The sequence below is a fragment of the Staurois parvus genome, unplaced genomic scaffold (assembly GCF_062004578.1).
Source record: "Staurois parvus isolate SC_StPar_1 unplaced genomic scaffold, SC_StPar_1.0 ptg000414l, whole genome shotgun sequence".
In the NCBI taxonomy this organism is placed as follows: domain Eukaryota; kingdom Metazoa; phylum Chordata; class Amphibia; order Anura; family Ranidae; genus Staurois; species Staurois parvus.
In genome coordinates this window covers 4,352,077-4,589,160 of record NW_028318210.1, presented here as the reverse complement: position 1 = coordinate 4,589,160, position 237,084 = coordinate 4,352,077, and the positions used below count along the sequence as shown (strand labels likewise).

The 237,084-nt window shown below is 42.4% G+C and overlaps 2 protein-coding genes across 3 annotated transcripts; both read right to left on the bottom strand.

Annotated features, from left to right (window-relative positions):
* Positions 1-45,512: 45,512 nt before the first annotated feature.
* Positions 45,513-143,668, bottom strand: PSEN1 (presenilin 1). 2 transcript variants are annotated; one of them, XM_089686868.1, is made up of 12 exons: positions 143,551-143,668; positions 127,599-127,715; positions 124,955-125,072; positions 103,928-104,160; positions 88,057-88,198; positions 77,509-77,576; positions 76,846-77,066; positions 74,328-74,426; positions 69,564-69,650; positions 67,025-67,201; positions 46,879-46,997; positions 45,513-46,245 (listed from the first exon to the last, which is right to left on the bottom strand). In XM_089686868.1, exons 3-12 carry the CDS (start codon positions 125,036-125,038, stop codon positions 46,090-46,092), a joined length of 1,386 nt encoding a protein of 461 aa, XP_089542994.1. In that variant the 5' UTR covers positions 125,039-125,072; positions 127,599-127,715; positions 143,551-143,668; the 3' UTR covers positions 45,513-46,089. The 2 variants fall into 2 exon arrangements, with proteins under 2 accessions (XP_089542994.1, XP_089542995.1); XM_089686869.1 differs by having other exon boundaries at positions 127,599-127,712; positions 143,551-143,629.
* Positions 143,669-179,139: 35,471 nt separating this feature from the next.
* RBM25 (RNA binding motif protein 25) lies at positions 179,140-234,603 on the bottom strand. Its single transcript, XM_089686867.1, has 19 exons — positions 234,391-234,603; positions 218,870-218,984; positions 217,121-217,170; positions 213,646-213,813; positions 211,001-211,058; positions 209,051-209,211; positions 208,062-208,250; positions 202,815-202,877; positions 202,633-202,719; positions 198,824-199,104; positions 197,534-197,714; positions 194,308-194,397; positions 194,150-194,223; positions 190,345-190,495; positions 188,173-188,500; positions 187,769-188,043; positions 182,326-182,424; positions 181,658-181,705; positions 179,140-180,771 (listed from the first exon to the last, which is right to left on the bottom strand). The coding sequence occupies exons 2-19, from the start codon at positions 218,967-218,969 to the stop codon at positions 180,679-180,681; spliced, it is 2,496 nt and encodes an 831-aa protein (XP_089542993.1). The 5' UTR covers positions 218,970-218,984; positions 234,391-234,603; the 3' UTR covers positions 179,140-180,678.
* Positions 234,604-237,084: the final 2,481 nt, after the last annotated feature.

The window sequence follows — 237,084 nt, the reverse complement described above, 5'->3', positions numbered from 1 at the left end:
GGCACTGCATATAACCGCAGCGAACATGCACGGCTCGTTCCAAATAAACAGAAGTGAGGGGAAAAGAAGAGCTTCAGGAACCCATGGAGGACGTTACAAAGAGGCAGAAAGCACGGTGTGAAATGATTTCATGAGAAAAAGATTACAGGGTCAATAAGGAGTGCATAGATTATTTTTCGATATAGTTTTGTGTCACATTGTCATATGGCAACATGTCTGCTCAGTAACAGACACAGAAAGCTGTAATAAAAGCCAATTACATAAAAACACTAATATTTCATTGTAGTTGCTGGCAAGCTGGATCATATGTTTGCTTGTAGGCTGTAGGCAGGGCTTTTTTTCTTAGAAAAAAGGTGCAGCAACTCCCACTCTTCTGAGTCACTTCTCGTCTCAGCCACCGATCCCCACCTCCAAGCACCGTTTCTTGGTTCCACCCCTTACCCACCTCTAAGTACTGCCCCTTTTGAAGAATACAGAACCAACTATCATTTTGTGGTGCAATAGACTCTTCCCCCCCCCCCCCAGCAACAATAGATTCTCCCAGCAACAATGGACCCGCGCAACAAAATGCTGCCTGATCAGCAATAAGAACCAGGGGCAACAGCAGATATCCCAGCACCCAGCATCAATGGACTCTCCAGCAGCAAGCAACAACATACCCCTCCCTCAGCAGTAGATCTCTTCCAGCAACAGACCCCTCCCTCAGCAGTAGATCTCTTCCAGCAACAGACCCCTCCCTCAGTAATAGATCCCTTCCAGCATGAATTGCCCAGAAGCAATAGATCACCAGCAGCAACAACAGACCTCCCAACAGATGGCTACACCAAAATAGATCTTTCCCAGAAACAATAGATCCCTCAGCAGCCAACACCAATAGATCCTCCAGCACACTCCAGTACCCCTTGCCATTACGTACACTCAGTGCTGGAGGTGCAGTAACTGTGTTCCCCCATGTTCCCGCTGAAAAAATGCCTTGGCTGTAAGGTGGCAGGCACCCTGGAGGGAAGACACAGCACACCCAGGGGTTGAAATTGCAGGAATTGTATTCCCAATTAGTTTCCACGCACAATAACAAAGTCCATGCAGCGACTTAGAACTTGCAGTAACACTCACAGAAGGTTATACAGTACTTGCAGAGAGTGATGCACAGAGACTGGCAGCACCTAGTGCAGGGGGTGGCTGGAAGGCAGATGCAAGAACTAGCAGCGGAAAGTTTCCCCTTTAGAAGCTCTGATGACAGTCCCTATGCTGTCCCTCTTCCTCTGGAACCTCTCCCTAATGCTAAGCACACTTTCCCTCTCCAACAGGTTCCTGTCTCTGACCTAACCACACATAAAATGCACCTAACAACAGTGAGCCAGCACTTTTTATAAACACCGCCCTCACTAAAGATGGCTTCTGGGGTCATCCAGGTTTGCAGCACCCAATCAGGCAACACTAATGACAAGTACAGAGGCTTCAGAGGAACAAAGTTCCCCTTATCCTCCATTCTCCTCCTGTATCAGCACCAGGGGTGGACTGACCATTTGGAAACTCGGGCACTGCCTGAGGGCCCGGGGTCTGTAGGGGGCCCCATGAGATGCCGCTGGTACCTTTTTCATAGGCTTTTTTCAGTTTGGGCAAGGACACAGGGGCCCCATGATCCCCTATTGCCCAGGGGCCCCATGTGTTGTCAGTCCGCCCCTGATCAGCACCATCTACAACTAGGAGGCTGCCTTCACCTGCATGCATGCTTCTATTGACTTGTTCATTCACCTGCCAGGAATCCTCAGCCATGTAAATAAGGAGGCAGGGATTGCATGATATCAATGAACAAATATTACCATATGGCCATATTTGGTCAATTATATCACACAGGAGACCTTCCCCCTTGTTTAATTATTAGTGGCAGGGCCCCAGTCGATATAATTATGCATGAGACAGTGATGGGAGCAAATGTATCTTTTGGTTAGCAAGACTTTCAGCAAGCGTTGTTTATCATAATTGACATGGACCAGCATCGCCGAGGACAGGATTGACGACGATATACATCATCATCAGCGACTGCAACTTGGACTCTTCCTGCCTCTCCCACAGCTTTGTTCCCTGCATCTCCAGTGACTCTCTCCCCTCAGCGGTTTGAGCCATCCACTTGAACCCCTCCTTATCCCCCCTGTCCCACTGTACCAGATTTTCTAACCTGTCAGACATCGAAAAGCCGCTTAACTGGTCCAGGTATTTGAAACCCCCATGACCTAATCTCCTGTCTGTATTTCTTAGCCAGTATGGACTACAGGGATTCTAACTGGTCAGCAGTGTCACGTGGATGGCACTGACCAATAAGAAGCAGTCTAACCTGTACTGTCAGCACTGCGAGGAGAGAAAGCTGACGGGATTTCAAATCCACTGAACCGGCTTTTCAGTGTCTGACAGCAGCAGGGGATCAGGGCAATCTGGTACAGTGGGAACGGGGGAATGGGAATTTTTTTTTTTTTTTTTGGTACATGTTCTTCTGGGCAGTGCCCAGCATCTCATTCCATTTGTTTGAAAATCCCTTGACTCTTATTCTATTTTTTTATCATTCCACTTCCATTGACTTCAATGGGGTTCAGATTTGACACCTGAACTTTAGTAATGTTCACCGAAACTGCCACAAAGTGAACCCAGGTACATTTGTTCAGCTCATCTCTAGTCTAACAGTATGAGTATAGAATAGTGGCCATTGGTTTTAGCAGTTAGATTTGTAGATTTAGGAAGGCAGTTTCTGTAGATTGTTGGTGAAAGCCAATCTGGGAAGGGTCAAGAAGGGTGTTATCAGTGAGGTGGTGGCTCAGGTGGTTGTAGACTAGACATTTTATAAGTTTAACAATACACTCTAATTTTATTGCAAGATAAAACCTGCCTTATTCTGCTTGCTCCCTATTCAGGTGCTGCCCTGATGTTAGCGAATTTCTACCAAACATATAACTGACATCTATATCTTAAAGAGTCACTAAACCCAGGACCCTGCATTCACTATATCTGGTCTCCCAGAGTACACAGACCATGGAAATGCAATTATTTTAGTAAATCTAAACTGCTAAATACCTTTTCTCATCAGCGGTATATGGTGTCTCACAGAAGTGAGTACACCCCTCACATTTTTCTAAATATATTACAGTATATCTTTTCATGTGTCAACACTGAAGAAATGCCACTTTGCTACAATGTAAAAGTAGTGAGTGTACAGCTTGTATAACAGTGAAACTTTTCTGTCATCTCAAAATAACTCAACACACAGCCATTAATGTCTAAACCGCTGGCAACAAAAGTGAGTGCACCCCTAAGTGAAAATGTCCAAATTGGGCCCAATTAGCCATTTTCCCTCCCCGGAGTCATGTGACTCACTAGTGTTACAAGGTCTCAGGTGTGAATGGAGAGCAGGTGTGTTAAATTTGGTGTTATTGCTCTCACTCTCTCATATTGATCACTGAAAGTTCAACATGGTACCTCATGGCAAAGAACTCTGAGGATCTGAAAAAAAGAATTGTTGCTCTACATAAAGATGGCCTAGGCTATAAGAAGATTGCCAAGACCCTGAAACTGAGCTGCAGCATGGTGGCCAAGACCATACAGCAGTTTAACAGGACAGGTTCCACTCAGAACAGGCCTTGCCATGGTCGACCAAAAAAGTTGAGTGCACATGCTCAGTATCATATCCAGAGGTTGTCATTGGGAAATAGACGTGTGAGTTCTGCCAGCATTGCTGCAGAGGTCGAAGGGGTGGGGGGGGGTCAGCCTGTTAGTGCTCAGACCATACACCGCACACTGCATCAAATTGGTCTGCATGGCTGTCATCCCAGAATGAAGTCTCTTCTACAGATGATGCACAAGAAAGCCCGCAAACAGTTTGCTGAAGACAAGCAGACTAAGGACATGGATTACTGGAACCATGTCTTGTGGTCTGATGAGACCAAGATAAACTTATTTGGTTCAGATGGTGTCAAGTGTGTGTAGTGGCAGCAACCAGGTGAGGAGGTCAAAGACAAGTGTGTCTTGCCTACAGTCAAGCATGGTGGTGGGAGTGTCATGGTCTGGGGCTGCATGAGTGTTGCTGGCACTGGGGAGCTACAGTTCATTGAAGAAACCATGAATGCCAACATGTACTGTGACATACTGAAGCAGAGCATGATACCCTCCCTTCGGAGACTGGGCCGCAGGACCATCGAGGTCCTGGCGGAGCAGACCCACATCCAACTGCACTGCCTCGATTTTAGAGGTCAGGGCTGATTGGCATGCAGTGATGGCTGCCATCACCTCAGGAATTCCTGGTGGAGAGGGAGAAGAGTCCTCTTGTGGGTCCATCTGCAATGCCATATTGGAGCGTGTCTCCGGCCTACACCCCACCAGAGGGTCCGGGCTTACAATAGCAAGTAGGCCTAGGGGGAAACAAAGCTTCTTGCCCTTCTTCAGATGCCTGAGTGTCTTAGGAGGGATCCAACCTGACAGACCAGAACAGGATCACTGGATTCTCCAGGTAAGTATAAGTGAAGGAAAGTGCTCCAGTAGAGCTCCGGGAAACACATCTGTTCACTTCGCCATCTTGGACACACCCTCTACTGTTGTGGGTTTAGTAACACTTTAAATACTTTTGGGAAATTTGGGGGATATATTGATGAGAAGGGGTTTGAGGAATGTGAGATTATGGTTTAGATATAGTATGGCTACGACTTCAACTGATCAAATAAACGCATTAACTCCTGCTTTCACTGGGTAAATGCTCCCATCTCCTCTCCACTCTTAACAAGAACAATGCATTAACTCCTGTTAATTTCAGAACAAATAGTGTTTATATATTTTTGTTCTCACCTCCAGTTGCACCTGTTTTATAACTGTAATCTGTCTCTTGTCTGCTTGAGAAACATCCCCCCCTATTCATGTGATCCTTATCTGTTTCTAATTGGGGCGGAGAAGAGTGCTCATTTGACCATCTCCCTATAAATTTAGATCAGCTCACAGGGGGGGGGGAGATCACTGATGGGGGGGCACAGTCACTGATGGGGTGCTGCTTTTGCGTGAGTGCTGCGTTGATGGAGTGCTAAGAAGCAGTTAAACACAGCAGTTGAACTAAAGCAGGATAACTCAAGCAGCGGGAAGATAGAACAACAAGAAACTCAACTGCATGCTGGACAGACTGCAAGCAAACACCCTGGCAAACATTTCTTACAAGTCTGTGTCCCACTCCGTGTACCTTTTAATATGTCCCCTCTACTCCTCCTTTTCATATTACTTTCCTGCGTTCCCAAAATCTCACTTCTTTATCCCTCTGCTCCACCCCAAAACTTGTACATCTCACCCTCACTGCTACCATCTCCATACTACTGCTCTCATCGCCTCCTGCTGATACTTCACTCTCCTGCTGACCCATACACCAGGACTGGAAGGCATGTGCACTTGTGTACATCCCCTCCCATGTTACTTTCCTCACCCTTCTTCTTCTCCTAACCTCTGGGGATATCTCCCCAAACCCTGGTCCTCCAGTATTTCACCCACACACCAGGCATCCTCTTTCATCCGGGAATAGCCGCAATCCCCTCAATTTAATATCAGTCCCCGTGCTCCCATAAACCACCCTCCCTTTTTCATGTGCGCTCTGGAATGCCTGCTCTGTCTGTAATAAGCTCACCTCTGTCCATGACCTTTTTGTGACCCGCTCCCTTAACCTACTAGCAATTACAGAAACCTGGCACAAAACAGCAGATTCTGATTCCCCCACAGCACTTTCCTATGGAGGCCTCAGCTGGACCCACTCACCCAGACCCAGTGGTCAGAATGGTGGTGGGGTTGGTTTGCTTCTATCCCCACTGAGCACCTTTCAAGTCCTCCCTCTCTATCATTCTATTCTTTCGAGACTCACTGCATCCAGCTGTTTTCTTCCATTTCTCTGAGGATTGCAGTGATCTATCGGCCTCCTGGACCAGTGTCCCGCTTTCTTGATGATTTCTCTGCCTGGCTACCCTACTTTCTCTCCTCTGAACTACCCACTATCATTCTTGGAGATTTTAACATCCCTATTAATATCAACAACCCGGCTACATCCCAACTCTTCAACCAAACCTCATCTTTTGAATTAGCACAGTGTATACAGTGCTCCACTCACTCTGATGGGAAAACATTATACCTTGTTTTCTCCCATCTTTGCACTCCCTACAACCTCACAAACACCCCCTTTCCTCTCTCTGAAGACAAGGAGACTGTAAAGGTGATGAGATTGTGATCAAACACCTATCCCTCCAAGCGGCAAATAATTACCCGCAGAAACCTTCACAATTTGAACCCTGCTCCTTTCCACTCTGCAACTGACCAACTCTATGACAGAATCTCTCCTCTGTTGTGTACTGACCTGGCCACTACTGTCTATAACAACAGTTCGCTTTCATCCGCATTAGACTTGCTCACTCTAACGCATTATCACTTGCTCCTCTAAGAACACAAAGCATCAGGCCCCGACCCTTACAACCTTGGCAGACTGACGACACCAGAAATCTTAAACAACATAGTTGTAGCGCTGGAGCAATTGTGGCGTAAAACCAAATCCCAGCAAGCATTCACCCTATATAAATCTGCTTTCTTAACATACAATTCCTCCCTTCATGCTGCCTAACAAGCCTACTTTGTCACTCTTATTAATACCTTGTCATCCAGTCCTTGTCGTCTCTTCTCTACTTTTAACTCTCTACTTTCTCCACCTCCATCCAGTACCTCACTCACTCCTCAAGAGATTGCAAATCATTTCAAAAACAAGATTGACGCAATTCATAGGGGCATCGCCACTGCACAGACATCCATCCCACTTAGCATACCTTATACTAAACCTCCCTCAACACTTTCCTCTTTTGACCTTGCTACTACCGAAGAGGTCACTAAGGTTCTCAGAAGCCCGTCTCACTACCTGCCCCTTGGATCCTGTCCCCTCACAACTACTACGGTCACTCTCTTCTTCTATCCTATGCTCCCTAACTCACATCTTCAATCTTTCCCTCTCTACTGGTGCCTTCCCCACCTCTCTAAAGCATGCACATATCACACCCATACTTAAAAAGCCCTCCCTTGACCCCACCAACCTGAACAACTTAAGACCCATCTCCCTGCTGCCATTTACCTCTAAACTCCTAGAACGCTTAGTCTACAATCACCTGAGCTCCCACCTCACCGGCAACAACCTTCTTGACCCTTTACAGTCTGGCTTTTGCTCACTACACTCCACTGAAACTGCCCTACTAAAACTCACTAATGATCTACTAACAGCTAAAACCAATGGCCACTACTCCGTACTCTACTTGACCTCTCTGCGGCTTTTGATATGGTTGACCATCCCCTCCTCCTCAAAAAACTCCACTCTTGGTCTCAGACACTCTGCTCTCTCCTGGTTCTCCTTCTAGCTATCGCAGCGCTCCCTATAACGCTGCCTCCTCCTCTTCACTCCCTCTTTCTGTAGGGATCCCTCAAGGTTCTGTCCTTGGACCCCTTCTCTTCTCCATCTACACCTCCTCCCTTGGTCACTTGATAAACTCCCATGGCTTTAAGTACCATCTCTATGCTGATGATACACAAATCAATCTTTCTACCCCTCACCTCACGCCTTCAGTCTCCTCTCGTATTACTAACCTACTAAACGACATATCGGCATGGATGTCACTCCACTTCTTCAAACTCAATCTTTCCAAAACTGAGCTCTTGGTATTCCCTCCAGCCCATGCCCCCTCCCCTGACTTCTCCATCAAGATCAATAACACAATCATCAGTCCCTCCCCTCATGCCAGGGTCCTAGGTGTAATCCTAGACTCCCATCTATCCTTTCACCTCCAAATCCAATCACTGACCAAATCTTGTAGACTTCACCTCCACAACATCTCCAAGATACGCCCGTTCCTAACCTCGGAAACCACTAAGCAACTTATTCACTCCCTTGTTATATCTCGTCTTGACTATTGCAACTCCCTCCTCATTGGCCTACCGAATCGCAGGCTATCCCCTCTTCAGTCTATCATGAATACTGCTGCTAGACTTATCCACCTTACTAACCGTTCTGTATCTGCCACCCCTCTCTGCCAATCCCTCTACTGGCTTCCCATTGCCCAATGGATAAAATTCAAAACATTAACCACAACGTATAAAGCCATTTATAACTCTGCCCCAAATTACATCAACGATCTTGTCTCTAAATATCACCCAAACCATACTCTCCGCTCCTCGCAAGACCTCCTGCTCTCTAGCTCCCTTGTCTCCTCCTCCCATGCTCGTCTCCAGAGCTTCCCCCATCCTCTGGAACTCTCTACCCCAATTTATCTGACTATCGCCTACTCTGCTCACTTTTAGTCGATCTCTGAAAACATATCTCTTCAGGGAAGCCTATCCTGCCCTCAGCTAATAATGGAATCTTCTACTCTTCCTACCAGTCCATCCCCCACAGTTAATACCTTTTGTACCACTAGCCCCTCCCTCCTAGATTGTAAGCTCCAAGGAGCAGGGCTCTCCTTTCCCTCTTGTATTGAACTGTATTGTTGCTGTATTGTCTCCTGTTCTATTGTAAAGCGCTGAGCAAACTGTTGGCGCTATATAAATCCTGTATAATAATAATAAAGGCTTTTTTTTTCAAGCTGAAATAAATCAGATTGGAAGCAGCTGTTGTATTTAGGACAAGCTAAGTGATCCCTGATCTCTCCAGTGGTGATCACTGTCATCTTCCCTCTCTAGTGATGATCACGGTCTTCTTCTCTCTCTAGTCTTAATCCCTGTCCTCTCTTTAGAGGTAACCCCTGTCCTCTGTCCTGCCAGTGGTAATCTCTGTCCTCTGCTTCTCCATTGGTGAACCCTGTCCCCTGCCCTGCTTACCCCGTCCTCGGCTCATCACCTGCTGTCCTTTTATCTTTCACCTTGCTGACTCGCTGTACACTGCCCTACAAACTGCTGATCCTATACTCTCCACTGCTGCCCCTGTCCACTGCCCTGCTGACCTCTGTACACTGTCCTCCAAACTGCTAATCCTATCCTCTGCCCCCTGACATTTTTTTTTACTGCACTCCCACATCAGACAGGCTAGATCTGGCCCTGGTGCAACCTACATACCTGAGGCCACAAGGGCACTCGAGCATGAAGGTTACATGGGCAGTATCAAGCTAAATGAATTTTCCAATAAAGTTTGTTTTCCCATTGCTACAAGAAGTGAAATTGGTAATCCTTCTAGGATGAACCTCACTGTTTTACAAGCAGCACATCTTCCACATTAAAAAAAAAGTGCTGCTTTCTTGGGGTATCAGTTTGGTCAGGGGAGTATTTTAACTTCTGCTTTGATTGACCATCTTATTAATTTAAGTTGTCAAAATAGAAGGTGAGTATATCACCATCTAAGTGGCCATAGGAAAGTAACATTGTTTGGAGGAACACAAATTTGGACATCTCACTTTAATAGATTTCATTATTAATATTCATGGACTTTGCATGTTGTGGATATGATTGTGCACTTTATTTTTCACTAGAGCACTTGATATAGAATTTGGGTTAATCAAGTTTCTGAGTTGCATTGTGTATTTTTATTTCTTTATTGGTGTTTATTTTTTTCATTCATTCATTTGTGGAGGCTGAGACAGGCTGCTCTAGATTCTGGGGTGGATCCCGACTTTACAGTCGGGATCTTTTCCCAGCTTGAACCAGCTGAGTGACATCAGCTGACAGCAGGCTTCAGCCCACTGTCAGCTGAAAATGGGTCACAGGAGTGCTGAAGCCCGCTGTTGGCTGACATCACTCAGTCGGCCAAGCTGGCAAAAGATCCCGATCTTAAAGTCGGGATTCACCCCAGAGTCTGGAGCGGCACCTGTCTCAGCCACTCAGCGATGTGCTGAGAGCCTGAGCTGGTTTCTCCCTCCCCCTCCACAACCCAGCTCTCCAGTGAGTGTGAAGGGTAGAACAGACACTGCTCTCTGCTTAAAGTAATGGTGAGAACTTAGTGATCAGCTGTCATGTGATCACTGAGCTCTCACACTTAGAGCTGGCGGGAGACAGATGCAGCATAGGACCGATGCTGCATCCACCTAGGTAAACCCCCCCCCCCCCCCAAAAAAAAAAATCTCTTTTAAAGTTAAGAAATTGGACAGTACATTTAAAGTCTTCTTGCTAATGATCAAGCTTTAAATATAATAAAATGTAGCTCACTTATTCAGGCATGCCTAGTTAGTGCACAGTGGTAAATATCACTGTAGAGTCATTGTTGTACACTTGTAAAAATAAATACATTTTATGAAGTTGCTTCAGATACATTTAAGCCCCCCAAGCAGCATATTTCTGCTTGTTTCCCTACACCTGACAACACCAGACTACACAGAATGCCATTCTTTCTTATTATGCCTGTTCACACGTGTACTCTCAGTTGCCCTACACTCTACATCCAACACTCAAAGAAGTAAATGAGCTTTTTTTTTGTGAATTTGGGCATTTTTGATACTGTAAACCCTAAAGTGCTTGCAAACCCTTACATACACCCACTTAAGTGACTAGCCTCGGGTGATACACAAAGATGAAACAAATCCTCCTGCATAAGTTGTACCTGTTTATCTGCGGTATATTTTTCTCTACAGCTGTTGAAAGTGCAGAATTTACACTGGATCGCTTAGTTCTGAAAAGCAGGGGGTGGGAATCTGAAGTCTCAGTGCAGATCTCCGCGAGGAGAGCTCTGATTGGAGGGAAAGAACACACCTCCCTTCACACAGCAACAGAGCTGAGGCTGTCAATCACAAGATGTGTGGTGGAGCACCCTCCCCTGTCAATTTTGTACCTTTTGGTGTCATGAAAACATGTCAGAAGTAATTCATGCAGAAAGCAGAGGAACAAGGTGGCAGGCAGAAATGACACTTTGTTCTCTGGATTGTGACAAGTAACATACTATAGAGAGATATGCTTTTTAGGTCTTAGGCTTACAACCAAAATCACAACTTTGCTCAGGTAAGAATGCAGGCTAAAACATTGTTAGTCTGTTGTAATTTGCATGTAGCTACTATCTTGTGCAAACTTTTTAACCTAGGAGTAAAGGCGCAAATATGTCATTGTATGATAGCTAAAATATAACACATACAAACAAGTAAAGAAATGTCTCTACAAATGACTTCAGTCACATTTATTGCTATACTGGGAACATTTGGAGGTCTTTTGGGGATGGGGTTGGGGAGGTCAATTAGCTGTGATAGATTTATTTTTCGGCTGATAGGTATTGTTTCACCCCAAAAGGCCTAGGGTGTCTCTGCAGGACTACCCAGCCACCTTTGCATAGCAAAAAGGTAGATCTGTTCACTCAATCCAATCATGCATGCTTGTGAAACAATTTTGTATTACAGAGATAATTAACAACTGTCTTATGCATGTACTGTAAGACAAGCCAGCATTATAGGTACCTTTAGATATTGCTAGTTTTCCTTAGCATAAATGCTGTGTAATTTTTGTTTCATTGTGAAACCACGTACAGTAAACCTTCTTTGTTCTGAGTTCTTGTGTTTGGTTCCTGTAGAAAGGTGACGTTTATTGCATATTCAAAAAATATTTTGGATATTCAAAATCTAACAAAGGATTATCTAGTTCTAAATTACCTTTTTTAGGTCTCATTTACACTTATTAATTTTTCACGCAGAAAAACCCTTTAATTTTGCTGCATAAAAATTATTTTAAGTGGACATACTATGCTCTCCAATGTGCCAGGTTTACATCTTTGCACTACATTTTAGTGTGAAAGGGGAAGAAAACGATATGGGCCCATTCACACCCATGTATGTGCATTAGCATGCACATGGAGCAGCGTGATTTCAAACTCATTGTTCCCATATGCTGCATGGAATAAACAATTTTCTATTTAAAATGTTCTGCTCTGGTCTTAGACTACAGCTTCACTTCTATGTAGTATGTGACGTAGGGTAGGTAGGACAGAACACACAGAGTAGATGGCAAACGCAAAAAGCTTTATTGAGAAAAACAGATGACAGTCACGCAATAGAGGGACTTGTGGGGAGGGTAAATTCGCCAGGAGAGGGTAACAAGGAGGGGATAAAACACTAATAGTCCAACCCCGAGAGCCAAGGGAGAATCTCTGTAGCCATTGTAATCCAACAGGGGGGGTGGGGGGTCAGTACAGGAACAGTTCAGGTAAAACAGGGAAAATGCATATACTCACAGATCTGACAGGGTACCTGGTCTCCCAGGGATAGCAAGTGGAACACAGGTACCTGTTGATGCAGGTGGTCTCCCCTTCTGGGCTGAGTCCTCAGGCAGCTGGCAGGCAATCTCTCCCCTGTGCTGGGGGTCTCGGGCAGCTAGCAGACAATCTCCCCCCTCGGCTGGGGGTCTCTGGCAGCTGGCGGGCAATCCCTCCCCTGGACTGGGGGTCTTGGGCAGCTAGCAGGCAATCTCTCCCCTGCTGGGGGTCTCTGGCAGCTGTGGGTGCGGTTACCCATTCGGCTAGGGGGGTCTGCAGAGTCTGGCCCCCAAAGGTCCCACCGCAGCTGGGCTCCTTTGGTGGCAGGCGCAGTGGTGAACAATGACCCGGAGCGCCCGGCATCAGCTTCTTAAGCTGATGCGGGACACTCCTTGGTTGTCTAGGTAACCGGGGCGGGCTGGAGCTGGCGTGCCTCATTGCCCGGCAATGAGGCACGCCCCCTGGACAGGGGCCGCACCTCTCGTGAGCACGGCCTTTGTCCAGGGACTTTCGCAAGCGCTGGAACTTCCCGTGCCCACACTGCGAATGACAGGCTGAGGTGGCATCAGCGAGACGCCATAACCCGGAACATCCCTGCGGGAGGCTTAAGTTTGAGGGTATTTACATCCAAATCAGGTGAACGGTGTAGGAATCACAACAGTTTGCATATGTGCCTCCCACTTGTTAAATGACCAAAAGTAATGGGACAATTGGCTTCTCAGCTGTTCCATGGCCAGGTGTGTGTTATTCCCTCATTATCCCAATTACAATGAGCAGATGAAAGGTCCAGAGTTCATTTCAAATGTGCTATTTGCATTTGGAATCTGTTGCTGTCAACTCTCAAGATGAGATCCAAAGAGCTGTCACTATCAGTGAAGCAAGCCATCATTAGGCTGAAAAAACAAAACAAACCTATCAGAGAGATAACAAAAACATTAGGCGTGGCCAAAACAACTGTTTGGAACATTTTTAAAAAGAAGGAACGCACCGGTGAGCTCAGCAACACCAAAAGTCCCGGAAGACCATGGAAAACAACTGTGGTGGATGACCGAAGAATTCTTTCCCTGGTGAAGAAAACACCCTTCACAACAGTTGGCCAGATCAAGAACACTCTCCAGGAGGTAGGTGTATGTGTGTCAAAGTCAATAATCAAGAGAAGACTTCACCAGAGTGAATACAGATGGTTCACAACAAGATGTAAACCATTGGTGAGCCTCAAAAACAGGAAGGCCAGATTAGAGTTTGCCAAACGACATCTAAAAAAGCCTTCACAGTTCTGGAACAACATCCTATGGACAAATGAGACCAAGATCAACTTGTACCAGAGTGATGGGAAGAGAAGAGTATGGAGAAGGAAAGGAACTGCTCATGATCCTAAGCATACCACCTCATCAGTGAAGCATGGTGGTGGTAGTGTCATGGCATGGGCATGTATGGCTGCCAATGGAACTGGTTCCCGTATTTGTTGATGATGTGACTGCTGACAAAAGCAGCAGGATGAATTCTGAAGTGTTTGGGGAATATTATCTGCTCATATTCAGCCAAATGCTTCAGAACTCATTGGACGCCGCTTCACAGTGCAGATGGACAATGACCCAAAGCATACTGCAAAAGCAACCAAAGAGTTTAAGGGAAAGAAGTGGAATGTTATGCAATGGCCAAGTCAATCCCCTGACCTGAATCCGATTGAGCATGCATTTCACTTGCTGAAGACAAAACTGAAGGGAAAATGCCCCAAGAACAAGCAGAAACTGAAGACAGTTGCAGTAGAGGCCTGGCAGACCATCACCAGGGATGAAACCCAGCGTCTGGTGATGTCTATGCATTCCAGACTTCAGGCTGTAATTGACTGCAAAGGATTTGCAACCAAGTATTAAAAAGAGAAAGTTTGATTTATGATTATTCTGTCCCATTACTTTTGGTCCCTTAACAAGTGGGAGGCACATATGCACACTGTTGTAATTCCTACACCGTTCACCTGATTTGGATGTAAATACCTTCAAATTAAAGCTGACAGTCTGCAGTTAAAGCACATCTTGTTCGTTTCATTTTAAATCCATTGTGGTGGTGTATAGAGCCAAAAATGTTAGAATTGTGTCGATGTCCCAATATTTATGGACCTGACTGTATGTGAAGCCAAGCTATCTGCAAGAAGCCCCCGCAAAGTCCCACTGTTGAAAAAAAGACGTGCTGAAGAGGTTACAATTTGCCAAAGAGCACATTGACTGGCCTAAAAAGAAATGGCCTGATGAAAGTAAGATTGTTCTTTTTGGGTCTAGTGGCCGGAGACAGTTTGTCAGATGACCCCCAAACACTGAATTCAAGCTACAGTACACTGTGAAGACAGTGAAGCATGGTTGCGCAAGCATCATGATATGGGGATGTTTCTCATACTACGGTGTTGAGCCTATTTATCGCATACCAGGGATCATGGATCAGTTTGAATACATCAGAATACTTGAAGAGGTCATGCTGCCTTATGCTGAAGAGGAAATGCCCTTGAAATGGGTGTTCCAACAAGACAACGACCCCAAACACACCAGTAAACGTGCAACATCTTGGTTCCAGACCAACAAGATTGACGTTATGGAGTGGCCAGCCCAATCCCTGGATCTTAATCCAATACAAAACTTGTGGGGTGACATCAAAAATGCAGTTTCTGAGGCAAAACCAAGAAATAGAGAAGAACTGTGGAATGTAGTCCAATCATCCTGGGCTGGAATACCTGTTCACAGGTGCCAGAAGTTGGTTGACTCCATGCAACACAGATGTACAGCAGTTCTCAGAAACAGTGCTTATACAACTAAATATTAAGTGATTCAAAGGAAAGCAAAATCTTCAAACATTTTTCAGTTTATATAGTGAATGTTTGAGTTTGTAAAGAAGAATACAAACACTGCTATTTTTTTGAACAGTCTAATATTCACTTTTCTTCAATTTTTTTTAGAGGAACAACACAAATTTGATATATTTTTCATCATCTTTTGATTTGGAATAGAATGTGTAGTGTACCCAATGCATTTGTGTGTATGGAAATAAAAAACAGAAGGATTTTGAGCTTTATTCACTTTTTCAACACACTGCTATTATTTTGAACACAAATATATATATATATACACACACACACACATTATATATATATATATATATATATACACACACACACACATTATATAGATATATACATACACACACAGTTACCGGTCTTTCTAGGGCAACTTTTATAGGCTTTAGCTAGAGAGATCCACATATAGGTGATAATACCATAAAACAAGAGACAGTTCACCAGTTGTGGCATGTTCAATTTCACCATTGCGGCGTGGTGCCGTGGTACATCCCCATGTGTCTAGATACTTGGCATCCAGACGACCCTAGTTTTTTGTCTATTGGTTGTCAGTAATGCATGGTTTGTCATGCATCTTTCCACCTTGTGTTTTCCTATTTTGTTGGGTGTCTTAACTTTAATATAGTGGTCAATTTTGTCCAATTCATATTTTTTTAATTTATTTATTAAAGATTTTTTTTGTACATAACTAGACCCAGTCACATTCTTTGACACCATAATAACTAATTTTTTTTCCAGGTAATTTTTATTACCAGGGTTTTTTTTCCTTATCTTTTACAGGCAGCTTCAGCTGACCAAGCTTTAAGCCACAGGATTCTGTGCATGTGAACAGAAATCAGAGCTATTCTAGAGAATTGTGTCACAACTTGTTCTAGGGCATCCATGCAAAGCAGAAGGTAATTGCTGCAAAAATCTCAGCTAAGGTACATTCCTGAAATATAGGATCGTGTTGGTTGTTCAGTGACCTAGTTCAATTAGCTGCAGTTTCTCAAAATAGAAATTGCAACAATAGCTGGTTGCAGAGCTGGGCCTGTGAGAATAAAGAGAGCCTTTAGGAGTGTCTAAAACTTTCTGGCAGCAGAATCTTTGAATGAAGGAACATCTTTTATAGATACAGTGTAGATTTAAAATGATTCTAAAGGCTTAAATCAAAAACAAAAAACGAACAACAAACATGTCTATACTTGTGCTGTGGTTTTGCACACAGCAGCCTGGATCCTCCTCTTCTTGGGTCATCTGTCAGGTGCCCCCACAGCAAGCAGCATGCTATGGGGCACCTGAGCATGCGTACTCCCCAGCCACTGCTCCGTGTGTCTAATCACACACAGAGCCACGGCTCAGCCCTGCCCCTCTCTCTTCTCATTGCCTTTACAACCACCTTATGGCAGTAATGACAGGTCTACTACTAAAGCAGACCCCTATTTTGTGAACTTTTTTCCACTAGCTAGAGTTTGACAATGACACTCAGAAGAGTGAAAAGTGTTTCTAGATTGACCCAATTATGAATGATTGCCCATTCTATTTGTTCATTAACAAGGAATGTCTTTTTAGACTTCGCAGGTCTCCTACTAATCAAAGGAGCATGCAGCGATGAAGCAGAAACAAGTGTGACAATGCCAAGGGTTTGCGCACAGCAGAAGCAAGAATATCAACATGGGGAAGCATATTGTGTGAAGCTGCAACATCGGGTGTGTAAATAGGAGCTGGAGCCCGGGGGAAGGGGGTGTTCCTCCTTTGACACTGCTCCTGGATCTTCTTCATTCCTCTTTATGTTTACCTTTTCTGGAGCAGACATGTGAAGATCAGACTCCAGTAGAGTCAGTGGGAGTGGACAAGAAGCCTTGCACTTTCGAGCCTGGGACAGTGTTGGCTGTATTAAAGCAGTTAGTTGTCCAAGTAACAAGTAACTGCGACATAGTTGCAGAAAAGACTGCCTTTGCTAGGTAGACTGCATGTTACATGCCTGAGATAAAGCTATAACTGCATGCAGACACTAGTGCTACAACAGGGTTTGCTCTGGTATAAGGGAAGGATTGAAACTCAGAGGTCAGAGTGCTTCAAAGGCATTCAGCAGACTGAAAGCCTGAGTTTTTGCCGTGGTTTCCTTGTGTTTGGTTTCTTTGCTATCAGCACTTCCCTGTTAGGTAGTCACGGAGTAGATTGTGAAAATGGGGCAAGCATGTCTGAGAAAGCAGATACCTGGGTGGTTGCCATCCTCATGGCAAAAGGGCAAGAGGAAGTGCCCGAGTACCTTAAAAGAGGCTTTACGCAGTACAACGGGGGAAGGGGGGGTTGGTAAAGTGTGCAACTTGTGGTGTGATGCAACACTGTCCTACACCTGAGACTAAACTCTGAGTAGTTGGATTTTGGCACCAGTTATGAAACGTTTAACACTGTAGAAGTGAATACATTTCAAGCTCATTACCTGTTTTCTGATAAATTTGACTTATAAATGCAAACTATTTAGGATGGACAAGTAAGATAGTATCTGTTCATGTTGTTGATCCCTATATAGGATCCAGGCTTTGCCTGTCATGTCGGCACAGCCCTGATGGAGTCTTCAAGGTCTAGGTTCCATAGGGATGGTCCACTGCTGTGGACCTGTATAGTACCAGCCTATAACAAAGTGGTTTGTGAATATCAAGCCTGTATCCTGAACAGTACATTTAAGATACATCTCTGCTGAATTACATGATGCAGCATGCATGTAGAGAGGCTGCAATAGCTTAAATAAAGCCAGCACAATATATACCACTTCTATGAACAAACTGTATAAACATATGCCCACAGCAGTGTGAAAACACCTCAGACAACTCAACATTGCAGCATGACTGGATAAAGCCTCTCTTAAATAAATACTTTGCATTTTCAGAAGAAGGGCTTCTGCTGCTATTTGCCAGGCTGCCTATGGTTTTAAAACTTTCAGAGTCGCTGAGCTGGAACAAGTAGTCAGAACTTCTAATATGCATATTTAGTCCAATTCAGTGACAAAATACTGAAGAGACTTAATCTTGACAGCTGGTGGGGGAGCTTTGAGAATCAGCAGACTCTATGCAGGTTTTTTTAAACAAAGATCTCTATGTCCCTGCAGCAGTTAAAAAAACCTATCAAAACTTATAAATAGGGTTGCACCAAAACCAATTAATTTTTCCGGTGAGTACGAGTACAGATACTTATACTCAAATAGTTGCCGATACGAATTACAAAATGAATGGGCTCAAAGCGCACAGCAAAAAAATTGCATGTAATTTGATCTGAAATCGCACTAGCTGAAGTAGGTGTGATTCCTGTCCAAATCACATGCAGTTTTTCCCTGTGGGTGTAGTTTGATTTGTACTTCAACTTGAGCTATACAAAATGAATGGCTCAAATCACACTGCAAATCGCACCACACCCACAGGGAAACCACGTGATTCGGACAGGAATTGCACCTAGTTCAGCTAAAGTAGCACAATTTCAGTTCAAATCACATGCGATTCTTTGCAGTGCAATATGAGCCCATTCATTTTATATAGGAAATGGCACCGCAAAGATATCAGTTTCAGGTATCAGAGCATTTGCATGAGTACTCGTGTAAATGCTTAGTATCGGCACCGGTATCAGTGCAACTCTAATTCTAATGTATTTAAAGGGGAGCAAAGAACCAGAATTAGGGAAACATAGTATATACAGTTGTGCTCAAAAGTTTGCATACCCTGGCAGAAATCATGACATTTTCACTTTTTATTATCAATATGACTAATTATGCCAAAGACTGTCTTCTTTAAAGATATTCATCATATGAAGCCATTTATTATCTCATAGTTGTCTGGCTCCTTTCTAAAACATAACAGAAATTACCCAAATGGCCATGATCAAAAGTTTACATACCATGGAATGTTTAGCTTTGGTACAAACACACAAGGTGACACACAAGTTAAAATGGAAATTAAAGGTTAATTTCCAACATCTGTGGCTTTTTAAATTGCAATTAGTGTTTATGTATAAATAGTCAATGAGTTTGTTAACTTTCATGTGGATGCACTGAGCAGGCTAGATACTGAGCCATGGGAAGCTGAAAAGAACTGTCAAAAGACCTGCATAAAACAGTAATGGAACTTTATAAGGATGGAAAAGGATATAAAAAGATATTCAAACCCTTCAATATGTCAGTCAGTACTGTTAAATCACGTATTATTAAGTGGAAAATTCAGGGATCTCTTGATGCCAAGCTAAGGTCAGGTAGACCAAAAAGAATTGCAACCACAACTGCCAGAAGAATTGTTCTGGATATAAAGAAAAACCCACAGGTAACCTCAGAAGAAATACAGGCTGTTCTGGAAAAAAAATGGTGTGGCTGTTTCAAGGAGCACAATATGACAATACTTGAACAAAAATGAGCTGCATGGTCAAGTTACCACAACTGCGCCAATTCTACAAAAAAGCCTGGTTACAATATGCTTCAAAACACCTTGGACATGCCTCACAACTTCAGGTAATCTGGAGTTACAAAAACAAAATAGAGCTTTATGGTAACAACCATAAGCGCTATATTTGGAGAGAAGGAAACAAGGCCTATAGCAACAAGAATACCATCCCCACTGTGAAGCATGGTGGTGATACACTGAGGTTTTGGGGGTGTGTAAGCTCTAAAGGCATGTGAATCTTGTGAAAATTGATGGCAAAATGAATGTAGCATATTATCAGAAAATACTGGCAGACAATTTGCATTCTTCTGCAGGAAATCTGTACATGCTCTTAGACTTTCCAGCACGACAATGACACTAAGCACAAGGCCAAGTTGACCCTCTAGTAGTTACAGCAGAAAAAAGGTGAAGGTTCTGCAGTGGCCATCACAATCTCCTGACTTTAATATCATCAAGCCACTCTGAGGAGATCTCAAAAGTGCGGTTCATGCAAGACGACTTAAGACTTTGCATGACCTGGGAGGTATTTTCCAAGACTAATGGCACCTATGCCACCTGCAAGAATTCAGGGCCACAGACAACTATTACAAAAGACTGCATGCTGTCATTGATGCTAATGTGGGCAATACACAGTATTAAGAACTGAGGGTATGCAAACTTTTGGACAGGGGTAGTTTAATTTGTTTACGTGTTGTCATGTTTTGTTTTATGATTGTGCCATTCTAATATGACCTACAGTTGAATACAAATCCCATAGGAAATATAAGAAATATGTTTTGCCTGCTCACTCATGTTTACATACAGTTGTGTTCAAAATAATAGCAGTCAGACATCACTAACCTGATCAATCACTGTTTTTGGTAAAAATGATATTTCTACATGGCAAATAATTTACTAGCAGGTGTACTAGAGTAATAGAAATCCAACAGACCCAACAGTCATGACATGCATGCTGCTGATTCTGTGTAATTGAATCACTAATTGAAAGGGGCATGTTCAAAATAATAGCAGTGTGGAGTTCTATTAGTGAGGTCATTCATTCTTTGAAAAACAGGTGGCAATTATTGCCCTTATTTAAGGTAAGAAGGCAGGAAATGTTGTATATCCTGGTTGCAGTGCATTTCTCTCTGAAATTCTGAGGAAAATGGGTCGTTCCAGACATTGTTCAGAAGAACAGCGTACCTTGATTAAAAAGTTGATTGGAGAGGGGAAAACATATAAAGAAGTGCAGAAAATGATAGGCTGCTCAGCTAAAATGATCGCAAATGCTTTAAAATGGCAACCAAAACCTGAAAGATGTGGAAGAAAGGGAAAAACTACCATTCGAATGGATAGAAGAATAGCCAAAATGGCAAGGACTCAGCCAACAATCAGCTCCAGGAAGATCAAAGGTGGTCTAAAGTTAACTGTGAGTACTGTTACAATTAGAAGACGCCTATGTGAAGCCAAGCTATCTGCAGGAAGCCCCAGCAAAGTCCCACTGTTGAAAAAAAGACATGTGCTGAAGAGGTTACAATTTGCCAAAGAGCATATTGACTGGCCTAAAGAGAAATGGCGCAACATTTTGTGGACTGATGAAAGTAAGATTGTTCTTTTTGGGTCTAGTGGCCGGAGACAGTTTGTCAGACGACCCCCAAACACTGAATTCAAGCCACAGTACACCGTGAAGACAGTGAAGCATGGTTGCGCAAGCATCATGATATGGGGATGTTTCTCATACTACGGTGTTGGGCCTATTTATCGCATACCAGGGATCATGGATCAGTTTGAATACATCAGAATATTTGAAGAGGTCATGCTGCCTTATGCTGAAGAGGAAATGCCCTTGAAATGGGTGTTCCAACAAGACAACGACCCCAAACACACCAGTAAACGTGCAACATCTTGGTTCCAGACCAACAAGATTGACGTTATGGAGTGGCCAGCCCAATCCCTGGATCTTAATCCAATACAAAACTTGTGGGGTGACATCAAAAATGCAGTTTCTGAGGCAAAACCAAGAAATAGAGAAGAACTGTGGAATGTAGTCCAATCATCCTGGGCTGGAATACCTGTTCACAGGTGCCAGAAGTTGGTTGACTCCATGCAACACAGATGTACAGCAGTTCTCAGAAACAGTGCTTATACAACTAAATATTAATTAAATGATGCAAAGGAAAGCAAAATCTTCAAACATTTTTCAGTTTATATAGTGAATGTTTGAGTTTGTAAAGAAGAATACAAACACTGCTATTTTTTTGAACAGTCTAATATTCACTTTTCTTCAATTTTTTTTTTAGAGGAACAACACAAATTTGATATATTTTTCTTCATGGTTTGATTTGGAATAGAATGTGTAGTGTTCCCAATGCATTTGTGGGTATGGAAATAAAAGCTATTAGAAGGATTTTGAGTTTTATTCACTTTTTTCAAACACACTGCTATTATTTTGAACACAACTGTACGTATTGTATATTACCAATTCTCCAAGGGTATGCAAACGTTTGAGCACAGCTGTATATATTCATAAATTACAATAAATGACAGTGATTGACTGTTGATTTAATTAACTACACTCTACCTTATTCATCTTGTCCAAGTAAAATTATGAGGTCTACACAAAGTCACCTATCATTCCATTTCAGATAGACTCTTGATTTTCCCACACCCTGCCCTTTTACAGAAATGTTCAAAATGTAAAAACTCCCACAAAACTGGTTTCACTATTTCAAAAATAAATCAATCACACCAAGATATATAGATTATGTCACATCAATAAGATCTACTGTAATGTTAAATGGTTGTTAATTCCCTCTAAAGCCAGATATGTTTTGAAGCATAAGAAACTTTTCAACATGTTGTCAAAGGTTAAAAAACTGTGTGCCCAAAAAGATTTTTGGCACTAAAAAGTCAACTTTCTACATAAAGATGGAAATTGAGAGTTCTGATAAAAGGTTTAACAACTTAAAAGCAACATTTTACAGACAAAAAAGGCATATTTATAAAGCAGTGAATGTGACTTTCACAAAAAATTCTCTGGTGGTGGTGAATCAGTCATTTAACCATTTGCTGCCCGCCCTATGGCCGAATGGCGGGCAGCAAATGTCATCAACGCTCCGGGTGGACGCCATATGGCGTCCTCCCGCACATGCGCAGATTGCGCTCCTGCAGAGTGGCGCGATCTGTCACCGGCCGTGTACCTCGGACACGGCCGGTGACAGATCTGAGTATCGGCCCTGTTGCCGGTACCATGTGACCTGCTGTGACCAATCACAGCAGGTCACATGACAGTTGTATACAATGGATGGCTTCATTCATGCCATCCATTGTATACTAGTGTCTAGCTGTGAATGGTCACAGCTAATCACATGCACATGTCATGTGATTAGCTGTGGCCAAATCATAGCTAAGCACAAAAAAAAAAAAAAAAAAACCTGAATGAATCGATGTCATTCAGGTAAATGCTTGCTTATAGCAAAGTAATTCTTTGCTATAAGCAAATTGTGTAAAAAAAAAAATACTGATCACTTCCCCAAAGTAGTACAATGTTACTATGGTAACATTGTACTACTTTGGTCATAGTGAAATATGAAAAAAAAAAATCTTAAAAAAACCCCAAAATTTTTTATATATATATATATATATATATATATATATATATATATATATATATATATATATATATATATATTTTTTTTTTTTTCATACTGTCACCAATCAGTGTTCCTGAACACCGCCATGCCAGTTATATGATGATGCTGTACTGCACTGGTGACAATATGTAAAAAAAAATAGTGAAACTAATTTTTTTAATTTTCCGAAAAATTACAAAAAAAATACAACTTCAAAAAACTCGCCATGCCTCTTATGAAGTACGTCGGACTGTCTACTTTGCAAAAAGGGGTCATTTGGGGGATATCTGTACTGTTCTGACATTCTTGGACCTCAAGAAATTAGATTGGCTGTCAGTACTTCAGAATTGATCAATATTCAGATATATCCCATAGTTTGTGAACTCTATAACTTTCCTACAAACTAAAAAATACATCCTAATTTGGGTTATTTTCACCAAAGACATGTAGCAGAATACATCTCGGCCTAAATTTATGAAGAACAATTATTTATTTGCAAACTTTTATAACAGAAAAAGAAACTTTTTTTTTTCAAAATTTTTGGTCTTTTTTTGTTAATTTAGCAAAAAATAAAAACCCCGGCGCTGATTAAATACCACCAAAAGACAGCTCTAGTTGTGTGAAGAAAATGATAAAATTTTAGTTTGGCTACAATTTTGTATGACCGTGCAATTGTCATTCAAAGTGTGAGAGCGCTGAAACCTGAACACTGGCCTGGGCAGGAAGGTGTAAAGTTGCCCGGTATTGAATTGGTTAACAATATTCACGAAGAAGATTCACTTACAGTGAATTTTTAGTGAATGTCATTCTGCTTTATAAATATACAAAGTATTATATTATTGACATGCTTACTGAAATTTTGCCATATTGTTTTACCTCCATATATTTTATGTGACTAACACCCACATATCCAGGATGGTGTCCTCTACAATAATATGATACCAGTTAAAAAGCTGTACTTAGGCTACCCATACATACATAGATTTTATTTATTCAGCCCACGAGCTGAACAAGAGAATTTTAACAGATCTAAATCTCTCCTGTTGGCTGTCTGAATACCTAAACAGTGATTGCATCTGATTGGCTTTAGTCACTGTTCAGCCAACAATTTGCCAAATGCCTCCTTTTAATTTTCAGTCAACGTTTGTCGAGTAAGGTGGCACCAACAGGGCCACCCATGACTCAAATTTCAGCTGCTTCAGTGGGATTTGGATTACATTGGAGCCATGTGTGGCCAGCTTAAAGCTGTAAAAGCTACTGTGATATTACTGTCACCCAGTTTCTCCAATAAGAGAAGTCTCTATCTATTACTATAAAGCAGCCTGCTGGAAAAGAGTGGTTAGGTTATCATATACTTGACAAACAATGGGAGGAAACCTTGCATTTACTTGGTTCTATGCTTACAGAGTATAATTAGGAGTTCTACTTTGCCAACACTAAAGACATTAAATTTGAAATCAGCTGGTTTCACCATTTTTCAATGTCGCTTAAAAGAACAAATCTGTGGTGCAAAATGCCCTTTACATATGCTTCATTTTGCAGCAACACTAGGGAACACCCCAGGGCACCTGAACATTCAAATAATGGCTTGCTGCCAAAAAGATGGTGGCTGGCTCATTTCCCACTACCGCACAATTGGTCCTTAAAAGTGATGATCAGCACCTTAAAAAAAAAAATGATCTGTAAAAAAGGATAAAGGGCCAGTTTATCTTTCGACTTGCTGGTTTCAAATTATTTTATTAACTTGACTTTGGGGGATCCTGCTCCAGAGGGCAATCTTACAATTCTGTATTTGGTAAGAAGCTTCTTTCATTTCAGTACCCTGTGCAGATGTAACTGTTTTATGATTCTTAGCACCTTCTAGGTTCCAAAGATTTGTGTACTTGCAAACATGCAGAATTGCCAGATATTTTCATTAACAAATATATTTACTATAATCAAGGTCTATAGTCATGAGCTTAATCAAGAGGGACATTTGGACATCTGGCGATGAAGGAAACCTAGATGAAAGGCAAGTAATCCTTATTAAACGTGATGGGCGATCTCTTAGAAGCTGATTTCAATCCTTAGACGCAACATTTGCATCAGAGCTCAACCAGCAGTGATTAATAGTGCAGCGTTGCACTCGTGGAATAATCAGTGACACTGTATTGAAAGGAAACTTGTACGGAGAGAAACCTGGACTATTTTTTAGTTATCTAGCTGTGTTTGGCATCAATACTTTGGAGAAACGGACTTAGATTAAATGCAGATCTGAACAATTAGCAATTAAGTGAGGTTAGAACGTCTGCCAGGTAGTGACTTAGAAAGTACTGAAGATGTTATTGGATCAACCTGAGATCCAAAGAACTCGCATTTTCAGAAGAAAGGGTCAGCAATGGCAGCCTCTATCCTTTTTTTGTAACCTTATAGAATTGAAAAAGGATTTCTCATAAAAGTTTATTGCTGTAAACTTGCATTGATTCTTCAGTATTCTAATTAGCGTCTGACTTTGGTCAGACAGTAAAACACAGACTTGCATTATTGATCTGATTTACATACAAAGATTTCAATGGATCTCCAAAGTCTACACAATATTTGTAAACTTAAAAAGAACAGCCGTGATATGGAAAAAGTGAAAGAGGAAAAAAAAAAAGACTTCATATTGCAGACCCCTTGTCTAAACAAGGGCTTCAATTTAAATTTAATTATGCTGGTTTGTAGGCAACCTGGTTGATTTATAGTCTTTATGATTGTTTCGGCTTTCTCCTAAGCCTGGTGTAGCTGTAGTTTCTCTCTTCTGTCAATAGGTGGCACGGTTACCTTTGACACTAGTATGATGGATTGCAGTGAAGCTAGATTATCAAAATGCATACTTTTCTCAGCTACTCAATAGGAGTTTCATTACCGCTGAGCATGCCAGGGGAAAGTATAAATATTTGGAGAGGTCAGGTGATTGGTGCCTTCCCACCCAGACCTGGGTCTGCTGTGGATTAGTGAGGAACTGCTGTCATGGTTATGCCTGAAGCCTAGGGCCTAGCCATGTGCTTGAGGTTCTGCTAGAGAAAGCCTGGTTGTCACTTGGAGGCATGAAGGAAAGGATGGATACTGGAGATGAATTACCAGAGGTGACTGTCATAGACCGGGGAACTGTGGAAAGCCTGTGAACCTGTCAAGATGGCCTTATCCAAAGAATTCCTGCATTTCCTTGTGAGGCTTCTTTTTGTTGCTATGGAAGACAGCCGTCACTGCTAAAGTACAGATTGCTGATCACAGCTTAAAGACTTTTCCTGTACTGCTGTCTACTCCCATTTTTTCTAAGGAGTCTGCTGCTTTTTTGATTTGAGGGTGTCCTGCACCCTAACCCTCTCTCTGAATTTTCTACTGTTGTGAGCAATAAAACTAAAAATTTTGTGCATTCTAAAAGTAACGTAAAAATCACCCACTATGCCTAGCAACCTTCAACCTGAGGTGAAATGTCAGCCCTCCCTGTCTTTGTGGGTACCCACCATGCTTCCAGAGGTCAGGGGGGCGCCAAAATATATTAAACTGTAGGAATACCATAACTATATGACTATTTATGAATTACTGCACATGATTTCTCTTTGCACTGTACTTCTAAAATTCTGTGACATCCCTGTCTTAGTCTGTAGGGTTCAATATTGAGTTGGCCCACCATGTGCAGCTACAACAGCTCCACCTCTTCTGGGAAGGCTGTTCACAAGGTTTAGGAGTGTGTCTATGGGAATGTTTGACCATTCTTCCAGAAGCGCATTTGTGAGGTCAGGCACTGTCGGACGAGGCGGCCTGGCTCGCAGTCCCCGCTCTAATTCATCCCAAAGGTGTTCTAATCAGGTTGAGGTCAGGACTCTGGCCAGTCAAGTTCCTCCACCCCAAACTCCCTCATCCATGTCTTTATGGACCTTGCTTCACTCGCTCCATAGAACACATCTCCACTGCTCTAGAGTCCGGTGGTGGCGTGCTTTACACCACTGCATCCAACGCTTTGCATTACACTTGGTGATGTAAGGCTTGTATGCACCTGCTTGGCCATGGAAACTCATTCCATAAAGCTCTCTACTCACTGTTGTTGTGCTAATCTAAAGGCCATATCAAGTTTGGAGGTCCTTAGCTATTGACTCGGCAGACAGTTGGCGACTTCTGTGCACTGTGCGCTTCAGCATGTGCTGACCCCACTCTGTCATTTTACGTGGCCTACCACTTTATGGCTGTGTTGCTGTTGTTCCCAGTTGCTTGCACTTTGTTATAATACCACTAACAGTTGATCATGGAATATTTAGTAGCAAGGATATATCACGGATGGACTTATTTCACAGGTGGCAAACTATCACAGCACCACGCTCGAATTCACTGAGCCCCTGAGAGCAATCAATTCTTTCACAAATGTTTATAGAAGCATGCCTAGGTGCTTGATGTTATACACGTGGAGGGGATTGGAACACCTAAATCCAATGATTTGGGGGGGGTGTCCCAACCTTAAAAACGGGTGGAACTTGTAACATGTTCACAAAGGTGAACTTATCCTTTAACCCAGGACTAATCTTTAAATATGTGAAAGTTACTGTGATAGTGGACAAACTTAACCTGAGCAGTAGAATGGCCTGTGAGAGATGTTTAACTGAAATATACTACCTACCATTTATCCTTTTTTGCAATAAATGAAATATTTCTATGTACACTGATAGCACATAAAATAAATAACTGCATTTGATACCATAAAGCTTTTTGGCTGTTTTTAGTTTAAAGAGCAGCTTTTTACCCTTAATGAAAAAAAACAGGTGCTTCCAAAACCAGTTATATATAATTTATTACAGGCATTTATATATTTCTGAGAATTTACACAGAGCTTTAGAAACTGTACATTTACATTGGTCCCTGCCCCCAAGGAGCTTAAAATCTAGGGTCCCTAACATGCATACTTACATGCACACACACATACTAGGGCGAATTTAGACAGGAACCACTTTATCTATGAGCATGTCTTTAGAGTACCCAAAGGAAACCAAAGCAAAAGGATAACATGCAAACTCCATGTATTTATTTCCTTAGCGGTGATGCAAAAAAAACCCCCAATGCTGCAAGGCAGAAGTGTTAACCACTACTTCACTGTGCTGCCCTGATATAATAGATATGAATATGAACAAAAGAAACCAGTTCCGAGGAAAGCGCATTGATACTACTGCCTGTCTGTTCCCATATCAGGAGTTATGACATCATTCTAGCTTGCAAACTCTCCAAATAGATAGCCAGTAAAGTCAAATCTAACTAGCATTTTTGGATAGACATCAGCAATGGCAGCCTATGCATATCTTATTAGAAACTTTCTGATTGTGCCACTTCACACCTTTTTGGTGTTAATATGCACTACATTAAGGCAGCCCATTCATTTTGATTGGACTGCCAATACACCTAAGGGCACCTGACCCTTTGACAATGCACAGGTAGCTGCCTTATAGCTCATTGTGGCTCACTGCTCTATTGCATTAGGTGCCATTCAAAATGAATGGCACCACAAGATGCTAATGCATTCATTACTCATTATCCTGCTTTACAAGGTGTAAGAATCTGACCATATATTCCTTAGCAGTAAATTTCCAATTCTACGTTTTGTTTAAATGGTTTATTAAACAAACAAATCTCTGTCACTTTTGCACTTATTCTGCCAAATCTATTATAGTAGCAGATTTTTTTATATAAAGTTAGTTTTTTCTGCACAATTGAACAATACATATACAAATTAAAACATGCAGATAATCACTGGTAAAAAGCTAAATCAAAAGCTAAAATAAAAGGAGGTGGTCTTCTCCCCATTTTAAAGTTGTAGCCTGTACATGAGTAGCAAACAAAATATGAGAAAAACAGGACCAAATAAACAGAAAAACAAATACATTTAGTATATGCAGAAAATAAAGTGGTCAAACATGCAAAGGTGGAAATGTTATGAGAGTCTATTTGTTGAAACAAAATAAAAAAAGTAATTCTTCAGTCCACAGAATAATTAAAAAATAAATGAAAACTAAATGTAAAAAGTGGTATTATGTCCTTCTTTCAAGTGCCATTCACTTATTAAACATCTACAAGATTCTGAACTGTAAAGGAGCTAAACTAGACATCAGAGCTTGACGATTAGAATATAATAAAATGAAGTCCCAGTTTTCTTTTCTTGAATAGTATGATATACCTATAAAGAGTACTGTAGAAAAAGAGCTTGGAAAAGAGACAGTACAGTTTCTAATGGCAAGTCAACCCATAGTCCACTTACAAAGCAAATAATATCCAGTTGTGTGATTTGTGGTATTGATAATTGTTTTAGTTCAGCAGTTGAGTACCACAAAAGTACAGTGAACTACCTTTAAATGCAGCTCCGTGTTGCTATTCATTTGTCACACGCTTTTCCCTGATAATTTAAGAGTCCATCCTTTTGCCATAAAAAAACAGCGGTTTCAGAGAGGTAGTTTCCATTATATGGTTAAATTTAGGGACTCTTACATCTTCTGCCATTGTTATCTGCTCATTGTTCTCACAGCTGCCTGCTCAGTTTCTGAGCCTGCCTTTCCTTGGCTTCAAAGGCAAACTTGGTGTCTTGAAGCTGGCCAATGGCTTCTTTGGCTTCCTGCATGTCTTGAGTTATTTGAGAATACTTTTGAGCCAAATCCTTATTCTCTTTCCGAAGGTCTTGAACAAGCTGGTTGACCTCCTCGGTTTGCTTGGAACAGTGAACCTTTAACTGTTCAACTTCAGACAACATCGCCTCCATGGTCTTGACCAGTGAGTCCAACTTCTCTTTAGACATGTTGCTTTGGTTCTCTAACTGATCAGAAGCAATGAAAAATCCCCTCAAATACACAGTAAGAGTGTAAGAGAGAGTGTGGCACTGGCTATCAAATTTCTGTCTGATAGAACTGTGATTTATAGAGCCTGTGCTCTCTCTGTTTTACATCATCATTAATCTTCTTTCCTAGGATAATCTCTGTCCTCCACTAACAGTGGAATAATCCATTAGGATTTGAGCCTTATGCTGACTGCTACAAATGTAACTCAATACAGAGAAGTACAAAGTATGTCATTAGTAATGTTTTGACCATGATGAACCTTTAGCCCCATCACCATTTTAATCAACTCCCCAGTAGCATGTGGTACACACCTAAAAAGAAAAAATAGGTTAAATCAAAAGAACAGTATAAGGACTGAGAGGGAAACCAGGCTTTAAAGTGTAATTTCAAATACAATAATTGTAAATTAACCATAAAAGTAAATGCTGGTGTATATTATGAAACTGAATGTAAGCATACATGGAAACAAAACTGAAATCCAAGACAAGTAAATCTATACAGTTTAATACAGGCACATTTTATCAATTTCCTAATGGAGTATAAACATTTTTTCTTAAGAACAAATGTGGAACAGGTTTACTGTTTACAAAGAAACTGGAGTTTACTTGAGTATCCAACCTTTACAGTATCTAGACATGTATTTATAACAACATTATAAACTGTATACTTGTACCAGAATTGTTTTTATTAACCATTTGCCCTCCCGAGGATTCACCCCCCTTCCTGACCAGGCCATTTTTTGCGTTACGGCGCTGCGTTACTTTAACTGACAATTGTGCGGTCATGCAACGCTACACCCAAATGAAATTGACATCCTTTTTTCCCACGAATTGAGCTTTCTTTCAGTGGTATTTGATCGCCTGTGCGAGCAAAAAAAAAACTCGACAATTGTGAGGGAAAAAAAACAATATTTTGGACTTTTTGTAAAATATATAGACACAGCGCCAATAAATATATATATAAAGCTGCAAACCTAACCAAAGAAAAGGTAAGTGACAAAAAATATATAAAGGAATGCACTAAATACCAAATCACATGAAAATGCAGATAAATACATAAGTAAAATAAAAAATATATTTATAAATGTCCCTAATTCATATACAAGTCCAAACACCAATATAAGTGATTAAAAAAATCTCTTAAAACAAGAAAAAAACACTGTGTAGCAAAATCCACCAACGAATGAAATGGATAAACTCACCAGAGCTATTTGCTGATCAAATTATAAATCAGCAAAAATAGCAATTGCTCTGGGAGCAATGATCTGTTGGAGTATCCAGGAGCAATAGACTGCAATCAGCCAAATCAGCACACATGGAACAGCCTTAACTGCAAGTGGTCATCATGATTGTTTAGAATGTGATTCTAAACAATCCACTCCTGAAAAGGAACAGCAGCATTTCCAAAGCAATGAAGGCGTGATGACCACTTGCAGTTAAGGCTGTTCCATGTGTGCTGATTTGGCTGATTGCATTCTATTGCTCCTGGATACTCCAACAGATCATCGCTCCCATAGCAATTGCTATTTTTGCTCATAAAAATCCCAAAATGTGTAAATTGGTTTACATGAAAGTTATAGTGTTCACAAATGATGGTACAGATAATGGGATTTTTTTTTTCTACTATTAATGGTGGCGATCTGCGACGTTTCATTCTGACACGGGGGGGGGGGGGGGGAACTAAACTAACTTGATGTCACTGACACCAATACAGTGATCAGTGCTAGAAAAAAAAAAAGCACTGACACTGTACTAATGGCACTGGGCAAGAAGGGGTTAATATGAGGGGCAATCAAAGGGTTAACTGTGCTGCGAGTGTTTTACTAGGCGGTAAGGGGATGTGTTCTTCACTGTAAGCACACTGATTGGGATGGCTGTACTGTGCACAGCCTTCCCGAGCAGTGTGCTCGAGCTGACAGGGAGGAAGATTGTTTGTAAACAAAACAATCTCCCGGAGATGCTCAGTAATCACCGGGCACCAGCGGGTAATTACCAGCTGGCATCTGGTGATTGACATCCGCTCACGTGCACCCCCTGCCCAGAAATGCAGAATCACACACACATATACAGTCATGGCCGAAATTGTTGGCACCCTTGATATTTCTCCAGGAAATCATGTATTTCTCACGAAACGTATTGCATTAACACATGTTTTGCTATACACATGTTTATTCCCTTTGTGTGTATTGGGACAAAACAAAAAAAGGGAGGAAAGAAAGCAAATTCGACATAATGTCACACAAACCTCCAAAAATGGGCTGGACAAAAGTATTGGCACCCTTTCACAACTGCGGATAAATAAGAATGTTACAAGCATGTGATGCTCCTGTAAACTCACCTGGGGCAAGTAACAGGTGTGGGCAATATAGAAATCACACCTGAAAGCAGATAAAAAGGAGAGACGTTCACTTAACCTTTGCATTGTGTGTCTGTCTGTGCCACACTAAGCATGGACAACAGAAAGAGGAGACGAGAACTGTCTGAGGACCTGAGAACCAAAATTGTGGCAAAATATCAACAATCTCAAGGTTACAAGTCCATCTCCAGAGAACTAGATTTGCCTTTGTCCACAGTGCGCAACATTATCAAGAAGTTTGCAACCCATGGCACTGTAGCTAATCTCCCTGGTCGTGGACGGATGAGGAAAATTGATGAAAGATTGCAACGCAGAATAGTCCGGATGGTGGATAAGCAGCCCCAAACATGTTCCAAAGACATTCAAGCTGTCCTGCAGGCTCAGGGAGCATCAGTGTCAGCGCGAACTATCCGTCGACATTTAAATGAAATGAAACGCTATGGCAGGAGACCCAGGAGGACCCCACTGCTGACACAGAGACATAAAAAAGCAAGACTACAGTTTGCCAAAATGTACTTGAGTAAGCCAAAAGCCTTCTGGGAAAACGTCTTGTGGACAGATGAGACCAAGATAGAGCTTTTCGGTAAAGCACATCATTCTACTGTTTACCGAAAACGGAATGAGGCCTACAAAGAACAAAACACAGTACCTACGGTAAAATATGGTGGAGGTTCAATGATGTTTTGGGGTTGTTTTGCTGCCTCTGGCACTGGGTGCCTTGACTGTGTGCAAGGCATCATGAAATCTGAGGATTACCAAAGGATTTTGGGTCGCACTGTAGGGCCCAGTGTCAGAAAGCTGGGTTTGCGTCCAAGATCCTGGGTCTTCCAGCAGGACAATGACCCCAAACATACGTCAAAAAGCACTCAGAAATGGATGGCAAAGAAGCGCTGGAGAGTTCTGAAGTGGCCAGCAATGAGCCCAGATCTAAATCCCATTGAACACCTGTGGAGAGATCTTAAAATTGCTGTTGGGAAAAGGTGTCCTTCCAATAAGAGAGACCTGGAGCTGTTTGCAAAGGAAGAGTGGTCCAAAATTCCGGGCGAGAGGTGTCAGAAGCTTATTGATGGTTATAGGAAGCGACTGATTTCAGTTATGTTTTCCAAAGGGTGTGCAACCAAATATTAAGTTAAGGGTGCCAATACTTTTGTCCAGCCCATTTTTGGGGTTTTGTGTGACATTATGTCATATTTGCTTTTCTGCCCCTGTTTTATATTTGTTCCAATACATACAAAGGGAATAAACATGTGTATAGCAAAACATGTGTTAATGCAATACCTTTTTTGTGTGAAATACTTGATTTTCAGGAAAAATATCAAGGGTGCCAACAATTTCGGCCATGACTGTATATATATATATATATATATATATATACACATATATACACACACACACACACGTGTGTGATTCTACTGACAGGTGCCGCCCTGTAGCAGTATATCTGCTATAGGGTGGTCCTTAAGCGGTTAAAGAGTTTCAATACCTTAAGAACTCTCATCAGCTTTTATCCTGTTAAAAATTGGAGAAACGGTTTTCAAATTAAGGTTTATGTGATCTATATAACAAAAACAAGTACTCAAAAAATATGTAGCTCCAATAAAACCCAGTCAGAGACTCTAGTTCATTGGGACATCAGTAGGAATAAAGGTTAAACATGACTCCTTTTAACACTGGATATCTCCAACCTTGCTCCTAACCCTGACCTAGATCAAATCCTGGCCTAGCTACTTTATCTTTATTGTATTTTTTCTACTCTTTGTTTATAATTTAGACATGCATTTCTTTTGAATTTTTTGTTGCTATTCTGTCTCTCAGTGTTACAATACACCTACCATTCGATTTTTAGATTGATCATTTCTCTTGTGAGTGGGCAAACATTCAAAATCAGCAGAGGATCAAATACTTATTTCCTTCACTGTATATAACCACTTAGGTGGCAGCCATCCCAGAGTATGCCAACTCTACAGAGTTAAGATTTGTGAGTATCTGTAATGATATTGGGCCTGCAGTCTTGTCTGAGAGGTAGGCAGGTTTGAGAGCATAAAACAGGGCAGCGGAACATTCGCCTGTACCCCTGGGACACCACGCCAAAAAGGTCAAGACATCATCCACTTCATTGTAAGGAGGATTTGGCACCAAACTTGGCAGACTTGGACATCCAGGCCATGTGATGAGACCAAACAGGGAACTTGGTTTTTGAAGCTGAGATCTGGGAGGTATGAAAGGAACGTCTCTGAAACCTGGAAGCAAAATACATAGCTTTCTACTTACCAAGAAAGATTGCCTATTCAGCCCTTCACTTCATTAATAAAAGGTGCCAATACCTCCTCAAAAAAATTTTTACACTGTCAAACTGAATTGTTTCTATTATTATTGTGTTTAGCCAGAAGAAACTTTATAAGCTAAAACTTGGGAAACTGTATAGTTTGGCTCTGAATGGGCAGCACAGTGGCTAAGTGGTTAGCACTTCCGCCTGGCAGTACTAGGGTCGTTGATTCCAATCCCAACCATGGCACCACCTGCCTGGAGTTTGCATGTTCTCCCTGTGCCTGCGTGGGTTTCCTCCCACACTCCAAAGACATGCTGGGAGGTTAATTGGATCCTGCCTAAATTGTATGTGTATATATGAATGTGAGTTAGGGACCTTAGATTGTACGCCCCTTGAGGGTTAGGGACTGATGTGAATGTACAATATACTATATATGTAAAGTGCTGCATAAATTGACAGCACTATATAAGTATCTGTGATAGAGTGCCCATTCTGCGGCTTCCATTAGCTAACAGTTTAACTACCACAACCCATGAAGTACATTTAGCTTCACTGTTTCATAAATAGTTTGAGCACAAGGATTCACTAATATTAATGTCCCATTTCTGTAATACGATTTAGTATATGCCATATATTTTTGAGTAGTGGAGGACTTTTTATTCACGGTAGAGAGACTAACCTGAGAAGAGTTTATATAAAACTGTTGCAGAATGGACTAATCTGTTATACACCTTGTCACATGGCTTTCACAGTGGTGTTTATTTCCTACAACACATTGTGTTTGTAGCCTTTCCTTTTGTTATATTGTGTTGCATATTTTGGGTATATTGAATCAAAGGTTGCAGTGATAATGCACACGGTAATATTATTTTTGGGGTATTGTATGTCTTTAGATCTGAGCTGGGTGGTTATATAGTCACCAGCTCTGGCAGGGTAGAATATGTAATTGCAAATATTTACAAAAAAAAAAAAATCATTCAGTACAGGTGAAACTCGAAAAATTAGAATATCGTGCAAAAGTTAATTTCACTAATGCAACTTAAAAGGTGAAACTAATATATGAGATAGACTCATTACATGCACAGCAAGATAGTTCAAGCTGTGATTTGTCATAATTGTGATGATTATGGCTTACAGCTCATGAAAACCCCAAATCCACAATCTCAGAAAATTAGAATATTACATGCAATCAATAAAACAAGGATTGTACATAGAACAATATCGGACCTCTGAAAAGTATAAGCATGCATATTTACTCAGTACTTGGTTTGGGCCCCTTTTGCAGCAGTTACTGCCTCAATGTGGCGTGGCATGGAAGCTATCAGCCTGTGGCACTGCTGAGGTGTTATGGAAGACCAGTATGCTTCAATAGCGTCCTTCAGCTCTTCTGCATTGTTCGGTCTCATGTCTCTCATCTTTCTCTTGGCAATGCCCCATAGATTCTCTATGGGGTTCAGGTCAGGCGAGTTTGCTGGCCAATCAAGCACAGTAATCCCACGGTCACTTAACTAGGTTTTGGTGCTTTTGGCAGTGTGGGCAGGTGCCAAGTCCTGCTGGAAAATGAAGTCAGCATCCCCATAAAGCTCATCTACGGAAGGAAGCATGAAGTGCTCCAAAATCTCCTGGTAGACGGCTGCGTTGACCCTGGACTTAATGAATCACAGTGGACCAACACCAGCAGATGACATGGCTCCCCAAATCAATACAGACTGTGGAAACTTCACACAATACTTCAAGCATCTTGCAGTGTGTGCCTCTCCATTCCTCTGCAAAAGTTGCTGTCATCAGAAAAGGGGACTTTGAACCACTGAGCAACAGACCAGGTCTGTTTTTCTTTAGCCCAGGTAAGACGCTTCTGACATTGTTTGTTGTTCAGGAGCAGCTTGACAAGAGGATTATGACATTTGAAGCTCATGTCCAGGATCCGTCTGTGTGTGGTGGTTCTTGATGCACTGAATCCAGCCTCAGTCCACTCCTTGTGAAAGTCCCCAACACTTTTGAATGGCCTTTTCCTGACAATCCTTTCCAGGCTGCGGTCATCCCTGCTGCTTGTGCACCTTTTTCTTCCACACTTTTCCCTTCCCCATAACTTTCTATTAATGTGCTTTGATACAGCACTTTGGGAACATCCAACTTCTTTTGCAATTACCTTTTGAGGCTTTCCCTCCTTATGGAGAGTGTCAATGATGGTTTTCTGCACAACTGTCAGGTCAGCAGTCTTTCCCATGATTGTGATTCCTACTGAACCAGACTGAGAGACCATTTAAAGGATCAGGAACCCTTTGCAGGTGTTATGGCTTAATTAGCTGGTTAGAGTGGGACACTTTGAGCCTAGAATATTGCACCTTTTCACAATATTCTCATTTTCTGAGATTGTGGATTTGGGGTTTTCATGAGCTGTAAGCCATAATCATCACAATTATGACAAATTACGGCTTGAACGATCTTGTTTTGCATGTAATGAGTATCTCATATTAGTTTCACCTTTTAAGTTGCATTACTAAAGTAAATGAACTTTTGCACGATATTCTAATTTTTCGAATTTCACCTGTAGGTGTGTATAAGTGGAGGGCAAATGGCATACGAAAAATACCAGCTAAAATGTACTTTAAAGAGGAATAGTCTCTCTCAATGCTGATAAATTGACTAAGGTGAGTGGGACTACCTCTGGTGTTTACTATGGGAACTTGGCTTTGGTCCTAAATTCAACTCACGGATTGAGCTCCTATATGCATCTCAGGCAGCTGCGGTACTTATCACCCTTATCACATTTCATATACTGCATATGAAATAGAGACAGGGCTGCTCCCTGTAGCAATTGTGCACACAGAGATGGATGTGGTCATCCATCTTGCTAGGGATCCTCCATCTTGTATCATTCTCTCCCTCCAATCCCCCTCCCTCAGGAATGTGGTCTGTATGTATATTGAGATCACAGTCATCAGGCCCAGCGGGGTAGCTTCATGTTTATAAACCCCAATTAGCCTGGGCCCAGTATGTCTGTGAGACTCTTCCTCTGAAGCCAATCGTGAAGCCAAAACGTAAAGCCATAAACCAGTCCTTCACTGGACTTCAAACGCATTCCTGGATAGCCGTAAAACAGACATCACATTTAAAACCCACTTTTCTATATAATTTCATATCTGAAGATAGGAAATAATTACAAATCGAACAAAGCATATATTTGGATAGCTCAGTTTAATGCAAGTCGCCTGATATCTTACACCCCTAGTTGAAGTCTACATGAGAGCAGAGAGCCATATAGTTCTAGCTGAAATATTGAAATATGGCATGTTTGATGTTGGGATGTTCAGGATATCATTCTGCATATTAATCTACTAGTGGCTAGGCTGCTACATGCATCTAGTGAAGGTTATTGACCATGATATAAACTGCGAGTGATTTGGTCATAGCCTGAGTTCCCCACCTAAAACACCCCTCCCCAAATGAGGCGATTGGTTCTCTGCTGTAAGAAGACACCCTGCTGAGTTCCTAGAAAAAAGGCTGTCAGGTTTGGAGAAGTTGAAGAATTCTCCCTTTTTAACATCAGGAACAAACTTTGTGAGAAAAGGCACCCTTTTGCTCTGACCCTTGAAGCTGCTTAAACCAAGGCTGACGGCAAGTATTCTACTTCTCTAACTTTCCTTCTGTTATCTCCCTGTTGTGTTATTGCTCTCGGATATATATATATATCTATATATATAGATATATATATATAAATAATCGGCTACATCTTTTTCTGTAAATCCTTTTATTGCACCAATTTGACCTTTTTAGTAATAAATCCTATTATCTGAAAAGTGTTGAACTGTTTATAAAGCTCTTTAATGCAAATTAAGAATCCCTGTCTCTGAAGAGCACTACTGTGTTTTTAAACCTCTATATACAGTCAGGTCCATAAATATTGGGACAATGACACAATTCTAACATTTTTTGCTCTATACACCACCACAATGGATTTGAAATGAAACGAACAAGATGTGCTTTAACTGCAGACTGTCTGCTTTAATTTGAGGGTATTTACATCCAAATCAGGTGAACGAAGTAGGAATTACAACCGTTTGCATATGTGCCTCCCACTTGTTAAGGGACCAAAAGTAATGGGACAGAATAATAATCATAAATCAAACTTTCACTTTATAATACTTGGTTGCAAATCCTTTGCAGTCAATTACAGCCTGAACTCTGGAACGCATAGACATCGCCAGACACTGGGTTTCATCCCTGGTGATGCTCTGCCAGGCCTCTACTGCAACTGTCTTCAGTTCCTGCTTGTTCTTGGGGCATTTTCCCTTCAGTTTTGTCTTCAGCAAGTGAAATGCATGCTCATTCGGATTCAGGTCAGGTGATTGACTTGGCCATTGCATAACATTCCACTTCTTTCCCTTAAAAAAACTCTTTGGTTGCTTTTGCAGTATGTTTTGGGTCATTGTCCATCTGCACTGTGAAGCGGCATCCAATGAGTTCTGAAGCATTTGGCTGAATATGAGCAGATAATATTCCCGAAACACTTCAGAATTCATCCTGCTGCTTTTGTCAGCAGTCACATCATCAATAAATACAAGAGAACCAGTTCCATTGGCAGCCATACATGCCCACGCCATGACACTACCACCACCATGCTTCACTGATGAGGTGGTATGCTTAGGATCATGAGCAGTTCCTTTCCTTCTCCATACTCTTCTCTTCCCATCACTCTGGTACAAGTTGATCTTGGTCTCATCTGTCCATAGGATGTTGTTCCAGAACTGTGAAGGCTTTTTTAGATGTCGTTTGGCAAACTCTAAACTGACCTTCCTGTTTTTGTGGCTCACCAATGGTTTACATCTTGTGGTGAACCCTCTGTATTCACTCTGGTGAAGTCTTCTCTTGATTGCTGTCTTTGACACACATACACCTACCTCCTGGAGAGTGTTCTTGATTTGGCCAACTGTTGTGAAGGGTGTTTTCTTCACCAGGGAAACAATTCTTCAGTCATCCAGTTGTTTTCTGTGGTCTTCCGGGTCTTTTGGTTTTGCTGAGCTCCCCGATGCGTTCCTTCTTTTTAAGAATGTTCCAAACAGTTGTTTTGGCCACACCTAATGTTTTTGCTATCTCTCTGATGGGTTTGTTTTGTTTTTTTTCAGCCTAATGATGGCTTGCTTCACTGATAGTGACAGCTCTTTGGATCTCATCTTAACAGTTGACAGCAACAGATTCCAAATGCAAATAGCACACTTGAAATGAACTCTGGACCTTTTATCTGCACATTGTAATTGGGATAATGAGGGAATAACACACACCTGGCCATAAAACAGCTGAGAAGCCAATTGTCCCATTACTTTTGGTCCCTTAACAAGTGGGAGGCACATATGCAAACTGTTGTAATTCCTACACCGTTCACCTGATTTGGATGTAAATACCTTCAAATTAAAGCTGACAGTCTGCTGTTACAGCACATCTTGTTCGTTTCATTTCAAATCCATTGTGGTGGTGTATAGAGCCAAAAATGTTAGAATTGTGTAGATGTCCCAATATTTATGGACATGACTGTACCTCTGCCTGCGGTGACAGTGTGTATACAGACGAATATTCAAACATCATAGTGTTATTGCTAATATTGGCGAGTTTCCTCCCTTTCTCAACTAAAAGGCGGTGGTGGCAGTGTGAAGGGCTAATCGCGTAATTAACCTGACCCAGTAACAATCGCGCACAGGCTGCAGGTACATAGATTGTGGTCCATTAGCTGGAAAATCTTTGTGCAGGGTGCAGCTGAGCGTGGCATTGTGCAGTTTTAGATTGGCTAGTCCTTCGGTCACAAGTTGGTGAGAAGGGCTGGGGGTCTGATGCCGTGACCGTCACACTCCCTCTCACTAAGGCTGTGTGCCTTAGCTCTAGAACAGCGGTTCTCAACCTGTGGGTCACGACCCCTTTGGGTTGAACGACTCTTTCACAGGGGCCGCCTAAGACCATCGGAAAAAACATATTTCCGATGGTCTTAGGAACCGAGACACCACTCCTCTATCCATCTCTAGGCGGGTGCACCCACATGCAGATACACCCACATACGAGTAAGAGAACAGTCAGCAGTGATTCTGAAGGACCCTCTGCACACTGGTATACCCTTTCAAGCAAACTATGCAATAAATAGGGATATTTAGTTCACACCTATTGCAATACATGCTTAAGCTGGCCAACTGCGTCAAAGTAATCCCTCTATGGCCAGTCCTACTCTGCCCTGCCTACGCAAGTGCTACTGTGGACACAATGCTAGCATAGGGGAAAAGACACAATGGGGAGAGCTACAAGGTTCAGGTCTGGCTACTGACCCAACAATACAACAAACAAGAGATCCCTGTGCTCAAATCCATACAGCTAGTGCATGCAATTATCCATCAGGTGCTAAAGGGGTGTAACCACATAACACTAGAAATTCTGATTTTGATATACTCAAATCCATGTTCCATCTACCTAATTAGATGTTCTTTGAATTCTCCATTTGGGACATGCAATTCAAGCAGAAATGCCGGAAATGTTTCTCTAGCAAATAGTATTGAGAAACTTTTAATTATAAAAAGTGTTGGTAAGATTCTCTCTTCTGTCTATCTAAGATTATCCAGTACTGGTATGTCTAAAGTCTCTTAACTTTTTTTTCGTAAATGGCAACAAGATGTTAAAGACTTAGACTTGACAGATGAAGATTGGGATGAAAGTATACAACAATATCTTCTCCTCAATATCAGCCAGGGATAGGTTTATACAACTTCAATTTCTATACCAAGACTACTTAACCCACATAAGCTGTCTACTATACAATAGAATGTAAATGTAAAATGGCACAGATGTGCATAAACACTTTTATTCTTGTGGTTTGGATGTACCCCTACATTCAATCCTTTTAGCAAGAGGTAGTAGTTAATGAAGTGGAGGGACTAATGCTGGCAGTAAACCCACTGATAATACCTCTGGGCATAAACAATAATGTTAATGATAGTTTCCATCTAACTACCCCACCCACATGTCATATATGGAGATCTACTATTATTGCAACTATACCACTTGATAAACTTGTCTATTTGGAATATAACAGCCCCCACAAGTTTGACAAAGGCAGCCTGGATTGAAACACAGACTGGTGAAAGTTCAGTTTATTTATATGATTAAGCGCTTCCCGACCGCCCTATAGTAGAAATACTGCTACAGGGCGGCACGGTGTGCAAAAACACACACACATTTTATATATATATATATATATATATACACACACACACGTGATTTTGCATTTCCGGGTAGGGGACGCGCCCCCAATCAACGGGCTCCGGCCGGTAAGTACCCTCTGGCACCTGGTGATTTCCTCCCCGTCGGAGATGCTCACTAGACTGTTTTGTTTACAGTCTTCCCCAGTCAGCTCAGACACACTGATGGGGATGGCTATGCTGTGTGTCCAAACAGTGTGCTAACAGTGAAGCACACCCCCCCCTCCTTAGTAAAACACCCTACATATAGTTAACCCTTTGATCACCTCATGTTAACCCCTTCCTGCCCAGTGCCATTGTACTGGTGTCACTGGGGATGTCAGTGACACCTAGTTCCCCCCCCCCCCCCCATGTCAGAATGGCAGCCTTAGTCACGCAATCTGGCTACAAGTTGCTGATGACCGCCACTACTAGTAGAAAGAAAAAAAATCCCAGTATCTATACCGCCATTTGCAAACGCTAACTTTCATGTAAATCAATTTACACGTATTGGGATTTTTTTTTTTCTTAGCAGACATGTCGCAGAATACATTTTGGCCGAAATTTATGGTGAAATTAGATTTTTTAAATTTTTTTAATGGGCATGTTTAAATCGCAAAAAGTCCAAAATATTGTTATTTTTTTTCAAAATTGTCTTCTTTCTTATAGCGCAAAAAATAAAAAAACCGCAGTCGATCAAATCCCACCGAAAGAGAGCAATTCGTGGAGAAAAAAAAAAGGATGTCAATTTTCATTTGGGTGGGGCATTGCACGACCACGCAATTGTCAGTTACAGTAACGCAGCACCGCAATGCAAAAAATGGCCTGGTCAGGAAGGGGGGTAAATCCTCAGGAGGGCAAGTGGTTAAATTATGTTTGGTTTCTCACTTAGAAGCTGTAGTTCCCTTTATGGCAACTACAGAATAGTCCACGTTCCCCTACAAGGCCCTATTCATCTCTACCTTTCCTAATATTCCCCCTTTCCTATCACTCCATAACCCCTCTACTTATACTCTATGCAACATGTTTGTTATCACCTACATACATGAACAGACTGTACAAGTGCAAAGTATGCTTTTACGTGTTATACGCAGATATTTCTGTGAATTCATTGCTACTTTCCTTCTTTATCATTCCATTTGCATTTTGCTCTTGAATGACTGTATACTTTAAATTGTTAGTGCTGAACAAAGTATATGTAAACCCTCACCTTGTAAAACAACCTATTTAGTTTAAAATAGAAATGAAAGGCAAGGCAATAGTGTATACATACAAAATATATAAGTACTTTTTTTTCCTCTTCTCAATTCTTGGCTGCATAAGAAGCTCAGGGAGGAGAAACAGCAGCACTCTGAACTTCCAGGTGAAGGGCTGTGCGGGGGGGGGGGGGGGGGGACAGAGGGCCCTGCTCGTTAGAGCTTACAATCTAGGAGACCATGCTGTGCTCTTATGCCCGGTGAGGTTCGTTTTTCATTAGGAAAGCAGAGACACTGGTAGGAACACTGGGTATTTGAAACAAAGGAAGCAATACAAAGAGAAAGGGATACTTTTTCATATAATTACATGGTACAGCAGGCACAGGCCAGCAATGTGAAATGTTAGGTTTACATATTGTTTAAGTGTTGTACTTTTGAAAAAGTTTAATAACCTTTATCTTTTAAAAAGAAAACTAAAAATGTACCCCTGAGAACTTTTGCCATATCAGGCAAAAATGTTATGTCTATGAAGCCTTCCCATTGTGCTGGCCACTATCTGGGGTAAGGATTGATCAGGGATGTTAGAAACCCAGTCCTGACTGCTATTTTTCCCTGAAGATCAGCAACCTCTAATAACACCAGCTATCTCTTCTGTTCACTTTTTATTTTTTTCACTGACCAGCAGGGTGAAAGTTTTGCAAGAGGGTGGTTGCATTGTGTTTGCTCATCTGACTGGCTTTAGAAGTCTTGTGGTATCTTTATAGTATCGCAGTGTTTAAAGATAGGCTGAGGTGCAGGCCACAGGTCCCAGATGTTGCTCAGGAAGCAGGTGGGTGTCAACTTCTCCAATCTAAATCAGTACATGCTGGTATTATTGTGCAGATGCCCTTTACATGCTAATTTACTACACATCTATAAAAGAACAAAAACAGTAAAGTATTGGGGCGCCTGCCTTTACACACACATATGAACTTCCCAGTTGTCCCAGTCTTAATCCGTAGGGTTCAGTATTGAGTTGGCCCACCCTTTGCAGCTATACCAACTTAGTGACAGATATCGCCACAGCGCAGCCCTGCGGGCACACGCAAGGCGCGATCCGGGAAGGACATCATATGATGCCCTCCCGGATTGATGAGAATACCGTCCGGCCTTCATTTTACTATAGGCTGGGCGGGAAGTGGTTAAAGAAGCTGCAGGAATAAACGGCAAGTACTGGCTGTGTGGTACATGTGACAACAATCTCCTGTATTCTTAATATGTTTGGGCTATGGGGTAGAGTGGCAAGATGGAAGCCTTTTCTTACGAAGAAAAACATCCAAGCCCAGCTAAATTTAGCAAAAACCCATCTGAAGTCTCCCAAAAGCATGCAGGAAAAAGTGTTATGTCTGGTGAAACCAAGGTTAAACTTTTTGCCCATAATTCCAAAAGATATGTTTGGCGCAAAAACAACACTGCACATCACCAAAAAACACCATACCCACAGTGAAGCATGGAGCTGGGCTGTTTTTCTTCAGCTGAAACTGGGGCCTTAGTCAAGGTAGAGGGAATTATGAACAGTTCCAAATACCAGTCAATATTGGCACAAAACCTTCAGGTTTCTGCTAGAAAGCTGAACATGAAGAGGAACTTAATCTTTCAGCATGACGACCCAAAGCATACATCCAAATCAACCAAGGAATGGCTTCACCAGAAGAAGATGAAAGTTTTGGAATGGCCCAGACCTTAATCCGATTGGAAATCTGTTGGGAGGTCTGTGCATAGGAGATGTCCTTGCAAGCTGACAGATTTAGAGTGTTTTTGCAAGGAAGAGTGGGCAAATATTGCCAAGTCAACATGTGCCATCCTAATAGACCCATACCCAAAAAGACTGAGTGCTGTAATAAAATCAAAAGGTGCTTCAACAAAAGTATACGTTTAAGGATGTGCACACGTATGCAACCACATTTGTTTTTTTATCTTTACTTCCCTCCACCTAAAAGATTTCAGTTTGTTGTTCAACTTGTACAGTTTATAGGTTACATTAAAGGTGGAAAAAGTACTGAAATGATGTCTTGTCATGTTTCACATGACTGTCATATGCCTTTAAGTGTTGTGTTCTCTGCTCCTCCCTTTCCTTTGGTTTAGTTCATGCTGTATAGATAGCTCCACCCTTTTATTCATTTCCAAGTAATGCACTTCAGCTTCAAGCCTCATGTCTTATGGAGTGTATCACATTATGATATATTGACCTATCCAATGTTCATTGTTGTAAGATTCTCTCAGTTTATGGAATAAACTTCAATAGATCTACAAGGTGTCATCTGGATCAAGTCACTGTCTGTTATTCAACTAAGATTGGAGGTATCACTATCTCATCACAACTGTAAGTTACAGAGAACACACTTTCAATACTTAGATTTGAGAGATAGAACGTCTCTTTTTTTACATCACAGAAACCTGACATAGTAACAGGGGTATGTAGACGTATTATACCCAGTGTGTGTGTGTGTAATATATTATAATTATATATACACACACACACACTTTTTGTTGAATGTTTTCTTATTTAGACTGATATGTTAGTAATGGTTTGTTAAAGGAGTGACACGTCTTATGTACTAACAGACTCCAACAGTGTTTATTATTGGAAGATCATGTATTGCTTTATATTACAGTGTTATTCACTCCCAGCTTAGTGGGAATTCCAGTTTAAAAAAAAAAAAAAAAAACAAAGCCCTTTCCATTTGTTCTTGAGGGTAAAAGAAAATTAGACATCTCTAATGGTCTGCGTCCCATTTGAATACCCTAATTTGAAGGTTTTCAGTTTCACACAGCTGCTGCTGAGCCTTGTTAAGAGTTTTCAGAAGTGGCACATTCAGTAGGTGAGGAATATGGTTGAAGTCCCCTTTCTCACCATGCCCACTTTTCATCAGGAGACACATTGCAGTTTCAAAAAAATGCCACCACAATGGAAAAAAAAGCTCAAATGAGTGGAACTCCTTTCTTGATGTGATAAACCAAAAAACATGAATGTACTTTGCCAAAATGAACAGGGCAATCAACACATTTCCTCAGATTTCAGGAATCAAATCAAGAATTAAATGCTGTTTTCTGTTAGCTGTTCACATATGCTGTCACTTTGAAGGGAAAAAAAGAAAAGAAGTCCCAGGAAAACAAGTGTTCAGAAGTTAAATATAAAACTGGTGGAATGCTAACTGGTCCATAAAAGGCTGTACTAAATTGTCTGTGGCAAAGTAAAATACAAGTCCGAATGTTATCGAGATGGGCAGAGCAGGTAAAGCCTTCTTGAAAATGGCAAGGAGTAAAAGAGTAAGGCACAGACCCTGTAAAAAAAAAAGCAGCAAATTTGCATTACAAGAAACACTTTGGAAAAAATCCTGCTTGGTTTGAAAATTATTCACCTGCTTAGAAATATTGTTGGGCAGTTCAAAATGACCTAGTGAGATGAGATGATTGAAGTGAAAATAGTTGTATTTCATTGCTTTCAGTGACATTCTAAATTCTGATTTCTTACTATAGCCTATTACCACTAAATGTATCAAGAAAAAAAAGTTATTACTGAATTATACCAATTTATGAGTACACATGAGTTGGGGTAGCATATAGTGCTAATGGAAGAGATGTGATAACTGCAAAAATCAACTTGTTGCTACTGACAGTTATTAAAAAGGTGCAAATGTCAGGCAAAAAAAAAAAAATCTTGGCCTGAGAGGACATGTTAAAAAACACCTTAAGGACTTCGTTATATGAACATCAGACTCAGAAGGCAAGGGAAATATATAGTTGTTCCACCTTAACCTGCTTCTGTGCTGTTTATTAGTTTAGGAGTTGTTTTAATCCGCTTTTGCATTTGTAGTGACTTGTTTAACAATAGAAAAGCAGACAAATGCCCATGTACACAGGTATTTACTACTTTCAGAACTTTTATGGAGGACCAAAATGTGTTCCATACTTACAATCAGAATGGCAACAAAGCAAGCCAGTGTTGTGTTCCAGTCTCCACTAGCTGTGGCTGAAGCCTTCCCAACAAGGACACTGTAGAATATAAAGTCTCCCAGTCCCAGTTTCACTCCACCTAAAGAGGTTGACAGATCAACAGATTAACCCATCTTAAAACAACAGATATAAAAAAGGTACCTATAGATGTTTGGCAGCTGGATCATGCTTGACTCAGATTGCAAAAAATCTTACACAATGGGCTCTAAAAATCCAACTTGGCTGATCCACTTTTTTTCCCTGCAAAGGGATAACCTACCAACAAATATTCAAAAGTTCAATATTCATACACATATTCAACCTAGCTGATCAACTTTTTCTCCCTTCAAAATGGAGAAAATATTAACAATATAATAATAAAATAATATTAACCATTCAGGTGGAAAAAACAGGCTGAAATAAAAGGTCATACAAACAACTCTGTACTCTTCACTGTACTCATACTGTGGCATACACATGCAGTTATTCCTTAGGTTATTACTATGGTTAATAACAAACGTGAGAATAACACTGCATGTATAAGTCATAGTAGGTGAGTGCAGTGAAGAAGCATGTAATACGTACAGAGATGTTTTAGATTCCATGCACACTAGGAGCTGAAAAAATGGCAGCTATGAATCAAAGCCGTCAGACGGTGGGAGCCAGCGTCTGATGCAGAGCTTTTTTTTTTCCGGGTCAGCAGCAGTGTTTATCGTGATTGCCACTGGATTTAGGGGCACATTGTATTTTTTAACCACATTAGCTCCAAATGATTTTACTCCCATCATAACCAGGCCATTTTTTGCTATACTGCACTGTGTTCCTTTAACTGGTAATTGCACTGTCTTGGCCAAAATGTATTCTTCTATAAGTCTTTGATAAGTTAAAAAAAAAACCAATAAGTGTATATTGATTGCTTTGCGTGAAAGTTATAGTGCCTACAAACTATGAAATATATACTGGAATTTTTATTTATTTTTATACTACTAATGGCGTTGATCAGCGACTTCTAATGGGACTGTGATAGTGTGGCGGTAATCTGACGCTGGGGGGAATGACTAACCGCCAATGACATCACCAGTGACATTATACAGCGTCACTATACTAATGACACTGGCTGGAGAGAGGTTAAAATTTAGGGCGATCAAGGGGTTAAATGCATGCCTAACTATGTGTAATGTGTGTTGCTTTTTACTAACATCTCTAAGTTTCTCATTCCTTCTTTGAAGGGATGAGAAACACAGAGATCGATCCCTCTGTATAGAGCTCCGCCTTGATTGTCAACACAGAGCTCTGGGCTGCGATTGCACACAGCTGATCAGCAGGTGCCGGCCATGAATCATTGGCCAGGACTGGCTGACAGGCTCCACAATGCTCGCCCACTCCTTAATAACCTACTTATCAGTGATTAGGAGTGTTTGTTTTTTTATTTATGCCAGAAAATCGCTCAGAAAAATTGCAAACCAGAAAGTTTTTTCTCTGCTCCTAAAAATGGAACTTAAAATATGCCTCTAGACTACAAAGAAGTGTGCATGGACACATGGGATAACATTATTTGATTCTAACAAAAAAAAAAATCTAATTTCTTCATAAATTTTGGCCAAAATGTATTCTGCTACATGTCTTTGATAAAAAAAAAATTAAACAAAAAACAATAAGTGCATATTGATTGGTTTGCGTGAATGTTATAGCGTCTACAAACTATGGTATATATCAGGGGTCCTCAAACTTTTTAAACAGCCAGTTCACAGACATTCACACTGTTGGGGGGCCGGACTATAGTTTGAAAAAATATGAACAAATTCCTATGCACGCTGCACATATCTTATCTGTAGTGCAAAAAAACAGGAAAAAAAATACAATGTTTAAAAAGCACTGTACACTGTAACACACTGTATACCAATGCACTGGACAATGTAACTCACTGGTCCGCAATGCATTGTACACGGATACACTGGACAATGCAATGCACTGTACATGGATACACTGGACACTGCAATGCACTGTACCTGGTGTGCTCTCGTCCTTTCCTGTCCTGTTGCGCCTTTGGCTGCAGCAAGTGAAAGTCGGGGCTTGCAGTCAAGGATGCAACCCGCTGGGTCCTCACAGTCAAGGACCCAGCGAGCAGCCTAGCTATTTGCCGGCTGGTGCCGTTTTTTTTCACTCTCGATTTCTTTTTTCTTTTTGGCTGGCCCAGCGGGCAAGACAAAATGTCTTCAGCGGACTGTATGCGGCCCGCGGACTGTAGTTTGAGGACCCCTGGTATATATACTGGAATTTACACAGCTTTTAGACAGCTCTGACTTTCTGACTGCCTATCACATTTCTTGAGGTACTAAAATGCCAGGAAAGAACACCCTGCAAATGACCCCTTCTTTGACAGACATCCCAAGGTACTGTATATGCTGAGAGGCATGTTGAGTCCATGGAAGATTTTATTTTTTGCCACAAATTTCTGGAAAATGACAAAAAAAAAGTTCTAATTTTTTCTTCATCCACATCGATCAATGAAAAATGTAAATAGAGGGATCTGTTAGGTTCTTTTTTTCGATCAGTCCACAGGATAAAAAAAAAAAAAAAAAAACATTACATGTATGTCCAATATTAGGAGTGTGGCAAAAAGACATGAAGATATTTGCTGAGAAGCATGTTGAGCCTTTGGAACATCTTTAAAACAAAGTTGTCACTTAGATATTTCTCACACATGCCATAGGTATATGTGCAATTGCACCCCCGAACACATTCTGCTACTTCTCCAGATTATGTGGATACCACATGTGAGACTTCTTAGGAGCCTAGCCACATACAGCAGCCCAAAACCAATGAGCACCTTTAGGCTTTCAAAGGGCATCATTTTCTCTTTTCACTTCCTGACTATCACAGTTTTGGAGGCCCTAATATGCGAGGACAGTACAAACTAGGGATGCACCAATATATCAGCAGTCAAAACGTATCGGCCGAAAATAGTGTTATTGGCATTTTGCCGATAGGAAAAAAAGTGCCGATAATGATACCGATAATGGCTTCTCAGTTTTTATTATAAAAGAAATGTGCCAAAGCAACTCACATGCAAAGTTGCATCCTATAGACTTTCATGCAAAGTCAGGTCTCAGATTTTTATGCAAAATTCCTCCTAGTGACTTTAATGCAAAAACGCATCCCCATAGACTTTCATGCAAAGTCGCGTCCCCATAGACTTCAATACAAAAAACGCAGCCACATTAATTGAATTAAAAAAGAAAAAATTTTTTAAAAACTGTCCTTTTCAGTTTTTGGCCAAGTGCATCCTGAATTTTCAGTTTCAGCACCTGAATTTTCATTACTGTGAAGCACTAGTCCAAACCCTCCAAATAACTCCTTTTTGGAAAGTAGACACCCAAAAGGTATTTGCTAAGAGGCATGGTGAGTATTTTACAGATCTCACAAGGCACTGAAAAATGAAAAAAGAAAATAAAAACATTTTCGCTTTCTTTCTTCATTTTCAAAACATTTGTGGCAACAATTGAGATCTGCAAAATACTCACCATGCCTCTTAGAAAATACCTTGGAGTGTCTGCTTTCCAAAAGGGGATAATTACATGTATGGCCAGCATTAGGAGTTTCTGCCACACTCCTAATGTTGAGCATACATGTAATGTTCTTTTTTTTTTGTTCAGCCTGTGGACAGATTCCTCCATTCACATTGAAATGTGTGGATGAAAAATAACTCTACCAGAAAAAAATTGTATGATGAAGCATAAGAGCTATAGTTTTCTTACCACCGCAATCTCCTAATGTTGAAAAAAAGAGAACCTAATAGATTCCTCCATTCACATCGATCGGTTATATAGTTACATAACTAGTGAGGTTGAAAAAACAAACACTAAGCAATCTAGTTCAACCAACAAGAAAAATATACAGAAAACACCCATATGCACAATCCTATACCCACAGTTAATCCAGAGGAAGGCAAAAAACCCCCCACAATGAATCATGATCAAATTCGCTCAGTGGGGGGAAAAAATTCCTTTCTAATGCTGGGGGCAATAGGATATTCCGTGGATCAACTACCCCAGGTGTTATGTGGATGAATAAATCCCTGCCAGAAAAAAAAAAAAAGTGAAAATAAAGCATATGCCAAAGTATAGCTCCTGCTGACCACTCCACGCTTCTAATGCTTGGGCATATGTTTTGTTTTTTTTTTTTTTGTTTTTTTAACTGCAGATGGAGAAGTTTCCCCCTACAGCACTACAGGCACTACTGTCAAAATGCAGAGATTAGTGCTACAGCGGATTGGCATTCCTTCAAAAAAACAACAGTTAACAATAACACATGGTAAGAATATAACATTGACTCAATAAAACAACTTTTTTTTATAAAACTTTTTTGTAACTTAAATTTTTCAGAATTACAACCTTGTCAGCCTTTAATTTTAGGGTCTCTCAAAATGCAACAATTTCCCCACTACGTAACATCTTTAGAGACCCATCTTGTTCATAACTGCGTACCTTATATACTGTGCCGTGCTGTACCCTAGACTAAACGTTCACTACAGTGTGGCAGCGATGGAAGCAGTCCTCGAGGCAGAGGCCAGGACAGGATGGACAAAAACCCGGATGTCACGTCTTATTCCCACAGACACAATCTTTTTTGGGAGGCCTTTCGTGCTGGGGTAGCTTGGAGTAACATGCCTCTCATGCAAATGGATAAGTGCATCTGGATTTGGGCACTGGCCCATAGCACCTTCTTGGTGGCTGCAGTCGCATTACGTAACTTACTGCTAGCCACCTCACCAGCTTCCACTGAACTGCTGGCGCTAGCCTCTTCACTATGAAATACTGCAGTGCTGGTGTCTTTAAAAAGGTCAGCATGTACTATGCCAATGGTGCTTGCCATATTACCAAAAAGTAGTGCAGTGCTAGTATCTGTGCCTTATACAGTTGTGCATTTCTAGGACTGCAGCAACTAGGGGTCGTGTATGTCTGCTTTTAGCAGGGACCTCTTCAACATCGACCAAGCTACCTGTCAGGGTGTAGCTGCTTTTACGGGTTCATTTTCTGTGCCCAATTCTGAAAGAGAGGCCTCCCCTGTACTCTCAAACATCATGCTCAGAATCCTGTGGGCCTCTTCACTGGTGTACCTTTTTGGTACTAAATTTACATGTTTTTAGTAGTGACTATGGGAAAAAGAGCTCCTGGCTAGCAATCAGGGTCTGCTTGTGTGCTACAAATAAGAATGACATCAGAGATCATGCCTGATTTTGCTAATGCTGTGGTTTTTCAGACAATGTATACGGGGGCCTAAACTTATGTGCTGGGATTTATCGGGGCTGATCCTTCTAACAACGTGTTTTTGAAGTTTCTAGTATAGTTCTGATCGTGATTAAGATACTGATCCGTTCAAACACTATACTAGTAATGGTGGTGATCTTATGGTGTGACTGCAGTAGTGTGGTGGGCAATCTGGCGCTAGCTGACCTTGGCTGGGGGTGGGGGGTCTAAGTTTGACTCTGAGGTCGCTAGTGACACTAATACAGTGATCAATGAATAAATGCTATACACTGTACTAATGACACTAGTGAGAAGGCAAAGGGTTAAATGGAGGGTGATCAAAGTGTTAAGTGTGCCTAACAAGGCGTATGCAAATCTAAATATTTATTACAGGTACTTATATAGTTCTGTCAATTTGAATACAATTTACATACTGTATTGTACATCAGTCCTGCCCTCAAGGAGCTTACAATCTAAGGTCCCTATCTCAAGTTCAAACATACACATACTAGGACCAATTTAGACAGGAGCCAATTAACCTAACAGTATGTCTTTGGAGTGTGGGAGGAAACCGGAGTACCTGGAGGAACCCCATGAGGGCACAGGGAGATTATGCAAACTCCAGACAGGAAGTGCTGTGGTTTGGATTCAAACAGATGACCCTAATGCTGCAAGGTGGAAGTGCTCACCACTTCGCCACTGTGCCGCTCCTATTCACACAAGTCTGGGTTTCTTTTTTCTCTGGAATTGAAATGGCTCAGAGAGGAGAAGTGGCCTGATACTGTGTCTGTATTAACAACATGACACAGGACCGTGCTGCGGCTGGCTACAGTCGATCAGCAGGTACACGGCCAAAATCATTGGCAGGGACCTGCTGACAAACCTGTACTATAGCCAATGACAGCATGGATCAGCAGAGGGTAGGTGTGCCTGTGTGCCCTGAACCTGGAAAACGGGTGCTGATGTACAGTTATGGTGTATGGCCTGCCTGTGCTGCTCGCCCCCAGTAAAACAACAATGGTTGGGCGGTGTGGTGAATTAGCCCAGAAAGTTTCAAAACACACAAAAAAGGAAAGAAATAAAAACTTGTCCAGTGCTCTGATAGCTCGTAAAGCAGTTTAAGTAATACATTAGTACTACAATATTCTAATGATTTTATTCAGTGACCAGATCAAGAAGCAAAGACTTTATCTTTTAGCAAGCCCATTGTGCTGGGCTTGCTAACCCACTTTACAATTTTATAGGCAATTTATATTAGATCGTAAGATATGCATTTACAGTGTTTACATTTTTGTAAATGTTAGGAAAGAATGGTCCAAATTAAAGAAGGATCTGTCAAACAAGCCAATAGCATGGATTTTTGCTCTGAGGAACCATACCTGAACATTTAATGTGTAGCCTTGAAAAACAAAATCACAAAGAAATAGGTCACCTGCTCAGCCTTCTATAATTTCCTATGAGATTTTTTTTCTGCCAAAAAGATCTGCAGCTGTATATTCACAAAGGCTCATACTAAGATTTGGGGAAGGGGGGAGTTGGGAGTTATTCTGAGCAGATGTCATTTTACAGTTAGCCAGTAGAAAGGTGGAGTGAGATATATAATATACAGTATTTTAAGGTCAAAAGTTTCTTTTTTTTTTTCCATTAATATTAAAGTTTTACATTTCATCTCTTCCATCAGTTAAAATTTCAACATAACTAATTCCATTGTTTTCACCCCACATACAAAAAATACAAACTCCCCCTTCCCCCCTCCTAATCCCACACCTTGCCTTCCCCTCGCCTTTCATTAAGGCTCTTAATTGGGCATCTCCCTTCATTATCCATCTCCCTGCAATCTTTTCATTCCCCAGAGGAAAAACAACTGTGTTTACAATAGGCATCAACACAGAGTTAAATTCCCATCCCCTCTGTTTGTGCATTGTGTCCCAAGCTCTCAAAACAACTCTTGTAAATACATTTGTACTTTCTATTACTCCACGAAGGTGAGGTGGCAGCCATATTATCCTATCCAAATGTGTTTTACTTAGAGTGTTTTCTATATTTATCCAACTTTTCCCCTGTGAGTTATGTGTCCAATCAAAAATTTGTGCTATCAATACTGCGTTATAATATCTTCTGAAATCAGGTACACCTAAGCCCCGTCTCTAATTAGAACGTCATAACTTATTCTAGGTTTTTTATTTCTCCATATGAACTTTAGCATAATTTTTTTCATTTTCCTAAAATACAGTCCTGGCAGCTTTATTGGGATCATCTGGAATTTATATAAAATTTTTGGGACGATTACTATTTTAATTAAATTTATTCGTCCTATCCACAATATACCACCTATTCCAAAATTTCTCATTTCATCTTTAATTTTGTTTAATAATGGAATATAATTTACTTTGTATAGATTCTTCAAGGAGAGAGCCAAATTTATTCCTAAATATTCTAGTTTTTTCCTTCCAAGAGAAAGAAAATTCCCTTTGCAAGGCCTCTCCTCTCTCTTCTTGGAAGATTTATATAAAAATTTTCTGTTTTAGTTGGGTTAATTTTCAAGTTAGACAACTCCCCATATTCCTTCAATGTTTTCATTACATTGGGTAATGTTATCCTTGGGTTACCTACATAGAAGAGCATGTCGCCGCAACTTTATGCTCTGTCTCTCCTATCCTAATTCCCTTGATATCTGTATTTTTCCTTATTTTCTCTAAAAAGGATTTTAAGAACAGGACAAACCGCAGCGGTGACAAAGGGCATCCCTGACGTGTCCTATTATACATCTTTAAACTCTGATATTTCCCCGTTAACCTTTATTGCAGCGGCTGGTTGACGGTACAATTTCCCTATCCATATTCTCATTCTAGGGCCCACCCCAGGACTTTCAGTGTATCCAACATACACCCCCAGTCTACTCTGTCAAATGCTTTTTTAGCATCTACAGACAGTAACAATACAGGGAATTTTTCTCTTTTACGGTTTTGTATGAGCATTATTGATCTTAATCCATTATCCCTACCCTCTCTCCCAGGTACAAACCCCACTTGATCCATATGGATCCACTCTGGCATTAACTCCTTCAACCTACTTGCCAGCACTTTTGCATACAGTTTGGTATCTATGTTTAGTAGGGATATCGGCCTATAACTAGAACACTGTGTACTATCTTACCCTTCTTTTGGTATTATTGTGATATGGGCCAGGAGGGATTCCTTCCTCATTTCCATCTCCCCTCCCAGTGCGTTCATGTATGAATTAATTTAGGTATCAATTGATCTTTAAATTTCTTATAGTATCTCACAGTATACCCATCCGGTCCTGGACGTTTCCCTGCCATAGTACTCTTCAATGCACTATAGATTTCTTATTGATCTCCCTAGGGATATTAACTGCTCCTCTCTTAATTTCAGTAACCCTGCCTCTTCTAGGTATATCTGTCTTTTTTTACTTATTTCTTCCTCATCCCTTATGGACTGTTGGGAATTGATATTATATAATTTACTATAATAATCTTTAAACACTTTTGCGATATTTTTGGTAGAATATTTTAGTTCTCCTTTGTTTTCTCTTATTTTCTCTATATTTTCTCTATATAGATCTTACCTTTCTTTTTTCTTTGAGCTCTCATTAGAAATTTTCCTGGTCTATCTCCCTACCGATATCTTTCACTACTCCTCTTATTCAACACCCTCCTTTTTTCTTCCTCCATAAATTTGTTTAGTTCTTCTCGTTTTTCCAATACCTTCTGCTTATTCTTTTTTGTTATATTCTTTTTATGCACCTGTTCGAATTCAAATAATTCTTTTATCTACTTTCTTTTTGCTGAGTATCACCCTTATTCCTTTACCTTCTCCCCCACCCTCCCTTTCCCCTTCCCTCTCCTCCCACCACCCTCCCCATCCCTTAGACTACCTTTTTGCCTACGAATCATTCGTAGTCCCTATACCACCCTTGATTCAAGTTTAAGGTGGTGCTCTCAGACCTCCTCCGTGCCCTGTCACTCACTATATCTAATGCGTCTTCGATGATCCTTCTATATGGAAGGACTGAAGCTAAAGAAAGAAGAGAGGAGAAAAGAAAAAAAAAACCCTCTCCCCTCCACCTCTCTATTCCTCCTTCCAACTACTTTTTTCTCTAATTCAAGTCTCTCACAAAAGTCTCTCATATCTTCAGGAAATCTTAGTCTTGCTGTCTATACAAAGACACTGCTTCGGCCTTGGTATATATTAATCACTTGCCATCCAGCGTACATACATAAATGTCCTGGATGACAAGTGATTACACCAGAATCATTGCTGCAGCTAAAAAAAATTTCAGCTGGCAAACATTTGATATCAGTGAAAAGCTGAGCGGTGATCACACATTTACAGAGTTTAAAAATGACCTTGGCCCCCGTGACATGAAAAAGAAATGTCACCACCCTTTTATTCTCAAGGACCTCTGCTTTCTGAAAATATATAATGGGGGTTTTAAGTAATTTTCTAGCAAAAAAAAAATGCTGATTTTAACATATGTAAAAAATGTCAGCATAAGCCTAAATGCAAAGTGGTTAACCACTTCAGCCCCAGAAGGTCCCCTCCCTGACCAGGCCATTTTTTTCTGCTACTTGGCACTGCGTTATTTCAACTGGTAATTGTGCAGCCATTCAATGCTGTACCCAAACAAAATGTATGTCTTTTTTCACACAAATAGAGGTTTCTTTTGGTGGTACTTGATCACCACTGTGTTTTTTGTGATATAAACGAAAATTCTGAAAAACAATATTTTCTACTTTCCGTTATAAAAAAATATCCAATCTAGTCATAAAATTTAGGCCAAAATGTATTCTGCTACATGTCCCTGGTAAGAAAAAAAAAAAAGCAATACATGTATATTAATTGGTTTGCGTGAAAGGTAAATATTTTGCAATTTATGCAGCTTTTACTGACTGACATTTCTAGGAGGTGCTAAAATGCCAGGGAACTACAAAAAAAAAAAACTCCCCAAATGACCCCTTTTTTGAAAGTAGACACCCCAAGGAATTTGCTGAGAGGCATGTTGAGTCCATGAAGGAGTTTATGTTTCGCTACACATTTTTGGAGAATGACAATTTTTTTTTTTTTTTTTTTTACACAAAGTTGTCACTTAAATGATATGTTGCTCATGCATTCCTTGGGTATATGTGGAATAACAACACCAAACACATTCTGTTACTTCTCCAGAGTATGGGGATACTACATGTGAAAAACTTTTTGGCAACCAATGATTACCTTCAGATGTTCAAAGGGCATATTTCCTCATGTCACTGCCTCACTACCTATCAGTTTTGGATCCCCTAAAATGCCAGGACAGTACAAACACCCCCCCAAATGACCCCTTCTTGGAAAGTAGACAGGCATGAGGCATGGTGAATATTGTGCAGATATAACTATTTGTCACAAGGTTTTGAAACAGAAAAAGAAAAAATACATTTTCGTCTTTCTTCATTTTACAAAAACTTGTGGCAAATGAGATCTGCAAAATACTCACTATGCCCCTTAGCAAATACCTTGGAGTGTCTACTTTGCGGGGGCTTCTTGCAGATAGCTTGGCTTCACATAGGCATCTTCTAATTGTAACTGTACTCACAGGTAACTTTAGACCTTCTTTGATATTCCTGGAGCTGATTGTTGGCTGAGTCCTTGCCATTTTGGCTATTCTTCTATCCATTCGAATGGTAGTTTTTTGCTCTCTTCCACGTCTTTCAGGTTTTGGTTGCCATTTTAAAGCATTTGCGATCATTTCAGCTGAGCAGCCTATCATTTTCTGCACTTCTTTATAGGTTTTCCCCTCTCCAATCAACTTCTTAATCAAGGTACGCTGTTCTTCTGAACAATGTCTGGAACGACCCGTTTTCCTCAGAATTTCAGAGAGAAATGCACTGTAACCAGCATGTACAACATTTGCTGCCTTCCTTCCTTAAATAAGGGCAATAATTACCACCTGTTTTTCAAAGAATGAACTCACTAATAGAACTCCACACTGCTATTATTTTGAACATGCCCCCTTCAATTAGTGATTCAATTACACAGAATCAGCAGCATGCATGTCATGACTGTTGGGTCTGTTGGATTTCTATTACACCCGCTAGTAAATTTGCCATGTAGTAATATAATTTCTACCAAAAACAGCGGTTGATCAGGTTAGTGATGTCTGACTGCTATTATTTTGAACGCAACTGTATGTAACAGAAACCATGAGCATATGATGAATCGGGTCTGTGGACCAATGTGACCGTAATGCATTATTTTTGTAATGCCCATGTTGAGGGTTAGGCCCCAAAAAGTTTTAAATTGGGAAACCATGATAGCTTTCCATTCAAATTATTTGGCAAAAGCTGAATTTGAGTGGGCGGTGAAGTATTGTTGTGCGTATAAATTTCTTTGGCCCACAATAAAAACAAATCTTCCATGAAAAACAGTGGAGGGCCTAAACATTAGTGCTGGCAGTGAGTGGGGCTGTTTCTGCTAACACTGCGTTTTTGGGGACATTATAATAAAGGGGGTACAAGTATAGTTCTGTTCATGATCAATACAGGTGAAACTCGAAAAATTAGAATATCATGCAAAAGTTAATTTATTTCAATAATGCAACTTAAAAGGTGAAACGAATATATGAGATACTCATTACATGCAAAGCAAGATAGTTCAAGCTGTGATTTGTCATAATTGTGATGATTATGGCTTACAGCTCATGAAAACCCCAAATCCACAATCTCAGAAAATTAGAATATTACATGCAATCAATAAAACAAGGATTGTACATAGAACAATATCGGACCTCTGAAAAGTATAGGCATGCATATGTACTCAGTACTTGGTTTGGGCCCCTTTTGCAGCAATTACTGCCTCAATGTGGCGTGGCATGGAAGCTATCAGCCTGTGGCACTGCTGAGGTGTTATGGAAGACCAGGATGCTTCAATAGCGGCCTTCAGCTCTTCTGCATTGTTCAGTCTCATGTCTCTCATCTTTCTCTTGGCAATGCCCCATAGATTCTCTATGGGGTCAGGTCAGGCTAGTTTGCTGGCCAATCAAGCACAGTAATCCCACGGTCATTGAACCAGGTTTTGATGCTTTTGGCAGTGTGGGCAGGTGCCAAGTCCTGCTGGAAAGTGAAGTCAGCATCCCCATAAAGCTCGTCTGCGGAAGGAAGCATGAAGTGCGCCAAAATCTCCTGGTAGAAAGCTGCATTGACCCTGAACTTAATGAAGCACAGTGGACCAACACCAGCAGATGACATGGCTCCCCAAATTAACACAGACTGTGGAAACTTCACACTGGACTTCAAGCATCTTGCAGTGTGTGCCTCTCCATTCTTCCTCCATACTCTGGGTCCTTGGTTTCCAAATGAGATGCAAAAGTTGCTCTCATCAGAAAAGAGGACTTTGGACCACTGAGCAACAGACAAGGTCTGTTTTTCTTTAGACCAGGTAAGACGCTTCCAGGAGATTGGAGCACTTCATGCTTCCTTCCGTAGACTAGCTTTTTGGGGATGCTGACTTCATTTTCCAGCAGGACTTTGCACCTGCCCACACTGCCAAAAGCACCAAAACCTGGTTCAATAACCGTGGGATTACTGTGCTTGTTTGGCCAGCAAACTCGCCTGACCTGAACCCCATAGAGAATCTATGGGACATTGCCAAGAGAAAGATGAGAGACATGAGACCGAACAATGCAGAAGAGCTGAAGGCCGCTATTGAAGCATCCTGGTCTTCCATAACACCTCAGCAGTACCACAGGCTGATAGCTTCCATGCCACGCCGCATTGAGGCAGTAATTGCTACAAAAGGGGCCCAAACCAAGTACTGAGTACATATGCATGCTTATACTTTTCAGAGGTCCGATATTGTTCTATGTACAACCCTTGTTTCATTGATTGCATGTAATATTCTAATTTTCTGAGATTGTGGATTTGGGGTTTTCATGAGCTGTAAGCCATAATCATCACAATTATGACAAATCACAGCTTGAACTATTTTGCTTGAGTCCATCTAATATTTGTTTCACTTTTTAAGTTGCATTATTGAAATAAATTAACTTTTGCATGATATTCTAATTTTTCGAGTTTCACCTGTATATTCATCCATACAAACACTATACCAGTAACGGCGGTGATCAGTGATCTATAGTGTGAGTGTGTGCGAGCAATCTAACATTAGCTGACTCTGGCTGGGAGGGGCGCTGGCTCTGGCACTATATGATGTCGCTAGTGGCAGTAATACAAAGATCAGTGACAGGTGATCAAAGGGTTAATACAGGCGATCAAAGGGATTAAATGTGCTAATCCAATGTGCGTGTGTGTGTATATAAAATGTAGTGCTTTTTACTCACAGTGTGGTGTCCTCTCTTCACTCCCTGGACCGAAAAGTGGGGCAGCAGGGGGGCTTGCTCACACCCAGAAATAGAAAGTGATGTAAAGGTGCGTCCCTTTGCGCAGAGACGTCACACATTTTTTTTTTCCATACTTTTTTTTTTTTTTTAAATACTTTTAAAAATACCATAGTAACACTGCACTACTTTGGGAGGGGGGGGCAGTTTTTTTTTTTTTTACTTTATGTCTACACTTGAATTGTAGGAGCACTAATGTTTACTGCTCCTGCAAAGCAAATACTTGCTTTGAACTAACATGAATGGGTTAAGTTCATGACAGTTCAAAATACTATTGATCTGTGACTGGCTACACCTGATCACATGGTACAGGGTGCTGTGATCGGCCCAAGTACCATGTGATAGCTATGGGTCAATCACAGCACCCCAGAAAGAGAAGCAAAGCTGTTAAGAATCAGATTGATTCATAACAGCTTTGCTAGCATTGTGATTGTGTGGTTGAAGCGTGCACTGTGATGGCCACTGTACATAACATATAATGCTGCATTGGTAGTGAAATATTCAGAAACATTCATGTAATTTCCAATTCATCATGCCACCGAAGCAATACAGCAAAGCAAAATGTTCAACAAATCTAACATTTAACCATTTGCCGCCCGCCCTACGGCCGAATGGCGGGCGGCAAATGTCATCAGCGTTCCGGGTGGACGCCATATGGTGTCCTCCCGCACATGCGCAGATTGCGCTCCTGCAGAGCCGTGCAGCGGCGCGATCTGTCGCCAGCCATGTACCTCAGACACGGCCGATGACAGATCTGAGTATCGGCCCCCGTTGCCGGTACCATGTGACCTGCTGTGACCAATCACAGCAGGTCACATGACAGTTGTATACAATGGATGGCTTCATTCATGCCATCCATTGTATACTAGTGTCTAGCTATGAATGGTCACAGCTAATCACATGCACGTGTCATGTGATTAGCTGTGGCCAAATCATAGCTAAGCACAAAAAAAAAAAAAAAAAAACCCTGAATGAATCGATGTCATTCAGGTAAAAGCTTGCAAAGTAATTCTTTGCAATAAGCAAATTGTGTAAAAAAAAAAAAAAAATACTGATCACTTCCCCAAAGTAGTACAATGTTACTATGGTAACATTGTAATACTTTGGTCATAGTGAAATATGAAAAATAAAGCTTAAAAAGAATGAAAAAAATTTAATAAAAAAAAAAAATTATATATTATATATATATATATATATATATATATATATATATATATATATATATATATATATATATATTTTTTTTTTTTTTTTTTTTTATTTTTCCATACTGTCACCAGTCAGTGTCCCTAATCACCGCCATGCCAGTTATATGATGACGCTGTACTGCACTGGTGACAATATGTAAAAAAAAATAGTGAAACTAATTTTTTCAATTTTTTCATTTTCCGAAAAATTATGACAAAAAAAAAAAATACAACTTCAAAAAACTCGCCATGCCTCTTATGAAGTACGTCGGACTGTCTACTTTGCAAAAAGGGGTCATTTGGGGGATATCTGTACTGTTCTGACATTCTTGGACCTCAAGAAATTAGATTGGCTGTTAGTACTTCAGGATTGATCAATATTCAGATCTATACCATAGTTTGTGAACTCTATAACTTTCCTACAAACTAAAAAATACATCCTAATTTGGGTTATTTTCACCAAAGACATGTAGCAGAATACATCTCGGCCTAAATTTATGAAGAATTATTTATTTGCAAACTTTTATAACAGAAAAAGAAAAACGTGTTTTTTCAAAATTTTTGGTCTTTTTTTGTTAATTTAGCAAAAAATAAAAACCCCGGCGGTGATTAAATACCACCAAAAGAAAGCTCTAGTTGTGTGAAGAAAATTATAAAATTTTAGTTTGGGTACAATGTTGCATGACCGCTCAATTGTCATTCAAAGTGTGAGAGTGCTGAAACCTGAAAACTGGCCTGGGCAGGAAGGTGTAAAATTGCCCGGTATTGAATTGGTTAAATGTGTAAGACTAGTAGAAAAAAATCTCCTAGATTGTAAGCTCGTAAGAGTAGGGCCCTCTTACCCCTCGTACGTTGTTTGTTGTTGTTGTACTGTGCCATGTATTGTCCCCCCTATTGTACAGCGCTGAGCAAACCCTTTGGCGCTATATAAACTCGTAGTAATAATAATAATAATAATATGGTATTACAGTATGTTTTCTTATTTTGTCAGTAAAATAAAGTTATATTAAAATAGTTTAGGCCTCTCCCTTCAAACAGAGGGAAAAAAAAAAAAAAAAACCACCTGCATAAACTGCAGCCCCTAAGGAAAGCAGACGGTTCAGTGAATAGAGCTTTAGGGCTGTATTTTTTTATAGCCACTAAACTGCAGAACATCTGTAGAATAAAAGAATATGTATGTGTCTGACCTACTGGTAGAGAGACTGTGCAGTGTTTGTAGACCTCCTAGACATTCCTGTGAAATGTCTGTGGGCTATGGGAAGGCTCACAAGAGCACAAAGAGTCTTGTTACATATGCCCCATAGGGGAGTGAGCACTGATTTGAGTTGTGGGAAAGAAAAAAAGTGTCCAGTAACAGCACACGCCTGGGAGCACTAATCAGATTAGACTGCTTTACTTCACAACAGGTGTGGTATAGGAATATTGGACTAAACTCACTATTCTCTGTAGTTGGATAGCTTGTGTTCAGCACTGAAATGTACTATGTGGGGCCAGGTTATCCCATGATGGTTTTCAGAGGCAATATGCTGACAAAATCTGGGTTTAAAGAATATGTATACCCAAACATTTCATATTCCTGAAATGTGCCTGCTGTACCATGTACTTGTATGAAAAAACAACTTGTTCTCTGTGTCTTGCCTCCTGTGTGTGAAATCCCTGGTGTTTCTCCTGCCAGTCCCTCTGCTTTCCAATTAAAACTGGCCACACTAAGCAGAATAAAACACAGAGTTTAACCACCTCCCGCCCGCCATATAGTAATATGACGGACGCAAGGTGGTTCTCTCGTTCTGGGAGGACGTCATATGACGTCTTCCCATTCTAACCGCGCATGCGCAGCTCCCGAAGCCCGGCGATCGGTGGTGCGCTGTGTCCCTCAGACACAGCGGATCACCAATCCACGGAAGGAGCCGAAGATGTCGGCTTGGTCATGTGATCAGCTGCGTCCAATCACAGCTGATCACATGTAAACAGGGAAATGCCGGTTATCGGCATTTCTCTCCCTACGAGCTGTCACGCTGACAGCTCCTGAGGAGAGGAAAGCTGGTAACCGGCATTCCTCGGAGGGGGCATGTACACAGATCATCAGGGCACTGATGATCAGTGTGCCCTGATGATCTGTGTAGCCCCAGCAACGCCACCTGTCAGTGTCAATCAGTGCCAGTGCTCATCCGTGCCACATTTCAGTGCCCATCTGAGCTGCCTTTCAGTGTCACCCATCAGGGCCAGTCAGTGCTGCCCGTCAGTGCCATATATGAGTGCTGCCTTTCAGTGCCCATCAGTGATGCCTGTCAATGCCCATCAGTGCCACCTATCAGTGTCCATCAGCGCAGCCTATCAGTGCCCATCACTTCAGCCTCATTAGCGTACATCAGTGAAGGAGAAAAATCACTTATGTACAACATTTTATAACAAAACTAAGAAAAAAAAATATATTTTTTTTAATTTTCAGTGGTTTTTGGTTTAAGAAAAAATAAACCCAGAGGTGAATAAATACCACCAAAATAAAGCTCTATCTGTCACAAAAAAAAATGATAAAAATTTCATATGGGTACAGTGTTGCATGACCGCGCAATTGTCAAAGTGCAACAGCGCTGAAAGCTGGAAATTGGCCTGGGCAGGAAGGGGGTATAAGTGCCCTGTAGGCTAGTGGTTAATAAAAGATCACATAGGTGAGTTCTTGCTGGAAAAAAATATTTTAAACATCAGACAGCATGGGTTCATGAAAGACAGAAGTTATCAGACAAATCTGATTTCTTTTTATGAGGGGTTGAGCAAAATCTTGGACAGAGGGGTGGCGGTGGACGTGGTATACTTGGACAGAGGGGTGGCGGTGGACGTGGTATACTTGGACAGGGGGGTGGCGGTGGACGTGGTATACTTGGACAGGGGGGTGGCGGTGGACGTGGTATACTTGGATTTTGCAAAACCGTTTGACACAGTTCCCCACACATGGCTAATGTGTAAGGTAAAGTCTACAGGCTTGGAAAAATCTCTTTGTAAATGGATAGAAAAAAGATCGTATTCAGAGAGTAGTGGTTAATGATTCATACTCTGAATGGTCTAATGTTGTAGTGGTGTACCCCAAGGTTCAGTGTTGGGACCCTTACTTTTTATTATATTTATAACTGTTACAGGGTCTGAGATTAAAAAACCCATTTCGGTCTTTGCAGATGACACCAAGCTGTGCAGTGGAATAACGTCCTTACAGGATGTCTCCAACTTACAAGCCGACCTCAATGCACTGTTTAATTGGGCAACTATGTGGCAAATGAGGTTTAATGTTGATAAATGTAAAGTTATGCACTTGGGGGCTAAGAATATGCATACATCATACATACTAGGGGGGGGGTACAACTGGGGGAATCAATGATGGAGAAGGATCTGGGAGTTCTGGTAGATTACAAGCTTAATAATGGCATGCAATGCCAAGCTGCGATTTCTAAACCGAGCAAAATCCTCTCTTGTATTAAAAGAGGTATAGACTCCAGAGAGAGAGATATCATATTACCCCGGTACAAATCATTAGTAAGACCTCATCTGGAATATGCAGTTCAGTTTTGGGTACCAATTCACAAAAAGAACATTGGGGAACTGGAGAAAGTACAGAGAAGGGCAACCAAACTGATAAGTGGCATGGAGGAGATCAGCTATGAGGAAAAATTAGAGGAACTGAATGTATTCTCTCTTGAGGAGATTAAGGGGGATATGATCAACATGTATAAATACATCAGTGGTTCATATAGTAAACGCTGTGTAGAGCTTTTCACCCTGAGGTCATCACAGAGGACAAGGGGGCACTTATGTCTGGAGGAAAAGAAATTTAATCTCCAAACATGGAAAGGTTTCTTCACAGTGAGAGCTGTGGAATAGACTCCCTCAAGAGTTGGTTCTGGCCAGCTCCGTGGATTGCTTTAAAAAAGGCCTGGATTCTTTCCTAGATACACAGAATATAACTGGATACTAACATTTGTAGGTAAAGTTAATCCAAGGAATATCCGATTGCCTATTGGGGGATGGAGAAGGAATACCTGTGGGTATAGGATTATATTTTTTTTTTTTAATGGTTGAACTGGATGAACTTTTGTCTTTTTTCAGCCAGGCTAAGTATGTAACTGTGGTAAGTTCTCTAGCTGTGCTGGGAACTCAGTTTGCTCTCCTCCAATGATCAGACTTGTCGCACAGCCCCCCTCCTCACACAGACTTTCCCCAGGAAGATTAGCATGCTGCTGTTTCTCTTCCCCCAGCTACTATGCAGTTGGGAACAGAGGAAATGCGATCACTTCTAAAAAAAAAAAAAGAAAGAAAAAATGCACAAATGTTTTTGCCTTTCAATTTTATTTCAAACGGAATGGGTAGCTTTCCAAGGTGAGGGTTTAAAATCACTTTAATGTAATTATGTTAATTTAAATTGGACATAATTTACAAAGAACACATGAACAAGCACTGCATTATGTTCTATTTTGTGAAGACTTGAGTTAAAGCTTGTCCAGCAAAGCCCTAAAGCGGATGACTCAAGTAGAAACAGTAAATTTTGCTGCTCAGATGACAAATGTTATGGTCATAAATAGTTCATAAGCTGTTCAGCTGCAGTGTTTGTACTGTACTATGAGTAAAATATAGGCTTATGTCAGGGATACAAGATCTCCTTATTGTGGTAGCCTAGCAAGATTTTGTCATTTAGTTTGCACTGATGAAAGCCATTCCTTAAAAAGAGGTGTCAACTATCAGTTAAAAATTGGGTGACTATTGCCTTTTTACTAAATGAGAGTAGATATAGCGGTCCAGGATTTCCTTGCATACATTGGATTTCTCTGTCTTAGGATAAACTGAATGTAGTACGCCATTTTCACAACTCTTTCACTAAAAGGGTAATTACTTATTAGAATGCCTGATCTTTGCCTACCCAGAAGCAAGCAACAGGATCACTTTAATGGCCTTTTCACCAGGAATGCATATTTGCTTTTTATCTATTCCCCTACAGCTCCACTCAACTGGGAGTAAAGAAAGAGCAACACGTCGTTGCTCTAGTTGCAGCTTTTACCAAGGTGTGGACTCTTTCCACTCTCGTGTGATAGGGTTGGGCCAATCACTAAGCAGTGTCATATGTTCCTTCATAAAATAGAAAAGAAGTACTGAGTTTTGTTTTTCTTACCTCCCAATGGCTGAATGGAATAGCAGGTGAGCAAAGCAGTAAGTTTTTATTACGACCACATTGCTTGAAAAAACTAAACAAAAACAAAACCAAAACACACAGAATTCACCTATATTTCACTTCAATCTTGTTATGTGAATCTACTTACGCTCTTCAGGGTCTTCACTTGGAGGTGCATTACTTGGAAGGGCTTGGACAGCTGCTCGGGTTTCTGGGGTGGAATCAATTGGTCCAATTCTTGCATTACTCTGCTCATCCCATTGAGAATCAAAGCCCCCGTTATCATCAGATGTAGCAGCATCACTGCCTTCCTGGACTGCAGGCACTTTGTATGTAAAGATCCAAAAACAGAGCTTAAATAAGCATGAATATGATATGCAGAACAAGTACAGTGAAGGAAATAAGTATTTGATCCCCTGCTGATTTTGAATGTTTGCCCACTCACAAAGACATGATCTAAAAATCGAATGGTAGGTGTATTGTAACAGACAGAATAGCAACAAAAAATTCAAAAGAAATGCACGTCTAACAAATTATGTACTGATTTGCATGTTAATGAGGGAAATAAGTATTTGATCCCCTTCACAAAACATGACTTAGTACTTGGTGGCAAATCCCTTGTTGGCAATCACAGAGGTCAGATGTTTCCTGTAGTTGGCCACCAGGTTTGCACACATCTCAGGAGGGATTTTGGCCCACTCCTCTTGGCAGATCCTCTCCAAGTCATTAAGGTTTGGTGGCTGACGTTTGGCAACTCGAACTTTCAGCTCCCTCCACAAATTTTCAATCGGATTAAGGTCTGGAGACTGGCTAGGCCACTCCCGGACCTTAATGTGCTTTTTCTTGAGCCCCTCCTTTGTTGCCTTGGCCGTGTGTTTTGGGTCATTGTCATGCTGGAACACAAATCCACAACCCATTTTCAATGCCCTGGCTGAGGGAAGAAGGTTCTCACCCAAGATTTGACGGTACATTACACCATCCATCGTCCCTTTGATGCAGTGCAGTTGTCCTGTCCCCTTAGCACACTGTTTCCTCGATTTTGGTCTCATCTGACCAAAACACTTTCAACCAGTCCTCCTCTGCATCATTCAGATGTTCAGTGGCAAAATTCAGACGGGCCTGGACATGTGCTTTCTTGAGCAGAGGGAACTTTGCTGGCATTGCAATCCTTGTCAGCGTAGTGTGTTACCACAGGTTTTCTTGGTGACTGTGGTCCCAGCTGCCTGGAGATCATTGACAAGATCCTCGCATGTAGTTCTGGGATGATTGCTCACTGTTCTCATGATCATTGACACTCCACGAGGTGAGATCTTGCATGGTGCACAAGACCTAGGGAGACTGACAGTTGTTTTGTGTTTCTTCCATTTGCGAATGATTGCCCCAACTGTTGTCACCTTCTCACCAAGCTGCTTGGCGATAGTTTGGTAGCCAAGTCCAGCCTTGTGTAGGTCTACAATCTTGTCCCTGACATCCTTGGGACAGATCTTTGGTCTTTGCCATGGTGGAGAGTTTGGAATCTGATTGTTTTATTGCTCCTGTGGACAGGTGTTTTTTATACAGGTAACAAAATGAGATTAGCAGCACTCCCTTTAAGAGACTGCTTCTAATCTCAGCTTGTTACCTGCATAAAAGACACCAGGTAGCCAGAAATCCTGCTGAAAGATAGGGGATCAAATACTTATTTCCCTCATGAACATACAAATCAGTGCATAATTTGTTAGACATGCATTTCTTTTGAATTTTATGTTGCAATTCTGTCTCTCAGTGTTACAATACACCTACCATTTGATTTAGACTGATCATTTCTTTGGGCAAACATTCAAAATCAGCAGAGGATCAAATATTTATTTCCTTCACTATATGTATAACTCTACAGTTCAATATGCAAGAGTAAACTAAAGTTAGGACAAAATGGTGAGACTCCTTTTTAAATCTTGCACTTATAACATGCAATCTGGCAGTTAAAATTTACATGGGTATAATATAAGCCAATGTTTCTCAACCTTTTTTCAGTCAAGGCACCCATTAAGTCTGCACAATCTTGAGGTATCCCAATCTAAAGTACAAAAAAAAACAAAAACAAACAAATAGTTTTACATAACGCAGCAACATCCACCCCCCTCCACCTCATCAGCCGATGAAGTCCCTGGATGTTAGGACGCCAGCAACTGGAAGGTTGTAATAGTGCAAAATGAAAACCTGTGACTGTGTAGCTAAAACGCAAGCTTGATCCACCTGCAGGGTTGTGTACACTTTTTGGGCAATTTTTAGGCATTTTGCTAAGGCACCCTAGAAAAAAAATTCTGAAGCCTGAGCACCCTGGTTGAAAAAGGTTGATATAAGTTTACATTCCTCTTGAAATATCAATACAACTATGTAATATGTGTCTCGATTCATAGCAATCTAATGTGTTAAAAGAAATTCTGAAAAGAGATTTGTTTACACGTACATTTTGACTGCAGGCAAATTCCATTTATGGGAGAAAGCTTAAAAAAAGGATTGCAAATAATTCTAAAACCAAAGAGTCTGTACTAAAGCACAATAATTGTACTGACTCATACTTTTGTATTCTACGGTTTACATGTCTAGAGCCTAGTGATATTTCATACACAGAACACAGTGAGAAAACACACAAGACACAACAAAGTTGTCAGCGTTATTCTACTCCTTGACAGCTGAAATCCTACCTTGCATGTTGTATGTTGGCTTCTTCAAGCCACTCTGTGTGAATCCAGGATCCCCATCTGCCATCTTCACTAACCATATCATTGTAGCTGTTGATGACATAAAACTAAATTAAATACTGATCTCCACTGGCTGCATCGAGTGACACTGTTGGGGTTAGTTTGCTTTCCATTAAAATGCATGCTTTAAATCCCAACTCCTGACAAAACTCTTTTATTCTGGATACAGTGGAAGATAGGAATGTCGGGTTTTTTTATGATCTTCCACATACCTACTAGGGAGATTTCCATTTCCTGCTGTCATGATGACAAGCTTAACCAAGATAAGTGAAGAAATTAACTTTCCATAGAAAGGTCACAGACCACAAAAACATGACTGCGGTTTTAACCCTTTTACTGCTGGTGACTTACGGATTACGTTAAGATGTACACAAACTCCAGGCCGCTATAGTAGATGGCGTTTGTTGACATTTTTTACAGTGAGCTGGTGACTTTCACAAATTAGTGATTCAGCCACCCAATTACTTTTATATACTGTTAATGCAGCTGCAGCACTTCTAGGATCATAGTTGTTAATCTCTGGCATCTCTAGGGCTAGGGCAGAAGATGACCAAGCAGTCTAACTGCAAAATTGACAGACTCCTGCATGTCATCTTGAAAATAAACTGTCACCCACAGTATTTCATCATACAAAAAAAAAAAAAAAAAAAAGGAATTTTGACTTGCATGTAAATCAGTATTTTGGAGAACTTGTATTCATAGACTGAGTAATATACAGGCTACCTTCAAATGACTGGATACTAGCAAAAAACTTGTAAGGGCATATACCCATATAACCCCATCAACTCAGTGAGACTGCAGTTTTTTGGTTTTTTTTTTTTAACAATCAATAAGTGGAGATCAAGCAGCAGAGGGGACGGGGCTATGCTCTGTACTGTACTTTAGGAATCTACATGCAAGTCAAAGTTCTTATATTATTCTAATCTTAATCGTACAGTACATGGCTTATATTTAAAGGCCATAGGATGTCCCCAAAGAATGAACTGAGCGGTGGGCAACAAGGTAAACAGAAAACACAAGGGTTAAAGAACCTGAAAACACTCATACCTCTCAGTAAGGTGGGAATAACGGTCAGATGACCACATACTTTAGCACCATGTAATGTATCAACAGCCATGCCGGTAAAGGCAGCAACTGAAAAGCAGGATGGAACAAAGGGCCATAAGCCATCTCCGAGTATGTCTGTGTAGCTGATTCTTCTGGGCCAATTTGATGCAATCAGAATCACCGGGACCCATTCTTCCTCCATCTGGCCCAGCAGTTGAAGGATCTTCACTGCAGCAAAGGCATTAGCCAGTTTGAATGGAGATCAAGGAATTACCAGAGCATCTATTGTGAAGGATAGAGCAACCCCGATCTTGACTATTAATTTGTTCAGTTTGTTGCTGAACATGGAGGTAATGCTATCTACATCTGATTTTACCCATCTTTGACACAGATTTGAAAAGATCTGGGCTGCAGAGACTACTCCTCTAGGTCTAGGTGTATGTCTATTTACCAACTGTCCACTCCACGGTATGTGGATAGCTAGAGTAGCTGGAATGTAAGTTTCTGCGCAGGGGAGTGACAGACCTGTTTATCCTAGGACAGACTGACTTCTGGTACCCTTCTGATTGTTTATGTAGGTCACTGCTGTGGAAAGTGCAGAAGACTGGGTGACCTCGCAGAAGGGAGATCCGTTGTTGTATAGATAATCTGATGGTTCTCAGTTCCAGAAAGTTGATGGAGAGTTACAACTCGTCTGGGGACCATGTCTCTGCCACTTTAGCACCTCAAGAAATGATAGGCAGTCAAAAAGTAAAAGCTGCGTAAATTCCAACGTATACCATAGATTGTAGACATTATACCTTTCACACAAACCAATTAATTTACATGTAGTGAGATTTTATTTTTACCAAAGACATGTAGCAGAATACATTTTGGCCTACATTTATGACTAACTGAGTTTACTGGATATTTTTTTTATAACAAAGTAAAAAATATTTTCCTTTTTCAAAAGTTTCCACTGGTGATCAAATACTACCAAAAGAAAGCTCTATTTGTGTGAAAAAAGGACTTAAATTCCATTTGGGTACAGCATTGCATGACCACGCAATTACCACTTGAAATCGTGCAGTGTCGAATAGCAAAAAATGGCCTGGCTTAAGGACACTAGTGCAAAAACTGAAGTTTCACAGGTTGGGCAGGGTTATATGGATATGCATTGGGGATGGCCTTAGCAAGTTTTCTGCCAGTGCCAATAATCTGAAGATAGCCTGCATTGAACCAATGGTCTATGAATACTGTATGTCCTGTACTGTATGAAGAGTATGAAAAAAATTGAAATTTTATCAAACAAAATAAACACGCTGACAGCATTCACCCTTTTGCTGCCAGAGCCTTTTTGTATCTTTTGCAGATGTTTAACTATTTCAATACTGGACACTTTCAACCCCTTCCTGACCAGGAAAATGTTACAGTTTTAGTACTGTTACACTTTGAATGCCAATTGCTCAGTCATGCAACATTTTTATCTTTATTTAAGACAGGGAGCTGGTGGTATTTAATCACCACTGGGAGGGGTTTTATTTTTTTTTGCTGCAACAACAAAAAAAATTTGTTTCTGTTATACCATTTTGCAAATAAATGATATTTTTTCATAAATTCAGGCCAAAACGCACTCTGCTACATTTCTTTGTTAAGAATATCCCAAAACTGTGTATATTATGTATGCTGTGTAATAGTTCTAGAACCTACAAACTATGGAATATATATTTGAAAACTGATCAATCCTGATGTACTGACTACCTATCTCAATTTTATGAGGCCCTAAAATGCCAGGACAGTACGAAAAAAACCCATTTTGGAAAGTAGACACCCCAAGGTATTTAATAAGAGACATGGCGACTTTCTGCTTCCATCTGAGAGCTGGCTTGTCAGATATATACACTCCCAGTGGCTGCAGCCTGTAAACCCCCCTGCTGTCAGGTCTATATGTTCTCGACAAAAAACATTTTGTGTACAGTTGGGCTTTAACTTGGGTAAACTTGCCCATTACTAAAAATACCATTTGACTTCATTTAAAGGCAATTTTTTTTAGTTTTGGATAGAGTAGGGAGTGGTAAGAACACCTGTCACGTTTTTATTGTATTTCTGTCCCTGTTACAAAGACTCACACTCTTTAGTTGTCCTGTTTACCTTGATCACCAAAAGTGAAAATTAAAAAAACAAACAAAAAACTTTGAGTTGTCCCCAGAAGAATAGCAGGGAAATCTTCCAATGGGGATCCTAGCTCTGGAGACCCTGGGGACAACCAGGAATTCCCTCGCTTTGGAGTTATTTCTTTTCACATCTTGTTTTGGCTATGGGACAGGAAGTGAAGGAAAAGGTCTACAATGGGATGGCAAAAAAATGTCAGGGTTTAAAACCTTCCCCTACTGTTTCCAAAATAGAAAAAAATGTTTTGCCTTTAGTTCTATTTTAAAGTGTTACTAAACCCAGGACCCTGCACTCACTATATCTGGTCTTCAACAGTACACAGAACATGGAAATGCAATTATTTTAGTAAATGTAAACTGCTAAATACCTTTTCTCATCAGCAGTTAGAGCAGTTTTGTGACTTCTATCAGTGTTCAGCAGAGCACTGGGTAAAGCATGAAGGAGGAGTTTTCTCTAAGAGGATGTAGAACCCCTGACTTCTGTCTGGGCAGTGCTGATTGGCCCTGTGCTGATCACATGCACTCTCCCAAGAAAAAAAAAAACCTCTAGCAATACACACCAAACTGAGCATGTGCAGTGTCTCCACACAATATGTCTTATCAGGAGATAAGAGGAGGACACTGGAAGAACGGGAGGATCAGAGAAAACAGGATCAAACATCCTTTTTACACAATGCAGAGGATTACCCCTTAGGTTCCACAGTGAGTATAACAAGCATGTTTTACTGCATCTATAGACTGATTTTACTGTTGTGGGTTTAGTAACACTTTACGTTCTGTTGAGTGAGGAAAAAGCAAGTATGAAGATAACATGTTTGCTCTCACACAAAATTTAAACATCCTTTAAAAATCCTTCTATTGCACAAAAATGGAAACGCAGCTAGTTCAGCACAACACAAATCAGTATACATTATCAATCTTCTGCACTTTCCATCTGTAACTGTTTCTGCTCACTAAATATCATGGACCGTGCTGGAATACATAAGGATGACTCATACCTACCAGACTAGTATAAGGATCCTTATTTTCAAATAATTCAGTAGAGTCACTGAAATTTAAACATTAGTGTCACATGGCAGAAAAAAAAAATTCTGCAGCTTTGTGAATTGAACCTAAAGAAATGCCTTTGTGTACCTAGAGCAGAATTTTCTTGATACGCAATACGAAAAACCAGAGCTGAGCTTCCCTATGTGAAAATAAGCCTTACACTAGAAATATTGTTCAATAATTTGCTGTATATAGACAATCTCGTAACTTCAGCGTGAAAAGTGAAAGGAATCTAGAATGAAAAATTTTATTTATAACTGTTGTGAATCCTAATAAAATTTAATGAAAAAAAGCTTGTTTGTGGACCTTGATTTAACACTTGAGTATTCATAAATGAGTAAAAAAAGAAAAATGAAAACATTACTCATTAACACACTTGATAGTTGCACAAAAATAACTAATCCTACTTTTAAACAAGTTAAAAAAAAATAAACACCCCTACCTAAAGAACATGTATACTTACAGGAATAGATTAAGGCTGGGAAGAGGGTTTCATTTCTCTCTTGGGCAGTTTCCACCAGCATACGGAGAGGCCCCTTCGGACACAAAACAGCTATGAGATCTAAATAAGAACATTGGGTTAGCTAGGGCACAGTATTTATTTTGTTTCACTGTATTCAAATTTATCCCCCCAAAACTAGTATGTTACACAAAGCCACCATCAGCACTTAATCACATTTTATTTATGTATACAGTACAGAAATTTCTCAACTTGTAACCAATGAACCAACAGCCCTTTTGTTTTAGAAGCTCAGATGCCCAGACCAGGTTTAGCAGTGTTTGTGTAAGTCAGTCAACCTGACAATATCTCTAATTTTCAGACTGACAGCAAATCTGAGAACTAGAAACACACAGTTGCCCATAGACCTGCACTGGATATGAGGACACAAAGAAACAGTCCACTGCCAGATAGTAAGGGGGCGCCATCTTCCAAGGATGCAGAGGATTGAGTAAGAAAAAATGGTTTTCTGTCCCCTAGATAACCCTTGCAGTGAGGGGCATCTCTTACACAGGAGGACCCAGCTCTGGGAAAAATTAAACAGTCATTGTATTCACAAAGGTGGTTCAGATGAACCCCTGCACAATATTACAGGCGTACCTCGGTTTGCGAATGTAATTTTCGGTTTATGAATTAAAAGCCATTGAAAATAATGGCTCGGTTTACAATTTTTTTTGGCAATATGAACGGATTAATTGGCTTTCAATGCATTTACAAATTTTTTTTTAAATCATGTCCCTGTACAGTACTATGCATTAAAGTGCACTTCATAAAGAGTTTTGAACAGCCAAGACTGACTTTTTTTCTGACCTCTGGAATGGATTAATTGGTTTTCAACGCATTTACAAATTTTTTTTTTTTAATCATGTCCTCCCAGTACAGTATTTATGCCTTTAAAGTGCACTTTATAAAGAGTTTTGAACAGATAAGACTTTATTTTTTTCTGACCTCTGGAACGGATTCATTGGTTTTCAATGCATTCCTATGGGGAACTGCATTTCGGTTTATAAATTTTTCGCAATACAAAAAGTCCCGCAGAACGAATTAAATAAACCGAGGTATGCCTGTACTTACATTCCACTGTCCCTATGAAAGTAATTTGTGCATACACATGGATGCCAAGAAAGTGAATCTTTAATTTTATTTGACTAAAATATGTAAAAATCATCATAAAAATAAAATCACCAATGTCAACAACTGTTTCATATTGATTTAATATACATCTACTCTACATCCAATTCTATTTTGCTAAAATGTACCTCCTCTCTAAATCATAATTTTACATTTTTCATAGACATAAGATGGTAGTCACATTGAGAACCAACTAACAGAAGTCTCTTTCAGAAAATGATTGTTCCATTTTGTGCACTAAGTAGACATCTATAGCAAAACAAAAACATTGTAAAAAGGGAAACAATTGAGAAGAGCTGTGAGAATTCAACACGGTAGACTATGGCCTAAAAATAATCAGCCAAAGCGTGTGAGATTTAAAAGCAACAACCTAAAATGTAAAGACCTTCACCCAAACCAGGAGTAGGCAACCTTTCAGAAGTTGAGATCTAAAAACTATTCTCTCTCCCCTCCACAAAACAGTGTCCCTGCCCCCCCCCTTTCACATCACCACACACTGTAGTGTCTTCTGCCCCCTGAAAGTAGTGTCTTCTGCCTCCCCTCCAAAAGCAATGTCCTGTCACCTTCACATCATACCGCCCCCCCCCCCCCCCGACAGCGCACTGTGAAGGTAGCACTCTCCTACTGGACAGCACGTGTACACCAGGAGGCAGCATAGTTTTGGATGGAAAGCGGGAGCATGTGCTGCCGGAGTTAACACTTCATAACAACAAGCTGGTGAGTGGTTGCCAGGACTGCCTAGCTGCCAATCACATGCTGGTTATCTGAAAAGGTTAATGGAGGCAGCTCCTGCGCCAGCCCTCCATCCAGCACTATCCTGCCTCCCATTCTCTGAACATGACAGTGGTGGAGGCTGGGAGGAAGCAGAGCAGCATTCACCATCTGTTGGCTGCCCGCAGTCGACCGGTAAATCGCGATCGCCAGCTTGCGACCCCAACCTAAACCAACCCAAGAACATCTGCAATCACTTGGTTGGGAAACTTGTTCAAGTTTTTACTGTCACATCTACACCCACTATGGACCTTGACCTTACTTGCTAATCCCATGCCAGTATGCAAGTCACCAGAAAAAGTAAGGAGAAACCTCAAAAATGACAGCTATCACCTGGAAAGAATGTAGGAAAAAATTCCCAATAAGGACACCTGTTCCAGAGGAATTTTCAAATGCAGAATCCTGTAAGGCCGCAAGAGTACAGTGAGGGGAAGCTTCCCAACAGAAATACAAAACAGCAATAAAGACTTTACAGAGGTTCTAACCATATCCCTATTAAAAACAAAAGAGTTTGGTAAGAGTTCTACTTTTAGCATGCAGATCCTGCAAAAAGACCCTCATTCATAAGGAACACACTCACCATAAACAGATATTACAGCCAGGATGAGCCAAGCTGTCCATTCTGGAAGATATTTAATGAACACTAAAGCCATGAGTGCACTGATCATAATGAGATAGGCCTGTTGTAGAAGGAGGGGTCCTTTCCAGTGAATGCAGATCATGCCAACCACTCCAAAATTCCAGATCATCAAGGCCAGAGTAATGTAATCCATGGCAACGTTGTACGTCTTAAACACCTCACTGGAAAACAAACAATTTTCACATCCGATTTCCAAGTGTGGGCAACATCTTCTAGACTGCTTAATATGACAGAAAACATTCTACAACTTATGACAAACAGTGGAGGATATTATTGAAGGAATCCCAGAGACAAACATGTGGATTGCCCGTTAACCTTGTTCTAAAAATAAAATGGCTGCTTTTCCCCATCAAGTTGATCAAATATCTTTACTACTTTTTGGGTTATTGACACAGAAGACGCAGCACAGGAGTTGCGACTAAACTGGTTGTGTACTTGTTCTGAGTACACAAATTAAAAGACTAAAAGATACAGGCAGGTAAACCGCATTTTCATGAATTCAGCAGTGGTAGCCTACTTTGATCTCCCAGTACAGGTCACATTTAAGAGCATTCTGCTTGGAAAATGTGGCCCAGTTTGAGAGCAGGATTCTTGTACACTTACCCCAAGTAGATAAAGGAGAAGAAAAACAGTAACAACAGCGAGGAAATGATGAGCCAGCCATGAATGACCTGTATCAAAAAGACAGAACAATACTTTCTGAGAGAAGCATTTGTTAAATTTGAAGAATCTTTTAACCAAAATTTGACTACACTGTGTTTAAACTACAAGGAACCTCATAAATCACTTTAGTCAACTACTAAGTAGCAATTCTTCCACCTGTCTTTCTTTCCTGAAAACGTTGATAGGCAATACTGCTAATGCCTCCTGGGAGACTTCCAGAAGGTCCAGCAGACATCACAGCTCCCACATCATGTGAGGCAGTACACCCTTTTGTCAAACTCTATATTGGAAAATTGATTGTAAAGGTTTTTTTTTTTTAAAAACAGCAAACATGTCATACTTACCTGGGGTCTTCCGCCGGCACTCCTGGCTCTTGGTAGTCACTTGCTACGGTGGCACTCACATGGGCTCAATCATAAGCCAAGCTCTGAGTGTTCTTCGGCACACACAGTGCATCTCAGCCCTGCCCTCTGTTCTCTCCTCAGCTGTGACTGACAGCAGCAGGAGCCAATGGCTCCCACTGCTGCTTCCATGTCTAGTGAGTGAGATAGGAGACACTGCTCTAATGCTGCATTCACACCTGAGCAAATTGTAGCTTGACGCTTGAAACTCCAAAAACGATCAAAACTAAAAAATTAATAGTTCTCGATGGTGCCTGTTCGTGCGATCAGGTGTGAACAGGCACCATAGTAAACAATTGATGTTTTAAGTTTGTAGCTTGTAGCTCGAAGCACCAAAAATGCTCAAATACTTCAAGTGTGAATGCAACCTTAGGCACAGCACTGGATCAAGATCAGGTTCAGGTAAAGATTTAGGGGGGCTGGGGAGAGCTGAACACAGATTTGTACCTTAATGCAGAGCATGCATTAAGGTACAAAGCCTTCTGTCTTTACAAACACTTTAACAAAGAAGAACCAAATAAGCATATTACCAAAGGCAAAGTAGCTTTTTCTTAAAACAAAATATAGTTTAAAAAATGGGTCAGTTACCTACAACTAAAAACAAACGGAAGGCTTACTCATGAAAAAAAATGGTGCATGTTATGGTAGTTCCAGGATTATCCTATTTTATCACCAGATCCAATAACACACAAGATTTCTAGCAAGGCTCCATCGGGGCCATCTGAAATTGTTTCTATTAAATACATGCACACCTTAAGAGTCAACTTACAAAGAAACTAAAATAAAAATAGATGTTCCCACCCCCTTCCCACAAAGAAGAAAGCAAATAACTTGACAAAGCAGCCAAATGCCACTGGGAAGAAGACCAACACTGGTGGCGGTGATGGAGTAAAGGTCCCACACCACATTTAGTTGTTCCTTCTGAAGATCACAATGGAATTAGAAGATACAACAGTGACAAAGAAAGGGGAGGGATCAGGAATCACACTGCCAAAAGTACTGATCTCTGATGAGTCCGACGTTTGTGATTTCTCTTATTTATTTGCAGCATTGTAAGGTAGTATGAGAAGCAAAAGAACCATTTGCTTTCTTACTTGCAGAGGGCCCATTTATTGGACTTTAAACAATGGAGTCACTGTAATGTAATGTTAATCTGAACCCTAGCACTGGTAGAAAGTATTAACCATGGCAAAATTCAGCATCTCAAAAATCTGTAGATCGGACAGATCTCTATCCCATTCAAAGCAGCATAGACCTGATAGGAATGCAGAACTTGAGAAGTCTCAGGAAGTAGGTAGCTGATGTGCCCAAAAACTGCTGTTGGCAAAAACATCAAGCAAAAGGTCTACAAATTGTAGACTAGCAGCTATATCACAGGTTAATTTAAGACTGCAATGCACAGCTGTAGCACAGACTACAGCTCAATGAAACAAATTAATCAATACTGCATGCTCAAATTACAAGCCGACATACATTGAAAAAAAACTGACTCCCTGTTATGTTATACAATTTCAGGAATTTTGGTGGATTCTCTTAAAAACTGACAAACATTAAGAACTACATCAGTTAGCAAAATTTAAAAGGAAAAAGGCACTTTCCATTATGAAAAATATAACTGTTCCCCCGTCATCAGACAAAATGTGAATAGGATGGGCTGTCTACTAAAATTCCAGCATTTCGAAGCCAGGACATACGTTTTAGTAGGGTTTTAGGGTTTAGTAGGGTTTTTGAGAACACGCCAAGTCAGTTTATGTCTACCTCCACCCCAGACAAAAGATTTTAGGATTTTAAATCTGCTGCAAGGACGAGTCAGTATCAGCTAGGTACAGTATCATATCAGCATATAGTCCAATCATTTCAACCAGTTCTCCTCTCTCCACACACACTCCAGGTGCCGATCTGATTTTATGGCTAAAGGTTCGGCTGCCAAGGCATATACTAAGGACGTGAGTGGACATCCTTGATGAGTGCCTCTAGAGAGAGAAAAAGTCTCAGATGTCCGTCCATTAGCCAACACTCGAGCCTGAGGGTCTGAATACAATATAGAGATGCAGGGATGTTGGGACTCCTGTCACCCAACGCCCGAGGAATGCTGATACTGTACCTAGCCGATTCGGACTCGTCCTTGCAGCAGATTTTATACCTTATAGAACAATTTGGAATTTTTCTGGCCTCACAATTAATTGGGATAAACCTCAAATTCTTCCTATAGATTCCTCCCCCCCTCCTGTTATTTTAAGCTCCTGTGCCATTAGTAGGTGTTAATACCATCAAATATTTGGGTATGCAAATATCTAGATTACATGCTGTCTATATTGCTCTAAATGTAGAACCCCTTTTTTACCCCCTTTATCAGAGCCCAATCTCGAACTTGGACCACATTGCCACTCAGGGTGATGGGTAGAATTGGGATGATAAAAATGGTCGTTACCCAAAATCCTTTACATACTTTGGCACTCCCCAGTCTATATCCCATTATGGTATTTTAAGGCTATGGACTCGATCCTAAAATCTTTTGTCTGGGTTGGAGGTAGACATAAACTGACTTGGCGTGTTCTCAAAAACCCTACTACCCGGTGGGGGGGTACAGCCCTCCAGGATTTTGAGACTCTAAGGTAAGCCGCTTGAAAAGGGATTTATCTTCCATAAAAGGTGACCCTTCATAGTTCCTTTTTATTTTATTTTTTTTGTAAAAAATGAAAGTTACACCCAAGCACATACCATCCCCCCCAAAAAAATATTGAGAGCCGTACCCACATACAAACTTAAAAGCACACGCTGGGGCACCTACACGTGAAGCAGTGGAATGCAATACACATCACATATCACTGCGCACACCAGAATGAGCAATAATTCTAGCACCTCCTTTGTAACAGTAAACTGGTAACCCATAAGTAGTTTTAAACGTATCGACCTATAGAAAATAAAGCGCGCACAAATTTAAGGTTTGACGAGTTGAATATCTATTTACTCGCTGCAACCTCCTCTTTTATATTTTACAAAAAATAGTGTAATTTATTGCTTTTTTTGTGCCCTAAAATTAACTTGCTTGTATTTTTTACTAAAATTTTGCAGTAAAATCATGCAAACATGAAACATCGGAACTACCACTATTTTATTATCTAGGGTCTCTGCTTTCAGAAAATATATGTTTGGGGGTTTTATGTAATCTTCAGGCCTAAAATGATTTTTTAAACGTGTGCAAAAAAACTCAAAAATGGTTCTGGCAGCGAAAGGGATAAAGTATAAGCCCTGACCCACCCTTTCCTGATGAGCAGCCAATCGTTGTTCATCACACTGAAAGGTCTCCCCCCTCCCTGCTATTCCCCAGGTGCAGGGGAAGAGGAGATAAACAGCGCAATGTTAAAAATATTACATGTTTAGGTCGCCATAAAGTCTCTTTTGCTTTTAAAAGCCACCCCCCCCCCCCCCCCAACATTCCTAAAATCACCTCCAATTTAAATACGATTTTGGTTAAAATGTATTTTGGGTTTTTTTTTTATCTGGACAAGTAGATTGTCATGAGGGACAAGTAGATTGGGGCCCCAATTTAGTCCCTGGACAAGTAGTTTTTTCATAAATTTCCACACCCCTGAGATGGCTTTTTTCTTTTTAAATAACAAACATGTCTATACTTACCTGCTGTGTGCAGTGGTTTTACACAGAGCAAACCAGGATCCTCCTCTTCTCGGATCCCCTGCCGGTGCTCCTGGCCCCTCCCTCCTGTCAGGTGCCCCCACTGCAAGCAGCTTGCTATGGGGGCACCTAGTGCTCCGTGTGCCCATTCACACAGAGCAGTGGCTTGGCCCCCACCCCCTCCCACCAATGGTTCTAGCTTCTGTCTAAGCCTGAGGAGAGGGAGTCCTGGGATATCCGAGACTCCAGTGCACATCGCTGGATCAAAAGGGGGCTTAGGTGAGTATTGGGGGGGGGGGAGCTGGGAATGCTGCACAGCGAAGGATTTTTTTATCTTCTGCATAGAATGCATGATGGTAAAAAACCTTCAGCCTTTACAACCACTTTGATAATATACACTTCCAATTTAAAACAAATGTCCACTGTACACACCCAAAGTCTGAAAACTAGAGGCAGACCATTAACAACCAATCCCAATTGGCTGTCTTTAAGTTTATTTGATTTGATTTAGACACAATGTCACCAACTTAAAAAAAGCAGGTACAGAAGTATTTTACTTGCAGTATTTTCCTTTCCATAAATTCTTATTTACTTGCATTGTGACTTTGCACTTGCTAGAAAATTAAAACACTTCAGGTGAGTCAATTTCCTAGCACAACTGCAGTTAACACTCCTTCCTTCCTTGCATGTCATTGGAAGAGTCTAATAAGTCTGGTTCTGGCACACCTTTTCCACCCCTACCTTAATTAAAACCTATTGAATGCCAACTCAGTGAAAGGTGTGAGTTTGCTGGGGCTGTTGACATGACATTCAAGATGTCAGCACTCAAAAAGTATTCTTTGGACTTTTGAATGTCTACAAAGTGGAGGCTTTTATGGGTAAATGCATAAAATGTGTCAAATGCACAAAGAATCCTTTGGAAAAAAAATTTGTCCAAATGGTCTGGTGACATGGTCGCTTTAAAAATGTATAACTGCACTATAGGGAATATATAACTGGATTATAATTACATTTAAAAAAAAGTGATTGATCATTTCCTATAATGGCCTATATCAGATGCCTTCCTTTCAGCAATCCCACTGAAGAAAAATCAATGGTAGACTAATGTAGCTAATGACAAAACAACTGGCTGCAATTAATTTCATGGCAACTGAAAATACATCACTGAATACCTCATGCATCATTAAGGAATATTTGCATTGCTTAAAAGAAAGCCTGCCTAAATTCTACTGCCAATTGGAAGCCTAGCCCATTATATATATATATTAAAGAAAAAACTGCTCATCGGGACAATCACAAACATTTTAACCAAAAACCACTTATTTCTCAATAAGAAAAAAACTTTGTCATCAAGTGAATTGTGCTTTTTTTTTTTACATCTTAAAACAACCAAACACAAAGAACCTTGGTGAGCGAAGACATTGACACAGTCCACAATTTTCTGTTGAACACATTTTGTGCAATCAGAAAACAGGATATTTTCCCAAAAATCTGCCCAGGGCAATTTTTGCCTTATTACTCAACAATGTTCCTCTTGTCACTTACACTGTCATCTCAGACTGAGAACTGCTTTTGTTCTGAGAAGTAAAATTGCTGCAAGCTACACATTGCCCCTAACTCATATGGTTCCCCAACATTCTGTACATAGTCTATCGTTCAGCTGCATTCTTACTGTAGGCACATTTCTAGGTGGTTAGGTCATTTTGACTTTGAAAATGCACTTTTAGATTCTATTTGTCCTTGACATGGTCCTGCAACATTTTTGTTTAAATACCAAAGGTTTGATAGGTGCAGAGAAGCCCCAAGGGCTAAAGTCTGACTACAAATATTTTATGAAAATACCAGAACATTTTCAGGTAATTTGCATGCAGTTACATCCCCAAATGAAGCTAGAAGCTTGGAATGAACCTGAATTTACAATATCAAAAAGGATCCTGCAAGCAAATTCTGTAACTGCAGTCCCCATTTAGGAGATTTCCTCTTACTTTCAGTTCCAATGTGTAGAGTCTCTCCAGTAAAGACAGACAGCAAAAAAACAAATGCACCTTTAAAAAGGGTAAGGTCACCTTTTAACAAAAAATAATAAAAATGTAAATTTTTTAGCAGACAAAAAAAACATGCATTTATTAATTTTTTGTTTTGAGAGCCTTTCAAGCATTGCACCAGGGATCAGCAGATCGCTGATGCCATGCAGGACTCCTGCAGACCTGTTAGTTTATCCGTTTGCTCGTACCCCGTACAGGAAAGCAAATATACAACAAGACGAAACAATGAACTACCACAGTGCTCAACAGAGCCATGGTAGTTCATTGAACACTGTGACGAACGCGGCGTCAGACCCCTGACCTTCTCACCAAACTCGTAACCGAAGGACTGGCCAATCTATAACTGCAATGTCACATGCGTAACAATTCCATGCCCAGCTGCACAACGATTTTGCAGCTAATTGGACCACAATCGATGTACCGGCAGCCTGGGAGCGATTGTTACTGGGTCAGGTTAATTACGCAATTAACCCTTCACACTGCCACCACCTCCTTTTTGTACAGAGAAAGAGGAAACTCTGCGATATCAGCAATAACACTATAATGGTTGAGATAATCGTCTGTATAACACGGTCACCGCAGGCCGGTTATACAGAGGGTTAAACAGTAGCACTCTTTTAGAGGCAGGAATTCGTAAATTGCAATAAGGAGCTAGAGAAACAGTTCAACACTTTCAGAAGGAAAGATTTATTACTAAAAAGGTCAAAAGGATGCAATAAAAATATTTACAGAAAAAAAAGATGTAACACACACACACACACACACACACACACACACACACACACACACACACACAGAGAGGGGACAACAGCACAGCAAAGAGATAACAGAGAGAAGTTAGAGGGTTAAAGTACTTGCCAAAGTCCTGGGTTAGCAGATCAAGTTTCAGAGCGAAAGGGTACGGGTCTCCCCAGGTGGTTCTGATGTTAAAAGGGAGAATTCTTCAACTTCCCTTTCTTAGGCCTGACAACCCATTTTGTAGTTCCCTAGCAGGGTGTGTCTCTGAAGTCAAGGACCAATGCCCAGTTTAGGGAGGGATTGTCTGGGCGTAGGCATGAACTAGAGCAAAAATCTCTTATATTTCATATTTTGCCTCATAACTTTCCCTATGCACAAGTGACATTCCACCCGCGGGTAGATTATTATGCAGACACATCTGAGGAGCAGGTAGATATGAAATATGAAATACATATTTGAAGGGTTCCAGAGATGTAATTTTCTGCTTTCCTATGTATTCCAGTCAGGGAGTGTGACCGATCAAACTGTTTGTCTCCTCGTGGCCAATCTGAGGATATGCCTGATTTTTATGTAAGTCTCTCATATTCCAAGATATGAGACATAGGGGAAAAATGGATTTTAAAAGTGTTATCTGGTTCCTGCTTCTCTGGAATGTCTTGGAACTCCTGGGAAGGCTTGTGTGAGCTTTTACAATGTGCTATATTGCACAGTTTTCTTAGACAGCCAGGAGCTCAGCTCAGAAGTGTATAGCTCTTGGCTCCCTGCTGGGCTCTGGCCGGCCTGTGACACTTTTTAACACACAGGCTATATGTCAATGTGTATGAACAGAGAGGAAGGGGGAGAATGAGGGGGAAATATGTTTGTCAGGATGGTTGACCTGTTGCCAAGATGGAGGTTGAAGTCAGAATGGTTGAACGTGTCCATCTCTGGGTGCACTCCTGCCACAAGCACTACAAGCTGACAGCTGCAAAGGCTATTGGAACTTGTAGTTTTCCTATTCACAGAATACTGTGAAAGAGTGATGTGTCTGGGTGGGTGGAGCCCAGCACAGTCACAATTTTTTTTAAATGTGGGTGGGAGAGCAAGGAGCTGGTCCTTTCATAACATGTTACACCCTGAATATGGGTGTACCATGTAACATGTTACGCAAGGTGAACTTATCCTTTAACTCCTTGATGCCGAGCGCACACAAATATGCGGCCTCACAGCGTCTGTGCCTTGACGACGAGTGGCCGCATATTTGCGTGCAATTAGAAAATACATATGTGCTGAGAGAGCGTGCCCTGTGAGGTCTCAGAACATATGTCCGTGACTCACGGAAAGGTCCTGATCTCCTCTTTCGATCGGGACCTTTTCTGATCATGTGACCGTCGTGACGGCAAATCACGGTGGTCACATGACCCTAAAACCTCGCCCGCCTCCCGGATTCTGAAACTCTTAAAGGGACAGGAGGCACCAGTGTGAAGAGGTTAACCACTTCCTGTCCGGCCCATGTATATAAACCAGCCGGACGAGAGCAGTGCAGGGGCGGGTTGCCGTTCATAAACAGCGCCCGAAATGTTAGCTTGTGCGCACTCCCTGGGAGCGCGCAGCACCGCAATGCGGTGCCCACTGTGTCCTCTCCCGATTCATGTGATCACTGATTGGCCAATTTGAATTTGGGTTGGCGGCAATAAACTGTTGTGCATATAAGCTGCTTTGATCCACAATCAATGCATACAGATCTTCCGTGAAAAAAAAAAAAAAAAAATCAAGGGGATTAATTAAATTTGCTGTTTCCAACTGAAGTCAGAGTTGGGCAGTGAATGGAGGATGTACGGGTGCTGCAGAATTTGTGGGCTTCCAATCAGGATTTGCAAGCATATCCGGAAGGATACTAGGCACTCTACAGGCCTGTGTGCAAATTCTTAGTGGCTGCGGGACACTACTTGTGCTCGCTACCGCACTTGTACTGCACTTATCAGACTCGCCACAGAGCACCTGGCTGTCATGGACTGCTTGAACCGCTACAAAAAAAAAATAAAAAAGTTACCAGCAGGTGCGAACAGAGATCAGGCCTGATTCTGCGAACACTACGGTTTTGTGTGCAACTTATCAAGTGACAGTGACCTACTGACACTGCACTTGTTGGAGGAGAAAGGTGGACTAAACAAGGTGCCGGGGCTGATCCCACTAACGCTACATTTTTAGGGACACTATACTAATGTGAACGCTGGTATACCGCTGATCTGATCAAAGATATTGATCCGTTCAGACACAGCTACTCACTGTTCTTAGAGACCTGCAGTGCAAGGATGCTTGCTTCATTTCTTCTAGCTGTCGATTATTACCCCACTAGTTTCAGATCACCAGTCATCAGAGGCTACTCTGACACAGGAAAGCAAATCCTTGCTTCTCTACTATGACAGCTGCCACCACACAAACACAACATAAAAAAAAAGGATGGTAAATCAGTAATGGCAAAAATATCAGTTCCAAGAGCCTACAGGCAATACTGGTGACTTGGTCCTTTGCTCTCTGGTTGTCTTTTTTAAGGCGAAGCTTACCCAGTTTTTGTTCTCTTTGAACTCTTACCACTGGCTCTACAGGAGTAGAAAGACAGCAAATAGCCCCTAAGATGACTCAGACACCCCTTTGCATGTACCACTTTCTGAACCTTATCCTATGATACATTTGAAAATGTATATTTCTGTACTTAAAATCTTTTACTCTCCATTTAAGACAATTTAAGACTACTTCAGAATGAATGATAATCTGCAATATATAGCTTGTTCTTAAAACACTGCTGAAAACAAGAACATATATACGGTTTTCCCAAAATTGCAATTTGCAGATCTTCTTCCCATTGGAACAGTTCTATTCCATTGAAATAACATCTGCAAAGTCTATAGACATTTTTCCTGCATCCCTGTTCCATTTTCCTACTACAAATACTAAATGAAATCTTATAAGTGAAATATGTCGGTTTCCACGACTGAACTAATTCAGAAGTCAATGGCCCGGATAAACCACGTAGCCAGTGAAGTAAGACTTCCTGATCTATATATCTGATTTACTGTAGGTCTGTGTCTCAGCGAGATGCAGATTAGAGGAAGTGACCGTTGGAGAGGAAGAAAAAATGATAAAAAGGGGCTGATCTAAAAACAGAAATATGTAAGAAAGATTACCTCAAATGGACACAAAAAAAATTACATTAAAAAATGGTCATGCCTTGCATCAAATGGATTGTGACAATCACTTTTAGGATTATATACCACTTTAAATGTAGGATGATTACATACGTCTAAAGTTCAACAATGTATAGGACTCATACAATGACCTGCTAAATTAAGTGATCCCCCGATACTATGACTAGTGAAACTCCAACATAAGACTAACAAACTGCTTGGGGCAAAACAAGAAGTAATGAATTTTAGGAATTTAAAACATGCTATGGCATGTAACCCTGATAAAATCGATGCTTAGTATGAGCATTTAAAGGGGCAGTATACTGTGGTACTAGCTTGATTTTGTTGCACTAATTCAAGTTTGACAATCTGTTTAGCAAAAGAAAACAAGTCTTAACCAAAAAGCTGGACTAAATGGAGAGTACATTAAACATGACACTTTATGTAGAACACCTCTCTTTTCATATACATTATAGAATAGAAGAAGAGGGAAGACATTACCTTATAACACCTGTACTTGTAAAGTACCACTAAGAGAATAGTCATGACAATGATTACGCTGATCATGATTGCAGTGTTCAGAATGGAGTTCAAAGCCCTTTGTCCCACGGTTTCTGTATCTTCTGTGAATGGAGTGTAAATTCTAGAGAAAAAAAAAAAAATATGAGAATACCACCGGAATGTATCTGTTGTCTGCATACAATTCTACATTCAGATATTTCTACATTTCACTGAGCCTTTGATATTTGCAATTACAGCAAATACGGTGGCAATAATGGTGGTCCCTTTGGAATTACTTATGTTTCTGCACAAATAGCTCCTAAAACATGGCCTGGTCTTCATCCAATTCTAAGTCATGACAGTCTGCATGTTAAATCGTCTGCTCATTACAAACACAAGCAAGTACAACTGTATGTATCCTTTTTCCATGTGAAGGGGGTTATATGATTTTAACTGGGACAAAGGCATAATGTGCAATAAAAATATTTTGAGGGAAGTAGGTTAAATCTCCCCAGAAGAGACACAGATCACAACAGTGAACTGGAAGAGGCTCTTTACTTCACTAAAAACTGAATTTCTGTATATACTGTGCTTTTCTTAAAGCAGAACTCCAGGCAAAAAACTCTTTACATGTCCTTGTTGCTGACTTCCTACCTTCACTGAATATGTCATTCATCTTATGGTTCACTCAGTAGTTGCTTTAATTTGCCTATTCTTTATTCAGATCAAGTGGCTGCTTGCTTTCTATTCCCTTGGCACACCCCTTCTGTAGTTTTTTCTCCAGGAAGCAGGGATGTAATTCAGTCCCACTTGCAGTGGTGGGCGGAGTGAGACTGACACCTTCAACATGTACAGGCCTAGTGTACCCGCCCACCTTCACTGCAATTCCCTGTGGTTGATGGGAACTGTAGTGTCTTTTTACTGCAGAGAGAGAGGAAAGGATATGATGTAATCCCGGCTGTTACACCTCCTCCTTGGCAGTGCAGATGCTGTTATCTTTTGAATTACAGAGATAAAGTCATGAAAATTCAGTTAGAACTTTCTCCTAAATGGTAAGGATTTTCAAAAATTTTATTAACCGTTTAGTGTTTTGTGTAGGGGGTGGTGTACCAACAGGTGATTATTTTTTTTTTTTATCCTGGCGTTCTTCTTTAAGGAGTTTCTCCTGATACTAGCATGCCTCAGTTCTGTAACAAGAGCTTCATCTTAAACAGAGGGGTGGGACATCAATTGACTCCAAGAAAAGGATTTTGTGGTTAATTCAAAAATCCTATTTTCTTTCTAGTCCATTAAAGTGGTTGTAAAGGTATCTTCTGCATTAAGAAATAAAACCTTTTAGCTGCAGCTCCCCCCTCCAGCCCCCTCGAATACTTACTTGAGCCCAATCTTGATCCACAGCTGTGCCCCAGAGCAGCGTTCCTGCTCTCCCCCCCCCTCCTCACTGGTCTCAGTGGCTGCAGCTGGAGCCTTTGGAGCCTGCTGCAGTCAATCAAATCCAGTGATGAGATAGCAGGGGACAAGGCCGAGGCGCACTATATATTTCAATAAACAAGATAAACCTGTGCTCAAATCCCAATAGCTTGTACATGCATTTATCTATCAGGAGCTAAAGGGGTGTAACCACATATTAACACTAGAATTTGTGAAGGAACTGTTTGCACACGGCTATATACCCTTTCCAGCAATAGAGATTTTTAGTTCACAGGTATTGCAATACACTGTGTGCATCTATTGAAACATACAGAAGGAACCCTCCACACACTGCTATATAAAAAAAACTTTGCAATGTTCACACATATTTCAATACATGTTTAAGCTGGCCAACTGCATCAAAGTACACAGCGGCTCCAGATTGAGACTGCACGAGTACCCCCCCCCCCCCAGAAAGGAGGGGGGGTACTCAGAAGGCAGCAAGAGCCAGGGGTACCAAGAGAGGAGCCCAGAAGAGGAGGATCAGGGCTGCTCTGTGCAAAACCACTGCCCAGAACAGGTAAGTATAACATTTGTTGAACATAAAAAGAATGAATATAAAAAAAATCCTTTACAATCACTTTAAGGAACATAGGAAGTTATTCACCTTGATAACTTTGAAAAGCAGTCCAACTGAGGGGTGTAAAACACACAGCAAACAAACAAAGGGAAAAATAGCAAAAAGGGAATCTTTCCATAAAACAAGCAGTGCCTGAAAAATACATTCTCACAGTCAGAACATACAGAGCTCAAGCTTTAAACTGGAGGGAGTAGGACTCTGGCCTATGTCATGTCAAGGACTATAACCAGATACACAAAACAATGCGTCTGTTCAAGCAATGATTTCTAGAATAATCTCCAAATGACACCTTAGCGATAAAGGGATAATGAGGATCAGCAGAGTTGCAGTGTGGACCATTTAGAACATCTCATAGCACCCTCTGGTAACTTGCGCCAATGCTGCCCTCTTCAGACTGGGAAACTTAATAGCATATAGACAAAATAAAAGAGTGCAAATGCCTAGTGCATTGCCAGAAAAAACTTCTTGAAGTAACAGCAATAACTGCATACTCACAAAAGCTCAAGCCTAACAGGCAGTAAGACCAGACCTAAGTTGGCAGGGTGACTCATCAAGGGAAGTGTCAATACACCCTGGTGTCACCTCGTCAGCTAATACATTTCCAGCTATCAACCCTTTCTCATCAGAGCCGTCAGCAAGGTTACAGCTAAGATGGAATGTAAAGCAGGAACTGTCAAGCAGGAGCCCTCTAGAGAGGGATTCCATTGGTTGGGTCCTAAACCACCTACTGACCACCGCATGTAAAAAGAAAAAAAAAAAAAAAAAGTCTCGTCAGCAAGTAGTTATAGCCATAGGGTCATCAGGGCATCAACTACTATGGCTAGAGGATCCCTGGACCCAGAGACAAATCTGTACAGCTTGTTGCTCAAACAGGGAGCCAGAAGATGCTTGTCTGGCAATCCCCTCTTGTGATAGAGGTTCTAAAACATCTGAGTGAACAGACCACTCTCTGGAGACCAGACTAACAACTGAGAAATCCTCAAGCCACAAAACACCAGCACTTTTGACATTTCCATAATGTAAGTTCACTTTGCAACAACTAAGGTCAGGATTTGCTGAAAACACATTAAGAGTCTGTATAGGTTTTTACCCTGTACTTGCTACGAGGAAATAAAATCACATTGTGGAAAGAGTGTTGCGGTTTTGTGGCTTGTTACTCTAAGTGTTGCCATGCACTGACTGCAGGTAGTTCTGTTTCATCTCCAACTACATGGTAAGCTGATCATGTGACCTTAAAAGAATGGCTGAGAAAGTCTGTCGGCTAAATTTTCCACAACTGGAAATGTGCAAAGCAGTCAGGGCTGGAATGTAAGGTTCTGGCAAAGCCAGCATTTGTTTGACTGCAAGACTTCTGGCTCCTCCCTGATGGTTAACATCTGACACCACATTAGATGATCCTACAATTAGGAGGTTGAACACTGAGGTGATCATATCACTGTGGGTTTCGGTATGTTGAATGGAAGAAGAGCTTCCTCCACTTCCGGAACCTTTTTTGGGTGTCCCACGATGGCACCGTGTTTTCGGTTGCCACTGAGGAAAAAAAAACACACCCCCCCCCCTCAAAAAAAGCATTTTTTTCGGTTATAAAAATTTTGCACATAAATAATTGTTATTCTTAAATGTATTTTGCTACATTTCTTTGTGAAAATAACTCAAATCAGTGTTTAATATTTAGCCTGTAGGAAAGTTAAAGAGTCCAAAAACTATGGTATATCTCTGAAAATCTATCAATCCTAATGTACTGATGGCCCATCTCATTTTGAGGCCCAAAAATGTCAGAAGTACAGATATCCCCCAAATGACTCCTTTTTGGAAAGCAGACAATCCAAGGTATTTAGTAACAGGCATGGCATGGTTTTTTGAAGATAAAATTTTTTGCCATAATGGTTTGGAAAATGTCATTATATAACTGGTATGGCGGTGATACGGGAAACCGACTGGTGACAGAACGAAAAAAAAAATTTTTTCTTCAAATTTTTAATATTTTCTTTACTTTTTTTTTTTTACATTGTTTTTAAACACACTGTGGCCAGGGTAGCATAATGTTACCATAACATTGTACTACTCTGGGAAAGTGATCAGGGTTATTTTTTTTTTTTTTTTTAACACACACACAGACGATGATGAATGCTTATGGCAGTACATTTCGCTGCTGTAAGCAAGCATTTTACTAAATGAAATCATTTCAGGTTTGTTTGGTTGTGATTAGCTATGATTGGCCACAGCTAACCACATGGTACAGATGGACTGTGATTGGCCTTGTCTGTACCATTTGATCGCTGTGACCAATCACAGTTAACACAATTGTAACCATGATTGGTATGAATCGAACCCAATAACTGTTTACAATCGCCAAGTGATTTGCTGTGATTATTCACAGTGATCAAATGGAACCAGGAGTGGGCTGGTACACTGATCTGTCACCAGCTGTGTACTGATCATGACTGCGTAAGAGGCTCGTTCTGGGTAGGACGTCATGGCGTCCACCCGAAATGACGGGTGGGCAGGAATCAGTTAAAGTGGTTGTAAACCTCAGAAATGAAATATGAACAAAGCATTTCCCTCTATAATCTGTATTTGTCTCTATCCAGAGTGCTGTGTGTATATTTAAGGGTTTACAACCACTTTAAGGTAAAAAAAGTGATATAGGCAGCACAAACACTTGTACAGGGCTCCAAAAGGTACTGTGCCCCACTCCATGATGCCCGCAGTGACTTCTGGGCTTTCTTGTTCTTTCAGGGAGAACAGGGCTACAGTAAAATGGAAGTAACTCAGAAAGTAGAAGACAATCTTTAACACCTTGTGAATAACGAATCCAAAAACCAAAAATGTGTATTATGACACTTCCAGGTTTCTCAATGGTCTTTCCTCAGCAACTATAGGTGAGGTTGGCAGCTAATTCAGCACTAGGTGTGTGTGTGTGTGTGTGTGTGTGTGTGTGTGTGTGTGTGTTGGGGGGGGGGGGGGGTCCTTGATGTCTCCATAAAGAGGACCTGTCACCTGCCTATGCTATAGCAAATGAAACGAAAGCAAGGATTAAAAGATAAAGAAGCTGCATATCCCACACGGCAGACTTGACTAACTATACTACTATTTCGGCATGTTGGCAGTACTTCAAAATAAAAAAAAATGCAAGTAATCGACATGCCATCTCTTTCTAGAAAAGTAATGACTTTTTCAGATAAGGACTGATAGATTATGAGGCCACTCAGGCCCCTTTGTTTGTTCTGTGGGGGAGACAAGGATACCACCACATAAGTAGGCAAAAGAAGTTTATATGGCCCTCTTAGGGTCTTCCTGAGGTAAACGTTATTGCTTGACTTATGAACATCACAGTGGGTATAAGAATACTTCTGCCTACTTACCTGTAGTATTGTTTTCTGTATTAACATACCAGGTTTTGCAATACATAGTTGATCTCCTTTTGTCCCCCACCGCCTTGACCAGGCAATCAGTTTGTCCGAGTCAGGAGCAAAAATGCACGGTCACTTAAATTCTTATCGGATACAATATAGACCTAAATGTTCCATTACTTCTGAGTGGACAAAAGAAAAGAAAACCACTAGCTTGCTTTGTGAGAATGAGCACATACAAAATAATCAAACTTGTTTATTAAGACAATAAAATTTTATCTCAATAGACTTAGTCTCAAGCGAATCCTAAAAGGTGTGGCAGGGAAGATGGCTGTTTACAATAGGATCAAGGTTGCTGGGGATTACTGTGTTGCTGGACAAAGTCAGATTTATGCAGGCCATAGACAGGGAGAAAACCGGCAGTTTTTTTTTAAAAGCGAAAAAAAATTGGTCGTTCACTCAGCTGGCATTACCACTATTGGTATATAAAAAAAAAAAAAAAAGGGTCGGCTGATTTTTGTCCCGTCTACGGCCGGCAATTATATAGAATATATGCAGAAGAAGAAAATAGAATATGAAGAAGAAGTAATAGAATACGAATAAAAAGAAGAAATCGCATATGCAGAAGAAAAAGTTGCAACATTGTATCTATTTGTATCCATTTCAGATACAGATGTTTCTATTCAGATACAAATAGATACAATGTTGCTATACTTTTAAATGTCAAATATCGGACTGAAATTCTTTTTTTTTTCTTCTTCATATTCTATTTCTTCTTCTCACTCATATTCTGTTTTTTTCTTTTCCTTCTTTCAGGTCACTGCTCATGCGCATTTTTAAATATCGGAAAAAGAGCGTCAAATTTGTCCATCATTGCCGCGAAAATCGGCAGAACGACAAACTTGGCAGATTATTTTCCAGCAGGACAGATAATCTAAAAGGTCAAAAATCACGAAAAACGGCCGACCGATTACCGCACTAATGATCCGAAAATCGGACGATTTTTTTTTCGGACGATTTTCGGTCGTTTTTCATCTCATCTATGGTCCGCATTAATCTACATTCGTCTCTGTTATATTCATGTGGTAAAGTTGCAGTGTGTGCATTCATATGTTTTACATGTATTACCATTTAACTTTGCGGAAATGCAAGCAAGGTGTATTTCACCTTCAAAAAGAAGGGTGACTGTGCTGTTGAAGCACTTGTGTTACTTTTCTGGTGATATGGCAGTTTAGTAAATCCTGCTTCAGAAACAACTTCTTGCTGTTTTTTTCTTTTCATCACTGGTTGATCCAGACCAGACTGGAGAAAGGACAGGAATCATTCCCACAGTGTACTTCCTGGGATGGAAATTCCTGGTCTTGCATCAGGAGAAAAATTCTTTCCATGTGCAAAGTTGGATTTTGTAAGAAGTAACCTGTCACAGATTTCAAGATTGCAGAAATAACAAAATCACTCAGGTGCCCAATCTTCAGGACTTCTGCCCCATACACATGATGAAAATGATCGTTAATTTTTTTTTTTTTTGCATGCTAGTCTCATATCGAAACTGAAGAGGTTACTAAAGTTACGAAAATTCTTGTAAATCAGAGTAAAAATTCGAAAGTGCTGTAATGTATTGTATTTTTAGACGAAAACTGTACAGATTAAATTAAAATTGTCCGATCTGGTATCGTATGAGAAAAATGTTCATGCTTGTCCCTTCGAATAATTTCAGATGAAAGCCGTGTACTAACAATTAGATTATCGTATGATAGCTTAGAAAGCAGTATATTTTCTACAATTTTCTGAGTGTATGTACTAGGCTTTAGGCTTCAACAGCCAGGGTTTTAAAACAAGTGACTGATAAGTAGCATGTTAAACCTGTCCCTGGGACAGGAGATCTGGACAATCTGGGAATGCCCACGGAGTCTCTGCCAGGAGTCTGATGAGGTCTAAGAATTATGTCCCTCGGGCTAGTTCAATGTGATGAGACTCACTGGAATGTCTTACATCCTGACTCTGGAGTAGGTGAGAAAGGAGTTTCAGAGCAGCAAAGGTTTAGATCAGGTTAAACAAATTTCATGTGCCTCTTCAGATTTTGGGCAATGGATGAGCATTTACAGGAGCCTCTTACCAAATTGATTTGTAATTACTGGGTTCTGAATGGAGACTCCTCTTCTCCCCCTAATAGCATGGGATTCCTTTAAGGACTGGGTGAGAGGGGAATTTATTTCCAAGATCTCCGCTCTCCAAAAGGAGGCGGCTTGTTTTTGGAAGCTCTGGAGGAGGCGGCGTCCAGACCGGGCCCATTATTCAGCCTGGCGGCAGGCCCTGCTTCGACTGTACATTTGTAGAATTGAACAAACCAAAAAGGCTCTGCTTTACTCTTCCCAGAGAGTGTTCAAATATGGAGACAAAAATGAGAGGCTGCTTGCTTGGTTAGCTAGGGATCAGGCCCCAATGTTACCAATCGGTTCTACACGGCGGGTCAGCTGCTTTTTTCACCAGACTCTATTAATGCCCGTTTTCTGGAATTTTACAGGGACCTTTACTCTTCTTGGGTGACTTTCTTCCTCTGATCTCTGTGGTTTATTAGACACTATCTCCCTTCCTCGATTGGCTGTTTTGGATGGGGAAGCTTTGGAGGTGGATATTTTGCTTGAGGTGCAGGAGGTGATTGAGCCGTTGCAGGATGGCAAGACCCCTGGAGCAGATGGCCTCCCATCGGAGTTCTACTCCCAATTTCCGGAACTGTTGGCTGTTTTCTGATTTCTCATCCCTTGAGTCACTTACTGAATTTATGGAAGAGGCCATCATTGTTTTGATTCCTAAGCCTGGCAGGGACCTGCAGGACTGTGCTTCCTATCGTCTTATTTACTTGTTAAATGTGGATGCAAAAATTTTTGCGAAGATCCTGGCTAATTGCCTATGCAGGGTAATAGAGGACCTTATTGACGTGGATCAGATGGGGTTTCATGCCGGGAAGGGAACGGACATCAATATTAGACGCCTTTTCCTAAACCTTTCTATACCGCATGCGGATTCTGGTACCAGGGTCGTTGCATCCCTTGATTCCCAAAAGGCATTTGACTCGGTGGAGTGGACCCATCTCTGGGAAGTCCTTAACCATTTCGGTTTTGGCCAGAAGTTTCTGCATTGGCTCCAGTTATTGTATAGAGCACCCAGGGCGTGAGCCCATACCAATGACAGACTTTCAGTGCCCTTTTTGCTTCACCGGGGCATGCGCCAGGGCTGTCCGCCATCCCTCAACCTTTTTGCCCTGGCACTAGAGCCTCTGGCAGTGTTGATAAGGGAGTCCTCGGAGTTTCGGGGGCTACGGGTGGGGCTCTGGAGGAAAAAACTCTTTATATGCTGACTATTGCCTTGTTACACCTTAACGACGCAGGCCTGTCACTTTTGGCAACACTTCGCATTTGATACATATGGGTCCTTCTCTGGTATCAGGATCAGTTGGTCTAAGTCACTTCTCTTTCCCCTTGATGCCCATACTTCTAAGTCTGCGAGCCCTACCCCATTGCTCTGGGTTTTTAAAATGGAAGTTACACCCAAGCATATAACCCCCCCCCACAAAATTTTCAAGATCCCCCACCCCTACATATGTAGGCATGCACAAACTTAAAAGCACATGCTCGGGAGCCTACACATGCACGTCGGTTGCGATACACATTACATATCGCCACGCACGCCAAAATAAGAACAATTCTAGCACCAGACCTCCTCAATAACACTATACTGATGACCTATAAAGGGGCTTTAAAAAGGCCACCTAAAGACGTATAGGGTACTAGCATTTCATGAATGCACGCAAATTTAAGGTTTGACATGTTGGATATCTATTTACTCGATGCAACCTCATCTTTTATATTTAACAAACACTTGGATAATTTATTGCTTTTTGTGCCCTAAAATTATCTTAAGTGTATTTTTTACAGAAATTTAGCATTTCCTAGACCTTTGTGATAAGATCATGTGACATAAAAAATTGGAACTACTGCCATTTTATTCTCTAGGATCTCTGATTTCAGAAAATATATGTTTGGGGATTTTATGTAATCTTCACGCCTTAAATTATTTTTTAAACGTGCAAATAACGCAAAAGCAGGATAAAGGATAAGCCCGACATTCCCCTTTTCTGAGAAGCAGCCAATCGGTACTCATTACACTGCAAGGGGAGAAGGAAATAAACAGCGCAATGTTAAAAATATTAAACTTTTAAGTCGTCATAGAGCCCCTTTTGTTTTTAAAAGTCCCAGACATTACTTAAAGCAGATTTAACCACTTCCCCGCCACTCTATAGCAGAATTACTGCTACAGGGTGGCAGGGGTGCGCAAAATCACGTATATACATGATTTTGTATTTCCGGGTATTGGGCATGCGTGCGCCATACATGCGCCACCATTCGCATTCGTGGCTGTCAAGCACTAGGTTCCGGACGGTGATTACTGAGGATCTCCGATGGGAAGGAGGGCTGCTTTGTTTACTAACAGTGCTCCTCTCTGTCGGCACGGGCACACTGATCTGGATGGCTGTGCACAGCAGTGAAGCAGCAACACACCACCCCCCAGTAAAAACACTCCCAACACACAGTTAACCCTTTGATTGCCCTTCGTGTTAACCCCTTCCTGCCCAGTGCCATTAATAGTTGTCAGTGCTTTTTCTTAGCGTTTATTTGTGTCACTGGGGATGTCAGTGACTCCAAGTTAGTTCCCCCGGTATCAGAATGCCCGCTGCAGTCTGGCTACAAGTTGCTGATCACCACCATTACTAGTAAAAAAAACAAAAAAAATTCCAGTATATATACCACCATTTGCAAACGCTATAACTTTCAAGTAAACCAATTAATTTACACATATTGGGATTTTTCTTTTAGCAAAGACATGTAGCAGAATACATTTTGGCCTAACTGTATGATAAAAATTAGAGTTTTTTACTGGACATGTGTAACAGCAAAAAGTCAAAAATATTTTTTACTCAAAATTGTCGTTTTTTTTTTATAGCGCAAAAAAATAAGATACCACCGAAAGAAAGCTCAATTTCATTTGGGTGCAGTGTTGCATAACCGCACAATTGTCAGTCAAAGTAACAAAACGCCATAATGCAAAAAAATGGCCTGGTCAGGAAGAGGGCAAAATCCACTGGAGTGCAACTGGTTAAATATGGTTTTCGTTAAAATGTATGTTTTTTTTTTTTTTATCAGGACAAGTAGATTGGGACACCGATCTAGTCCCTGGACAAGTAGTTTTTTCAACAATTTCCACACAACTGATACTGTGCATGTGTGAAGCACACTGCGCTTTGTGATTTGTCCGTCAGTTTTCTGGGACCTGTGAAGTGTCCCAGAAGCTTGCAGGGAAGGAGGGGGGTAGATGGCCAAACTTCAGGCTCAGATCGCTGCAGTGCATCTGACCGAAAATGGGAGTGGGAGGCAAATGTGGCTGTGGGGGGGGGGGGGGGAATGTAAACAAGCGGAACGTCCCCTTTTGGGTGAAGTTCCACTTTAACATGATGGAGCAAATTTATAACACAGTGAACCTGACATTCAGGAAACATTCCCTGAAAGAATTTTCCAGATGCATGAGCATGCCACCAGTGAATGTTTGATGAAAGTTACATTTAGTTTTTTATAAATATAACCCATGTGTCATAAAAAAAAATTCAAATATGACAGCGGCTTACAATTTTTTTGGCTGTTTCTGGGATTTCAGGCTGGGCATGCATATACTGTATAATTTTTTAACACTCAAATCACACCCAAAAATGTAATTTCCTATGCAAAAAGATAATCTAATCAACATTACAGTAAACTAGTGAAGAAACGTTTATAGCCAGTACCACTGCTTTCTTGTTTATGGAGGTGCATGTTCCTGTGCCATTAACTCAGTTCTGCTGAATAGGCATTCAGGTTCCCAGACTTTATGGGCTGCATGTTCGTTTTAGGCCAGTGATTCGCTCCCCGATTAGCCTAGCCTGGACTTCTAACTATCAGTCTTCAATAGCAGCTCCCATAATTCAATTCTCATGGGTCTACTTGAACCCCAATGAACCCCTTAACCTAAAATTAATAAAACATAAGATCAATTTATACTATCAAAGTGATATAAAAATATGCTCATCTTAGGCTAAATAGGTCACAAAAACTGAAAGACTAACAATTTTTAATGTGTCATATCATCTGCGCAGAAAAACCTGCAGTAAAATCTCCCCACCATATACGGTATTGCTAAGCATTCTTGTTGCCAACAAAACAGATTTGTTATAGGAATCAGGCTTGACAGTGACATTACAAATTTTACTTTTTGCAGAACCAGTCTTTAAATAAGGCTGCAGGAACAGGCAATAAATTGTGTTGTTATGAAACACTGACATTGACAGTATGTATTCAGCTATACATCTGCATCTAATGTACAGATAAAAATTCTTTGGCAACACCCTATAAAACACGTTACAATTCTGTTAAGTAACCCCTGGCAAACATAATATAATATACATCTGACACCTGGGAGAGGGGTCTCGAAGCTTGCTTCAGAAAGACTGGAGAGTGATGTATCCACAATCAGAACACCAGACGTAAAATACATGCAAAGTGTTTTAAAAAAAAAAAAAAAACGTAATCAATGTACTGAACAACTGAACTGTGATTTCTAAACAATAAAAATACTGACCAAATACATACAACTATCTCACATGCAAAGTATATGGATTCCACATGGTTATCTGACTTTCAGTGTCAATTAGGTTCACATGCAAACTGCAACATATACGCCACCTACTGACAAAAGCTGGTGTTGCAAGTAACATGGAAGAAAAAAAAATACAGACTTGGCAAGCTGCTGCTTATAGTATTTGGCTTCTTTCACACAGGCATCGGCATATTTTCTGTATGCAATGCAGGTTCTTGCTAGCAGAGAGTCCCATAGGAGGGTGTCACATAAATCCAGTGAATTCTTCTCCACCACTCCTGAGGAACAGTTGAATTTCTCACTCACCAGAAGGTGTTGACCCTCGCTTTGGTGGTCAAATAACACTAGGTAATCAAATGGGTGAATTTCCAAATGCAGGCTCTCAGATGATGAATCTCCAAGCTCCCCTTCTAATAATGGCTCTCCAAAAAAGCTCAAATAAAATGAATTTCAAAAAAATTGCTCTAAGTGTAATATTTAAGAATCATGGTTCAAATGTTGAATAAAAATGCACTCACATATTAAGGTGCCTGTATCCTGGCACCAGTCTGTGCAGCCAATATATATGCATCAATCTCGCTGTGGGAAGCCGGCGTGCGCACCAAGCCTCGCTTTAGCGGGCTGGATGTGACATCATGTGGGACCTGGAAGCGACGGGATAACGCTTCAACATACGTTTCACCTGGCAGCATCTTTGGGAAGTTTTTTTTCCCAACCTTTAGCCCTGCTGCGGGAAAGTAGCAGGGCTCACCTGTCAAGTGAAAGCATTCGGGCGGCTGCGTTGCTACCCGATTGCTTTCACACAGCCTACAGTGCCAGCCTCCCCCCCTCCACGTGAACCTGCCCACAGACGAGTCTGCTCCCCTTCTCCTTGTCCTGATCCGGAAGTGACGTTACGTCATTTCTGGGTCCCCGTTGACAAAATTCCCGGCCACAGAGGCTGGGAAAAAAATGTAATGCAGTGTGATCTGCACTGCATTACATTCAGTGAAGCACAGGGGAGACATCCAGGGTCTTTTAGACCTTGGATGTCTCAATAAAGAGAACCTGTCACCAAAAATCATATGGTGAAAAAAAAAGTTAAAAAAAAAGTTAAAAAAAAAAAAAAAAGTTACAGCCAAGCACATAACATCCCCTCAAAATAAATAAAAATTAATAATTTGAGCCCCCCTCCCCCATATAAGCAGAAACGTAAAAGAACGCTGGGGCGCCTACGCATGAAAACATCAATTGCAATACACGTTACATATCACCACGCACGCCAGAATGAAAGCAATAATTCTAGCACAAGACATCTTCCGTAACACTATACTAATGACCTATAAGGGGCTTTAAGCGTGTTGACTATAGAAAATAAAGGGTACTGAAGTTCATCGCCATTTCACGGGTGCACACAAATTTAAGGTTTGACATGTTTGATATCAGTTAACTCAGAGAAACCTCATTTTTTAGATCTTACAAAAAAGAAAAAAAAAATAGGGTAATTTATTGCTTTTTTTGTGCCCTAAAATTAACAAGTGTACTTTTTACTGACATTTTGCAGTAATATCATGCGACAAAAAATTGGAACTACCACTATTTTATGCTCTAGGGCAGGGGTATTGAATTAAAATTCAAGGAAGTTCGGTCATTAAAATTTTGTTCTGGACGAGGACCGAATAGGGTGTGCCCATCAGTGTGCCCCCCTTACATTAGGTGTCGCCATCAGTGTCCCTTTACATCAAGTATCCCCATGACATGGCCACCTTACATCAGGTATTCCCGTCAGAGTGCCCCCTTACAAAGTACTCCCCTTTCCAACACATGTGCCCATCAGAGAGCTCCTTTCCACAGTATGTGCCCATTAAGATAAAATGTGCCCATCAGAGTGCCCCTTAACATGAAATGGACCTGTCAGCGTGCCCCTTAACACAAAATAAGGGGCATGGTGATGGGCGCATTTATATTGAGGAGCACTCTGAAGGATATATTTTATGTCTCCTAGATTGTAAGCTCGAAAGAGCAGGGCCCTCAATCCCCTCATGTTTTGCATTGTATTGGTATTGTTCTGTCACATGTTCTGTCCCCCTTTGTAATGTACAGCGCTGAGTGAACTATTGGCGCTTTATAAATACTGTATAATAATAATAATAATGTTAAGGGGCACTCTGATGGGCACATTCTACGTTGTACCCATCAGAGTGCCTTTAAGACTACACTCTACCTTGAGGGCAGACAGGAGCTGTGCCGGGATCCTTGCTGCACACTTGTGTACAGGCAGGGAGCGGGAGAGACAGTGAGCTGAAAAGGGGCGGGGCGCACAAGTGATGTCATGTTGCCGTGGTGACCACCCTGCTCAGTGGCGGATCTTGCACTGCGGGCTGCACTGCTGGGGCCATTCGCGGAACGCGGTCTGCCATTTAGTGACTGCTGCTCCAGGGTCTCGGCTTTCAAAAAATATATCATGTTTGGGATTTTGTGCAATATTCAGGCCTAAAATGAGGTTTTAAACTTGTGCAAAAAATGGGATAAAGGATAAATCCAACACTCCCCTTTCAGGACGAGCACCCAATCAGTGCTCATTACACTGCAAGGTCTCTCTCCTCTCGGCTAGTCCTCGGGTGCGGTGCTGGAGAGAAGAAAGGATGGGAGGAGGAGATAAACAGCGCTATGTTAAAAATATTAAATGTTTAAGTCACCATAAAGCCTCTTTTAATTTTAAAAGCCCCAGACATTGCTAAAAGCACCTCAGATTTAAATACGGTTTTAGTTAAAAAAAAAAAAAAAAAATAAAGTTTTCTTCATCTGGAAGAGTAGATTGTCATGAGGGACAAGTAGATTGGGATCCCAATTTAGTCCCTGGACAAATAGTTTTTTAAAAAATGTCCACACCCCTGGATGAGAAACTCAACCGCAGTAAGATATCTGAATGGTGTAAATGTTTCACAGATGGCCATATGTTCGTCAGTGACAATCCCGGCCGTGGTGGTTCCCAGCCCACTGCAGTCATTCTTGTGAACATTCAGCACATGTGGAATGCCTGATCCTGGATGGATAGATGCATAACCTGTCGTCAAAGTGCACAAAAGACAAATCTTTCTGTGGAAATGGTGAACACAACCATTAACAAACATTTGCATTTTCAAAAAGTTAGCACACACTGGGTACCAAGACAGTGAATATTACTGCCGTATTCTGAGTGATGTACATAAGTATCTGCGAGAAAAAAATTGCCCGATTTGATCACTAAGGGCGTCCTGTGTCTCCAGGACAACACAGGAGCTCATACTGCTTACTGCACTACATGCACATTACATGCACATTACAGCAACTCGGCTGGGAGGTATTGCCACATCCCTTTACAGTCCCGACCTCGCTCTGAGTGATTTCCACCTATTTGAACCCCTAAAAGAGAGTTAATCAGAGGTCAGCATTTCAGCACTGATGACGAAGCGAAGCAGGCCGTCTTCGGAAAGTTAAGACGTACTGACAAATCTTTCTATGCCGCAGCTTGCCAGGCATTAGGCAAATGCTGGTATAAGTGTTGAAATGTAGCAGGGGAGTAAGTCACAATGTAAATGCAGTTTCCACTTCTTGAAATGTATTCTTTTACTATATATAAAAAGTCTCGGTTTGACTTGAACGCCCCTCGTAGCAACCAAATGTTTGCTTTTGCTCTGATAAGATACTGCTTTAGGCAGATGGCAATGATCTGTAAAAACACTCTTAAGGCAATGCAGACAGATATTTTGAAAAAGGGTATTACCAGTGTAGTTAAGCAAATTATACATAAAACTGTACTCACAGCTGTCCATCCTTCCGCGTGTAAAAGCCGACAGACTTAATTGTTGCCACAACCACAACCATGCAGAGGGTAACTGGTACAAAGAGCATGATGACATGTTTGGCACCGTATTTTAATGTAAGCTCCTCATCTTCTTCCTCATCCTGTTCTAGCACTTGCTGGGAGCTACTTTGCGTCTGTCCATTGCTCTGAGATTCACTGCGTTCATTATTTCGCCTTTCATGGCCATCATTCTAAAATAGAGCAAACCAAGACCATTTTTTAAATAGGAGCAAAATAAAAAAATAAAAAATTAAATTAAATTTAAAAAAAAAAAAAAAAAAAAAGGGGGGGGGGGGGGGGGGGAGGGTACAAATATATAATATTATAAGCACTCTGGTAAAGTCATAGGTCATAGCAATGTGTAAGGTCAAAAGTCATAGACGCATGTATGTGACATTATTTGAAAAGCATCTACAATGTAGCTATTCCAATCAAAAGTACATAAATTAAACTTCAGCCTCTTTTGCACAGCTGTACAGGCTCTTCTGCAATACTGAAATTACTTACTCTGATTTCACTGCACACAGAGTGCTTTTCACAGAGTGCATTAGAAGCTGCAACAAGTCAGACAAAGCCCCCCTTCATGTCCTAGCTGGGGAATATCCAGCATGATCTAATCCTTTCCTTCCCAGTCTTAGGTTATGTTTATGCCGCAATCCTCGCATTCAGTGTGTGCGATTTTGAACACACACTTACCTGCATTTATAATGCACTTTTTGGCATTTTATTTTAATTGGTTGTATTCATATGCATCTGCAGTGTGTTTACGTGCGTTCCAGCAAGAAAATGCAGCACACTATTACTTTTTTTTTTTTTATAAATGCATGTGAAAGCACTGCAATGGTGTAAACTAGAATCACTGAAATACATTCAATTTTCTAGCAGATGTGTTCGTACTTTATTTTAAAACACATTCAACGGCACATGGTGTAAATGAGCCCTTACTGTCCATGGCCATTGGAAAAAAGGAGAAGCCCCATAACACTTCGACTTTAAGGGCTTAGAAAGTACTGGAAGTATTAAAAAAGTATACATTTTATTGTCAAAAAAGGTTATAACACAAAGACATACAATACATCATATCGAGTCATAATAAAGCATCAGAAAATGAAATTACATGAGGATACCCAATATGACTGTTTGACTGGTCATAAAAGATACAAAAAACACATTTATAATCATTTATTGCATTTTTTCGTGGAGTGACTGTAGTGTTTTGTACCTTCGTCCCCCTCCCCCTTTCTTTTGGGGGTGTCTGACGAATTTCCATCAAATACAACTTTGAGGTGGTGTGTGCTGACTTGGAGGTCTATACACATGCTCCTTTATTCCAATTGTTGTCTTGGGGATGTTGGCTTATAATCAGGATTTTTTCCCTTCCTTGCTGTCCATGGCCAGCCTCTTTCGTTCATTGGATTTCAGTTTCTTTAATCATAGAGGCTCCCTGCATGCAACAGGGCTGAGGGCTCCAGCCAATGTAAATATGTATTAAATATCATACCTGGAGTTCAGTGCTCCATTAACATGTTGATGAGGGAGGAAATAAATAAATTGGGAAAAGGAAAAAGTAAGCAGATTGAATATTACCTTTAATTTCCAATGGATTTTACTAAGTAATTTTTACAACAACGGGTAGTACAAGCAAACGATGTACCATCACACATACAAACATAAGGCACTAGGAACAACAAGGTGTACCATGAACAACTGACGGTTTAAGGCAAAACGTTTAGTACAACCAAACCGGGAGCAGGTGTCTTTCGCCTCGTCAATATATAAAAAAACAATACAGAACAGGGGAAAGGAAAAAAAAAAAAGCAAATAAAAGAGTGGAAGAGAGGGTCAAGATGGGAGATATTAAGGCACAGAGATGTATTAAATCCACGGGTTTCATACACTATCAAAATTTCTTCGAAGCATTTTGCAGGATACAGGTAAGCTTGTCATTAACCATAATCCAGTTTAGTTTCTTTTTAGCATAATCAAGTGAAATAGCCGATTGCTTCCAATGTCTAGCTATGGTGATTCTCGTTGCCAGAAACATGTAAGATCAGCTTATGGGATTTCTCGGGAACATTATCAAGGAATTTATGAAACAGCGCTGTCTCCAGGGATCTGCGTATATTTACTCCCGCCACTGAATTTACCAAGTTAAACATGCAAATCCAAAATCTAATTGCAAGTGGACACTGCCACCAGATGTGTTACATAGACCCCACCCAGCCACAGCGCCTAAAACACATCGCGGAAGCAGACAGATTCATCCTCGCAATCAGTAGGAACCAAATACCATTTCAACAAAGTTTTATAATCTGCTTCAATTAGGGTAGTATAGAAATTTTTGATAGTGCAAAAGCAGTATCTTGCCAATCCGATAAATCATAATTGACAGCTAAATCACTTTCCCAGTGGTCCATATAAGGGAGTTTACAAAGCGGATCAGTGAGGAGAGCATATATTACAGAGATACAGCCTTTTGGAGAAGCCCTATTCCAGCAAGAACGGTCAAAGGCAAAGCACAGGCGATTCATCCAATAAAGCAAGCATTAAGATAGTCGCCTATCCGCAACAAGCCTTTATTGATCCACAATTGAAAAGGGGTCAGCTTCAAACCAGGCACAAATTCAGTGTTACAAAAAAAACAACAAAAAAACTGAGCTACAGGCGTATGTGGAGATTCCAATGATTTATGATGGCGAACACTGTCCCAAACAACAGAGTGGGGCACAGTATAGGAGGGTGTAAGTGATTAGGAAGCCAAAGCAACGCCCCGACAGCGAGATTATGACAAGAGAGAGCTTCGATAGAGACCCAAAGGGGAATATTTCCCCCAGCGGTGGTGTAAGCCAATTGGGCGATTTGTGCAGCCTGGAAGTACGTGTGCTCCTACAATTCCTTCCTGATCCCCCGAGAGGCAATTGGATATTTCCTGGATCAACTTTACCTATAAATGTTAGTATCCAGTTATATTCTGTGTATCTAAGAAAGAATCCAGGCCTTTTTTAAAGCAATCCACTGAGCTGGCCAGGACAAACTCTTGAGGGAGTCTATTCCACATTTTCACAGCTCTCACTGTGAAGAAACCTTTCCGTGTTTGGAGATTAAATTTCTTTTCCTCCAGACGTAAAGAGTGCTCCTTTGACCTCTGTGGTGACCTCAGGGTGAATAGCTCTACATCAAGTTCACTATATGAACCACTGATGTATTTATACATGTTGATCATATACCTCCCTTAATCTCCTCTTCTCAAGAGAGAATACATTCAGTTCCTCTAACCTTTCCTCATAGCAGAGCTCTTCCGTGCTTTGTATCAGTTTGGTTGCCCTTCTCTGTACTCTCTCTAGTTCTCCAATGTTCTTTTTGTGAATTGGTGCCCAAAACTGAACTGCATATTCCAGATGAGGTCTCACTAATGATTTGTACCGGGGTAATATGATATCTCTCTCTCTGGAGTCTATACCGCTTAATACACGAGAGGATTTATTCGCTTTAGAAACCGCAGCTTGGCATTGCATGCCATGATTAAGCATGTGATCTACCAGAACTCCCAGATCCTTCTCCACCATTGATTCCCCTAGTTGTACCACCCCCTTGTATGTATGATGCATGCATATTCTTAGCCCCCAAGTGCAGAACCTTACATTTATCAACATTAAACCTCATTTGCCACATAGTTGCCCAATTACACATTGGATTGAAGTCAGCTTGTAAATTAAAGACATCCTGTAAGGACGTTATTCCACTGCACAGCTTGGTGTCATCTGCAAAGACTGAAATGGGATTTTTAATCCCAGACCCTAGATTGTTTATAAATATATTAAAAAGTAAGGGTCCCAACACTGAACCTTGGGGTACACCACTGACAACCCTAGACCATTCAGAGTATGAATCATTAACCACTACTCTCTGAATACGATCTTTTAGCCAGTTTTCTATCCATTTACATATAGATTTTTCCAACCCCGTATACTTTACCTTACACATCAGCCATGTGTGGGGAACTGTGTCAACGCTTTTGCAAAATCCAAGTATACCACGTCCACCGCCACCCCTCTGTCCAACGTTTTGCTCACCTCCTCATAAAAAGAAATCAGATTTGTTTGACAACTTCTGTCTTTCATGAATCCATGCTGTCTGTTGCTTAAAATATTTTTTATTAAACTCTCCAGTATCTTCCCAACAATAGAAGTTAAACTTACAGGTCTATAATTACTTGGTAAAGATTTTGACTCCTTTTTAAATATTGGCACCACATTGGCCTTACGCCAATCCAGTGGTACTATTCCAGTCATTAAAGAGTCTCTAAAAATCAGAAACAATGGCTTTGAAATGACAGAGCTCAATTCTTAAAGGACCCGTGGATGTATGCCATCCGGTCCAGGTGCTTTATTCACCTTAATTCTGTCTAAATATTTTTGGATCCTATCAATTGTGAGTCAATGTGGATCATCTGGAGTTGTGTGAATACCATGCCCATTATGGAAAAGAGCTCCCCATCTAGGGATTAATCCATTGTCAAATTTAGCAGAAGGATTGAACTACTAAAAATCTCTTGTGTAGCTTTAGCCTATTCAAGTGGCTGCCAGCAAATAAATGTTTCAGTAGCAACGACATTAAAAGGATAAGTTCACCTTTTGGACAAAAATAATAAATGCACCTTTTTTGCAGGTAAAAAAATCGTGCATTTATTTTTGTCCAAAAAGGTGCCTGGAAAGAAATGCACCAGCAATCAGTAGATCGCTGATGCCATGCAGATCTCCTGCAGACCTGGCAGAATAATCTGCTTGCCGTACGGGATGTTCGAGCAAGCAGATATTCTGACAGGAAGCTTCAATGAAATGCCACGGCGCTCCACAGCGCCAAGGTAGTTAATTGAAAACCCACAAGCCCACAGCCGCTAAGGATGTCAGGACTTCCAGTTCATTCACAGAAGTCTGTGAATGAATAGTGCGGCCGTGTGGGTGGAGCCTCGCACGGCCGTGCCGTTTTCAAATTTGACAGATGCTAAGGGGAGAGGGAGGGGGGGGGGGCACAGCACGGACAGCTGCGGCTATGGGAACATGTTACATGTTCAACCCTAAAAACAGGTGGAAAACAGGAACATGTAACATGTTCCATAGGTGAACTTATCCTTTAACCCCAGGACCCTGCATTCACTATATCTGATCTCCCACAGTACACAGAACATGGAAATGCAAATATTTTAGTAAATATATACTGCTAAATTCCTTTTCTCATTAGCAGTTAGAGCAGTCTTGTGACTTCTATCAGTGTCTGGCCAAGCACTGGTTAAAACTTGTAGGAGTCTTCATTCTCCTCTGACTGCCTTATGAGACTGCATAACCCCTGATCCTTTGTCTGGGACAGTGCTGACTGGTCCTGTGCTGATCACATGCAAAAAAAAAAAAAACAAACAAAAAAACCGCTCTAGCCAAATACACTAAACTGAGCATGTGCAGAGTGACTCTTAGAACTCTGTATTATCAGCAGATGGACTGGGGACAGTAGAAGAAGAGGAGGATCAGAGGTCGGGATCAAACAGTCTTTTTACACAATGTGGAAGATTAACCCTTAGGTTCAACAGTGAGAATAACAAGCATGCTTTACTGCAGTGTTTCTCAACCTTTTTTCAGTCAAAGCACACTTTAAAATGGACAGTCCCAAGGCACCACTTAAAATCATGGACAATCTTGAGGCACCCCATTCTAAAATGGGGTGCTTCAAGACTGTCCATAATTTTAAAAAGGGCACCTCATTCTAAAATATGAAAAACTATTCTAATAGTTTTATATAACACAGCAACATCCACACACGTAAGACACCCAACACTAGAGATGATTTATACTTCCAAAGCAAATACACTTTTGCACACTGGTACTGAGTAGTAGTATATGGTTTCTCTTCTCTCTCAGTTTTTCTCCATCACTGAGCTAATGTGACCCCAGACCTGATGGAGAGGGGCAGGGAAGGGCCAAACTAGGTTGCTATGCAGGCAGCTGATATCCTCCTCATTAACTGATGTCATTAGTTGTCCGGAATCCGGCAGCTAGAAGGTCGTAATGGAGCACAATGGAAACCTGTTGAGAAAAGCTGCTTTACTGCATATACAGACTGATTTTACCGTTATGGGTTTAGTATCACTTTAAAATCACCAATGTGGCTTTAGTCAGACAGCAATGGAAAACCTTACTGAAGTTTTAACCTTTCCCAACAGAAAAGGTCAACACTGAGATATTCCCCATCACTTCCAGTCTCTATCACATGCTTTTCACAGGGCAGAAAGTGAGGTGCAGTCTCCCCAAACAAAAAATGCCTGGTATTATCAGCCTAAAGGGTACTATTATAATAGAATGCATGTCAAACTGCTGAGTGTGGCAGACAAAATAAAAATCTTCCAGTGGTCAATACAGTCAAGAACCAATTATCCATGTGTCTAGCTAAGTGCTTAAACTCCTGTCTGACTTCACTTCCTCTTCTCTAGATTCAGAATCCTAATAGGAAAAAGAAGACTTCACCCTTAAACAATAAACTGCTAGAAGTTCAAAAGGTTAATTTAATCACAAAAAAGGGACTTTCTCCCAGAACACTCACAAACTGCAGTTCTAGCAGCGGAATGGATTCCTCATCTTCCGACATATCTTCACATGTGGCCTATGGGGAAGCAGTAACTTGGCTTTAATGAAAACGCCCTGCCTGATAAAAGATCGTACCGGGAAATTGCTCTGGTTAACTATTAACCCTCTGTTCCTCTGAAAAGTGCAGATCACTCAGACAAAAGATCTGTATGCGCGCACACACACACACACGTAATAAAAGAGGTATGGACTGCAGAGAAAGATATTATTTAACCTCTGTACAAGTCATTAGTAAGACCTCATCTGGAATGTGCAGTTGGGCACCAGTTCGAAAGGCTTCTTCACAGTAATAGCTGTGAAAATGTGGAACAGACTACCTCATATGCAGGTTCTGGCCAGCTGAGTAGATTGTTTAAAACGGTCTGGATTATTTCCTAAATGCACAAAATAGAACACAATACTGATATTTATAGGTAAAGTTGATACAGGAAATATTCAATTGCCTCTGGAACAAAACAGAATCATGCATTATTGGGGGTTTTTTTGCCTTCTTCTGGATCAACTGTGGGTAAAGGATTGTGCACATTAGGACTGTATATAAATTTTCCCCCCTTCTGTTGGTTGAACTGGATGAACTTGTCTTTTTTTTCATCCAGACTAGAACTTGGACATTTAAAGTCGAATATGTGACTATATATAAATCTTGCAAAATAAAATATAAGACAAGACCCTGTACAAAATAGAGGTGCAAAAATTCACACCGAATTCATGTCAGTGGTTCTAGGCAATAGACATTTTTGAAAGAAACCCTTCGGAGAGAAATACAGAACTTGCCATTGCTGACTTTGTTTTTGGCCAAAGACGGGCATCAGTAATTTTCAGAGCAATCATGCAGACAATGAAAGTCCAAGAGGAGTCAGAACTACTAACCTGCATACTTCATACTACACTTCCTTTATACTAAACAGGAATAATTTAACAAACCAGTTTAGTAGCACTATCTTTTGGGAATCATGGACCCCTGCATGAAAGTTTAAATATAAATATAAAAGGCAGTTTTTTTTTTTTTTTTTAAAATAACAAACATGTTACACTTACACAGAGCAGCCCTGATCTTCCTCTTCTGGGGTCCCCTGCTAGCATTCCTGCCCCTCCCTCCTGCCTAGTGCCCCCAGAGCAAGCAGCTTGCTCTGGGGGCACCCAAGCAGGCTTGCTCCTGAACCCACCAGTGGCTCCCGCTGCCGTTTCAGCCAATGAGGGAGGGTCCACAGAGAGCCAAGGCTCTCGTACACATCACTGGATCATATTGGGGGGGGGGGGGGGAGAATATAGAACGCATGAAGGTAAAAAACCTTGATCCTTCACAACCACTCTAAACCCATCTCTAAAAAAGCAGAGATATGAAAAACTTTTCGCACTGCTAATAGAAAAGATGGGACTATTGGGACAGCAGCACACACCTGGCTATACCACTAGCAAAAAACAAACAGAAAATTTGATGTTGCGCTAATCACAATAATGCCACAGACATTCCAAAACAAATAATGAGATGAGAAGACAATAGATAATACACCATAACAAATCAGTAAATGGAAGGAATATGGGAGTGAAGGGAAAGGTAAAATAATAAAGGTCCAAAATGAGGACCAAAAAGGTGTAACAGACAATAAATTGTGACCGTGGCCAAAAACACACGGAAATGATCAGGGAGAAATACAATATTAAGTATTAAATCACAGTAATAATGGGACATATGAGTCCTTCACAACATAAATGAAATAACGTGAATACAACTGATGAGAAAGTGAAGCAAAATGTGAAAAATACAAAATGAAGTGCTTAATATTAAAAGTGGACAAACCATTTATTACAGAAGAATGGCAATAACGCACAGTGAGGCCAAAAATTGTGACCATGCGACTAAAGAGTCATACCGTGTGCATCAAAAGGTCATGTGACATAAAATGACTAATAGGTGACCATATAAATACCATAAATAAATATGGCAAACATAGTGCAACTAGTATAAAACAGAAAAAAAAAGTGATATAAACGCACAGTGAAACCAAATGAATGTATTACTGTGCACAGTAAAATACAATAACACAATGAAGAAATAAATAACGTGACTAAAAGTACGACATTTATGCTGAGCACTGTATACAAGAACTGTCTTACCAAAGAATTTGTATTTCTGTCCATCCAGTTCTAAGATTTGACACACTGCATAACCCTGTCTGCCACAATTTTTGTCTGTTGGTAACCACCGCAGATGCAGTTTCATTGGAAAGAACATGTTGCAATGCTCTTTGCATTAAATATCAAAATGCATTGTGATGCGACTGAGCACGGCAGGAGGGTAAGCACATTGACCTTTATGTGAAGCTGCTGGCAAATGCTTATACACCCAAATGCTGTGACTAGCAGCTTGCTGCAAATGAAATCATACATGCTCAAATCATTGATACAAGAGCATTAGCTTAGATCTCTAGCTGCAAAAAAATATTTCAACTCATCTTCCGAAAATTGTTGCAAAACAAAACTGGACACAAATGTTACCACATTTGAAAGCGGAAACAAAATGATTTGTGTGTTCACGTGTGTATTTTACAAATCATTGTCATGTATTTCTTCCATCTAAAGTACCCAGTTCAGTCCCCTTTCTTCCTTGTTCTAAATTGACCATACAAAGCACAGAAGCCCATCTGTGTCAACTTGGTCAGTTTTCATGTTTTAAAAGCTCAAAACTCTCAGCACTCATGCTATAGTTCATCCATTGATATCACGAATACTTTGCCCAATGCAGCCCTCCACAGATGGTCATTCCCAACACACTGCAAAAAAAAAAAAAAAAACAGGAGCGTGCAAACGCCTAGTACATGTGTGAAGCACAAGGCTCGCAGACCTAATCCAGCCTGCCAGACCATTTTATGTGGCCCTCGCACCTCTCCTGTCACTGCAGTACCCCTCTCATCTCTGCCCCTACCTTGTCTCAGCAGTCGGCAGCAGAGCGGAGGTCAGAACTCCTCTGCCAGACCCCGCGCTGTTCCGTGTAGCTGTGGACCCCCCCCCATTTCCACCGCCCCATGTCTAAGCATTCAGCAGACTCTGGCAACTGACTCCAGCCCTCCTCTGGTCCACATCCAGAACCTGCCACTTTCTGCTTCCAAACTCTGCACCCCCAGCAGCACAATGTAAGGGGGGGGGGGGGGTGACCCTGCTTGACTTCTGATGTAAGGGGATGTGTGTGGGTTGCTCAGCACATCTAGTCTTACAGATACAACCGGCCCTATGGGGCAACCATAATGCTAGTGTGGCCTGCGATGAAATGGAGTTTGATACCCCTGGTCTAGTACATCACTACCAAAAATGTTTAATGGATCCAAAAGTCAATTATTTACTCACAAACATAGTAGTGAACAAGCATATCAACTGCAGGCAATGGTGTCTGACCATGTATGACACAGATGCATTGCCAATGCAGGGTTTCACTTGGTTGGATTAGACCTGAAGATGGGGGCACATCCCTCAAAAAGCGTCAGCCTTCCAACTGTGTCACACATGGGCAGACATCATTGCCTCATGGCTGGAGTTGATATTTGATATGTTTGCGTAAAAAATTTACTTTTGTATCCAATAAACATTTTTGGTGGTAATACACTTGGCGTTTGCAACCTCCTTGTGTGTTTTTTGCAGTTTTCATCCTTTGGCTGGCCGTTCAGAGGTCCAGGATGATGTGCATACAGCCAAAAATACCTGTATTGGTTAGTTTGTCCAGCCACAACACCCGCCGACCAACCACAGCCTGCCTTGTGAACATGCCTCTTGCTCAAGCAGAGCCTCCATCTTGCCTCAGGATAAACAGACAATGTAATACAGGCACATGGTGTGTTTGCATAATATCCTGTAACCCCGTTCCCTGGAACTTTTTAACCACTTGCCCTCCAGAGGATTTACCGCCCCTTCCTGACCAGGTCATTCTTTGATATATTTTAACTGACAAATGCACGGTCATGCAACACTGTACATAAATTTAATTTATGTCCTTTTTCTCCCACAAATAAAGCTTTCTTTCGGTGGTATTTGATCACCTCTGCGTTTTTTATTTTTTGCGCTATAAATAAAAAAAGCGACAATTTTGAAAAAAAAAGGAAATATATATATTTTTTTTACTTTTTGCTATAACACATATCCAATAAAAAAAATTTTAAAAATCTAACTTCTTCATAAAATTAAGGCCAAAATGTATTCTGCTACGTCTTTGCTAAAAAAAAAAAAATAAATAAAAATAAAATCCCAATACGTGTAAATTAATTGGTTTACATGAACGTTATAGCATCTACAAAAGGCAGTATATATACACTGGAAAAATTTTTTTTTATATATACAAGCAGTGGCGGTGATCAGTGATTTATAGCCGGACTGCGGAGGGCATTCTGAAACTGGGTGGGAACACCCACTGACATCCCCAGTGACACGAATACAGTGATCAGTGCTAATAAAAGGCACGAACACTGTACTAATGACACTGGGCAGGAAGGGGTTAACTTTTGGGCGATCAAAGAGTTAACTGTGCGCTGTGTCCGTTTTGTGTGTGCCGTTTTACTAGGGAGGCATGCTGCTTTATATTTCTCTGCTGGCAAGAGAAATACAAGCAGCATGTCCTTGCAGGGGAGACCTGTGTTTACACACAGGTCTCTCCCATCACCTTCGCACAACGATTGCTGGGTGCCGGTGGGGAATCTCCGCCCGGGACCTGGGGATGTACATGCCTAGCCAATGGCGACTCGGGTACGGCGACGTGCACCCCCTACCCAGAGATGAAAATCACGTATATATACACACACACGATTTTGTGCAGTCCTGCCACCCTGTAGCAGTAGTTCTACTATAGGGAGGCGGGCAAGCAGTTAACCTTGTAATAAACTAAGAAATATTATTTAAACAAAGCAAAGGCACATATAGGAACTGCAATGTTGTAAATGTATTAGAAAGGGTTTATAACATTGAATGTTTACAACTACTTTAATAGCTTGTACTCACCAAGTATTTTTTTGATCCTTGGTTAGAAAGATTGACAGGAGGGTGTTGCTATGTTTATTACAACATTAAATAATATGCCCTTATGTTTAACAAATGCATATTAATTTTAGCTGCTTCATTAATTTGGAGGGAAACTCTTAAGCTCCAGAAAAATTGTTTGGTTGGAAATGAAATTTACAGTGATTTTTCATCAGTTTTTTTAAGTGAATGCACTATAAGCTGATATTTTACCTCGAATAAAAACCTTTTTTTCAATAGGATTAGAACCTGTGTCATGTATTATGACAGTCTGGGTCTTCCTTTCCCAGTGACAACTGTTCCACTCAATTCTCGTCATGCGGTCATAAGGACATTAACAACTTGGAGAGCGCATACTGTAGGTTTACTACTACAGGGCAGGTGCCCTGCGCAAAATCATGTATATGTACATGATCCATGCTACAGCCACATTCACGGGCCGGGGGCGCATGCACGTCCACCAGCCTAGCAGTGCAGTGATTTGGTACAGCACCGATCACTCACCAGATCCAGGCCAATGATGTTTTGCCTGGACCTGCTGATTGACTGTACTGAATCAGAGGTCTTTCTGTGCCTGTGCTTAGATTACACAGGCCCTGGAAATTATGCAATCTTCTCTTCCTGGAGCACATTCTGTTGCAGAGAGAGAATAAAGCAGGTCCAGTAAGTCAAAGCACTACACTGAGACAGTAAAAACAACTAGGTCACATTTAACTCCCTGATCGCCCCGCAGTTAACCCTTTCACTGCCCTGTAATCAGTGTCATTAGTACAATGTACAGATTTTTTTTACTGATCACTGTATTGGTGTCACGGGCGACATCAGATAGAGTTAGCATCAACGTTCCTCCCAGATAGCGTCAGATTGCCTACCATTACATTACCATCACATTTAACCCTTTGATTGCCAGGAACATGTTCACATACACACTAAACCTCCATTGCTAGTATAGTGTCTGGACAGGTCAATATATTTGATCAGATCAGAACTATATCAGTGTTCACAATAGTATAGTGTCCCCAAAAATGCAGCGTTAGCAGGATCAGCCCCAACACCTGCCAGCACCTGCATTTAGCCCCTCCACCCCCCAAGCAAGTGCAGTATCAGTAGATCACTGTCACTTGACACATTGCACACAAAACTTCTGGGTTAACAAGATCAGGCCTGATCTATGCTAGCTCTTGCAGGTACATTTTTTTTTTTTTTGTGGTTCAAGCAGTACCTGACAGCCAGGTGCTCTTTTTCCCTTGAGACGCACTAGGTACCTATAAATTTAGTGGCCAACACGCCCAACAAAAGGTACTCTAGTGAAAAAGCCTACAGGATGAGAGCAGAGGGGAAGCCTCACTGACAGAACCTGCCTCAGAATACAAACCTGTAGAGAGCAGCAGCACCCTGAGAGATAGCGCAGAAAATGGAGTAGAGGTCTCCTCCTAAGCTCAGGCATACCCGACCCAGTTTCCAGGTTGCTGAGGTATAGAATTGCATGATGACTTTCATATACAGCAGAGTGCTAGTACTAGTGCCACACTACCTTTTGGTGAACTGCCGAGCACCAGCGGCCTAGTACATCCTGGTCTTTCATACCAGCACTGCAGTATCCTTTGGTGATGTGGCGAGTCCCACAAGTGCAGTACAAGCTGGTGCAGTGGTGAGCACAAGTAGTGTCCCGCAGCCACCAAGAATTCAAATGCAGTCCCATAGTGTCCTTCTGGATGTGCGTGTGAATCCGGATTAGCAGCCCACAAATTTGCAACACCTGTACTTCCCCCAGTCACTGCCCAACCCGGAATTAAGGTGGAAACAGCAAATGTAACTACTACCCTTGATTTTTTTTTGGAGCAGTTTTTCACAATGATTTGTGTAATTTGATTGTGGGCAAAAGCAATTTATATGCACAGCAATATATCGCCACCAACCCAAATTCAAACCTTGCCAAACCAGTTGCATAGAAAACTATTATGGTTTCCGAATGTAAAGTTTTTTTGGGCCTAACCCTCAACATGGGCATTACTGAAAAGAATAAGTTGCGGTCATATTGGTCCACAGACCCAATTCATCATATGCCCGTGCTCTTTGCTGCCATGGCCAGGCATAAATATGAGAATATAATGCGATTTATTAATTTCAACGACAATACACGTGTCTTCAGGGTGACCCTGAATATGATAGGCTCCACAAATTCAACCCCTTGTAAATCACCTTAACCAGAAATTTGCAGAGGTGTATATGCCCCAGCAAAACATTGGCTTTGACGAGTCATACATTTTTGTGGCTGCCTTGCATTCAAACAGTTTCAACCACCAAATATGCCAGATATGGGGTCAAAATGTATAAGCTCTGTGAGAGGGCAACAGGCTATACATGTAATCTTTGGATTTACGTGAGAAACAATAAGTAACGTGGAGATGCCCAGACTACATGGGGAGCAGTGGCAAGATAGTTTGGGACTTGGTGTCACCCTTTTTCCATATGGGGTACCACTTATATGTGGAAAAATTTTATACAGTGACAGGGACAGGCTGTAAAGTGGTTACAGGATATCAGCAGTATTAAGATGTTAAATAAGTTGAAAGAAAGCAACCCAGGTCTGGAGTTTACAGTATAGTTGCTATGAACGCCAAGAAAAATAAATTACCTACGGTTGCAAGAAACAGTATGAACCCCTTGGGATTACGTGGAGTTTTGCATGAATTAGGCATAAAATGTGCTCTGAACGTCATCTAAGTCACAACAATAGAAGAACACAGTCTGCTGAACATACTACTACACAAACATTATATGTTGCCATGGTTTAATTGCACATAACATGTAAAAATTCACAGTGCAGGGAGGAAAAAGTATGTGAGGCCCTAGCTTAAAGACTTCTCCCAGAGCTAATTGGAGCCAGGAGTGAGCCAACCTTGACTCCAATCAGTGTGATGATATTGGATGTGTTGCCGACAGCTGTCCTGCCCTTAAAAAACACACACCTGTTTTGGGTTTACTGGTTTCAAGCAGCACTGTCTGATGTGAACCATGCCTCGCAGAAAAGAGCTCTCAGAAGACCTACGATCAAGAATTGTTGACTTGCATGAAGCTGGAAAGGGTTACAAAAGTATCTCCAAAAGTCTTGATGTTCATGTGTCCACGGTAAGACAGACTGTCTACAAATGGAGAAAGTTTAGCACTGTTGCTACTCTCCCTAGGCGTGGTCTTCCAGTGAAAATGACTGCAAGAGCACAGCGCAGAATGCTGCATGAGGTAAAGAAGAATCCCAGAGTGTCAGCTAAAGACCTACAGAAATCTCTGGCACATGCTAACATTTTTGTTGACACATCTACAATAAGGAAAACATTAAACAAGAATGGAGTACATGGGAGGACACCACGGAGAAAGCCATTGCTGTCCAAAAAGAATATTGCAGCACGTTTGAAGTTTGCAAAAGAGCACCTGGATGTTCCACAGCACTACTGGCAAAATATACTGTGGACAGATGAAACCAAGATTGAGTTGTTTGGGAAGAACACACAACACTATGTGTGGAGAAAAAAGGCAAAGCACACCAACATCAAAACCTCATCCCCACTGTAAAACATGGCAGAGGGAGCATCATGGTTTGGGGCTGCTTTGCTACCTCAGGGCCTGGACGGATTGTTGTCATTGATGGGAAAATGAATTCCAGAGTTTATGAAGACGTTTTGCAGTACGACCATCTGTCCGCCAACTGAAGCTCCGCAGAGGATGGGTGATGCAACAGGAAAATGACCCAAAGCATACAAGTAATTCAACAAAACAATGGCTGCAACAGAACAGAATACACCTTCTGGAGTGGCCCAGTCAGAGTCCTGACCTCAACCCAATTGAAATGCTGTGGCATGACCTTCAGAGAGCGATTCACACCAGACATCCCAAGAATATTGCTACACTGAAACAGTTTTGTGAAGAGGAGTGGTCCAAAATTACTCCAGATCGTTGTGCAGGTCTGATCTGCAACTACAGGAAACGTTTGGTTGAGGTTATTGCTGCCAAAGGAGGGTCAACCAGTTATTAAGTCCAAATGTTCACATACTTTTCCTCCCTGCACTGTGAATGTTGCCATGGTTTAATTGCACATAACATGTAAACATCTAATGTTTGTGTAGTATTATGTGTCAGCAGACTGTGTTCTTCTATTGTTGTGACGTTCAGAGCACATTTTATGCCCAATTCATGCAAAACTCCACGTAATCCCAAGGGGTTCACATACTTTTTCTTGCAACTGTACAAGTGTGCCAATATTGAGACATATGCCCAAGCAAGCGGGCCTGTGGTGGCCAGTGGGTGGATCGGTCATATGCTTCGGCATTTTATATATTTTTCAGATTTGTTGGCACAGATTTCAATTAAAAATAAAAACAAAAAAAAAACAAAAATGTATTTTGTATATATACACACCTCACATGTGTGGCTTGAACACCATTTACATATGTGAGCATGGTCTACGTATGCGTTCAATACGTGCGAGCATGGGGGAGATAGGGGCACTTTAAACTTTTTTTTAATTTATTGAATTTTTTTTTTTGCACTGTCCCTTTAAAAAAAATTTTAATCACTTTTATTCTTATCACAAGAAATGCATGAATCCCTTGTGATTTAAATAATTAGTGACAGGTCCTCTTTATGGAGAGATATGGGGTCAATAAGACCCCACATCTCTCCTCTGCAATGTAAAGCATTGATCTAGGGCTTTAAAAAATAAAAAAAAAGGGCCGGCACCGGAAGTGACATCGCTCCGGTACTCCAAGGGCATAGAGATGAGTGGAGGCCACCTTTCCTTCACTCATATGTAAGCTCAGCACAGGGATCGTTTGATGGTTTCTCAGGTAAGGCTGAGAACGACCGAGCAGCGGCCGGTGGTGGCGAGGGGCGGGTTTTTTCGGCACCTGTATCTGTGCTATTTTTGGCCGACGGCCAAAAGGGGTGTTTTTGATCACCGAAATTTCGATGCATCCACACAAAATACTAGTAGTTTTTGTTCTGTGGTGTATTTATTTTTGCATCATCTAATTTGAGCAAAACTGAAGATTTTGTAATCCAAGTTATATTATTAACCTTACTTTCATGTAATGAGCTAAACAAATGTTCTATAAAATTTAGTTTTGTCAAAATTGTGGAAAATGTGTGTTCATTGAGATATTACTTTTAAAAAGGGGTGTACTCATTTATGCTGAGCATTCTATGTCAGTGCGTGCAGCGCTGCAGGATGATATTTCCTATCCGCAGTGTAAAAAAAAAAAGAACACTATATTGCCAAAAGTATTGGGACGCCTGCTTTACACGCACATGAACTTTAATGGCAGCCCAATCTTACTTCGTAGGGTTAAATATTGAGTTGGCCAACCCCTTGCAGCTATTACAGCTTCAATTCTTCTGGGAAGGCTGTCCACAAGGTTTAGAAGTGTGTCTATGGGAATGTTTGACCATTCTTCCAGAAGCGCATTTTTTAGATCAGACACGGATGTCGGACGAGAAGGCCTGGCTCACAGTCTCCACTCTAATTCATCCCAAAGGTGTTCTATCAGGTTGAGATCAGGACTTTGTGCAGGCCAGTCAAGTTTGAATTGCACTGGATGCTCTCTACGCACTGGTGTTGTGCTAATCTGAAGGTCACATGAAGTTTGGAAGTCTTTAGCTATTGACTCTGCAGACATTTGGTGACTTCTTCACACTGTGTGCTTCAGCATGCACTGACCCCGCTCTGTCATTTTCCATGGCTTACCACTTTGTGGCTGAGGTGCTGTTCCCAGTTGCTTCCACTTTGTTATGATACCACTAACAGTTGATTGTGGAATATTTAGTAGCAAGGAAATTTCATGGATGGACTTATTGCACAGGTGGCAACCTATCACAGTACCATGCTTGAATTCATTGAGCTCCTGAGAGCGACCCATTCTTTCACAAATGTTTGTAGAAGCAGTCTGCATGCCGAGGTGCTTGATTTTATACACCTGTGGCCATGGAGGTGATTGTAATACCTGAATTCAATTTGGAGGGGTGTCCCAATACTTTTGGCAATATAGCATATATATGCCCAAGCATGGGGGTCGGGGTGGTCAGTAAGTGGATCACTCCTATGCTTTGGCATATATTTAAAAAGAAATTTTTATGGCAGAGATTTCTTCATCCACATGGATCGATGTGAATGAAAGAATCTATTCGCTTCTTTTTTTTTTTTTCATTCAGCCAACGGGCTGAGCGCAAAAAAAACAAAAAAAAAAAAACCAATACATGTACGCCCAACATTAGAAGTGGGTGGATGCAGGGTGGCATATTCTACCGGTGGGCATACCACACACATTTTTATGGCAGATATTTGGTGTGATCAGATAATTTAAGGGAAGAGGAGATATCTAGAGTCTAATAGACTCCAGAGTTCTCAGAAAAGAATACTTGTCACTGCCTATTGTTATCACAGGGGATATTTACATACCTGCGATAATATGAAATGAAAGGGACGGTGTAAAGATAAGGTAATAAAAAAAAAAATCACCCCCCCCCCCCCGCCCCGCACGCACGCAATGGCGTACACAAGCATTGGCCCGTGCCGGTATGTAAACAGCAGTTCCATCATGCATGTAAGGCATCTATGTAAAAAACAGATTGAGGGCAGTGATTCTATCACTAGACCTCCTGTGTAAATCTAAAGTGGTAGCCTACCAAGGCATTTAAAGCGTAGCCTATGGATATTAAAAATGTATGTAGTTTCACACCATTGCACGGGGCGTGTGCAGTTTTAAAGCATGTCATGTTTGGTATCTATTTACTCAGCATAACATCTTTTATATTTTACCAAACAATTGGCCAATATATTGTGTATTTTTGCATTAAAATTAAAAAAAAAAAAATTTGCGTTTGAAAAAGAATCACTGTGCAAGTACTGTATGGCAAATTGCAACACCCATCGTTGTATTCTCTAGGGCCTCTGCTTTAAACAAAATATAGAATGCTTGGGGGTTCAAAGCAAAAAGTGGTTAGAAGAGAGGGTGATATGTGGTATAAGCTTCTAATGCATAAACAGATAACAACCCCCTCCCAAATTACCCCTTTTTGGAAAGTAGAATTTATTTTTTACCACGTTTTTTGAAAATTAAAAATGTTTTTTTCTTCTTCTATACAAACTTGTCACTTAAATGATATATTGCTCACACAGGTCATCGGTATATGTGGAATTACACCCCAAAATACATTTTGCTACTTCTCCAAAGTATGGAGATATCACATGCGAGAGACTTTTGACAGTCTAGCCACATACAGGACACTTAAATATATAATTTAACTTACAACTTCCATGTTGTGGCATAGAAGGTTTTGGAAGAATTTACCACACCCTAGTCTCACCAAGGCTGAAAATCACTGACCTAGAGTCTGCAGGAGTAGTTCAAACAGGTTAAGAGCAACTCTGTGTGCAATGCATGCTGGGCTGAAAGCACAAGAGAAGCATGGGAACATCCTGCATTAAATGCTAACACTAATGTTAACCTCTTGGTGCCGGCACCTCCCGGCCCTTTAATAGTTTCAGAAGCCAGGAGGTGGGGCAGGGTTTTAGGGTCATGTGACCGCCATGATTTGCCGTCACATGATCGGAAAGGGGAGATCGAGACTTTTCCAGGAGTCGCGGACATATGTGCTAGGAGCGCGCAGGGTGCACGCTCTCAGCACATATGTATTTTCTAATTGCACGCAAATATGCGGCTGCACGGCGTCAAGGCCCATACATGCGTGCGATCGGCGTCAAGGGGTTATAAAAAAATGTTTTTTATGTCTATCCGCCCACTGGAGAGACTTCTCACCACTCTGTTGGGAGAAGCGGTTGGGAAAATCTCTCCAATGAGGACACCGACTACAAATAAAAACCTAACAGATTACATTCTTTTTTTATCCCACTCTGTCAAAAAGAAAAAAAAAAAAATAGTTTTTACTTGGGTTTTAAAAGAATTAACCTTCTCCTAACTAATATTTTAGGGTTTGTTAAATATCAGAGACTGAAAGCACCTGATTTTTCATAAATCTCTTGCAGAAGAGAGATCTCTGTGGTCTGATGGCTAGGTCCGCATACTTACTTTTGCCTCTACAATCGGGTGTCGCTCTCCTTGGTGTATTTTCTCCCCCATTATGGAAAATGGAATACAACCCCTCATTTGTATTAGTTAGGTTAGCCTTTTGCCTTACACTTTACAAATGTGGCCTTAATAGAGCTTCGCATTTTTCACCACTTCCTAACACCGCTATACCCGAAAGACTGATACAACACGGTTGTCCAGTTCTGGAAAGGCGACAATAGATGTCCTCCCAGATCCCGCAGGCCTCCTGCGGTGCACATCAGGAGCGCTCTGTAACCATTGTGGCCTTCGGACACAGCTGATCACAGATTGGGGTAAAGGGCCAGTCACAGCAGCTCTTTACCATGTGATCAGCTGTGTTCAATCACAGCTGATAACATGTAAACAAATTCCCGGTTATTGGCATTCTTTCCTCGCATAGTTTTCGCCGATAATCAGTGCTGTCCAGTTTATCAGTGCTGCCCAATCAGTGAAAAAGTAACAGAAATGAAGAAAAACATTTTTTTTTTCAAAAATTATCAATCTTTTTTTTCCCGTTTGTTTAGCAAAAAAAAAAGAAAAACCCAGTGGCGATTAAATGCCACCAAAAGAAAGCTACATCTGTCTCAAAAAAAGTGCAACAGCGCTGATAATCGTCGACAAGTGATTAAAAAAAAACACTCTCACCTTACCTATTTGGGGCAAACTAGCAAAAGGGGACCCCCAAGACTTGCCACTTCCTTGCCAATCTTCCTCTGTTGCATTTAGCAACAATACCCAGTCCCTGTAGGTATGGGCATGTGAATTCCTCCAGTACTAGTCCTGGGCACAGTCACATGACAAATGAATGACATCCGCCCTCCCCTTAGCATCCATTATCTGCCAACACTGGTGATTTCATTGGTGGAGGAAGCAGCAGAGCAGTGCTGGCAAGATAATCATCAGTCAAGAGAGACCCTGTGCAAAGACACTATCATTTTGTTGAAAATGGGCAAGGTGTCTATTTACAGATTCAAGGGTCATTTATCATGATGAGATCTTTGAACCAAGAAATGGAACAAAGTTCAAATTTTTTGTTTGTTTTTGAGTGGGGAAGTCTGTTTTTTTTTGTTGTGGCCCAACTAGGGGACTTCTCTTCACTCGCTGTCCTTTTGAGAATTGGGGTAGAATTGTTACCAAAGTGAACAGAAATATTCCCAAAGGGTACACAGCAGTAATAAACTGATAGGGGTTATGGTTCTGGAACTTCTCCACTTAAAAAAGTGTGTGCTTGCTTTAGGAATACATACCATGTTTGCAGTGTGGCTTTCAACAAAGTCTTCTTGGACTTGTCCTTGTTGGACCTGAGTTAAAGATGCTGACAGTTCAGTCATTCAGACAAGTTGAAATTATCTTGTAAAGTAAAATCTGTGGTGAGGAAAATGACAAGATAAACTTTACTGAACCCATAAAGTAATATACTTACTGACAATTTATTCCATGCATAAAAAACACAGGAATTTCAAGGAAGTAACTATATAAAGGGAGCTTTATGCAGTGACTACAAAAGGTGGGGGGTCAGGGGCAGAGATCAGCTTTATCAAGGCCTTCAAAAAAATTGGGCTGCAGCACACAGAACAAAGCTTCCCTATACAACACATTCGAATTAAAAATTCTAACAATTCCACATCTATATTTTGGACTCCAGTTTAGCAAGCATCTAGGACAATACTGAGATGCTTGTGGCCTCAGTGGGGTCGTAAATAAAAGCAGTAGATGGTGATTATAATTAAATATATTGACAGCATGTCTATTACAAAAAATACTGAAGTTTCTATGGAGCGTCATTTATCTAGTGTGGTTTAGTACCCTAAAGTTGAGGGGTGTAAGTATTAGACTGGATCAATCCACTTGCATATGTAATAACAAAAACTACTTTTGATTAAGAAGTCTAAAATTTCTTATCAGTATAATATTCAAAAGACAATGTCAGTGTTAGAACAAAAAACTTAGGAAGCTTGCAGAGTAGGTCAGTATTATAAAACTGAAACAAAGTGAAAATATGCAGACACAATAAATATTACAAATTACGAATCAAAGTGCAATTATATCTTGTGCAAAGAAAGTCAAAGAGCCAAGAAAGTGCAATATGTAAAAGTCTGCTTTAAAAAAATGGTGTCTTTAATATTGAAAGTAACTTAATTTGCTTGCCACTGTGATCACATGTGCACCAACAACTGCCACTACTGCAAACTCGCCAGTTGCTAAGCTGCACAAGATAGCAGCAACTAGAGCATAATGGATGGAAAACCAGCACACCACCACTGTACAAGCGATAGTTCCTTGTTATAAACACTTCCCACCAACAGGGGTCAAAATGAAGCCTCTTTTATAATGTTTCTTGGAAGTATAGCGCCTCTGGTGGTCCCATCTAGAGCTGATGGATTTGGGATACTCAATATTCATCAGTTCTAGTAAATTACCCCCTGCTAGATTTAAATCAAATCTCTCTCAGACGCTTCCTGGGAAGAAATCTCTCAGACTGCAGTATGATCCTTAAGCCATGGAAGCACTAGCATTTGAAAGTAGTGTCCAGCCAAGACTTGTCCTTTGGAGGGAATGTGTTAGAGGAGTTACCACCCTCAACCCAACCGCACCCCTTTTATCTGCCGTGGCCAGGGGTGTGCACATGTCGCAGCATGACCCGTTCAAGTGAATGAGGCTGCTCTTTAAGTGCCCTACAACCTTGTGTTGTAGAGAAAACAAGGAGTAAACGCAGGCAGTAGTGTCCAACCAAGATATAAAATTCAAAAAAAGAAATGCCACATCCCTGAGTATCCCAATATAAAAGAAATATAGGTTTGTGTCACCTGCGGCCAATTAGTGGGCCTATATAGTGCGGGGCCCCCTCCTGTTCTCGCCTCTTCCTTCCTTTGGTTGATCGGCCGATGTATTCTTATATTGGTGGCTATACTATAGGCAAGGTGAGCATACAAAACTAGACTATGGGGTAGGTACTCTGCCAGAAGGACAGACTGTTTTTAGATTGACTATAGCCTTTTGGATCTGTGTGTTTGTAGGAGGATGGTGTGGCTTTATTGAAGATTCTTTTGGGAAATTCTTATAGAAACCATATAGAAGCTGATGGCAAATTCCTCTTATGACAGGATACCTCTGACAATTAAAAGGTGGGTTATCAGGGGTGTGGACATTTTTTTAAAACAATACTTGTCCAGGGATTAAATCATTGTCTCAATCTACTTATCCCTCAAGACAATCTACTTGTCCAGATAAAAAAAAAATGTTTTTTAATCAAAACTGTATTTAAATCGGAGGCGATATTAGGAATGTTTTAAAAACAAAAAGGAGATTTAAGGTGAATTAAATGTTTAATATGTTTAACATTGCGCTGTTTATTGCCTCCTCCCCTCCCTGCCTGTCTCCAGCACCGCACCCAGGGACTAGAAGGGAGCAGAGACAGGGGAGACAAGGGAGTCTGTCATGCATAATAGATAATAATGCTGTCTGAAAATTTGCGAAACAGTGTTTTAGGCCTAAAATTTTTCTTTTTTTTTTTTTTAAATAAAAATTTTTATTTCTGATTCTGATGATACAGTATGCATTAGATTCAACCACTTTTTTTGTTTCCCCCAGAGTGGATTAGATATTTTGTTCCCTAAACAAATAGCTGGTCATTTATATTTAACACTGCATATGGATATTCAAAATGAAATTGCCTTTTTTTAAACTTTACTTATTAACTAAAATTATACACCAAACTTTTTTCTGCTTTTTATCCAACTGATCGATCAAAGCAATAATCAGTCAATTAAATAAATATGAAAATAATAATTAGTTGTAGTCCTACAGCCTAGTATAAATTTAATATTTACTTCATACCAAAAACAGTCCTCAATACAAAGTATGTGAATTAACCAAATTTCACTTACATACCTGTACAGCAGAATTCAGTGGTCATCTACATAAATAGTCATTCAGCTTGTTACTTTGAACTTCTCATCATAGTAGTAACTCACAACTTAGGTAGTGACCAGTCTATAACTGCCGCTGCTAGGAAAAAAAAAAAAAAAAAAAAAAAAAAAAAAAAAAAAGGATATTTACTTTTATTGCGGGATTCAGCATGACATATTAAAAGGCAATTATGAGCCAGACTATTAGTTGTACTTTACAGACACCCCTCCCCTTCCACAGAACATTCATAACAGGTAATATATACAAAAACCCTGTTCTTTCAAGGGCTTTACTGTGTGGCCTGCTCAGCTACACACAGCCTCTACCTGTAATATTCAGAGTGGCACCCTCGCATATGTGCCGCAGCCTCTATTTATTTCAATAAAAAGCCTGGCCATCAGCCCTTCAGGCTGCAGTGCACTTGCAGTGGTAACCCACCTAAGATTTACAGCACAGGATGTTGTAGGTAAGTATGGCTTATTCTCAACCGTGCGCACTCATCCTTTAATGTCTACACATTTGGTAGAACAAAAAAACAAACTAAGTAAAAGCAGGTGCTGAAACAAGTGTATACCGAACCTGAGAGTGGACTTAAAGTTGCAAGAAAAAGTATGTGAACCCCTTGGGATTACGTGGAGTTTTGCATGATATGGGCATAAAATGTGCTCTGAACGTCATCTAAGTCACAACAATAGAAGAACACAGTCTGCTGAACATAATATTACACAAACATTAGATGTTGCCATGGTTTAATTGCACATAACATGTAAACATTCACAGTGCACGGAGGAAAAAGTATGTGAACCTTTGGACTTAATAACTGGTTGACTCTCCTTTGGCAGCAATAACCTCAACCAAACGTTTCCTGTAGTTGCAGATCAGACCTGCACAATGATCTGGAGTAATTTTGGACCACTCCTCTTCACAAAACTGTTTCAGTGTAGCAATATTCTTGGGATGTCTGGTGTGAATCGCTCTCTTAACGTCATGCCACAGCATTTCAATCGGGTTGAGGTCAGGACTCTGACTGGGCCACTCCAGAAGGCATATTCTGTGCTGTTGCAGCCATTGTTTTGTTGAATTACTTGTATGCTTTGGGTCATTGTCCTGTTGCATCACCCATCCTCTGCGGAGCTTCAGTTGGCGGACAGATGGTCGTAAGTTTTCCTGCAAAATGTCTTGATAAACTCTGGAATTCATTTTCCCATCAATGACAACAATCCGTCCAGGCCCTGAGGCAGCAAAGCAGCCCCAAACCATGATGCTCCCTCCGCTATGTTTTACAGTGGGGATGAGGTTTTGATGTTGGTGTGCTGTGCCTTTTTTCTCCACACATAGTGTTGTGTGTTCTTCCCAAACAACTCAATCTTGGTTTCATCTGTCCACAGTATATTTTGCCAGTAGTGCTGTGGAACATCCAGGTGCTCTTTTGCAAACTTCAAACGTGCTGCAATATTCTTTTTGGACAGCAATGGCTTCCTCCGTGGTGTCCTCCCATGTACTCCATTCTTGTTTAATGTTTTCCTTATTGTAGATGTGTCAACAAAAATGTTAGCATGTACCAGAGATTTCTGTAGGTCTTTAGCTGAAACTCTGGGATTCTTCTTTACCTCATGCAGCATTCTGCGCTGTGCTCTTGCAGTCATTTTTACAGGATGACCTCGCCTAGGGAGAGTAGCAACAGTGCTAAACTTTCTCCATTTGTAGACAGTCTGTCTTACCGTGGACACATGAACATCAAGGCTTTTGGAGATACTTTTGTAACCCTTTCCAGCTTCATGCAAGTCAACAATTCTTGATCGTAGGTCTTCTGAGAGCTCTTTTCTGCGAGGCATGGTTCACATCAGACCGTGCTTCTTGAAACCAGTAAACCCAAAACAGGTGTGTGTTTTTTAAGGGCAGGACAGCTGTCAGCAACACATCCAATATCATCACACTGATTGGAGTCAAGGTTGGCTCACTCCTGGCTCCAATTAGCTCTGGGAGAAGTCATTAAGCTAGGGCCTCACATACTTTTTCCTCCCTGCACTGTGAATGTTTACATGTTATGTGCAATTAAACCATGGCAACATCTAATGTTTGTGTAGTATTATGTTCAGCAGACTGTTCTATTGTTGTGACTTAGATGACATTCAGAGCACATTTTTGCCCAATTCATGCAAAACTCCACGTAATCCCAAGGGGTTCACATACTCTTTCTTGCAACTGTATATTCATGTAACACTGCAATGCGCATACAAGATTAGACATGCAAAGTAAACTATTTGTACAACTTTTAAGTAGAGCAAGAACTATAAAAACACAGTATTTCTCAAACCTGTTTGACAGCATAAGTTTTTAAGTCATCTGCAAAGAAAGATGTGGATGAACATGGAATGCAAACATTTGGAACTTGGATTACTAGCATGTCTGGGCCATTCAAAAGACAGGAGGAGGCAAGTCTGTTTCCTTGCACAACATCCTGTAACAGGACCAGCCAGACTACGTAAAGGTTCGTATAGACAGGAGTTGTTGAATATCGCTGTTTGGATGTGAACACAGCACCGCTCAAAATGCATGCATTCCAAAACAAAATGCGACAAAAGCTGTGTTTGACCTGCTTTGCCTACCATGCAAATGCATCTCAATAGGACATGCTTCACTCAATGAAAGGCAACGAAAAGCTCAGAACAGTCAACCATACCCAACCAATAAATTAAATGGGGATTTGCAGAGCTGCCTTTGAAACACATGTTCCACCTACAATGCCCATCCACACGAGCTCTAAGGGTACTAAGTAGGAGTGCACCGAAATTTTGGTGGCCAAAAACACCCGTTTTGGCCATCGACCGATATGAAAAAAAAAAAAAAAAAGCACAGATACAGATGCCAAAAAAACACCGCACCTCGCCGCCCGGTAGTTCTCAGCCTTACCTGAGAAACCATCAAACAATCCAAGCGCTGGGCAGAGAGATTAGTGAAGGAAAGATGGCCTCCACTCAACTCTATGCCCTTGGAGGACTGGAACAATGTCACTTCTGGTTCCAGACTTTTTTTTCTTTTAAAGCACTAGATCAATGCTTTTTTTAATCAAATGCTTTACATTGCAGAGGAGAGATGTGGGGTCTTATTGACCCCATATCCCTCCATAAAGAGGACCTGTCACTAATTATTTCTATCACAAGGGATGCATGCATTTCTTGTGATAAGAATAAAAGTGATTAAATATTTTTTTAAAGGGACAGTGCAAAAAAAAAAAAAATGTAATAAATTTAATTAAAAAGTTTAAAGTGCCCCCATCCCCCCCATGTTCACACGTAGTGGTGAACGCATATGTAGGCCATGCCCACATATGTAAATGGTGTTCAAGTCAAACACGTGAGGTATCGTCACGAACGCCGGAGCAAGAGCAATAATTCTCGCTGGGAGGAGCCTGGTCATGGCGGCTGTGGGGAGTGAGCGGTGCTAGCCTTCGACTAGGTACCGCTCCCCGACCTCCCTGGTGACCCTAAGGAGCCGACTCACCGGAGTCTGGAGGGCCGAGAAGTGCAGTCCTGAGAGCCGGAGATGGGAGGCAGACGGGGGTCGCAGCGACGGACCAGCCTCTCCGGTCCTTGGTGAGAGGAAGGACCCGGACGGCTGGAGAGCGGAGTGACGTGGCGGGGGTGTGTGACCGGCCGCGGAGGCTCTCTGGGAGAGGAGAAAGCCGGCCGGCCGCCTGAACTGACGGCGAGACGCCGGCTGCAGTCGCTGGCTCTCTGCTGCCCTCAACCCCCCCGGCTGATTACTGTTCATGGTCCCCGGCTGCTGTGTGCAACCCCCGGTCTATTGCTGCCTGGGGCCCCCGGCCAGCTGACTCTACGATTCTGGGTCAGGGAGCCCGGGAGCGCCAGGAGACCCACCCTGCATCCCTGGGACGAAGCCCAGAGGCAAAAGGAAAAAAAATAAAAGGGAAAGAAACCGAGGTGCAGAGTTGGAGGCCCGGAGGAATCCCCCCCCAGGACAGAGCTGTTGTGGAGACCTTCCGACCAAACTTGGAGTCACCATCTGGGGAAGAGAAGGGTGAGTGAGACCTGCTGGGGGCCTATTCTATTGTATTGTGTAGTGGATTCTTGAGTGACAGTGGGGAACAAGGGGCGAAGGAGAAGAGGAGAGGATTCCCTGAGTTTAGAAGAGAAGAGATCCATGTCCCCCTAGGAGAGCACAAGTAAACTCAGTAAACCTGTCTGGATTACAAACCAAAGAGGAGAGATATAACCCCATCTAGAGAATATAGAAGACAAAAGATTTTATTGAGGATATGAAGAATAAAGGTCCTAAGGGAGCAGGGCTTAAAGGGTCTCAATCAGGCACGATAAAGAAATTTACATCACATGGAAACATTACGCCAGAAAGGGCCCAAGGCGCAAGCGCCAAAGGGGAAATGGACATTAGCTCAGGAAACAGCCCGAGACTATCAATGGGTATGAACAGCAGTTGTAGCCAACAAATAGCGGATGGCCTGGGTCAAAAAGAACTTGATGGTGAACTACAAATACCGAATAAGAAGGAGATGATAGAAATGTTCCAAAGTTTGGAGAAAACGATAAAACATGAAATGACAGTAATTCGGAACGATTTAGGGCATCTGCTAACGAGAATGGAAGAAACAGAGGAGAAAGTCAAAACCCAGGCCCAAACCATAGATAAGCTAAGGAAAAAAATAACCCATTTGGAGAAAACCCAGAAAAAACTGTTCTACAGGATGGAAATTCGAGAAAATAAAGAAAGAAGGTCTAACCTTAGGGTGAGAGGAATTCCAGAGGCAGCAAAAGGGGAAACATTACATGAACTAGTTAAAAAAATCTTAAACTCCATAAGAGACAGACCTGAAATAGAAGTGATTGAACTGGATGGAGTTTTCAGAATAGGAAAGTTCAAACAAGATACTGAGAGGGAAAGACCGAGGGATATAGTTGTACAGTTCCAGAACTTTGGGGTCAAAAATGAGATTTGGAAGAAGATCAAGGGAAGAACGTTAATCAAATATGGAGATTTGACTGTTCAAATTTTTGCGGATTTAACACCAGAGACTCTGTGGAGAAGGAGATCCCTGAGACCCCTGTTAGAGCAAATGAGAAAACAGAACGTGCAATATAGATGCGGCACTTCAGCATCTTTAATTGGCTGGAAGAGTGGGGTGACAGCATACCTGAGATTCCCGGAGGAACTGAGAGATTTTTGTGATAGACTGGGCCTGCAAAGAATGGAGATAACTGGGTGGGAAGAAGAAGAAGAAAAAGGAGACTCGGATGATGCGGGAGGGGAGGATTGGCGGCAGGTCGGGGGGAAGGGGAGAGAGGCTCAGGGATTGGGGAGAGGGGGGAGGGAGAAGTGAACAGGAGAAAATACTTTTTTTTTTTTTTTTTTTTCTCTTTCTCTTGTTCCCTTGCCCCCCCTAGTAATCCCCCTTTTTTGAGGTGGAAGTCCCTCTGGAGGATCCGGTTGAGTTGGGGAGAGAAGGGGGTACTGGGGAGGTCGGAGGAAAGGTGAGCCGTCCATGGGCGGAGTCTACGCCCAATATTTTAAATCAACTGTGGAAACAGTTCCACAAATGATTTGTAGGCAGTTTATAAGCCTAAAAATGGGTAGGGGAAAAGTAAGAGAGGGGGGGTGGGGGTGGGGGGGGGGAGGGGGGGGAGGGGGAGTGGGGCTAATATTCTGCAAATCATTCGGTCCTAATAGGAGGAGGCGAACTAGAAGAGAGAAAAAAAAAAACCAAGAAGGATGGAAGAAATACAGTTTATAACATATAATGTGAATGGGTTGAACTGCCCTGGGAAAAGATTTAAGTTGTTTAAAGAGTTACATCACAGGGCAACGTCAGTGGTATTTTTGCAGGAGACACATTTTGAGATAGAATCTAATGTGAAATTAAAATCTAAATATTATCCTACATGGTATTACGCTGACTCTCCAATTAAAAGAGCAAAGGGGGTGGCAATAGGATTGGCAAAAAATATGAGATTTGAGTTGGAAGATAGAAGGACTGACCCGGAAGGGAGATTCCTGTTTTTGAAAGGTAAATTACAGGGAATTGAATGCACACTAGCCAATATATATTGCCCCAACAAGAAACCTGAGATCTTTCTGAAGGGTTTGCTAAAAAAATTGATAGATTTTAAAAAAGGGCGTTTGATAATAGCAGGAGATTTGAATCTCTGTATGGACCCACAAATGGATGCAACCTCCCTTGTGCGGAGAGAAGGGGGTAGGTCTCTGAGAGCTTTGAGGAAGGCGATCCACGAGTACCAACTGGTGGACACCTGGAGAGTAATGCATATGAAGGACAGAGACTATACCTTCTTCTCTAATGCACATGAGATATACTCGAGATTGGATTACATTCTAATAGATCATCAACTCATTGAAATGCTGGTTAAAATAGAAATAGAGATAAGAACTTTTTCGGACCACGCCCCAGTCGTAATGAAAATAGGATGGGGAAAAAGGTGGACGGGAGGTTTAGGATGGAGGTTGAATGAGGCTCTTCTCTTGGATGAGGATATTGTGCAGAAGATCAGAGAAGAGATTAAGGTATATTTCCGGGAGAATGAAACAGAGGAAGTATCGACAGCTACAGTATGGGAAAGTCATAAGGTATATATAAGAGGAATCCTGATTGCGATGGGAGCAAGGAAGAAAAAAGAAAGAACAGAGAGGGTTAGTGGACTCTTAAAGGAAATCCTGGAATTGGAGCAGATACACAAGAAAAAAATAACAATAGAAACAAGACAGAAGTTAAGGGATAAAAAAGATGAATTAGAGAGACTGATGGAAGAGGAGAGGAGAAGAGTATATAATAAAGTATTAAGTGAAAGATATAGATGGGGTGATAGACCAGGAAAATACTTAATAAGAGCCCTGAATAAGAAGAAGAACAGGAATTATATAGAAAAGATAAAAAGCCCTAAGGGGGAGATGGTCCACTCAACTAAAGAAATTATTAAAGTATTCACGGAGTATTATAGAAAGTTGTATAATATCAGTCACCAAGGATCACCAAAAGAAATGCGGGAAGGTATCAATGAAAAAAGGAGGACATATTTAAAAAATGCGGGATTGCCAAAGCTTAGCGAAACACAACTGAACTCCTTGGATGCAGAAATCTCTCAGGAAGAAATAGAAGCAGCAATAAGAAGTACAGGGGGAGGGAAAAGCCCAGGCCCGGATGGTTATACAGTTAAGTACTATAAAAAATTTAGTGAAGTACTGTTACCAAAGTTAAAGAAATACATGAATGACTTGGGAGGTGGGATGGAGGGGAGGAGGGAATCCCTTCAGGCCCATGTAGTTCTCATCCATAAGGAGGGAAAAGATCCCTCTCAGTGCTCTAGCTACAGACCAATTTCATTATTAAACACTGATACTAAGTTGTACGCAAAGGTCCTAGCAAACAGGCTGAAAGATCTAATGCCCGAATGGATTCATGGAGACCAGGTGGGCTTTGTTCAGGGGAGAGAGGGTAGAGATAATGGCTTGAGAACTCTGATGCTTATCCAGAAAAGTAAAAAAGGGAAAGCCCCGGTAGTGCTTTTGTCAATTGATGCCGAAAAGGCGTTTGATAGAGTGGACTGGGGCTTTATGATGGATAACTTGGAAGTGTTGGGGATCGGAGAGAGAATGCGCGAATGGATAGGTAAACTATATAAGGAGCCCACTGCAATCATCACGGTAAACGGGGAAAGATCGGAATCCATTGGGATGTCCAATGGAACAAGGCAAGGATGCCCATTGTCCCCCTTGCTGTATGTATTGACATTGGAACCCCTGCTATCAATAATAAGGAATAGTGGAGCGGTAAGGGGAATCCAGATAGAAAATATAGAACATAAAGTAGCGGCCTTTGCGGACGACCTACTGTTTTATGTAGGCAACCCCCGAATAACACTACCAAATATTATGAAGATCCTGAAGGAATACGGTGAATTATCTAATCTAAAAATTAACCCAACAAAAGCTGAGATTTTGAACGTTAGTGTGCCGAGGAGCGAAGGAGAAGAGCTACAAAAAGAATTCCCCTTTATTTGGAGAGAAAACGATATAAAATACCTAGGAATAAAACTTGCTACCTCATATAAAAAACTGTATAGATTAAATTATATCTCTCTGATAAATGAGATTAAGGACGAACTAAAAAGATTAGAAGGAGGAAATCCATCATGGTTAGGACGTATGAACCTAATTAAAATGGTAATTATACCTAAAATACTCTATAGATTTCAAATGATCCCGATCAAACTCCCAGAGGCGTTTTTTAAGATAATGAGAAAAATGTTAACAAGATTTATATGGAGGAATAAAAAACCAAGAGTATCATATGAAACACTAAGTAGGACTAAAGAGAAAGGGGGGATGGGACTACCTGATGTCAAGAGATATTACAAAGCAGTAATGTTAGCAAGAATTTATGACTGGACTTTTAATCACAAGAGGAAAATTTGGGTAAAAATGGAAAATGATCTGAGTGGAATTAATTTGAGTAAGATGATATGGGTTTCAGCACATTATAGAGGAATTAATGAGGACACAAGCACTTACACTTTAACTGTCTTAAGGATATGGGATAACTTACATAAACACATGAAATGGGAATTCAACTCTATACTAATGCCTCTTGCAAACACGGAGTTTTTCCCCCCAGGAAAAGATGAGATATCAGGGAGATGGTTTAAAAAGGAAGATATCCAATTGAGAGACATATTGATAGAGGGAGAATTGAGAACACTTAAAGAATTAAAAGAGAAGGGAGGAGATATGTTTACTAAAATAGATGAATGGAAATATCATCAATTAAAATGTTTTATAGGAGCTCTCCCAAAACCCTTGAGATTAAAAAAGGAGTGGAATATGTTTGAAAGGTTATTAGAAATACGTAGAGATGGGAAACACGGTGTTACAAAAATGTATAGAATACTTACAGAACTAGACACAAAGTTAATTTTTATAACAAATTGGGAAAGAGATATGGGGGTGGGGATAGATGAAGAGCAACAGAATAAGATATTTAGATTAGTTCACGAGAATGTTAGTATGAGAGACGTTGAGATTAACTATAAATGTCTGACACGATGGCATATTACACCGAGCACTGAGCACAGGATGAGGGGGGAGAATTCAAAAATGTGTTGGAAAGAAAAAAAAAAAAAAAAAAAAAAAAAAAAAAAAAAAAAAAAAGAGCAATAATTCTCACACTAGACCTCCTCTAACTTTACACTGCTAACCTGTAGAAATTTTTAAAGCATCACCCATGGAGATTTTTAGGTACCACAGTTTCACGCCATTCCACGAGCATGTGCAATTTTAAAGCGTGACAGGTTAGGCATCTATTTACTCGCCGTAACATCCTCTTTTATGTTACAAAAAAAAAATTGGAGTATGTATTGTTTTTTTTAATCAAAGTGTATTTTTTCCCAAAAATTTATATTCATTTTTAAAAACTGCGCATTTCAGTTAAGTGCATTTTGAATTTTCATTTTCGGCACCAGAATTTTCATTTCGGTGCACCACTAGTACTAAAGGTATGACAAAGCTGAAAGCACAATGCTAGACCTCTCTCAATCTAGAGGCCTGACAGACCCTGGGTACAGCTGAGTTTTTTCCAAGTAAATGTTAGGAAAGATGAAGGAGGCTGTAATGAATGACATCCAATAATGCTAGGTTCCTGGTTTTCATACTAGCACTTGACCAATGTTTAAGCCAATGGTCCCCAAAATATATGCAAATATGGATTCCTGTTCTTTGACTTTCCTCATTTCCTCACTTGTTTCAGGTCAATGACTTTGATATAATTGAAACAAAAGTGTCAGCTCAACAGCTACATAACAAGCATGTTCAGCAGGTAGTCAGCCAAGGCAGCCCCAGCATTTATTTCACAACAGGTTTACTTTAAAGGGTTACTTCACCTTTAGGCTAGGTTCACACTGCTGCAGTACCATTTTGATCCCACTTTCATTTCGATAATGTAGTGCTACTTGGATGCATCTAAAGTTTATAAGTTATAAGTTTATAGTATAAAGAATAAAGTTTGCATATTTATTCAAAATCGCACTGGAATCACACCAAAGTAGTACAAGAACCTTTTCCAAAATCGCTGAATGTTTTCCAAAATGCATTGAAATGAATGAACATCATTAAAAAACAATGTAATTTCCATTGTTATGTAAAATCTGGTACAGCTCTGCATAAAAACCAATCAGTTTCCAGGTTTTATTGTCAATGCTTAATTGAACAGCTGAATTTACAAGCTGATTGGCTACTAAGAAAAGCTACACCAGATGCATGCTCCAGTTTTAGTAAATCAACCCGTGTGACTGAAGTCGCATCTGATGTCACACAAGTGTGAACCAGGCCTAACCAAAAGGGGCATCTGAGGATAAAAAAAATGTACAGCTTTGCCCAAAGTTGAATAATGCCCTTGCTATAGGTGAGCCTTAATGGAAACTTCTAGAACGTTGCTAAGAGAAGCCTAGTATTAATGCTTACCTCCACCATCACAGGCGTGAGCTCTCAAATGCTGAGCTCAGAGCTATTGCACCAGGGGGGAGAGAGTGCACGTGAGGGGGTTTGAAGCAGAGAAAGAGCTCACTCCTGCCGTGAATGTGAGCAGTAACACTAGGCTTCCCTTAGCAACGTCCGGGGAGTTTTTCTGTCACTTTTCATGGCAGTACATAAATGGCCTACCCCTATAGCAAAAGTATTATTCAACTTTGGTCAAATCTGCACAGCTTGTTTTCATTTCCAGACACCCCTTATCTACACAGGCAGTTTTCTGGGTAAAGGGGAGCTAACTATTTGACAAAAGAAAGCTTAAAGTGGTTCTAAAGGCTCAGGGTTTTTTACTTTCATGCACCCCCCCGAGCACCCCCTAATACTCACCTAAGCCCCCTCTCGATCCAGCGATGTGCAGTGGAGTGTCGACTATCCTGGGACTCACTCACCTCATTGGCAGAGACAGAAGCTGGAGCCATTGGCTCCTACTGCTGTCAATCACAGCCACTGAGCTAACGAGAAGAGAGAGAGGGCGGGCTGAGCCGCGACTCTGTGTATGAATGGGCACATAAAGCAGCAGGTGGGAGCGCCAGGAGTGCCAGCGGGGGACCTGAGAAAAGGAGGATCCGGCCTGCTCTGTGCAAAACTACTGCACACAGCAGGTAAGCAAAAAAGAAAAAAAAAAAAAAAGCTTTTAGAACCACTTTACGGGCCAGATCACACTACAAAAACGCACTCCGGATACATTCCGATTTGTTTTTGCTTACCGTTCACACCACACGCAGTTCCAGTGCAGTTTTGACGCAGTTTCCTATGTTCCAGTAAGGTGCTGTGCAGAAAAAATGCAGCATGTTCTACTTTTTTTTTTTTTCTGCACCGGAAGCTGACTACACTGGTGTGAACTGGGGCCATTGGAATACATGAAAAATACTGTGCTTGCATTTTGATGCAGAAAAAAGGCGCACTGGACTGCATCTGGTCTGAACTAGACCTTAAGGATAAGATCACCTTTAAAAAAAAAAAATAAGGCACATCTTTTTGCAGGTTAAAAAAAAAAATGTGCATTTATAATTTTTTTGTAATTTAGAGCATGTAAAGCATTTCACCCTCAATAAGCAGGTCCTGCCATGCAGAACTATCTGTGTGCTTGTACAAGCAGGAAAATAAACACTGACAGGAGGAGAAAGTGAACTACCACAGCACTCAACATCGCCATTGTAGTTCATAGCGAACTACAAGCCGACAGCCGCAGACGAGGCCTAAAGAGCACATTTTTAAGCCACCTTAACCTCTTCTTGACCGCACTATAGCAGAAATACTGCTACAGGGTGGCATGGGTGCACAAAATCACGTATATGTAGGCGATTATGCCTTTCCGGGTAGGAGCCGCAGCTGGCAATCACCGGGTCCTGGACAGTGATTGGCAAGCATCTCCAACAGGGAGAACGGTTTGTAAACAAAACAGTTCTCCTCCCTGTCAGCTCATGCACACTGCTTTGGATGGCTGTGCACAGCACAGCCATTCAAAGCAGTGTGCTTACAGTGAAGCACACAGACACAGCACACGGTTAACCCTTTGATCACACCTCATGTTAAACCTTCTTGCCCAGTGCCATTAGTACAGTGTCAGTGCTTTTTATTAGCACTGATCACTGTATTGGTGTCAATGGGGATGTCAGTGACAGCAAGTTAGTTTCCCCCAGTGTCAGAATGCCAGCCGCAGTCCGGCTATAAGTCGCTGATATTACTAGTAAAAAATAAATTTAAATAATCCCAGTATACATACCACCATTTGTAAACGCTATAACTTTCACATAAAGCAAATAATTTACACTTACTGGGATTTTCTGTAGCAAAGACATGTAGCAGAATACATTTTGGCCTAAATTTATGACGAAAATTGTCTATATTTTTTTTTTACTGGACATGTTTAATATTGTTTTTTTCTGAAATTTGGAGGTCTGTTTTTTTTTTTTTTTTTAACAGAGCAAAAAAAGCACAGGCCATCAAATACCACTGAAAGAAAGCTCAATTCGTGGGGAAAAAAAAAGGATGTAAATTTCATTTGGATGCAGCGATGCATGACTGCGCAATTGTCAGTTAAAGTAAAGCAGCACCGTAACACAAAAAATATTCTGGTGGTCAGGAAGGGGGTAAATCCTTTGGACGGCAAGTGGTTAAATAAAATGTGACAATTTTTGGATCTACAGCGAAACATTTTGATTACAAACATTATCTTCATGATCACAGAAGTCAAGCTAATGTCAGGAAACGTTTGTGAAAAGTTGGGGAACTTTTTAAAGTTTTCTGAATTTCTACAGTAATGGTTTCTAAAAAAAAACAAAACAAAACATCATTAGTGTCTATACAGGCACTCACCTGTGGGGCTGTGTGAATGTATCAGAGTACACCTGCCATCTAGAGACAGACACTTCTGACACTGAGTTGTTTGGCTGTCTACTACATTTAAAGCCACAGGGTTGTTTACCTGGAACATACAGCTATGGAGATCGGGAATAAATCTCTTATCTTTATACCTGTTGGGGGTCTGTGCTGCAAAGTACTCAACACAAAACACATCAGCATGGCAGTCAGATGAAGTCCTCAGCAATAGCAGTCTACATTGTCCCATGACAGGTTTAGGACTAAGCCAGACTGTTGCAGCTATGTTGGAAGGTGAAAACCTTCACTCACACGGGGAGTCTGAAGATGGCTATAGATGGATCAAAATTTGGCCAGTTCAGCATGGAGCAGCCAATATTCAATCCTTGTGTAATAGCTCCCGCTCAACAGAAGTCGATCTAATGACTGATTTCTGTCAATTTGGCTGCAGCCGCTGATTGGTGTATTCCAACATTGGAGATCCTGCTGTCAGAATACAATGTCTCGGCAAGGAGTATTCCTCTGTCCATGTCTATTGTGTAGATGGGGGAATTCATTTTTTTTCTCCTTTTCAGCTCCATCTATGACCAACTTAAAGATATTTTTAACCAGATTTGATACCAATCACAGCACACTGAATGAAGATACAACTCGGAGTACACAGTTCAGCACCTATCTGGGGGGCTCACACTTTTTTCCATACAATAAAAACCTTTGCTGGAAGTGCAATTAGTAGTTTGTTAAGCCACCCGAGCGCACGCACAAAAAACTCGCCACCCGAGCGCACGCACAAAAAACTCGCCACCCGAGCGCACACACAAAAAACTCGCCACCCGAGCGCGCTCGCACACACAAAAAACTCGCCACCCGAGCACGCTCGCACACAACTCGCTACCCAAGCACACACACAAACAACTCGCTACCCAAGCACGCACACAAACAACTCACCACCCGAGCGCGCACACAAACAACTCACCACCCGAGCGCGCACACAAACAGCTCACCACCCGAGCGCGCACACAAACAGCTCACCACCCGAGCGCGCACACAAACAGCTCACCACCCGAGCGCGCACGCGCACACACCTCGCTACCCGAGCGCGCACACACACAACTCGCTACACGAGCGCACGCACAAACGAGCGCACGCACAAACAATTCGCCACCAGAGCACACTCGCACACGCACACACACACAACTCGCTACCCAAGCGCGCGAACAAACAACCCACCACCCGAGCATGCGCGCACACACACAACTCTCCACCCGAGCACGCTCGCGCGCACACGCAACTCGCTACCCGAGCACACGCACAAGCGCACACGCAGACACACAACTCGCCACCCAAGCACGCTCGCACACACACCTCGCCACCCGAGCATGCTCACACACACACACACCTCGCCACCCAAGCATGCTCGCGCACACAACTCGCTACCCAAGCACGCACACAAACAACTCGCTACCCAAGCAGGCACACAAACAACTCACCACCCGAGCGCGCACGCGCACACACACCTCGCTACCCGAGCGCACACACACAACTCGCTACACGAGCGCACGCACAAACAATTCGCCACCAGAGCACACTCGCACACACACAAAACTCGCTACCCAAGCGCGCGAACAAACAACCCACCACCCGAGCATGCGCGCACACACACAACTCTCCACCCGAGCACGCTCGCGCGCACACGCACAAGCGCACACGCAGACACACAACTCGCCACCCAAGCACGCTTGCACACACACCTCGCCACCTGAGCATACTCGCACACACACACACACCTCGCCACCCAAGCATGCTCGCGCACACAACTCGCTGCCCGAGCGCACACACAAACACACACACAACTCGCCACCCGAGCACGCTCGCACACACAACTCGCCACCCGAGCACGCTTGCGCACGCACACAGCTCGCCACCCGAGCGCACGCACACCTCGCCACCCAAGCGCACGCACACCTCGCCACTCGAGCATGCTCGCACACACACACACAACTCGCCACTCGAGCATGCTCGCACACACACACACACACACACACAACTCGCTACCAGAGCGCACGCACACACCTCGCCACTCGAGCATGCTCGCGCACACACACACACACACACCTCGCTACCCGAGCGCACGCACACACCTCGCCACTCAAGCATGCTCGCACACACACACACACACACAACTCGCTACCCGAGCGCACACAGAAACGCGCGCGCGCACACACACACTACTTGCCACCCAAGCACGCGCGCGCACACAGCTTGCTACACGAGCGCGCGCACAACTCGCCACCCGAGCGCACGCACAAACCCCCCCCCCCTCGAGCGCATACAAACACCCCACCCGAGCAACCGCGCGCGCCCCCACACAACACCCCACCCGAGCAACCGCGCACGCCCCCACACAACACGGCACCTGGGGCCAGGGACCGAGCCATGCACCCATGGTGAGGGTACATATGCGCACACACTGCCATTGGCGAGGATAGGTACACCACAGAGGCAAAAAGGTACGCCCGGCACCCATGAAGGGGGCCCACAGACGCCCGGCACCCATGAAGGGGGCCCACAGACGCCCGGCACCCATGAAGGGGGCCCACAGACGCCCGGCACCCATGAAGGGGGCCCACAGACGCCCGGCACCCATGAAGGGGGCCCACAGACAAGCAGCACCCATGAAGGGGGCCCACAGACAAGCAGCACCCATGAAGGGGGCCCACAGACAAGCAGCACCCATGAAGGGGGCCCACAGACAAGCCGCACCCATGAAGGGGGCCCGCAGCACCCATGACTGACACCCCCGATCCCCCCACCCATTGCAGGAGGCAGTCATTCCCGTGTATACAAGGTGTCACAGACAAACCTGGGAGGGGGGAAGCCGCACACGTCTCCCGCCGCCCTCAGCACATGTCCCGAAGAGCCGGCGCCCGGAGGACTAGAACTGGTTTTCGGTGATGAAATTCTCATACAATAAGCCTTCATAGGAAGGGGAGCCATGCTGATTCCGGCCTCCTCCCCCACATTCCGCGCCTCATACACTCACCTCAGCAACCCGCCAACCGCGGCCACACTCCCCCGACACCCTCACACTATCCTAGACAACAACAGGACAATTCTGTGATCAGGTGCCAGGAACGAACATTTCCGGTTCATGCCCCGCCCCAGGAACGTCATTGGCCGGCTCTGTGCTGACATATCGGATGGGAAGAAGACAGGACAATCCTACAGACAACTCCTTCACTGCCGGAGCTGGATTGGCACACAACCCTAAGCACGTCTCTCCCATGTCTGAAAATCTTTTTTTTGCTAGAAAATTACTCAGAACCCGCAAATAATATATATATATTTTTAAGCAGAGGCCCTATAGAATAAAATGGTGAGGGCTGCAATTATTTTGTCACATGGTATTTGCACAGTGGATTTTTTAAAACAATCTTTTGGAAAAAATACACTTTAATAGTTTTAAGTGCACACCAGCACAATATAATACCCATTGTATTTTATTCAGGGGGGGGGGGGTAACATATAAAAGCCAATATTAAGCCAAGTAAACATACCTAGCATGTCGCACTTTAAAATTGCATTCACCTATGGAACGGCATCAAACTACAGTTCCTGGGCAATACTTTAACTGCCTTTACGGGTTCCAGTTTAGAGTTTCACAAGAGGTCTGGTTCTAAAATCATTGTTCCCATGTTGCCGTTCTCCATGATACCTCACGTGTGTGGTGCGATCTCCATTTACATATGTGTGCGGTACTGACATTTGACTTCACCTTTGTGCACAAGCGCGGGAGAGGGCGCTTTAAAAATCTTTTTGTTATTTGAATTTTTATTTCTACACTGTCTCTTTAACCACTTGCCCTCCTGAGGATTTACCCCCCTTCCTGACCAGGCTATTTTTTGCAATATGGCACTGCGTTACTTTGACAATTGTGCAGTCATGCGACACTGCACCCAAATTAAATTTACGTCCTTTTTTCCCACAAATTGAGCTTTCCTTTGGTGGTTTTTGATCGCACAATATAGCACAAAAAATAAAAAAGTACAGGCAATCAAATACCACCAAAAGAAAGCTCAATCCTTACAAAGGATGTAAATTTCATCTGGGTGCAACATTGCATGACCGCGCAATTGTCAGTTAAAATAACACTGTGCAATAACGTAAAACACTTCTTTAATTGCTCCCTCACTGCCCTATAGCAGAAATACTGCTACAGGGTGGCACAGGTGTGCAAAATCACATATATATGTGATTCACGCTCCCGTGGTTTTCACACCCCTCCCAAATAGCCTCAGATTGCCAGTCAGTAAACATACTGTAGTTACATAATTAGTCTGGCTGATAAAAGACAAAAGTCCATCCACTTCAACCATAAAGAAAAAGTTATAATCCTATTCCCACTGTTGATCCAGAGGAAGGCAAAAAAAAAACCAGCAAAGCATGATCCAATTTGCTCCTGCTGGGAAAAACATTCCTTCCTGTTCCCCTGAGAGGCAATTGGATATCCTCTGGATCAACTTTACCTATAAATGTTAGTATCCAGTTATATTCTGTGTATCTAGGAAATTATCCAGGCCTTTTTTAAAGCAATCCACTGAGCTGGACAGAACCAGCTCTTGAGGGAGTCTATTCCACATTTTCACAGCTCTCACTGTGAAGAAACCTTTCCGTATTTGGAGATTAAATGTCTTTTCCTCCAGACGTAAACAGCGCCCCCTTGTCCTCTGTGATGACCTCAGGGTGAATAGCTCTACACCAAGTTCACTATATGAACCACTGATGTATTTATACATGTTGATCATATCCCCCCTTAATCTCTTCTTCTCAAGATAGAATACATTCAGTTCCTCTAATCTTTCCTCATAGCTGAGCTCCTCCATGCCTCTTATCAGTTTAGTTGCCCTTCTCTGTACTTTCTCCAGTTCCCCAATGTTCTTTTTGTGAATTGGTGCCCAAAACTGAACTGCATATTCCAGATGAGGTCTTACTAATGATTTGTACCGGGGTAATATGATCTCTCTCTGGAGTCTATACCTCTTTTAATACAGGAGAGAATTTTCCTCGCTTTAGAAACTGCAGCTTGGCATTGAATGCCATTATTAAGCTTGTGATCTACCAGAACCCCAGATCCTTCTCCACCATTGATTCCCCCAGTTGTACCCCCCCCTATTATGTATGATGCATGCATATTCTTAGCCCCCAAGTGCATCACCTTACATTTATCAACATTCATCCTCATTTGCCACATAGTTGCCCAATTAAACAGTGCATTGAGGTCGGCTTGTAAATTGAAGACATCCTGTAAGGACGTTATTCCACTGCACAGCTTGGTGTCATCTGCAAAGACTGAAATGGGATTTTTAATCCCAGACCCTATATAATTTATAAATGTATTAAAAAGTAAGAGTCCCAACACTGAACCTTGGGGTACACCACTGACAACCCTAGACCATTCAGAGTATGAATCATTAACCACTGCTCTCTGAATACGATCTTTTAGCCAGTTTTCTATCCATTTACATACAGATTTTTCCAAGCTTGTAGACTTTACCTTGCACATTAACCATGCGTGGGGAACTGTGTCAAATGCTTTTGCAAAATCCAAGTATACCGCGTCCACCGCCACCCCTCTGTCCAAGTATACCGCGTCCACCGCCACCCCTCTGTCCAAGTATACCACGTCCACCGCCACCCCTCTGTCCAAGTATACCACGTCCACCGCCACCCCTCTGTCCAAGGTTTTGCTCACTCCCTCATAAAAAGAAATCAGATTTGTTTGACAACTTCTGTCTTTCATGAATCCATGCTGTCTGTTGCTTAAAATATTTTTTTCCAGCAAGAACTCATCTATGTGGTCTTTTATTAAACTCTCCAGTATCTTCCCCATTATAGAAGTTAAACTAACAGGTCTATAATTACTTGGTAAAGATTTTGACCCCTTTTTAAATATTGGCACCACATTGGTCTTACAACAATCTAGTGGTAGTATGCCAGTCATTAAAGAGACCTAAAAATTAGAAACAATGTCTTTGATTCTGTCTTTATTCTGTCTAAATAATTTTGGATCATATCAGTTGCGAGCCAATGTGGATCATCTGGGGCTGTGTCAATACCGTGCCCATTATGGACAAGAACTCCCCCATGCTCCTTTGTATACACAGAGCTGAAGAAGGTATTAAATAAATTTGCCTTCTCTTTGTCCCCAGTCACCCACTTTAGATTATTTTGTAAAGGGCCTACACCAGTAATCACATTTAACCCCTTGATTGCCAGGAACACGCTCATACACAATACATTTCCATTGTTAGTATAGTGCCTGAACAGAACAATATCTTTGATCAGATCAGCACTACACCAGCGTTCACATTAGTATAGTGTTGCCAAAAACACAGCGTTAGCGGGAGCAGACCCAGCACCTGCCGGAACCTGCATTTAGCCCCTACGCTTACCTATCCCCTTCTCCCCCAGCAAGTGCAGTGTCAATAGGTCACTGTCACTTCATACATTGCACACAAAACCGCAGTGTTTGCAGAATCAGGCCTGATCTCTGCTAGCACTTGCCGATGTGACTCATATGCAACAGAGTGCCAGTACTAGTGCCGCTCTACATTTGGTGAACTGCCGAGAACCAGCGGCCTAGTTCATCCTGGTCTTTCACATACCAGCACTGCAGTATCACCTGGTGACGTAGCGAGTCCCATAAGTGCAGTACATGCAGTTGCGGTGGCGAGCACAAGTAGTGTCCCGCAACCACCAAGAATTCGCACACAGGCCCGTAGAGCCCCTAGTATCCTTCCAGACGTGCTTGCAAATCCCGATTGGCATCCCACAAATTCTGCAGCACCCATACTTCCCCCGTTCACTGCCCAAACCAGAATTCAAGTAGAAACAGCAAATTTAACTACTCCCCTTGATTTTTTGGAGCTGTTTTTCACGGAAGATCTGTATGCATTGATTGTGTATCAAAACAATTTCTATGCACAATTTATCGCAGCCAACCCAAATTCAAACCTTGCCAGACCATTCGGATGGAAACCCATTACAGCTTACGAATTAAAATTTTTTTTGGGCCTAACCCTCAACATGGGCATTACTATAAAAAAATGAATTGCGGTTGTATTGGTCCACAGACCCAATTCATCATATGCTCGTGTTCTCTGCTGCCATGGCAAGGCATAGATATGAGAGTATAACATGTTTTATGCATTTCAATGACAATACACTCTGTTGTCCTCAGGGTGACCCTGAATTTGACCGGCTCCACAAAATTTGCCCCCTCGTATATCACCTTAACCAAAAATTTGTAGATGTCTATACTCCCCAGCAAAAAATCTGCATTGATGAGTCCCTCATTCATTTTTCTGGCCGCCTTGCATTCAAACAATTTCTCCCCAGCAAGCGTGCCAGATATGGGGTCAAGATGTATAAGACCAATGAGAGGGCAACAGGCTATACATATAAGTTTTGGATTTACGAGGGAAAAGATAGTCACGTCTAGCCCCCCAGATGCCCAGACTACATGGGGAGCAGTGGCAAGATCGTTTGGAACTTCGTGTCATCCTTCCATACGGGGTACCACTTATACGTGGACAATTTTTATTCAAGCATGCCACTATATAGACATTTGTACAATCTTGGAATTGGCACATGTAGCACCGTGCGACCTAATGTGTGCTCAACATTAGAAGTGGGTGGATGCAGGGCGGTATATTCTAATGGTGGGCATACCACACACTTTTTCTGGCAGAGAATTCTTCTGTTTTTTTCATTCAGCCCACAGGCTGCATACAAAAAAAAAAAAAAAAGAACATAGCATATATACCCAACAAGGACCAGCGATGTACTGGTATATCACTGGACTTTGAATGGTTATACCAGGATGATGCCTACAGCTGCAGGCATCATCCTGGTATTGTTCTGTTCAGCCGGTGATCGGCTTTCATGTAAAAGCAATCATAGTTTCTAATTAGCTGCAGGATTGCTTTTACAAGCAAAGGGAGACGATGCCTCCCTCTCCCGCTGCCTTCTCAAGCAGTCCCGTGCCATTGGGGTAACCTGAGAATGCAGCCGATGTTTCTGCCAGCTGACCAAAGAAATCGGAAGCTACGAACATTTAATCACTTCAGTTTCGCAGGATATAAACAGTGCCATTTGTAAATTAGGAAAGCATCTGATCACACCGATCTTGGTGAGATTAGATAACGTAAGGGCAGAGGATATATCTAGAGTCTGAAAGACCCTAGATTTCTAAAAAAAAAATATGACAATGCCCATTGAAGTTATAGGGGATATCTGCATTCCCTGTGATAGCATTAAAAGTGGTAAAAAAAATTAAAGGGACAGTGTAAAAATAATTTAAAAAATCAAAATAACTTTAAAAAAAAAAATATCCTCACCCCCCCCCCAGGCGTGCGCATGCACCTGCATGGATTTCAGGCTCCTGTATGTGGCTAGGCTCCCAAAAAGTCTCACATATGTGGTATCCCCATACTCGGTAGAAGTAGCAGAATGTATTTTGCGGTGTAATTCCACATATACCCATGGCTTGTGCAAGAAATATATAATTTAAATGACAACTTTGTGTTTAAAAAAATAGTATGTTTTTGTACTTTTCCAAAAGCTTGTGAAAAAAAAAATCTTTCATGGACTCAATATGCCTCTCAGCAGATAGCTTAGGGTGTCTACTTTCTGAAAAGGGGTCATTTGGGGGTGTTTGTACTGTCCTGGTATTTTAGCACCTGAAGAAATGTGATGGGCAGTCAGAAAATAAAAGCTGTGTAAATTCCATTATCTATACCATAGATCTATTGTGATTTTTTTTAACCAAAAACATGTAGCAAAATACATTTTGGCCTAAATTTATGATGAAATTTTAGTTTTTTGGATATTTTTTATGACAGAAATGAGAAAATATTGGTTTTTTTTTAAATGTTTTTTAAATTTTTTTTTGTTTATAGCGCCAAAAATAAAGAGTGCACAGGTGATCAAATACCACTGAAAGAAAGCTTTATTTGTGTGAAAAAAGGACGTAAATTTCATTTAAGTACCGTTTTGCATGACGGCGCAATTGTCAAACTAGTGCAGCGCTGTATAGCAAAGAAAATGGCGTAAATTGCAGTATCTATACCGTGGTTTGTAGACACTATAACTTTCACACAAAGCAATCAATATACACTTATTTGGATTTTTTTTACCAAAAACTTGTAGCAGAATACATTTTGGCCTAAATTTATGACTGAGTTTACTATACATTTTTTAAAGCTGAAAGTAAAAAATATTGTTTTTCTTCAAAATTTTCGGGTCTGTTTTTGTTTATAGCGCAACAAATAAAAAGCGCACAGATCAAAAACCACAGAAAGAAAGCTCTATTTGTGTGAGAAAAAGGACGTCAATTTTGTTTGGGTACAGCATTGCATGACCGCGCAATTATCAGTTGAAATAGTTCAGCGCCGAATAGCAAAAAGAGGTCTGGTCATTAAGGGGGGTAAATCCTCAGGATGGCAAGTGGTTAACTGACAATTGCGCAGTCATGCAACACTGCACCCAAATTAATTTTACGTCTTTTTTTCCCACGAATTGATCTTTCTTTCGATGGTATTTGATCGCTTGTGTGTTTTTAATTTTTTGCTCTATAAAAAAAAAAAAGACCAACAGTTTTGAGAAAACAATATTTTTGACTTTTTGCTATTAAACATGTCCAGTAAAAAAAATTAAAAAAAATCAAATTTTGTCATAACTTTAGGCCGAAATGTATTTTGCTACATGTCTTTGCTAAAAAAAATCCCAATATGTGTAAATCAATTGCTTTATGTGAAAGTTATAGTCTACAAATGACAGTATATATACTGGAATTTTAAAAAAAATTTTATACTAGTAATGGCAGCGATCAGCGACTTATAGCGGGAGTGCGGCGGGCATTCTGACACTGGGGGGGGGGACTGAATGTCACTGACATCCCCAGTGACACTAATACAGTGATCAGTGCTAATAAAAAGCACTGACACTGTACTAATGACACTGGGCAGGAAGGGGTTAACACCTGGGGCGATCAAAGGGTTATCTGTGTGCTGTGTGTGTGTTTGACATTGTAAGCACATTGTGCTGGAGCTGACAGGGGAGAGATCTGTATTGTTTACATACGGACTTCTCCCCCGTCAGTGATATTCGGCGATCACCGGGTGCTGGCAGGGAATCACCGGCTGAAGCTGTTGATTATTTCCTTTCTTGTGTTTTTTACCAAAATACGAAATAAAAATTATATAACTTTTAATGTGTGGTATTCATGTCTATGCACCCTGAAAGTCCCATCTTCTCTATTGAACATCTTCTGGCTGATGTTATTGCTATGAGAAATGCTGTTTTCAGAGTAAGATGCCATAGTGAGACAGGATGACTGAGGTGTCTGATGAGAGGAAGTCCAACACCAGAGGCAAGTCCCATTTTGGAAAAATCAGAGGCTTCGGTAGTCTTTGGCAGATAGTTGCCTTAAAGAACTGAGCCACTGAAGAGTCCGATGCCCATAAGGTACCTGTAAAAGCTGAGAGGGCAGAAACATGAGCCTTCAGAGTACTCACAAACAGACCCATATCCAATCCCGCCTGGAGGAATTTCAATAAGTGGCAGACTCTTGGAGTATCTCGTGCAAAGCCATGCCTGTTTGCAAATTCTACGAACTTGCTCCATATCCTGCTATAGGCTTTGTTGGTGCTGTCCTTTCTGGCTATCATGAAGGTATCTGTGACCTTAGCTGAGCATGCTAGATCGATCAGCCTTTGTCTTTCAAGATCCAGGCCGTCAGCCTGAGTTTCTCTGGAGAGGGGTGTTGAATGGGCCCCTGCATGAGCAGATCCGGTGTCAGTGGCAGAGGGCGTGGTTCTCTGATGTTCAATGAATGAAGCAGAGGGTACCAGGGTCTTTTCGGCCAATCTGGTATCACTGACAGAACCATCACCTTCTCTTGGTGTAGTCTGCGCAGCAAGCTGAGAATTACTGGAATTGGAGGGAAGGCGTATGCAGTCTTGAAATTCCATGCCACTGTCAATGCATCCACCCCCATAGCTTGTGGGTGACTGATCCTGGAAAAAAAGTGGTAGTTTGGTATTTTCTGCAGAAGCAAACAGGTCTATCTCTGTAGGAAAGGCCGCTCCCCTTAGCAGTGGCCATAGTATTTCCCATACTATTGCACCATAATCCCCAGCAGCCGCCAAGGAACCCTGACTACCGGTGTAGCACCCCATAAGCTGGAGCTCCCTGGTCAGACTGCTGTTAGCAGAGGAGTACAGGGACCGCATCCAACATTGAGAAAGATTCTGGATGGACAGCCAGCCATTAGACCAGCTAGGAGGGGAGATTCCACCTGTTCTGATTGCAGGAGGAACAAAAAGAAATGCCTAGACTGAGGTGGGCCAAACATTTGAGACATGTTCTGATCAGGCAGGGGGTGGTCGGGGCCTCACCCCAGCTGTGCTGACATGGAGCCGTCAGGAAATTACATTTCTGTGGCCATGCAGCTTGTGTGTTGCTATGAATGGTGAGCACATGGCTTATGTGCAATTTGGGATTTGTGGATGAGGCAGAGCACTCCTTTATGTGATGATGGCGCATTTAACAGACCATCCATCCTAGCTTTTATGTACTATAGGACAGCGCAAATCACTCACAACCCACTTTTATGTCATTAAACAAAGATCAATTTTTCAACACCGAGCAATAATTTAGAAACTATTGGAGCCCCTTCACTGTATAGTAAATTTTATTAGAAGTTTGAACTAACCCTTTAGGTCTCATGCACACAGGACGTTTTGCAAACTCTCCTAGAATCCTTTCCTTCTGGCAGCAGCATTTTGGCAGAAAAGAAGCCTGACTCTTGTAAAAGAGTCTAAAGCTTTTAGGTGCATTTACAGGCGTCAGGAACTTGGACGTCAGTTAATTTCATTGGCCAGAATAATAATTTATTCTGGCCATTGAAGTGAATTAAAGCACAATCGCTAAACGCGCCTAGCGTTTAGCAGCGTCAAGTGTTTTTTTTTCTGCCAAAACTCTGCTGGACGCACTGGCAGTGGGTTTTTTTCCTGTGTCTAAAAACCTCTGCCACTAAATGCTGCTAAAAGCCTATATGTGCATGGAAACATAGGCTAACATGCAAGGGTGTTGAGAGGCAGGGAAACAAGTGTTTTGTTTTGTTTTTAAATGTGTAAAATATAACATATATTAATTTCCACATTGTTTTTCTATTATCTTTAGTCTTCTCCTATTATTCTAAACTGAAAGTCAGCAGTCTGTCAAAACGCAAACTACCTGTCGACTGCCATCCTGAGCAATGAATTCAGGAGTCTTATGGCTGAGCTCTCAAGCCTGGAAACAGCCAAAGTGAGTCCTACGTAGCGGAGGCTTTCACAGCACTCTTGCAAGAGCTCTTGTCCTCCTGTGTGCAGTGTGTACTGTGCTGATCCCCGCCGGACCTCCTCTCCAGTTCATTCAAGGAGCTTATGGGTGGTATCATGTGGCAATAGGTAAAAGATAACCGGGGATCATCGCACCAGAATGGGTAGATGTGCCACAGCAGCTTCCCTAGCTGATTTGCATCAGAAAACCACTTATGGACCCTCCATATCATGTCCTCCTGACACTTCTATAATGTGCTATCTAGATCCCTTAGCCCGGGTGTCGGCAACCCGCGGCTCCAGAGCCGCATGCGGCTCTTTTTCACCTTTGCTGCGGCTCCGGAGCACACTGCCCACCAGGTGACAGGCAATAGGGTTGCCGTAGCTCAGTGGTCGGCAAGCCGCGGCTCTTTACACATTTTAATGCGGCTCTTCTGTGTGCCGGGCGCCCGCTCCCCTCCCTCCTCTCGGGCGGCCGCCCCAAAAGTCAGGACTCTGCAGCTAGCCCAGCAATGGGCAAACTACGGCCCGGCGGACCTTTTAATCCGGCCCGCGGAGCGTGGCAAACATTGGCTGTCAGGATGTAGGCGGGGCAGCGTGACGAACTCCTCTCCTCTCACAGTCCGCCCTGAAGACCGGAACGGCGCGGGAACACGGCGAGAGGAACGCGCGGAGCAAAAGTAAGTGAATTGACACAATAGGGGGGATGAATTACTATAGGGGGGATGAATTACTATATGGGGGATGAATTACTATGGGGGGTGAATTACTATATGGGGGATGAATTACTATGGGGGATGAATTACTATATGGGGGATGAAATACTATGTGGGGGATGAATTACTATGGGGGATGAATTACTATATGGGGGATGAATTATTATGGGGGATGAATTACTATATGGGGGATGAATTACTATGGGGGATGAATTACTATGGGGGATGAATTACTATATGGGGGATGAATTACTATATGGGGGATGTATTTTCAGTTTTAAAAATGTGGCTCTCAAAATAAATTTAAATCGTGGTTTTGGCAAGATTTGGCTCAGTTGAAAAAAAAGGTTGCCCACCACTGACCTAAGGCTATGATTGTGATTATGACAATACACTGTGGCCCTGATTAACCCTTTGCTTACTGGGCCCTTAAACCCCCTTCATGACCAGAGCGCTTTTTGCAATATATGCAGTGTCGGATTTGTTTTAAATGTTGCAATGGTTTTGCGGCTCCCAGTCTTTTTTTCCCTCTCGGAAACGGGACCAAGTGGCTCTTTATGTCTTAAAGGTTGCAGACCCCTGCCTTAGCCCTTCAGACCACCCTGTATCATGCCCTCCAGACCCACTTGTAGTGTGCCTTCCTGACTCCCCAGGACTATGTCCTCCTGTGCTGTGTCCACCAGGCCCCCTGTACCATGCCCTCCAGACCCACCTGACCCCTTTGTACTGTGCCTTCCTGACACCCCCTTTTACACTACCTTGCTGACCCCCTGTCCTTTGCCCTGCTAACCCCTTGCACTCACAGCAAAAAAGGAGATTTTTCAAGAACACTTTTATTGGATTGTGAAAAATGACTATTGTTTGTATCACAATGCTGATGTTATAAAATGAAAGCGTATGCTGTGACCATATATTTCCTCTGCCGCTAAGCCCAGATCGGTGGAGGGCTGCCATGATGGAGTTCCTTTGACTTCATTGCTTTTGTTCTGATACAGGTCCGATACATTGTCAGCTGTGAGGCCTTTTATAGAGAGGTGCGTGCCTTTCCAAATCCTGTCCAATCAATTTAATTTACCACAGGTGGACTCAATCAAGGTGTAGAAACATCTCAGCAACAATCAAGAAAAATGGGAGGCACCTGAGCTAAATTTCAAGTGTTGTTGCAAAGGGTCTGAATACTTATACCACTGTGATATTTCTGTTGATTATTTTTAATTTACAGACATTTCTAAAATTCTGTGTTTGTTTTGTCATTATTAGGTACTGAGTGTAGATTAACCACTTGCCCTCCGGAAGATTTACCCCCCTTCCTGACCAGGCCATTTTTTGCTATTTGGCGCTGCCTGTTTCAATTGATAGTTGCTTGGTCATGCAACACTATACCCAAACAAAATTTATGTCTTTTTTCACACAAATAGAGCTTTCTTTTGGTGGTATTTGATCGCCAATGGGATTTTTATTTTTTGTGATATAAACGAAAAAAGACCGAAAATTTTGAACACATTTCTGCTTTCTATTATAAAAAATATCCAATAAACGAAAATTTCATCATAAATTAGGCCAAAATGTATTCTGCTACATGGCTTTGGTAAAACAAATCCCAATAAGTGTATATTAATTGGTTTGTTTGAAAGTTATAGCATCTACAAACTATGGTATACAGTTGTGTCCAAAATTATTCAACCCCCAATGCTGTAAAGGGGTTTAGGGACTATAGTGTACATTTGGAATTGTATTCAGAATCAAATCCTACAAGGACGTTGTAACTACCCAAATGCAACTAAAATGACATCAATTGTTTATGTAATACAGTAGTAAATGGTTCTTATGTGGTTTCTTCATTGCCACAATTATTCAACCCCTTAAAGACTACCACTCTGAAGAACAGAGGTTCATACAGGTGCTTTCCATCAGGTATTGAAAACACCTGTGGATGTCACCGAGCAGCAATCAAGCATAATAAGCACCAATTAGGCAGCTTTAAAATGACTGTGATACTCAGCTCCTTCTAGACATTTACTGGTGTGGTTACAAACATGGTGAAGGCAAGAGAATGGTCCAGGAAGACAAGAGAAGAGGTGATTTCTCTTCACAGGAAGGGCAATGGCTATAAGAAGATTGCAAAGATGTTAAACATACCAAGAGACACCTTAGGAAGCATCATTCGCAAATTCAAGGCAAAGGGCACTGTTGAAACGCTACCTGGTCGTGGCAGAAAGAAGATGCTGACTTCGACTGCTGTGCGCTACCTGAAGCGTAGAGTGGAGAGAAGTCCCCGTGTGACTGCTGAGGAACTGAGAAAAGATTTGTCAGATGTGGGTACAGAAGTTTCAGCCCAGACAATAAGACGCACACTGCGTAATGAAGGCCTCCGTGCCAGAACTCCCAGGCGTACCCCCTTGCTGTCTCCAAAGAATAAGAAGAGTCGACTGCAGTATGCCAAAAGCCATGTGGACAAACCACAAAAGTTGTGGGATAGTGTTCTGTGGACTGATGAAACAAAATTAGAACTGTTTGGGCCCATGGATCAACGCTATGTTTGGAGGAGGAAGAACAAGGCCTATGATGAAAAGAACACCTTGCCTACTGTGAAGCATGGTGGAGGGTCAATCATGCTTTGGGGCTGTTTTGCTTCTGCAGGTACAGGGAAGCTTCAGCGTGTGCAAGGTACCATGAATTCTCTTCAGTACCAGGAGATATTGGATGGAAACGTGATGCAGTCCGTCACACACCTGAGGCTTGGGAGACGTTGGACCTTTCAACAGGACAATGATCCCAAGCATACCTCCAAGTCCACTAGAGCATGGTTGCAGAGGAAAGGCTGGAACATTTTGGAGTGGCCATCGCAGTCACCAGACTTAAATCCGATTGAGAACCTCTGGTGGGACTTAAAGAAAGCAGTTGCAGTGCGCAAGCCTAAGAATGTGACTGAACTGGAGGCCTTTGCCCATGAAGAATGGGCGAAGATACCCGTAGATCGCTGCAAGACACTTGTGTCAAGCTATGCTTCACGTTTAAAAGCTGTTATAACTGTAAAAGGATGCTGTACTAAGTACTAAGATTGAATGTCACTTGGGGGTTGAATAAAACTGATAATGCTGTGAGCACAGAAAAGACATTTGTGGTTATTTCATTATAACTGTTATGTTATATTTGTCTGACCTACAAGTGCCTCTTTAATGTAAATGTAAGCAAGATGACTGAATGATCAAAAGCAATGTCAAACTGGCCAAAACACTCAATTTCAGTGGGGGTTGAATAATTTTGGACACAACTGTAGATACTGGAATAATATACACCCTGTTCCAAATTATTATGCAAATTCTATTTAAGTGTCACAAAGATGAAATATTTTGTTTTTCAGTTTAACTCATGGATGGCATTGTGTGTCAGGGCTCTTTTGATCACTGAAAACAATCTCGAACACCTGTGATAATTAGATTGGCCGGTGAGACCAATTTAAGGAAAAACTACTAAAGGAGGGTGTTCCACATTATTAAGCAGAGCACCATTTTCAAGCAATATGGGGAAGAAAAAGGATCTCTCTGCTGCCGAAAAGAGTGAAATAGTTCAATGCCTTGGACGAGGTATGAAAACATTAGATATTTCACGAAAACGTAAGCGTGTTCATCGCACTATTAAGAGATTTGTGGCCGATTGAGAGCACAGACGGCTTCGTGCAGATAAAGGCACATTGAGGAAGATTTCTGCCAGATCCATGCATCGAATCAGGAGAGCAGCTGCTAAAATACCATTACATAGCAGCAAACAGATATTTGAAGCTGCTGGTGCCTCTGGAGTCCCATGGACATCAAGGTGTAGAGTCCTCCAGAGACTTGCAACTGTGCATAAACCTTCTATTTGGCCACCACTAACCAATGCTCACAGGCAGAAATGGCTGCAGTGAGCAGAAAAATACATGAAGACTAATTTTCAAACAGTCCTGTTCACTGATGAGTGCCGTGCAACCCTGGATGGTCCAGATGGATGGAGTAGTGGATGGTTGGTGGATGGCCACCCTGTTCCAACAAGGCTGTGACGTCAGCAAGGCAGTGGTGGAGTCATGTTTTGGGCCGGAATCATGGGAACAGAGCTGGTCGGCCCCTTTAGAGTCCCCGAAGGTATAAAGATGACCTCTGAAAAGTATGTGGAGTTTATGACTGACCACTTTCTTCCCTGGTACAGAAGGAAGAACTATGCTTTCCGTAATAAAATCATCTTCATGCATGACAATGCACCATCTCATGCTGCAAAGAATACCTCTGCATCAATGGCTGCTATGGGGATAAAAGGGAGAGAAAGTCATGGTGTGGCCTCCATCCTCCCCTGACCTCAATCCTATTGAGAGCCTTTGGAGCATCCTCAAGCAAAAGATCTATGAGGGTGGGAAGCAGTTTACATCCAAACAGCAGCTCTGGGAGGCTATTCTGACATCTTGCAAACAAATTCAAGCAGAAACTGTCCAAAAACTCACAAGTTCAATGGATGCAAGACTTGTGAAGCTGCTATCAAATAAGGGGTCCTATGTTACAATGTAACGTGACCTGTTAAAATGTTTAAAAAGTTAAAATGTTGTTAAAAGTTTGATTGAAATAACTTTTGATTTCAGTAAATATGCTGCAAACACAACAAATGACAATTTTCAGTTCTTTACAAACTATAAAGTGTTTTGAAACTTACTGTGCGTAATAATTTGGAACAGTGCATTGTAAGTTTTTTATGTTTAAAAAAAATACTGTTATCATTAGGAGGTTTGTTCAATAAAATTTTAATTGTACTCTTAATAGTTGATAACATGAGAATTATGCTGTTATTTACATCAATTATTTAGGTAAATGAGAAAAATATAATTTGCATAATAATTTGGAACAGGGTGTATATGATGTATATATGGTATAGATCAGGGGTGGGCAAACTTTTTGACTTGAGGGCCGCAATGGGTTCATATATTGGACCCGGGGGCCGGACCAAGAGTAGATGAATGATGTGTATGTGTCATCCATAGTAAGTATAGTAATATTCCCCCATAGTAAGCATAGTAATTAATCCCCCATATAGTAATTCATCCCCCATATAGTAATTCATCCCCCATATAGTAATTCATCCCCCATAGTAATTCATCCCCCATATAGTAATTCATCCCCCATAGTAATTCATCCCCCATATAGTAATTCGTCCCCCATATAGTAATTCGTCCCCCATATAGTAATTCGTCCCCCATAGTAATTCATCCCCCCTATAGTAATTCATCCCCCATAGTAATTCATCCCCCATATAGTAATTCATCCCCCATAGTAATTCATCCCCCACATAGTAATTCATCCCCCACATAGTAATTCATCCCCCATATTAATTCATCCCCCATATAGTAATTCATCCCCCATATAGTAAGTCCCCCATATAGTAATTCATTCCCCATATAGTAAGTCCCCCATATAGTAATTCATTCCCCATATAGTAAGTCCTCCATATAGTAATTAATTCCCCATATAGTAAGTCCCCCATATAGTAATTCATTCCCCATATAGTAAGTCCCCCATATAGTAATTCATTCCCCATATAGTAAGTCCTCCATATAGTAATTCATTCCCCATATAGTAAGTCCTCCATATAGTAATTCATCCCCCATATAGTAAGTCCCCCATATAGTAATTCATTCCCCATATAGTAAGTCCTCCATATAGTAATTCATTCCCCATATAGTAAGTCCTCCATATAGTAATTCATTCCCCATATAGTAAGTCCCCCATATAGTAAGTCCCCCATATAGTAATTCATCCCCCATATAGTAAGTCCCCCATATAGTAATTCATCCCCCATATAGTAAGTCCCCCCCCTGTGTCAATTCACTTACCTTTGGTCCGCGCGTTCCTCTCGTATTCCCGCGCCGTTCTGGTCTTCAGGGAGGACTGTGAGAGGAGTTCGTCACGCTGCCCCGCCTACATCCTGGCTGCCCCGCCTACATCCTGACAGCTGCAGAGTCCTGACGTCCGAGAGGAGGGAGGGGGGCGGCCATCCGAGAGGGGGGGCGGCCATCCGAGAGGAGAGGAGGGGAGAGGAGGAGAGGAGGGAGGGGAGAGGAGGAGAGGAGGGAGGGGAGCGGGCGCCCGGCACACAGGAGAGCCGCATCTAAATTTGTAAAGAGCCGCGGCTTGCCGACCACTGGCCTTGCGGGAGCCTAGCTCCGCGGGCCGGATTAAAAGGTCCGCCGGGCCGTATACGGCCCGCGGGCCGTAGTTTGCCCATTGCTGGTATAGATACTGCTAGAATTATTGCCCTTCACATTTGCCTATCTGACATTCACAGTGATACCTCACATGCATGGTGCAACTGCTGTTTACATACCAACATGGGGCATACGGCATTGCACGCGAACGTGGGGGACGAGGGTGCTTTCATTTTATTTAATATTTTGGGTTTTTTAAATTTTTACACTGTCCCTTTAATTTTTTTTACCACTTTTATTGTTATCACAGGGTATATAAATATCCCTTGTGATAGCAACAGGCAGTGACAGGTATACTTTTCAGAGAATTAGCCGCTAGGATTGCTTCTACATGACAGCAGACTGCCAGCTGAAAAAAAAATCGATACCAGGATGATGTCTATAGGTACAGGCATCATCCTGGTATAACCACTCGAAGTCCAATGATGTACCAGTACATCACTGTTCCTTACTGGGCATATATGTTGTTAATTTTTTTGTGTAGCCTGTGAGCTGAATAAAAAAAGAGAAGAAATATCTGCCAGAAAAGTGAGTGGTATGCCCACCATTAAAATATACCGCCCTGCATCCACCCACTTCTAATGTTGGGCATACATGAAATGTTCTTTTTTTTTGGTCAGCCTGTGGGCTGAATGAAAAAAAGAAACTAACAATTCCTTCATTCACATCAATCTAAATCTCTGTAAAAATTTTTTTTTTTAAATATATGCCAAAGCATAGGGGCCATCTACTCACTGACCACCCAGGCCCCCATGCTTGGGCATATATGTTGTTTTTTTTTAACTGCAGATGAGAAATCTCATTCAGCAGCACTGCACTCACTGACACATATTCTGAGAGCACACCTGTCAGAATAAACAGATTGGTGCTGCAGCTGAATGGCGTTTCTACAAAGAAAACAATTGTTAACAATAAAACACAGTAACAACAAAATATTAACTCAATACAACGACTGATATTTTGAGAGCACACCCTGTTGCTGTCAGAAAAGATCAGTGTTGCAGCTGAATGGCCTTCCTGCAAAGAAAACAACAACGGTTAACAATAAAACACAGTAACGCTAGAACATTAACTCACTAAAAAAAGTTCCTGACAGACTCCATGGCAGCATACCTATGGGTTAGTCCCGCCCTCTCCTCTCCTATAGGACCCCACGCCCATAAACCTTTGCTTCTCACGAGAGACCATGTTCCTTTTTTGTCCTCTTCCTATGGACCTAGTGCAAGTCTTACCTGGTTTCTGCATACAAGATGGTCCAGGACCAAGGCCTGGTGAGCCTCTCTGGGAGATGTGAGGTGACGCACTGCATGTCAGTTCCACGGATCCCCAGCTAAAGGCGGGGTATTGGACGTGGCAGATGGATGCGGTGTCAGGAGTGGCGGAGCATGTGTCCACTCATCAATTCCAGCATTCCCCAGCTAATAGCGGGGTGGAAATGGGTGAGCAGGAGAAGGTGCCTGGAAGACCTCAGGTCTGCTAATGGCGGGCAAGCGGCAACTTGGTTGGATAGCCTGCTAACATCAGGTGACCATGTAGCGCCCCGAACTGACAAGGCAGTCCCCAAGGCAGGCGGTTGTGGCTGTGCGAGGTCGGTAAACTGTGTTCTGTGCCCAGAGGGTTTGATAAAGTCTGGTGTCGAAACACGTCAGGGTCAAGCCGCACAACGTATCCTGTAATAAAGCCATCCACCTTACATCCCCCGCAAGAAGTGACGTATCGCTTGCGAGCAGAATCGGGTGAGACGCTCACTCAATGTGATATACAGATACCCTTTACAGTTATTGTGGATATAATGGCATGCTTTCATTTATTTTATGTGTGTGCAATACTTTCTATCCAATAAATGGTTTTTAATGGATTCACGCTATGAGTTTCCTTTCACATCTTTCCCTGATTACGGAGTGTAATAGTCTGGATGATGTCCCACCATCATAACAGTCTCTAATTGATGAAGGGCTTGTTGATTGATGATCTGTACTACGCTGACACTCACAAGTGCTATTGCCTATCAGGTTTGGATGGGCCACGATATCTGGTGAGTGCCACTGAATTGGGGGAGTTTTTCCACTGGAGCACGTGGTGATATTTGAGTGCATTTTATTCAACCAATTATCGTTGTTCACGTGGTGATCTCGGTGGATCAATAAGGTCTTTGTACTTCATCACAATTTTCATTTTTCAGATGGTTGATTTATGTCAAATGATTTAAATATTTGTGCATATTTATTGAAGTTTTATATTTTGTGTCATTTTAACTTTGCTATTGTGTTTTATAATTTTTATTTTTGTGCTGCTTTTATTTGTCATTGAATCAATTCAACCAGGTGACTGGCTCCTGTCTATAGATCTGAAGGATGCCTACTTTCATGTGCCCATTGCAAGAGATTTTCAGAGATTTCTCCGGTTTGCTGTGTACCATCAGCATCTCCAGTTTGTGTGTCTCCCCTTTGGGCTTGCGACATCGCCTCGGGTGTTTTCAAAAGTCTTGTTATTGGTCATGGCCCTGATCAGAACCAGAGGCATTTTCCTGCGCCACTACCTAGACGACCTGCTCCTACTATCCCAGGACAGAGAACAGCTACTACAGCACAGGGCCCACGTCGGGTTCGGGTGGTTGCTGAATATGGAGAAGAGCCAGTTGAAGCCCATGCAGTCTCTAATATTCCTTGGGGCTCATTTTGACACGATCACTGCCACCATCTCCGTGCCCATGGAGAAGATTCCGGTGATGCGGAGCCAAATACTATCTGCCCTGTCTTCCTCACACCTTTGGGCCCTCCAAAGCCTGAAGATCATTGGCACTATGTTGTCCACAGTGCCGATGGTGAAGTGGCCACAGTAGAGAATGCGACCCTTCCAGAAGGGCTTTCTTCAACAGTGGAATCCAGGCAGCATGGGCCAGGTCATTTACATATCTCTGTCCATGAAAGAGAGCCTTCCTTGGTGGCTGCAGCGGAATAACCTACTACATAAGGAGACAAGGCAGGACCCACAGCCTGTCCCTCTTGCGAGAGGTAGAGCCAATCATGGCTTGGGCTCAGAGAAACCTATCCAACATATCGGCAGTATATGTCCCCAGAGTCCAGAACTCACAAGCAGACTTCCTATCCAGGGTTCGATTGTACAACAAGTGGTCTCTCAACACAGAAGTTTTCAAGTGGATACTGACCCTCAGGATCAGTCCGGAAGTTGACCTGTTTGCCTCCCTGTGCAACAGCAAACTGGGGATGTACTGCACCAGGTATCATTGTCTCTAGACCTTCAGGGTATATGCTCTGACGGATCAGTGGAGGTTTTGCACGGCCTATGCATTTCCCCCAGTCCCTGTAATCTTCAGGTTTCTTCAGAGGCTCAGAGCAGAAGAGGTGGAGGTAGTGGCTGCAATTCCATAATGGCCGAACAGACCAAGGTTTCCCTTACTAGCACAGCTCAGCTTTCGGGAGTCGGTTCATCTCCCTCTAAAGTCAGACCTGCTATTGCCGGGGGCCATTCTTTACCCTTGCCCAGCCCGGCTCCATCTAAGAGTCTGGTCTAAGTTTGTGGACTATATCTCGACCGTGGGCAGATCCTTTAGTAATCCGAGGGTTCAGAAAGTCCTGGGATTCCTGCAGTCAGGCCTGGACCTGCCCGTCGGTCAGCACCCTCAGGGTTCAAGTGTCACCAGAGTATCATGGCCAACCACTCTCTGTTTCGGCAATTCTTCAAAGGGGCAGTAAGGTTGAGGCCCCAAAGGAAACCGAGGTTCCCAAAATGTGACCTGCCACTTGTCCTTGACTTCTTCTCTGGAGGTGTGCCAGAATCACCTGGGCCACCCATAGTGAGGGAGCTCTCCATCAAGGCAGCCTTTCTGGTGGCATCAGTAAAAAGAGTCTCTGAAATCGGGACCCTTGGCTGTAAAGAGCCATTTTTTACTTTCTTCCTGGATCGAGTGGTCCTCATCCCTATGCTAGGTTCTAATCCTAAAGTGACCTCGGTCTTCCACAAGAACCAAGAGATTGTACTGCCAACATTTAGAGCCTTGGGAGTTGATGACGCTCACCCCCTGGACATAGGTGAGACCTTAAGGCTATACGTGCAGGTCACAGCATCCTTTTGTAGGTCGGACCATCTGTTCATCCTTTTCCATGGGAAGAGTGAAGGAGACCAGGCGTCTCCCAGGTCAATCACAGCCTGGATCATCCAGGCCATCCTAATGGCCTACAGAGCTAAGGACTTGGCACCTCTGGAGGCGGTGACCACATACTTAACCAGAAGTGTGGCTATGTCCTGAGCGGCTTCCCAGCATGTTGCCCCTGAAATGATCTGCAGAGTGGCCTCATGGTCCTCAATCAACAGTTTTATGGCTCATTACTGTGTAGACCATATAACTAAAAAATGTTGCGCTCCCAATTTCTAACAAACATATAAATTAGTGACTTCAAATTTTATATCCATGAAAAACAAACAATATACCATACATAAATAAATTAATATCAAGTCAAATGTGATGTGAATCAAATAAAATAAAAAAACAGTCCCATTACTCAAATAATAGTCCAAAAACAGGTAATTTGTGATGTTGTGATCCAAACACACCAATTGTGACTTTTCGTGAATCCTTAAATCATTAAAGATGTGCGCTCACCTCCTTACAAGCCTAACAGATAGGCTTAATACACTTATTGTTCACATACATGGAACCTGCTAGAATTTGCTGCAGCATGGAATGGATGTTGGATACCTCCTATGTACTCCACAATGCTTCTCTCCTTATACACTTGTTATCCCTGCAGGGATCTCTCCCTCCTTCAGCTGCTCAAGATCCCCTGCTCACTCCTCTTAGATGTTCCTCATATGTGTGTGTAACTTGCGAGCCACTAAAATATTCCTCTGGATCGCTAACATTTATCACATACTCAAACTGTGTAAAAAAGACCATATAACTAAAAAATGTTGCGCTCCCAATCTCTAACAAACTTAGTTATAGTGTTTTATCCTTATATGACTTGCCTTTATTTAAATGCTCAATATATGCACTCACATTGAATAAAATTAAAAAGCGCTTTGGTATTATAAAATCCCACCCCACTACGACGTCACTCGGCACCAGAGAGCAAACGGCGAGTATACACGCTGTGCGGGGCACACACAGGCAAAGGATATTTTAATACCAAAGCGCTTTTTAATTTTATTCAATGTGAGTGCATATATTGAGCAATTAAATAAAGGCAAGTCATATAAGGATAAAGCACTATGTCCACATTTCTTTTTTGCTTCATGACACTGAGGAACATCCAAGAGGAGTGAGCAAGGGATCCTGAGCAGCTGAAGGAGGGAGAGATCCCTGCAGTGATAATGAGTGTATAAGGAGAGAAGCATTGTGGAGTACATAGGAGGTATCCAACATCCATTCCATGCTGCAGCAAATTCTAGCAGGTTCCATGTATGTGAATAAAAAGTGTATTAGGCCTGTCTGTTAGGCTTGTAAGGAGGTGAGCGCACATCTTTAATGATTTACAGATTCACGAAAAGTCACAATTGGTGTGTTTGGATCACAACATCACAAATCCCTTTTTTTGGACAATTATTTGAGTAATGGGACTGTTTTTTTATTTTATTTGATTCACGTCACATTTAACTTGATATTAATTTATTTATCTATGGTATATTGTTTGATTTTCATGGATATATAATTTGAAGTCACTAATTTATAAGTTTGTTAGAGATTGGGAGCGCTACATTTTTTAGTTATATGGTCTTTTTTATACAGTTTGAGTATGGGATAAATGTTTGCGATCCAGAGGAATATTTTAGTGGCTTGCAAGTTATACACACATATTTTTCATTACTGTGTAGAGCCTGCCTCCTTATCCTCTGTTAATTTTGGTTTGAAAGTCCTGTCGGTTGATGGGGTAAATTAAAGTCTTTGAGTAACTGCCCACCCATGTGTATGGCTAGTTATTTCCCATACGTATGCTGCCATGGAGTCTGTCAGGAAAACGGAACATTTCCTGTCAAATACTTACCGTAATTTTCCTTTCCTGATGGACTCCATGGCAGCAGGAGTACCCGCCCAATGCTATGAGTAGGCTAGTTATGGAACACGCCCTCTGGTGAGGAGCAAAGATTTATGGGAGTGGGGTCCTATAGGAGAAGCGAGGGCGGGACTAACCCATACATATGCTGCCATGGAGTCCATCAGGAAATGAAAATTATGGTAAGTATTTTATATGAAATTTTCCATTTTTTCAATGGCAAATATATTATTATGCATTTTTTTGCTTTATGCTGAATTAATACAGAGATTATATGTGGGTATGTATGTAAAAGGATGGATATTCATGATGGTCATGTGATGTGCCGAACTCAGCAGCATAATGATGGGCCCCATTTTTACCTTCTATTGATTAATCGTCATTAGTTATTAACATTTTTTATTGGGCCACTTTTAAATGATTTGGCCCTGGGTACTCCTTTTTGGGGTTTTTTGAACTTGTGAACTTTTTTGGTTTTTGGATCTAGAATCGTTTTTGGACTTCTTGAAAATGGTTTAGAGATTACCAAGTATTTGTATGTATTTGGTTTGACATTTTGAGCCTAGGTAAAATGGGCGCCATCACTTTGAAATTGACAATTGAGTGTATATATATATATCTCTTGATGTTTGCACCAGCTTTTCCTATAATTAAGTCACTGATCACGTGATGAAACAAGTCAGGAGAGGGGGCCCACTGGACATCATTACGGCTGGCAGTGTCATTTCAGCTGATTTAAATATTACTCCGGAAATACACATCCTTAAGGGGGCAATGTACATTGGAATGGAAATGGAAACAAGTGATCACTCTAGTGCCCTGGATGTTAAAAGTGCAACAAGTTGTTTGGATCTTCTTTTACTAAACAATATCCAGGTATTCTGAGACTACACCATATCTTGTTGGTTTTATTTTTCACAATGATTTGGCTGGAGACCTGCAGTCTTAAAGTGATACTTACCTATTACAAGTAAATTGGAGGAATATTGCCAGTTATGACACCCAGAGTGTTGGCAAAGCGTGTTTGACCTTACCTTTGTGTGGGTGAGCAGCAGGATTGGAAGGTAATGACTCACTGTTTTGGAGCACATCAGTAATTTTATATTGAGCATGCATATCACTAAATACAAAACACACTGGATAATCTGGGACTTTCTGAATTGAACTTTTTGCATTTGTTGATATTAGTTTAACCGCTTCCCGTCTGCCCTATAGCAGAAATACTGCTACAGGGTGGCACAGGTGTGCAAAATCATGTATATTCCGCCATTCACAGCCGCGGCTGTCACTCACCAGCGCCTGGTGATTTCTGAAGATCTCCGACAGGGAGGAGGACTGTTCGGTTTACTAACAGTTCTCCTCCCTGTCAGCTCAGGCAAGCTGCTCTGGCTGGCTGTGCACAGAACAGCCATCCACAGCAGTGTGATTACAGTGAAACACACTGACACCACCCCCTAGTAAAACACTCCCTGCACACAGTTTGATCGCCCCTCATGTTAACCCCTTCCTGCCCAGTGCCATTAGTACAGTGTCAGTTTTTTTTTTTTAACACTGATCACTGTATTGGTGTCACTGAAGATGTCAGTGACACCAAGTCAGTTGCCCCCAGTGTCAGAATGTCCACCGCAGTCCCGCTATAAGTCACTGATTGCCGTTTTTACTAGTGAAAAAAAAAATTCCAGTATCTATACTACCATTTGTAAACACTATAACTTTCATGTAAACCAATCAATTTACACATATCAGGATTTTTTTTTCTAGCAAAGACATGTAGCAGAATACAATTTGGCCTAAATTTATGACCAAATTAGATTTTTTAAATTTTTTACTGGGCATGTTTAATAAAAACCGCCCAGGCGATCAAATACCACTGAAAGAAAGCTCAATTTGTGGGAAAAAAGGACAAAAATTTCATTTGGGTGCAGCGTTGCATGACCGTGCAATTGTCAGTTAAATTAGCGCAGTGCCGTAACGCAAAAAATGGCCTGGTCAGGAAGAGGGGTAAATCCTCAGGAGGGCAAGTGGTTAATGCGTATGTGTTTTATTTCTGCAAGTCTCTATGACGTTTATAGGAGGATTGTAAATTAGTAAACTCTGTATATGTATGGAGGTTGGGATAAATTGCACTTTCTCTCTTCATATCAGTTATTTCACAAACTGTGTTTTATGTAGTTACATGAGTTTGTCTTTTTGTTTAAAGTATTTTGTCACATTTAGATTTTTGTGGTGCTACACTTTTTCAAATTAATTTCTATTTCTGTTTAAACGCACAACACTGAGGAGCAGCAAACTACTGTAATACATACTGTTTTTTAAAAATATTTAGGATGGCGCAGAGGATTCCATTGGTTTGGATTCAGAAAAGGATGCTTACTGGTTCATCCTAAGTGATTAGCATTTGTCACTTTACCAATACATACCAAGAGCTTCCTCCAGGCCTTGCTGCAGTGGGTGGGCCCTCTCCTTCTGCTGAAGTAGCACTGTTAATATGACATTGACATGTGAGGTGATGGCTAATATATAATATTAGCATGTTCAACATTAATGGGTGCATTCCCACTGACTGCTCACCAGGAGGGGACATATGTTGCTCCTCAGAGTGTGCGTGACTAGGTGGCTCCTCTTCCTGTGGGCTGGTCGGGTCTGCCGCTCCCTCTGGACAGGCTACAACACAAGACAAAATGATTAACAAATGTTAAGCAATACTATTTCACACATTTTTCTTTAAAACATTTAGAAACAATCTCTGAAGACACAATCTGGACATGTGTTATGTACTTACCACTCTGCCAATCATCAGTATCTCCAAGAGGTGTCACTCCTAAAGTTGTGTCCAGGCTGATGATTGGCAGAAGTGCTGCCCATTGGTCATCAGTCAGGAGCGGTGATAGGCTCCACCCCTCGCCTTGTAACATGTCCCTGCCTAGCCCACAGAACTAGCTTGCTCTTCAGAAGCCTCTTCATATTATGCATACGCTTGAGATTTTCAAGGGTCCGCTGCACCCTGCTCCCCACTGCATTCACAGCCACCGCAATCTCCTTCCACAGACGGTCGTTCTCAGCCTGGCCGCTGCGGGAGGACCTGGGCCCACAGATGCTGTCTTATCTTTGTATATACGATGTAACCAGGGCCCAGGTCTCTGCGCGGGAAAAGGGCAGAAACCGGGGAACCAGTCTTCTGCCTCCCCTTGATGTCCCTTCTCCAGGCCTGGAAGGGGAGGCAGTGGGCACAGGTGAAGGCCGCACCTGTTTCCACCTCTTCTCTGGTGGAAGCAGACCCCCTCACACCACAGCCAGACAACCGGCCCACCATGCCCCAGGCCCCCCCTTCCTGCCCACCTTGTCCTCCCATGGCACCCCCAAGGGGCAGGGAGGGAAGGGGGGCCACTGAGTCCGGGGGGGGCATGGTGGTCCGGTTGTCTGGCTGTGGTGTGAGGGGGTCTACAGCTGTTGGCGGAAGGGGGCATGCTTCCACCAGAGAGTGGCCAAATCTGCAAAGGCAAAAGGACAAAGGTCAGTTTTATGGGCCCAACACAAAGCTCAGGCCCTGGTGGAGGGCAAAAGGACAAAGGTCAGTTTGGTCTACAGGTTGACAAACCTGTGGGTTTGTCAGCTGCAAAGGCAAAAGGACAAAGGTCAGTTTTATGGGCCCAACACAAAGCACAGGCCCTGGTGGAGGGGGACACTTACCAAAATTAAACAAAGGCAACTGCCTCTTGGGCTGGGTAGGGTGGTCAATAAATGTGGTCTCTACAAAGGTCAAAAGGACATAAGAACAAAGGTCAATTTTATGGGCTAAACACAAAGCACAGGCCCTGATGGAGGGGGACACTTTGGCCAAGTCAAAAATGCAGAAACACCAAATGGGGGAGATGGAACATTAACAGGTCTAGAGGAAGAAATACTGCATCTGGCCAGAACAAGATATACAAACATAAAATGGTTTGGGCTACTGGCACGCTACAGCTGCTGTAGGCAGCTGAAAATTAGCTAAATTAAACACTCAAGAGACAGGATGGGCCAATTAAGTAGAGAAGGATAAATTTGTCTACAGGTAAGAGTATTGTATTTCAACTTAACCACTTGATCGCCAGAGGATTTACACCCCTTAATGACCAGGCCTCTTTTTGCTACTCGGCGCTGCACTAATTCAACTGATAATTGCGCGGTCATGCAATGCTGCACCCAAACGAAATTTACATCCTTTTTTTTCACACAAATAGAGCTTTCTTTTGGTGGTATTTGATCACCTGTGCGCTTTTTATTTTTAACGCTATAAACAAAAAAAGGCCAAACATTTTGAAGAAAAACAATATTTTTTACTTTAAGCTATAAAAAATATATAGTAAACTCAAAGTTGGTTATAAATTTAGGCCAAAATGTATTCTGCTACATGTTTTTGGTAAAAAAAAATCCCAATAAGTGTATATTGATTGCTTTGTGTGAAAGTTATAGCGTCTACAAACTATGGTATAGATACTGCAATTTAAGCCATTTTTTTGCTATACAGCGCTGTGCTAGTTTAACGGTCAATTGCACGGTCATGCAATACGGTACATAAATGAAATTTACATCCTTTTTTTCAAACAAATTAAGCTTTCTTTCGGTGGTATTTGATCGCCTGTGCGGTTTTTATTTTTTGCGCTATAAAAAAAAAAAAAGGCTGACAATTTTGAGGAAAAAAAACAATATTTTGGACTTTTTGCTATAAAACATGTCCAGTAAAAAAAATATTTAAAAATCAAATTTAGTCATAAATTTCGGCCAAAATGCATTCTGCGACATGTCTTTGCTGAAAAAAAAAAAACCCAATACGTGTAAATTAATTGGTTTACGTGAAAGTTATAGCATTTACAAATGGCGGGAAAGATACTGGGATTTTTAGTTTTTTTATCCTAATAATGGCGGCGATCAGCGACTTATGGCAGCGATCAGGGACTTATAGCGGCGATCAGCGACTTATGGCGGGACTGCAGCAGACATTCTGACACTGGGGGGGTACTGGTTTGGGGTCACTGACATCACCAGTGACACCAATACAGTGATCAGTGCAAAAAAAAAACCCCACTGATACTGTACTAATGGCACTGGGGAGGAAGGGGTTAAGTTTATTTTGCAGGGAAGGGTTATCTGTGTGAGGGGGAGTGTTTTACTAGGGGGCGGGGGTGTGTGCTGGACGGGGACAGGCTGATCGAGAGAGAGAAACTCTTCTGTCTCGATCAGCTTGTTCTCGAGCTGTCAGGGAAGTGACAGAAAGCACAGCTACTGCAGCTGTGCTCTCATCACTGATTGCCACCAATCACCGGGAGATAGCCGGTAAGGACCGGCTGTGACCCGGCGACTGACACCTGCAGCTGTGATCGGCGGGACAGGTAGGGCGGCGGCGCGCTTCACGCGCGCCCCCTACCTCTTTACAAAACACACTTTTTAAAACGTGGTTTTGCCTGCCCGTGCCGCCCTGCCGCCATATTTCTACAGTGGCAGGGCAGCAAGTGGTTAAGAGTTTTTTTTTCTTTATATACGAATGAGAGACATCTGTCACATAACAACATTGAAAGTTTACCTCAGGAAAGTAATAAACAAAACAAGTGGGAAAAAAATAAACAGGCACAGCACAAAAAGCAGGAAACAACAGCTCTAGAGGCAGAGAAAGAATGATTGCCATATGTGTCCTATTTATATTTAAATTGCCTCTGGAGTTCAAGCATACGTGATTGCGGGCGTGCATATACAGTTAGGTCCATCTTTATATTGGACACATTTCGAGCTATAGTTATATAATGGATATGTGCTGAAAGTGCACACTCTCAGGTTTAATCTGAGGGTATGTACATCCAAATTGGAGGAAGGGTCTAGGAATTACAGCTCTTAAGAGTAGCCACCCCCCCCTCTTTCAAGGGACCAAAAGTAACTGGACAGTTGAATCAAAAGCTGTTTCATGGCCAGCTGTGGGCTACTCCGTTATTTCTTCATCAATTAAGTAGGTAAAAGGTCTGGAGTTGATTCTAAGTGTGGTATTTGCATTTGGAATCTGTTGCTGTGAACCTAAATCATGTGTTCAAAGGAGCTGTCCATGCAAGTGAAACAGGCCATTGTAAGCCTTCAAAAATTAAAAAAATCCATCAGAGAGATAGCAGAAACATTAGAAGTGGCCAAATCAACAGTTTGGTACATTATGAGGAAAGAACACACTGGTGAGCTCAGCAACATAAAAAGGTATGGATGTCCACAGAAGACAACAGTGGTGGATGATCGCAGGATCTTCTCTATAGTAAAGAAAAACCCATTCACAACATCCAGACAAGTGAAGGACACTATCCAGGAGGTGGGTGTATCATTGTCAAAGTCTACAATTAAGAGAAGACTTCACAAGAGCAAATACAGAGGGTTCACCACAAGGTGCAAATCATTCATAAGTCTGAAGAATAGAAAAGCCAGATTAGACTTTTCCAAAAAAAAAAATCTAAAAAAGCCAGACCAGTTCTGGAAAAGCATTCTTTGGACGGATGAAACGAAGATTAATCTGTACCAGAATGATGGGAATAAAAACAGTGTGGAGAAGGCTTGGAACAGCTCATGATCCAAAGCATACGTCTTCTGTAAAACATGGTAGAGGCAATGTGATGGCAAGGGCATGCATGGCTTCCAGTGGCACTAGGTCATTGGTGTTTATTGATGATGTGACAGAAGCAGCTGGAGTATTTAGAATATACTGTCAGCCCAGATGCAGCAAAATTGATTGGACGGCGCTTCACAATACAGATGGACAATGATACAAAACACACTACAAAAGCAACCCTGGAGCTTTTGAAGGAAAAGAAGTGGAATATTCTGCAAGAGTCGAGTCAATCACCTGATCTCAACCCAATTGAGCATGCATTTCACTTGCTGAAAGCAAAACTAAATGCAGAAAGACTCACAAAGAACTGAAGACAGCTGCAGTTAGAGCCTGGCAAAGCATCAGGAAGGAGTAAACCCAGTCTATGGTAATGTCCATGGATTCCAGACTTCAGGCAGTCGTTGCCAGTAAAGGATTCTCAACAAAATACTAAAAATAAACATTTTATTTATAATAATATTCATTTGTCCAATTACTTTTGGTCTCTTGAAAAAGGAGGGATGGCTACTCTTAAGAGCTGCAATTGCTAAACCCTTCCTCCAATTTGGATGTACATACCCTCCAATTAAACCTGAGAGTGTGCACTTTCAGCCCATATCCATTATATATCTATAGCTTGAATATGTTTTGGTAAATACCAGAAAAAAACTAAAATTGTGCCTGTGTCCAAATATATATGGACCTAACTGTATGAGCGTTTGCGCCCTCAGCACCTTTGGCAAACATGGCTTATTAGGAAGCACTCTTTTTTGGGTCTCACTGTTTTCATTCAGGCATTTTTGAAGAGGCAGAGCAGGAAGAGGTAGCATATGAACAAGCTGCTGCTGCTGCTGCCGCCAACACTCCTGTTGCCCTCTTTCACCAGCCACGGCTTTTTGCACCACATACATACTTAAAAATATATGGGACTCTCGTTCGTTTAAGATGAGCAGCAATTTTGCACCTCTATGAGCTCATAGAGGCAAAAATTGCTCCCACCACTGGCCACAGTCATGCCATACCTGAGATGGTAAAGTTGCAGATGACTCTGTATATCTTGGGTCAGGGCAGCTTCCAAACCATTATTTTGGGTATGTCAACCGTGTCCAGGGTGTTTATGCAGGTCATAGATTCCATTCTTGACCTGGCGACAGAATTTATCTACTGGTCACGAAATGAAAACAAGTGGAATGACGAGAGAACATCTTTCGGGAGCTGACTTCCCATTTGCGACCCCTTATTACAAACACCCTGCTGTGTGAACTGATTCACTTGGTGTTCAAAGATGCAGGCCAGATGGTTCTTTGATAATCAGTAAAAATTCAAAAATGTCTGAAAAACATAGTTGCCTTCCAACAGTACTGTATGGCAACTTTGAGGGCTCTCCCTCACAAGGACACAAGATGTTAAGAAAAATCTGACAGGTGTGGTTGCCATAAAAAGTTGACCAGCCCAATAACACATTAAATAACTAGCTGCTGTGACTTTTTGTAAGAGAGTGGAGAGGGAGTAGAACAGCTGGCCAGTTTTTGCTGTTGTCTCAGCCACCTGTATATTTAGGAAGAAAGAACCTCTATGTATCTAAATTTCTTTTTTTTTCTCAGCTAATTAACATCTTGGGTGTAAGGTATGGCATGTACCTTGGGAAGCCTGTTGTGATGAGCTGTCTGACATCACAGGTGTTTTTAAAGGCGATATTAAATATTTTTATATACAAAAATAGATGTTATATTTACCTGCTCTGTGCAGTAGTTTGACACAGCAGCCCTGATCTTTTATTTTTTGGCTACACCACCAGCATTCCTTGGCCCCTTTCTCCTGTCAGGTGCCCCCAGAGCAAGCACCTTGTTCTGGGGTCCCCCCGGATCAAAGGCTCACTCATGAGCTAATGATCCCAGACAGCAGAGCTTCTCCAGACCATTGGGGGATCATGGGGCTCAGGTAAGCATTAGTGTGGCTGGGGTACTGAAACCTTTTGTCTTTCTAACCACTAATTATTCAAAAAATGTTTACTTTAACTCCTGAACTGCAAAAGATAGAAAAATACACTCTAGCTAGCCTTCACTGAGAAGTGATTATCATGATGAAACGTCACTAGTGCTTTGCTCTCATTTTACAAGAGAGGTAACCTCCACTTGCCTTCATTTGTGGAAAGTGTACATTTTGCGGCACCAGGCGAGAACTGGTATCAAGGACCTGCATAAACATCATGTCTTCAAATCAGGCCTTGTATTTGCCGGTGATTTGTCTAATAAAGACTTTTTTTCCCCAAAAAAAGAGTCATGTCACCTCTTTATTCTATTGCCTAGACTTAAGATGGCCATATAATATGCAATCTAATTTTTCAATGCTCTGTGCAAATTCCTCAACATGTAGCTAAACTTTGTAATAGGAGGACCTGCTTGAACAATGCATTCATTTAGAATGGGCCAGGCCCCTAAAGTACATAATTTAGGTTTGATATGAAGAAAAATTACAGACAGGTGGTGCCATGGCTGGGATTAGAACCCGTGACCCAAGTGCTGCAAGGCAGGAGTGCTAACCACTAAGCCACTGTAACAACCAGAGTTTAAGCTGGAATGTACAATAGTACCATGATTAAAGGATGAAGATAATTATAATTAAAAATTTTAATTAGACATTACATTTATTTTGCATATAATTTTGAAGATTTTTGACCTTAGAAAATAGTATGTATTACACGGTATTATTCATTAGGAAATGCATTTGTTTGCAGATCATAATTTTTTTTCTTAAAAGGAAAGCGAGGCAACAATAATAGCAGCAAAATATACACACACACACAAAAAAAGCACACCTGCAAAATTTTTATTCTTGCATTCAAACGCGAACAAAGCCTGTGCTTGTGCGCCACCTATGAACTATGTCCATCATTGCTTCTGCAACCGAGACCATTCTGATCCGACATTTACTAATAGATCTTCGCCTAGGCCAGAACGCTTTATCCGTTAGCCGTTTTAATTGGGTGAGGTTGAATGTTTAGCATCTGCTGCTTTACCTTATTCGTAGTAAGTCACCCCCAATATGTCGTTCTTGAAAGTTTTCATGGCTTTTGCCCTATGGCAAGATGCATTTTCATCCTGAAAAATTATGTCATCACAAAACATCCTTTCAATTGATGGAATAAGACAAGTGTCCAAAATGTCAATATAAACTTGTGCATTTATTGAAGATTTAATGACTGCCATCTCCCCGTACCTTTACCTGACATGAAACCCCATTTCATCAATTGTGGAAATTTGCATGTTTTCTTCAGGCAGTTGTCTTTATACATTTCATTGGAACGGCACCAAACAAAAGTTGCAGCATCATCACCCTGACCAATGCAGATTTGTGATTCATCACTATCACTTTGATCCAGCATTTCTTTAGCCCACTGTAACCTTGTTTTTTTTTTTTTCTGTTTAGGTGTTGACTGTTTTTGTTTCCCATTTCCTTTGATGTTTTACAATTCGGTCACAGACATTGACTCCAGCTTCTGCCCATTTTTTCATTTGTTTTGTTGTCCATTTTCTGTTTTCAAGGCATATTGCTTTAAGTTTTCTATCTTGACGCTTTGATGTCTTCCTTGGTCTACCAGTACTCTTCCCTTTTACAACCTTCCTATTTCATTTGTACTTGGTCCAGATTTTAGACACAGCTGACTGGGAGCAACCAACTTCTTTTGCAACATTCTGTGATGATTTACCTTCTTGAAGAAGTTTTATAATCCTCTCCTTTGTTTCAACTGACATCTCTTTTTGCCAGGGGTTGTATTTATGTAGGTAGATGCAGCATCGATCCAATGCTGCATCCATCCCCCCACTGGCTCTGCAGTGAGAACATCACTCACTTTTCACCTCTGCTGCTGAGAGCCATGACTGTCAGTTTCTGGCTCTCTGCTCTGTACTCCAGAGCTCACTAACGCCAGGCTGTGGAGGGGCAGGAGTGGATGGCTCAGGCTATAGACAGATCACTGAGAGGCCTAGTCAGATGCTGGTCCAGGCTTCTGGGTGGATCCCAACCATATGGTTGGAATCTTTTCAGAGCCTGGAGTGTCTCTGATGTCAGCAAACAACAGGCTTTAGCTTCAGGCTTTAACTGCAAGCCTGTGATCAATAAATGTAAAACTAAAAAAGCTTTGGCCATACTTCTCCTTTAGGACTTCCTGTGTCCCATGATTAAAAAAAACAAAAAAAAAGTAACATGGTGCATCTACCCAAACATTTCAGCATATTGTTTTATCATTTAGGCAACTATATTACATAAACAGCCCCCTTGTGCCCCAGTACTTTCTCCATTCACATGTAACATTTGTTTATTTTGCTTCATACTAACAGCAGGTTTGTTTTTTTTCACATGTTCTCAGAAAAAAAACATATGAAATGTTATTGGTTACAATGAAGTTTCTTTTATTGAACCTTCTTTATGAAGATTCTATCCCTGGGATTCTGGGACACATTGTCAGAGCTTGCTACTTAGCCTTGCCACCCACATTTTTTTTTATTAAAGTGTTACTAAAACCATAACAGTAAAATCAGTCTGTATATGCAGTAAAGCATGCTTGATATACACCCTGTGGAACCTAAGGAGTTAATCCCTCTGCATTGTGCAAAAATGCTGTTTGATCCTGACTTCTCTGATCCTCCTTCTTCCAGTGTCCCCTTTTATCTCCTAAGACATATTGTGTAGAGACACTCTGCACATGCTCAGTTTAGCATGTAATGCTAGAGGGTTTTTTTTTGTTTTTTTTTTAATTGGGAGAGTGCATGTGATCAGCACAGGGCCAATCAGCATTGTCCAGAAGTCAGGGTTCTGCATCCTAGAGCAGAAAGAAAACTCCCCCTAAAAGCTTTAACCAGTGTATGCAAAGAAAACAGAATGTATTGGCCTAGTGCCTTAGCTGCAATAACATTTTATTAATAAAAAGGTGATAAGTAATATATTCACAAACAACGAATAAGTCAAAAGCTCATCATAAAAGAACAGCACTGTCCAGTCCACATTGCATGGCTTTCCACAATAGGAACCCTGGACCTCCAACAGGCTAACGCGTTTCAAGGACTTGCCTCTTCCTCAGAGCCAGTCTTACTGGTCTGGTTCCTATTGTGGACAGTCATGCAATGTGGACTGTACAGTGATGTTCTTTTATGATGGACTTTTGACTTATTGGTCTTTTGTGAGTATATTACTTATCACCTTTTTATTAATAAAATGTTATTTAAGGTAATGCACTAGGCCAGTGTGCCCTCTGTTTTCTTTGCATCCTGTGGTTTTGGACTTCCCCAGTCCTTTGAGGGCAAGGTGTGCACTATCCAGGACGGATCTGTAGCCTTTGTCAAGTTCACCTCCAAGAGCAGGAGTAGGTGTATTTGTCAAGCTTTAACCAGTGCTCGGCTGGACGCTGATAGAACTCAGAAGACTGCTATATACTGCTGATAAGAAAAGGCATTTAGCAGTTTATAGTTACTAAAATAATTGTATTTGCATGTGATGCGTACTGTGGGAGACCAGATAGAGTGCAGCCAAGGTCCTGGGTTTAGTAACACTAACTTGTCAGTATGATGGGCAGCATCAACGGCTCAGAACGCACAAGAGACAGAAAAGGGGGTCAAGCAAACTTCAGCATTATTGGGAAGCTGTTACCGAAACGTTTGGGTGGACGCTGCATCTACAGTGCTATCAAAGTATTCAGACACCCTTCACTTTTTTGATGCAGCCTGTTATTTAAATTCATTTTTATTCTCATTAATATACACACATTACCCCATAATGACAAAGTGAAACCAGAATTTTAGAAATGCCTAAATTTGTTAAAAAGAAAAAAAAAATTAAATATTGCATGTATTTAAGTATTCAGACACTTTACTCAGCACTTTGTTGAAGCACCTTTGGCAGCAATTACAACCTCAATTAATTTCGGGTATGACGTAACAAGGTTTGCACACCTGGATTGGGGGATTTTCTGCCATTATTGTTTGAAAATCCTCTCAAGCTCAGTCAGGTTGGATGGGGGCCACAACATTTTCAGGTCACTCCAGAGACATTCAATAGAGTTCAAAACAGGGTTCTGGCTGGGCCACTGTATGCCATTCACAGACTTGTCCCTAAGCCACTCCTGTGTTGTCTTGGCCGTGTGCTTAGGATCATTGACCTGTTGAAAGGTAAACCTTTTGCCCAGTCTGAGGTCCTGAGCGCTGTAGAACAGGTTTTGAGGATATCTCTGTACTTTGCTCTATTCAGCTTTCCCTCAACCCTGACCAGTCTCCTAGTCTTTGCTGCTGAAACACACCCCCACAGCATGATGCTGTCACCACCATGCTTCACTGTTGGGATGGTATTGTGCAGGTGATGACCAGTGCCTAGTTTCTTCCAGACATAACATTTAGCTGTTTTCATCAATGAATACAAGAGAAAAAAAAATAAACTAGTATCAAGCTGCAACATGAATTTTAAAAAGGTGAAGGGGGACTGAATACTTTATTAATGCACTGTAGGTGTCTGCAGTTAATATGTAAAGCATGTTCCTCTTTCCCCCAGGCAAAGTCTCTATAACATAGCTTTTTTTCCTTTTTTTTTTGTAGAATTGTTTTGAACAAAGGTACCCTTATGATGTGCTTACAGATTGGTACATTATTTACTTTTAAACACTGTCTTGAATTGAAAACCTTGTAAGACACTAAGCCCACATATCAAATATATACACTTTAATGTCAGAATTATTTACAGAGCAAGCCTTTGACGGCTTAACACAGTTTGCAAATGCAAGGTATCTGGCAATCATAGATCACAGCTTCAACATTTTTAGACAAACCGATGCCTTAAATACAGAATATCGCAGCAGTTTACAAAAACAGCAGGTCATGTTTATCAGTCCCAATGGTGAATAAATATTGGCTAGATGTATATTAACCCTACACAAAGCTACACCAAAATTTAGCTCCATCTGAGTGAATGGGAATAACAGAGTTCAACCCTTAGTATATGATTGATAAAAATAAGCAGTTATTCATGTTCTCTAGCTGGCACTGTATTGCCCACTAGGAGAACATCACTGGTCCTTTCATTCAAAAGCATGTAGGTAATTTTGTATACATAATGTATGACAGTGTTTTAAACATTTTATAAATTTTCAACCATGTCCTGGATTTTTTTATGGCCTTGCTAAGAACTCAGAAATGTGCTTATGCATTCAGCAATTGTTGCTGATATACTTGCATCACACTCCGACACAGGTATTAAAAGGAGACCAATGCAATCAAATGTTAGACTGCTGCAGGATGATGATAAAGTACAAAACACACATTTATATATATATATATATATATATATATATATATATATATATATATATATATATATATATATATATATAAAATTATTGTTGCACTTGTTTTTAGACTGCAATTAGCCAGTGCAGGAGTTTATTAAATAATGAATAAAAAAGGAATAAAACATTAGTACTGACAAAAGAAGAATGTTGCAGCCACCTGTCACTTTCAAAAAGGTGCAACAAAAGGGGGCTTGCCAAATAGGCTTTTAATGAGATATGGCTTACTGAAATCAAATGTGGGAAGGTGGGAGAGATGGGATCATTTGATATCAGGAAATATGAGTTCCGATGGGGAGTTACAAATAAAAGCTTTACCTGTCTCCCTTTCAGATATGGGATCATAAGAAAGAAATATTTACAGCACAAAAAGGAGAAAATATTAGCCAGGTAACCAACCAGCCAGCCATGCCCATTTGTACAGAAAATAAATTTAGGTCGTTTTGCAGCAATAAATATAGAAAACAAAAAAGTAGACACTGTGACTTTTTTAAACCTAAATTTACAAGGACATCAGCCATTCATCCTGCTGTTATTCAATAGGTATATAAGTGCAAACAAATTGCAAAAAAATGGTTATTTTAATATGTACAAGAGTATGGACAAACATTGTTACCAGAGACACCATTGTACAGCAGCTGAATATTTTAAACCGTACCAGTAAGACACTGGTTTACTTTGTGCACCTATCCTGTGGTCGCAGATAACTTCAGTTAGGAGAAAGCTGAGAATCTAGAGAGGAAAAAAATCACAATCCCTACAAATAAAAACAAACGTGTCTGATCACTTTGGAAAATATGAATGACCTTGCTGGAATCTGGGACTGCAATATATACTGTTCAATGTTTTGTAGACCCTAACAGCAAAGGTTTGATGGTGACCAATGCGTTTTGGCTATGTTTTACTTCACAAGACCGATTTTCTTTGCTTCGGTTTCATAAATTAGTAACCGCCACATTTTCACTATGAATACTTCAGCTTCTTCATCAAGGACCTGAAGGCGAAAGTAATATAGTATCAGTAAATAAAACATGTCGCTGTGAACACTAATGAATAGTTGCAAACATTTCCCAATCTTGCCTTAAAATATTCTCAACTGCTGTTCATAAAACATGATAGCCTAAAAACTACACACAAAACCAAAGTGTATCAACCAGCTGTTTTAACAGGCTAGGCATCAACCAATTACCACAGTAATAAGATTTCCAGTTTCCTTAACGTACACCTTACATGAGAGAATTTAACGTGATTTCACTTGTAGGCGATCCTTACCAATTCCTCCTATTCACCTATCTTGACCCTGCTATTTTACTTTATAGGATATGGGGGTATTTAAGCAATATTATATATGCAATAAAACAAAACACATTTTTCCCACTGCCAACAATTACTAGCACTGGCTGTAATAATATACCAGATTGCCATTTGGTAAAGGTCAAGATTATATCCTAAAGCTGTCCAAGGGTTTAGAATAAACGTACACCTGTACATTAACCTCTTGGTGCCAACCGCACGCAAATGTGAGGCCTCCCGGTGTCCGGGCCTTGATGCCGAGCGGCAGCAGATTTGCTTGCAATTAAGAAAAATGTGCTAAGAGCGCACGCCCTGCGTGCTCCCAGCACACGTCAGGTACTCACGAAAGGTCCCGATCTCCTCTTGCAATCGGGACTTTTCTCAATCATGTGGCCGCCGTGATAACGAACCACAGCAGTCACATAACCTTAAATCCCCGCCCCCCCAGCTTCTGAAACCCTTAAAAGGCCGAGAAGCACCAGCGCCAAGGGGTTGATGTGGCAACCCACCTATAAAAACTGTTCCGCTTCTTTAGCCAATAAATTGCATAAATTCTTAAACATACTGGGCAATAAATGTGTACTCACCATTGCAACATCATCCAATATACTTTGTGGAGAGCTGTGTGCCATTACCTAGTGAAGAACATTGAATTTATGAAGTTAAAACATAAGACTATAATGTGAAACTTACTGCAGAACATAAACAGAAAGGGAATGGATAATGGTTTTGTACTTTATTGCCACAAAGCAGGCTGCTATTATTGCTTTGGACATCTTCAATAATTAAACCTTTATTTGTAAAATAAATGTATACATATTAAATGCTGCAATGTTGAACACCATACTATTTTCCAGAATCTGCTTTACAAAGATCAAAATAATGTGCTTGCCTGAGTATTATTATAAATAAACAAATCCTGGGTTTAGTCCTGTAACACAGAACCAAGGTCCTAGAATGAATACCTGCAAGGTGCACTAGCTACATGGAGATTTGTATGCAGCCTCTATATCTATCTGCAGCATTTTTAGGTTTTTCACATTTCTGCTACAGCGCAGAAAGATACCAGTATATTTAACGGACTTCCACTCAAAATGCTGCCAATGTGCCTGCCAAATGACTAATAGGGATACTAGGTGCAAGTTTTTTTATGGCAAGGAAATCCAAATTGTCTCCATTATCTCAATCATTTTTTATCAGTGTTTTAGAAAATAAAACTATATTAACAGTCCTGCACACATTTTAAATACCTTACCTTCGAACATACAAAATCAACCAGCGTGGCTTCTTCTTCACCAATGTACTCTATGATTTTTTTATTGATCCAGGGCCTAATTCTTCGCTCCATTAATGTCTGAAGTAGGAAGAAATTTTGTGTTATATATAATACTACAGAAATTAGTCAATATAATAAAATTTCTCTTTATACATTATGCAAAATATTGAATGCCAGTTCACATACATGCGGATTGGATGTGATTTAAACCGCATCCAATCTGCATGATGTGAAAAAAACATTGCTATGATGCCTGTTCACGTCTGGTGCAGTGGCGGATTCAGTGCGGTTTGAAAAAGAGTCGTACAATTTCTGAGCAGTCTGGTTCAGGTGCGGATTACAGGCTATTGACGTCTATGGGAACAGTTTCTAAACCACATGTGGGAACAGGATAGGATCCAGAGCTAATCCTGTCCTGAACCTGATGCAAACCTGACAAGAACCAGTGAACTACTGTATCAATTAGCTGTGAAAACTGAGCTTCAATCTGCGCCACACATGTGTGAATCAGCTCTCAATGTATTTTACTCCCCCATAATTTGTGTGTTCGAGAATTAATGCAGAGGAAAATGCAAATCTGACAGGACTTGAAGGTACGCAGGACTTTGTTTCTTTTTAGATTTGCATGAAAGGTTAATCTATCGTAAATAATTTATAAAAATGTGTGCAAGTATATTAAAACCATACTTGTACACAGAGTTTGTAATTCTATGTGAATTACACACATGGCCTGTCCTTCATGAATTAATAGTGCAGCGCGATGTGAAGCTTTGCCAATTCCCCCCTTTTTTCCTCAAGTCTATCAGACAGGGTCGGCCTGGTTGAAAACAGTACTGTGTAGTCCCTAATGACTTGAAACACACAATGCTCCTGACAGCCAAAAGACCATATCACCTACGCTACTTGAACACCAAAGTACAGATTTAACCTAAAACCTATTGTTCAATAACATTTAAAAGTGAATCTTTTCTACTTTAATTATGAGCATAAGCAAAAAACGCAAAAGTACTGCCTATGAGAAGGTGTTGCAAGATGAAATTCCTCTTCTGTGTCCCACTATGATTTAAATTTCACTTTCTCATTCCCCATCTGACATTCCCTAACTTCAGGAGTCTGTTCACACTATTGGTTTACAGCATGATGCATTAACCGCTTTCCCACCGCCCTATAGCAGAAATACTGCTACAGGGTGGAAGGGTGTGCAAACACACACACACACACACACACACACACACAAGGCTTAAAATTTCAAGTCCTAAGCTACTAGCCAGGCCTTAGTTACTCCACCAACAAACGCACAGACATGTACACACACGCAGAGACACCTGTACACACAGACACAGACACCTGCACACACAGACACGTACAGACACGCATACACACAGATACATGTACATACACAGAAATACACATGTACATACATAGACACATGTACACACAGACACAAACACACAGACACGTACATGCGCGCACACATGTACACACACACACACAAACATACATGTACATAAACACGTACAATTATACATGCATACACAGACACACACATGTATGTACACACACCCCCCCCCACCCCCCAAAAGTTGCAGTACTTCGTTGTTCACTCACAGATCCGGGTACTGCACTCTAGGGGAAGGCAGAGAGCACAGCACACACTCCTTGCGTTGCTTTCACTGCGCTCAGCTTTTGAGCAGTCTGATGGCGCCCAGTGCCAATGACAGATCCGGCCTGAGCTCTGAGCCTGCTCAGTAAGACGGCCCTGGGGGACACACTCGCCCCCACCATAATTTCCCATTGGCGAGCAGAAATTTCAAGCCCTGTATGTGTATAATATATATATACACACACACACACATACATACACACACACACACACACACACACACACATATATATATATATATATATATATATATATATATATATATATATATATATATATATATATATATATATATATACACACACACACACACAATTTAGCATTTCTGGGTAGGATGTGCGCGCAAGCAGCACGCACACCCTACCCGCGCCGCCATTCACGGTCTCGGCTGACAATCACTGGGTCCCGGCTGGTGATCGAGTATTACCAACGGGGGAGAGAACTGTATGTAAACAATACAGTTCTCTCCCGTCAGCTCCTGCACACTGCCATACAAAGCAGTGTGCTTACAGTAGAAAGCACAGACACAGCCTCATAGTAAAACACACAGCACACAGTTAACCCTTTGATCGCCCCAGATTTTAACCCCTTCCTGCCCAGTGCCATTAGTACAGTGTCAGTGCTTTTTATTAGCACTGTATTGGTGTCACTGGGGATGTCAGTGACACTAAGTCAGTTCCCCCCCCATGTCAGAATGCCCGCCGCAGTCCCACTATAAGTCGTTGATCGCCGCTATGACTAGTATTAAAAAAAAAAATTCCAGTATCCATACCGCCATTTGTAAATGCTATAACTTTCACGTAAACCAATTAATTTACATGTATTGGGATTTTGTTTTTTTTTTTAGCAAAGACATGTAGCAGAATATATTTTGCCTTAAATTTATGACGAAATTTGATTTTTCACATTTTTGTATTGGTCATGTTTAATAGCAAAAAGTCAATAATATTGTTTTTTTTTTCCTCAAAATTGTCTGTCTTTTTTTCTTTATAGCGCAAAAAATAAAAACAGCACAGGCGATCAAACACCACCGAAAGAAAGCTCTATTTGTGGGAAAAAAAGGACATAAATTTCATTTGGGTGCAGTGTTGCATGACTGCACAATTGTCAGTTAATGTAACGCAAAAAATGGCCTGGTAAGGAAGGGGGGTAAATCTTCTGGAGGGCAAGTGGTTAAGATAGGCCACTCATTTATAGTGGGCTATCAATGCACATAAACCAGACATGCAGCATTGCATAGACTGTTCACAACTCGGAATTGCAACACACTGGAACAGTGGAACTTTACCCATAACATATATAAAAAAGAAAAAAATGTACTTTAGCAAGGAACATACATTCCACAATAATAATTATTCTACCAAAATTAATGTGTGCTGTAAATTGCCTCCAGCATTGTTCCTGTTTCTTCTTGCCGTTTGTTCCTCCTCCTTGGCTGCCATTTTGCTGAAGCCCAGAACCAGAGCAGCCTTAAATGTTTAGGCTGTCAGCATATTGGCCTCTACAAATATGGCATCCTGCCGAAAAATAGAGGGCAACTGAGCATGTGCAGAGCAGAGTGAGGCAGTGCATTATTGGATTTTAAACAGTCTAGGCACTTATTTTTAATGTACTACATAACTATAACTGCAAAAGGGGCTTTTGAAGTGATCTAGCAGGACTTCATTTTCTGACTGAAGCCCCACTTTATCCACCTACCACTAAGCCATGTACGGGTACGTCACCCAACTGAGTGGTTATCCGGGATGCCGCCTCAATGCAATATTTTTTTTTTTTTAGCTGGCGATTACTTTCTTGTAAAAGCAATCCTAGTGGGTAATTAGCCACTAGATTGCTTTTACAAGTGGCAGGAGGGGACGTCCCCCTCCCACTGGCTTCTTAGGCTATCCCGTCCCACTAGGTTACCCAGTGTGCAGACGATCATCTCTATAGTCTGAGAAACCGACGACAAGTATTTTTTCTCTTCCAGTTTCGCCGGATGTCAAGAAACAATTACTAGTTTGAAAAAGCATCAGATCATACTGATCTTGGTATGATTCCAAGCTTTAAAAAGGGCAGAGGAGAGTTCTGGGGTCTAATAGACACCAGATCTCTAAGTAGAGTACTTGTCACTGCTTATTACTATCCCAAGAGAGGTTTACATTCCTTGTAATAATAAAGTGAATAAAAAAAAATGAAAGGGGCAGTGTAAGAATAACAAAATTTTTTTAAAAAGTTTAAAGCGTCCCCATCCCCACGTGCAAAGACAAACACGCGTCAGAATGTAAATAGATATCACACCACACATGAGGTACCACTGCAAATGTTCCCAATCATCTCTATGATATACGAAACTGGAAGAAACTTATTATTTCACTTCTGGTTTTGGTCTTATGATTACTGATTTTGGAAAGCTTCAGATCGAACCAATCTAGGTATGAAACGAAGCTTTCAAGGGCAGAGGAAAGATCTGGGGTCTACTATGTAAACAGTTTTATTACCACACGTGAGGTATTGCCGCAAACGTTATAGCAAGAGATTTTTAAGTATTGTTTGGTGCCGTTCCATTGCTGCACAATTTTAAAGTGTGAAGTGTTATACATTTACTCGGCATAACTATAGTTTACAAAACAATTGGGTATTGAATTGAGTTTTTGTGCATTAAAAGTTCAAAAGAGTGTATATTTTCCTGCTGCTGTCAATCAAATCCTTTATCGAGGGAGGGGTTGGGCAGAGCAAAGCCCCACTGTCCGTGACTATGTACACAAGCAGAGGGACTTGTGAGCAAGCCCGCATGAGTACCCTCCTCCTAGCAAGGCTAAATAGGATGGATACTCAGAAGGCATGAGAAGCCAGGTGTGCCAGAGGTGGACCCCAGAATATGAGGATCGAGGCTGCTGCTTAAGGTTTAGAATTACTTTACAACCAGCACTCTATTTAAGTTTAAAGGTAAAACCTTCAGTGTACACCTCCCCCCACCCTAAAACTTACCTGAGCCCGATCTTCATCCAGCTGTGCACAGGAGCCACGGCTCGCCTAGGTCTCTCTCCCCTCGTTGGCTGAGGCACTGCAGCAGGAGCCATTGGCTCTTGTTGCTTTCAATCACAGCCAGTGACGTAGGAGGGAGTACGGCTAAACCACACTCAGACACACAGAGCTGGCTCAGGAGCGAGCAAGTGTCCCCAATGCAAGCAGCTTGCTCTGGGGAAACTCAGCAAGGGGGAGGAGCCACAACTGCCAACGGGGGACCCAAGAAGAGGAAAATGGGGGCTGCTCTGTGCAAAACCATTGCACAGAACAGGTAAGTATGACAAGTTTGTTATTTTATAGAAAAAAATAACCTTTAGAACCACTTTAATATAAAAGATTAAAGTAGAACTATAGGCAAAACCTTTTCATTTTGGACAGAGTAAAGAAAGCTTAGGTGAATTCATTGACAAACCCCCCCCACCATAGTGTCCCCACTGGAAGAGTTCCTTTTGAGAACAGTAAACATGCCAAATAGAAAGAGTGACTAACAGGGGCAGAGGTAGTAATAAAAACTTAACAGGGTTTCTAGTCTGTCTCCCATCCATCCAAAAATAAAAGTTTTGCCCTTAGTTGTACTTTATAGATTGTAAGATTAAGATACTAATAGGAAGAAAAAAAAAAAGAAAAAAAAAAGATTTGTAGATATTAATCCTCAGACTTCTTGTGCAGATATTTCCAATTTAAAATTTGGCCAGATGAAGATTTCCATCAACAATTGCCAAGTAGCTGAAAGCAGAAAAGCACACTCACAGTGTCTACAATGGACCAGTCCAAAGGATAAGCAAACAGCTCTGGTTTAGCTGTAGGTATTTTTTCAATAAGACTCTTGATATGTTTGCGTTTCTCTTCTGTGTTCACATTATTTTTGGCTGAAGATTTGTCATCATCGCCATAATCCAGTGGAACCAGTTTTCTTTTTCTTGGCACCTCATCACTATCTTCATCCTCAAATTTATTAAATACACTGTCTACAGGCAGTTTCTTCCTTTTTGCAACATTTGTCTGACTTGGACTACTGGAGGCTCCTGAAAAAAAACAAAAAAAAAAAAAAAACACCACAAACTATAAGTGAGATTTCAATAATCAGAAAATGGCTGCAAAACACAAAAATTCACATACAAACACTAGCCAAACAACCAGAAACCTTGACTCACCTAATTTGAGGCTCAGGCCTATTTTTGGCCGGTACTCCTCTTGCGGCTGTTGCTCTGGTGAATTTTCATGTGGAATGATGATTCCACAGGGAGACTCATCCCCTGGAGAATTGGGGGTTGCATGTCCACTACCAGACGAGACAGATGGGGCAGAGCTTATAGGCCTCATGGTGGGCTTAAGGCAAGGCTTTGGTTCAGGCTCCTCCTCCTCTTCCATCTGTTCTTCAACCTTTGCTTCTCTTACAGGTTTCTCCTCCTCTTCCTCTTCTGACTCTGGTTGAGGCTTAATCTGTGGTGGCTGTCTACGCCTTTCTGCCTCTTGTTCCATCTAAGCATCAAATATAAAATTGATTCATGCAGATTAAAATATACAAATGCGTTTTTCAAATGCACAAGTAAAATTGTAAGCATTTAAATATGCTGTTAGACAATGTGTCAGAAGATTTCAAGTAATTTTTATAATACACTTCAAAAGATAAAATGTTTTAAATGTAGAAAACTGTTACTCTGCATTGCAAAGTTATTTTGACTGCAACTCATGTCCCCTAACCACTTGGCAACCGTGCTATAGCCGAATGACGTCTACAGCGCAGTTGTCCAGTTCTGGGAGGGTGTCATATCATGTCCTTCCAGAACGTGCCCTCTGGTGCACCCGGTGATCTCTGTGATCACCGCTGATCACGTGATGTGGTAAAAGGCCAATCACAGTGGCCTTTTACCACGTGATCAGCTGTGTCCAATGACACAGCAGATCACCCGGTAAATGCAGTTGCCGGTTATCGGCTGCACTTTCCTCACTCTGTCACAGCGTGAGCAAAGTACTGCCGATAACCAGCAATTGTCAGAAAACAGATCGGCAATGATGATCAGTGCCCATCAGTGCCGCCTAGCAACGCCACCCACCAGTGCCGCCTAGCAACGCCACCCACCAGTGCCACCTAGCAACGCCACCCATCAGTGCCGCCTAGCAACGCCACCCATCAGTGCAGCACCATCAGTGCTGCCGATCATGCCACCTCATCAGTGCCGCCTATCAGTGCAGCCTCATCAACGCACATCAGTGGAGAAAAATTACCTGTTTGCAAAATTTTATGATAGAAACAAAGAAAAACTTTTTTTCAAATTTTGTTCTCTTATTTTGTTGATAGTGCAACAAATAAAAACCCCAATAACAATTAAATACCACCAAAAAAGAGCTCTATTTGTGTGAAAAAAAAAATGATAACATTTTCATATGGGTACAATATTGCATGACCGCGCAATTATCTTTCAAAGTGGGACAGCGCTGAAAGCTGAAAATTGGCCTGGGCAGGAAGGGGGTATAAGTGTCCAGTAAGCAAGTAATGTCCAGCCTTAAAAAAAAAAAAAAAAAAAAAAAAAAGACAAAAAGGATACTGCAAAAGGATTACAGATAATCACAAAGAAATGTCCCACAAAACCCCAGCTAGCTACAGCCATACTTGTGTGAGTGGAATTGACATGCTGGGTTTGCCTCACAGACAGCTATAGCAAAAATGTAGAAGAGTGTATGGGGCAGAGGGCATCCAGAATTTATGGGACCCAGTTATGGGACATTGGCAAACATTTTCTGTGGTCTAGTTCTGCACCATGCTAAGCAAGGTATTTTTTTTTTTTTTTTTGTAAATCATTATTGATTACACTGGACTTATATTTTATGGTGTTTTGTGGGCACTATAATAAAATACATAACTTGTTTATTTTTTGTCACATATAATTTATGTCATTTAATATTTGTGTAAATAAGTTTGCACATAGAGACTATGAAAAGGAATTAGTGTGACACATATATATAATGCGCCGCTAATTATCACTAATATTAGGAGTGGTATTTTTGGAATGTCCAAGCAATACAAAAGTTAACCAGGGCAGTAATGTATTATCTTCCCAGGTGGCAGTCAGTAACGCTATACTTAGAGATGCTTTGCTAATATGCAAATAATACATTTTACAACTGCTTTTTACTGAGTTTTATTACTTCTTGAGGCAACATGAAATCAGATCCATATGCACACTCATTGAGAGCTGCACTGGATACTGGTGTAAACCATAACCTAGCAGGACAATGAACAAATGAGTCAGGTTTTGCATGCAGGGAGGTGTTTTTGAAAAACAAAATGACAAGCTTTGAAAAAATAAAAGCCTAATACTGACCCTTTGAAGTTCAGCATCTGGGTCTGGGTGTCCTTCAGCCAACAACCTCTGTCTGATTTCCTCAAGTTCTTCTTTCTCTCGTTTTCTATCCCGTTCATCTGCTTCAATCTCCTTTTCCCTGTCCCTTAACCGCTTCTGGAGTGCACTCCCTCTGCAATACAAGTACATCATTTTAGGGAGGTGCAGTATTTGAAATGACATTTAACACAAGGTCAACGTCTGTACAAGAGCCAGCAGTTGTAGCATAAAATCCAATGCATGCACATCCGGCAAAAACGTGTAGTATTCTTATAATTCATCCAGGTAAGAATAGAAATTCTAATACGCTTATGGAATTAGGGATAAATTAGGGATTCTGACTAACCTGTATATCCTTCATCATGAAGTACAGCACAGGGCTTGTATTTATATACATATACTATAGTTTATATGTTGCTTTTTTATTTAGCAAGCAATAAGGAGAAATCAAAACAAGTGCGAGGGACCTGTGTCCTGTACTGTACTCCAAGATAGTTTTAACTTGCATGTAACTTCTTTATCTTAATCGTACAGTACTTCATATTCATAGACCATGGGACATTCCCTGGCAATAAACTAGAGATGGGCAACAACATAGCAACACAGAGCTCCCAATAGGCTCACAAGAAACACTAGTGACGAAACTCCTCCCCCCCCAAAAAAAAATACTCATAACAGCACGAGAAACACCTTGTGGCCCAAACTCTAATACAAAGAGGCCTGAGCAACCAACTGGTATAACTCAGTTTAAAAAAAAAAAAAAAAAAAAAAAAAAAAAAAAAAAAAAAAGGTAGAGGCTGCTCTGGCAGCCCTGAACACATCCAAATAATGTGCCGCAATTTCCTTGTTGAAGGCAACCTTAAAAGGTCTTCAAGCCTCTCTAATTTGTTCAGAGGTCGTCTCAAGAACACAGCACCTGGTTTAGATCCAAAGGTGACAGAGGAAGTCAAATTATATGAGCAACTCTCAGTAGAAAGCTTTTGATGAGGGACTGCAAGGCAAGAGGTTTCTGAAACACTATGGATAAGACAGAAACCTGTCTCTTGAGGGTACTCAGGGCCAGACACCGGTGAAGACCAGCCTGAAAAAAGGCAAAAATATGAGTAAGTATATTCCCTGGGGTTTAGCCTCCTGTCCTCACACCAAGCAAAAGAACCATGCAAAAGTACATTGCAGAAGCTGGGTTTCCTTGCTCAGAGCAAGGTGGAAAGAACTAAATCAGAGATACCCCTATCCTTTAGGACTGTGGTTTCAACAGGCATGCCTTTAAGCCAGTGAATAAGCAGAACTGAAATAGGGGCCTTGGCCAGCAAATCTGGTCTAAATAAGGCAACAACAGTACAAACTCCTACACTCAGGTGTGATGCTTAGAGTGTAGTCAATCAGTTTAGCCAAGAGGTATGGTGTTGTAGTGGCAGCATTATTTTTCTGATTTGTGAAATAATTCAGAAGAACCCCACCTATGTTTTGTGTGCACGCATATATACATGTGCACACGTGTGAGTTTGTATATGCATGTACGCACATGTGCACACATTTCTCTCCACCCTTCTTCACACATAGCCTTAGTTTCATAATACATGTGGGCAGTGAGCAGATGCGTACAGATATATTACACAGCATTATTGAACATTTATTCAACATCAGGCGGTCTATTTTATATATATTTATTTGGGATGCACCGAAATTTCGGAGGCTGAAACATATCGGCCGAAAAAGGCCCTATTGGCATTCTTTAGGGGGCTGTGTGTACTGCATATGAGGGGCTGGCAGAAAATGGCAGGAGAGGAGCACTGTATATAGTGAGATACCACTAAATGTCACTGCCGGTTTTTAAATGTAATTACCGTTTTTTTACCTTCACTATAGCTCCGAGAATGAGTTGTCATTCTCTCCTCAGCTAAAGGACACTGAGGGGCAGAGTCACTGGGTAATGTCACTGGGTGACCTTGCCTCTTAGTTTCCCTTAGCAGAAGGGAGAATGACAGCTCCTTCAAGGAGATATAGTGAAGAAAGAAAAAAAAAAAGCCATTAATTGCATTTAAAAACAATGCAATTTTCAAAATGTAATTACTGTCTTTTTTGTTCCCTTTACTATAGCTCTGAGAATGAACTGTCATTCTCCCCTCCACTAAGGGAAACTAAAGAGTGGGATTACCTAGTGACATTACCCAGTGACCCCGCATTGTTTTTAAATGCAAATACCGGCTTTTTTTTTTTCTTCACTATAGCCCCGAGAAGGAGCTATAGTAACAGTGACACTATAAGCAGTGACATAGGGGCAGCCAGTTAGGGGGCCTGGGTGTATACACTGCTCCCCACCTGCCCCCTCAAAATGAATTGCCTTGAAAGATGCCACTATGAGGCCCAGAACCTTCATGCAGAAGTGTGTAATAGGTGTGTCGTTGTGACCTAAGGGCTGCAAGCTGAACCTTAGGAAGGCAGTCTTCTCAAAGAGGAAGATTCTGAATCAGGCTTGTCCAAGATTAGACGCAAGTAACTTCAGAAAGTGAGAGGGCTGGACTTTGGAAAGTTAATTATCCAGCCAAAGGTTTGAAGGAACTGGATAGTCTTTCGGATGTTAGCAGATAAGGCCCTGGGCTAAACAGCCCTTCAAGTAACCCATGACATGAATTGCCCTAGATTTGTAGAAGCCAGAAGTGTGGCAAGCACTTTTGTGAGCAGTCAGGGTGCAGAGAAATGGCAGTGCCACAAACTGGAAACGACTGCTTCCCACAGCAAAATGCGGAAAGCAGTGGTGTAATAGGAAAATGGGAATATGGAGGTAGGCATCATGTGTTTACTGGTGCAAGAAATTCACTTTTGAGAATACCTCTGCATCAATGGCTGCTATGGCGATAAAATTAGAGAAAGTCATGGTGTGGCCTCCATCCTCCCCTGACCTCAATCCTTATAAGAACCTTTGGAGCATCCGAAGCAAAAGATCTATGAGGGTGGGAGGCAGTTTACATCCAAACAGCAGCTCTGGGAGGCTGACATCTTGCAAACAAATTCAAGCAGAAAATGTCCAAAAACTCAGTTCAAGGGATGCAAGACTTGTGAAGCTGCTATCAAATAAGGGGTCCTATGTTACAATGTAACGTGACCTGGTAAAATGTTTAAAAAGTTAAAATGTTGTTAAAAGTTTGATTGAAATAGCTTTTGATTTCAGTAAATATGCTGCAAACACAACAAATGACAATTTTCAGTTCTTTACAACCTATAAAGTGTTTTGAAACTTACTGTGCGTAATAATTTGGAACAGTGTATTGTAAGTGTTTTAGGTTTAAAAAAAATCCTGTTATCATTAGGAGGTTTGTTCAATAAAATTTGAATTGTACTCTTAATAGTTGATAACATGAGAATTATGCTGACTGTTATTTACATCAATTATTTAGGTAAATGAAAAAAATATAATTTGCATAATAATTTGGAACAGGGTGTAAAAAGCTTTCTAAAGTCATTGAGTTCAATACTTCAAATTTTCCAAGATCACTAAAAGCATTTCATTCACGTTCTATTACTTCACTGTAATTGGCTTGAGCTTGCACATTCACTTCAATCATGTTCCATTACAGAGTCTATGTCTTTGCATGCAGCACAGGATTTTTTCTTCTTTGAACAAAATGGGCTTGAGGTTTTTCTTCTATATTTGCAAAACGCACCAATGAAGAAAGTTAAAGGCATATTCTTCTTAGAATAATACATGGCTGAACTGCAATCACTATTTTATTCCTGTTTAGATAACGGATAGTGAAATGACAGCATGTAATCAAGCAAAAATTACCTGTAATACTTGGGATCATCTCTGTCATCATCATAATCTTCCAAAAATTCCTTCAACCTTTTGGCTTCTTTAGCCTATTATAGGGCAGTTAGCAAAAGATCAGTTGCCATAAAAAAACAAATTAAAGGATTTGGGTTACACAACCTTTCAAAACATACCATGTCCCTTCGTCTTTCCTCCTCCCTTTCAGCGTCCTTCTCATAATCTCTGGCTTTTTTCCTCTCTCTGATTTCCCAGTTTTTGAGACGCTGAAAAGCCATGAGACAAAATTAATTTTAAAAATACCTTTACACTAATTAGTGTACATTTTATTTTAACCACACAACCCTGAACTTAAATGTGAATTATATACCATTTTAAAAAGAGAAGTATAGGAACTGAAAAAAAGCATACATACTCGAATCTATGCTGCTCCTTCAGTGTGATGCTGCAGCTGTCCTACGTCAGCTCTAAGACCGAGAACTGATCGGTCAACATAACTACAGATTGCTCAGTTCTCAGTCTGCTAAAATAAGTGAGCAGTGATGGTTACTCATCACTCTCCACTGTGCCCCTCCAGTGCTCACTGGAGTGCAGCTGGGGAGGGAGAGAGAATGAACACAGCTGGCTTTGGCTTTCAGATGTGCACCAAGAGCTGCAGCCAGTTGTCAATCAGGCAGCTCTATGACATCTTACTCTGGGTTACAGGGTAGCAAAAGTAAGTGCGCACTCCTGTGACTCCCAGGAGATGTATGGCCCATAAAAAGCTTTTGCCGTACTTCTCTTTTAAATCGGTAGTAAACTCTGCTTTTTATCTTGTACCTACAGATAAGCCTATAATAAAGCTGACCTGTAAAAACAGTACCGTATTTTCTGGCGTATAAGACGACCCCCTACTTTTCCTGCTAAAATGTAGTGTTTGGGCTATACTCGCCGTATAAGACTACCCCTCTTCCAACGCACACCAAATAAAAATGAAAAAACATTAGATTTGATTTCAATATGGTATGCTATTTCAGTATGTTATTCCAATGATGGGGTGCTATTCCTCCCACTGACACCAATGATGGGGCATGATTCCTCCCACTGACACCAATGATGGGGCACTATTCCTCCCACTGATACCAATGATGAGGCACTACTCCTCCCACTGACACCAATGATGCGACACTATTCCTCCTACTGATACCAATGATCATTAGTGTCAGTGTGTGAGGAATAGTGCCCCATCATTGGTGTCAGTGGGAGGAATAGTGTCCCATCATTAGTGTCAGTGGAATAGTGCTCCATCATTAGGGTCAGTGGGAGGAATAGCGCCCCATCATTGGTATCAGTGGCAGGAATTGCGCCCCATCATTGGTGTCAGTGGGAGGAATAGTGCCCCATCATTAGTGTCAGTGGGAGGAATTGCGCCCCATCATTAGTGTCAGTGGGAGGAATTGCGCCCCATCATTGGTCTCAGTGGGAGGAATTGCGCCCCATCATTGGTCTCAGTGGGAGGAATTGCGCCCCATCATTGGTGTCAGTGGGAGGAATAGCGCCCCGTCATTGGTGTCAGTGGGAGGAATAGCGCCCCGTCATTGGTGTCAGTGGGAGGAATAGCGCCCCATCATTGGTATCAGTGGGGAGAATAGTGCCCCATCATTGGTGTCAGTGGGGAGGAGGAAAAGTGCCCCATCGTTGGTGTCAGTGGGGAGAATAGTGCCCCATCATTGGTATCAGTGGGGAGAATAGTGCCCCATCATTGGTATCAGTGGGGAGAATAGGGCCCCATCATTGGTATCAGTGGGGAGAATAGGGCCCCATCATTGGTATCAGTGGGGAGAATAGGGCCCCATCATTGGTATCAGTGGGGAGAATAGGGCCCCATCATTGGTGTCAGTGGGGAGAATAGTGCCCCATCATTGGTGTCAGTGTGGAGGAGGAATAGTGCCCCATCGTTAGTGTCAGTGGAGGAGGAACAGTGCCTCATCGTTGGTGTCAGTGTGGAGGAGGAATAGTGCCCCGTCAGTGTCAGTGGGGGAGAGGAGCGGCTGCTCCTTCGTTCCGTTCGGCCGCTCGATTTTCGCGGGGCCGCTCGGCTCCGCCTCCTCGCCAGTGATTGGTCGCCTGTGCGCCTTTCCAGTGCTGGCGACCAATCACCGGTGAGGCGGCGGAGCCGAGCGGCCGCGTAGCCGAACTGAAAGAAGGAGCAGCCGCGCTTCCTGTACCGGATCGTCGTGGGACCGGGGCCAGGTAAGGTACAGCAGCCCCTCTGCCCACCCCTGTACTTAGTGTCCGTTGGAGGAGGAGGGGAGGAGGAGGGGGGGAGGAGGGGGGGCGGCGCCGCGCCACCCCTCGAAAAAGTGCCGTCCTGACTCCAGCTCGCCGTATACCGGCGTATAAGACGACCCCCGACTTTTCACCAGATTTTTATGGGTTGAAAAGTCGTCTTATACGCCGGAAAATACGGTAAATATCTCCTAAATGTATGCCGTTTAGCAGATGTTTTATACAGTAGCAGCCAGTGATGTCACCGGTGCACGCTGCTATTCCGCAGGAGTGAGGTCAGAGCCTGCAAACCCAAAAGAAAGACTGGGTGAAGATGGAATCTTTGTTAAACTTTACAGCCTGCCGCTGGAGGGATCTGTTTTTTAGGTATGTCATAACGTCCTAGTGTGTGGTGCATACCAGCACATTGACATGAGCCTGCAGGGCAACCAGTTTATTTAATGTGGTTTACTACCGCTTTAAACTAATATTTCCTTCATATTTTCTACATATTTGCCAAGAGACAAAAAGTAAAAACAAGTAACCTCCATAAGTTCCTTCAATTTTTTCACAACCATCAGACTCTGCATATTTTGCTTTCAGCACTTGGAGGTTGGTGGTATTCTTTTTCAATGTCACTGCTCTCAACACAAGTGAAGGTAATTCTGCTACAGGGTTTCTTTAAAGGTATAAGAGTTTAGTTTATCGGTTAAGGTTACATTTTAGATTGTGTTCATTTTGTCACATTTGATTCCCTTGCTGTTATGACAAATAAAGCTCTGACACTTGTGGCTAGTACTGAAATTTTGTGTTAAATCCCAGACTCCACACAATTTCCAGTGACCCACCACTATTATGGGCTGCCTCACTGGCCAATAGGAATATAGAGGAGGCGGCAAAGGACTGACAAGCATCGGAACCATCAGGAAATGCCTAAGAAGCTACTGCAGGTATGTGCAAGCACCCTTACATGCCTATACTTTATTATACCCACAACAACAGTTCTTATAGGAGGGTTTAGAATTTAAAACTCTTACCTCCGGAAACCACAGCACCAGCACTGTGAGTGAAGAAATAAAACTGCAGATAATGAGGCCTTTCCAGTAAGATCACCCCTGTACCCTCTAACCTCTCAAGACTTTTGCATGTGATTACCTCTTGATATGCAGCTTCCTTTTCACGCAATTTTCTTTCCAGTTTTCGACGTTCATAAGCTTCCTCTTCATCTTCTTCTCTGTCTCGCTTCTTCTCTTTTTCTCTTTCCCTTTCTCTATCTCGTTCTCTCTCTCTTTCACGCTCTCGTTCTCTCTCTCTATCACGGTCTCTGCTTTTCTCCCTTAAAAAAAAAAAATCAATTGTGAACGAGAAGCAAAACCCAAATAAATCTCCCAAGAATCCAGCATTCATTTCCCCAACACATTTAAAAGAGAAATTTTGGTATTGTTAAAAACTCACACCTACTCATTAAGGTTGATGCAGTACTGGTCCGCTGCTTCTGACCACCATTGCTTCTAAGACAAAGAACTGAGCGATCAAGGACTACTGACTGCTCAGCTCTCGGTCTTCAGTGAGCAGAGAGCCAGTGACTGTCAGTCGCTGGATCTCTGATCTGCTCTTCCAGAACTCACTGGAGGGCCAGACTGTGAAGGGGTTGGGGAGTGGCTGCATCGGGGTCTCAGCGACTCGCTGAGAAGCTGAGTAAGCTACCGGTCCAGGCATCTGGATGGATCCAAACATTAAAATAATTTCTCTCCAGAGCCTGGACCAGTTCAGTGATGTCAGCAGGCAATCGGCTGAAAAGAGAGTGCAGAATGAAGTTCACGCCTGTAATCCCCAGGTAAAGTAGGGCCAAAAGAGCTTTAGCTCTACTTCTCCTTCAATCTGTATATTTAGGCAGCATAATTTACATTATGTATAGCCACACATTAGCCAAGCTTTTGAGGAACTGCTGTAGATTAAAGTGGAGCTTCACTCTCCCAATTAACATGGACCATTTCTAATCCTTATGCTACTACCATTCGTAAATTGAAAATCATATTTACTTGTTTTAACCTTTATTTTTTGCATTCATTTACTTCCTGGAATCCATGCCAAATGATGTCATACATCACAGAAGTCTTCAGGAGGGTTCTCAGCTCAGTCAATGCTTGAGCTAAGGACAGAAGGATTGCAGGAAGTAACTGCTACATGAATCATCTGCCCTTACTCATGATGGCCCCTGCCAAAAATGCCAGGAGGTGTTTTTTAAAATGATTTCTCAGCAACATAAAGCATGGACACACGGATGGATGGAGGAGTTTGTTTTGAATATGAAAAATGAAATACAGTGTTTGTGCTACTTAGATGCAGTGCAGTTCCCCTTTATGTGATAAAGTCATGAAATTACCCCCCTGGATACTTTTCCATTGGGAATTATAAACAGTGCAACAAACAAAATGTTCAAACCTTGATCGGCTTCTGTCTTTACTGTGGTCTCTTGCTCGTTCTCTCTCCTTCTCACGATCTCGTTCTCTATCACGATCTCTGTCTCGTTCTCGGTCTTTATTCCTATCACGATCCCGTTCTCTCTCTCGTTCTTTCTCCTTCTCACGCTCCCGCTCGCGTTCTTTATCTCTTTCCCTTTCCCGTTCTCTCCTTTCTCGTTCCCGTTCTCGCTCTCTTTCGCGCCTCTCTTTCTCAATTTCTATCCTCTCCTTTTCTTTTTTGCCCTTTTCTTCCTCAAGTTTCTATAAAAAGAGGTAAAACGTATTAATTCATTGTGAATGAAAGTAAGGGATCAAAAACAAAAAAAGAAAATCAAAATGTGTAGCAAAAAGAAAAAGGCACAAGACTAGATTCCGTGCAAGAAGTAAATAGCTACGAGGAACAGCAATCTCCAACCATGATTTCTGTAAGGGGACTTGGGCTTAAATTAAAGCAGCACTTCATATTTGAGTGAAAACATAAGTGAAGTGAATATGCAAGCTAATAGATACAGTATAATGGAAAAAAAAAAAAGCCCAGTATTCAATCATATGCTTGTTTCAGCCTTCCATTAAACTAAAAAACTGGGTACTTGTCTGTTAATTCACTGGATCTATTTATATATATATATATATATATATATATATATATATATATATAAATAAATCTATATATATATTTATTTTTTTTCTTATATGTTTTATTTAAATATATCATATATATATATATATCCGGTGAATTAACAGACAAGTACCAAAAACTGTGTCAGTAATAGCTTAATATTAGAATGGGTTCTATTAAAAATATTTTGCCAGAATATAGCTTACCTGATGAATAAGCTGCTTCTCTCACTGCAGTTGTCACTCTCCGATAACACTAACTGCTCTGACCTAAATGGTTTCCTATGGGTCAGTGTAGTGGGTGCCATGGAAATGTTAAAGCTACTCTTTCCAGCAATAAACTTAATTGTAATAGAAGCACTAAAGCAAGGGAAATACTGCATGTGTAAAAATATTTCAAGTGTAACCTAACCAATAGTACCTGGCCTCTTAAATTACAGCACCTGTGACGTCTATCTTTATTTTATCAAATAAGAATAGAGAGACAAGAGGAATGTCCTGAGGCTCAATATGAGCTTCCCATATGATCATTATTATATTGTACTGGTGGTTGAGATTGAGTTATTTGCTTTCAGTTTAACACCCACTGTATCTTGTATTAAGAACGGCTACATAAAAATGATTACATGTGGGAAGGAGGGAAAAAAAACAAACAAACATGAAATGCTGCTTTGGAGCATAGAAAAAGAAACAAAAAATGTGTGTACCAGTTAGGTACACAATGTTGGGGTCAAGTTGTACAAGGAAAAAAAAAATTGGTGGATACCGATTGAATGCAATGGCAACATTTACCTATAGCAAGACTAAGAATTTCAGCACTTACAAAAGTTGGCAAAGCTCTTCACAGGTGATGCTAAACTTAGAAGGTTGGAAAACTCAGGAAGGTTGGAAATCGCTTGCAACATGGAATCTACAGGGGTAATCCATTCGTTCCATAGCAATGGCCAAAAATATCAATCAGTTTAATGTGGAAAAAAGAAAAACAAAAGTGTCTACGCCCAGAGTACCTTGAACACATTGGGAACAAGACATCCATAGATCATATATTCATCCTTGTTAGCAATGGTTTGAATTAACTTACAGATGATGAGCTAGGACATGGCTCTCCAACACGGGATTAACTTTGCCTACAAGCTATGATTCTGGGAGGAAGAGCAAGTACATTTTCAAAGACAAACAAGACCATTCTAGGGCACAAATATTTTACACTTCATGGCATTTCCTAACAAATACTTTAAATCCCTCCAATGGCATGTTTTTAAACATCACTGAAATGAAAATTTAAAGTACACTACTGCAATACAGGCATAGCAAAACACATTGTTTTTAACAGAATAAGGCATTAAAATAAATCTTTAAAACTTCTTACCTTCATACCCAGCTGTATTCGGAATCCAGGAGGAAATTGTATACAGGTGAAAGGGACAGAAAGGTGAAAGGGACAGAAAGGTGAAAGCTTTCACAAGCAAATGCATAGGTCCACAAATGCCAGGGGGTAAAGCATAGTGTGTTTTAGAGTTTTGCAAAGGTTACAAGGACAGGCATGAATGGAAAAGGAAAGGAAGGGAGAATGAGCGTTAAAAATACAAAGTGCTTCACACAATGGATAACCAAATTTATTCTATGTTATGTCTACATAAATTATTGCCATTTGGGGCATTTTTAGCTCTAAAAAAAAAAAAAAAACTTACCTCTTTCAGATATTACAATTGAAAAGTTAAACTGAACCAGCACAATCAATACTTACATTACATGCTCCAGGTTTCATAGGATGATCCAAAAATATTAGACAGAAGGAAATGTTACCATCTAGGAACTAAAGGGTGATATTAAGGGCTTTTGCAATTAACATTGACCTTCTGCCAGTAAGACAAAAAGCAGCATGGCAATCTATGGTAACAAATTCACAGAAATATTTTGCTGAATATGTTACTATGGCCAATTAAGTTTTATTGCACTTTGTTAAAGGGATGTGGGGAAAAAGGAAAAAACAAAAGGACAGGTAGTAAAACCAGAGAGATAGAAGACTTAATAAAGAGACTCTTACCTTATTGTCTTCAGATTCATCAGTGCTGTAAATGGACACCCCCTACATTACTGATACCCTGACAGCCATAAGGAGGCTACAGTGTTATTTTAGACAGCCCTAACACAAACATGCAAAGGTTCACTGTGCTCTGGGAATTGGCTCTGGGAAAAATCACAACAGAGCATTTACAATGAATGACCTGTACCCCAAAAATCAGCAAAAAGCCCCTTGATCCATTTAAATTTACTAACAAAACTTTCATGACTCAAATATTTGTGTGAAACTAAACAGTGAGCCTATAGAAAGATGCCATACTTACAGAGCACCTTTCCAGGTAAGAACAGGTGCAAACATTACTGTCACCAAAAAGTCACAAGATTTTCTTAGCTAATAAGGATATAATGCCATACCAATCAATTAGTGGACTCAAAATAAACAGCAAATTGTATACTGAACAGGCTAAGGACTCTGGGAGCCTGCTACGTATATAGTATACACTAGCAAAGCCAGTTGCCACTTTGCACATTTTTTCAGAGGGGGTATCCGAAATATATAGAATAAAAACAGGAGCTCATACTTACATTCATATTCCATGTTACTTTCCAAGCTGTGAGTTTCATCTTGCATTAGTCACCATATGATCTCTATCATAATGGTGGGGGTCAATGAATAGATTAGCTTTAAAGGGAATTTACAATTCTTCCATGCATCTTAATTGTGGCACATGTGGAAACCACTCATCTATTTTTAATCACTACAAAGCGTGTAAAAAGCTTTGAATTTAATCAGCTTTTTTTTATCAGTGAAGTGTGATGGTGTTACAGATATGACAATGTATGGCAGTGAGTTTAAGTTAATCAAATGTTAAAATGCTGTATGTATCAATTTGGAATACAAGTGTGTGAGACTATCTGAATTTCTTGTGGCACAGCATATCAGCTGATAACTGAAAACTACCATGAATTACATTTGTTCAAGCTGAACAATGATTAGAAAATAAATTATATACATATACCGCTGAACCTCAATGCCTGCATTCATCTTCTCACATATAGGGATGATGCTTGTGCTACAACTATGTGGTTCTTCAATCTGAAAAAAGCACATGTTCTTTTGAATGGAAAAACAAAAGTGAAAATTACCTTGTGTGTGTCTCTGAATTTACTGATTTCACGAGATATAAGGTCTCTCTTATCTTCCTCCATTTCTATTGCATTTATGTCTTCTTGCTGCAAAATTATCAGTAACATTTTTAATTTACTTTTTTTATTCACTAGATTCAAACCATTACAAGGAGAGTCAAATTATAAAAAAAATGTATTACCTGATAACCCCTTTTCCAGGAGTCATCCAGGACTGTCGACAGGAGAGAGATGGCTCCCCCCACCTGTAGAAAACACAAAGCTAGAGTTTAAATTGGCTCCCAGGAGGTAGCAACCTCAGTAGTAGCAAGAGAACTACTTTTTAACCATACAAATGCCCAGGACATGCTCTAATAGTGTGCGCAGTGATGCTCAGGCCAGCCTAGAAGCGAGAAGTGTCAGTGATTTCAATGTTATGGAGGCTTTGGGATCCTTTTTTTGTATGCTGCAAATATGGAGCAGAATGAATAGAGGATAGGACTTTCTGAAATGTCTGATATGCTTGATTTGAAAACAGTAGTGCTGCACCGAAATGAAAATTCTGGCGCCGAAACAGAAAATTCAAAATGCACTTGGCCGAAAACCGAAATGCGCAGTTTTTAAAAATGAATTAACATTTTTTGGAAAAAATACTTTTTGATTAAAAAAACCAAAATATACCCCAATTATTTTGTAAAATATGAAAGAGGGTGTTACGGTGAGTAAACAGATACCAAACATGTCACGCTTTAAAATTGTGCACGCTCGTGGAATGGCATGAAACTCTTAATCTCCATGGGTAATGCTTTACAAATGTCTACAGGTTAGCAGTGTAAAGTTAGAGAAGGTCTAGTGTTAGAATTATTGCTCTTGCTCTGACGTTCGTGGCGATACCTCACGCGTGTAGTTTGAACACCATTTACATATGTGGGCATAGCCTACATGTGCGTTCACCACTACGTGCGAGCACGGGGGCAGTTAAAACTTTTTTTTTTATTTTGCACTGTCCCTTTAAAAAAAGTTTAATCACTTTTATTATCACAAGAAATGCATGCATCCCTTGTGATAGAAATCATTTGTGACAGGTCCTCTTAATGGAGAGATATGAGGTCAATAAGACCCCACATCTCTCCTCTGCAATGTAAAGCATTGGATCAAAAAAAAAAAAAAAAGCATTGATCTAGTGTGTTAAAAAAAAAATTTTTTAAATGCCCGGAAGCGGAAGTGACATCGCTCTAGTCCTCCAGGGGCATAGAGATGAGTGGAGGCCATCTTTCCTTCACTCATCCCTGTGCCCAGCGCCGGGATCGTTGGTTTCTCAGGTAAGGCTGAGAACTACCAAGCGGTGACGGCAGCGGCGGCGAGAGGCGGGGTTTTTTCGGCACCTGTATTGGTGCTTTTTTTCACTTCGGCTGAAATGTTTCGTCCACCGAAATTTCAGTGCATCCCTAAAAAATACACCTGCGAACATCCAGTGAGGCAAACGCTACTGCTTTGGGGTTTGTGGTATTCCGTCAGAAAAACAGTAAGACTAACTCCTGGGTTCTGTTAAATTTGATGGCTAACCAAGGGAGGAAAAGTATGATGTGTCTTGACGCAAGGTATAAAAAGGTAATTTCACTGAAAAAGCCTGGAGTTCAGACTTGTCACACTGACATGATGGCTGCTAAAAGAGTCCACTTCAAGGACGCCTCTTCCATTGGTTTGAAGGGGTTTTTTGTCGTAGTCTAGTACCAAAAGGGGGGTTCCAGGAGGGAACCATCTAACACCAAGTTCCTAAGTAGACCGTTAGTACTGCTACCTGCACTTTGAGGGTACTACTGATAGCAAGACCCTTATCCTGTTCTCTAAAAGTAATCTAGGGCATGAAAATTTTCTGCTGGGTTGAATTTGTAGTGCCTAGCCCAAGCAAAATACTTAATCCAAATCTAATGTAATCAGCTGTGGTGACTGGCTTTCTGTACAGGAAGATAGGAAATAATTATCTGAGAATCCTTTCCACTTAAAAATGATCTTTGCAAGATCTAGACCACCAAATGCAGTTCCCAAATGTGTGGGTGTAAGATCTGTCTTTGGGTAATCAGATGGTCATTTGACGTGTGGAGAGCAGAGAATCATGTCCTCTTCAGACACAAAGGAGGATTCTAGAATTCCACAAGATGATCCTTCTGTATTACTTTGCCCAGGAGAGCTGTTGAGAGAAAATTTGTAAGCCATCTTGAATTCCCAGAGAACTTATCCTGTGGGCTCAGAAACATGTTTCCAACTTCTTATTTTATGCAGTTTCCAACAAGTCTATCTAAAGTAAGCCCCAGCATCAGACTAGGAACTGAAAAAGCTCCAGGAGGGACGCACACTCTCCCTGTCTCAGGGAGTTTTTCTGCTCAGGAGATACATCATGCAATTCTCAGAGACCTGATGTGAGTTGCTATCAGTGAATCTTGGCTTTTTTCGACAAAAGAACAGAATCTGCAGTCCTTCCCAGAGATCTGGATTCAATTCATCCCTGGTGGTTTAGGTATGTGACTGCTGTAATATTTTCTGAGAGAATCCGCTCGTTTCCTCCAGATATTTGTTTTGATGACAACCAAGGATTCCTCCACTGCTTTAACCCTCTTTGCGAGATCGGATACTGGGCCGAAAGCTGGAGCATCCATTTGCTTTAAAGCCTATCAGATGCACCCAATGGGGACACTGTCCAAACTGTATGCAGCATCAGCGTTTCGGCCAGAGGGATGAGGACTTACCATCTTGCTCCCAGAACAAAATTAAGTCTGGCCGAGCGCTGCTCAGGCATTCGCTGGAAACACTATATTTAATCAATGAAGGGAAAATGCAGATGATGCCACGATCTCCACCTTAGCCAGAGGAAGACATGTACTCAAGCTTTAAAGAGGTATTCAACCCAAAACCATAAATGTTATATATTGCAGTTTACCAATCATTAAATGCAGTGGCTGTTTTAGATTTTTTTTTGGCTTCTCCCTAGTGATATGGCCAGCAACACACCTCGTGTACTATACAGACATCACTCTGGATGAATGAGCACAGGAGGCAGATTTGGACAGCACTATTGTCAGTCTGGGGGAGTGGAATATTAGATGGATACCAGATTTAAATACAGTGGCAAACTGAAGCTGAACTTCAACTAATACTTTTTAATCAGTTACAGCAAATAGTGTTTTCCTTTCGGGATAAAGGTTAAAAATAAATAAAAGCTGACAATGCCAGTATTAAATGGTCTGTTATCTGCGAGAGCTTTTCTGTTAAAAAAAAACAACTTACTGGCTGATCACCAGATGAAAATAGAAGCAAGCTAATGCAGCCATCACATTTATAATCTGGTAAGTTGCAATATAATAAATGTTTGCTTTTGAGTTTACTACTACTTTAAGCAAGATCCTACTCCCAATTTGTCCCTTAACCACAACAGCTGGTATCTGTAGTGCTGATTCTTACTTGTACCGGAACTGGAAACACAAGAACTGAGGTTGATGGCTCTTGGATGCCATCATTTCAAACTCTTTAGTCTTGTGTTTCCTGCAGGTGGGCAGTCATCTCTCTCCAGTCAACCATCTTGGAGAATAATTTAGGAAAAATCTGCTGCAACACAAGTAGTAACATACTAACAGCAATCCATTTGAAGTATGACAAAAATGTAAATGATCACAAAAAGGTTAAAGCAGAGATTCAAATATCCTAAAGGATATCTAAACCCAATAATATGAAATTTGTAGCTTACCAATGGTTGTTGCACTAGTTCTTTTTTCAGGCAAGGTACATTTTCTACAAGAACAGAAAACTACTGTTGACGTGCCCAAGTTTCAGTGTTCTTGTAACTTCCTAAGCATTGAACTGATCCTTAACAAGGTTAACAGCTTTACCAGCTATCTTTTGTGTACTACAGACACCTACCCCTATGTGATGGAGATGGAAGGTGGTGTTTGTAGTCCAATCAGGACAGCAACCTGAAATGACAATGCTGCTTCCCCACATATATTGTGCAGTAAATGAGCAGTGTCACTCTAGAACAGGAAGGGTTAATGACAGAATCATCAGGTGCAAAAAACCACCAGATCTGAGAACTAAGAAGATGTAATATTACTGTACATTTTTCTTTTAGGGTTTAGATATGTTTTAACTGATTCAGAAGTTTTTGTTTACATCTTCAAAGTTAGGCCAAATGTCAACATGGCCAGAACATTTCTTGAAGTTTTCAATAAATATTTCTATATGGTATCACTGCTGTAGAAATAAAAGTCAAATGTTCCAGAAACTCAGCTCTATACTAGCTCTTCAACACAAAAAAGCATTAAGAGGATTAAGCAACCTACAGGCATCAGGTTCAACAGTTTCAGTTGTTAGAGAGACCACTGGTGGTAAGGTGCGTTTACACACTTAATTTTCTGGGATCATAATCGTATTCAAATTGCTGTGTGAACAAAAGATTTCAGGATGACTTTTTCCAAGCAAGCTTAATTATACCAAGCCACCCTACTGTATAAAATCCTGAGTTACCAAGACACCTAATCTAACATACTAATCATGTTCAGCTCTCATTGGTTTTTAGTGGTGAAAATAACATCTGTTAACCTCCCTAGCGGTATGATTATTTCAGATTTTTGGTGCTGAAAGCGGTACCATTTTTTTGCATGGAAATATGTATTTTTTTTATTGTAGGCCTGTAATTTAGGAATAACTCATAACTAATCATAAAAAATAATATAATAATAATAAATTTAATAATATAATCAAACCAAAAACACTGAAATTTGAAATATAGTGCCAAATTCGCACATCGCTAAGCAAAGTCGCAGAATCGTTTTCAGTGTCTGATGCCAACTTTCCCCACGAATCATCACTCAATACTGCAAGTGGTTCTGATTTACTATCGCTGTTCTCTAGCTGGTCTAAAACCACTTTTGACATAAAGGGACGCTTTTTGGACGCCATGGACTTTTCTAAGTTCCAGGCAGAAAGAACAGTCGAAATGCAGACAGGGGACAGGACAAAGCACTCGGGACAAAATGTATGTGAAATGTTTTGAAACAGCAATGTTTTACTATGTAATAATAATTTTTTAAAAAAAGAAATTTTTTAAAAAATTTCAAATTTGCCGCCGGTTCCGGCGCCTGTACGTCCCGACGTTACGGACCGGAACACGGAAGCCGGATGCCGGCATCGGCCGGAGGAGATGGCCGGGGACACAGCAGGGGACGCATCGCGGGAGCGAAGGACAAGGTAAGCGCTGCAGGGACTCCCTATGCAACGCTGCATGGTAAGCCCGAGTGTAGCTCGGGGGTTACCGCTTTTGGTACTGAAACTTTACCCCGAGCTACACTCGGGAATACCACCAGGGAGGTTAAGAGAATGAGCTTCAAAGCTTTCAGAGTTAAGCCTGTATCATTTAATTCTGTTTACAATGCAATAAGACAGTTAACGTCACTTACAGATATTTCTTCTTTTTTATCCTTTCTTTTCTTTTTAGGATGCGAGTCTACATCCAGAGAAGGAGCATTTAACTCACTGGAATACTCTTTTATTAAGAGATCGATTGCTCCTTTAATGACTCCATCCCGTCTTTTTGTTTCCTCATCAAGGTCATCATCGTCTTCTGCTGTTGATTCAGACCGGGCAGTCTACATAATGAGAAAAACACATTTCTTATATATTTCATGCTAGCAATATGAACCATGAACGTAAATTTCAGAAGATACTTCGATAAACGAAATTTTACAATTGTGAGATCCTCCTATGGTGTGTGCTGCATTTCTGAATGCAGTCATAATAATCACCAAAACGTTTTACGTGATCTCCAGCTACGAACAGGAATGAAAAAAAAAGGCACCCATGGCTCATCATCTTTGCCCCTGCTTTATGGTTGGAACCTGTAAAGAGTTTATTTTTCTTAAGGGCTCATTCATACCACATGCGTTGGGGCTACGCTGGCTGCAGTCACAGTGACAACACAAACAAGACAAAAAGCCCTGCTAGCAAAGGTACCAGTTCACACCATAACGCCAATGTTGTGTGCGCTGAAAAAAGTAATGCATGCATTATTTTTCTGACAGCGGGATTCAATGCTAACAAGTACATTGCAGTGCAGCTGCAGTGAATGGAATTTATTCAGATGTCACTCATTCTTTGTGGAAAAATGTAAACAATGTCTTACAGCGTACACCAGTGGCCATACAGTCAGCATGGCTTGCTGGTGTGAACAAGCATTTTGTCACCATCTTCCTGTTCAAAATAGAGCCCTGTGCTTTTTATTTATTAAGCTGTTTTAACAAACATTGAAGGGAAACCTTCCCAAGGAATTCAGACAAGACTTATTCCCTGACAGAAGAACTATTCTATCCCAACTCTTGATATAAAAACTGTGTGAAGTTGTGTTCTATGATCTCTATTTTGCGCAGGGACAAAAACATTAGTTACCCACCCCATTGGACGCACGCCTGCTTGCTTTCCACTCATCCAGTTGGGCTTTTGTCTTAGCATCAACTTTCACAAGAAGCTTCTTCTCCCCGATCTGCAGGTCATGAAGCAAACGCAAAGCTCGAAGAGTGGATTCAGGTTCCTTATACTCACAAAACCCAAAAGCTATATAAAAAGGAAAAAACAATAACTCAAAGTAACAATACTTAAATGATCTATAAGCCTAAAGGATAATGCATACATTCCAAAAGTATCATTTGTTTTTTTTTTAACATATTAGCATCTGGTTTAGATTCTCCTGTGCGTTTAGCCTAATAAAATGGACATGCAGATCATCAAAAGTTGACAGTACAACTCTAACACTAAACATACATTTTCAGGCAACAAATACATGGATGAAAGATTGGGGGCAAGCAGGAGATTTAAGTTTAAATATACACACTATATTGCCAAAAGTATTGGGATGCCTGCCTTTGCACAAAGTCCATAGGGTTCAATATTGAGTTGTCCCACCCTTTGCAGCTATAACGGCTTCAACTCTTCTGGGAAGGCTGTCCACAAGGTTTAGGAGTGTGCCTATGGGAAGGTCCCACCATTCTTCCAGAATCACATTTGTGAGGTCAGGCACTGATGTTGGAGAAGGCCTGGCTCACAGTCTCCGCTCTATATAATCCCAAAGGTATTCTATCGAGTTGAGGTCAGGACTCTGTGCAGGCCAGTCAAGTTCCTCCACCCCAAACTCACTCACCATGTCTTTATGGACCTTGCTTTGTGCACTGGTGTGCAGTCATGTTGGATCAGGAAGGGACATCCCCAAACTCTTCCCATAAAGATGGGAGCATGAAATTGTCCAAAATGTCTTGGTATACTGACGCTTTAAGAGTTCCCTTCACTGGAACTAAGGGGCCAAGCCCAACCCTTGAAAAACAACCCCACACCATAATCCCCCCTCCACCAAACTTTACACTTGGCACAATGCCGACAGGCAAGTACTGCTCTCCTGGCAACCACCAAACCCAGACATATCCATCGGATTGCCAGACAGAGAAGCGTGATTCGTCACTCCAGAGAACACGTCTCCATTGCTCTAGAGTCCAGTGGCGGCATTCTTTACACCACTGCATCCGACAGTTTGCATTGCACTTGGTGATGTAAGGCTTGGATGCAGCTGCTCAGGCATGGAAACCCATTCCATGAAGCTCTCTACGCACTGTTGTGCTAATCTGAAGGCCACACGAAGTTTGGAGGCGTTTGCTATTGATTCAGCAGACAGTTGGGGACTTCTGCGTACTGTGAGCTTCAGCATGCACTGACCCCACTCTGTCATTTTATGTGGCCTACCACTTCGTGGCTGTTCTCAGTTGCTTCCACTTTGTTATAATACCACTAACAGTTGACCGTGGGATATTTAGTAGCAAGGAAATTTCACGAATGGACAGTTGACAACCTATCACGGTACCACCTTTCAATTCACCGAGCTTCAAACAGCGACCCATTCTTTCGCAAATGTTTGTAGAAGCAGTCTGCATGCCTAGGTGCTTGATGTTATACACCTGTGGCCATGGAGGTGATTGGAACAGCTAAATCCAGTGATTTGGAGTGGCGTCCCATTACTTGACAATATAGTGCAAGAGTAAATGAGATTTGAATGAAAACTGTGTAGCTCATTTTTTTACAGATTTGCTCACTATAAAAAATAAATAAATAATAAATAACACACAATTTACACAGACAGACAGACAGACAGACAGACAGACAGACAGACAGACAGACAGACAGACAGACAGACAGACAGACAGACAGACAGACAGACAGACAGACAGACAGACAGACAGACAGACAGACAGACAGACAGACAGACAGACAGACAGACACTAGCATACATTCATTTTATGAAAAATATACCTATGGGATTCATAACAGAAGGAGTGACGCTCCTACATACTAAACTTACCTTGAAGCTTCCCAGATGCTCCTTGCACACGTTTCCAGCTTAAAACCAAGCCACATTTCTAAAACAAAATTAGGCGACAAACAGTATTTTTAAAAAACACCTAAATTACATTTGTCATGTGAAGTAATGCATTGTTCTTTGTTCCAAAATGTTGTGAAACATGTACAATAAGCTGCTACTACTAAATTCAGTACTTAAAGTAAAACTATAGGTGTTAGATCCTGGTTGTGTGGAGATTAAAATGACTGATTTCCTTGCTTTCAGCAAGATCAAAGGGACAGCTTGTGCCGAAATGCTGACCTGGGTCAAGGAATTTGCCTGTAGTGTGACGATGCCATCTGCTAGAGGATATCTAGATAGCAACATAAGCCCTGAAAGTTTACTGCTTTTGGCTCATTGGACAGAAGGCTATGCAGGGGAGTCCTATCACCCGACACCCGGGACATGTACTTCCGGGTAGGTAGTTTCTTTCTACCTTTAGCCTTGCTGCGGGCAAGGAGCAGGGCTCACCTGTCAGGTGAAGCAATCGGCGGCAACACTTACACAGTGCCAGCCTCTCCGCGCCCCAGGCATGAGGTCTCCCGGGCTCCCTCTTGCCCATCTGCAGGCCCGGCGCACCGTCGGCTAGGGGAGAGGGAGAAGAGCGGACGAGTCCGATCCCCTTCTTGTACTGACCTGGAAGTGACGTTACAATGTCACTTCCGGGTCCCCGCTGAGAGACTGTAATGCAATCCCCGGGAAGAATGTAATATGGTGCGATGTGCAGCACATTACATTCAGTGGAGCACAGGGGAGACATGAAGCGTCTTTTAGACTTAGACTAAAAGACTTAAGACTTTAGATTTAGACTGTCCCCTATGTAATGAAAAAAACTAATTAAAAGTAAAAAAAAAAGAAAAAGTTTTTGTTATTGTAAAAAAATGAAAGTTACACCCAAGCACATACCATCTGCGACCCCAAAAAATTATTGAGGCCCCCACATATACGCAAGTACAAACGTAAAAGCACACGCTGGGGCGCCTACACATGAAACCGTCGATTGCGATACACGTCACATATCGCCGCGCACGCCAGAATGAGAGCAATAATTCGAGCACCAGAGCTCCTCAAACACTAAACTGGTGACCTATAAGGAGCTTTAAAATGTCAACCTATAGAAAATATAGGGCACTGAAGTTCATTGCCATTTCACGAACGAGCACAAATTTAAGGTTTGACAAGTTGGATATCTATTTACTCGCTGCAACCTCATTTTTTTATATTTAACAAAAAAATAAGGCAATTTATTGCTTTTTTTGTGCCCTAAAATGAAAAATTACTTGTATTTTTTTTTTTAAATTTTGCGGTAATATCATGCTACATAAAAAATTGGTACTACCACTATTTTATTCTCTAGGGTCTCTGCTTTCAGAAAATATGTTAAAAATATTACATGTTTAAGTTGCCATAAAGCCCCTTTTGTTTTTAAAAGCCCCAGACAATACTGAAATCACCTCCGATTTTAAATACTGTTTTGGTTTAAAAAATGTATTTTTTTTTATCTGGACAAGTAGATTGTCATGAGGGACAACTACATCGGGGCCCCGATTTAGTCCCTGGACAAGTACTTTTTTTCAAACATTTCCACAACCCTGTATAGGGCCAGGTCGCCCTTCTTCCTGGAGCCCAGCTAAGATACAGTATTATCTCTGCTCTTTGATTTCTATATGCTCTGTAATATTTTTAGATTTCAATTTTAGGTTTGTTTTTTTTTTTGGATATAAATAAGACCTTTGTGTCTTTGAACATTGTGTTTATTATAGCTTTTATATTTTACAGTGTCACCATCAATATTAGTAGAGATTTAACAGAATAACAAATTACAGGAACAGGTAAGATATAGATCTATGTTTGTATTTTAACTAGGGAAGAAGACCACCTCCCCCACTGATGTTAATAGACAAAATGTTTTATTTTTTTTCCATTTTGGAAAGAGCAAGGGAAGGTTATAACCCCTGTTTTTTTTTTTCGCCATCTGTGTACCATTGTACCATTTACCTTCACTTCCTGTCTCATAGCCAACTAGGAAGTGAGAGGAAATACCAGCAAATTAGAGGAATACCTTGAGGACCCCCAGGTCACAAGAACTAGGTCCCCATTGGAAAATTTCCCCTCTATTACTTTTCTGGGGCAACCCAAAATTTGTGATTTTATTTTATTTTACATGATAATGGTAAACAGGACAAATAGAGAGGGTGAATCTCCTTAACAGACAGACAGCAATAAAACTTAATAGGGGTTCTAATCCCTCAGCACTCTACCCAAAACTAAAAAAAGTTTTGCCTTTAGTTATACTTTCATTCACACAGCGACAGTCTGCCTTAAAGAATACATAAACCCAATATTTCATATTACTGATATGGGCCTGCTGTATGATGTACTTTATGAAAAAGTATCCTGTTCTCTTTGAATTGCTTCCTTGGTGTGAAATCCCTGGTGTCCCTGATAGTCCTTCTACTTTCCTATTAAAAACTGAGCACACTGGGCATGACAGCACAGCACGGTCAGTTGTCTAACTGCTCTACCCCCTTCATATGGGATGCCCTGAAAGCAGGTACAAAAAATGAACAGAACTTATTGGTGCATTTGTTTAAAACTTTACTTACTGCTAAAAGTTGTCTGATGAGCATATCCGAGGCTTTCTCAGAAATGTTCCCAACAAAAACAGTAGTTGTTGGTCCGCTGTTCTCATCATTTTCTTTGTTCTTAAGACCCATCAAATCCTTCCGAGGCCCAAGATGTTTTCCAACCATAGATACTGTAGGTAGTAAAACCTTGGAAATTAAAAAAAAAAACGATCAATATATTATATATTATTATATGGAACGCGCATGTTTTTTTTTTTTCATTTGGTAGTGAAAGCCAAAGAATATAAGACAAAGCAAATGATCTAAACAAGCAACAAAAAACCCCAAAAACATTAAAAAGTATGGCTAAAGCTTTTTAGCTATGCTTATTCTACAGATCACAACACTGTAGTTCGTTCTGCACTCCTTTTACCCATTTTTAGCTGACAGAGTGCTAAAGGCCACTATTGAAAGAAAAAGAAAATACAGTCAGGATCCACCCATAAGCGACTGCTGGCTCAGCCTCTCAGCTGCACCACTGAGTGAGCCAGCAGCTCCCTCCCCAGCCCAGCCTTCCAGTGAGCAGTGGAGAGGCAGAGCAGAAAGCCAGCTCTCTGCTTAGAATGGAGGGGAGAACAATCAGTGGTATTTGTTTACTAGGTTTCTCAGTGCAGAGACAGCTGAGAAATCAATGCTGCAGCCACCTAGGCGAGTATAAATTAGATTTTTGAAAACCCCAGTTCTCTTTTAGACAACTAAAATGGTTGTAAAGGCTTATAGTTTTTTACCTTCATGCATTCTATGCTGCTCCATCAGACATGGTCCCACAGACCAAAAGAAGGTGGGATGGATTAGAATTTATATCTTCTAGGCGTATCCAAAAGTTCATGGGTTGATAGGAGCCCAAGTGATTGTGGGTAATGGAGTTAGGGGGCCCTGCATCTGCCACTGGGGAAGGCAGGTTAAGGGACACACTGCTACACTCCACCCGACTTAAACTTGCAGTTCCCAGCAAGTTCGTATTTCGGACAAAGTTTTTGTGTGCAAGATTTTCAGGGGGAGTTCCCAAAAGTAGACTTCTGGGAGCGACAAGATTGAGTCTTGGCCCCGTTCTCAGGGACTTGGTGATGTGGCCTTCTCTTTGTCAGATGTATTGGGGGCTAGTGGATCAGAGGATTGTACCAAAGGACCGAGAACTCAAGCTGGCTGGTTATCAGGTTCTGCAGTGCTGCTGGGTTCTGTGACTTCTCTGTAAGGCTTGGGAAGCAATGAGAGGACAGGGGTCAGTCACTATTGTATTTCTAATAGAAGCAGTGCTGGAGGTTCCTATACTGGGGTTGTTACTCGCAGGAGCCCCACCATGGCCTTCAAGAATTTTGAGTCGTTTATGATGTAGACTTCTCAGCCTGTTTTAGGTGACTCCTTTTTGGATGTCATAGACCAACACACCTTGAATAGGTTAGTGCAAGAAAATGCCAGGAGCTTCATCTCAGAGACTGTAGGTTATCTTGTTGATGTGTGTGCCCTTGAATTGGATAGGGATGGCATATGGAAGATCTGACTCTTCTTATTTTACCAAGGACAGATCTTTTATGAACTGCTGCACCTTCAACTGCCAATGCTTCCCCTCTTGAATCCAGGATCTTGGCATGCGTCCCAGCTTTTCAGTGGGGAGAGTGCCCCAAAGATCGGTGGGTCCCCTGAGGGTGTGGCTGAACATAACGTGTATGACTGTAGTTTGGCCAAGTAGTGAGTTCATCTCCTCCCCTTCTTGTGGATAGGCATATCATGATCATTGTGTGATTGAACCTCTTACACATCCGGTTACCTTGAAAGTGGAACGGGGTGGTATGTGTCTTCCCGATGCCCAGTTAACTGAAAAAAATAGGCACTGTGAAAAATGCTCTCAGTCAAGCACCTTAATGAAGGTGCATCTTTATTGGGTGAGACAAAGTAGCAAATATAATAAAATTTGACCAGCCTGAAGTGAACAGTGTGACTCCAGCAGACGGCCCATCCGCTCTGAAGGGAGCTGATATTGGAGAACGCTCCTGTTGGCTTCAAATCACAACTTGACAAAGTGCAACTGCGCGAAACATGGCGTCTTGGTAACCCTACACACGCTCCCAGCTGAAGCCAACACCGGACACTGCCTTCGCTTGCCATGGTGACACCACTCGGGACGCAGGTACGCTGACACCACGTGATTTGAAGCCAACAGGAGCGTTCTCCGATCTCAGCTCCCTTCAGAGCGGACGGGGCATCCGTTTGAGTCAAACTGTTCACTTCAGGCTGGTCAAATTTTATTATATTTGCTACTTTGTCTCACCCAAAAATGATGCACCTTCATTAAGGTGCTTGACTGAGAGCATTTTCCACGGCGCCTATTTTTTTCACTTCTCTTCATAATGCAAATCATTAACAAGGCAGCAGTGGTGAGCTCATGATTAACTGTTCACATGCTGCCACCTGGAGTGGCCTCTCTGCGCTCATTTGTATGAGTTTCCCGATGCCCAGTGAGCACCTGGAAGAGCTCGCATTCTAAGCAGGGTATCTTTATCTGATAAGAATGTATCTCTTGTGGGAAGCCATATGAGAGTAAAAAGTGTTTGCACACCATCTGTCTTGGTGGTCTGGTTGTGTGTCAGCAAAGCTACCACAAAATAGGTAAACTTGGTAAAGTGGTCCACAATGGTGAGTTTGTGGTAGTGTCCATCTTTAGATGGGTTGAGAGTTAGGAAGTCAGCAGTTAGCACTTCCAGTAAAGCCAATGTTTTCCGAGTCATGAATGGAACTTGGGCTTCTGTCTCTCTTGACATTGAACAAATCATGCAGTGTTGGCAGACCTGCTCGATCAGCTGAAACAGTCCCATGCACATTGTTAACCTCCTAAACAAGGCATATGTCTTGTGTATGTTCCAGGGTCCTCCTCCTGCATGCATTCTTTTGACTATAGGGAGAGCTGTGACAGCGTGAGGAAAGTAATGCCAATAACCAGCAACAGTATTTACTTTGTGATCAGCTGTGTCATTGGACACAGCTGATCACATGGTAAAAGGCCACTGTGATTGGCATTTTACCATGCCATGTGATCAGCTGTGTCCAAAGGACAAAGCGATCACAGACAGTGCCGGGTGCACGCTGCTGGTGGCGCGTTTTGGGAGGAAGTCATATGATGCCCTTCCAGAACTAGAAAACTGCGCTGTAGCCGTCATTCAGCTGTAGCGCAGTTGTAAAGTGGTTAAATACAAATATGTGCCTGCCAAAGGATTTATTCCTGTGCATCTTGCTCTTATTCCTGTCTGCAGTAAGATGCAAACAAGCTGAATGTAAACAGAGCAATATTTACACTGGTTTAGGCGTTCGGTGAAATCTTTCAAAACATAGGAAGAACACACATAGGGGTTCACTTTCAAAGCTGGATGTAATGTATTTTAAACGCAGCTCACTAAACACAGAAGTACCTTTATCATTTTTAAGATTGAATGTTATGATACAGTAGAAAAAGACTTACAGTTGGTCCTGGAGCCATTAAACTCATTGGTACGGGTATCATTGGAGTTCCTATTAAAAACATATATATATATTATTCATAATATGAAATTGTAAAAGGGCACAAAAACTAAAAACACTTTATGGGTAAAGTAGAATGAAAAAGTAATGAATCTAAAGAAGGAAGGAATTCTGAAAACTTGTTTCCCTAACAATCTAATATAGTAAACCTCTTACAACACTAAGGCTGCTTATACATTATACAATTTTCTTGTTTCATTTCCTTTAGATTTACCTTCAGCTATGTGGCTATAATGAGAAAGCATACTGCGTAGTGCATATCCTTCTTACACAAGGGTATATGTCTCAATGGTCTGCAGCATCCCTTATGAATGTTCAGATAAACCTCATATTTTTTAAGGTTGACACTGATCTGATAAGTGCTATAACAGTAAAATATGGGCGATTGGCAGCAAAGAATTAGGTGGGTTTAACAACTTCAATACCAGGCAATTTTACCCCCTTCCTGCACAGGCCAATTGTCAGCGTTGCACTTTGAATAACCATTGCGCGGTCATGCAACGCTGTACCGAAATTAAATTTTTATCATTTTGTTCACACAACTAGAGCTTCCTTTTGTTTTGATGGTATTTAATCACCACTGGGGATTTTATTTTTTGCTAAATTAACAAAAAAAAAAAGACTAAGAAAATCAAAGGAAATTTTGAAGAAAAAAAAAACGCTTTTCTTCATTTCTGTTTTAACATTCTGCAAATAAATAGTTCTTCATAAATTTAGACCAAGATGTGTTCTGCTACATTTCTCTGGTAAAAAGAGCCCAAATCAGTATTATTCAGTATGTAGGAAAGTTATAGTGTTCACAAACTATGGTATATAAGTGAAAATTGATCAATACCGAAGTACTGACAGCCAATCTAATTTCTAGAGGTCCAAAAATGTCAGGAGTACAGATATCCCCCAAATGACCCCTTTTTGCAAAGGTATGGTGATCAGGGACACTATATATATATATATATATATATATATATATATATATATATATATATATAATTTAAAATTACATTTTTTCACGATTTTTTTTTTCATAACACACTGTGACCAGAGTAGTATAATGTTACCATAGTAACACTGTACTACTCTGGGGAAGCGATCAACATTTTTTATTTTACAAAATTTACACAAAGAACTTCATTGCTATAAGCAAGCATTTAATGAAAGAGATAGATTCATGCAGGTTTTTTGTTGTGATTACCTGTGATTGGCCACAGCTAATCACATGACACATATGGGCTATGATTGGCCCAGTTGGTACCATGTGATTACTGTGACTAATCACAGGTAGTGACAATTGTATGCAATGGATGGCATGAAAGGAAGCCATTGTCTACAATTGTCATGTGACCTGCTGTGATTGGTCACCGCAGTCACAAGGTGCTGGCAATGGGCTGGTACACAGATCTGTCACTGGCTGTGTCCCTTGGGCACAGCTGGTAACAGATCTTGCCCCAGCGCTGCCCCGTGGGAGACACGATCTGGGAGGACGTTATATAACACCCACTCGGATCGCTGGGACTCCCGCTCGGCAGTCATTTTGCTATTGGCCCAGGCGAGAACTGGTTTAAAAAAAAAAAAACACCAGTAAATGAAAATCTAACTCTACTTTGAAGCAATGTTTTTCAACAATGATTGAGTTGAAAAGGAGAGTTTGCCTTCACAAACTCAATATGAATTTTGAAAAAAATGCACTTACCAGGAGGTGGAGGGAATCCTGGAAATTGTGGAGGAGGTATTCCCGGAGGAAGAGTAGGAATCCCCATTGGGGGTCGATTTAGATGCGGTGGGTAAGACATAACTGCAAAAGCAACCTATTTGAAAGTGAAAAATACATTAACATACTTCAAATTACATAATAGTATTATATTTGTCCTAGAAACTAAATTAAAGTGAATTCCAAAAAAAAGTCTTGTGTCTGTAAACATTTAATTCATCAGAAAATGCCATCTCATTGAACATTCACTAAAGCTCCGGAATGTTTTACCCCCTTAAGGACCAAGGCCACTGGTAATTGTGCGCTCGTGCAACCCTGTACCCCAGAGCTTGACAAATTTCTGTTGAATCTAGGAGCCAGCTAAAAAAGTTAAGAGCCAGATGGGGGGAGCGGCAGCAGGACAGAAGGAAGGCAGCGGGACAAGGGGCAGCAAGACCAGTGGGGGCAAGCAGAATGAATTGTCATGGGAGAAGGGGGAGGGGTGCGGCAGCGTCACAGGAGGGGAGCAGTGGGACAAGTGAGGAGCAGCATCACAGGTGGGAAGCAGTGTCACAGGAGGAGGACAGGGACAGGTGAGGAGTTGCAGGACAGCTGGGGGGTTTGGTGATGCGCTGGAGGTGGAACTGTCCGCTATCGCACAGGTGGCAGGACTTGGTGGGCCCGGTGACTCTGGTACACTGATAGGGAGCACCGCCGCAGTTGAAGGGGCTCCGTGGTGTGGATGGAGCAGTTGGTGAGGCTCCATGGGCTTGGGGGGGGGCTGCGGTCTTCTCCAGGGAGCTGGCTTTCATGGAGCTGTGCATCTCTGTGTTCCGCCTGTGCACAAGAAGGGATGGGGAGACTCTGGGGGTCCCAGAATGCTGGGTTACACAGAGGAGAGGTGCCGGTCCAAGACAGCAGAGCAGTGTGGGCTGACGGGGGTCCAGGCGCCAGTACGCGGTTTCTGGTCGCTATGGCGACTGGGAGCCTGGCCAATGTCGAGCACTGCTGTACCCAAATTAAATTTATATCACAGAGCTTTCTTTTGGTGGTATTCACTACTTTTAATATATAAATGAAAAAAACTATTTTCTGCTATAAAACATTCAATAAAAATAAAATTAAATGTTGAAAATCTAATTTCTTCATAAATTTAGGCCAAAATGTATTTGGTAAAAAAAAAAAATATCAATAAGTGTTTAATAGGTTTGCATGAAAGTCTACAAACGGTGGTATATACACTGACCGGGACCAGCTGATCAGCTTGTGCTGTATCGAATGACAGCAGTCAGGGTAGCGGATACATGGGCCAGTCTGCCGCAGTAAATCTGCAGTAGGTGGTCGCTAAAAGGTTAATAAAGTCAAATAGGAGGGTTCTTCAAAAAGTTTACACACATTTTATGTGTGTCTGTTTGTCTGTGTGTGTATATAAAAGTGTAGAAACTTTTTGAAGACCCCTCGTTCACACCTGAGAATGCACCCTGCTGGCAATTACAAGTAAGAGCCCCAATGAAGGTTCCCGCGATTAGCTATGAGAGATAGCCCCATTGAAAGCCATGGGAAGCTGCCGGCTATCGCAGTAATCGTGCCCACTGGCATGTACTCATTCGTGCTGCAATCACATGCGAGTTATTGGGACTGGAATCGGGCAGTCTGCTCTCAGGGCCAATCACAACATAAACAATTATACGTGAGTGGGCTCGATTATCTGTGAGAGCTGGTAGCTTTCTATTTCTTAAACCCCAAACCAAAATTGTATTATACTTCAGTTTACCATTCATTAGATGTGGCAGCTTTTTCACCTGGTGATCTAGCCACTAACACACCTGTATTAGTGAGACACAACTCTGGAGGAATGAGCCAGGACACAGTAGAAAGCAGCACTGTCAGTCGGGGGAGGGGGGATGGTACGGTTAAAGGATAAGTTCACCTTTCATAACATGTTACACCTGTGCCCAGGGCGCAACACGCAACAGGTTACTACATGGGCCCCCACTGTGAAAGCAGACCAGGTATCTTCTCCCCTCACCCACTGTCTCGAGCTGACACATGAGGGTTAGGCAATTATTACCAGGAACCACTTTAAGCCCACTACCGGCAACTCATATTACCAGAGCTGCCATCACCATTCTTGGAATAACATTCCAACAGGCCAATTCTGTAGACTCAAACAAAAGCACCAAAATTGAAAATTATAAAAGGGGAGTTTGGTACTTTTTGTTTGGGGAGAAAGGGTACCCACAAGATTTGGTTACGGAAGCTTATAATAGATATGTTATGAGCAAGTCAGACACCAATGACAGTAGGACATACACAGATAAAGTAAATTTAATTACAAGATTTAATTGAAGATATTGCACCATCTGTTTAAGCTGGCACTCTCTTTTTCTTGATCTCAAATTTGGTCCCACTTTACCCAAACTCGTATTATAAAAAATATTGTTGCCCCGCAGTAGGCCACTAGGTGTTAATACAAATATACGCTATATTTTTTTTACAACAGAGTGGGTATTTTCTTTTTAAAAAGGGTGGCTGCTTGACATGCCAGTTAATTTCACATGGGCATCCACGTTTAGTAACTGTGATGGATGCACAAATTCAATTAGAAAAAGTATTAATTGCTCCAGTGAATTTGTGGTGTATGGTCTATGCACTTTATGTAAGAGGATCGGAGAACACCATAGGTTCATAAAGGAAGTTTCCACCAAACATCAACACAATATAAAAATGATCTCAAATTGTTTTTGAAACAATGCTCAATTATCTGACAATTGAAAATTTCTCATATTGTGTAGATAGACATTCTGGATCTACAAGTTAGGTACTATGGTACTCAATAGGCTTTATGAGGATTTAGATACACACACCATAGTATAGTCTGGTTCTTCATGCTCCTTATACTCTTTTTTGGTTTAGATTGGCTACTTTTACATAACCATTATAATGTATTACTTTTTTTTTTTTTAGAAAAGGGAGGTTTATATATACTATATATCAGGGCTTGACAAATTTGCTTTGAACAGGGATATTCAATTAATATCGCCCAACGCCAGAGACATGTAGTTCCGGGCGCTGGGTAGGTAGGTTTTTTTTTTTTTTACCTTTAGCCCTGCTGCAGGCAAGCAACATGGCTCCCCTGTCAGGTGGAAGCATTTTGGTGGCTGCACTGCCACCCAATTGCTTCCACACAGCACACTACAGTGCCAGGCTCCGTCCCCATTCCTGATATGTCTCCCAGGCCCCGTTTGCCAAACTGCGGGCCCAGTTCAACAGGTTGCCGGTGGATATAGGGGAGGGAGGAGAGCAGACATGTCCGCTCCCCTCCCCGTCCTAACCCAAACGTGAAGTTATGACATCACTTACAGGTCCCCATTGACAGATTTCCCCGCCACCAAGCACGGGAAAGAATGTAATGCAGTGCGATCTGCATTGCATTACATCCAGTGAAGTACAGGGGAGACATCCAGGATCTTTTAGACTAGCCAGGGAGGTGAGATAAACAGTGCAATGTTAAAAACAGTAAGTGTTTAAGTCACCATAAAGCTTCTTTTGTTTTTAAAAGCCCCACACATTCCTAAAAGCACTTCAGATTTAAACATGGTTTTGGTTAAAATGTATTTTTTTATCTGGACAAGTAGATTGAGACACTGATTTAGTCCATGGACAAGATGTTTCTACACCCCTGCTTGAATCTAGTTGTCAGCTAGAAGAAAAAAAAAGTTATCAGTCACTTTTTTTTTTCCGTAGCATTGGTTGTCAGCGCCCGAGGCAAGGTGAGTTTTGGGTAACAAGCTTCATGCGATTTAAATTTGCAATAATCATGGCAAAACTGCACTACATTTTAGGGACCATTGAAAATAATGGCACCTGAACCTGTGTTTCGCAAGTACAGCAATTCTGCCTCAATCCCAAAATGCCTAGGTGTGAATGGAGCTGCCCTGCTTCACACTTATGCAATTCTGGATGCATTTTCAAACTCACAGATTCACATGACAGGTTAGATGTTCCTATTAAGGTGGTTCACACAAACACGATCCACATGCATTATGTTTTAAGTGCCATTATAAAAAGGGTCCTGTGCGAGTTTGTAGTGGTGCGTTCCAGACTTGCAAGTGATAAGAGGACCATGCAGAGATGAGTGTTCACAAAGGATTGCTACTGACAGGAGTTTTAGCACCCAAGTCAATGGGAGGTGTATTGGCATTAAAGGCCTGGTTCACACCAATGCAGCTTGCCTTTGATTCATTTTTGAATTGCCATTTGTGTTTGTACACACGCGTTTTTGCTGTTTTTACTGTGTTTTGTTCAGGGATATTTATTTGTTAAAAGGGAAATGTTTTTGTTGATGGGCAGAAAAAAAAAAAAAAAAGGACACATAACACGGCAAAAGCATGCATTTCAGCAGCATCTCCATTGAACCCTACTGTAGCAAAAACACTGCTTTTTAGGTTGAAAAGTCCCTGACCTTTCCCAAAATTGCAGCGGCTGAAAAACGCGCATGTGAACATGTCCCATAAGAAACCATGTAAAATGGATTGTAGTGTGTTTCTGCAAAAAGCAGTAAAAACGCATTGGTGTGAACCAGGCTGAAGTCGATGGGAGGCGACTCTGCCTTGAAGTCAATGGGAGGCAGTGTGTGGACCCAGGACGAAATTTCTAGTGACCATGGCAACCCGGGATGCCCAGATATAGATATATATATATACACACACACATATACACACACTATATGGCCAAAAGTATTGGGACGCCTGCCGTTACACGCACATGAACTTTAATGTCATCCCAGTCTTAGTCCGTAGGGTTCAATATTGAGTTGGCCCACTCTTAGCAGTTATAACAGCTTCAACTCTTCCAGGAAGTATGTCCACAGGTTTAGGAGTGTGTCTATGGGAATGTTTGACCATTCTTCCAGAAGCACATTTGTGAGGTCAGGCACTGATGTCAGATGAGAAGGCCTGGCTCACGGTCTCCGCTCTAATTCATCTCAAAGCTGTTCTATTGGGTTGAGGTCAGGACTCTCAGAAACCCATTCCATAAAGCTTTCTATGCACTGTTGTTGTGCTAACCTGAAGGCCACACCGAGTTTGAAAGTCTTTAGCTATTGACTCTGCAGACAGTTGGTGACTTTAGCACACTGTGCGCTTCAGCATGCACTGACCCCGCTCTATCACTTTATGCAGCCTACCACAGAATTGCTGTTCCCAGTTGCTTCCACTTTGTTATAATACCACTAACAGATCACTGTGGAATATTTAGTAGCAAGGAAATTTCATGGATGGACCCATTCTGCATGCCTAGGTGCTTGATTTTATTCACCTGTGGCCATGGAGGTGATTGGGACACCTGAATCCAATGATTTGGAGGGGTGTCCCAATACTTTTGGCAATATATTGTAATTGAAGTTTGATACACTATTCCTGATCTAAATTTCAAGCATGGGTGTCACTAGATTCCAGTGCCTTGTCATGTGCCCCAGGACTCAACAACTAGCCTCCTTGAAGGCATTGTGCAGTATAGCTGTCCCCCACCCAACAGTGTGCCAATACTTTTGGCAATATACCATGTGTATACAGTAGATATAAAATGTCTACACACCCGTTAAAATTTCAGGTTTCTGTGATGTACAAAAATGAGACAAAGATAAATCATTTCAGAACTTTTTCCACCTTTAACCACATGCCTTCCAGAGGATTTACTGCCCTTCCTGATGAGGCCATTTTTTACGTTACGGCGCTGCGTTACTTTGACAATTGCATGGTCATGCCTGTGTGGTTTTTATTTTTTGCACTATAACAAAAAAAAGACCGACAATTTTGAGAAAAAACAATATTTTTGACTTTTTGCTATTAAACGTACAATAAAAAAAAAATAAAATTTAGTCATAAATTTAGGGCAACATGTATTCTGCTACGTCTTTTTCTTTTTTTTACTAGTAATGGCAGCGACTTATAGCGGGCATTCTGACAGTAGGGGGGTACTGACTTGGTGTCACTAACATCCCCAGTGACACCAATACAGTGATCAGTACTAATAAAAAGCACTGACACTGTACTAATGGCAGGAAGGGGCTGTTTCACAGTATGCTGTGTGAGTGCTTTCAATTGTAAGAACACTGCTTTGTATATGCAAAGCTATAGAAAGCAGTGCGCAGGAGCTGACAGGGGAGAGAACTGTATTGTTTACATACAGTTCTCTCCCCCGTCGGTAATACTTAGTGATCACCGGGTGCCGGCGAGTAATCATCGGCCAGGACTCGGTGACTGACAACTGAGGGAGCAAATTTCCTACCCGGAACGGCAAAATCATATATGTGATATTGCGCACCCGTGCTGCCCTGTAGCAGCATTTCTGCTATAGAGCGGACCGGAAGAAATTAATGTAACCTACAAACTGTACAACTCAATTGAAAAACAAACTGAAATATTTGGGGGGGTTGTGAAGTAAACAAAGACTAAAATAATGCGGTTGCATAAGTGTGCACATCCTCTTGTAATTGGGGATGTAGCTGTGTTCAGAATCAAGCAATTACATTAAAAATCCATGTTAACCACTTCCAGTCCGGACACTTTCACCCCATTCCTGTCCAGGCCAATTTTCAGCTTTCAGCGCTATCACACATTGAATGACAATTGCGCGGTCATGCAATACTGTACCCATATGAATTTTTTACCATTTTTTGAGACAGATAAAGCTTTATTTTGGTGGTATTTATTCACTGCTGGGTTTTTTATTTTTTTTTGCTATGTAAATGAAAAAGTCCAAAAATTTTGAAAAAAAGTGTTTTTCTTATAAAATTTTGCAAATAAATAATATTTCATCATAAATCTTGGTCAAAATGTTTTCCATTATCTTTTTAGCAAAAAAAATAAGCCAAATTAGTTTATAACCAAAAATTATAATTTTTAAACATTTTTATTTTTTTTTTCTATTTATGTTTTTTTTTTTTACATACTGTCACCCTAGCAGTACAGTGTCACCATGGTGACACTGTACTACTTGTGGGGGGTGATGATTTTTTTTTTTTTTTTACAGTGATTGCTTTTACACCCGTATAGGATGTAAAAGCAATCATTTCAGATTGGATGTCACTCCATTTCCTCAAGTTAAACCTGTCCAAAACCGAGCTCCTGGTTTTCCCCCCAGCCCATGCCCCACCCCCCATCACTACTAGAAAAGCCACCATCATTCCCACCCCACACGCCAAAGTCCCGGGTGTCACCCGGGACTCAAACCTTTCCTTCCAACCTCATGCCCAATCACTATCAAAGTCATGCAGGCTCCACCTCCGCAACATCTCCAAGATACGTACATTCCTCACCCCAGACACTACTAAACAACTCGTACACTCCCTCATCATCTCACACCTGGACTACTACAACTCCCTTCTCACTGGCCTACCCAAACGAACGCTATCCCCACTCCAGTCTATCCTGAACTCAGCAGCGAGACTCATCCACCTCGCCAACCGCTCCACATCTGCCACCTGCCTATCCACATCTGCCTATCCCTTCACTGGCTCCCGATTGCTCAGCGCATCAAATTCAAACTGCTAACTCTGACCTACAAAGCCATTCACAATGCCGCCCCAAACTACATAACTGACCTGATACCCAAATACCACCCTACCCGTGCCCTTCGCTCCTCACAGGACCTCCTACTCTCTAGCTCCCTGGTCTGCTCCTCCCACGCCCGACTGCAGGACTTCTCCAGGACTTCCCCCATCCTCTGGAACTCCCTACCCCAATCCATCAGACTGTCACCTACCCTCCTCACCTTCAGGCGCACCCTGAAAACTCATCTCTTCAGGGAAGCCTACCCACCCTCACCTAACAACTGATCTCCTGCACTTCTCCCACCACTCCACCCCCCACAGCCACTTCATCCTGTACCACTTTCCCCTCCCTCCTAGATTGTAAGCTCGAAAAAGCAGGGCCCTCGAACCCCTTGTGTATTGTATGGTTACCGTTTTGTCTCATGTTCTGTCCCCCTTGCTATTGTACAGCGCTGAGCAAACCCTTTGGCGCTATATAAATACTGTATAATAATTTCTCTCTCTGCATTCTTGCAGCCATTGAGAACTACTCAGTGAGCTGTGATTGGTCACAGCTTGTCACATGGTACAAGGCTGTTGTGAATAGCCTTGTACCATGTGACCTCTGATCATTCACAGATTTCACACGTAGTAAGCAATGATGTCACAAGTGACATCTTGCTTACTACTTTGCATGTGATCACTGATTGGCCAATCAGTGATCACATGATCGGGACCTCGTACAGAGGTCCCATCCGACGATCGGTGTTTCACTGTGTCCAGAGGACACAGCGGGGACTGGATTGCGGTGCTGCGCACTCCCAGGGAGCGCGCACAGCTAGAAATGGCGGGTGCTGTTTATGAACGGCAACTCGCCCCTGGAGTGCTACCGTCCTGCCGTTTATAAACAGCAGGCAGACGGCAAGTGGTTAAATAGGAGTCAGTACACACTTGCATCATTTAAAGTGCCTCTGATTAACCCAAATAAAGTTCAGCTGTTCTAGTAGGTCTTTCCAGACATTTTCTTAGTGGCATCCTACAGTAAAAGCCATGGTCCACAGACAGCTTCCAAAGCATCAGAGGGATCTCACTGTTAAAAGGTATCAGTCAGGAGAAGGGTACAAGAGAATTTCCAAAGCATTAGATATACCATGGAACACAGCGAATACAGTCATCAAGTGGAGTAGATATGGTGCAACAGTGACATTACCAAGAACTGGACGTCCCTCCAAAATTGATGAAAAGACGAGAAGAAAACTGGTCTGGGAGGCTGCCAAGAGGCCTACAGCAACATTAAAGGAACCGCAGGAATATCTGGCAAGTACTGGCTGTGTGGTACATGTGACAACAATCTCTCGTATTTTTTATATGTCTGGGCTATGGGGTAGAGTGGCAAGACGGAAGCATTTTCTTACGAAGAAAACATCCAAGCCCGGATAAATTTTGCAAAAACTCACCTGAAGTCTCACAAAAGCATGTGGGAAAATGTGTTATGGTCTGATGAAGCCGAAATACGGGTTTACCGTGTCTGGGGGGAAGGGGGGGGGGAGAGATACAGGGCACAGTGTCGGGGGGGGGGGGAGATACGGGGCACCGAGTCGGGGGGGGCAGGAGATATGGGGCACCGTGTCGGGGGGGGGGAGATACGGGGCACCGTGTCGGGGGGGGGGGGGGGAGATACGGGGCACCGTGTCGGGGGGGGGGGAGATACGGGGCACCGTGTCGGGGGGGGGGGGAGATACGGGGCACCGTGTCGGGGGGGGGGAGATACGGGGCACCGTGTCGGGGGGGGGGAGATACGGGGCACCGTGTCGGGGGGGGGGGGGAGATACGGGGCACCGTGTCGGGGGGGGGGGGGAGATACGGGGCACCGTGTCGGGGGGGGGGGAGATACGGGGCACCGTGTCGGGGGGGGGGGGGGAGATACGGGGCACCGTGTCGGGGGGGGGGGGGGAGATACGGGGCACCGTGTCGGGGGGGGGGGGAGAGATACGGGGCACCGTGTCGGGGGGGGGGGAGAGATACGGGGCACCGTGTCGGGGGGGGGAGAGATACGGGGCACCGTGTCGGGGGGGGGAGAGATACGGGGCACCGTGTCGGGGGGGGGGGAGATACGGGGCACCGTGTCGGGGGGGGGGGGGAGATACGGGGCACCGTGTCGGGGGGGGGGGAGATACGGGGCACCGTGTCGGGGGGGGGGGGGGGAGATACGGGGCACCGTGTCGGGGGGGGGGGGGAGATACGGGGCACCGTGTCGGGGGGGGGGGGGAGATACGGGGCACCGTGTCGGGGGGGGGGGGGGGGAGATACGGGGCACCGTGTCGGGGGGGGGGGGAGATACGGGGCACCGTGTCGGGGGGGGGGGGAGATACGGGGCACCGTGTCGGGGGGGGGGAGATACGGGGCACCGTGTCGGGGGGGGGGGGGAGATACGGGGCACCGTGTCGGGGGGGGAGATACGGGGCACCGTGTCGGGGGGGGGGGAGATACGGGGCACCGTGTCGTGGGGGGGGGAGATACGGGGCACCGTGTCGGGGGGGAGGAAGAATACAGGGCACCGTGTCGGGGGGGAGGAAGAATACAGGGCACCGTGTCGGGGGGGAGGAAGAATACAGGGCACCGTGTCGGGGGGGAGGAAGAATACAGGGCACCGTGTCGGGGGGGAGGAAGAATACAGGGCACCGTGACGGGGGGGGGGGGGGGGGGGGGGGAGGAAGAATACAGGGCACCGTGTCGGGGGGGGGGGGGGGTAGGAAGAATACAGGGCACCATGTCGGGGGGGGCAAGTATACAGGGCACCGTGTCGGGGGAGGGGGGAAGCGGAATACAGGGCACCGTGTCGGGGGGGGGGGGGGGGGGTGGCAGCAGAATAAAGGGCACCATGTCGGGGGGGAATACAGGGCACCGAGCGAGAGGGGGGGATGTACAGGGCACCGGGTGAGGGGGGGGATATACAGGGCACCGGGTGAGAGGGGGGGGATATACAGGGCACCGGGTGAGAGAGGGGGGGGATATACAGGGCACCGGGTGAGAGGGGGGGGATATACAGGGCACCGGGTGAGAGGGGGGGGATATACAGGGCACCGAGTGAGAGAGGGGGGGGATATACAGGGCACCGGGTGAGAGAGGGGGGGGATATACAGGGCACCGGGTGAGAGAGGGGGGGGATATACAGGGCACCGAGTGAGAGGGGAGGGGGGGAATACAGGGCACCGGGTGAGAGGGGAGGGGGGGGAATACAGGGCACCGGGGGAGGGGGGGGAATACAGGGCACCGGGTGAGAGGGGAGGGGGGGGAATCCAGGGCACCGTGTCGGGGAGGAGGGGGGGAATACAGGGCACCGTGTCGGGGAGGAATACAGGGCACCGTGTCGGGGAGGGGGGGGGAGAATACAGGGCACCGTGTCGGGGAGGAGGGGGGGAATACAGGGCACCGTGTCGGGGAGGGGGGGGGAGAATACAGGGCACCGTGTCGGGGAGGGGGGGAATACAGGGCACCGTGTCGGGGGGGAATACATGGCACCGTGTCGGGGGGAGAATACAGGGCACCGTGTCGGGGGGAGAATACAGGGCACCGTGTCGGGGGGAGAATACAGGGCACCGTGTCGGGGGGAGAATACAGGGCACCGTGTCGGGGGGAGAATACAGGGCACCGTGTCGGGGGGGGGGAATACAGGGCACCGTGTCGGGGGGGGGGGAATACAGGGCACCGTGTCGGGGGGGGAATACAGGGCACCGTGTTGGGGGGGGGAATACAGGGCACCGTGTCGGGGGGGGGGAATACAGGGCACCGTGTCGGGGGGGACGGAGGAAAAATACAGGGCACCGTGTCTTGGGGGGAGGGAGGATACAGGGCACCATGTCTTGGGGGGGGGGGGGGGAGGAAGAATACAGGGCACCGGGGGGGGGGGGAGGAAGAATACAGGGCACCGTGTCGTGGGGGGGAGGAAGAATACAGGGCACCGTGTTGGGGGGGGGGGGGGAGGAAGAATACAGGGCACCGTGTCGGGGGGGGGAAAGAATACAGGGCACCGTGTCGGGGGGGGGAAAGAATACAGGGCACCGTGTCGGGGGAGGGGATACAGGGCACCGTGTCGGGGGAGGGGATACAGGGCACCGTGTCGGGGGAGGGGATACAGGGCACCGTGTCGGGGGAGGGGATACAGGGCACCGTGTCGGGGGAGGGGATACAGGGCACCGTGTCGGGGGAGGGGATACAGGGCACCGTGTCGGGGGAGGGGATACAGGGCACCGTGTCGGGGGAGGGGATACAGGGCACCGTGTCGGGGGAGGGGATACAGGGCACCGTGTCGGGGGAGGGGATACAGGGCACCGTGTCGGGGGAGGGGATACAGGGCACCGTGTCGGGGGAGGGGATACAGGGCACCGTGTCGGGGGAGGGGATACAGGGCACCTTGACGGGGGGGGAGCAGAATAAAGGGCACCGGGCGAGGGGGGATATACAGGGCACCGGGTGAGAGGGGGGATATACAGGGCACCGGGTGAGAGGGGGGATATACAGGGCACCGGGTGAGAGGGGGGATATACAGGGCACCGGGTGAGAGGGGGGATATACAGGGCACCGGGTGAGAGGGGGGATATACAGGGCACCGGGTGAGAGGGGGGATATACAGGGCATCGGGTGAGAGGGGGGATATACAGGGCACCGGGTGAGAGGGGGGATATACAGGGCACCGGGTGAGAGGGGGGATATACAGGGCACCGGGTGAGAGGGGGGGATATACAGGGCACCGGGTGAGAGGGGGGGATATACAGGGCACCGGGTGAGAGGGGGGGATATACAGGGCACCGGGTGAGAGGGGGGGATATACAGGGCACCGGGTGAGAGGGGATATATACAGGGCACCGGGTGAGAGGGGGGATATACAGGGCACCGGGTGAGAGGGGGGATATACAGGGCACCGGGTGAGAGGGGGGATATACAGGGCACCGGGTGAGAGGGGGGATATACAGGGCACCGGGTGAGAGGGGGGATATACAGGGCACCGGGTGAGAGGGGGGATATACAGGGCACCGGGTGAGAGGGGGGATATACAGGGCACCGGGTGAGAGGGGGGATATACAGGGCACCGGGTGAGAGGGGGGATATACAGGGCACCGGGTGAGAGGGGGGATATACAGGGCACCGGGTGAGAGGGGGGATATACAGGGCACCGGGTGAGAGGGGGGATATACAGGGCACCGGGTGAGAGGGGGGATATACAGGGCACCGGGTGAGAGGGGGGATATACAGGGCACCGGGTGAGAGGGGGGATATACAGGGCACCGGGTGAGAGGGGGGATATACAGGGCACCGGGTGAGAGGGGGGATATACAGGGCACCGGGTGAGAGGGGGGATATACAGGGCACCGGGTGAGAGGGGGGATATACAGGGCACCGGGTGAGAGGGGGGATATACAGGGCACCGGGTGAGAGGGGGGGGGGATATATATAGGGCACCGGGTGAGAGAGGGGGGGATATATACAGGGCACCGGGTGAGAGAGGGGGGGATATATACAGGGCACCGGGTGAGAGGGGGGATATACAGGGCACCGGGTGAGAGGGGGGGGGGATATACAGGGCACAGGGTGAGAGGGGGGGGATATACAGGGCACAGGGTGAGAGGGGGGGGGATATACAGGGCACCGGGTGAGAGGGGGGGGATATACAGGGCACAGGGTGAGGGGGGGGGAGAATACAGGGCACCGGGTTGGGGGGGGGATGAATACAGGGCACCGGATATGGGGGGGGGGTATGAATACAGGGCACCGGATGGGGGGGGGGGGATACAGGGCACCGGGCTGGGGGGGGGGGGATACAGGGCACCGGGCTGGGGGGGGGGGGATACAGGGCACCGGGCTGGGGGGGGGGGGATACAGGGCACCGGGCTGGGGGGGGGGGGATACAGGGCACCGGGCTGGGGGGGGGGGGGATACAGGGCACCGGGCTGGGGGGGGGGGGATACAGGGCACCGGGCTGGGGGGGGGGGATACAGGGCACCGGGCTGGGGGGGGGGGGATACAGGGCACCGGGCTGGGGGGGGGGGGGATACAGGGCACCGGGCTGGGGGGGGGGGGGATACAGGGCACCGGGCTGGGGGGGGGCAAATACAGGGCACCGGGCTGGGGGGGGGCAAGTACAGGGCACCGGGTTGGGGGGGGGGGATACAGGGCACCGGGCTGGGGGGGGGGGCAAGTACAGGGCACCGGGTTGGGGGGGGGGGCAAGTACAGGGCACCGGGTTGGGGGGGGGGGCAAGTACAGGGCACCGGGTTGGGGGGGGGGGCAAGTACAGGGCACCGGGTTGGGGGGGGATGAATACAGGGCACCGGATGGGGGGCGGGGGGATACAGGGCACCGGGCTGGGGGGGGGGGATACAGGGCACCGGGCTGGGGGGGGGGGGATACAGGGCACCGGGCTGGGGGGGGGGGGATACAGGGCACCGGGCTGGGGGGGGGGGGGGATACAGGGCACCGGGCTGGGGGGGGGGGGGGATACAGGGCACCGGGCTGGGGGGGGCAAGTACAGGGCACCGGGTTGGGGGGGGGGCAAGTACAGGGCACCGGGTTGGGGGGGGGGCAAGTACAGGGCACCGGGTTGGGGGGGGGGGGCAAGTACAGGGCACCGGGTTGGGGGGGGGGGGCAAGTACAGGGCACCGGGTTGGGGGGGGGGCAAGTACAGGGCACCGGGTTGGGGGGGGGGCAAGTACAGGGCACCGGGTTGGGGGGGGGCAAGTACAGGGCACCGGGTTGGGGGGGGGCAAGTACAGGGCACCGGGTTGGGGGGGGGCAAGTACAGGGCACCGGGTTGGGGGGGGGCAAGTACAGGGCACCGGGTTGGGGGGGGGGGCAAGTACAGGGCACCGGGTTGGGGGGGGGGCAAGTACAGGGCACCGGGTTGGGGGGGGGGCAAGTACAGGGCACCGGGTTGGGGGGGGGCAAGTACAGGGCACCGGGTTGGGGGGGGGCAAGTACAGGGCACCGGGTTGGGGGGGGGGGCAAGTACAGGGTACCGGGTTGGGGGGGGGGGCAAGTACAGGGCACCGGGTTGGGGGGGGGGGCAAGTACAGGGCACCGGGTTGGGGGGGGGGGGCAAGTACAGGGCACCGGGTTGGGGGGGGGGGCAAGTACAGGGCACCGGGTTGGGGGGGGGCAAGTACAGGGCACCGGGTTGGGGGGGGGCAAGTACAGGGCACCGGGTTGGGGGGGGGGCAAGTACAGGGCACCGGGTTGGGGGGGGGGCAAGTACAGGGCACCGGGTTGGGGGGGGGGCAAGTACAGGGCACCGGGTTGGGGGGGGCAAGTACAGGGCACCGGGTTGGGGGGGGGCAAGTACAGGGCACCGGGTTGGGGGGGGGCAAGTACAGGGCACCGGGTTGGGGGGGGGGGGCAAGTACAGGGCACCGGGTTGGGGGGGGGGGGGCAAGTACAGGGCACCGGGTTGGGGGGGGGGAAATACAGGGCACCGGGTTGGGGGGGGCAAGTACAGGGCACCGGGTTGGGGGGGGGGCAAGTACAGGGCACCGGGTTGGGGGGGATATAGGGCACTGGGCTGGGGGGGGATATAGGGCACTGGGCTGGGGGCAAATACAGGGCAAGGTGTCAGGGGTACCCGGCCATGTGTTTGTGGAGATCTGCCATGCAATGGATAAGGGTGAGCCGTATGTGTAACATGGACATCCCACCCTTGTCTGGAGTACGGGGATTGGGGGGTTACATTACAGACCTCCATCTCCCAGACTAGGAGAATGAATGGGCGGCCTGCCCTCCACACAGATGGACATATTGGGAGGTCTTCCCGCCATCCCCTCAGTCCAGCAGGTAGAAGAGGACAGGCGATGAGGCCTTTTCTGTGGCACACAATACACACCCCGCACTGCTGGGAGGAAAAACGGACAGGCACCCCCTCCGTACCACACGGCCGCCCCGTCCCCCTGAACTCCCCTGTCCCCCGTGTACGGGCACACTGAGGCCGCCTCGCTCACCTACCCCGGCTAGGATGGGGCCGCCTGACTTTACAGAGGACTGAGCGATTCTTGTCTTCACTGAGGCTCTACGAGTCACCGGCGGGAAAGTTCGGCGTCCTCTCGGCTCTGGGACTCCGTCGTTAGGTTCTCCTGTGAGGCGGGTCTCTGATTCACGGACTAGGCCGCACTCACGCCGCAGCGCTGCTCGCGAGGCCCAGCGTGCAACGCGCGGAAGAGGGCGGAGAACGCGTGTGGATTGGTGGGGCGGGGCTACAGGGGAGCCATCTTGGTAGAGGCGGGGCAGGCAGAGCTGCGTGCTGTGATTGTAATCCTGGTAGAGACGAAGGGAGGAGTACAGCGCAGTGTTCTGCCCGTGATATTTACATTTATTTGCACAAACGTTGATTTTTGGGGCGATCTTGTGAGATATCTGTCCCCTTCTTCTGAGATCCACCAATTACCCATTAGAGGAGGAGGATAGACGCCTGAGAACTTGTCCTGAAAATTCCACTGTTAGAGCAAATTAAAAAGAATCATGGACAGAAGTACTGAACATTGAGCTCTGTCCAAGATATTATATACACCATTGAATTAAACTTCAAGGAGGTCCGGGCACTAAAACCTATGGCCAAGGTCCGAAAATAAATGTGCCCATTAGTGTTCCCTCTTACATCAGGTTCCCCCTCTAGAGTAATTTATTACAGTGGGTTCCACTATCAGTCTTCCCCCAAAAATCAGTTGCCACCATCAGAGTACCCCCCTATACCAGGCATCCCCATCAGAGTGCCCCCTTACATCAGGTATTTCCATCAGAGTGCCCCCTTACATCAGGTATTTCCATCAGAGTGCCCCCTTACATCAGGTATTGCCATCAGCGTGCCCCCTTACATCAGGTATTGCCATCAGCGTGCCCCCATATATCAGGCATTTCCATCAGAGTGCCCCCATATATCAGGCATCCCCATCAGAGTGCCCCCTTACATCAGGTATTTCCATCAGAGTGCCCCCTTACATCAGGTATTGCCATCAGCGTGCCCTCCTTACATCAGGCATTTCCATCAGAGTGCCCCCATATATCAGGCATTTCCATCAGAGTGCCCTCCTTACATCAGGCATTCCCATCAGAGTACCCCCTTACATCAGATTTCTGCATCAGAGGGCCCCCTTACATTTGGTGTCTCCCATTAGAGTGCCCCATTATATAAGGTTCCCCCATCACGGTGACACCTTACATAGGGTATGCCCATCAGTGGGCTCCATTAGGTGTCGCCATCAGAGTGCAACTTTACATCATGTATCCCCATCACATCAGGTGTGCCCATCAGAGTGCCCCTTTACATCAGGTATCCCCATAACAGTGCCACCTTACATTAGATATTCCCATCAGAGTGCCCCCTTACACTCAAAGTACCCCTTTCCATCATATTTCCCCATCAGAGTGCCCCTTTACATCATGTTCCCCATCAGAGTGCCCCTTTCAATTACATGTACCCATCAGAGTGCCCCTTTCAATCACATGCACCCATCAGAGTGCCCCTTTGCATAGTATGTGCCCCCTTAACATAACATGAGCCCATCAGAATGCCCCCTTAACATAAAAGATGCCCATCAGAGTGGCTCTCAACATAAAATAAGCGGTATGCTGATGGGCACATTTTATGTTAAGGGGCACTCTGATGGGCAGATTTATATTAAGGGGCACTCTGATGGGCACATTTATATTAAGGGACACTCTGATGGGCACATTTATATTAAGGGACACTCTGATGGGCACATTTATATTAAGGGACACTCTGATGGGCACATTTATATTAAGGGACACTCTGATGGGCACATTTATATTAAGGGACACTCTGATGGGCAGATTTATAAAAAGGGACACTCTGATGGGCACGTTATGCTAAGGGTCACTCAGATGGGCACATTCTATGTTGTGCCCACCAGAGTGCCCATGAAAGAAGGCACCCTATCTTAAGGGCAGACAGGAGTGGAAGGCAGGAGCTTTTTGGGATCCTTGCTGAAGGGGACGGGGCACACACTTGTGGACAGGCAGAGAGAGACAGTGAGCTGCAAGGGATGGGGCACACGCATGATGTCATCAGTTGCAGGCACGACCACCCTGCTGAGCCGCAGATCTGTCATTCTAGTCTGGTGTGCTGGTGGTCCGGGTGGGAGCGCTGCTCAGGCCGTTCTCGGACCACGGTCTGCCATTTAGTGACCGCTGATATTCATCATTCCCTGAATCCCCCATACGGCAGACCCATTATCCCTTAAAGAGCTAGTCCATCTTTACCAAAAACTGCCTTTGCAGATGAAGGGCATCTGGAGATTAAAACAAACTGGGCAGCTTTGACCAAAATTGAATAATGCCTTTGCTATAGGTCAGGGGTGTCAAACTAGTGGCCCTCCAGCTGTTGTGAAACTACAAGTTCCATCATGCCTCTATCTTTGGAAGTCATCCTTGTAACTTTCAATCTTGCAATGCCTCATGGGACTTGTAGTTTGACAACAGCTGGAGGGCCGCCAGTTTCACACCCATGCTATAGACACATGCCATTTATGTACCTCATGAAGCCTGACTGGTATACCTCCCAGGACATTGCTAAGAGATGCCTAGCTGTTCACCTTCACCATCACGGGAGCAAGATCTCAAACTCTGAGCTCAGAGCTACTGCAGCAGGGGAGAGAAAATGCCTGTGAGGAGGTTTGAAACAGA

What these genes read in the sequence shown, in the direction of transcription:
- PSEN1 (XM_089686868.1), bottom strand. Translation starts at nt 125,038, where the DNA reads ATGACTGAACTGTCAGCATCTTTAACTCAGGTCCAACAAGGACAAGTC. An exon ending in AAAGCCACACTGCAAACATG is followed by an intron (nt 104,161 to 124,954) that starts GTATGTATTCCT and finishes GCTCTATTTTAG; the next exon opens with AATGATGGCCATGAAAGGCG. An exon ending in GGCTGTAATATCTGTTTATG is followed by an intron (nt 74,427 to 76,845) that starts GTGAGTGTGTTC and finishes GTTCTTATTTAG; the next exon opens with ATCTCATAGCTGTTTTGTGT.
- RBM25 (XM_089686867.1), bottom strand. Translation starts at nt 218,969, where the DNA reads ATGTCTTACCCACCGCATCTAAATCGACCCCCAATGGGGATTCCTACT. An exon ending in AGCATCTGGGAAGCTTCAAG is followed by an intron (nt 209,212 to 211,000) that starts GTAAGTTTAGTA and finishes CTTTTTATATAG; the next exon opens with CTTTTGGGTTTTGTGAGTAT. An exon ending in AATTCAGAGACACACACAAG is followed by an intron (nt 199,105 to 202,632) that starts GTAATTTTCACT and finishes CTCTTTTTATAG; the next exon opens with AAACTTGAGGAAGAAAAGGG.